We start from the raw sequence: 270036 nt of genomic DNA, 5'->3' as shown, positions 1-270036 counted from the left end.
AAACACAGTGCAAGTGTTGCTAAACCGGCTTTTCCTCCGTTTAAAGTAGTCTCAGAGGGCTGTGGAGGCCAGAGCACACGTGTCCGGCTGCTTTGTGCCGTCGACACACGCTGCAATAATAACGCTACCAAAACTGGTTTACAATTATACAGAATTTAATTCCACTGATGCAAGTACGATTACAGTTAAACATTGGAGTACATACTCCTATGAAATATTAAAACAATAAAACCCCATTTGCAAAAAACTCTACTCAGCTCGTCAGGTATAAAACACGTCTGTCCTCTGCGAGCATTCACGTGAGAGAGAAAAAGGCTTTAAATCAAACCTCCCACACATTCGTTCGCGACTCCTCCCCTTCCGTCTATCTCAATTGCTATTGGCCAAATTCCCCTATGCACTTTTAGCTACTTAATCCTATATCACTTTATGTTTATCTTAATTATGCATTCCCAAAACCCTTATGATTATGACTAATTATGAATTATTAAATATGAATTATTAAACACTTTTATTATATCTACTAACTACAGTTTTTTGCTCAAATTTCTTACAATTCCCCCCTAACTCACAGTTCACTGTGAGTTAGCTACTCAAATGTAGTTAGTTACTCAAATGTAGTTAGTTACTCAAATGTAGTTAGTTACTCAAATGTAGTTAGTTACTCAATGTCCCTGGAGACCTCCCCCCTACTCAATCCAGGGAGAGGCTCCCTATCTATCTAAACAGAGGCAAACAATTCATGCATACAGATATCATTTCAAGTATTCCTGTTCAGTTCGTTTCAAAATCGAGTGCGTTGAAAATCACTGCCTTCCATGTCTTGGGGCTGGCAGGATCAGGATACAGCCTATAGGCTAGAGAACACATACTGAGAAGCCTTGACTGTTCTTTTACACTTGACAAAATTACATTTCTTAATCTTTACACCCTAAAATCCCCTTATAACCCAATTAAACAAAAAATAAAATCTCAAGATACTCATCCAAAACAATCCGTCTATTTCCCAAACTTCCAACATCTCACCGGATGTTTTAGAAGTCCATCTGGGCCTTTATCAGGTCCTTCAGGATCTCCGAGAGGATGGTCAGGAACCGCTTGTGAAGTTCTGCTATGGCACCGCTGGTGGCCTCATCTAGACTGTGGCCATCAGAAGCTCCAATTCGTCCTCATCCTCGTCACATAACTGGTTGCCTGGACTGGTGTCTGGCTCATCGGTGAAGCAATAAACCCCTGTAGAGGTCCACGGATGCAAGGGAACCCCCATACACAGACAACTAAGAGGCCTACGACGACAGCACACAGAATAATTACGATTGCCAAAAATGTATGTTTCCACTGGCCAAACATACTTCCCAACCAGTCGGTGAATGGATTCGTGACACCAGAGTTGTCCGCTAGCTCTTGGCTGAGTGCTGTCAGTCCCTCCAGAGCCCTGGTCACCGATCCATCAGGAGCTGTGTTATATGGAATGAAAGTACAGCACGCAGACCCAAACATCTGGCACACGCCACTTTTCTCTGCTAAATCATATCTAATGCCATTCTGTTCTGCAAGGTCATAAAACTAGTCTTCGCCAGCTGTGCATGCAGTCCTGATATGGCGTCACTGGTGAAGTTTACAAAACGCTGTTGGTTATAGTAAATGTAGTTGATCCAATCGACATTTTTATTAATCATCACCCTCTGAGAGAAAACAGATTCTAAATCTGCTGCTATTTGATTTCTGGCTTGAAAGTCATTAGACACCCCCCTTGGCAGTCTTATGACATCTTATGTACACTTGGTCATCAAAGGCTCCCTTCGGGCCACCGGCATCTCTTTTGGATCTTCTGTTAGCATGTGGGCGTGGTGAGATGAGTTCTCTATAAGTTGCATCAGTGACAGGCAAGATATAGAATGACAATATAAGTTGCACCAACGCACATCTACCTGTCCAATCTTTAGGCAGGATTGGATATATGGTTCTTCCTCCACACCACCACCATAAATCAGCTCTAGGTGCTGTCTGTCTTATCACACTGTTATATAGATAGTCGCTAGCATTGTGACTGTTGCTACAATTTGCAATAATTTGCAATAATACTACCTACATTGGGCCCTTAGCTGTATCTGAGACTATACAATCAAATGGACCCTCTGTAACCTTGAACAGAGGTGGGGTATTATATTCTACAGGTGGGTAATCCCAGTGTAGCCTCTGACAAGTGTGATGGAGGGGCAAAGTGTCATCAGTAAACAGAGTTAAAATACAACTAAATTCAGGTCTTAGGAGTCTGAATCTTGAAGGAACTGGTGTTGCTAGGGGTCTAGGTCCTGAACACACAATACAATCTGTACTACTGACTTGAAGCCGTATATTGTACCCACCATAAATTCCCATCTGCCATTCCAGTTTCCACCCCTTACCTCATTCTCTGCGTCAGTCGTATGTCGAACCTGGTCTTTTTACAGGCTTAACAGTAATCCTAATGAGCCCTTGTGGGGCAGGACTATCAGTAGTTGCCTTTCCCTGTACTACGTAAAGTCCTCAGTCAGTCAATTTAGGTAAGTCTTAAAGGATTACATCTACCCACCCCCTTTGTACACATCACAGGCATAATATGATAACAGCTTCCCATACTTATGTGTGGCAGGCCTACACTGGTCAGTTATGATGCACAAGGTTTTGGACATATCCCCGTACTGTGTTCATACTTGGGACAGGAAACTACTTCACAGAAGTCGAACTGGACCGTTGATGCTGTACCTTCTTTGAACATAAGAGTGAGAGTTACATTTTCATAGGCGAGTGTCGTCAGAGAAGCCTCTCTACGTGGTCTGAGATCGGTTTGATTAGCTACTGAGGCTAAATGTCGAATCCTGAAGTAGTCATGCATGTGATCTGGTTCCTGCCTGTGGTTAATTCCCCATACTAAGAGGGAAACTACTGAAATCAGGAATAAAATAATTACAGACTTCCATAACCCACTGACCTTGAGTCTCCTAATGGACGTCCTCGCTTAAACTGTGGGGAAAACGTCATCTTCAGTACTGTCTAAACCCCTCTTTTGAGGTGTCTTTGGCTTCAAATTTTCCTGTTTGATGTTCAATCCTGTCTCTGCGAGTGTCTTACTCGTTACCTTCGCTGCTGCACAGTGAGTGAGGTGGTGCCAAGTCGCTCCCATTTTACCTTTTCTGCATGTGAGGTTGCCAATACTACCTCCCATGGACTGGTCCACCTTGGTTCACTCCACCTGCGCTCGTGGACTCTTATCCACACCAGACTGCCTGGTGACACGTCAGCCTGCTTCCTTTCGTCAGCTGCTGCTTCTGCGTTTGTCACCTGAGAAAACAACACTCGGCTCATGTTAGTTAGAGCTCCCGTATATTTCTCAATTTCTAGAGTTAGCAAGTCTAGGCTAAGACCTATCACTGAGTTAGAGGACTTGGATTGTGCTGTATTTAAATTCAAAGTTGTGGTTTATCATGACGTTATTAAATCTCAAAAATTGTGAGTAGCACCTTTACTGAAAACTATTCTAAATATGGATCTACAAAAAATGTTTGACACCTTACCATATCTCCCCTTCACCACGATATCTCTGCTGTAAGGGATCACATGGCAACCATATATGTATCTTGGCTATACACTGAACCTCCCCATGGTCCTGGTGACAGCATGGGCATCTGTTGATGTCTCACGGGAGGAGGTCCAGATGGACCTGGTCGTAGGTACTGCTGATGTTGTGGTGGGAACGGAGCATGTTGTGGTGGTGCATTGGGCTGTCTTCCTCTTCTTTTATGTGGGCAATCTCTCACCCAATTACCTTCTCTCCCGCATACGTAGCACTTCCCTCTACCTACAGGTCTTTCATACCCCCCTCTGTAGTTACCTCTCCCTCTGTTGGATGCTCGTGCATGTCCTCTGCCTCTATAATGTGGTGGAGGTTGGTAGTACACCACTGTGGGGGCCGGTTCTGCTGGATTTGGTTGGTATGAGGTCGGGGGTGCAGCTGGATATTGGGGCTGTTGTGAGGCCTGAGCCTTGGCTACGGCCATCTGTTTCTTGGCCAGATGTTTTCTACTTATTTCTCTGTCGGCCGCCGCTATTTGAAGTTTCAGCAGCCGCCGCGTCATTCTCTCCAGATCTTCCTGTCCTCTTGTCTCCTCAGTTAGATGTCTCTGGTTGTAGTGAGTTAGGTGTTCCCTCCACATGGCATCTTCCATGTTGCTCAAGCCTACCACTCCTCCCAGCGCTGTCTGTACTGGTAGGGGCAGGCCCTTCTGCACAGTGTGTCGCCATACTACAGTGGTGGCTTCATTGCCGTCATGTCTCCCCCCTGTGGCCTCATGCCACTCTTCTTCAGCTCTTTTTAGATACTGATGCAGCTCTTCTGGTTTTAGCTTCAATCCACTGAGGGAAGTCATGTTTGGCTTCGTGGGCCAGATGCTTCTCATAGTTTCCCAGTAGATTCCTCGGAAGTTGTCGAATGGGGTCTGGTCCACTCTGCGGGCCGTTCCCGTTCCTGCTTCTAGGGCATTTAACTTTATTGTCCCCTCTGTGCGGATAATCATGGCCCGTATGTCTCGCAGTGCCAATTTATCCGCTGCCGTGAGTTTTTCAAAGAGACGGATCCAAGGGCTGGCTCCTCCTCCCAGCGGTGGCAGTGCCTTCTCCAGTGTGTCCATGTCTCGATGTCCCCATGGCACATACTCAGCTTGTCCGTTGTATTTCACCAGCAAGGGGTACTGTTGGGTCTGGGCTAATGGTGGCATCTCACCTTTTACAGGATAAAGACGTTCTCGATAGCGTTCTGGTGCCTTCCTTTTCCTGTTGAACCGTCTGGGAAGTGGACAACCTCCGGCTGCTCCACTTACCTCTTCTCTTCTGTCCTCATCAGTGTCGTCAAGGGTGTCATCATCACTTGTGGCTGCTCTCTGTCTGTTTCTGGGTTTTGGGAACACATAACCGTCTGTCTTATACTCACCACTCCCCATCTTCCACTCCTGTTTCATCTTTTTTCCTCTGCACCCCATTTGCCCTGCTTCGTCCTGGCAGCCCCCTGGAGTCTCCACGTCCATGTCCAGTGTTCCCCCTTTATTCTGTACACAGGTGCCCGGAACTGCGTTGTTCCTGTAGTCAGTAAAGTGAGTCCGAGTGTGGAATCTCCCCCCTTGACAACTCAGATTGTGGGGGAACAGAGAAACAGAGACAGCAGCAGTATATTTTGTCCAATAAATGCTCTAAATGTGCTGTGCAGTGAATCAGCCTGCATGTGACATTCTAAACACTTTACCATAATAGTTAACGTAACTTGCTGTAACTTTCTAAATCCTTCAATCGCATGTGTTATGTGGGTGTGCGTGGTGTTTGTCTAGTTTCTAATGTGTGTGTTAAATGTACACACTTGTCATTGAAGTCAAAGTCAACTCACCCTCTGTGTTGTATTGTGTGCGGTCGTTTACCCCAAAACTGGGATCCACTGCTCCACTTCCCAGCTCTGGATCCACTCAACCACGCACCTTGACTAAAACAAACACAAAACTGCCCAAAGTTCAGCAGTAAATGTTAGCATACGTCTGTAGTGTAAGAGAGGTCAACGACCTCTCAAATATGTTTGCTCCGTCCGTGTCAAAATTGATTCTTAGGATCGATGTAAAACAGTAAATGTACCAAAATTAGTTAATACTGGATATGTGAAGGAATCTCGAATCCAAAATTGAGTTAGAATTCCAAAATCAAACTCAACATCTAAATCAGAATCAAAATCACAATCCAGTTCCAAATCAGAATTCGAAAGGTTTAAAATTGGAAGTAAAATGAAATAAAAAAAACAATGAATAATTAATCAATTAAATATTAAATTCAACTTTAAAAAATCAATAACTGTGTTCAAGGATATTCAATCAGAAATACCCATGCAAGTCAAACTGTTGAACTGCACTTACACTCTGGTCTGCAAAATAATGAATCACAATTAAGTTCAAGAATTGAAGACTCACAACTGAAACCAATAATCTTTGTTAAAATGCTGTATTAGAACCAAGTCAACAACTAAAGTTATAATGCTTAATTAAAACTAAGGTCAGGATATAAGCTCACAGGTCATAGACAATGAATCTCTAAAAACTGTATTGTGTAAATTATCTATTAATCCACTGGGTGGCGTACTTATATTATAAAACCATGCTGTGATTGTCTCTCTAAGCCACCAGATGTCAGCCTGTTTTAGTACTAATGTAATTACAGATTCTAAACACTAGGTTTATCATGATCTAGTAGTTACTCCTCCTGGCCGCTAGTTGGTTTTCTGGCGTTTTGCATTTATTCTACTATTTTTCTAGCTTCCTGTTGACGTTCTAACTTGCCAGAAGATATGCTAACGGGAATGCTAACGGCTGTGCTAACAGCAAAAACGGAGCTTCTAATAAAGCATACGCACACACAAGTTCCCAAAACACCAAAATCCCACACATTAAATCCACACATACGCCTCTGTCTCCTCTCACAACCCACCGGTTATTTTCTTTTATAAATACTTTTATTTTACATACAGAGTACCGCAAAACCGGAGCTACACGTAGCTAGCGTTAGCTCCTCACGGCGGCTACAGATCATGCAATGTTATTCATCATTTTAAAAGTATTTCCACGCTGCTAAAACACAGACTAGACACACGTATTATTGGACTTAATGTCCGTTTTTTTTTAATAACCTTAAATCCTCTGGTTTAACCAGACCCTACGATCGTCGTAACCTTTCACCCAGTGTGTTCTCACAATCGTATCTCCCCACAACGCTATCGCCAACACGGCAACCACGCACATGACAAGACACAATGGTTACCGGACTTATTTATCTTTTACCCACCCGAACGTCCTTTAATATCTTGCATTCAAAAGCCTCCCAGCACCCCGCGGCAATCTTACCTTTTGCAGACTCGATTCCCGGCAGCAGTGCCTGGCTGCTCCCCAATGCTACCGAAGCTGTCCTGGCTCACCAGCTCCTTCTTGTCAGTGTCTTTATTCCATTTTGAACCACACCATCCAAAACTCAAACTCTAGGCAAGGCCTCTGAGGTAGTCCGCGGACATCGGGCTCTGTTAGTGCAGGAATCCCCGACCCCCGACGGTCTAACTCCGCCGGTCCTACCTATACCGAGCAGTGTTGGTCCACCACTCCCAAAAAATACGCAGTTCGGCCCATCAGGGCTGCCGCCCATCAACGCTTATCGATTCAACGCTCCCAGTCCGCGCAGCTTACCAAACGCTCTGAATCTCAGTATTCACTGAACTAGTCCCCTCTGCTCACCATGCTAGTATACTTCAGACTGCAAATCGTAGCTTACCTCAGTGGAACGAGGCCTCCTCCGGGGAACGTCCTCACCGGCACCTCAGAGCTAGCTGTTAGCAACGCTAGCCAAAGACACTTCCCCTAAATTTCCTACAAAGCTACCTCACAGACTTTCTTAAACGGTGCTGAGTACCATTGATGTGGGCCCAGAAAGTGTGTTTGACCAGTGCAGCCTCCAGCCCACGCAGCGAGGCCGGTAAGAATGTCCCATCTGGGGTGCCAAATTTGTGGAGGCCAGAGCACACGTGTCCGGCTGCTTTGTGCCGTCGACACACGCTGCAATAATAACGCTACCAAAACTGGTTTACAATTATACGGAATTTAATTCCACTGATGCAAGTACGATTACAGTTAAACATTGGAGTACATACTCCTATGAAATATTAAAACAATAAAACCCCATTTGCAAAAAACTCTACTCAGCTCGTCAGGTATAAAACACGTCTGTCCTCTGCGAGCATTCACGTGAGAGAGAAAAAGGCTTTAAATCAAACCTCCCACACATTCGTTCGCGACTCCTCCCCTTCCGTCTATCTCAATTGCTATTGGCCAAATTCCCCTATGCACTTTTAGCTACTTAATCCTATATCACTTTATGTTTATCTTAATTATGCATTCCCAAAACCCTTATGATTATGACTAATTATGAATTATTAAATATGAATTATTAAACACTTTTATTATATCTACTAACTACAGTTTTTTGCTCAAATTTCTTACAGGCACAGAGCATAGTAACATGCTTACATGCTTAGTCTATGTATATATACGACCATGTTTAAAATATATATATATGTATATATAGATATAGATATATACAGTACATATATAAATATATATATACATACATATGTGTATATATACATACATATATATAGGTCTGTGTGTGTGTGGTCCATATGTTTCTCTGTGTTATGAGTGGGGGAGCACATTAATGACATCTGGCCTGAGGAATGGTCTTGCCACGTGCCTTGACACCCTATTTATTCTAATATAGGTCATATTAACTAGCAGGAGGGGGTTACGGTGAACACATGTTATTAATCACATGTCCCTGGTACACAGGGCACACAACATTGTATTGGACATGGAGAGATGGAAATGATGTGTGTGTGTGTGTGTGTGTGTGTGTGTGTGTGTGTGTGCGTGTGTGTGTGTGTGTGTGTGTGTGTGTGTGTGTGTGTGTGTGTGTGTGTGTGTGTGTGTGTGTGTGTGTGTGTGTGTGTGTGTGTGTGTGTGTGTGCCTTCTATTACCAGTGGCTCATTATCCCTCAGTTTGAGAACGGCTCTCCTCTCTTCAGAATCCTAGGACAGGAAGAGATAAAAACAACAACCGAGAAATGATCCGAAATGAATACAGGCATGAGCTCACACTACTAGTATGTATATATACAGTATATATACATATATATACACAGTATATATACCCGGACACACATTTTAGTTCTCTTGTATTGCGTCAGTGCATCAGTATATTGAAAAAACAAGGTTTTCTACAGAAAATTCAAAGAGTGGAAAGACTTGACAAGATGACTTTGAAGGTCTTCCATGGTGTTATACGTACAGCAGTTCATTCAAGTATATTTAATTGGGCACCAAGCACATACCGGTACATTACTTTTCCAAAATGAATTGATCAATACTTAAAAACATTGAAATGATCACAACCTTAATGATCATGATATTTAAATGAAACAAAAATGTATTCATAAATGACATAGAACGATCCACAAATAGATCAATACATAGTACATTTATTCACATATTACCTACAAATAGATTGTGTGCATCCATACGACAATAGATTTTTTATAAATGGGTACCTTTTCAGTTTGCAGGTGGTTTTGCTTTTTCAATGAACAGCTTTAATTGACTTGACTGCTCGTACTCTATGAGCCCATCCTGCCTATGAAACACTCTATGCAGATAGTGCGTGAATAATATTACCAGCAAACAACACTTAGTCTTACAAGTTATTACATCAGCCCCACACACACACACACACACACACACACACACACACACACACACACACACACACACACACACACACACACACACACACACAGGTTCAAGATATAAGAATACATGTCAGCTGGTTCCCTGTGAACATTCAGTAGAGAGAGATCATAAGAGCTTAAGAACAGCACAACACATGCAGAAATACCAAAGTGTTATTGTTCAGGTTTACTTGAGGAAAGACAAGTATCACATACTGATGATGCAGAAGAGGTGAGTGGTTGTTATGGATGTCCTTATGGACCCCCTCACATCCTTCTGAGCCTCACACCCTCGTCTCTTGCAGTGCCCTTGTTCTCTGGATATTTTCCATCACCCTCCCCATCAAATAACTTCAACAGCAAAGGTTTATTTTGTCCCTGGGTATTCGTGTGTTTTCTTTCTGTTTCTGGCAGCCCTGCTTTCCTCTCTCACTCTTCAAAGACTCTATACTCTACTCTCTGCATCGCAGTCCTCTCACACTCATTCACACACACACACACACACACACACACACACATATATTAACACACACAGGTACCCTGCAATAGGACTCGACCCCCGGGGCGTCAGAACAAAGCGGGCGCTGTTAATCGAAACCTCTGGCGAGAAGTGAGGGAGAGAAGCGAGTGAGGGACGGAGGTTTGGGATGGGTCATTTAACGCTCTCAGGTGTGCTGCAGCTTCTAGGTCGACAGGACACCGTGGAACAAAGTGGAGATGCCGCACATATCTAATCTGGCAACGGATTTTTGTATTGCCATGGGAAATAGAGGGGACTGGAGCACACTGATTGATTTGCAGCCTTTCAATAGTGCAAGCAGACCAACATTTAAACACGTGTCTTCATCAGAATTAAAAAATGAAGTAAGTTATGATTGTAGACGTTTTGCTAAAAAGGTGGAAATGTAAAATATTAAGTGGCCTACTGGAGCACAGTCAGCAGAAAAAACAGATCCTTGTCATTGACAACATCTGTTATATGTGTGCAAAATGATCTATATTCACAGCACACAGGTTCAACAGAAACTCCTTTAGCTCACGTCAACCAGCAACCAGACCCAGATCTGGCTTAGAGGTGCAGTCGGAGCTCCGGTGGGTTGAGAACTCTACGACCGGCAGGATAATGAGAGGTTTTCTAAAGGGAGTATGTCGCTTTAGTCCAGAGGGACTGGCAATCAACACCACATGAAAGTTCCTTGTTGTGGTTTTAACGAATAAAATATGAACAAAGTAAAGCTTTTAAATCTGCGGTTTATTGCAAACACAATTTTTAACCCTTCACACTGACAGACGTCTGGCTCCAGTTTGGTTTGTGTATTTTAATGGTTATTCATGCTTACTTTTCCCTCGGGTGCACGATTCACTACGAAGGTAATGAATAATGCAATCACTCTCATTCTGTTTGGATGTTGACTTTGGATTCTTAACAGCTTTTAAACTAATCTTCTTGTCAAGGCAGGGCCGACTCTGCATGAATACTCAGCACTCCTGAGTACAATATTCACACGTTTAATTGAGCGTCATATACACAAGCTGGACCTATAGTGCGTTGGCAGACTTTTGAGTTCATGTTTGAAACCTTCCAGAGGCCCGATTCTTGACAGTTTTGCCTTCTTGTTGTCAAAACATCTAGTTGTTGGAGTGACTTCCTAATAAGACCAGGGCAGCTGTGGTTAATTATAAAAGTAGAAAAGGTAAAGGCATTGACATGTTTGAGCAAATATCATCTTGCAAGTATGCGATGCAAAGTATACACTCTAAGATGAAACAATAACGACATAAACATAACACGAGAGATGCCTCTGCGTTTCAGTTCCTCGGAGTTAATCTGTGTTGGTTTATCAGAGTGCTGATAGTCAATGAGCGTCATGTTGCTCAGGGATTAAGAGGAAAGGTTAGAAGGGTTCAGATGGTCTTTCCTCTCAGTGGCATTAAGCTGGCCTCTCATATCAACCACTTTCATCTGGAAAAAACCAATGGCTCAGAAAACACAAAGGGCAGAGCGTAAGAGCCTGATCAGACAGAGCGAGACGCCCCGCGCTGCCTTTTTGTTACGCGTGCAGACCGACCGTTATGCTGCGGTTTGCTGCGTCTTTATTTTTAAATTGTTGCTAGGCAAACACCAACTCCAGTAGTTAGTAGTTCAGTGTAAGTTAATGAAAGCTATTTCCCTGAAATCTCGCTCAGCACACTAAGTCGCCTCCTGAAGTGCCCATCATCCTCGTCATTTGAAGTGTAGATGATGACACTCATCTTTACCCACGTGTTAATGTCACATCCCATAATACTGCCTTTCTTTCTGCCAAGTCCTGCCTTAAATTCCTCACCTCCATCTATCAGGCGTTAGTAATGAATACAGAACAGGCCTACTGCGTGTGGATTCTGTTTGTGTACTGTATGTCTGTGCGAGAGTGAGGGAAAGAAACAGGGATTTGATACAAAGCGGAGAATATGTTATGTAACAGTGCGGAGTAGATCAGAGAGCAGAGCGTGACCTATTCTTAGGGCTCCGCGGAGACAATCTTTCTGTTCTATGCACTGGAAACCATGACTCCTACTCTTCATAACCACTTTACAAAGCTTCCGGTGCATTCGAAGATGAAGCCGCGGAGTACTGACAACGCACCCCTCGGATAGTCAGTGGAGCTGCTATCAGATTGGATCCTGTATTTATTGTCAACATACCGGCTGGAACAGCATCCTGCATATGGTCACTGCTATGTAGGATGGTTTGACTTTGTTTCGTAAACATGCTGTGTCTGATGTTGTTTGCCTCTTGCGACAACTCTCCCACTGTCATCCGCATCAGTTTTTGTTATGGTTAACAAAAACTGATGCGGTTGGCACTGTTGCTTTAATTAACCTACCATGATGTAAGTCAACAACACATTTCTCAGGAAAACTTGGGATATTGTCTTTTAGGTAATTGATTCATCTTAAGTGTATTTAATTATGTGAAAATGAAATATTCTGTATAGTCAACTCTATGTTGTATTACTGGGGGTAAAACTCACCGCTGTGAACTATAAAGGAATGCAGGGCGGTTTCCTCTCAGTGTTAGAAGGGAACGTTTGTTTATAAGACATTGTTGGACAACTTACTTTTCTCCCTCACTTCCCTTTTAAAACTCAAATCCATTAGTCATCACACACACGCTCACAGGTGTTTGTCAGCCCTTGAAACTCCTCGGATCGATACCGAGCTCGGTAAATTTGCCCTTCAGTTTTTCCGCACAACAGAAATGGAATAAATTACAAGAGGTATTCAAATTGAAGAGGTGTGTGTTGGCAGATCATGTTCGTGTATGTTCGGTGATATGGCTGTCGTACAGTGTTCCTGCTTTGCTTGATTCACAAACGTGATTGTTTTTTATTTTACGGCTTTGTCGGAAACAAACTTTCATTTGACATTTCTACATTGTATTGTTTTTATTACTGATGTCTACCCTTCACTCTTATATATTGTGTATCCTTTTTGCCGATATGTGGTTTCAGGGCATCTCAAAGAGCCCAATGCTCAGTCAGTGTTCCCTGATTAGACAACGGTTAATGATGAAGTTAAAGTTCATCCACACAATTGCAATTTTCTTACAAATGTTTAAAATGCATTTTTTTCATGCATCTATTCAGTTAAAAAAATCTTAAAAGAACATGAACAGAAACAGTGGTTCCCATGTTGTATAATCATTGTTCAATATTGGTGATTTAGGAATTTGTGTGTGTGTGTGTGTGTGTGTGTGTGTGTGTGTGTAGGTGTGTGTGTGTGTGTGTGTGTGTGTGTGTGTGTGTGTGTGTGTGTGTGTGTGTGTGTGTGTGTGTTTTCTAAATACTGTGTCTGTCGCTAAAGCTAAATAAAATGGCCCGTCGTCCCATGCGGACTGTTCTGGCTATGGACAATTGTCAATAAAGTTATGTTTGAATGCTCCTCGGTAGGTAGAAGGTTGTTTGCTGGCGGAGGTCTGTAACGTTACACCAGTACAGTTCACAATAATGCAAACAAATAAATGAATGCCAACATTGCTGTCGTTCATATCGGTTGTGATAAGAGGGGGAAGAAACATCAACGATCCACAGATGCTCTTGCCACACCTCGACCAACCTAGCCTCCATATCTTCCGTCCACATGGCGCGTTTTGTCACTATGGCACTTTCAAATGCTTTGTACGCCACTATGCGCAGAAGCAGTGAGAAAAAAGACACTGAATTGACTCGTGGCTCTGTTTCAACTGTGTGAGAGCCTCACATGGCCGACCAAACGTTCTATGTATTTTATGAATTCATGTGAGAAATGGTTTTTAATCAGCTGACGGCCGGTCAGGAGCAGTTGATCGGTCAACACTCATCTTAAATGACCAGACCTGTGACATAAATCCTAAGCTCATCCTGTGAGAACATGGAATGTACGGCATGTGTATGTTTGGGGAGTCCATGTACATTTTGTGTACTGTATCCAGCGCGTGACGTTTTTTGTCTGATTTCTTTTTCTTTAATGGATACGACTTGACATGTTCTATATTTACTTATCATTAACAAATCCCTTGAAAAGCCAACACTTATCGATGAGTGTCGATAAGTGTTTTAGGACATTACTGAGCCTTTAAAAAAAATGAAACTATGCATTTGTGAGGCCATATTTAATGTCAAAGGTGCACACCATATACCTGCTGTACGCCTGTTTCCTGTCTGTCTGTCTCTTATTATATCATTCAATCAAGGCACAAAGGCTCCCCCAAAAATCTTTAATTTCATTCTCCTTTCATTTCCTGCTCTCAATGGATTTGATATAATTAATTTCTCTTCAACTGAGCATTGAAACCAGCCTTGTGTTTGAAGGGTTACACAGGACTTCCAGTGTGTCCAGTGAGTTAGTGTCGTTGGCCTCGCTAGCCACGTGAATCTTAGTCAATCGGGAGCGAGTTAAGTTAATGTCAACAAGGCTCAATACCTAAACTTAAGGAAATAGTTTTGTTGCCTAAACCTAACTTCCTGTTAAGACAGCAATTCATTTTGAGGGGACACTATGCATGTTACGAGTGGAAACTGACCCGCCGTCCCTGCCACGTCCAAAACCGAAGCTAGAGGGGCATGTAGAGCGACACAGCCACTGACCAAGCTTTGGTATTTTTAGAGTTAGGAGTGAGAATGTGTTAGTAAATCGAAGAAATGTGATCCATGAAATCTAGTTTGAGTTGCTGATCCATGAGACTGAAGGCTTAATCGACCCCAAATCTCTCCACAGTTGTATAATATTACGAGGCAGGATTTAATTGCCCTGGAAGGATAGTGGTTGCAAATATTTAACCTTTTGTCACCATGATTGTACGGTAGACGTAAGAGTAATGCAAGTCGTTCGAGTAGTGAAACTAAGTAATCTACTAAGTAATCGCTTGCATGTATTTGACTGGCCAATGCAGTGCATTGCCGGTTGGTCATCACTTTGCATTCAGCAAAAGTTGAGCCAAGTTCAACTTTTTAGCTGGACGACCCTGTGTTTATTTGCTGGCGCCCTTATCTGTATTTCAATTTTCAATTTTAAACGCGACAGCCAATATTGAGACTCAGAAGATACATCTCGACTGTGTACATGTGCATGAATCAAACAGTCCTGTGGAGACGGCTACATGCAATTTTCCCTTGTGTTAATTGGAGGGCATCCGAAGACAGCTGTTGGAAACATCTGCTAGCACTGTGTCACTCATGCATCAAGTGTTTCCGGTTCAATCTGGGCTAATGGGTGAGAGAGACAGGCCAAGATGCATCGTCAGTGCACCCCAGCTGCAATTTCAATAATTGCAGTGGAAAGTTGTCATGGACACTCGCTCTCCTCTTTGTCACTGCTCAGCAGCGACGTCATCGAGAGACACGTTGCAGTCATTGCTCGGTTTGTCTGGAAGGAGAAAGTGCGCTGAGACAGCGAACCTCCAGGTATATGTCGCCGACTGAGCCAAACAAGACACAATCAGGGTTCTCTCAGTGGCACCGATTGACGCTCGCGGTGAGAACAATCTCCACCGCACCACGATTATAATAATTTGCTCTCAAGCTCACTGATTTATAGCATTTATCTGACGTACCTTTTTCCGAGCAATGAATCTAATCAGCTGCTGTGGAAGGGGAATGAGAACATCCCCACGGTGGAGAGGCGAGAAGAATGGTGGGGCCATTCTTCTCGCCCACCGTGACAACACACATAAAGGACGAATTCAAACACAAAAGCTGGAGTGGTAACAGTAGGCAGCAAGACTTTGAAAGTCAAAAGAGAGAGCGAGGGACAGGAAGAGATCACTTTTAGCCTAGAGTGACAAAAGGAGGAGTGTTAGATGCTTGCCACTTCATCATTCACCATTTTTGCTGTGAATGATTTTGCATAAATTTGAGTGATGACTCACGATGCACTGATTGATTTTCTCTACAGCTAAATGCTTGTAATTAGTTACTGGAAGTGAAAAATCCCATAAAAATCAACCATGTGAATGACTTTCTTGTAAAAGTTGGAAGTAGTTTGTGTCACTCTGTCTTCCTTCCGAAAGAAAGAAAAAAAAAGCTCCTCTATTCAAAGTCATTGAAAACGTGTCTTCAATAGGCCAGCATATTCGACACATATAACAATGCATGTCCGGCCAGTCATGCTGTTGTTGTTGTGTTCATTATGGTGGGAAGGGAAATTGGAGTAGGTGTGTCATTAGTGGTAAGCTGATCTGGAGTAAGGCAGTAGGAGTCTCCCCTGGCTCGCTCATGTCTGACAGAAGATTAGTATGAAGGATGTTCTTCATTTGTTAAGTGCTGATACTAATCACATCTATCCACGTTATGAAGTGACACTCTGTCTTCATAGGCCCTGGACAGCGTCTCAAAAGATCAACACTGACGGAAATTAAAACCAGAACCTGCTGCCCTTTATATCGCCATCAGTTATTCATGTCTCTGTGTTATGACAACCCAGTGGTCTGTTTCTTTTTTTAGGCATTCAGATGTATTCACATAACACACAGCTTTGATGGAGGTAACTTTCTTTTTTTAAAAGAAGACATGATAATGTTAATTCATAAAAAATACTCGTATACCATTACTCAGTTAAAAATACTGCAGTTACAGACCTACTCTGGCATAACCAGTAGTTCACGGTGGCTTGCATGTTATTTGCGTAAAATAAAAGAGAAGATAAATACCTTCTCAGTGAGAGAAACGCAAACTTCATTTCAGAACTGCACCTCCACTAGAAAGTTTGTTTAAATAGTAACATCGTGTAGCAGGAAGCAACACTATTCTCCATTTCAATCAGTCAAATTTGCATCAAAAACCTCAAAGAAATGTGAAGATATTTAAAGTCCTGGCACCACACAAGCAGCAGGAATTGTAATGATCTTGATTTTAAGAAATATAAAAACATGATCAAAATGAATTACATGACAAAATCATATCTCAAAGTTGATTTTATACAGCATGGGGTATTTTCTTGGCAGTCTTACACTATACATAGAGCTTGGACAATAAGCTCAAAGATGTATGATTATTGATTTGAAGGGCATGCACCTTGTTGTGGCTTGGAGCTATACCCTCTTATTTATGTTGTGTGTAAACAGCTTGTAAACTATACCTTACATAACAGACATGACATGACCCACTAAGTCTGCTGACCCAGTAACTCTCATGCTGCTCTTACACTACATTTTAAAATTGTTTTACAATTGTCACATGTATGCCACAGAGTCTGCTGTTCAGCAAAAGTGAGAGCTTTGTCCATTTTGGCTTTTTGGTTTCCCCATTGTGGCACAATGGATAGGACAATAATGTGTAATGTGTTGTACTTCTGCAACAATTAATCTGAAAACTACATTAACATTCTTTTCCAAATGGAGAAGTAGCGCTGTGAATTGGATGCACTTGGCTTTTTAACTGACAATTCGGGCCCTGGTAGCTGAACATGTTTTATAGACGGAACAATTATCATACGATTAATCATAATAAAAACAGGTCAAACCAATGTCACGCGATGGCAAACACAGAAATGAAGAAACCAAACAACGCTGCCATAAAGTGTTACCAAACAGCATCCATTGCTTCAAAATGTGCACGTTATAGTTCCGGAGGGACCATAACAGTTAAGCAACAGAGGGTGTTGGGACGTTAATGTGCCGAATGATGGAGGTGGGTACATAAATAGTACATACTGAGCTGGCTGAGGAGGTTTGCAGGGCTGCTGAACTTCGAGGCTTCTTAGTGAATGAAAGTTCAGAAAGTGGCGAGGCCCTCCTCCACTCTGCGGCCCACGCAGCCAGGCCTTCACACCATTTTATGTAACCACAGATGGAGCAGAAGAGAGGCAACAAGAAGAGAGGCGGAGAGATAAGAGAGGTGGTAAAAGATAGAGGTAGGAAGAGGAAAAGATGGCGTCACAGAGAGGAGACTCAAAGTATATATAGAAACAATGAATAAGACGTGCACATACTTCTCCTAACTCAAAATAGTGCGATGGAATCTTATTGTTCGAGGCTGTTCAAAGTCACTTCAAAGGGTAAGGCTGGCTATTCTACTTTTTCTTATTGCCAACAAATCCCATGAAAAGACCAGAACCAATTCTATATTAGTCTCTCTCTCTCTCTCTCTCTCTCTCTCTCTCTCTCTCTCTCTCTCTCTCCCTCTCTCTCCCTCTCCATTTGTGGCTCTCAGCCCATTTGGTTCCTATAAAGCCGTAAATCTTTAAGCCAACGGGGTGCCCCCTTCAGGATGAAATTAGATTACATACTTTTACATACCATTTGTAATTACATTTTTGAAAAAGATATTCTCATCATTTGGATTTAGTGGTCTTAAATGTTGCCATTGTGTAGCTGAATTGTAGGCAGGGTTGTGGGGGAGCAGGGCTCTATATCTTGGGCTCGGGGGATGTTGGAACAAAATAGTATAGAGTCTCACTATAATGACATCAAATCCAACATAAATATTGACAATAACTATGATTGCACTCAATATTAGAGAGTGAAGTCAGACCCTGAGTCTCCTGGAAGAGGTTAAAGGGCTCAAGCGTCCCCCCTTTAGGAATTATAAGACAACAAACCGCGTCTTGCCATGAACTGAGTGTTTAACTGTTGCAATACAGAGTGGGTGGATTTGACTGTCCAGCCCATATGGCTGTGTGGGTCCTGCTGCCTTGTCTCTGAGTTCTAATAGTATTCCGGCTGTTGCGAGTGCATGTGACAAGTTTGTACAAAACCCCTTGAAAAGCTCTCTCAGCTCGCCAACCTGTCTGTTTCTCTTCTCCTCACAGCTGGAGGGACAAAAAGTACAGACTTCACCTGCCCAAATAACGACCACTTAAGCACAAGCAGACACGAGATTATTCAGCATTTTTATGTCCTATGGAACAACAAGCAAAGTAGGAATGATGGAGGTCTAAAGATATTATGTTAGGTAAAGTGTGTTTGCTCTCTGTATGATTTCGATATTCCAGCTAAATAATTCACAGTCTCCATGTTTATTCCTCTTGCAGTACGCAAAGAGTCAGAGTGAATTAAACATGAGACAGGAGAGACGAGCCAGTGCGAGCCACTGTGCCCAAAAGCTAAATAAATGCAGACGTATGGTACGAAAGTCTCCAGTTACAGCACCTGCTAATGGCCTAACATCAACAGCAACTGCTCCGACTGTAGCATCGAAAAGCACTGCCATGTCAGAGACAGAAGAAGAGGGAAGAGCAAAAGAGCGGCTGCCTCTGTCAGACAATTTAAGTGCAGATCTGGCCCGCCTTTACCACCTGCAATAGGGCCTCTGATACAATGGAGCTGAAAACAATGAATAAATCATCTCTGCTGTAGTTGAAAGCGCCCTTTTTGTCCTTCAAACTGTTCAAATACTTGCTGTTATGGCTGTTTAATGTGAGAGAGCTAAGGCAAGAGAGACCCAGTAGAAGGGACAAGTTAGCAGAGGATGTAGTCTCTTCCCCCACCCCCCCCCATTTGGGCCAAATTGGGCTTGAAATGACAAGTATTTGAGGAGCATATCAGAAGCCAGACCTCTGACTGGAGCGAGGGGCCCCGGATTTCCTGTTGCATCAAGTGAGCTTCTTCTCATTTGGTAATTTCTGCAGGACAATTTTCCCTTATGAATGATGGAGCTGTCTTTGAATGAAAACTTTAGACATTTATATATATATATATAAGCACACAATGTGAGACAGCCTTTGTGTCGCTCAAAAGACGGTTAGAGGCAAGGAGACAAAGTCCACTTTCAACCCTCTATGCCCGATGTAATTGTCTGTAATTGTTTTACACGCTGAGTGCCGACGTCCCGCGGGCTTCTCCGTGAATGAGATGGATTTTATTTCCTTTTTCGGTTCAATGTGGATGAGTCCCGGCCTGCACTACTGATAAGCTGATCCGCCACACTTTAAGGACTGGCTTAATTACTGATTGTTGGCTGACCTTGCTGTCTGAACTTTGCTTTAGAGCATCAATTGTGGCTCGTCAATTTCTATGTTAATGAACACTAGAGGCGATGGGGAGGGACAGGGAGGGGACAATTGTTTTCAGACAAAGTTGATGTTCCGAGGAGGAGTTACGTGATTAAAAGGTTGCTTGGTAACCTTGTGTTAAAAAGAGAGCGAGAGAGATAAAAGACAAAAGATGACAAATGTCCTCAAATGCCTCACTATAAATGCCTTCTTATAATAATGTCTTATTGCACGATTTCACATCTGCCCTTTGTTGCAAATGTAGTGCTGTCTGTACTGTATGGTATTGCAAACATACACTTTCTCAAATAGAGCACAATCAGACAGCTTATAGAGAAACATACTGATATGTTCAGACTCTTATCCATATGGAGACCAACATCTTTAGTCCAAATAATCCCTTACTCTTCCTGTGCTTCCTTACTCATTTTGCATTTTTTTTAATCCTCGTTACCGCTGTACTGATTATTCCTGAATGCCTTCAAAACCTCTTTGGTAAAGCAGGTGGTCCTGGACCCTGGTGTCCACTTTTTCATATTTTACTGTAAAAATATTTGACCATTTAACACGATTGTGGCATTTTGTTGTTGTTATATAAAGTTCAATCCACACACCAAAAGGTGGTATAGTAATTCAGTGACATCATCAATCTTATCATTATAATTATGAACAGTCCACACATGAAAAACATTCAAGTCAGCCTCCCACTTTTAAATCAGAGTCAGAGGTATTGGGAATTTTCTGATAGAGACAATATCTCACTTCATCTCCAATTTTGTGAAAATAACTGATTTATTTTGTGAACACTTTGAATAATGTGAGGTTTTTTTGTTCTTTCCATTCTGCCAACATCTGAACCATCAATTTAATTGGTATTTTGCTTGAGGGAAGGAATGCATATACTCTGAAACAGGACCAATAACCATGTTTTGGATGTTCTTTTATAAAACCCACCATTCACATAATCCTGGAAAGTCTCCATCTCTCTCTTTCTACCTTTCCCTGTGTTCCTTTAGATGGAAAACGCTGATCCTGCTGTAGCCGTCTGATTAAAAGGAAAAAGCCTCAAATGGGAATTGTCAAGAATGCTCCCATAACGGCTCTGGATGCACGCTCTTGATTGGCCGCTTGATGTATAATTCAGTTTAAATAGGAGACCTTAATGAGACTGGCTAATGATGTTGACAAGTGTATCAGCAAAGCAACGCCTGCACACTCACTCCATACCTCAACTTCATTTAAAAAGGGCAACGTTTCGATGGATCAAGGACTAAATGTTTAGAAATGGTTACCACACTCATATACCCCAAAACATCTGAGCCAAGCCTATAACATAAACTATTTCTTTGCACATGTCTTTATGGTGTAACAGCATTATAGTTTTCCGTAGACTTGACTGTAGCTATAATCATTGGGCTTTACAAATACAATTGAAAAGTCTTTGAATTGCATTAAAGGTGCTAAATTTAGCGACAACATGGCTGAGCCGACAGCCAGTAGCTAACGGTGCTGACAGCGTGAACAGTGCAAGCGGCAGCAACGGGGATGACGGAGCTAACAGCGTTAGCGGAACCGAAAGGTGGGCGTTTCCTTCTGTCATGGTGCCATGGGTCTGTACGTTGTCATCAGCTGTAGCTGCAGTATCAGCGCAGTGCAAAGCTGTGGCGATTAGCTAGCTAGCCAGTGGGGCGCACACACAGCGGGACTCACACGCACTCACGTGCACGCGCGGCCGGCCCGGCTATATGTGCACAAAGGACAGACAAGCTGATATTCAGTGGTGTATAGTAACGAAGTAGAAATACTTCGTTACTGTACTTAAGTAGTTTTTTTGGGTATCTGTACTTTACTTTACTACTTATATTTCTGTTGACTTTTACTTTTACTTCACTACATTTTGCAAAGAAAACCGATACATTTCCCCTGAAACCTTCGTTACTCGCTACAAAATCAAATCTATCTTCAGAAACAAAATGAATCATGAGAGCAGCGTCGGGGACTGTGGTGGAACACAGACTGCAAGCAGGTATCTTTACTTTCACTCAAGTATGGATTTTGAGTACTTTATACACCACTGCTGATATTACAACAGACACAGGAGGGAGAGCGACTTCATTCTATTAGGTAGACATGACTACACTATATCTTTACATTGTAAATAGTCGTTTGCTGCTATATAAATGTGCTGAATTTTGAATTTAGCACATTTAAGTTCCTTCTTAGTGTCTCTGCATTTCCACTGCAGGCGCTCACAACTGCGTCTTCTTTGCAGAGTTTTCAGAGTTCTACTCTGAGCTATTCCCTCCTCGCTCCTCCTCACTGGCTGTTGTGGGGAGATTCTGCTTTCACTGTTTTTTTTTAGTTCTTATGATAATTTCTGTGGGCTGGAGATGGTTTGTTGGTGAGCTGCAGAGGGAGAAAATCTAGTTCCCTGTTGAAATATTTAGCAGTACTCAGTATGCTGAAAGAAGCAAAGCTGTACAATGTGATGAATGTTACTCCAGCTTCTCACAAACTCTCAGCATGATGAAAAATAACAAGGCAGTGAAAAAGCTTGGACGAATGCAGTGATCACTCCTGCTAGGTCCTGTTCCAAAACATACGATCTTAGAGAAGAAAGACGAAGCGAGCCTCCAAATATATTGGACCCCTTTGGCCTTTCTTTCCAAGACTTTTTGCGTCATAACTAAATCTCAACCACCACATTGACACACTAGCGGTTACATGATGAGTGTTTTTAGATTGTGAGCATCCAGCAGTGGGTGGTATATTCTTATGAAAGCCCAGACAGACGAGTTGTTCTCCTATACCTCCCCTCTCTAACCATCTTCTCTCATCTTCTGTACTTTAAAATGAGACTTCACATTTGGAAGACATTTGACATTAAGGTAATTTACCAAATCAACATCATACATACATAAATACATAATTACAGAATCAAGACAAATGTCTCTAAATACCCCAGATCCATCATATCTCAGAAGTACACCTTGGCAACATCAATTATTGATGGAGGAAATCAGGCATAAAGGTAGAGTTTTGAAAAATGAATTCACGTTTTGGAAAGTAAACCCCCTGAGGGACTGAAAACAACAAACTGACTCTCATTCTGATGCATTGGTATTATTTCAAGCGTGTGCTCTGGCTTACAGTGGTTTTGTGCTGGCATACCTGCTATGAGCAGGGGTAATAGCATCATCGCTACAATTACTGGAAGGTCCTGACCTGCTGTCACGGCAACCGCTTGGCATCCGTTTGGAAACTGCTTGGCACCTGCAACCTGCAGACTTCATCAACCTGCAATTAGGCACTGGGCATGTATCGGTCAGCACACCCTGTGAAACATCTGCTTGTTTGTGTGTGTGTGTGTGTGTGTGTGTGTGTGTGTGTGTGTGTGTGTGTGTGTGTGTGTGTGTGTGTGTGTGTGTGTGTGTGTGTGTGTGTGTGTGTGTGTGTGTGTGTGTGTGTACCAGTAAGATAGAATTATAGGGAAGAAAAATGCCAGACAGAAAAGGAACAGATTGATGAGAGACAGAATAATTTTGTTATGCTGAGATGCAAAATTGTTAGATGTTCTATTTGACAGTGATGAGCGTGAGAGTGAGGGACTGGCTTTTCTGTATTGTGAAAGTACTGTCACGGGTGCAAAACCAGCCATCATCCATTTCGTTTTTAGTTTGTTTCCACCTCTTCTTCAGAATGACCAGTTCCTTTGTATTTTGATCCATGTTGCGACTCCAGAGAGAAGGTTCACCGGGATGATAAGGAACACTGTTGATGTCAATTTGAAATGGCTGTGTGTAACGTAACATGTCCACTATTTCAAATTAATAAGGACATAATAAGTCAATGTTGTCATTACAGTTTGCTGTGCTGCTCCCAGGTGGTGAAAGAAAACAACTAACACAAGTCTGAATGAAGGTTAAGAGTTCTTAATAGATAAACTGTCATGCCTCAACATGAACACCCCATATATACAAACTGTGGCTACATGTATTCGAGTCCTAACGAGAATACACATTATTCTTTTTCATATTTTCAATTTGGAAAAAGGAATTAATTGTTTTGTTTTTTTATCTGATTGTATTTTAATGCAAATTCTATTTCTGTCTGTGCGTGAAAGTGGAACATGATGGGAATTCAAGATATTGCTCTTTAAAACAAAAATGAAAATACTGATAGCTTTTATACGGAGCTGCTACTGTGTGTTGTCAAAGAAGCTGGAGAGCCATTTAGTAGACTGGACAATGCAGCAGCAGGGGGAAAAGAGAAATGTGGGCGTGAGATGTGATGGGGTCCTCTGATCTCTCAGCAGTTTCTATGGCATCACTTATGCACCATTTATCGACTGAATATTAAGCAGGCATCAGTGAGTGAGTGAGTGAGTGAGCGAGTGAGCGAGTGAGTGGGTGAGATTTGCTTTTTTTAAAGAGAATGAAGAGGAGTATTTATGTATATCAGTCAGGCTCTATATCTTCTTCATGACGGATACCGGTCAGGTACCTACTCACACTCTGAAAGGAAAAAACTGTGGAGGCTGATACGTCTGTGACGAGTTTCCTTCGCCCTGGGCAACTGTGGTTACGCAAGAAAGCCCTCTTCTTTCCCATCTAGTTCACGGACGCCGCAGATTCTGATGGGATTTGATAAAGAGAGGTGTCCTCATATTGGCACACAAACACACAGGTGCATCTGGAGCGCACTCGTCCTGTCGTTGAGTTTCTCATGCCTGTAATGTATTTTCATAGTCTGTTTCTAGCTTTCTTTGTAACATCATTGCTGTTGTCTGAGAGTCATTTACTTTTGCAGGATGAAGTGTAAACCTGCTGATAATCCCTATAGTTGAGATGACATGCCATTTGAAAGGGATTCATTAATGTGTTCTTAAGTGAGGGACATCTGATGTGGATATTCTCTGTAAGCTTTTATTTTCCTTTTGTGTTGATACAATATCACAGTTTACTGGCTTTACTCTGTTCAAACTGTCTTCAAGCGACTTCCCTGGATCAACAGGTCATAATTAATACAACAAAGCAATATAATATATTTAACCAAAATGCCAGCAGAGAGTTAAAGGAAGCGACAGAATGCTTAAAAGTCAATAATGGGCGTGTGTGTGCTGTTTTGGATGAATGAATTATGTCTTTTATAGATCTGTTCTTCCCACAAAAACTCTTGACCGGTGACCAGAAAGTAAATAAGTTAATTCACTCAAGTACTGTCATCAATTACAAATTTCAGATACTTGTACATTATTTGTAATCACCTTTTTATGCTACTTTATACTACTAAAGAAATATTCTGCTTTTGACTGCATTTCATTATTTTGAAAAATTCAGATTTTTACGTATAAAACATAAAAGGAGCTAATACTTTTTGATGAATTGGAATAGATTAAAGTACCAAACAGAGAGTGATGTTACACATACAATAATAGTTATATAATTGCATGACACTCCTACTTTCATTTTGATACTTTAAATACATTTGATACTTTAAATACATTTGATACTTTAAATACATTTGATACTTTAAATACATTTGGCAGATACAGAGGACTTTTCCTTATAAGTAAGAGAGTCATTTTAAAGTGTGGTAGTACAACCTCTACTAAAAAATCTCTATACAGCTGGTGATTGCTCTAACGTGATGGGGGCTCACATTCTGAATTTTTGTGTATGTCGAAAAAAAGAAGGTATATAGCTGTTTGAGTGCTCACAGCATTGGTAGAAACTCCCACAAAAAGAGTTTCCTTCCCAGAATCATTGTCCCCCCTAGATAATCCACAGAACATGCTGTGGACAGCTTGTGTTACTTTACTAGCTGCCCAAGAAATAGGCAGGAAAAGCGAGTTTGTTGCTGAGAGTTGCATAGACTTGTATTTGTGTCCACTTCCTGCGAATGGGGTCAAAAGAGGGGAAATCAACATGTAGTGAACGCCTTACTCATTTACAAACAGAATTTAAAGAATATAGACATCCGGGGGTGAAAATATGCTGGATGGTTAATCAAGAAGCTCTTCATAATTTACTGTTTGATAGGAGGGCCTTTGAGTCTTACCTAAGAACTGGGATTGAGGTTTTGAATTGGACTCTTTAGCCTCAAAGATAAAAGCTTTACTCAGCTTCGCTTGTGTTGGAGTGGCAACTCAAATGTTCTTTTACTGTAGGGTAATGTCTGTCCAAACATATGTTAAACCAGCCTCGAACAGAACACACTCACACAGCTGAGGGAAACTGGGAGTACAATGTTCAGTGTTACGAAAGCAAATATCACTCTGGTATTCACTGTGTGTGTGTGTGTGTGTGCTTCTTTCAGACAGAAATTACATGAATTAGTAGGATATATTCTCTCCTCACCTCTGATTGCTCACCCTAAACAGCAAGCGGAGATGAATGCAAGGGATTATGTGACATCGCTGGACTCAATCTGCTGCTGCTGAAAGGAATGATGAAGAGGTGGGAGGTGGAGGAAACACAAGACCAGCCTTCGTGGAAGTCTTTTACAGATCCAACGACACACTTCATCACTTCAAATCCTTAAGTGACTGGATGCTGCAGCTGATCAGACTGATCTCTCCGTCGCAGCATTAATACTGTTTTACACTGAAGTTGACACAGGAACAACAGAACCAACTCAAGTTTAATGCTTCCATGTTTTAGATTTGATGTTTTCTGATTCAACAATCAGATGAAAAACATTGGATCTGTGTTGTGGTTGTCTTCATTCATTTGAAAGATGTTTTCTCATTGTTTATTTACCCTTTTAATCTGTATCATGAATACGAGAGGAGAGTCAGATGTCTCACAAATACCCACGTCATCATTTCCAGTCACTCCCATGTGCGGATGAAAATCCCGGTGTGTCTTTCAGAATCTATGTGAGATACTTACATCATTTCTGCTTTGGCTAAAACATTTGGGCTGTGAATTTATTTCTTCAAATTATAAGACAATGTCACCATAACCTGTATTAAACAATGAATTTAGAAACAGAATGTCAACAAACAAAGATCACATTCTTGATTTAAGGATTCTGGCAGTAGAGATGTCCCATGTTAATTCAGCGTCTGAGCAGTTAGGGGTTTGACTGATCTGTACACAGTCAAAATACAGAATATTGCAGGACTGTACTCAATAAGCAGATGTTTTGCTGGTAGAGGATAGTCTCCTTTGGACAGTGCATATAAATGTAACACACTCCAGATCAACAAAAGCGCTTTTAAACCCAACTGACAGCTGATCCAGCTGTGCCACCGCCATCCGAAACGGGCGTCGCTTCAGGTGACGGTTCAGAAGATAGGACATCTCACTCCTCAAAAACAACAACAAGGTCTTTCCTTGAGTTCTGCCTCCTCGCGTGTTTTCTTTGCATACCGGCGCTGATGTGCAAGGCGAAGACGGAAGTGAGGGGGGACAATGGATACGATTCATGGAATTGGCATGTAGCCAAATATGTGTATCCCCCCCCCCCTCACCTTAACCTGCACCTTTAACTCCAACCAAGGGGGGCGCCACGAGCCAACAACTATTTTAAAGGGAACACTACTCATATTGAATAGGGGGGCATACTTTGACACGAGAGCTGCAGCAGGGTAACACGTGAAAGGATGACGAACGTTACTTGCAGTATGCAGGCTACAAGTCATGAGCAGTGTGTTGTTAGCCGTGTAAGCGTGGGAGTCACATCAGCACCCTAACGGACGTGACGTTTGCAGGTAGGCTGAGTTTAAATCCAGTTTCATTTTGCCGCAGCTGTGACCAGCTAACGTTACATAATTAGTTCATGTGCATAGCCTGTTGTCTGGCACACCTTTCCCCGGTGAATGTTTGTTTGGTAGCAAGTTCAATAAGCTCCAGGGTGCAGGACGTGTGCTCATGTTTTAGAGATGAGGAACCTTTGGCAGGGAAGCTAATTTGGGTTAACAGGCTGTTGTCTGGTCGGTGTATGTCTTCATGTGTGACAGAACAATATCGCTGCTTTATGGAAAGACTTGATTGGCTGCGTGGAAACAATTCTACATCTGCGCAGAGAAAATATTCAAGTTTGGCTTTAAATCTGTGTGCAACTTCATGTTTGTAGAACAGGCTACATACTGTCTCACAGTATTCCTCTCCACCATATAAACCTCCATAAGCCACTCATAACATTATAATATGGGTTGAGATTCCCTTCAGTGTCTTGTTTTCCACATCACTCAGAGTAAATCTTAAATTCACCTCGTAAGATGAGTTTGTCAGTGTTATGACCTCAGCACTAAACGTGTCAATCTTTCAGAGTTTTGAATGTGTGTCACCTTGACTGAATTAAAAGTGTTTTATTTCTTTCCATCAGCAGTATACGGGACTGACTGTATCGTGGTTCATTTATAAGTATATGAAGTTGCACCCTCTCTCCTTCTCACCCCCCCCCCCCCCCCCCCCCTTTTTCTCTTTCATCTCCCTCCCATTCCAGCCTCTAACCCCCCCCCCCCTCCCTATCCCATCAAGCGAGGACCCTCTCTCTGCTCAGCGTTGTAGCGTTGACTTATAGGTGTCTCCCGGAATTTATTTCCCCCTCATCCATTTCAGTGTTTGGATCGATGCAAATGACAGAGTGCAGGTGCTGCCGCGGCGCGTGTTTAGAGCCAGCAGGGGACAGCGTGTGTGCGGTGCACTAGGACCGGGGAGAGATCCTTTTTTCCCCCCATGTCGTGTGCATTGCAACTACACAGAGCTTGAGCTGTGAAGGAAACCCCCCCCCCCATCGGATCTGGCCATTATATCCATACATTTCTTGCCCCCCCCCCCCCACCCCCCCCACCCACCGCCATCTCCACCGCGGCGCTGCTGAGTGGGGATCGCACCGACCAGTGCGTGTTGGGATGGTGAAGCACCCAGGAGAGGACCAGTAATTGAGCACGATTTGCGTAAAAGTCAGCTGTCAGGTTTCGTGTGTGGGGTTGCTCATTTGGCAGCTTCGCCCCCACACTCGTTTTTTTTTGGTATACATTTGTATTGCTTGCTGTAGTAATTCATTTTTTCTTCTTCTTCGTTTCTAACCCGTCATCCGTTTTTATTTCAAGTGCGCAAAGTGAGAAGTGCTGCGTAGGAGAGCGCTTGGCGCACTTCTTCCCCAAAGGACAGAGACAAGATCTCCATTTATTCTGTTCTGGATTTAACACCGGACGCTTGGCTGAATGGGTGACCTCGCCGAAACACAGACTATCACTGGCTTGCACCCATTTTATGGAAACGTCTTTTCTCCATTGACCCGGAGTTGTGATGTCCAAAGCCCTCCCCGCTGACTGACAAACGGCGTCGTACCATTTTGGAATCGAGTTGAAGGTAGGCCAGTTTTCCCCGTTGGCTCGCCGACATAACACGGTCTTTTTTTTCTCCCTGAGCATTTCATAAAGTTTGCAGACCTCAGTGTGTGTGTATACGGTTCTGCGATTATCGCGGCAATGAATTGACAGCCTATGACTCTGGGTTTCTGTTGAACAGTTGCACCAGTTGGCAAGAAAGATCTCACGCGGTGCTGGAGATGTGATGATATTCACCGCTTTCAGAAAAAAAGAAAAAAAGCCTTCTGTACCGGTCAGACGCTGTGAGGTGGAGAAGTTCTGCATCTGCCGCTGTTGCAGCAACGAGATGAAGTCGAATATAGATTATTACAGGCTACAACATTCAGGAAAAGCAATATGTCAATAATTAAACTCATGGTATGTGTCGCAGTGGGCAGAGAGGGAATCTCAGTGCCTCTCTCTCGCTCTTTTATTTTGGACGGAGAGCCCCTATTTTGTATATTTGGCTCACGATATTGCTCATGTTTGCTCATAAGCTCAGACTTGGAGATGCCGGAGAAGCCCTCTGCAGTGCAGTCTCTCTCTCTCACACACACGCACACACACACACACACACACACACACACACACACACACCGGCCCGCCGGGCTCACTGGAGCTCACTAAGGAGAGGATTTAGATAAAGGTGTAAACGAAGCGGCAGCTTTCCCTGAAGGCATCCCAGTAAGCCTTATTATATGCACAATCCTGTCTGTATACGGGGGATACAGGCTGCTGGTTGAACTGAGGCAGCGATTTAACAATAGACCCAAGTTTTTTAATGGTTGCGCCACATAAATAACTTATCGTTCTCTCTCTCTCTCTCTCTCTCTCTCTCTCTCTCTCTCTCTCTCTCTCTCTCTCTCTCTCTCTCTCTCTCTCTCTCTCTCTCTGTCTCTCTGTCCTCTCTGTCTCTGTGTTTGTGTGTCTCACGTGCACGCACACACTCCTCTCACACACTCCCAGCGCTTGCGTTTGAAATGATTGTGTGCGTCACTGAGAACACGAGATGCCAAAACTTGCGCACACGCTGTGATTTTTTTTATTGCCCTGACAAAAGCCTGTTGTCCGTATGAGTACGGTCATTTCACTGTATTTGGGGGAGGGGGGCTCTTTGCTTCGTCGGCGCGCATTCCAACAGGCTTTGGGGTTGTTGCCATTTCGACCTACTGTACGAGTTTCCCATGAGGACAAGCGGCGCGCTCCCATGGGTGGAACCGCGCGAATGCCGACGCATGACGCAGGAGTCTGAGTGATGGTTGGTGATGGTCCTTTTTCTGGAAGTGCGCCTGGATCACAACAAAAATGCCAGACCACTTATGAGCCTTCGTGGCAATCCTCAGGACTTATGAGCCTTATTTATTGATGTTTTATTTTCTTTCTCTTGACGCGGCTACAAGTCGTTTTGAAGAGAGACCGTTGGTGGTCCGTCGATCAGTGTCTGTTGGGCTCATCTTGAACGTGCTGTGAGTGTATGCTTTATGCTCTCACTCACACACACACACACACACACACACACACACACACACACACACACACACACACACACACACACACACACACACACACACACACACACACACACACACACACGCACACACACGTGTTGAGGGACTACTTGGGTTTCTTGAAACAGGTTTTTTACCCAACCATTGCTGTTTCGCTGTTTGCTGCCTGGACTGCATTGAGACGGTCTTATATTCCGTTAACCAGAGCAGCAGAAGATGTTTTTTATTTTGTCAGGTGACCTATATCTATTTTATGCTGGCAGAGACCATGTGTCAGAGGCCGGTTGGAGGTGAGCCACATCTCCACTCCACGTTGCTTAAAGTCATGAAAGAATATGTCTGAGTGGCACTCTGGATTTTTCGGTGTAATTTTTTTTTTTATGAGCGCGGGGCCTAGCGTTAATGAATTCCTAAAGTCACTTCTGTGTGATGTTACAAAGTGCAGCAGATAAAACCGTCGGGCTGCTGCTGCTGCTGCTGCTGCTGCCAGCAGCGCCTCGTCATGGGGAAGATGACAGGAACTGTCCGTGGTGCTGAAACTGACAGCTCCTTTGTTCAACTCTGGGGCTGATTTTGTAAATTGGAATGTTCTGGGGCTGCAGTGAGTCTCTTCGGCTTCACTTACAATTGATGCTTAAATATTTGAGCATGCCACTGAGCTGCGTTACACGCACGCCGTCTCTGAGCGTGTCACGAGTAAACGAATATGGGATTAGAGGGCATTCACGTGGAAGCGTTGAGTCTCTGATGAGCTCTATAACCGTTCAGCATATATTGGGGGAAAGGACTTTGATGAGTCAGGCACGGCGTTGTCTTATCGTATTTGTTTCATAATGGCATTCATTGTACCACTCTGTGCTTTAATGTCCTTCATAAATATGTGTCACCCATTTTAATTGACACATTAAGATGGGACTTAATGTGTGCACTGCTCTTGGTGTAATAGCAGCGCTTTGCTTTAAATTACATCATCATGTGTACTAAGTTAATGTTGAAATCAAATTTTGGGAAAATGAAACGAGTCAACGCTGTAGAAAAGTACTCGACAAACAGGACTGTAATAACTCGAGGACCAGCTTTGTCTGCCCATGCTGCTTAGTTATGCAACAATTATCTGAAAGAAAGTATATCTTCTCAGTATTCCATGCTAGTAAACAATGCAAATGTAATCACAGAATATATTTTCCTTTCTTGCTGTGCGTGTAAAATGTAGAAAACTAAAATAAGACACCGAACATGAAGTTCTTCATGGCAGTGTTGTCAGTTTTGTCAGCAATGCTGAATTCATGGCCTCTCTCTCTCTCTCTCTCTCTCTCTCTCTCAGCCATCGCATTCCTGACACATTTAAAGGCCCACATATCATACTCCCGTTACAGTTTATAAATGTGCCTCAGAGTAGTACGGCGCCATTGAGACTCCAAATTTGAAATAGAGATGAATGATCGTGCCTGAAAGGGATTTTTTCCTGTGGAAGTTTATATTTTCATTACACGGGTTAAAAGCCCAATTGTCCCTGTTATAATGCACAAGGCACACGCCTGCTACATAATGTTCCGGACCGGTATACAGCCTAAGTGGAATTCAAATGAACCCAGAGAGAACCTAACAATTGCCTGCAATGCTTTTCTGTTCATATACGGTTCACAAAGCTGCTCAGTGCCCAGTGGGACCACAGCAGTTTATGTGTGTGTGTGTGTGTGTGTGTGTGTGTGTGTGTGTGTGTTATTGGTCATATATAAGAAGGAAGAGCTGCTAGAGTCGTCCCGGACTGGTCCTGTGGTGATGAATGATGTGTGTGTGTGTTCCCCTACTGCTGATTGAATTAGGCCACCCCACAGACCCATTGCTTTCCCGAGGAGCCCTCGAAGGCGATCCCGCTGTGAAGTGCATCAATAAGCGGGTGGATGGAGTGTAAGTGGTGGTGTTTGCCGCGGGCAGACAGCCGGTGACGAGGAGGGGAAACACGCTTGGAGAGAGAAACCGCTGATCACACAGCAGATTGGGAGCCCTCGGTGCTGGCGCCTGTCTGTCCCCGCCGCGGAGGGAGAGAGGGGGTGGAGCCACGTAGAGCTGCCCCAGAGCAGCACACACTGCGCCAACAAGTTCGGCTTCCTTACAAAGCCAGAGCAGTTTAGCTTGTATCATCAGGTATCTTTGCTATCAGGAGCCACGAGCCCTTGCTGTTCAGTTTGGCCATTTCAGTCGACACTGGTCAGGTGATGAACGTGGTCGTCTCAGAACAAAGTGTCGCAGCGCTTTTGATGGCTTTGTTTTTGAAGGCTGGTTGCTTTGACGTGGACCCCCATGAGGCCACTGGCAGCTGAGCTCCCTCTGTGGCAGATTGATATTTGTAATTTCAAGGAAGCTGTCACACAGCATCCTCCAGATGGAGAGGGCCGCGGAGGCACGCAGTCGATTAAGCACGGTTTGTTTAGAAATAATCATTTTGATGCGGGTGCTGAGGATTCATTTGAGGCGTATTGGCTCAAGGGTTCAAAATGTTCAATTATGCACGGACGCATTCAATCACACAATAATGCCGCGTAGACGAATAGAATACAGAGCAGTGTCTGCCTGGGGATAGAAGCTTTTAGCCGGTCCGTCGTTTGATGAGGCCCCTCGGATCACAGCAGAAAGGACAGGTCGGGGATTAGTGTCTCTGTTGCAGAAAAGGTTGCGGATGAGAGCTAATTCATTAATTCACCCACCGGTGCGCACCCACACCCACACACACACACACACACACACACACACACACACACACACACACACACACACACACGTGTTTTCATCACTGGACTATCGGAATTGGTATTTGAAGGAGGGTCATGTTTTCAAAGACCATCTCCTCCTTGTCACATTGATTGACAATAAAGGAACAATAAACAGCGCAGAGAGAATGCTGCTTGATAAACTGCCCTTCAAAATAACCAATAAATCTGGTTTCCATCTCACAAATTACAACGACGGCATTTAGATGCCGGCTTTTGGAGAGCTGCAAGCTTGACGTCTTGTGGCATTGGCATTTATAGTTCTAAATGTTGAGCTGTGCGACGATACGGAGGTTAAGAGGACTAGGATTTAGATCAACATGTTTACAAGTGGGTTCGATGATCTGGGGTGGAGTCTGAGAAGGTGAGGAAAAAAAAAATAGATGAGTTCTGTCTTAAATCTGTATCATGTCTTTAGTGTTGAGTAAATCCTGAGCAGTAAATTAAATCTAGTGCAGGGCGGGAGGGCCCCAACCCTTTTTTACAGCCAGCTGTGGGGGGGGGGGGGGGGGGGGGGGGGTTAGACTTTTTATTTCCCCCACATACTTTGTAAAATGTTTATTCACTCATGCTTGCCAGCCTGCTAAAATACTATTAGCTCCACAGCGCATTTATACTTGGCTGTCAATTGGGTGATGATGGAATAATGATCTGAAGTACTGATGACCTTCTTTAGTTCCTTCTTTTGTGTCCTGATTTGAGCGTGATGGAGAGGGAGGAGGAGAAAGACGCAGCACATGAAGTTATTCATGTATGAACCACTGGTGTCGAGCACTGCGGCGAGCTGTGCGATAAGCATGAGTCAGGCATTTTAACAGTCAGGATTTCCGATTAGTCTCTCCCCAGTCATAATGTAGGTAAATGATTAATGGAATAATGCCTTTTAACACAACACATTTGAGTCGCGTATCACTGCATTTTCAGATTAGCTCTCTCTGTACCAGTAATCACTGAAGTACAGTCAAACTTAGTCTTTAAATCAAACATAAATGTATTTTTTATTCATGATGCTTTCTGTTCATTTATCCGTTTTAGTTGTGTTAGGACTGTGGGTGCTGTTGAGCTAAACCCAGTACATTTGCACTGATGTTGCTAAATGTCAATGTTGATTAATGGGCAGCGTCCCTATGAGCAGGGAAATGAAAAATAATAGTAATTGATTGCTTGTTAGCTTACCTGAAATATCAGATCAAATTGGCTGCTTATTAGAACAGCGGTAGACATCCGGATAGCTTCAGAAAAGACCCTTTTATCAGTCGAATCAGAGGACAACATGTCGTGTCGACTCAACAGGTGAAGACTTTACTGCAGGAGCCCACACACTGGCCTATATGACAACATACATATGTCAATCCTTGACTATTTTTCTCCATGTAACGTTTCTATAGAACTGCGGCCAAACCGCTTTACGTTAATGTGAAGCTGGAGCAAACGGCTGTTTTGCTTCGATAGGGCACGACGTGCGGAATCTGTTGTCCGCACACAACGGTTAGCAGATAATGAAAATGATCTACAAATCAAGCTGCGCACACTCCCAGATAACATGGAGAATTATTAAATGTAATGACTGTTTGACGCTATCACAGCCCATTACTTGTAGATTGCAAAGGCAACGACTGTAAACAAAAGCAGGTCTAGCACCAGTGCAAAAAAACACTCTGTACTGCGATTTCTCGGGAAACTTCACTTCTCTCTCTTATCCCCGTGCTTGGACAGCTGTCGATGCGGTTCACAAAGTCAGGCCTGTCAAAGTCACTTTCAAGAGCTTGGGCCTTTCATTTGAAAGACTAACCTGTCAGCAGTCACAGTACTTTACTCACGAGGTGAGACTTTATATGTGTGGAGACGGCTATGCATGGCGTTCATGCAAAATGCCCAGTGTGTTTGAATCAATGAGGGAAGAGGATGAACAAGGAGGACGAAAAAAGAAAAGTAGATAGCTGAAAGAAAGGTGAAAGAAGGGTTATCAAGCTTGTTTTCATTTGCTCTACAGCAACCTGTTAATCACAAGTTAGCCCCGCCCTAAAGCATACCCTGCTTTATCGAATATTTTACTCTAAATTGGACCAAAATGTACTAAATTAACATCATGCTGTACTGAAGAAGACTTGAAACTAGCGGGTTGAGACCATGAACTCATGTTTACAGTGATTACTGAGGTCATACATCAATTGATAAGTTGGGTAATTTTCACAAAACTTCTACACAGTCCGACTTCTTTTTGCAAACAGAGGGGTCGCCCCCTGCTGGCCATTAGAAAGATCTTTAAAGGGACAGTTGACCCCAAAATCATCGAAGAGATGTCTGCGTTCTCTTGAATATAGTGGGACTAGATAGCAGTTGCCTTTTTGGGGGGGGGGGGGGGGGGGGGGGGCAAAACCCAGGCCTGTCGGGTGCTGGTGTGAACACTAGGCCCATCAGCAGAAGAACTGGACACGGTCCTTTCTCACGTGATCCTATCTGGCATGGGGAAGCAGCCTGAACAGATCTTACTTCTGACTTTATTCTCACACTGTCATCATGCTTTGTCATAACACAGGCAGGGTAGACCTTACCGAGCATAATGGAGTCGTTCTCTCAGATGTCACTTTGCATTCGTTCTGGACAAATCTTGCCAATGTCCCGTGGGCGAATGTGTAATACAGCACACGGAAATGTAAAGAGAGCAGGAATGTGAAATAGAGAAACACAGCCTCTGTCTGTTCTGTGAGACACACATACATATACAAACACTTTAGTCCGGGCAAATTGCTTGTCTTACAGGAACGAATTGCATTCACAGGTGTAATTTTATCTTTTTTTCTTCCTTTAATTGGTGTGGAAAGTAAATCAACGACTGCTGTAGCATTCCTTGGAGACGTAAGATGTTGAAAATCTCATAGCCGGCAGCTATAGTCGAGAGAAATTTGTCAGAATTTTCAGGATCAGATTTGCTCACGACAGTGAAACCGTAAGCCTCTCTCTCGGTGGACTGCGCCACAAAAAAAACAGAAACGGAGGGAGAGGAGGGACTTTATCTCAATTGTCTGTTGCTTGGCTTGTCAACGTGTCTCTGAAATCCACTCAGATGGCCCCAGCTCTGAGCGATAAAGGCGAAAAGACGAAAAAAACACAGACGAGGTCATGCGAGAATTGGCAAGGGAGAGAGACACAGAAGCAAAGAGAGAATGAGAGGTGTTCCCACTGTCTCCTAAAGCTAGAACACTGTGGCCCGTTATTTTATCAGCTGCAGTGGTCCGTGTTATGGTGCAATGAGTCCCCCGGGAGCCGGGACTGCCATAAACATTGCACTGTGTGGAACAGCCCTCTCTGATCTGATGGAGGCTGGCGTTGTGTGTGCAGAGGATGCTGGCTATTTGTGGCGTCGGTCAGTAATGAGTGTGTAGCGAGTCCCAGCCAACTGTTAAAAGTCTCTATAAACACTCGTCCAATCGAGTTCACGCAGCTGGCAGACGAGGACGAGCTGAAATCTCAAATTCTCGGACACGGAGAGCTCATAATAAATGAGCACAAACGGGCTGCTTATTTTGTAAGTACATGGTGGATCTTTACGAGACGATCACTGAGCGTTGGTCTCTCGGTTTGTTCGAGCTGTGACTTTTCAGTGTTGTTCGTCGAAGGTCAGTGACATCTATGTGTCTGTTCATCCTCCATATGCTTGTGTGAATGCGTGTGTGTGTGTGTGAATGTGTGTGTGTGTGTGTGTGTGTGTGTGTGCGCACTGATCTGACACACAGGCCCAGTCAGTCCTGTTCTTGGCTCCAGCAGTGATCTGGCACTCCTCCTTGTCCTGCAGACCCTGCCATGCCTCCCCCCTCTCCCCCTCTCCCCCTCTGTCCTGCTGCCTCACCACCACCTCCTCCTCCTCCTCCTCCTCCTCCTCCTCCAGCCACACACCAGTGCAGATCAGCCTGCCCAGGCCTTGCATGGTGTCAGGGAAAAAAAAAGAAGAAAAGTGAGCTGACTTTACCCAGCCTCTCCCGGTATGCCTCCTCGTTTCTGCCTCTCTTTACGGTGCTTTGCTATCATATGACAGCATTATATGGCAGTATTATGTCCCTAATTATAATAATGACACACAAAAGACACTGAACACATGGCCACAGAAGAGCTGTGGCTATTCATGGATCAGGATAGCAATCAGCAAAGCCCTTTCCATATTCCTTCGACAAAACCTCGGATAACCTCACAGCAGGGACACACACCTACACGCACACACACACACACACACACACACACACACACACACACACACACACACACACACACACACACACACACACGCACACACATACACATTCACTGCCGCACTGTTCTGTTTCTGTTCCAATAAATCCTGAAATAAGATTCCATCTGAGATAACTGGACTGCTCCCCTGCAGGCCTCCGAGACCCACAGCTGCTGCTCTGTAGAATGGATACAGCCATGCTCGGAGAACAATCGATGATACTGAGTGTGTGTCAGTGTGTGTGTGTGTGTGTGTGTGTGTGCATCCAGGGTTTGAAATGAAAAAAATGTTGACTCCCCAGCCAAAGTGGATAATTGGTATGAAAGTTGAACAGCCACTCTGGGTTTCCAACAGTTTGAACAGTTTAATTGAAATAAGCCAGATTTTTTACGTGTAAAACTAAAATGCTGACAATAGGATGTCGTTGGGAGTCCGATTGTTTCAAAGGGTCGCGTTGAGACAAACGGGTGAGCTTGTCTGAGGCGGCTGAAGGTCACTGAGACGTGCTCGGGGAGCGCGGTCGACTCACAGAGCTGAAGTGAGACGGGGCTGGAGGGACGGTGTAGAAATGAGAAACGGATAAGGAGCGCATGTTGAATAAAACATCCTCTGACCCCCCCCCCCCCCCTTACAACAGCCCACAGCCTCCAATCCCCAGAGTGTGTGCGATACCATCCGCTCAATAAGACCTCATCATGTTTAATAGGGCTTTCACACACCTTCCGTTGCTCTCTTTGTGTGCGTGTGTGTGTGTGTGTGTTTGGGGCTTTTTGGTTGGCTGTAGCTATTGTTGTGCACCACCCACAACTTGTTCACATTGGTCCAGTTGCTAATGAAGCCCGTATATCTGTCTCTGCCATAAACTGGCAGCGTCTCAGTGTCTTAGGCAGTTAAGTAGGAGAGAAGACTTTTTCCACCTCAGAGCGCCAGTCTGTGACAAGTTAACCCTCTCTTTGGTAAGTTGCCTTCAGTTTCTGGCATGAGCAGAGACGGTTATTGTTTTGATTTTAGCAGCAGTTGACTCATGACGATTTCAAAGTGTTATGTCTTTCTATTATGTACATCACGGTGTTCTGTGCATGACTGAAGATACTTTTTTACAATTCGTTTTATGGAACCCCTTTGTGCTCATTTTCTCCCAAAACAGTGAGATTGCTTTATTTCGTTAGCCATCACCACGAGTCAATTGTAGCCAAGTTTCATCAGAATGATCGTTACGTTTTGGCGAATGAAGTTCCAGTCACTGTTTGAGTTTAAGAGGAGACACGAGGCGGCGTCCCAACTTCTGAATCCTGATTCATTGACTTTTGTGTCTTTTCTCCAGAATTAGACCTTCAGCAAATGGCTAACAATCTGTGCAGTAGTTACTTTAGGACCTGCCTGCTGCCATAGTCATAGCCCGGGCCAGACAGGAATCAAGCAAGCATGATGCGTTACACGTGGAAGAGAAGATTCACAGCTCTGACTTAGAATGGGCAACTTTTTTTATTTTTTCAGTTGTATCTCCCAACACAAAGTGCTACGATCAATAACATAGATATACAGCGAAACAAAGATAACAACGGTAAACAAGCATAAAGATATTGCTTTTATATACAGCCAAGTAGGCATAAAATAGGGCGAAAACAACAGCGGGAGAATAAACATTGATAAAGGGTTAGTGTTGGAATAACTGCTGTGGGCGGTACAATAATGTGCTGCACAGTGTATACAGAGGTTGCTCTGTTTGGTGGATGGAGTTCACAGCTGACACGATATACAGTAACATGTTAACAGAGGACAACAATCCAAAAGGCATAAAACAGTCAAGGCATGCAGGAGATAGCAATTAAAGCTTGATTTCTACTTTATGTTTGTCACATCAACGTGTATGTCAAAGGTCACGATGCACCGATAGCAACAAGTTGACAGTTGAACATATGCCTGGATTTGTCACTCGCGGTATGTCTTCCTTATCTTTTGTATCCCCCCCCCCCCTCCCTTCTCGTCACCACTTTCCTCTCCATTCCTTCCAGTTCATTCTATTCCCAGCCTGTCCCTAGTCAAGCAGAGAATCGATTTTTAAACAGGCAAGACTCTGGGGACCAAGCGGGGCACTATTATTGGCCTCATTTAGGCTGCATTGCCATCACAATGGCTCCGCTATAGACAATAGGATAGACTCCGTCATGGACACCAAGGCGTAAATGCACATTCCGGGCTGAAAATTCGCTCGGGCCAGCATTTCCTGTCCTCTGGGATCTTTGTTTTAAGAAACCCCTGTCAGTTTTGAGAGGATGGACCGCAGTGCCTCTCCACACTCCACTAATATAGGCACAGCCAGCACATTTCCCCGCCGCAGGCTAGATAGAAGAGGAACCTAACAAATGTATGGGCTTTTTATTTTCGTTCTATATTCTGCGTGCCACCTTTCACTGTTTTTTTTTCCCATCACCGTCGTCGTTTTTCGTGCAGTCTGCAACATAATGGCAGTGGGTTTCTCCTGTAAAGAGCGGCTGCTGATCCCTCATGAGGGGACCGTGCTCCTCTATAGCAGCTGTAATGTCTGTCAGGGAAAGCCAACCACGGTCCTCTCTCTTTTTCTGGGATTAAAGGTGTTTCAGGAAAAGCTCCTGTAATCCCAGCGATTGTTTGTCCCAGACAGCGGCGAATTGACAGGGTCCCCAGAACCACGCGTTTCCCTTCAGGGCCGGAAACATTGACTTGAAGTGAGAAGCTTCCTCTTTACGATTATCTGAGATGGATGTATTTGATCTCACGTTGTCACTTCCTGCAGAAAACAACAGTTACACATTTAAAAAAACAAAACTGTGTTGGCATTACGCTGAACGCTCGGATCCCCTCTAGTAGCAGCTGTCAATATCAGACTGCAATTTGGCAAATGAAGGGCATAATGTTCTCCCCCTGATATAATAAGAATGTATTTAAACCAATCAATAGCCATTTGGTGATGTTTTTATTTACTTCAGTTGACGAGAGGATAGCAAACGTACACCAATGCCCGGCCTCTGTTGCTTGGCTACATGATTACCTTGAATAAGGGCAGCTTGTTTCGTGGTAAAGCCCGATGTTTGTCCTCCCAGAAAAGTGACAGAAATGTACATTGTGTTTGTATTTGCATGTTTTGACTTGTGTTCCACTTCATTCATCCATCTTTCTTGTGACTAAACTAACAAATACAGAAGGCAGGGGGAACCTGAAATGAGAGTTTTATCTGTGGAGCACGTGCATCTTATCCACACCGTCAGACGGGTCCATTACCAACACGATGTCTTGATTTGTACTACACAACACATTGTAAGGCATTTATTATACTTAAACAACACCCTTCTATTGCCCATCTAATACTTTTTACAGTAACTTTGCTTTGACTATGTTTTACAGTAACAAAGCCTTACTGTGAGTGTGCTTTACAATAAATCTGTGTTTTATGGCATTAATTACTATACTGTAAACTTTCATACACATGCACACCAAACAGTCAGCACTATCACAGTTACACATCATACAAATATACCTGTAATCTAGAACACAAAGAGAATATTACCACAGTGTTTCTTAGCAGGGTTTGCCTCTAATTCAAAGGGCTAAAATACTAATATGCTAAGCTTTCTCTTCGACTGGAAGGATAAGAGTAACACTATAAGGACGATGTCTGGAGAGTAATAACAGACTGGAGGAAGTCATCTGAATGCAGGAGATAATAAAAAACAAGATAAAACATATTTTAAAAGGGTTTTATGAAGATATAGGTTTAGATAAGTGTTGCGAAATAATACAACTTTGTGATTCTGTATACATTTTCAAAAATATGATGCATTTTTAAGTAAAAGTTTACGTGCAAAGATGTCATTACTTTATTTAGTTTTGATTTTAAAAGTCGCGATATATTAGCTTGAAAAAAATGGCAATATATTGAATCATAAGCCTTGTATCGTGTACATATGACTGGATGTGAAGGATGTGTGTGTGCTTGACAGTGTATTTCGTCCCATCTGTTTGTCAGTGGTGGTTCCTGTGTGCTCCCAGCAGGGTGTGTACACTAAATGGCCGAGGAGAGTGTCGGCCCCTGCCCTCCATCAAAGGCAGCATTGACTGGGAGCATGCGAGTGTCTCTGCAGCCAGTCATCCTTGGACAGCTGACAATGGGCACGGGGAATGTAGCTGAAAGCAATCAACAACCACTGGAGGAAAATGCTCCACTGCTGGTGGAATGTGTCTGAACTCACTGGCAACAACCCACAGCGGTGCTCTTGACCAATCATGTGCAAATGACTTCTGTTTTTTTTGCCTGGAAGCTCTTTTAATTAATCATGCGCACACAGCGTCGCATTTCATGCGCTCCGAATGTGCTCTGTTACAGTGAGGGTATGTATCTGAGCGTCTGCGACCGGGGCTCGGGGAACGGCGGGGGTTTGGATTGGCTCAGAGTTGTGTGGTAATTAATCTCACTCAGCGAAGAGGTGCATGTTGGGACTGAGGCCGGGCATAGCTCAGCGCACCTTGCTCGTTAACTCTAACCACCTATGGCTGGCCTCTGGAGATTAACGAGGGCTGCCCATGGTCAAAAGCGGTCAAACGCGTTTTAAAGAATGCTCGCTCAGCCTACCACCGAGCTTATTTTTTTTAAATTCTGAGGCAGTGATTCACATTACTGCTGCAAAATTATACCCATGGGACCTGGCTCACACTGTGACACATCTGGCAAACCGCAGAGAAAACACACACACACACGCATACATGCCACATGGCACAGACGAAGGAACAGGTACACAATACAGTAAGCATAGTTGCAGTGTGCTGTGCCATTTACTAGCAATCTCAGCATGAATGTCTTTGACACAGTGACACACATAAACACCTCTGACTCACTCACTCGTGTGTGTGTGTGTGTGTGTGTGTGTGTGTGTGTTTGTATGTGTGTGTGTGTGCTTTCTTCTTTGTCTTTGTTTCTGGCTGCTCTGCATGTTTGATGTTGGCATAGCTAAAACTACAGATGGAGAGAGAATAACGGCAAATGTGAGAAAGTTGCATCTGCACACAAACTTGCTTTCACTTTCACTTTATCCCCTTTAAATTGCTGCGTTTGACTCCAACGCCCAACCGGCTCCATGATATATTATCAGTGATTTTATGTCTCTCACTGTATAGCGTTAAAGGTTACTCTGTGCACTCAGTGGCTGCTCAAGCATATAAATAATGTGGTGTTCCTAGAACGGGGGATGGTGTACATGTACACGTTCTCATCTCATGACAACAGGGTAATGATCAAAATGCAGCTGAAGAGTATTTTTTCCACCTGCCGTGATTTCATTTAGTATTCTGCAGCTATTACGTATGAAATATTGATCAAAAACCACGACTGGTCTTGAAACATGCGAGTGTGAGAAAGTTCAATTCCTTGGATCTATATCTACAGCTGTGTTCACACAGCGGCGCACTCTTTAGTAATCTGCTGTAACCCAGCAGAGACGGATGAAACACAGATCGTCATTGTTTTCTTTTAAAGCAGTCGTCTTAATGAACTTCATACTTTGTTGAATACCATACCTTTACTTGTCCATTCATAGACTATGAAAGTGCAGCTTCACATGCAGTAGAATGTAAAAATAGACGATGGCACTGTGTGTGCAAACCCGAGGAAACGGCGATCAGATGTGTTCTTTTCAGATGCACGTTTTTAACTGTCTGCATTTCTTGGTGCTGTCGGGCCACAGAGCCACGTCTAATAAATGCCAGGAAGATGTACTCTACCTCAGACCGCGCTGCCGTCAAATTGGATTAAACCCCTAAATCACATGATCAATCATCCACAGCTTGCCGTGCCAAGATGGCGGAGGTTTCCTTCTCCGTCTTAAGATGGAACTGCGAGCTATAGCAACAGCAACAGAGCTGGTTTTTTTTAGGTTCTCCTTGTAATGTGTAAATGTGTGTGTCCTGTTCAGATATAGAGAGACAAAAAAAAAAACCCAATATGTGAGTAACGCGCACGGCCACAGACATGCACCGCTTGCACACAGCAGAGGAAGTGGGCCAGCAGCAACTAGCGTGAGGTGATAATTGAATTTGGGGAAAAAGATGGGAGGAGATACAGCTATCCTGGGAGATACAGTCCCATAACAATGGCAAGAGACAGTAAATTCCTCTGCTCCTTTTGTTAGGGCGAGTCAGCAGGCAGTGCAGGGCCATGGCCCTCATTTTCTGGTGAAAAAGCAGCAGGCAAGCAGCATGTGTGCTACTGTCTGTGATGATGTGTGCGTGCTTCATGCATCGCTGAAGCGTGGCTATCGCGCCATGCCTCTGTGTGTGCCTCCTCAAACACACCTGCTCCTGACGCCTCAGAGAAAACAGCTTGGCCGTATCCAACCGTACGAGCAGCGCCAGAATGTCGTACTGCAATCAGAGGATATATATCTGTGCTACTTCTTACTTGTGTGCAGTGATTTTTCTTTTTTAAGAATATGTATTCTCGCCAACCTTTCGTGTGTTTGATTTTGCTTTGAGAGGTTTTGGGGCGATGCGTTCGATGAGCAATGGCAGCCAAGCGTTATTGTGTTTTTTTCTCCCATGATGCCCTGGAAACAATAGAGCTCGTATGTTGTATTCAGATACATTCAGACAAGGCAAGACGAGTTTCAGATGAGTCAGTCACACTGGGAGAATTAGAACAAGAGATCTGTCTTGTACAGTTTAAATGAACTCACTAGATCCTTCCTGTTTGCGAGGCTACCTGCATGGCCTTGTGGGGGAAACGAACCTTCGATGTGACTAGTATGTTATTTAAACGCAGCGTTTGCTCCCTTTGAGCACGACGAAGTGATAGAAGAACCTTCAAGTGGTGCAAGGTTTTAAAAAAAACACCAAAAAAAAACAGCTTCACTCTCCACTTAGTCACTGCAGTTTTTAATGGCTAAATCCTTTCCTGGAATTCTGCTGCTTTACGGTGTCTACAGACTGATGTTTAATGTGTACTTTCTCTCACTTCATCAACGAGCAGTCTGCGCTACAGAACCTGTTCTGGGTTTGTGGAAGTCATTTTTTTTTTTGCTTCAACTTATTTGTGGTGAGAATGGAGGGGGAGTGGAGAAGGGGAGTCGAAGGGAGACAAAGTGCGTTTGCCTGTTTTTGGGAGGTCGCGCGAGGCGCACAATGCCCCTCTGTGTGTGAGGATGGCAGGCCGGTGATGTCATGGCTGGCAGGACCAACAGCCCACTGAGCTTGTGAAGGCGTGACATGATTGGGACACAGAAGAGTGTCGCTAGCATTGTTCTATTGAATCAGGCTGTGACGGGGGGGGGGCAGCAGCTCCCCATCCTGCAGCGAATAAACTCAACCTGTCAATCATTCAGTTGGGTTTAGTAAATCAACTTGTATCAGCAGCTTGGAATAAAGTCAGTTTGGTATGATTGGACAGCTTACAGTCCAGAGACAGGAAATACACAATATACACAGAGACATGCAACAAAGGTCACTGGTCTGAATCAAAGTTTGGATGTTGCGGTTGTACAGCATGGTGCTCGTCTTAACTGGACCATACCATAAGGAAAAAACTAAAATTGGTTAATTGTTTCAACTTTTTTTAAGTAGAATAATACTTTAACACTTAAGTGACAGGCTATGATTAACAATTTTGACATGCGGGCAATGAGTCAACATATCTTGAATATCTTTTCAGCGAGAGAAAGACAGCGGTAATGCACCAATAAGCTGGATGCCAACCGCCGTGAAAACCATGAAGAAGAAGGGAAAGACTGCCGGCTGGCTGATAATAAAGCATGCGGTCAACAAGTACATTCAGAGGGCTGTACTAGGGTTAAGGAGTTTCACAAAGAGCAGGGGGTAACACTGTGCACTCGTGTTTTTCAGTACGCAGCAATGGACAACTAAATATCATGCAGACCCAATGGTGATCTCATCTGTTTCTCCTTTTCTCTCTCTTCTGCTTGCGCGTGTGTGATTATGGTCTCCATAAAATAGTTTCTTGACTTTTCAATTCTTTACTCTTATCATCGTGTTTTTTATAGCCGCAAGTCCCTCCATTGTCCTTGTCATGTTACATTTCCGGGACGGTATTGCAGAAATGGTCAGTGGCCAATCAGATTTAGATCTCTTATCTGAATTGAATTGAAATCTGACCGGCCCTCTTCAGGACTTGGGCCTTTGAGAGTGTTTGTGGTTGGTGATTTGTGTGTGCACTTAGCCATAAACTGACCGCGGGGTTACCGCTGCTGCTACAAACACACAATTAGAACGGACCAGCTTATCGGCAAGTGTTCTTAAAGGCCTTTTAGCCAAACAAAGAGCCGCCAATCCTTCAGCTGTGGCATTTGCCAGAATGTTATTGGCAGAGCGGTGTTTATCGACTGAGCGTTGTTTCCGAGTAGAATGTGACGGAGGAGGAGAGAAAGGCTTCTTTTCAGAGCGGGCCTTGCGAGTGTCGTGTAAACACACACTGAGAGAGGCTCCTTTCATTAGCTATGCTAATCCGGAGTGCACGTGACCTGCCGCAGACTCCAGGGTCCCTCCTGGCTCTGGCTCTCTGTGCCGTTAGTTTCTGTCTCCAAAGGCCATGGCCCTCGTCATGTCCTTTCTGGTTCAACGGTTTCATTTGCTGTCTGTTGTGTTCTCCTTTTCCTATAGTGACAGAAACACCGATCTGGCTTTTGGTGAATCTGCTCTTCTCCTCCAATCACTTTATTCTGTTTGGCTGTCTGGTGCCTCTGACACATACGACTACCCAGACTGGCAGCTGTAGTAGATTGGGGCCTCTGTTAACGCCACCACTGTCACCTTTTGCTTCTCTGCTGCCGTCTATGTTTGAAATGAAACAAGGCAATGGGTCCCTACCCAACCTTCAGGAATAGTTCTGCATTTTGAATGATATGCTTATTTGCCTTCTTGCCAAAAGGCAGTTGAGAAGATAACACGCGTATTAGCATCGTGAATATGAACCTATTGACTGCAACTAGCTAACTTAGCTGCAGCACAAAGACTGGAAACGGGGAAACGGCTCGCCTGGCTCTGTCAAAATGTAACCAAGAAATAGTTGTGTTAATTATTGAGCTTTACTAATGTTGGTAGGCAGATTTTTCTACGTTAGTGCACAGCAAGGCTAGCTGTTTCCATCGTTTTCTGTCTTAATGCTAAGCTAAGCTAAACAGCTGCTTACTGCAGCGTCAACAAAGCGACGTGAGAGTGGTATTGATCTTGTACCAATCATATTTCCCAAAATGTTGAACTGTTCCTTGTCTAACATTATAGACTTTCAGTAATTTCACTTGCTAACGTCTTCATGTGTGTTTTGTTTCGTCTGTAAGGCTTTTATTGCAGTTGATTTTGAAGGGTATTGCCATCGGCTAGCTCTCTAGGCTAATAAAATGTTACTTTGATGAGTGTATTCTTTTTTTTAAATTCACATCAGATTTATACAGCAGCAACGGCTCTATTTCACGAGCCGGCTATTAGAAGGTAATTACTACATGTTAGATTATGTAATTTACTGAGAGGAGATGAGGAGTGGAGAAGGAGTCACCTCCATCAATTAATATGATGTATGAGTCGATAAGGGATATGGGTGGGATATGTGCCGCATCTCCACGAGTCACAAGGTGATAATTTGAAATTCCCTTCAAGGTCTCCCCTGTTTTTAATGAAGCTGGCTACTCAAAGTGGTGTTTCTAACACATGTAATTATTTATTTATTGATTCGTCAGCATGTTAGGGAATGGTTTCTCTTGAAATATATCCACGCCATAACACGTCTCAATTGCGATCATGAGAGGAAATCATTGCAATCATTGCATTACCCTAGGGTATTGTGCAAAGTGTTATGTTGATGTGAGCGTCCAAGTGTGTTTGCCTATATTGTTTGGGCAGAACATCGCTCCACACTTACACTTACTCTTGTCTAGAAGGCAACAAGGAGGTGCTTGATCTCCTGTACAAGCGGTGACTGACCACTCTCTTTCTCTTTTTCTCCCTCTCCTGCCATCCCTCCTTCGCCCTGCCCATGTCTCCTCTCCTTCAGGCTGTGAGGACAGGGGCGGGAAGATGAGACCTCCCAGCCCTCTGCTGATCCTGCTGTACTTCACGCTGTCCAAGAGTGTAAAGTTCGTCTCTAAGAGAGGCTCAGGTATTTAACCCACCTCCTTTCTTGTACGTCTGAAGCCTGCGCATGCACCCTCTGTATGTTAATATGTTTCAATGGCTGATTTTTTTTTTTATGTACGTGTGTGAGTGTGTTCCAGTGTTGTGTCTGCATTGGTAGCCGCCAACCAGCAATGGCTGGCGCCGCCATTGATTTAATTCGGAGGCGTCTGGAAAATTTCACAGACATAAGTGAATCATTTTTTTTGTACGGCTTTTTATGAACTTCTGTCGACACTAAATTCAAAGTCTAGACCTTAAATCACAATGACTGTCACTGTTGGATTGTGTTTAGCTGGTGAAAAAAACTTTAATTTGTTTATTGCTGTCGTGCCGCACGGCACACTAAACAGCGTAATTCTACCATAAAATACTGACGTCTCGCTGCCGTGTGTCTGTGTTGCATGCTTTAAAAAGATGAACAATTGAGATGAGCAATTGCAAAGTACGACGGCCTTCCCATTTCTGTGTGAGAACGACTCGCACAAGAAAACGGGAGCACTGTTGAGCAATTTAGATATAAGTGCGACTTTGCCTGCGTGTCAGTTGAAGAGCATTTGAATTAATGAAACGATATTAACTGTACTTCTTAGAATTAGCTCGGCCTACCACAATCTAGAAAGATTGACAGCGACCAAATGATCCAATTGCTCAGTGACTAGGTCACCAAGGGTTACTGCGAAACTCATTTTGGCTCTAAATGCCAGCAAATTGAGCATCAATTGTGAACAAATGCAAAGGTCAAATGAGAAAATGGGGAGCAAAAAAGATTGAACGTAGAAGCTTTTCATGACAGGAATACAAATAGGGATTCAGGTAGTCCATTACAACACTGTGAAGACAAGCTACCATTACAGAGAGAAAGTAGGCCTTGTGCGTAACAGTGTATAATGCACTTCTCTGGCACTCGGCATTCACACAATAGTTTAATACGATAGTAACAAATGTCATTCTGCAGGTAAAATCATGTAAGACAATACTAAAACCAATTGGTTGCATTCAGGAAAGTGCATGTGTGTGTGTGTGTGTGTGTGTGTGTGTGTGTGTGTGTGTGTGTGTGTGTGTGTGTGTGTGTGTGTGTGTGTGTGTGTGTGTGTGTGTGTGTTTGTACCGCAGACATGACTGGGCATGTTCGAAGATTTAAGGACTGACCTTTAGATTAAGGTTTTATATTGAAGGAAGCACACCCACGAGACAGACACAGGTACAAAGAGCAGAAGGGCAACTTATCAATAAATAATATGCTTCAACCCGCAAAGGAGATGCTCAGTGACACAGAATACAGACACGCTTGCCCATATACTGTGCCGGATTTGCCGTGGCTGGTTGGCTGTAGCTGTACTGTGGCCAAAGCACTGTGCCAGGATTGTACATCCTTTCGCTCGAGGAAGACTTACTGACGGGGAAAAAAGCTCTCCAAACGAAGTTAGCTTGGTCACTCACAAAAGGTACAATAAATTCATAAAAAATGTCTCGTAACTGTCTGCAGACCATTCTTCTTTTGTGGAGCAGTATATAGTCTGGCAGGGGAGATTAAATAGAACCGGATCGTGCAACATCGCTAACAAGCTACGATAGCCTCCTCCATTTCGGACTGTTCCTCTCTCTGTTGCCTCAAAGATCAGCGCAGTCAAGATGGCTTGCTATTGGTCGACGTGACAAAAGTTCACCTAAGTTTAATTATTAACCTCCAGCTGCCAATAAAAGTCTGAATATGCAGACCCGAACGCTTGTATGTAAATCTATGTTCAAAAAATGTACCAAGTGTCTGAACATTTAAAGTTGTAAGTTATTCTTTAAAGGACTATACAGAGACACCTGGTCACCGTAGCTAATTGTTCAAGACAGTAATCACACCTGTGATTATCTAAATTAGAAGGTAAGACACAAGGCTAAGCTCATGTCAGTTAAATCAGCCTATTAGTCTGATCAGACCCTTGAGACTGCTTAAAAAGATCAATGAAATATAATTGATTCAGCAATTTTGTCTTGAGAAAATCTTTGGCACTTTTATTATCCCACTAAGCCACAGTATATAATGGCTGCGCGAGTTTAACTTTAACAACAAGCTTTACTCTCTTACAGAACACAATGACAAAATAAGGGAATTTAACTTGATATCTGTTCAACTATTGATCGGCCCTTAATAAGTAATTGACTGCTTACGTGCACGCGTGAGTACCTGTGTGGTTGTGCGCTTTGGTCCGTGGGGGACAGGACAGCCCATCAGATCCCTCAAGTGGGTCCTCTGGGACCTTCGGTCAAACATTGATAGCAGTAAAGTCAATACTACAAAGGTGAAACTGTGTCACGGGGCAGTTTGGCTATTTAATGACACTTTGAAAGGCTTCTCTGTCTGCCTGAAAGATTATAAATGGAGCCATGTGGAAAAATCAGGCATGCTCACATTCAATTTGTAATCTGGGACATGGACACACACACACACACACACACACACCTACACACACACACACACACACACACACACACACACACACACACACACACACACACACACACTTTACACACTGCATTGTTTCTTTTGAATCTTTGTTTGGTAACCCCAGGAGCCCCAAGCAGTTTTGGGGCATTTTTTTGCATCCGCCACATTATAATAAATGTCTTTTGACATTTGTAATCTGTTCCTTTTTAAATGCACAAGAAAATAACCACAGCATTTTGTCAGTGCTGACATCGCAAGTGTTGTGATTTCAGTATCTTATTTTGTACTTTATTAAATTGTGTTGCCTTAAGACGTATCAAAGAAATTTTTCTGCCTTACTCTATCGCTCTCCCCGTCTCAGACAAATTGAACGGGATGACGGTTTGGGTGTCTGCGTTAAAGATGAAATGTGGTAGTAAAGGAGATTAATTGGCTGATAAAGTCCCTGGCGGGTGATTGTTTTCTGGTTCAAAGGTTTGGGATATTTGTCTTCATGTGCTGGCGATGAAAGAGATGGAGCAGCTGGACTCTCATGGCTGCTCTTAAATTACCTCGCAGTGACCACCTTTGGCTTCTTACTTGCACCTCGGTCAAATTCATTCACAGGTAGTTATTGTTATTGTTGAGTCCAAACCGAACATTTTTTCAGCACAACTCTGAAAGGAAAAGAAAGTTAGAGACAAAGAAAAATACTTTTATTTGGATTACTGTTCTGTGTTCAGTGTTTGTTGGACATTTGGTATCAGATGGGAATACTCTTATTGTTTCTGTAGGATTGCAGGAAGAGTAGGGAATTTGGTTCCACAACCTTGAATAGCTATGGGGGAGGATCAGCTATGAGGCCTTGATTAGCCCTCAAGAGACAGTGGATAAAGCAGATGTTCAATTGATTCCCCCCCCCCCCCGACCCCCCACAATGTCCGGAAGGGATTCCCAGATTTTATAGCACTCCAAAATCCTACAATTATTCAATGTGGGGGGGCTGCTTGTGTCCGTATTACTTGGACTAATGAGTTTCCCAAAGGTGTGGAGGCTGCATGTGTCTCTGATTCCGTCATTCTTTGCTCCACGCTTTGCACTGCTCATGGTTTTAATGAACACTCGGGCTCTGCAGAATCGGATATCAATTGGGATAGATTGCTGTTTTTTGGTTTGTTATATTTGTGACGTGAGTGCACACACACACACACACGTCTGTGGATGTTTGAGCTGTTAATACACAGGTCGTATTTGACCCACATCTTGGAGTGTGTATGCTCTGCTGCTGCAAATGAGGGTTTTTACCCCAGGCATTCTGCTCAGCATGTCTCCTCACCTCGATGTGATTGTGCAGTGGGCTGACCAAGGCCGTGCTGACACTGCGTAAGATTCACTCGCAGGGACTGCAGCTGTCAGGTTCCATCCGTCGTACTCCAATCGTCTCCTTCTCGGTCCGACCCGGACCCGACACCAGTCAGACCTGAGCGAGCCTCTTTGCTGGAGATTAGCCCATAAAGACCCAGACTTTAATCAGACAGGACAGTGAGTCTTTAACTGGGATCTCTGTCTGCTCGCAAATCCAATTACCAGTTTGTAGCAGGCTGAGAGCCACTTTGAAGAATGTTAAATGTGGGTAAGAACAATGCACAAAACCTGGTGGTCTGCACAGAGCAATGCCATGCATTGTCCAACATGGTTAAGAGAAAGAAAATGGAGGGATCAGGAAGAAAAGGTACAGAAAGAAGGTTTTTAAAAGGTCTTCTTAAAGGACAAAGGGATTAGCTCAAGGCAAAATGGTTCTATGAATCACTCTTTTATCAAGTCAAACTCTCTGCTCATTTGACAGTGGCTTTTCTTCCCTCGTTCAGATTTCAGAGTCAGACGAATGGTTTCCATTTTTGTGGTTGCTGTAACACAAAGTGAAGTCATATTTTCTGGCCTGCGGTAACTTCACACAGGCATCTCTAATTTTAAGCGAGGTCGTCAATTGATTGAAAAACAAATAATGGATTATTTAAAAAAGTTCAACATGTTGTGAAGGTACACGGGATAAAAAAAAAAAAAGACATGCACAATGAGGGAAAATGAACTCTGACACAACACGCTGGGAAACGAGACGATGGGGTATCCCTACCAATTGATGTGACATCGCCGGTGTGTTTTGACATTTAGATGTTCTCACCAGCGAAGGAATATAACTTTCACAGCAAGACCACCTCATCACCCGCTATCTATCCCAAATCAATATAAATAAAGATACAAAATGATACTAAAAGATACTAAACTTTCCTCCGACTCACTGCACATAGGGATGACATGAGAAGATTACAATGATATAGCTTTTTGAGACACATATCGTACGTATAAATGTCTCCTGATTCCCATTGTGTGACCTCTGTTGTTTGTCTGTCATTGCGCACGATTTCATTGTCAACGTACTACGTGACCAAGAAAGCCAACTGCCACTTGTTGTAATTTTAGGCTGAAAGAAAGGAGCGTTCTACGTCCGTTTGGATCAGCAAATGTCAGAATCAGTCACACCCAGCTCACCAACTAAATCCAAGTACACCGAGGAGTGATTTTGAACGGAGGTATTCCATCCACATTTCTGACACCTCACCTCTGAATGGTTTAAGATTTGAGCAGCGATGCAGTAGTGTGTTTTACATACCCTTGGTTAAATCCGTGGGGATATGGCGAGCAAAGGAAATTCCAATGGCTCACCACGCACAGAGGGTGAGCACTGTGCTGGGACTACCTGCCCATCAATCAGTTTCACCTTGGTCAAAGGTTTGAGTGTGGTGTTTCACAATGAGAATGGTCCACAGACGCCCAGTGTGTGTTGCCTTTTGCCCCAGGCTCACTGCCAGGAGGTAAACGGACAATGGCCTTGATTATGAATTGCTCACAGCTGCGACTCTGCGCCATCACAGCCTCGGCTGTCCTATACAGAGACAAGGGAAAATAAAACGCCACATGAACACTTTGTCCATTTGTGCACTCCAAATGTCATGAGAGAATACACATCACTAAACACATCCAAGGCCTGCTGACCAGTCTGTTAGCTGGCATAATGGCTCTTAAACACAGCCTGCAGGGATGAGTGAACATGCTGCAGTGGAAAACAACACACTGCACTGGACTCAAAGACAAGAATGGGAGCTACGCCATGTCTTGCACTTAACCCAGTAGAAGCACTGCCTTACAGTAAATATGTAGAGTGCTTGAATTGATTCAGCTGCCTGGGATTATTGACTCCACTTTAAAGGTACAATGTCAGAGAAAGGACAGCCTCTCGGCAGGAAATACCCAACATTGGACACTGAATTCGATTGTCATGTTTGTTCAAGGACATACAAGGACTCATCCTGGACACAACTATATGCCGAAATGAAATCTAATTGAATGCTTTTCAAGGTCTGTTTCTGCGCTGTTGAGAAAGTTGCAATAACACCTGCCCGTTTTCTTTCATGGTCAATTGAACAAATAAATCTTAAACCCACTCGCAACATATGCAAATGAGCCTCTAATTCATATGCTAAAAACTATAAATTCAGCCTTTATAAGAGTGTAATTGTAAAAACAGATAAGACTCCAGGAGTGGTACCAGCTGTGACTGCGGGCCTAATGTAGCGTAGTAGTGTCCCAAAAGCCACTGCAGTCAGCTCGCTGTCTACATACTGTGATATGACAGGGCATCGCTATGATCCCAGCAGATATGTCAGGAATGTGTCTGCGTGAGATTGTATTCGTCTGAAAGTTTCTCCGTGCGTGACTCGTGCTATCCCAACCTTGGCCTCTTGCTGTTTCTCTGAGCGGGGATAAAAACTGATACAGCCACTATTCTAGATGACTCTGCAAAGTCCCGCTCCAAATCCCTGATAAGAGCCCGTCATGGATAACTGTAAATCTGACATGGCCCCAAGGCAGTGTGGGGGATGAAGTCCATTGAGCTGACGCCTGAATAACCCTGCGATAAGTGCGGCGACAGGAACACAAAATCCAGTCAGTTCATTTATTTGTCAAGGCGCTCTCCTTTCGTTGCACAAATCATACTGGTGCAATTTCTCTGACACTTAAAAAACTGAAATGTGCCTGTCTATACGTTTTCTCTGCCAAGCAGATGGGCTAAAGGACCCACACAAATAAGATGCAGCGAGACCTTGTCTATGCCTGTCATGCCTGTCTCAACCCCCCCCCCCCCCCCCCCCCAGGCATTCTAGATGCTTGTGCAGGAAAAGAGTCTGACAGTATATTGACAGATAAACTATCCACATTCATATGACTGCAGCCGGTCTCGAGTTAAAACGATCGATCGCCTCGAACCTTCAACTTGACACGTCTGAAATGATGCACCACATTCAAGAGTAGTTTCTGCCTCTGCCTTTTCTCTCCTTTTTCATCATCATGCATGCATTTGATGCTCATTAACAATGCTGGGAATGTCCTTGTGCCTGTTTGTTTTTTTTGTTTGTTTTTTATGTGAGCAACGACGCAGGAATATCTAACAAAGGACGCATTGATAAGTGGAGAACATGGCCAGCTGTATCAGCCCACAATACATCAATATACAAACAAGCTATCCTTATATATGCTATCCTGCTGTTTTTGCCCCTTCGGAAATGCGCACATTCACTTTTCATAAGCAGACATGCATGTAACAAGCACATAAGGGATAAACTAAACACAGGATGTGTTGCATACACCGGACAATTTAGTTCATTCTCTCCCGCTGGCTCATAACGCACACAAATGCGCTACGGAGCATCTCGTGGCCTGGTCAATACCTCTCTCTCTAAATGATGAGGAATGGCCCGCGCTGCAGTAGCACTGTGCCGGGAGATTGATCACATGCAGACTACTGGAGATTAAATGGCTTTCTTGTGGAGAGCCAGACTGCCCCTGGATGGTGCATTGTGTATAGATGGGAAGCCTGTTCTCTTTGCTCGGCTCACAACAGCTGCACAGCCTGAGGATAGACCAGCTCGTGCAGGCAATCAAGCTGCAATGCTTTGGTTTTTATAGGAAGGTGGAGGCTTGCATTTTACTGCGTCATTCCTTCGCTCACCAAAGTAAAGAGCAAGGAAGTTGTCGATTGTATCTATCGACGGCTGGAATTATTGTATTATTGGTTTGTGCATCTGTTGAAAAGGCAGCAGTAACTGGTAGTGTGAAGGCAAGAGTACAAAACGATACGGAGGATGTCTTGATGTTTTCAGGGATGCACGCTAAGAGCACCAAGTAGAAGGTTACACTTGAGAAAACCACGTGAGGTCTTCAAATCCCCCTCTTTCCATTTAAAGACCATCATAGCCATCATAGGATGTGACTCCCTCTGGCTGATGTATGCTGAGGAGTATTACAATCACGTGTGATGGGTGTGATGGGTGTGGTGTGTGTGTGTGGAGGAAGGGAGGCAGGCCATATACACCAAAGTGAACAGATGATTTGGAAGAGGAGTGGTTTGATGTGAGGTGTGCTGGTCTCCGCTGATAATGAAGCAATTATGCTGGGGAATCATTCATGTTTGTGGCACAAGTAAAATATATTGTAAAATTCAGCACAGCATATGCACACTGTGTGTGTGTGGGTGTGTGTGTGTGTGTGTGTTTAATTGAGTGGGTTTATATATATACCACAGAAATAGATTGCCAGTTAATTAAATGTTTTTAAATTAGGAGAAGTGCCACGAGATGCTTTTATAGATATCAAGGCAATTTAGTCCACATTAAATGGCTGTGATTTAGTGGAGGAGTGTGTGCTCTGTGTCTGAGTGTCTTGTGATATCTCATTTCTCTTGAGTGTTGTATGTCGCTCATTGATCAGTATGGATATGCAATTCCTGTGCTGATCTTTTTTTTTTAGATAATTCAGAGTATTTACTTGAGTTAAAGTAGAAATACTATCGTATGAAAGCGCATCCTGGACGTATTATCAGCAGAATCTATACTTAAAGGGCCAGTGTGTAGGGTTTGGCAGCATCTACTGTAGCGCTGAGGTTGCAGATTGTAAACAACTGAAACTTCTCCCGTGTGGCAAGAGTGTAGGACAACATGTGGTGGCCAACACAAAAAAAGTGAATGGCCCTATCTAGAGCCAGTGTCAAGTTTGTCCGTTCTGGGCTTCTGTAGAAACTTGGAGGAACCTAGCGGAGTCTGTCAAGAGGACCCGCTCCATTGGTAGATATAAATGGCTTATTCTAAGGTAACAAAAATAACATTCTTATTTTCAGTTGATTGTACAACAAAGAAAACATACTTATTACTATTACATTCCATTTCTGCCGATAGAGCCGACTAAATGTTGTGCACAACACCTTTAAAATATAAAGTAAAAGTAGCCATCATGCAGTATCCCCCCCTACAAAAATGCAGTGGAGTAGAAGTCTAAATTTAGCTTAAAGTTCCTCTGGATTCTACCGCACTTGAGAGGGAATGCTTTAAGTCATATGCCATCACAACATTGAGTATGTGTACTTCTTGACATAACTGAGGTATTGGTTGTCGGCACTTGGCACATGGAGGTGTGTTTGATTGTTTGTTTGACAGTGATGACATCAGATGCCTTTTGGAAAACCCAGAGGTTACACCGCAGGCAGGGAAACTACAAAGCATTCTAGAATCCCCTCCAGCCCATTTAAACTACAATTACCCACAGTCCTCTGCCATCTTCTTCTGTCAAAGTGGTGTGCACTCAGTCGCTGTTGTCAGCACAGAGCCACAAGCGTTACACACAGGAACAAACACTCACACACGCATCCCCAGTGTGTGTGTGAGTGTGTGTGTGTGTGTGTGTGTGTGTGTGTGTCTGTGTCTGAGTGTGTGTGTGTCTATCTACCATCTCTCATTAGGCAAAAAAACATAGAAAAAAAGTGAGCTCCATGCTGCGAATGTGGGGGTGTAATCTGAGTACATCTCCAAATGCTAATGAGAGGAGCCTGCTCCAACAGACGGCTTTGTCTTTCTGTGTATTCATCGGAGCATGTTTGTGCGTGTATGTGTGTTAGCTCTTTCTTTATTTTATTTTATTTTTTGCAAAAGGTAGGGCAAAATCCAAGCACAGTTATTTTTACATATCATTAGTAGCCCAGTGCAGCCCCATCACCCTGACAACTACATCCTTTTCTCTCCCTCCTGCTTATCACCATAACAACTAATCTACCGTAAATAGTGCCGTCTCCCTGTCTGCCTCCGTCTCTTTCTTTCTCGCTTTCTCTCCATCACTCTTTATTCCGTTCCATCTTTTCTGCATTTCCTCGGCCTCCTTTCCACTCCCGTCGTTGCCACAGCACCTCCCTCGTCCTTCGCCGCCGCCGTGCCTCCACTCGTGTCTGGTTTGTTTCTGCTCCGGGTTCATTTCTCTGTGCCATTGCAGATGTGGGTGGTTCTGGCGACTGCACAATAACCGTTCTCCTGTTTCACGTTGGCAAGTGCCTGAGATCGGATGGCGATCAATAAAAACAGGCTGCTGTAAGAAGTTATTCAGCAAACTCCCCGATCCGTGATGGATTTTGTACTTTTTTCAAGTCAAAAGAGCAGTTTAAGCATACTTCTTTGCACATACATATGGATTCAGACTCGTACTGTTTGAGACTTATATCTGATTTGGTGGAGGTGTGCCTTGAGCAGATTAGGTCTTCCCCATGCCTTTGTGCTTGACCTAAATGTGTTATTGACGGTGAGCCTGGCCTGACAACTTGATTGGCCTATACGCACCAGGATTAACTTGCCAACCTGGCAGGCTTTTATCATCAAAGATCAAGCCAATGGTCTGTTTCGCTGAGTAGCTCTGGGATTGACTTAACAGCCTGATGTGCTAATGCAGAGTTATCCCAAGGTTGAGCACCATAGGAAGGACACACATGCTGTTTTGCAGTCGATGTAGATTCGCAATCATTACAGAGGCACAGGACATTTATAAAGGTGACAGCAAACGCACTTATCTTTGGCGGGAAAGTCTTGCTGAAACAAAAGCAAAACCTCTCTTTCGGTTTCATTCATTTTGCATTTTAATTATTCTCTCTGCCGCGATTGTTTCCCTCCGCCTGCCTTTTAATCACTGTTCGAAATCACTAATTATCCTGGTTCATTCTGTGTCCCTCCCCCTCTCATTTCCCTGACTCAATCTTTTCATCAGCAGCATATGAGAGGTCACCTTTGTGCACCTCTGCCCCTGTTTCCTGTGTTGTTCTTTCTTCACATACTCCGTGTTTCTCTCCTTTCCTCTTTCCTTTCACTTTCTCTGCAAAGCCTCAAGGGAAGCCCTCCTGGATCCCTTCTTACATAACCCCCCCCCCCCTTCCTCACTCCCCTGGATAAGCGTATGTGTAAAAAGCAACGCGAGTGTTGGAGGCAGAGGGAATATTGATAACATCAATGCTCACGTAATATTAGGTTTATCCCGCTAATGGACAGCCACTTCAGAGTGAGGCTGAAACAAAAAAGCCTGATTAACATCTCCTCCGTTTCTCAGCACGGGATTGTTCCCTGAAGATTGACTGGCAACCGCAGGAAAACCCTGAAGACACAAACAAGAGAGAGAGACAGACACATGAATGGTGTTTGCGGCAAACCGCTTGAAATGCCGCCTGATAGGGTATTCTCTCAGGCTTTATCGGGAGGCAGCTCTTACCACACATCTTGAATCCCTATAATGTCCGTTCTCTAGCTGGTTCCCATGCACACGCTTCAGTGGCTCGCTGTATATGATGCTGTAGCCTGTGACGTTGGGACTCTTTTGAAGCTAAAAATGCCGATGCTCTTCCTCTTCGTCTCTCTCTCTCTCTCTGCCTTCATTAAGAGGTTGTCTGAAGATACCCGGCTTAACGCTATTTACATTTTCATTATTCTAACGTTACCGGGAAGAAATGGCATGAAATGCAGCAGTGTTCAGGACATTAGACAAGCTTCATTCTCACAGCAAATGGATTTACATAAATGAGGAGGTTGATACATGGAAGCGGAGAGAAAGAAGCGGCGAAGAAGAGAGGAGACGAGGCAACAACAGAGGAGGGGAATGAGAGAACCTCTCGGATAGATCAAGAGGACAAGTTGCGATGCAGAGGCAGCAGGGGCGAGAGAGGGAGAGATGCACAGTGAAGTGGTAAATGAGAGGGCGGCTGTGTCAGGTCCTCCAGCTGTATAAAGTGGGCTCCGAGGGACTGACAGAGGTCTTCAGATCCACTGCATGTGATCAATACAGCTCTGGAGTTTCTCATTACTGGAACAGACCTCATTGTGTTTACCATGCATTGAAGCAGTGAGATCAAACTCTGTTCATGTGTGTTAGTCAACCCGAGTGTGTTTGTGCACAATAAGGTGTTTTGGTTTTCGCCCTTTTTTCTTGATCCTATGTGATTTGTTCTGCCTCCTTACTGTTTCATGTTGTGGATTTACTGTATTCACAGTGTTGTAATCTTTTGCCAATTTAGTTCTACTTTCGTTCAAATACATCTTCTCTGGCTTGAGGTAATATTGATTGAATTTGTTTATTTTCTCCAATAATTGTTGAAAAAAGGTGAGAAATGTCTTGCAGTTTCCCACAGCCCGAGGCGATGTCTTTAAATTCGTTATTTTCTCCGGCTGACCCGGATCCTTCGAGGCTTTGAAGTTTCAACCGCAATCAAATATCCTCAAATATTTGTCACTGAAGCTCGGAAGCGCCAAAAAATGTCTCTCAGGACAGCCTTGCTGAAATACTTACAAACTATTTCATATACAAGTAAGATAAGAAGAATCTGTGAATCTTTGCATTTGAGGAGCTAGAATCATTATGTTTGGCAAATTTTCTTTTAAAGTGACAAGTAATCTGTTATCAAAATAGATTCTGATCAGTTTTCCCTTGATTGATTGATAGATTAATAATAGTTTTACATTACTCAATGCTTATTTCTTGACGCTTATTGCTTCTGTGGGTTCACCTTGGGTTGAACGGGGGACTTACTCATTCAGATGTCTCCTTTTGTGAGCACTGTTGCAGCTTAATGTTTGCTCACATTCATGTCTGTTTGCTTTTGTGCAAATATTCATAAATGTGGCAATCAAGCTAATGTGTGTATGTGTGTGTGTGTGTGTCTTTCTGTCCCAAGTCCTAGTGGTTCCTTCAGAATGTTAATGATAGATTAGCCTCAGAGGCTTCCTCAAGCTTCACCAATTTTCCTCTGGGAGTTTCCGCCAATCGTGGAGGACATTTCATCCTTTCAACCCTCTCTGTGCACATTTCCAACCACTTTCACCTCGAGACCTTCTCTTCAAACCAGGAATAAAGGCCGTACAATAACAGAAAAGAGCTCAAGTTTCCCTTTCTTTCTTCCTTCGGTTTCTTTTCATTTGAATTTTCTATTTAAGAACCTTTTGAATCTCTCTCTCTCTCTCTCTCTCACACACACTTGTTGGTGTTGTGTGTTGGGTGAACTTGTCACCTGTGAGCTCAGGGCCTTCTCAGCAGTCCAGAGTGAACTTGGAGCCGCAGTGGCAGGAAAATGTTCAAAAGAATCACCATCTTTCACATCGGTTGCAGCTTTCCTCAAGGAATGCTCATTTTATCCAGCTGCTCCATACTATAAGGTCTCCTCCTAATATAAGCTTTATAGTGACTTAATGACAAACCGGCATTATTTTTCTCAGCCAGGAGAATCAGGCGATCGTTCATGTGTGTCCGTGAGTGAGTGAGTGTGCACCTCTGCGTCTGTCCGCGGGCTAATCTCGCATTCTGCCGCAGTGAACTGCGTAATATTTCAGATGGCATGTTATGGCTGCATGCTCTAGCACCTCTCGTGGTTGCAGTGACTCACACTTTCTCAAAAACACCTTTTGTTGCCTGTTTTATACTGCCACTGACTACCTACACTAAACTATTTTTGGTTGTATTGATCAAACACTACAGCAGTGGTCGTTGCAGACACGCCTGGCAGAGATCTGCGCTCTACTGAGGGCACCTTTTCTAGTTGTAATGTTGACAAGATGTAATTTGCCATGAATACGACAAATCTATGGCCGCAACATTTCCCAAATATGTCGTCTGATTGTCCAACGGACGGGCATTTTACCTTTCTGTGTCCACTTGTTAGATATCTCTGGAGTGGGTGAGTTAATTATGAGGAAAACATACGACTGTAACTCAAGGGCTTCCACCGCAATAGACACATCACCTCGTCTAATGAAAGGTAAACAGCGAGAACACACAGTCGGGAGGCGAAACCAACTGTGTGCACAAGAGCTGAGTACACAGGCTTTGCATCCACTCTCCAAACTTTGCTCTGTTTGAGTATGGGGGGGGGTCAAAGGTCTCCCTCTTTACACACTGGAATATTGAGATGAGAGTTTGTGTGTTCATGCGAGGTCTGCGTCTCTTCTCTCGGGCGAGTTTTGCAATCGGACATTGCAAGCCTCTGTTTCCTGATTGTGGGCCTGATGATATCTGGTCATTCTGTTTTAAACTTGAAATTTGATTTGCTCATCCCTGTTTTTAGATTTGGTTTTGTCCCAAAAACACGGCAATCAAATTAACCGAGCAATTCGCTCTGTATCGGAGCTCACTGTGATTCCGAGTTGATCTAGATGTACTCAACTAGTCTATTAACAGGGCATTTGCCTTATGTGGCCATCCATCATATGGCTGAAGCACACACACACACACACACACACACACACATTTCAAGTGCATCATGATTGTGTATGAAAGAGAGAGAGAGAGAGAGAGATGATAGGTGGGAGTGTGGAGTGTAATGCTGAAGGTGACAAGGTGAAGGACACCACCTCTCCCCAAAGGGCCCTCATGTCCCTGCTCATGTATTCAGTCCTCTTCTGTGTCCCTCTTCATCCCCTGCTCTTTCAGGTTCCATCCATCACTCATTGAATCAAGAGGTTTCAGCCGAATTAGTTGAATTATTTTGAAGTAGCTGAATGCCTGCTTCTCGCTAATGGGATGGTGTTTGCGGCTAGATGTTTTATTGAAAAGGAGGAGGTTTTAATTCACTCTAAATTTTTTGACAAGTGGTGTTACACCTAGATTATAGGCAAACCGATTTCCCCCCTCTATTGGACGCGAGAGCTGTTGGAACAACTTCACAACAAACACCAAATGCTCCAGAGCTTAAGTACACTCCCTGCTTCCCGTAGAAAGGGATATTTCTATTTTAGAAAAATTGTAAGAGACAGTAATGACCATAATTGCCTGCCAAGGCTCGTTCACATCCACAGCTCAATAAGCTATCCGTACTGTTCTTGTCTGCTTCCCTCTAGTGAATACCGACTTTCTCTGGTGCTTTCTGTCTCTCGTTCACTCTGTTTTGTTAGTCTGAACTTCCAAATGTTAACTTCGGATACAGCCACAACTTCCATTTCATCGCAGCGATAAAGCCTGTGCACAATAACCTTCAAGTTTGTTCCCCTGACCTGCCGCCTCCAGCCAGTGTCCTCAGCTCTGTCAGCACGTACACATTCAGCTTCTCTGCCCTCAGTCTCCCTCCTTTCCTAACCATATCTCAAGGCCTCCTGCCCTCTCCTGTAATGTCCACTTTAGCATCCAGTCCTCCCACCGCCAGCCCGACCGTCTGTGATCCCCGGTGCATCATTGGCATGACTGAGCAAGGCGCAGCTGTTCCGGAGCCAGGCAGAGCGGGTATGGGCACCGGTCCAGGTTTGCCAGCAGCTGGATTAGCAGTGCAGCCATTAGCATCTGAACTCTGTAATGTGACAATATGACAGGGATTATGCCATGTGAGGGCGAGTGGCAGGAGCTGACAGTGACAGAGGGGAGAGCGGGGAAAGTGGGGCAAAGCTGGGCAGCAGGCAGGTGGGAAGGTATCTGTACTGCAGGATTATTGGACGCTGAGTAGAGAAGAAGGGTGCTAAAAGAGTGAGCGGTCTGAAGTTGCAGACTGGACAGAAAAATGAGAGATTGGGCTGCGAGACAAAACAAAAGTATGCATTACAGAGAAGAATCCTGAATAAATGAAAGTAAAGCGCACAGAAGTGTTGAGACATCTGATCTACTGGGATTTTCACGCTCAACCATCTCTAGGGTTCACAGAGAATGGTCCGAAAAAGAGAAAATATCCAGTGAGCGGCAGTTGTGTGGACGAAAATGCCTCGTTGATGTCAGAGGTCAGAGGAGAATGGGCTGAGTGGGTCGAGATGATAGAAAGGCAACAGTAACTCAAATAACCACTCGTTACAACCGAGGTATGCAGAACACCATCTCTGAACGCACAACACATGGAACCTTGAAGCAGACGGGCTCCAGCAGCAGAAGACCACACCGGGGGCCACTCCGGTCATTTAAGAACAGGAAACTGAGGCTGAAATTCACGCAGGCTCACCAACACTGGACAATAGAAGATTGGAAAAACGTTGCCTGGTCTGATGAGTCTCGATTTCAGCTGCGACTTTCAGATGGTTGGGTCAGAATTTGGCGTAAACAACATGAAAGCATGGATCCATCCTGCCTGTATCAACGGTTCAGGCTGGTGGTGGTGGTGTAATGGTGGGGGGGATATTTGCCTGGCACACTTTGGGCCTCTTAGTACCAATTGAGCATCGTTTAGATGCCACGGCCTACCTGAGTATTGTTGCTGACCGTGTCCATCCCTTTAGGACCACAGTGGACCCATCTCCTGATGCTACTTCCAGCAGGATAATGCACCGTGTCACAAGGCTCAAATCATCTCAAACTGGTTTCTTGAACATGCCGTTGATACAGGCAGGATGGATCCATGCTGTACTCCAATGGCCTCCACAGTCACCACATCTCAATCCAATAGAGTACTTTTGGGATGTGGTAGAACGGGAGATTCGCATCATGGATGTGCAGCCGACGAATCTGCAGCAACTGCGTGATGCTAACATGTCAATATGGAGCAAAATCTGTGAGGAATGTTAACCAACACCTTGTTGAATCTATGCTATGAATAATTAAGGCAATTCTGAAGGCAAAAGGGGGTCCAACCCGGTACTAGCAAGGTAATAACCCTAACCCTAAGTGTGAAACAATACACACATTTAGATTAGAGCTGCAACCAACAATTGTTTCATAAATGATCATCAGCTATTACTATGCCAATTAGTATCTATATTTTGATGTGTAATTTAGTGTATATATGTTTTTAATTGTCTTGTTTTGTTCAAATAACGTTCCTAATCACAAAGACACTCTGTTTGCTACAGTGATAATACAAGTAGAACGTAGCAAATTCTCACATTTGAGAAGCTGGGACTGTCAAATCTTTTGCAATTCTGCGATTAAGGTGATTATCAAAATAGTTGCAGATCAATCAATCAACTATAATTCATCACTCTAATTCGAATTCAATGGGTTTTAAATTTGTTTATATTTTGAGGTCATGGTATAATATAATTATAGTGGTCTAATGCTATATTTAGTTTACACATTTTTGCTAGAAAGAGCTGAACGTACAATAGCAACAATCTCTATGGCTTCAAGAAACAAGTTGTTTTAAGTATAAAAAGATGCACACATCATCCTGGCCTCTCTTATCTTGTCTTCTGAAGACCAGCTGCCATCGTGTGTGTGTATATATGTGTGTATAATATTCCCACCCTTGGAGGTAACCCAGGCCAGACGAGATATTATCCCACCAGCGTGATCTGGGTCTTGGCCGTGTGCTGAAAACCTCTAAAGGGAGGCGTCCAGGCACCACCTCAGCTGACCCCTTTTTGACGTGAAGGAGCAGCGGCTCGACTCCAAGCTGCCTCCAGATGTCTGAGCTTCTCACCCTATCTATATTTATCTATATCTATACCATCTATATTCATGATGTGACCTGTCAGAATGTTTTTTATTGCTTTTCTTGCATAAAGCTGACAGGGGGATTTTACCTTCCGCGTCATGTGTTTTGTAACAGGGAAAGTGAAATTGTGCCATACTGTTATTTGGCTTCCTGGGAAGTCTGTCTCTCAGTGCTGCAATCTGATAAAAGTACATTTTGACTCAATAGCCTCAGTTTACTCACTTATTTTGTTGTAGCCCGCAGTGGGAAAGAGAGTCTGGACAGAGAGCTTTGATGTTGTTCCTCAGATCTGGAGCAATTCTTCTGAGAATTAAATCCCCAAAGTCTTCTACCTCTACTTGCACCCCTTCTCCATTAGCTCCTCTTTTTGCCCATATTTTTACAGAATATGTTCATGGAGGGGCTTTCAGTCGGAACAACTACATCTATCGTCACAGCCATATTGTGTTCTCGGTCTCTTAGCAGTTGGTTTGATGGTACTTGTTTATCGATCTTGATCTTCATTCTTGTCATTCTCAAACACAGACTTTGCTGTCTCACGTTGGACCTGGCGGAGTCCGGTCCAGATCTACACATTGGGGTGCAAGCTTGCCGTTGTTCGCGTCTTTCAGCCGTCAGTCTCCTCCCCCTTCCGCTATCTATTTTGCAAGGGCACCGTCACTGCTTTCTGGGCTTAGCGCCTCCCAAGACGATTGTTATTGGTTTAAAGAGAAATACAATCAAGCCGGAGTGTTTCCCCCCCCTATATAATTTGTATAGCAGGACCTTTCTTTAGCGCTGACACAGCGCTCTGTGGAGATAGTTCTGACTACGGGGTGTAACCCATCCTTGATGCAGGTGTGCTTATATATGATCCCTTGAACGTGACTGGTTTGTTTTATCCATTCATCTTTGCTCAGCAAAAGGAGTTTTAAAAACCAAGTTCGTATACAAAAACAAAAAAACATCATCTCTTATCAAGCCTTTGTGTATTTAGCATCTGTCATACAATAACTGCAGCCTAAAAAGGTTCACGAGGAAAGTACTTAGAGTGATTACGGGTGAAGACATTATGACGAAATGCAAACAATTCCAAAGCGTAAAATTTAGTAAAACACGGCGATACATATAAAGCACAAATAAATGTTGTAAATCAATATGATGTATTGAACAAATTTTACATAAATTATAAATATATAATCTTAAAATAATAAAATATTTATAATGTTCTCACAAAACAAAAAACTAAATAATCCAGTGACGTAAAAATGCGCCATGAGAGCTGTTTATGATTCAACAAAGAGAAATTTGCTTTCCAAGGCAATAAAAACTTATGCAAATGTTTAATCTTAAAATAAAAGTCTCCTGGCAGGCCGTAATAAGGAGTATACATACTAAAAGCTGCCACGCACATCTTTGTCTTTGCGCTAGCATGATTAAAAGGTCAAGTTAGACATACTGTCTACTGAAGGTATGCTAAAAGTGAGTAACACCTATGCATATATTGACTATGCAAATGGTAAAATCAAGGTTACTATTTACTTTCATGATAGCAGGAGAGAGAGAGGGAGCCAGGATGAGAAGTGTGCCGTGCACGCAGAGCTGTGCAGCACACATCTACAGGTGAGATGATCACCTCAATATTGTTCGGATGTGTTGTTTTTGGAAGTTTAAGATTTATATTTCCAGTAAAGACCCTTATGATGAAGAGAGTTGCAATACGAGAGGGAAATCAAAAGAGAGATGCTACTTTGAGTTTAACTCAATTATAAACCTGGGTCCTGTCAAACAGAGATAGAGCGTGAAGGGTTCGGAGAGGTCACTGTACTCTGGCTGATCCCCGAGCCGCCGCTGCCTCTTCAGCATCATCTCCCCCCGTCACCACCGACCTCGCAGGCAGAACCGGCCTCTAGTTGCTGTGGTAACCAAATCGGCCGTTGGCCTCCTTGTCCTCGGTTAAGTGGCCCGGATGGACTTCAAATGACCCACCAAAGTGCTGCTTTTTGGCTGCTGCGTGATCGCAAAACAGGAACAGGAACATTCCCGTGGGAGAGAAGTTAAACTCATTCTCCTCATAAAGAGGTACTCTTTATGAGGAGAATGAATTTATAGGCAGCGTTGGTAATCTATTTGCAAAACGTTTTTGATATTTTTGTTGAAATTGTCATAACATCCTGACAACAATCAATGAATTAAATGTGGAAAAACATCTGGTGTATGACAGCTGTCAGTCACTGACAATAGCTGTTTATGTTCATAATGATACTTTCGGGGGAGGGGCTTTTAAAGGAGGCCTGAGTGATCCTGGCATGGCGACTTTCTTGCTAAATGTAACATTTTTTTGGAGCTAGTGCTGCTAGCTGCGTTTATTGGAAAAGAGTTAGCAACACTGGGCTAATTTACATTTTTCGAATAGATGTCTGATCAGTCTGTGAAGACACATTTTTCATCCCGCAGTACAAAAAAAAGATGTATAAATATATTCCTCCCGATATTTTTACCTCCATTTACGCCAACTGCATGAATGAAATGATGAATATTCAGCAAAATGCTTTACATCAGCACATATATTAGCACATATGGGATTTTATCATTTGATGCCTGAGCACTGTTCTTTTTTTAGCAATATATAATAGAAGTGGTTATAGAGTTTAACATATAGTGCATTTACTGACGAGCAGGTCGAGCGTCCTTCATGCTCACAGTGGTCATCAGTTGAGAGAACTGAGAACACTCTTATTTCTTGACGCAAGACACAGATTTTCTTTCTTTTCTGAATAAAGAAGAAGCTTCTTCATGTTTTCTATCAGGTGATCTTGGCTAGTGTTCTTTCTTATGCTGTGCTCTGCTGGGGCAGGATCAATAAGATGATCAAAAAGGCTGGCTCAGTGATTGGCCTTACCCCAGACTCACTAGAAATCACTGTTGAAAAGCGAACAAGGGCCAAGTTAAAAACAATTGTCTTGTATGAAGGCCATCCACGACACGGTGTCTTCAATGGACTCCGAAGCTCATTGAGTGAGAGACTCAGGATGCCTCAGTGTTCTACTGAACGACTAAGAAGGTCTTTCGTTCCAGCAGCAGTCCGATTTTTTTAATGAACACCTTTAGAGGTTTTTATCTTCCTGATGTCGATCATGTTTTATATGGCATTGTCTGGTGTTATTTATCCTTTGTAATATGTTTTTGTCTGCTGTGTACTGTGGACTGTGTCGTCTGTATGAGTTTTTGGGTGGCAAAAGAGTTTCCCCACTGGGGATTAATAAAGTTTTCTAATCTAATCTACAATCTAAAGTCAGATGGAACATTTACATAATGGATACCTATGCGGAATTACAAAATGCCATTACTTTAACAGCTTGATGAAGCCGCAATCCCGCGTCTGAAGATGGCTCGAGACGGCGCGAATGAGGAGACGATTCTTTGCCACAGTTATGTGTGTCAGGTCAAGTCCAAGCCCGAGATAACCAGCTGCCCAATTCATCATCCATCTCCGCACAGACTCGCCCCCGGAGCGAACCCAGTAGGAGCGCGCAGCCGTTGGCCTGCTTCCCTGGATCCATCCGGGCTGGAGTGCTTGTCACAGGCAGAGCTGCATTTAGATACAATGCTCCATTACATCAATAATAGATAGGAGGATGAAGGAGGAAGGCCAAATAGGATGGGACAGCTCACTCAACAGGAGACGACAAGTGGCAACGACAGGGAAACGTGTGTTTGTGTGTGTGTGTGTGTTACATGAGAGGTATGATGACAAGCTCGCGAGGCACTGCTGGATACAGAAGGATGTTGACTTCGTGGGTTTCTGCTACGGCGGCACCATTTAGGATCAGACTGACCCAGTTTCCACAGAGCCCATACATTTTGGATGATCCCTGAGGAAACTGGGTTTGCACAGTCCGCCTCCCCCCTGCATGGTTTTACATAGTGGTATACAGCAGGTAGAGGCAGGGACGCAAAACGATGCACTTAAACGTACATGCTGAATCATGCACGGCTGTGTTAAAGAGAGGATATTCATTTCCCTCCCACTGTTAAACCACATTCCTTTCCTCCTCCTCGTCCCGCTCTCCCTCCCTTTCCCTTTTGCACCAGTTGAAGTGGTTATGTGGCTTTATGCGGCAGCCATTTAAATCATTACCTTTCCCCACATTGATCCACCCAGAAGGTAATTGGCTCAATCAAGAGAATTAAAAGCCCGGATAAGATGGAATAATTCAGCTCACAGATCAAAAGAGGTTGGGAAGATGGAAGAAAGAGGAGGAGGGGGGGGGGGGGGAATAAGAACAATGCCGATATTAGCACGGAGGATGAGAAAGTGAACACTAAAAGGGAATTCAAATATGAATAGCATGACATTTGCATATGAATGAGATGGAAATATGCTGAGAGAAGGACAAAATAGAGGAAAAATACAACATTATGATACATAAATTGATAGAGAGGGAGCTGTGGTTGCATAGAGAGAGGAAACGACTGAGGTAGATACTAAAGCGAAGATGAATGGGAAGAGAGCAGTTTTCTAGGCTTCACATATTTTATGTCAGGACACATTTTCATCTTTGGTAATCAGAACAGCCCCTCGACTGTGTTTAACTTAGTGTTCCTGTCTCCTACTGATTTAGTGTGAGAATGCCTTCAGACTCTCCGTTTACCCCAGAGCCTCAAACACTCCTTTTAGTAATGGCACTTCCGGCATTTTTTTCCTTCCTCTCAGCATTCTTGCTTCCCATCGTCTGTCTGAATAGAAGGCCAGCAGTTGTGTAAGTCCATGCATACGACTGGAGCTAGCAGGCTTTGCTTCGCTTAATCCCTTCAATTTGAGAACAGACGGTGGTGATAAGTGTTGCAGAGGCTCCAGAAGGCGATAACTTCACTGGTCTGCCGATGAACCCGCCACCTACTTTCTTCGAAAAAGAAGCGGCATGATTTTAAGAGTATGCAGGATTTTTTTTTGTTGGTGTAGTTCCTGTCGCGAATCATTCTAATCAGTTATGGTAGCACCGAACTCATCAATGTCCTTGTTGAGATGGGGAGTCCAGTAAAGCAAGCGACATTAGGGATTGAGTGGTCTGACTGGTTTTGAAGTAATCCACAGTCTAGCCACCTTAACTGATCAGAAGTGTCAGTTTTGCAAGGTGTGTCGTAGAATAACCTGCTGTTGTGTAACGTATACAGTGAAGCCGAACCATCTGCCTTTATCACGCTGTGATGCTAAAACGGCTGGGTTTCAGACTTGCTGTGTGTGCGTTTATGTGGGCGCACAGTATATGAGTTGAGTTCAGGATCCCAGCAGCAGTTGCCATGCAAGTCACAGATGAGCAGACCTGACACAGGCATTACCCCCGGGCTGATTAGGATGAGGGATGAGGGCATGTAGGAGAAAAAAAGGAACAGGAGGAGGAGGATGTAGCGTGAAGGAATCACTCCATGACAATTAACGATGTCAATTCTGGCTGTGACATTTTGAAAAAAAAAAAAAAGAAGGGTTATGAGAAAATGATGAGAACGTGTTTTAGTGTGTGTGTGTTTGGTGGAGGTGGGATTGGAAAAAGTCACAGGACCTCCATGATCTTTGCTTTGAAAGCCGAAACATTAATTGTTTATTCATTTATTGAGCAGTAAGGAAGGTCAAGGAAATACAAGAAAAAATGCTTTAGAGACTGAAGACCAGCTGTTCAAGCCAATGTTGGCAGGTTAGACGGACAATTTCTGCCATGTCATTCCTCCAATGACTCCTCACGCAGCTCTTTAGGTAATTGTCTTATCCATCCATGCTCCATGCCCGCTAGCACTGTCATGTAAAGTCCTTGATATTTCAGGTTGCTTCAGTCCACTCGATAAAGCTCTGTTTTTTTTGTTTGTTTTGGAAACAGACGTCGGAAGCCATTTTAACTGGGCAGAAAGCTTTCATGTGATTCAGCTCCAGTTCCTTTCAAAGCATATCTGCAGTGGCCTCGCAGGAGTCTTCCTGTCGACTTAACTGGAATCTCAGTTGTGCGTGCCACGCCTGTCAGTTTACTGCCTCCTTCTCAGCAGTAGAGTCGCATGAGCCCCGTCCCCCTGCTGCCTTCCCCTGGCTGCTCTGCACACTGCTGCGGGGAAACTCCAGAGGAGATGTCTGCGCCTTAAAAAAAAGCACCAGCCGGTAAGGCTGGGAGGAGGAGCACAATAGATAGATGGAATATACAGCACACGTAGAAAGCTGCAACCACACACAGGCCGCGTGAGCCCTGGCGAGCGAGCGAGTGTAAGCGTGTGGATTGGAGTGCTAAATGTGGCATATTCTCGGGTGTGCGGATGGCTTTGTTTTAATTGACGCTCGTAAATGCCTCATCGTCATCAGACTTCATCTTCATTTGTTTTTAATTCCACCTGTTTGTGTGGTGCGCTGCGATGAGAGCACTCCCTTATTCTCTCAGGCAAACACACACATACACACATAATGTGATGATCTCAATGAGGCAGCGTGGTAATGGCATGGAAATATAGAGGGAGACAGGGTATGTTAAGAAGGTGAGACTTCCCATCCATGCTATGGCATGCAGCAGGCTCCTTCATCCGTACATCACAATTGAGCTACTTTTAAAGACTTCTTTTTTTGCCCATCACGAACTGTATTAAGACAGCCAACGTCAGTATGAAGTTGTGTTGAGACACAAGTGTAACTTGTCAACGGTAATGGCTCACGAGTTATGGACATGGTTCACGCATCCCCCTCGTGTTCACACCGTACCAGGCCCACATTTGCATACGAGATTAGCGAAAGCTGCTTGACCTATAATCAAGGGCATGATGGGCGGTGGAAGGATGTGATGTGGGATATGAAGCCCTGAAATACCAGTCAATTTCCGGCGGGGCTTATCGGAGCCGTTTGACTGGCGTGTGAGCAGCGAACCGCCGTCAGTTGTCAGGATTTAAACTTCGGGAGGAAATGAGACACTGGGGTGTGCTCTGAATATCCTAGAATGATAGGACGAGAGAGAGAGAGAGAGAGAGAGAGAGAGAGAGAGAGACCCCCCACATATGTACAACTTTACATCACCGTAGAAAGGAATGCATGGTTCGTATTTACTGAGCATCTAAATAGGAGTGGAGGGTCTAATCTGTAGTCCTTCTCAGTATTAGTGCATAGCTTTCCCTGGTGTGTTTTCAATAGACCTGGTCCTTCACTGGTCGTGGTGGCTGCATCAGACTGTCGGGGATGACAGACACATCTTCCTCCCTTCATTAATCTCCGTTTAGTTCTGCACTGGAGACGAGGTAGGGGAGAGGGAAGGGAGGGGGGGTGGACAGGGAGCGACGAGGGGAGCGACGGACAGGGGAGAAGGCGGAAGAGCAAGATTAAAGATATGGCCATGAAATGGAAAAAAAGGAGATGGGAGATGAGGGAAGAGGGATGAAAGATGGAGAGAAAATGAACCAGGAATTAATATTGAAAGTTGCCTGTGAGACGAGTGGGGAAGGTGAATAAAAAGAGAGAAAGGTGGGAGCGTAGACGAGCTAAGGAAAATAGGTATAAATTGGAGAGAAATTGAGGCAGGAGGAAATGGAAGGAGGAGGGGAAAGGGAGCCTGCTGTTTGATCTTTAACAGGATTATTTCTCTCTGCTTCCCTTTTATTTATTTGATTTTTCCTCATATTTATTCATATGTAAATGCTGGCTGTGTGCCAGCAGAGAACCTTATTGGAGTTCTGCGGCGCACTGTGCCCACCCTGTGACTGTGCATCTCCGACACACACACACACACACACACACACACACACACACACACACACAGCCGTAATCCTAAAGAGATTTCTGTGGACGTGTGCAGCCCTGCAGTATAGGCTCGAACACAGGCAGGGATGCAGCAGACTAGTAGCTGTTCAGTGAGTTGTTTTTGTTTTAACAGCTCGACCTTTAGAAAATGATGTTTGACTATGTGACCATCTGTTTGTTTGCTCTCTCTCTCTCTCTCTCTCTCTCTCTCGCTCTGTGTATGGAGGGGCGTGCTGGTCCAGCATCCACTCTCTACTCTACAACATCCATCAGCCCATATGGAAAGACACAAAGACAAAGCCGAGGCCAGCCGAGGCCCTGGCGATTATTTTGATTCCCTTATTGAAACCTGGGGCTTGGGATTTGTCTGGTTGTTGGCCTCGCGGGTTGATCGAGATTTTCCAGGCTCGATAGGGTTTAAACCCTCATCGGAGTGGTAGGTGCTGGATCCTGTAGTGGATATTGATTTGGCCTTTCCTTTAGATTATACAAGTCTGGCTCTGTTGATTGTCAATCATGCCATCATTGAAGGACACTACATAATCTCTGTGGCCTGCAGCCCAAACAAGATTTAGTTAGCTCTGTGTTTGTCTGTTTGTGCTACTTCTTAAATGATATTTTTAGTATACATAGATCCCTTACTGATGTGCAAATCCACTAATCCCATTTTTCTCTGTTTTTTTTCATACCATGTTAAGATGTTACAGAGGTTTATTGTAGTGTGTTTGTGTTTGTATGTTACTTAACCTCAAAACCCTCTCATGTGGCGTGTACAAGGCCGTTTCATTCAATAAGCAGAAGCAGAAAGCGCGCACACAGTCCTCTGTGACACGACTATATGCTTCACAGACTCTGCCCGAGACTCTGCTTCTTTTGCTTGTGTAAACTGACACACGCGCACACACACACACACACACACACACACACACACACACACACACAGCTTCATGGCCTATAGACCTATATGATAGGCCACTGGTGTACAGACAGAAATCAGATGTGTTCGAGCTTCTCAGCAGCTCACTCCATAAACCAGACATGTGTGTGTCTGTGTGTCTTTGTGTGTCTTCAACATACACTGAGGAGCGTAGTAGCCATTAGAGCAGTATTGCAGATTGTCTGGTAGGGCGCTCAGGGCCACAAAATGCAATTAGATTCGAGTATAAAATATTTATTTCCACAACACCTACTGTGCACCAGAGAGGAGCCTTTACCCACTCCGTGCTTAAATATGAAAATGGTATATAAAGTGCATGCCCGAGAGAGCAGCAGATACAATTTCTCAGTGTGGGCTCGTGCGCCGGCTCTGTGTGTCTGTAGGCACAGATAAGAGCATGCACTTAAATGTGAGGGCAGGGCAGGGCATGCTAATAGATGACAAGTCGTTTTATTACTTTTTTATATATTTGAATTGAATGCTTTTTATTGCACTTTAAACCACTGGGGGCAAATTGTACAGAGCTATACGTGTAAAAACACATTTTTATCTTTATATTTGGAGTTGATTTCACATCTTTGAAATTGATTGTTGTGCTCTGTTCCAACAAAATAATTGGTATAGTGTTGGGTTAACAAACTCCACTCGTTAAAAATCTGAAAAACAGCAGCTCCCTCGGCTTTACGGAGCTTTAAAGCAAGTTCCAGCTCATTGTTAAGCCGTCCAGCCCGCATCTTTACAGCCTCCATAGCGATTGGCTCAGCCCCAAAGCTAAGTTAGTAACTAGCTGGTGAACATGGTCAATGCAATTAACAGCTGAAGAGCCAGATGTTTCCCGCAGGTGGAGACCAAAAACAGAGAGAAACAAAAGTCCACATGAGCGGTAATATTGCTCTGTAACGACCGGATATGCAAATAAGTAACCGTTTACTAACAAGCTCGCCATGTCAATTTAAAATGTGATGATATGTCCGCCAAGTAGGGGAAGTGTTATTGCAGGTTTCCGTGAAAGTTTGTTACCATAAATGTATTGCCACTATAATATAAGTAAAGAATCTGATTACTTTGTTTATTACTAATTATATTGCCATGTTGCTGTCCATCTTATGTCTATGTCCACTATTTCCTTGTATTATTTGTCTCTAGAGTTGGCTACTGAAATGCTCTGAAGGGACATTTTCTAAGATGAAATATTTAAATTCCCAAATTCAATAAAGCCATCAATCGACTCCAGCTTGACCTTTCTATTGTGAACACAAGCCTGGGTCGATTCATGTTGGGATACTGAGACATTTAAGCTCAGAAACCACATGAGGAGTTTAGCATGTCAGCATGGCGTAGTGTGTGTGTGTTCCAACCCCCAACAGAGCGGGGATTAATGGATTGTGGCTTTTACTCCTCTGAAGCTGCCGTCCACTCTGCTGTGTACAGGACGAGAAGCATCCAGCTGCCTCTTCTTCACCTCTCCAGTGTAGGCTGATCAGGCTTTCTTCAGGGATCTTTTGTGCGGGGCTCAGTGAAGTTCACAAACTGGTTCTGTTCTGCTCTCTCGAACTGCAGCTCAGCAACCATGTGTGTTGGTGTGGGCGGATGCGTAGGCAGAGGCCAAATGTCACGGAAAGACAAGTATGGATCGTGTACGGAACCAAACTCTAGATAAGATATAATATTCATATTCACTCAGAGCACCAGAGACACAACTTGTGTAAAGAGCTCTGAATATGATTTTAAAAATCACCAGATATGTTAGAATTAGAGTGTGCCGTACTTTGTTTTGTTTTTTATGTATTTTTTTTTTTTTTCAGCAAGAAATAAGCATATGTGTATGTACATTACTCGTGTGTGTGTGTGTGTGTGTCCTGCACTGGGAGGATTACTGTCGACAAGGCCTGGTAACAATGAGCAGACCCACCCCAGGGACCCACACTCAATCACTATCACAATGAAACGCTGCTAATTCCTATTTAAAGCTGCCACACAGGCGCTGCCCTCCCTGCTCTCCAGGCCCAGGGAGAACAGGAAGCGAGGGGGGACGAGTCCACGGTATGTTAAGTCTGTGTAATTTCTGTTAATTTCTGTCTGAGTTCATCTCTTAAGTCTCCACGATTGAGTCCTCTCCCATTGTTTCCTTTGAGGTAACTTCACAAGACTAATGCACATCCCGCTGGAGAGCAGTTCATGTTAGCATCTGTGTCAGGGCCCACCCAGAGGCCTCGTCCTCTCTAGCGCCGCTCCTTATTGGCTAGCCGTTGAATAATACAGCAGTTTCAGACATAAAGGGGATCGCTTTAATTCCTGGCTAGCAGGTTAATGTCGGGAGTTCGCTGTTTGCATTAAACGCAGGCAGTAATTTGTAATGTCGGTACAAACATAGCAAATAAGCACACAATGTTGTGTGCTGCATTCATGGCTGAAGGTGCCCGCGTATTCATTCTCAGCGTATGCCTACTGCTGCACGAGCTTTGCTGTAGGTGTGCGTCAGTGCAGTGTTACGAAATGCAGACTGCAAGATTAAGTTGCAAGCGTTGCGTTTTAAGTTAGCAGACTGCTGCCACTTCCCCTCCTGGCTGCTGCACAAGCACATTCATTTAGAGATGAGCTTTAATTGGACACAGAATCAGGGACAGAAAATCTCAAGCTGCATTAATATTTTAAAAGAACGCGTCGGACAAGTTGGCCCATCTGCCTGTCTTCTGTCTTTTTAATTCCTTTTGACTCCTCCACTTGCACTGCCCTGTCTTTTCACATGCATGCAGGTTAACCAAAAGCGTGCGCCCTCAGTGCACACATGCACGCAGGTTTCTGAGAAGCTTCTTTTTTTTTTATTGGCAGCAAATCACTCGAGGAATCCATTTTACTCAGGCACACGCATGCATGCGAAAGCTGGCAAGCAAACACGCATGCACACATACAGCGCCTTTAAACTGGGGCGCTAACGTAATGGGGGTAATGATTTTTGCATTATTAATGAACCAGGCTTCATACTCATCCTGATTTAAAATGTTCTTTCATCTTCAGCAGTTGCTCATTTATCCTCTCCTTCAGTGCAAGTGGTGTAATACATATAGTGTAGATAGCACATATTATGGTACTCGCATGCATAACCGGCACACATTAAACACACAAACACACACTGGACTTTTTGTTCTCTGCTCTTAAAACTAACAAAAACAACAGCATTTAAGCCCTCTGAGGCAAATTTGTCATTTGTGATTTTGGGCTATACAAAAATAAATTGAATTGAATTGAATTGAATTATATATATATGCAAATTCGTTTGTGGGAATGAAGGTGAGGTGGGGGGGTCGGGGGCGTTGGGATGAGAGGGGTTGTTTTTGAAGGGATTTAATGAGGGTCGTGCACAAGGGGATGAACAGAGGATCGAATGCGGATCGATGATGGGTATAAGCCGGAAGGTGTCATGGAAAGAAACCCGGGGAGTTAAACACGTTGGGGGCATCATACTGGTCATACTGTAGATTCATACACCCCCCCCCCCCCCCCCCCCCCGTGGTGCCTGAAATGACAGATGGAAAGAGGTGAGGACAAAGTGTGGTTTTGCAGGAGGGATGTACGTAATAAAACTAAGTTATCAAACCGGCATCACACCGTGCCTGCTACATTGCACGTCTGTAGATTTGTGCATTGCCGTCTCTGAGAGAAGCGTCTCAGTGTTCTTATGTTGTTGCACAAGTGGTCGCTCTCTGACGATCCCTGTTAACACACCGCCAGCACCTCAACAACAAAACAGCAGGAGCGGAGAAAACTGAGAAGTCAAGAGACAGGCAAGGGATGAGGTGAAATGTGAGAAATCAATTCAAGGCATGTGCCGTCAGAACACCAGCGACACTTCACCTTTGTGTCATCAGTCAATAGCCTGCATCAGATGATGAGTGTGAACTGGTGGATAGACCTCACTCTCACTATATACGTCAGTCCTTCCTGGCACTTTGCTTTCTTTAGAGGGCATACTAGCAAAAACTAGTTTGAATGAGAATCACTTGAGCTCTGTGTGTGTGTGTGTGTGTGTGTGTGTGTGTGTGTGTGTGTGTGTGTGTGTGTGTGTGTGTGTGTGTGTGTGTGTGTGTGTGTGTGTGTGTGTGTGTGTGTGTGTGTGTTTATGATTAAGGGTATGGTGCCTGGGTCTAAGCCTAGGGCAGCAGTGTCATTAACATCTGCCAGCCCTCCAGCCCTCACTGGAGATGTCCCTTTACTGACTGGATAGATGGGATGGGTCACTGCTTCCATCCCTCGCCCAGCCTCTCGCTCACTGTCAATTCTCCTGCCATTACCTTGATTTAGCATCAAATAACTTATTCAACCATGGCCACGATTTTCTATTTTTTTAAATTTATTTCAGTTTTGCTTTTGAGACACAGATTTCCTCTCATAATGGGTTCAATTTATTTTAGAGGTGAGAGCAAAGAAACACACCCAGCCCAACAGTAGGAAGGTTAGACATTAAAAATGGCTTATTTCACTTTGCCTCCAATAGTCACGACACCACAATTCATTTTTTCAAACGTACAATTACTCAAAATTGAACCCGCACAACAAAGAAATCGTATTATCTTCTTTAGACAAACAGATGGCAGAGACAAAAGAAACAAATGTGATTCAAGCGATTCAAATCTTGAGCAGCAAAGCACAAGTTTTCTAACAGAGACTAAATACAGTATGACCGAGATGCTGAATGTCGTATCTGAATAAATCATCCCAATGTCTTATGAAACGAGGTAAATAATGAAAGAATTATGACCACAGTAACATACTGATTTACCACCAACCTGACAGCCAAGCGAGGCCATTGTATATAACCATTAATATTATATACTGTGGTCTGCATAAGAAATAGGTGTAACACTCATGTTATACTGTTCAGCACCATGGATAGCTCCATGGATAGAGATGCAGGGGAGTTAAAGGGTGTACAGGCATCGGCACAGAACACCAGTCCTAACCATTAGTGGTGCTAGCGTTTACTTAAGAAGCACATTTCCTCTGTGTGTCCCTGTCTGCACTTAGATTGTGTATTTTGGAGTTTTCCCCCCCAGGCTGTAAGTTATACGCCTAGAGGTCACGATAAACGCTCGTTCACAAACCCCGAGGATACAAAACCCCCATGACCCACTCAACTTTTCAAGAGGCAGCTCAGTTTCAGAATTACATGTATTTCGAATGGAGAGGGGGGGGGGGGTTTGGGTGTCTTGATTTATCAATGCGGTCCGTTCACTGAGTGCCTACGTCTGAATGGTACTTTAACAACTCTGACAACTCTGGCAGCTGACAGTCTGAGTGATTTTCTCCTCCTCCAAAGGGGAAATGACAGAAACAGTTTCATAATCTCTGCCCTAACTTAAACAATTAGTTGTTTTTGTGTTGTTGTTTTTTTTGCCTAACCTCACCAGGTTTTGAAACCGCAATGCTGTCCTGACGATAGTGCTGTCGCGCCACGTTGCATCAGATGAGCTAAAGCTTACAGGTGACATTCTGGAGGGAATACACCAGCAACGTATATTCTTGTTCAATTCCGAGGTATTCCTGTGTGAGGTGGTCTACCGTTTTCTGTCCAATACTAGATTCCCACTGTCACTGCTAACTTGTGGGCCTGAGGGTGTACAGATCCATGTGCTTCTCCCAGTACACATGTAGCAACCAACTGCGGCTGTTTACCAGACAGCCAACAACTTCACCAGGAGGGCTCTCTGTCTAGTTTTGTTGAATGTAAATTTATAAGTAGGCCTTTGGGAATGACATTTTCAAAGATGTGAAGTTTACAGAGTCGGCTGAGGCAGAATAGCCTCTGTAAATTAATGAAAGCCACAATAATCCTCCCTATTCCAGCCTTTTGCATTACCTGACTATTGCGAGCACAATTGCGTGTCTGTGAGTGGAATTTAATGCCCTTGTTTTGTCTCCTTCATTCTCCCTTCCCCCTCCTTTTTTTTATTTGTGTGTGTCTCAGGCCCGCGAGAGGGAAGTGGGGAGAGGAGCATGGGTGATAATGACTTGTCAAATTACAAGCGATGGAACCTGCAGCGAGTGTAAACACAATTCGGAATGTTCAGATGACATTTTCCAAGCTGTATTTCTACTGGGGGAGATTAGCCGAGTGACAGCTCAGCCTGAATCTCCTGGATCACAGCTGCACAATGGAGAGCACCAGCGCACGCACACACACACACACACACACACAAAAGGCAGAGTCAGAAGAAATCACTGGCATTTTAATACTACACAGCAGATTGACACCTGCATAGACGAACACAGAGATGCCCTCACATGAGCACACACACACACACACTTTGCATTTGGCTATCTCATGATTTGAAATGCGTCCTACTCTTTCAGGCCTTTCTTCCCAGTCACGGTCCAAGGGGCTTGGCTCAGCCATTCACGCAGCTTACAGTTTCATATGTATGTGGCCTGCCCACACCCCGTCAGCATGATGGATGGCTTTCACACACAGCCTTGACTTTATAACTTACAGCGACTTTATTTGCATGTGTTTCCATTACCAGTAAAACTGCAGATGATGTAGGAGAGCCGCGGCCTTTTTTAGTCGTTCAGATATTAGGGGCTCCTGTTTCTCGGTGTTCCATTTTACGCATGGCCGTCCTCCCCGGTGCAGCATAAACAGCCACGAGCGCTGCTGCTCATTTCCCAACTTCGCCTGTAAAATAAAGAGCCATTTACAAGGAACAATGTCTGCCACGTCTCGCTCTACGCTGCCCCCACTATTGGAGAGATACTATTGAGAGTCCCGAGCGCATCAATTTGGGCCTCAAATGACTTTCTCCAGCTGGCCAAATCCTGACAAGCTTTCTGTTCCCCTTTAAAAAAGAGCCTTTTATCAGGAAGAGAAAGGAAGAATGGATGAGCAAGGGAAGGAGAGAGAGAGAGAGCGAGAGAGAGAGAGAAGTCAAAAAGCTACTGTCTCAGTGACACCCTTTCTCACACAACAGGGGACATTTCTGTTCTATAACGGGTTCTGGTTAATTTGAAGTCAATTGGAGAGTTATTAAAAGGATCTGCGTGAGCGGTGCTGAACTTGGTCAAGGGCAACAAACGCACCCTGGTTTCTATATGAAACGATAGAAAGTGGACTGTCACCTTCAGGCAAACTTGAAAGTTCCTATGATTTGCCTGTAAACTACTTTTAACACTGTACGGAATGTGTAAATTCACGGATTCCATCCTGTTTTGCTTTTTGTACTTATTTAAGCCTCAAATGCATTTGCCGGAACACCTGCTTACATTCTGTGGGGCGAATCTCATCGCTGAGGATTTTCTTCCTTTTTAGGTATTGTTTTTTGGTTGATCTCGCGAAAGCTTCATGTTGCCTTTGAAATTACTCCAATATGTATGCAAATGTCAAGATCCACGGCCACAAATTAGATTTGCTTCATTTCCCTATTGTTCCCATATCCTTCTGTGCTCCTCAGGTGCAGGTTCAGTAGTTTAATGTAACACTGCTTTGCATTACAGCACAATTTACAGTGTGTGTGCGCGACAAATAACGTCAGAAAATGAACATTAATAAAGCAAGATGCAGACAAATGGAGGCTCTGATTTAATTCACATACAGCAGGTGATGAGTTATCGCGCTGATGTGGAGAGACACACCAGTACAGCCAGGATATATTTTCTGAGCAGAAATGAAGTTAATTAATTAATTAATTAATGCCTTAATTTATAGGGAACGGGTAGAGGGTCATCAGCTTAGGTCAACAACCTAGAAAAAGAAATGCAATCGATTTACTATAAAGAAGAAGAGAAAAAGACCGTGATTGGAGCTCAACAGCAATTGCAGCAGACATTAATCTTAGTCCACGCTTGTACAGTCTTGGGGCGAGCCTCATTTAACCTGGCAGTCAATGTTAACAGTGTTTCTGAGCGTCACAATGAGAGCTAAACCAAGATTACAGCAGAGATGTTTTCGATGCGGGTACTGTAAACCCAGAAAGAAGAAAAGAAGAGCGTTCTTCTGAGTGTTTAAGTGTGAAAGATTTGTTGTTGCAGACACAAGGCAGAGTCTGGAGCATAATTAAATTGTAGTAAATCAGCCAGAGTGAAATTAACACATTTCCAAAATGTTGCGGTAATAGGACACTTCCAAAACAAGTACAAGAATGTTAGCTTGACGTAATCGGAGCAAAACAGGCAGGTATAATAAAATCTGATTTTATAGCTCCGTCCACGATATCGTTATCGTGAAGTTTTATGTTAATATTAATGGATTTGGTAACCTCTAATAGTAGTATTTGTCTTCTTCTTTGTCTTACTTCTATTTAGGGGATGACACTAAGTGTTGGAACTAAAGTTCCCATGATTTGGGGCTTTGGGGGGATGTAACCAGGAAGTATAAAGACGCGATGGAGTCCTTTGGTTATGTCGGGGACTGCAATTTAAGCCCCTTTTTTTAGGCTCCGTTTGTTCACATTCTTGGCAAATTGGCACCATCACAATGTGCAGACATATCACTGGATCACATGAAAGAAACCTTCAAATGTGAATTCATCTATTTTTTTTAGCAGATTCGTGGACATTTATTCACAACGGACACTGGACCTTGGGAAGTGTAAACTACACTGTGTGTTATGACTCGGAGAAGGTGAAGGATTTTTGACAAATCTATTAAAAATGCCTTAATTGCCTCCATGAGCTGTGTTCAGCTGCCGACCGTGTTGACAAGCAGGCCAGCGCACACCTGTCCCTTTCGTCCTGCTCTGTATCGTTGCCTCATTTCTCTCATGCCCCGCGGGGGAATGCGCCGCACCGTTGGAAAACCTCTGGTGTAAAATATTCGAAGCTCTGCGAATAACTGCATTCTCTTTGAGTTATGAGGATTAGAATCGACTGCAAGCAGGAGAAGAGGAAACTCTCTACAAACAAAATAAAATAACAAGGCTGTGAAAGAAGCAAATGCTAAGCAAATTACTCAACACTTCTTTGAACAGTCAGCAAAAGCAGCCAGATTTGGGTTACAGGACATAATCCAGGTCTGGCACTGGGCTGTTTTGGGCGGGGGGGGGGGGGGGGGGGGGTAGCTGAGTGGCAGCAGATCTGGCAGAGATGCTGCTTGTTTACTTTGCATATGCAGCCACCACATACCATCACAGTTGCACCTGCCTCTGTCTCCGTTTGTTTCTCTCTGTCGGCTCTTCCAATCCTTAATTGTAGATATATATTACGTGTGTCTACTTTTCCATACACCTGGCAGACTTTAAACTATGGAAGCAGGAACAATTTTAACAGGTTAGTGCATTTCTGCAGCAGCTGTTCAGTTGATTTTCCCCAACATTTTGTCTCACAGCAACTACTGGCCAGATGACATGACATTGGTTCCTGAAATGTGAACTCCCCCACAAAGAATCTCATATTTCTCAAGTGTAGATGCTTCTAAGATGTCTTTTTTTTATAATTCTGTATTCAGCCCCAACTAATAATACATAACAGGAAGCAAACAGGAAGCTAAAGACGGTTCGGTTCGGTTTTTTTGTAAATGAATTAAAATAAAAGAAATAGGCACAACATTGTTTTGAAGTATAATCCATACCTGTATTACTATATTTGCTATCCAGTCATGACAGACAGAGAAAGACAAGGAGGAAGGTAGATTTCTACAAGGTAGAATGCTTTTCCCTGTCCAACTGTTTCTTTGGATGGACAGCAACGGTGGTTTGCCTTCATCTTTCGAGAGAAAAGATCAGTACTGGCCCACATTTGCATATAAATGAGGAATGGTTAACTGTCAGTGAGAGTGAAATATTTGGAGACAGAGAAATATGAAGTGGCACAGCACAGATGGGAGAGATTAAAGAGTCACATATCAAGTTACTTAGCGGAGTACAAACACAAAGAGAGAGCATTAATACACAATCATGCTTCAGTGCAACATATAGTGTTTAATGCATTTATAAATCATTTTAATTCATAAAAGATTGCAAAGATAACATTTCAGTTGGTGTACTAGATAGACTTGAAAAAACCACATTATAGCTCATTTGTGATTCTTTTTTCGACTTGCATGCAGAAGAGCTCTGGTGTTATTGTTTATTCAGGTCGTGTCAGTTCCTCTTTCAGCAGATCTCGGGGCCCCACTGGACCAGAGCAGACCAGAACAAAGCCAGGCTACATTGACTTGGTCTGTTCTAGTGTTGTGGATCCCAGACGAATGACACGGAAACTTACTTTTCTTATCCGGTTGTAAATCTTGCAGCAAATGTCATTTTAACTCCAAAGGCCGAAGTCTGTAGCTGAGCTTACATAATACAGCGATCCTGAACCTTTATTATCTCATCTGGAGACGAAAGTAGAGAGAGACCAACAGCGAAGGAATGATGCACAGGAAACGAGCCGGTAACTATAACAGATCGTTAAAGGCACCTGAGCTCATATGAAGATTAATGCAAGCATGTTTTGTCGTACATTTACTCCTCTGAATATCAAACTGTCGCATGTTATCTCAGCACAGAGGACTTACATCGGTAATTAATGCAGCACAGGAGAATAGGATGTAATTTGCCTCAAGATTAATGCTGGTGTTTGCATCTTATTCCAGGGCTTACTAGCACAGTGAACCATTTACGATAGATTCTGCACAATTACCTTCAGGGGTCAGCCACAGTACCGTTCGGTAGCTGGGAAAACCATGAAGATCTATACATCATCAGTCTTTGCCAAAGATAAATAGTGGACCATGCTGTTTCATGTTAGAAAATATATATATATATATATATATATATATATATATATATATATATATATATATCTCACAGTGTAGTGAACCAAAACGGAATTAGTCATTATTATTGTGGGGCGACCGTGGCGCACTGGGTCGTCTGGGAACCGGAAGGTCAAAGGTTCGATCCCCGACTGGGACGTGTCACGTGTCGAAGTGTACCTGAGCAATACACTGAACCCCCGGCTCCCCGGGCATCTGTCATTTGGCAGCCCACTGCTCCATATATACAGGGGTGGGTCAAATGCAGAGACAAATGTCCCCCTTAAAGGGATAAAGATAGTATAAATTCTATTCTATTCTAATCTTCTAAATATTGGTTGGAAAGCACCAATCGCGGAGTAAAAGGAGGATTACCAAGCTAGAGAGTCGGCTGCATTGGGAGATAGAGATCAAGTCACGGGCGCAGCGGAGTGGCTGAGGGGGGGAAGGGAAAGAGACGGAGAGAGACAAGTTATTAAAGAGTCCTGATCTGCATCGAGATCATTAAATGGCTTTCTGGCCTGCAAGGAACCCTGCCGCCCACCCAACATCTGATAATTACACTTCATTAGGCGAGCAGGTAGTGGTGGGAGAAGAGAGGCCGACTCCTAAGGACGACACGAGAGAGAGTGAGAGAGCATGTGAGTATAAAGCCAGGCACACTTGAGGGATATACCGTTGTGAAAGCATAATGGGGTTTTGATTATAGGGGGGAAAGGAAAAGCAGGAGTTGACTGAGTTGACGCGTAGCTCTTGTGATTGTGTACATTTAGGGGTCGGGTTGCTTGTTTGTGTTTACACATGAGTGTGGGTCAATTCATCGTGAGCGGCCTAGTTATTGCCTTGGTTTAATGTCACAGGAAGACGGACAGGTCTGCCTCGACGCTGAATGTAATAAGGTTTTTGTGACACACACACACACACGTGTTTCCTGTAGCTTGACATCTCCCCCTTGCTGTTGGGCCAGCCATACCTATGGCCTACACATCATGTGATGTAGCAGTGTTAGGGCAGCAGCCGGTAAAGGAGCGCTGCAGCTTATTATGCTGCAGTAAGATTCATCGGGGCCGAGTTCCATCAGCCCGACAGGCAGCCGGGTGGGAATTTGTCCATATGGAAACATCCTTTACACTACGGGCTTGTCCGAGAGTGGCTGTACAGAATCGCTGCTGAAGGTGTGTTGTCCCAGAGGTGCAGGGAGAGATCCTGTATGTGTGTGTGTGTGTGTGTGTGTGCTGTCAGCAGAGGGAGAGTGAGAGGTGAGGACTGCAGTATTCCTCCAGCGGAAAGCATCGATTTCCCTGCCCAGCGTGGGGATGTGGGGAAATGTCAGCCTCTAATTGAGTTGATAAAAACGTTTTGAGTTGCAGACATAAATATGGTTTTGTCCCAACAAAAGGCCACCGCATTAAACAACTCCTATTTGAGGGTCTGTGAGGAATGAAAGGTCTCCTGGTTTGCACGTGCACGCCCTCGTGCGCGCAGACTTCTCGGACGGCACGTGTCTGCAAATCTGCACGGTGAAAGAAGCTGACAGGCGCGCCGCGGCTGAATAAAGTGTTCTTTCAGTTCTTTCATTGTGAATCAGGATACAAGCTCGTTAGAATAAACTGTTTTTGTTGTGGCGGGAGGGCAGAAATGGAGAGTGTGAGAGAGAGAGAGAGAGAGCGAGAGCGACAGAGGTCATATCCATTAGTGGCGTAGAGGCTGAATAAAGAAAAGGCTGAATGAAGCCTCCGCTGTCCCTGCTGATTAGCAGATTGATATGCAGAGAGAGCAGAGGACTTACCTGCTGCCTTCAATGGAAACTCACTCTGATGCCAGGGGAGGAAGAGTTGTGTACGGTTTAGTGCTTTTCTGATGATTATCTCCTAATTAAGGTGCTGGGATCTGGCAGGAGTGTGTGTTGTTATCCGCATGTATGAAAACTAAACGATTGACTAATTGCTTAATAAAATTCTTAAAATGAATACGATTATTAACATATATTGATAATAACGTGGCACCACCCTGGGATCAGGGACCAATAACCAAACTATCAAACTGTCAAAGTCTCAAAATTGGTGTTCACTTAAAATGTGAAGAGTCAAAATACTGTTCCACATTCCGAGTGAACAGTAAAGGTTTGAATTCGAGCACAGACCACATACACAGCTAGTATCACAATACACACAAAGCACAAAGTAGTCCCAGAAAGCTGCTCTTTAGAGTATAACAGAGTTTATTTACTTTGAACAGAAGTGTTCAAGTCAATCTTTTTATAAACGAATATACAATTCTGAGTATACTTACTAAAATCAGCAAACGTGTGTGTGTGTGTGTGTGCTTGTGTAGGTGTGTGTAAGGAGGTGGAAGAAGTAAAACGGAGCAGTGAGGTACACGATAGAGGCCACGCTTACACGCCACCTGCATCTGAGATAAGCATAAGAGTTCAACCTATATGTGTGTGTGAGTAGGCGTTCGTGTGTGTGGGTTACTTTCAACAACAAGGAGAAGGAAAACACTCAAAACAAGGCAGATCCTCACCGCCACAGTAATATACAGCAACTGTCACTTTATCACACAGAAGCCCGACTGGCTAACTCCGATTCAGCAGCCTTTGGACCTTTGAGCTAATAAAGTACAGTTTACCAATTCTACTGGCAGTGGCTGATCTAAACACAACACTGTTGTAGCCGCACGGAATAGCACTCTTACCACAGCATTGAAACAACACAATTATTGCAGCAACAGCACAACAGTAATGTTTACTCAGAACTAATGGAACCGTACATTACAGTTAAAATTAAAACAAAACAAACAAAAGCCTCTTAGTTGAGATTGCGTGTTTCTTTGAATTGCTGTCTTCAATTGGGGACGTGGAGCTTCACTAGTTTGGTTCACTGCACGGCGATGAATCTTCTGCGCGGCAGCTGAGGACTTATCCTTCTGACGTTAGGCGGGAAATGCTTCCTTTTACAACCGGCACATGTCAACTTGAACAGGAATGTAAAACATTCTATTGTTCGACGAGCGAATGTAGAACTATTCTTCGGGTTTTCTTCAAAGCAACGATGTCGTTCATACAAATCGAATCGCGTGGGATGGCACGGAGCTGTAGGGAGTGCTTTACCTGTGTTTATAATCTCAGTGACGTCATGGCCGTATCACAGGGATCCCCCGTGGTGCCCATGGCCCTCATCCAATGAGACGCCAGTCATGTGGTTTCAACCAAAGCTCTCACACAGGTGAGATTATTTTGACGCCTGATGGGGGATGCCGTGGTTTAACCAAAATCACGCTGTTGAAATGCCATGTAGGCCCCATTTCTTCTGTTTCAACCACATGGTGAAGTCCCAAAAAAAAATGCTGAAATGGTCAAAGAAGATAGATGCACAAAATGGAAGTGAATCATGTTTTTTTTCTGGACATTTTCCTCCTTGTTTTTGTGTGATATTTGAATAATTTGGCCATAAAACTCAATTGCCAAAAGCACGCGTTCCACGCTTGAATTGTCTTTAGTGTTCACCGGTAAGCTGCTAAACGAGTTGTATGATCAAGTTGTGAAGACACATGAGAGCGCATGTGTGTCTCTTTTGCCTCTATCGGGGCCCTGCTCTCATTATTAGGAATGATAATTAGACAGGGTTTCACACATTGTGTCCTGCACACACACACACAAGCACACACTTTCTGTCTCTCTCACATTCATACGGAAGCGCACGCACACATTTGCGGCTTAGCCGACTGGTAATTAACAGACATAATTAGGCAGACAACCGTTCATATAGGGAACGCATGCTCATGCAAACACGCACACACACACACACACACACACACACAGACACACATTACTTCCCTGGTAATTAAGAGTATTAATTACAGGCATAGCTGTCCCTGTGAGGCTCTCTATCACTCACAGACTGGCACGCAGCAGGGTTCTTATTACTTTATCACACCACACCATCACCACTTCTCTCTCTCTCTTAGTCTCTCTGGCTACACATGCACAGACATGTACCCGGTAATATACACTGTATATTACCTCTGTATATTTGTCTGTATGAACAAATGGTGGCTAATTAGTCGGAGACTGATCGCTGGCCATAGGTTAACTTCTGGCCATAGGTTAGCATGTGGTAGCTTGGGAATTGAGAGAGATCTGCTGGCTAGAACGACAGCAGATCAGGGTGCCTCGTCAATGGCTGTACCAGTGGTTTTGATTTGTGTCAAATGTTCTTTCTGCTGTGCCCACTGCCTCACTTTTTTTCGCTTCTGCGCTTTTTTCATACTGCAAATTAGGCCGCGAAGTAAAGTGTCTGTATGTGTTGCACTTGACTTTATCTGTAAAATGAGCGACTCCAGTTCCACTGCCGTATGCACACTAACCTATGTGGACATGTAGGCCAAACTCTCCAGTCCAGTCAGGGCAGAGTGTCTTTAGAGGATGGATTGTTAGCTCAGGTCAAAAAACTGTGGGACAAAGAGCCGAAGGGAAAATATCTCGAACACGCCTTGCTTCAAGAGCTGGAGGCGCATTCCCAGGGGGGGGGGGGGTTGAGGAGAGGAGGAATTGCCATCCTCCAAAAGCAGAAGATGTTGAATTCCGTGCGATATACACCATGAAAAATGCATACTTGCATACTGTTATATAGCTTTGTGTGTCATCCCTAATAAAGCCATTAAAGTGAGTGCTTTATAATAAATAAATAAGAGGATTATTGTGGGTGGTTTATGACCTGATAATCCTCATCCCACTCATATGTTCTTGTAAAGTAACAAGAAGATGCATAATATCGCAATATTGTTTTTGCTGTAAACATCATATTTCCATGTCCTGTCATCACACTGCCACCAATTGTGTATGCGCTCATACATATTTTATTGTCTCTTAATCATTATTTAAACCACACCCTGGTAGTGCGTTGATGTATGTCTCCCTCGCTCTCTCTGCTTCTCCGTAGTGGACGGCTGCACAGATTGGTCAGTGGACTACCTGAAGTACCGGGTGCTGCAGGGTGAGCCGGTGCGGCTGAAGTGCGCTCTGTTCTATGGTTACATCCGGGCCAACTACAGCCAGGCGCAGAGTGTGGGCCTCAGCCTCATGTGGTACCGCAGCTCTGGCCTCGGCCACAGCGACTTCGAGGAGCCCATCGCCTTTGACGGCGTGCGTATGAGCAAGGAGGAGGATGCCATCTGGTTCAGACCTGCCGACCTCCAGGACATGGGCCTCTACTCCTGCGTGTTACGGTAGGATGGAGGGAAAGGGGATAACGCTGGGGATTATTCGAGATATTAATTATACATTTAAATGTTCAGTTGAGCAAGTTATCTGCTTTTGTTTTGCTGTTGTTTTTAAAAACCTGTTATTCCTTTTAAGACATAGTTTGGCATTTTGGGAAAATGCTTATTTGCTGTCTTGCCGAGAGTTAGATGAAAAGATTAATACCACTCACATGTCCATGCATATTGAGCTAGAACCTGAAGGTGATTAGCATTGTTTAGCATAGAAACTGGAAGCAGATGGAATCGAAAAAAAACAAGCCTAACAGCAAAACTAAAACCTACCAATTGGCACTTTGTGAAAGGGTTTAATCCGTACACAGACAGACAATTAAGAAATGACCCAAACAGACAAGACATGTGGTCTTGGTGTCTTCATTTAACTATCAGAAAGAATGCAAAGAAGAATATTTCCCAAAATGTTGAACTGTTCCTTTTAACGGGGAAAGAGAATTATATTTCTGCAAAAAATAAACGGCCCGTTTCAAGAATGTTCTTGAAAGTGCGTGACATTATCTACGTGATGATCGTAATTGAGTGATTCCTCATATTTATCGTATCGTGCGCTACAGTATAAGCGAATGTGAAGTGGCGAGGAGAGATATACAGACAAAGAGATGCAAACAAAAACACCCACACATACTCACTCTTTAGTGGGCCATTACAGAGAGACTCTTCCTAATACGTGATGCATAATTATGTGGCAGTAACTTATTAACCTTTACAGTGGAGAACGTCCCTCAATAAACGGCTCATTGCAGCTCCTCATTTCAGAGAATTTTTAATAAACCCAGTTAAAGGCCTCTTAAAGGCCCAGAGAGGCTTGCGTGATACATCGAGTGTGACCGGGGGAGTGTCTTTGTGTGCAATGATACCCCAGTTTATACTGCAATTCATTACTGCACTCTGTGGGACTAATCGGGCACATACTGTGTTGTTTCACTGTAAATTAATATTGCCTTTTGATTATTGACAATTTCTTCTAACAAGGCTTGGTTCCTGTTCAAATGTCGATTTATATTCAGAGCACACTTCCACTCTGTAGAGCACTACAGTTGTAAAAAAGTGCCCCCAGCTCTGCTGTTTCTGTTGCTCGTGTTGAGCTGGGGGGGGGGGGGGGGGGATTTCAAACTTCTTAGATACTCTAATCAGAACACTGCGAGAGATTTGCCTGTCAGCTGAATTCAATTGGAACATATGTCAGGGAGAAATCTTTTGAATCACACAATTTAGCATATATGACCTAAACACTCTACCCTAAAACTCCCTTCAGGCAAAGACAGGGAAAAAATGCCGTTGTCTTTTCTTTGGAGTTCATACAATATGCAGTAGACCTTGATATGACACCTAACAATATAACCTTCATTGACATTCTTCGGGATGGACAAATATTTCACAAGCATGTGACTTAATGAAGCAAAGCCTCTCTGACATATCGTCAACATTTGTAAATGTACGCTAGGCTTTGTAAATGTGGGCTTTGTTCACCCTGCTTTATTGCAGGACTGATTGATTTATTATTCAATTTTCCTGAAATGCATTATGCACCCAATAAACTGGCAGCTCTTGCGTATATTTCTAAACCTTAATGGGTTACTCTGTTTTAAAAATCTCATTGTTAATACATGCAATTAAAAGCACATTACATGCCACTGGAACTGTACAGCATGTCAGAATGAGCATGCAGAGTGTGTGTCATATTTCTCATGATATTTCAATGTAAATTAGTCCTGAGACCGAATTCAGTGGCTTCAATGACCTTCTATGTTGTGCATTTTTTATAGATGAATAATTTATTGCAATTAGATTACAATATAACAAACCAATGTTGCATGTATGTCATTACATGCAATGCTACGTTCTATATCACCAAGACTCCACAGTAAATTAACAAAACAAGTCGAACAGAAACCACTTGCTGCAGCTCTGTCATGCATTTTGGGCTCCAACCAGCAGCTTCTTTTTGTAGGCCGACCCCGGAAGTTAGCGTGGCTAACATGCAACTAGCACGGTTCTCTCAACAAAAAGCCAGTGGGATTTTTCCATTGGATTTTTGGATGATTGCAGAAACAGCCTCTGTGGTAAACATGCGTTTATGATACATACATGTTTTGTTCAGCAAGATAATATTCACAAATGAATAACACTTTTATCATTTTCAAAGCGTGAATGAAGTCGCCAGAAGAAAGAAGGTACTGTTAGGCTTTAAATGAATCACAGTGGCATGAGCATGAGTACACAAACAACGTTGGGAAGGCGGACTCGTCGGCATAATGACGTTTTGTAGTCTCATTAAGCCACTTGTTAGCAAACTTCTTATTTGTAACAGCTTCAAAATTGAACAGCATAAAACGTTAAAAACCCTTAAACTTGTGTTAACGACAGACCTTATTTCAGACATCTTACCAAAAACCTATTAAAAAAACATTGACCTAGAGACGAGGGAACCGGAAGTGCAAAAATGCTGACTCACTTTTGACAACACGCGACCACCTCATGCCCTGCAGTCTCTGCAGTCTCTGTAGTCAATGAGCAAGTGTCCTAGAACCTACACTCTCTCTTTGGTTGTACAAAGAAGTTCAATTGTATCAAAGTCTGTGAGAAAATGACCCGACTTGTCACTTGACTTATTACCTCAGTAAACATTGTAAATATGAGTTGTTTCGTTTCAAGTCTTTTTCAATACAGCATGATGCTCATTTAGTAAATGATGGTCCCGTTTAGAGTAAAATAGACCATAAAGAGGAGTGTGCTTTAGGGCGGGCTTACTGTGTTTGGCAGGTTGCTGCCACTACCAGAGCCGGATACGGCGTCTCTACATCACTCCTCCGCATTCCAAAATATGCTAACTTCCGTTCATTGGTTGCAAAAAACACCCAGCATAGTGACGACCGTAATTCAAGATGGCGACAGCGAAATCACCTTCAAAACGGCATTCCAGGAACCAATGGGTGCTGTCCCGTTGACAACGTCCACATCTCATATACAGTCTATGGTTCACACTCATGACCCGTTTGTCGTAGACTCTTGTTGGAGGCGGCATTGCACTCAGCAGAGTTCCTTTTTCATTCGTGACGTTTTTCCCCGCCCCCTACTCTTTAGCCACGCCCTCTTCAAACTCATGAATCGCTTGTCAACACGAATGTGATTGGTCAGGTTGAGAAGCTTGTGATTCCTGTTGTCCGTATGAGAAGCATGGAGGATGCCTTCCAGACAATTTGGTGGCAGCGATGGCAATAAGCTACGTAGAAGCAACAATGACACTATGCTACATTGATTTTATTGTTTCACAATTTAATGTGATCTTGATGTAAACCTCCTCAAATTATAGCGGATAAGTCAGCACTTTAGAGCCATAGCCGTGTTTCCTTTCTAATCTAGTGCGCTTGAGTATAAAAGCCAACACAACAAAAGATGTCTCACTGCCATAATACCGTCTGCACTGTATATATGGCAGCATAGTCTCCAGTAGCTCTAGGCGTGTTGTGTACTGTCTATAAATGTACGTAAAGGCCCCTGTGTTAAGTTTAACTTTTTTACTGAAGCCCTCCAGATGTTTTACTCAGACAGAGATATGGAGGCGCACTCTTTGGGTGCTGCATGACTGTGTGCATGTATGTAGTTATCTTTGTCCTTCTCTGTCTGGAAATGTAAGTCGAATCGGCAGTTTTCATGCGAAGGTGACTTCATTTACACAGCAATCTCTATGTGCTCTCCCTCCCTTTCACCCCTCTGCTCCTTCTCTCTGTCGATTCATATCATCGATATGTCTTCCTCCCTCTGCCTCTCACGCAGCCTCAGTCCCACTACATTTCACCTGATGAATTACTTCATAATGCTTCTAGTAAGGAGTCCGTGTTCTGGAGAAGGTGAAACCATGTGTATTTCCTTCCCATGATTACGTTACCCAACATGGGGCCAAATAATGTGTGGAGAATTACGTGAGCCGCCGACTAATATCCAAAGCAGCTACACTCAAATAGAATGTGACAGACGTGAAAGACACCACAGGACTGTGCATCGACCCCCGGCTGTCCATCAATCAGTCTCCACCCCTGACACCTTCCCACAATGCCACAGGGTGCCTGCTGTGAATATGTAACATGTAAAAATGTCTCCTTTTGGCTCCCCGGGGACTTTAATGGCTCAGGTGCAGGACTGTGAGAGGTCATCTCTGATCGTCCTCCCATTATATCAACAAGCGCCGCGGGTCGACTTTGTCGGTGTGTTAATATGCCCACCCGTGCGCGCATGCGTCCACACGTGTGTTGGTGCATGTGCGTTTGGTCAAATTTGTTCTGTGGACAAATATATTATCCAAGTGTACTCTGTAAGCCTACAGCACCGCATCTTCCCACTCTATTCCCTCCAGGAGGGAGGCATTAAGTCGATAATGTTAGATATCAGCACCAAGAGGGCATTGCTCTGTTGCAATATCTTGCATCTTACTTTTGCTTCTTACAGCATTTTCCAGATGCCCTTTTAGTCATCTTGTGTTGTAGAAGTATACAGTATCTTGTTTTTTTTCTCTTTCCAAGTAGCTATTCTCCTTCTGTTCCTCTCATCGCTATCTCTACCCAGTGCACATAGCCACATTTGTCTTTAAAGTGTGTGTGTTGTGTGTGTGTGTGTGTGTGCATTTGTGTTTTATGGTCCCAGGGGGTCAGAGGTGTTTATATGAGAGAGGTGACTCCCTTATTGCTTCCATAACCTGAGTAGATCATATGAAACCCTGTCATTTACAGTGAATGGGAGCATCTGGCGAGCCGTAAATGTAATGTAATGAAATAAAATGAAAGCTGATATGGCTAGTGTGCGCGCAGCTTCACATTCGACCCGCCGAGTGCCGGATCGCAGCCAGGCTGGAGGATAGAAACACAGACAGAGATGCCTCATTAAAGCATGCAGACTTTTAGTTTGGGCCTGTTCTTTGTGTGGTGTGGACCATTCTGCCTACGTTACAGCTATGTCAGATTACAGCGTGCTTCCAATTTTGTGGCAGCGGTTTGGAGACGACCCTTTCTTGTTTCGACGTGACAATGCCCCCTTGCACGGAGCCAAGGGAACGCTTCCGCCCCTCTAAAAACTCTGATAATTGCTTCCATTATCTCCAGACTCGACTACTGCAACAGCATTCTTCATTTCTTCACAGCATGTTGTCATAAAGTCCCGAACAGACTCCAGTACATCCAGAACTCTGAACCTCATGTCCCCTCCGTGCAGGACCAGGCACTGGACCTGTGGTGACGGGGCCTTCTCCGTAGCCGTCCCCTGTTCCTCTTCCCAAACACATCCATGGCTGTATCAAGCATGCTTTGTTCAGGAAGTCACTCAAAATTCGCCAAGTTTGACCTTGTGCCTTTACTGTGTTTTAAGGTTCTTTTGTCAAATGTGTTATGTAAAGTGTCTGTTGAGTATCTAGAAATGCACTCTATGAATAATAATGTGACCAACCTCACTCATGCTCTTGTGGCTGAAAGTGAGCAAATCCCTGCAGGAAGGCTCCAAGGCTTCCAGAAGAGCAACCTAGTCGGCAGAAAAAAAACAATGTATTGCGTTGTACTTTTCTGCCAACCATAGGATGCGTTGAATGTTGATGTTTCTGAACCAATAAATACATAATTAAATGTCACGAATGCGTCTCATTCAGCCTTGTATCACGCTTGCTGAAAGGCACAATACCACCTGGTTAACTGTGTGAAACAAATGGTAAACAAAACTACAAAAAAAAATCAGAGTGTGTGTTAAAATAATAACGTAACAACGTAAGGCATGAATACATAACAACCACCCTGTGCATAATAGCAAGCACACATTATGTAACAAGCATAAGTCAGTGTTTACTTTCGGTTTCACACGGCACACTGTCAGCTGTCTCCTGGGTGAAGGTCCTGTGTTTGTTCGACCTATCCCCCCTCCCCTCCCCGCCTACTCTCAGTGGACCTTCTCACGTGTTATACGCATTGTTATACAATTATACGACATAACTTTCAACCTTGCCATTCATCGCATCCATGGTTTGCGTTAACGTACAATGGCAACATGGGGACTAACTCCTCGTGATGACCAAGCAGCTTTCTGCCCCTTCATGTCACGAGGCCCTTTCAGTGTTTGCCTCTTCTCTGATTAGCATTCCCACGTCCCGGCTGACTCCCCCCATCAATCCAATACTGGTCGTGATTGTGAGTCATTGACTCGGTAAAGCTGCTGAACACGTTGTTATTGCTAACCCCACAAACACAGGGGAGGAGGAGGAGGAGGGGGAGGGAACCAGCGGAGGGGTGGAGAAGGATCAAAATAACTTAAGGGGTATCCAAGGGAGGAAACATAAAATTTGACTTGTTTGAGTGTGTGTCGCAGTGTGAATGCTCGTCTTATTGTAAATCGTTGACGTAACAATATGACATATGTATCGGACAAGTAAATGTGAACCTTAATCTCCTTGTATTGTTGTTCTCTGCCCACAGGAACTCCACGTACTGCATGAAGGTGTCCATGTCTCTGACGGTGGCGGAGAACGACACAAACATGTGCTTCAACTCCAACATGAGGCGAGCTGAGAAGGCTGAGCTCAGCAAGAGCAAAGATATCCTCTGTCCTGACATAGATGACTATATTGAAGCTGGCAAAGAGCCGGACATCACCTGGTTCAAGGTGGGCTCAGCACTCTGACGAGTTTATGGTTGTACTGACTCTACTGCCGCGTGGTTTGTGTGTCGTTGCAATACTTGCCTCAAGGAACATTTATGTCTTTTTCTGTGTGTGTGTGTGTGTGTGTCTTGCATACTGTTATTTGTTGTCTGCTAGGGAAAAGTAACACGGCAATCATCTGTCTTTGTGATCATACAACCGAGAGATATTCTTGAACGGTTCATTGGTTTGTTTTCATCTAATTTCTTGGCTGTTTATCTTTAAAAGCCTTGTTGGAAACATGATTCCAGATCACTTTGGCAGATTATGTATGCATGCAAATGATCGCGATGAAATACACAAGAGAGTCGTCCTGAAGAGAACGAGGCCCGGGCAGAGGGCAGCCACGGAGACGGCTTTTGTTGATGAACACAGAGCTTGTATGAGGAGAAAATTGTGCGATTGTCACTCTATGCCCTGCGGATTTGAGTGCATGTCCTCCAAATACTCCTCGTCCGTGATCTTTGTTCAGCACGCACCTTCACTCGTCTCTCACCTGGGTCCTTGCTTTTTTCCAGGTCAGGCATGGCCTGCGGACAACAAAGTGCATCCCGGTGAAGGGCTCAAGCCAGACTAATCACAGGCAGATCCGCAGTAGATTAGCAGGCCGGGCTCGACCTCTAGGTTTCCCCAGAATTCAATTACGGTCCTGGGTAATGACTGGGAGTGCTGGAAGCCAGAGTTATTTGGACCACTGCAGAGCCACAGTGATTGAATTCGAAGGTTGCCGGGAGCAATGATGGAATAGAATCCGCCGGAGCACCGAGGGGCTGCAGAGAGGGCCGTGTCGTGGACACACTCATTGTGCCTCCACATATAATCACACTATGGAGAATGGAGAATATTCAGTTCAGTTGCAATAAATCCTGATCAGATGAAGAGGATAATGGCTTAGCTTTGTCGTTTCACTGCACAGAGTGTTTATGCAACCCCACCACTTCATCCGCCTAACGCTCAGTGATGCTCAGAAGCTTTTGTGTCCAGCTCAGGCCACTTGAAATGGATCTGATTCATTGTGAAGCAGAGGGCAGGTCATGAATTTCATAATGTCAGCCTTGGCCAGAATATTTTATCCCGACCATGTGCAGCACACACTACCTTCCCATCTGTCTCTCATTTTGTGTTCCACTTCTCCAGTGATTTATCAAAAGTAAGCTGTATGCAGAAGCTTAAAATGTGACCTGCCTGTCCTTTTCTAATGTACAGGAGTGCCATCCAAAGCAGTGGCGTGCCAGTATCATCCAGAAGAGGGACATCCTGTCTATCCAGGAGGTAAAGGAAGATGACATTGGGAATTACACCTGTGAAGTCCAGTTTGGTGGCTTTGTCGTGAGGAGGACGACTGAGCTCACAGTCACTGGTAAGTCGTCAAGAAAAGCATAAGACGTAAAGATGACGGCGTGTTTTTGTATGTGTGGAGGGGCTATTTTACAAACTCTACTGTTAATGTTGGAACAATCAATAGAGTAGCAGTCACAGGTGCTGGAAGAAAAGGAATGGATGGTATACAAATATACACACACACACACACACACACACACACACACCACTGAGAGCTGCAGCGATGCCCTGCTGCTGGGTTAATTGCTGGGGGAGGGTGAATGCTGTGGCCTGGCCTGTATCCCTTCTTCTAACTCAGCACTTCCCAGCCGACCAAGCAGTGTTGAAATATTTAAGGCTATAGGCGAAACCCCTTCACACAGAGAGCTAAAGAGCCAGGACCAAGGTCAGGAGATCTACAGCACTCTTTCTCTGCTCTCTCTGTTTATATCCATCTCTAGCTCTCTCGCTCTCTCTCTCTCTCGCTCTCTCTATCTCTCTCTCTCTCTCTCTCTCTCTCTCTCGCTCTCTCTATCTCTCTCGCTCCCTCTCTCTCTATCTCTCTCTCTCTATCTCTCTCTCTCTCTCTATCTCTCTCTCTCTCTCTCTATCTCTCTCGCTCCCTCTCTCTATCTCTCTCTCTCTCTGCCTCGCACAGCTGCGAGGTGAGCGCACGACAAATAAAAGCATTCATTCCTCGTGTCTCGGTGGGAGTGTACTCGAGGGTGAGGCGGGGGGGATCGGGTGCTCTGAGCACTGCCAGGTCAACCACTCTGATTAGGGTTGATCAAAAGGTCAAATCCGGTTCGCTCTGTTTCTTTCCCTTTCCTTTTCTTTCTCTCAAACCGCCCGTTGTATTCCAGTGCGTGCGTTGGTTCGATGCTACCTATTATTCTGTGCCCAGTAGCGTCACAGCATCCAAATCAAAGCTTCAAATTGTTGCCGTGCTCAGTGATGCTGCAGCAAATCAAATGAGCTTTGCTTGCCCTCCAATTTGTCATAATTACATGGAAATCAACAACATGAGAAATACGGTTGTAATAGTCAACATTTACATAAAAAACGAATATGTTCCCCCATCGCATCAGTTTGTTGCTGCTTAGGATGGTGTGTGTTGTGATGTATATAATTCAAATGAATGGATTAAAAGCCCTGGTTGCTTAGTCACTCTGCCTTGTTGGGTGTGTGGTTATGTGTATGCTTTTATATCTATAACAAAACAATTTTACCCGAGCTGCTAAAATGTTTTTTTTTGTTTTAAAATAGGTAACGTAGTAAATTGTGTGTGTGTGTGTGTGTGTGTGTGAGTCCACACAGAAGTGGTGTTAGCATTTGATGAGTCTCGTGTGTGGTGTTTATTTGTGTGGCTGGTCATTGCTCTTGTTGGATGTGAGGGCGATAGCAGTGTTAGATAAGCATGTTATTTGATATCTAGCAAACAGGAAGATGCACCACCTCGACATCAGCATGGTGTTCACTATTGGGTGAGACTGAAGTGTGATCCCAGAGCTGCGGCCTCTTCATTGGCTGCTCACGTGATTGATTGGGCCAGCATTTTACCCCCTGTGGGGGGCTTCAATAAAAATGAGGCAGATATGAGGAGGAAGATGCACTGGATTTGATTTTATCACCATCACTGTGGAGCACTCCAAGCACTCAGTGTGTCCACCATTCCCTGCAAAGTACCTAAATAAGAAATTCCTGAGGACATGCATGGGCAACATCAGGTGAGGCAAGGCAAGTTTATTTATATAGTTCATTTCATACTCAGAGGCAGCTCAAGGTGCTTTACGTAAGAGATAGCAGTGCATGAAACTCCTTTTTACGTAACCAATTTTAAAAAGCCGCCAATGGTAAGAATAGAGAAGAGTATAAAATAGGAAATTACAAAAAAAAAATGTTTTATTGATTTTTAATTAATTCAATTTTATTTGTACAGCCCAATATCACAAATTACAATTTTTTCTCTGAGGGCTTTGCAATCTGTACAGCATACGAGATCCTCTGTCCTTGGACCCTCGCATCGGAAGATGAAAAACAGCAACAACTTACAGTTGTTGCTGTTTAATACAGGCCAGAGAAAAGAAAAATGTGGAAATTTGGAAATGATTTGGTCTCTAAAGCAGGAAAAGGGAACAAAATCACAGAACATTGTAAGTAATGTCTATCCGGCTATAAAAATGCTGTCATCATCCAGGCACTTTAATCATTTGGCACATTGGTTTTGCCGGATTTTAACTTAGAACAGGAGAAGTACCAATATGAATACAATTAAATTAACCTACGTGCAACTGTTCCGGTTAATCCTGACCAGAAATGCGAATGGGGAGAGTGTGCGAACCATCCTGTTTTGTGATATCGTGCACTGTACTTTATTGATTCTACTCTTATCGATACTCATCGGTTCATTTGTTTTTATCGACATTCTTAACGATTACTAAATTATTTATTTGTTTCTCATTTGTTTCTCAAATATATAGCCAAATATTGTTTCTAGAGCAGCAAACAGTGGTTTTTACAACAGAAAAGTGACTGTAAACTCAATAATATCTCACTGCAAACAAACCTGAGATGCTTTGTGTGAGACTTGTGTGTTGTGAAACGTTGTCATGTGTGTGCATGTGCATGGCAGTTTATCATCCTTTATTTTCAAATGAATCTCAAAATTGCAATCCTGCTAATAATCCCTATTTTTACTAAACGTATCAGTAATCTGATTCCGTCTTTATTTTGTGAGTAACAGAACAGCTTTTAATTTGTATCCGAATGAAAGCCGTTCCATGTGTTACGTTGCTCTCCCAGCGAGCGGCCTGGAGGGTTCACAGTGAAGAAGTAAGCCATTAAATGATTTATCCACAGTAACTTCAAGAATATTCTATAACTGACTGGTAGCCAGAGCAGAGACCTGAGCATTGCTGTAATGTGTTTTTCTTCGTCTTTCTGAGAACACGAGCAGCGGCACTCTGAACGAGCCGAAAAGACCATGACAGCAGTCTAACCCACTTGAGATGAAGGCGTGAATTCGTTTTTCTAGATCCTGTTCAGATACGTAACCTCGAAGTCTGGCTGTATTTTTAGGCTCATAATAGACTGACTTTGTTATTGACTTGTATGGCTGATAGAATTGAGATCTGGATCAATAATAATGCCAAGTTGTCTGACTTATACTTAAAAACGTTTGAGAAGCCATTTAGTTTTGGGTCCGGGGTCAACTCGCCGAATTCACAGAGAGAGAAAACACAATTCCCTCCCTATCCGTTTGTCTTGTTTTGCTTTATCGATGTTTTGAGATATATATGCAGATATACGTCTGGCATATTACCTTTGTTGTTGTGAAATCATTTTATTGTATTTAATGTGGGCGATTGTGTGCTGTACAGTTTGCATGTCTGGCCTATGATTCCCATGGTTGCTATATGCTCTGTGTATACTTTGGCTTCGCCCTCTTGTATTTGTTAGCCTGTCAGCACGACCTCAATGTTCTATAATGACGGTGGTCATAAAAACGTTATTGGGTTATAAATATACATGGTCCACATTAATGATACGGGAGAAGGAGAGAGCGGAAAGAGGGAGAAAAAGATACATAGAGAGGCGAAACGAATGAAAGGGAGAGAAATATGAGCCCTGCATGTTGCCTGCAGGCAATGGGAGGTGAATATCCAATAAACCTGGCTAAATAATAGAAGCCAGAATGATAGAAAATATGTAATTTGTAACAACAAGCTTTTGGAGTTAAATCAGACCTGTGAACAAGTGTGAGTCAGAGAGCGAGAGAGAGAAAAAGAAATGTCTTTTTTTCTCTCTCTCTCTCTCAACCTATTTCCCATTGTTCTGTATTCTCACTGTTCTTATTAAACCAACCATAGTTTCTGTAACGCCTTTGCGCAATGCTTGCATGCACACATATGCCGCATGTGCTTGCACACCCATATATATATAAAAGCCACACGGAAACACCCACACACTGAGGTACCTTGACGCATGTTTGCCATAATGAAACGTCAATAAGGCATCAACATTGAAAAAGTCATTTTATTTGACACCCACGGTGCCGTGCTCCACGGCTTTAATGCAGCAGGTTGATGTGGGGTTCCCACAGTGTTTCTCTTCTCGCAGTACATAATAATAATTCACAAGAAGCATATTTCCCAAAAGAAGACAATGCCTCCATGTGAATTGAGTCGCACATTGAGTGAGTGTGACTGACCCTGGATCAAATATGTATTAGCAAGCATGCTACCAGCAGAACAGCCGATTCTGCTTCCTCGACTGTGCTGCTCCTGCCGTAAAAGATAATATGGCTCGCTCTTTACATTTTCAAAGCATTTGCCTGATAGCCATACCGCTCTTTAAAGCAGTGGCATCCTGGTAGAATGAAATCAACTTACTCTGACCGTGGGCTCATTTCCTTTAATAAACCTACACCATCATCCCCTCAAGTGGGCGTGAGATTATCCACATTTTATCACATCCTGTTAAGACCGGCATGGCCTGGACGGCAAGCATAAAAGGCCAAACCATGCCTGAGCTCCGAGTGCTAATGTTGTAGTTTCTTTGATAGGTCAAGAGAATAAAGGAGGTCATTAACTTGATCTTTAATAAAACGCAATACACAATGGCCTTTGCGTTGACCCTGCCGAGCTGCAAATGATGTGCGCGTGTGTGTGTCTACTGTTCTGAATCTGCTGCAGTATGTGTGATGGCCTCTATTAGAAGCAGGAGAGGAGCTTCCATATGAACTGAGGTCAGTCAGTGTAATGGAGGTTAATCATGGGCATAAATATATACGCTCACCCCCATCAGGCTGATCCAGGAGCCCCATAATCAAGCCCTTTGACGCTCCCCAGGTTAATTGAAATGTAAAAGAAACAGCAACCCCCTTGCCTCATTTTATGTTCCCTCCAATTCATGTCAGGGCGAATATAAATGTTCGTTTCTAATTCTCAACATGTGGACACGGCAGAGGTGCCAACTGTGCAGCGTCGGGGGTGTATGTCGAGACAGAAAACACCATTATCAACAGATGGAAGGACTTTGTTTTCTCTTTCCCCTCCACAGACCTTCACCTCAACCCCCCCCCCCCCCCTCCCCCATCTGTAAAGAGAGTGCATTTCTGTGTACTCTTATAATTGATTCATAGCTGCAGCAGGTTTGCTATTTCCCCAGTTCCTCTGTGGAATACAGAGCGCGGTCAGATTAGTCTGCTCTTGTGTTTACCTCTTTCTATTATCCGAGACACGAGAAGCAACGCCTCGACTGAAACCACCCGGCTATGATTAATTGATACATGCGTGGACAGTATATGGGCCACTCCGATGTGCTGCATGCCAGCTCGTGTTTATACGCACATTCCCACGAGTGTATGGCGCGATACCTGTCTGTTTCTTTAGCAGTACATCTGAATCATTTCTATTCAATTTTTATGGTTCTCCCAGGCCTCATTCCAGCTCTGTGGTGGTAACGCTACAATAGTGTAACACCAGATAAAAGCCCTGTTCAGCTGATGTATGCTCCCCCCTGCGTTCTGTACGAAGCAAAACATTATACAGAGAGAGCGGAGAAGAATAAAGAGAACAAGGGAGTGAAAGTGGCTGATAACGGCAAAGGAGAGAGGGGAGAATAGATCGAAAGAATTTTTAAAAAAAGATCGAGAGGTTGCTGCTCCTGTATGTTACTGTGTCTGTATTCCTTGCTGGTGTTTCCCAGCAGAAACAGTGTGTCCAGGACTATAAACAGACTATTATCCCAGTGTTTATCTGTCGGACTTACTGTAATGGAGTCGTTTGGTTTGATCGATGCCTCGGGCGCCGGGGCTTCTATCTGCCGCTCCCATTATACCTGTCTGCTGGCCCCTCACTGCAGACATGTCTTTGTGCACATCCAGCATAGCCTGCAGAGCATGGTGATTGAGGTTACGACCAATGTAAATGTACCATTTGGCACAGTGAATGGAGGTTGCGGAGGGCAAGAGGAGATTCGAGGGGAGGAGATCATCTAACATTACGCCGCGTCGTCCTGTAGTATATCCGCGGTGCGAGGGGGAAACACGCTTTATGTACAGTGAGCAGTGGCGGCTGGTCAATAGAGGGCCATGGAGCATGGCCCCACCATGAGCCACACAAAATAAATAAAAAATAAATTATAATAATCATAAATTGTCAATATTTGTGTTTTTAAACTATGGAATGTACCCAGTAGTGTGTGTAAAATATGATATCTGCGCAAAATATATGCTTTTCCTGCTCGTCCTCTCCGCCTGTGTGCTCTCTGCTCGTGCTCTCTGTCTGTGTGCACGACACTCTGAGAACGCGCAGCTTGGGGGGCCTGATCGTTTTGGCCCAAAAGAGACGGGTCTATGAAGCAGTTTAGCCAATTGCTGATTCAAGATATAAATGAGTGACATACAATTGAGCCAATCAGCGCCCTCAAATAGATTCAGCTATGGGCCAGAACGATCTGGCCCATAGCTGCGCGTTCTCGTCAGGAGAAGTCTCTACAGGTGAGCGCCAGCGCGAGCACTCCTCCTCCAAGACCCGTTTGAGAGGAGAACTTTGGCGGAGATTCTGCAGCCAAAGAGCTGATATCAGATCAGCCTGACCTCACAATCAGACAGCAGACTCGCGGGAAAGGGAAGCAGTACATGCGAAGCTTCTGTACTAGCTGTACACCAGACAGGTTTGGCTAGCTGGATGACGTCATGCTAATCATGTATTTAGCTTTTTAAAACAACGGGGACGGATCCAGCACGGACAGTTACGGGAGTGAGGGATGAGGAGGTAAGGAAACATGAGAACACCAGGGCACACATGAGAACTCTGTCAACATATTAGACAAAGTGAACATCTTTTCTTCTACACAGTTGTCCTCAGTCTCATCTGCTTAACTTGGTCATGGAGGCATCAACATGTAATAGAGATGTTAAATTAACAGTGAAAACTCATCATAGCTTAATTTAACATCAGTATTCATAATTACACTTCATGTTTACTTCTCCTGATCTTTACCTCCTATAACAAGGTCCATAGGGGCATCTCAATAAATGAACATGATATATTATATTATATAAGTGTTATTTACTGATTGTTTTCGTGTTGGAATACATGTTAAATATTTAACTGACAGGTAATAATGCGTGTTTGATACTTACATTTTTTTTGCATTAAATCATTCTGGGATGTTTGCTGAAATTGATAGGATGGCCCTACCTACAACATGTTCCACCAGCCGCCACTGACAGAGAGTAAATGTTTGTACGTGTGTAAATAAAATATGTGACCGTCGTGGGTGTTTTGTTTCGCGTGTGGCGTTGCTGCTCACTGTATCTGAATGTACTCTGGCTGGATTTCACATCTTCAGCAAGCATTTAAGTGTCATCCATTTAAGGTGCACAGTAACGTGATTGCCCTTGCCTCTCTGGGCTACATCTCACATTTGAGATAGGACAACGTGCTTGCTGTACGTGCACGCGTGTGTGTGTGTGTATGTGTGTGTTGGAGAAAGTGTGCGTAATGAGGAGCTGAGGTGTGGGGAGGTGATCCAGGACATGGTCTCATCGCAGTAAAAGGGTCTTTGCAGTTCTAGTGCTATAGGGTCACCTTCAGATACATGAACCATATCAAATGTTACTGCCTGTATGTGCACGCACGTGCATGAGCGGGACTTCATGCGTGTCTCTCTGCGATATATTTATTTATTTTAGCGACAGCGTGACTTTTAATCTCAGCACAGCGGATGCCGGCTCCAGCGGGAGAGGACGGAGGCGGAATCAATCAGCAGAGACACAAAGCGAAGAGGACTGTGGCATCCACGCCACCTCCGTCTCTTCTCCCTCCCCCACCCCCATCAGGCCGAAGGTGGACAGATGGATTAGCGCCGATATTATCCCGGAGAGCGTGGGAGAAGAGGGACGAGTGGGGCGAGATAAGAGTTGCGGGGTGGCAAAATGAGATGGGTTTGCTCTCGACCAATATGCTCGAGTCTTGAGTGAATGCATGGCGCCTGTGCGCGGGGGCCCGTCGCGGTCACGCTAACCACTCAGCCTCGGGCTACGTGTCCTTGGGGAGAAGATGATAAAAATCACACCTGAGATAAGTGTTACCCCGGCAGTTGACTTTTCTTGACTCCACCTACACACGTGTATGCATCTGTGTATTCACACACGCACACGTGTACATCAATCACACCCGTGAATGGCCGGCGCACACACTGTGAAAGCACTTTTATACGCGTGAGATGTGCGGTATAACATACAGGCTGTCGTGCCTTTGCAACAGAAAGAGCTTGTGTAAGTCCACAGGCCTTGTGGCTTTATTGAGCTGCTAAGATGCTCTTGAAACGAGTATAACCAGTGTAGGGTGGAGCAGGATGGCTCATTAGTTTAAGGTCAACTATCACGATCAATTACCAATCTCTGTCCCCCTCTCTCTCTCTCTCTCTCTCTCTCTCTCTCTCTGTCTATCTCTCTCCATCTTCCTCACCCCTAACCTCTCCACCCCCCTCTTCTCTCGAGTGTTCTCCAGCTCACTTCATCACTATTCACCAGCTGTCCTATATTCTAAGGCATTGTTTTAATTCAATTTAAATTGACATCAATCTGAGTGTGACAAATTAAATTTACAGCCCCCACAATTAATCTTGCCTGACCTACCCCACTCCACCCACGTACCCCCCACCCCCACCCCAATCTCTGGTTGTTATCATTATCTCAGCGTACAGGGCTGGTACCAGAGCAGGAGTGGTGACATTACAATTATAACTCTGTCCTTTTCACCCAACCCCTAACCCAAAAGTGTTTTGGCAATGCACATCTGGAAGCAAAAAAAAAAAGATACTTTTATGCTTATCTATCTGGAGCCAGGGGAACTTCAGTCTCATCCTTAAAACAGCTGCTACTGTACAATATACAGTTGGGATGAGATGTTTAGTGCGTGCCGTTATTTATCATCGCTATGTGGATGACACGCGACTCTACATTTCACTATTCCCTGATAACAGGAGCACCTTAGACTGCTTAGAGGATATCAATCTCTGTACGGCACAAAACATCCTTCAGTCCCTTGCTACCACTGACAAAGTCAAAAGCCTGAAAGTTATTATTGATGCAGACCTGTATTTCTATCCACACATCAGCATAGCTTTAAACTGTAAGTAATATTTCAAAAAACCCTGATGCTTTGTCTTCCAGTCCGATTCATGAATGTCCTCTTTCAGTCAAAGACATTCAGCGGTTTCACCTCATTGGTGTCTTGAAGACAACCCCAAATATTCAATCGTATCACTCCAGTTTTTAAACATTTCCAACGGCTACCTGTTCACAATCGAACTGATGGTTCATACAGCTCTTAAAGGACTAGTTCAGCGTTTTGGGAAATACGCTTTTGTACTTGCTTGAGAAGCCTCAAAAGATAACCTTCCCGGGTAATGGCCGCTCACAAATCCACAAACGGTTGCCTTCACTTTTGTTTCTGTAGAGACGAAACAAACAAGACTTCCCGTAACAGTCTCAGTGGCTAGCTGTTTCCAGTCTTTGTGCTAAGCTAAGCTGACTGTCTCCTAACTTCAGCTTCATAATTCACACATGGATATGAGAATACACTCATTTCCTAATGTGTTGAAAGATGTGTCCCCAGATTATACAGTAAAACTGTCATGCTTCTATTTTAACAACACATCAGATTTTACAGGCGATTTTACAAGGAAATAGCACCTTGAATTCCTTCTGTAAGACAATTTCATTTGAACTTAAATGATGAAATATGTATTCTTGAGATCTGCATTAAAATGATCCCCTAATATTTCTTCATTTAGTCTAAAGATGAAGTACTTCCAAAATGCACAAGTTTCCGTTTTTACAAAAATAATTATGGTGAGAGCAAGAGAACGGATCATTTCTTCGCGTGGAAAACCAGAGTCAAAAATCGGAGTCTCTCTGCATCTTCCATGAGCATCAAAGCCTTTTGCTGCTTAAAATGTATGTCTTTTTAAGTTGCCTCGACAAACATTGTCATGAGTGCTGCCCTCATAAGCCTGCCGAAACACTGCAGGTGTAAGCCCGCCGCTGGCTGGTGCAGCAGTGCATCCACCGTGGTGAACGGAAAAACAAAGCTCTGTTGTCATCTACTCTCCTCCTGACGTAAATCACCCATGTTAGTGCAGCCTTTTGCTTCTCATCCCCCATCTCTGATGATGACCAATTTCTCTCTCTCTCTCTCTCTCAACTGTGTACCTCTAAGCTTGGTTAGAGCTGTTTTTATACAGTCTCATTAAGCACAGCAGTAGCTCCAGTTGCACTGATGCCCTCCTCAGTGTGTGGTTTAATATGAACTACAAGCGGGGACGTTTTGTGGGTGAGCTCGTTGCTGTAACACCTCGTACTTATATTAGTGCTTTTTCCTCCTCGTTCTCTGCCGGTCTTTTCCTCTTTTATCTGTTCTAATGAAGTTCCAATATGTTGGCCATGTTGACCCTGATCACGTTTTGGCTTTTGTTTTTCTGATCTTCCTCCAATCCTTGTTTTCCTTGCCAGCAGTGCAGTGGTAATTGGCCCCTCACATCCTCTCCTCTCCTCCAACAGGCAGCGACCACCTAACTTTGGGTCGGTAGTTGCCGTCTCAACACTACAAACTTTGCTCTGCTATAATCAGAACAGTGCCATCTGCAGTACGGTTCTCATGACATGATAGAAAAAGGCTGAAGGTCAATTAGGGTGCCCTAAATAACCCTCTCATTATGCAGTGTCCTGAAGAAAAGAGCACTCTAGAAAACCCTCCGTCCAATTAAAAGATAAGAAGGTGACCATTAACAACCACAGGGGACGGGGGAATAGACCGATTTTCACACACAGAGCGACAATGGGCACTGTATTCGGCAAGCACTCAAGAGTCCAAATTAATAAAGGGTTGCAATAACTAATTTGTGTGCATATTTGCATACACCGGAGTGTGGTAAAGCCTGGGTTCTTTCTTTTTTTTTGGAAAGGAGGTGAAAATAGTTTTTTCCTGCAGCAACACAGTATAAACCAAATTAAAGTAAACCTAATCTGTCTCTTACGTGCACCTTTTCCTGCATGTCTCTGTTTCCCTGTACACCCTTCTAACTAAGTTATGGCGCTTCATGAGGTTGACGCAACCCTTGTCACTCAGTACTTTAAATCACACATAGAGTGTGTAGTCAACGCCTCTCAGCCTCGGGGTGGAGACAGAGAGATCTCTGTAAGGCTGTGTGTGCATCTCCTGTATGTGCATACCTGTGTGTGTGTGTGTGGACTGTATGTACACATCCATCCAAGCATGCCTGCCCAGTTTTGATAACAAAAAATGAATGGCAGTGTTTCTGTTCCACCTGTTCCTCCCTAAAGCTTTGGACACACACGTGTAAGTCTCTCCGCTTCTCTCAGCCAAAGAAGAGCGCTTTTCTCTGAGGCAGGAGATGCACGGAAATTTGGATGAGATGATGTTAAAGGGTAACTTCTGCATGGCTCAACTTTTTCAATCCGTTTTCCCATGTTTTTGTGCCAAAGTACCGAATAGATACAACTTCGGTCCAGTGTTGATGCTGCAGACGGCAGCAATGTAATCGCTCGAGGCAACCCATCACATTCAATGTCATCCACCCAAAAGTGCTTGTTTTTGCAACCGACAGGTTGAGATTGTGATTTGAAGTGTCTCGACAACATTATGGAACGGACCCGACAGAGAGACACAACTTTGTTCCTTGTTTTTTGCTCTCTTATTTTTTCATATGTGACTTTCTGCCATCAATACTGGACCAAATAATAACATGTTGTCCCCATTAGATAGACGCCAAAACATAAATCACAACAGGTCCAGGTTGAAAAACACAGAGGTCACACTCTACCGGACACCAGCAGCACCCATATATCAGTTTTCTTTGCTGTAGCCGTGACCAGGTGACAGGTAGCCGATGTTGTGGCTGAGATCATGTTGTTGATGAGTGTTGCAACACTCACCTGATTATTAGATCAGATGTGTGTTAGATCATGTGACTCATCTGCTGCCTCCACGACCCCCTCTGCTCCAGCTCAACATCAAAAACTCACTGTCCCTGAATCACAGGTGTGTGAAAAAGCAGATTGTGCGTTGCTGGAGGAGGTTGAGTCGGCCTGTACGACTGACTTGCCAGTTTGCTGCAACAATAATGTGAGTTTCAGGAGTGTCGTGCAGATTTTCTTCCCCTTGTATATGCTCAGCTATTATTTTTTTTCCGCTGTCATTCTTCGGCTCTGGCCTCCTTCAGTCTCCTCCTGTCTCTTCTTTTGTTGTCACTCAAAAAGATGGAAAAGGAGAGACAGGTAATTACCGTAAGCAAGGGCTCTGTCCTCTCATTTTCTTTGTATTCTCTCCCACAAACCCCTTACACTTCGTACATCGCTCCAGGTGTCTGTGTAGTTATTTTTAATTACCATTTAATTACCCGTTTTAGCGAGAATAGAGAAACTACCAGGGTATTTCAATTTTGCTAAAAGATTACAGACAATTCTGTTTATACATGTTATCTTCCTTCTATATCAGCGTGGCTTTGAGTCCCAGTGTGGCGCAGTGTGAGGGTCGGGTTCATTCCTGCAGTTGTTGTTTCGCAGTGCACCGGAGCAGGCTTTATGCTGATGAACTGCATCACATCTGATGGATTCCCGGCGACCCCTCCACCCCTCAGTGTAGCTCTTTAGAGCCTTTTTCGGGGAAAACGGCTTCCCTCTTTAATTAGACAAGAATAGGAAATCTATTAGTGAATGCAGAGAATGCTTTGTGTTGAAGGAGGGATTGCAGAGTTCTGTCAGTGTTGCGCTAACTACGGCCATCTCCTCTGCCATTACTGTATTCACAAGATAACAGCTGATATGCTCTCTCTCTCTCTTTCTCTCTTTCTCTCTCTCTCTTCTCTCTCTCTCTCTCTCTCTCTCTCTCTCTCTCTCTCTCTCTCTCTCTCTCTCTCTCTCTCTCTCTCTCTCTCTCTTTCACCGATCAGAAGCAAACACTCTTTTAGGGTTCACTGTAACAAATACAGTTGATGAAAGGACGAGTACCTGCATTGCAGATGTGTATGCTAATATCAACGTTATTGGTGTAGTATAACTTCAGCCATCATTTGGACTTGCTCAGACTGCCGGATCAAACCTGTTAATTGGCATGTCCAGATTTTATCCAGATTGATTTCAGTCTGAACAGCAAACAAATAAACATGAAATATGATTTTTGCAAACTGTCAGTTCGGAAGCTCTGGTTGCTCAAATCGTATTTCAAAGTGTGGAGGTGCTGAGCAGAATCCATGCTGCTACTAGCAGAGCGCTATGGAAGCCAAATAATCGTCTGCTGGGACGTTCACTTTCTCTCAGCTTTCACTTTCTGCTGCTTCCCCCCCTCGCAATGTATACCGGCCTCCTCCATCACTGACGTTGCCTGAAGAGATGGAGGAGTTCTACACCGCGACTTGACACCGCAGATGTTTTGAGGGCTGATGCTTTCTTGTTGTAAGTTTAACATTGCCAGCGTAGCGTAGCTGACGCCTACGTCGTCACCAAAGCATCCCCACGCATATAGGTTGGTGATGTCTGGACACACCATTCCGATTTGATCACTGTCTTAAACATCTGATTTGAGAAACAAATGTGCCTGCAGTGTGAACGTAGCCTTTGACTTGTCGTAACAGGGGAAAGCACAGGTGTTACTATTAACATTTGTGATGGGTCCATTCAATGTCCCAGTAAACCATGACAATGTGACAGTGACCCAGCAGGCACAATAGCAGGGAAACCCTGAAAAGTATCCAGCGAGACAGAATATAGCCGTAACTAATCGTATTATTTACACCTGTGCTTTTGCTACCGTGACATGTCAAAATGTCCCGGCTCGTCGCCTAAGAAACGTGTGCTTTTGTTACTCGCCGTTGCCACCGCTGTGAGTTTGTGTTTCCAACATTCACAAACTGTATTCACGCTGAATGCTTGAGGTGGCAGGTCCACACGGTCCAGGATCAGGGCTAGTTGCAGACACGGACCTGCTTCCTCAGAGTGTACAAAACAGACCCTCTTCTAGAAGAGCATAGTTTCTATATTTGTCTTATTGTTGAAAAGAAAAACCGAAGGCAAATTTCTTTTTAAATGATTGATTAATGTTGCTGGTAGAGAGGAGTACTTGTTTAACAATCAGTTGTGGTTCATACGAGGATGTCCTTATTTCTGAAAATGTAACACGTTTCGCTCGATGTGTGTTTGTTTGTTTATTTTTTGCATCGTAACTCGCTGAATTCAGGAAGCAGATGCGGCCTCACATAGTGCCTCCCTAAATGCTTTGCTGTGCGATTCTGCACAGTCTTCCACGCTCCTTTTGTCTCGTGGCATCTGGCGCGTCTCACTGGGATAACATGTTACATAATTAGCACCAAATTAACACTCAATTAGGCAACCCGTGTTGAGAGGGTGGGGACAGGCTCACATCAGAGCCTCAAACACCACCTGGCCTACTGAGAACATACTGTATGACGGTTATGCATATAAACTTATAGCTCATGCCCTTTTGGGCCATACAATACAACGTCGGATTACAACGCAGAATGTCGTAGCTTGGCTGCAATATTTAGGAATCCCCGATGGAAGGAAGGTTCGGGGTCGAATTGTTCCAATAACTTGTGCTTCATGTTGTTTCAGCAAAAAGCTTTGATTTATAACTTGAGCCGCTACAAAGCTGGGTTGTGTGTGATACGTGTGCTTCTCTTGAGAGCAAAGTGATAAAGAGAAAGTGGGAGAGTTTTGATAAAGTTCAACTTGAAAGTGCTCTTTTGCAGATGGAGCCATCTACGAGATTATTCTGTGTTATAAGTCTTTGTCAGGTTTTTCAAAAATAATTCTGAAAGCTACCTCGCTGACGAGCTAAATAACTTCAATACCCCATTTCCTTTTTAAGAATTGTCTTTTCTCTCTCCCAGACTCCCTTAAGCGAAACATTACAAAGAGACAGAATTAACATCCAATCAGAAAGTCCTTCTTGTCCCAGATTATCCCTGTGTAGCCCTGTCTGAGACCAGCATCCACAGCGAAAGGGAACAATGGTTTTACTTTGAGAAGCCACACAGGAGCACATGCAAATACAAAAAAAACTCACCGGTAACAAACTGTTTCTCTCTCTCTTTCACTTTCACAGCTTTTTCTCAGCATCTTCCCTTCTCCACTATGAGCTCAAACCGACCTCACTGCTCTCTTCCTCTCTCCTCACTTCCCAAACTTCCTCTGTCTTGTCCCCTCCGACTCTGTTTTGCACGCACACTCTTACACACTCCAGCGCACACTCACGTTCACACCTCTGTTGGGGTGGGGCTCTTTATTTCATTAACAGCCACTTGCACGCCAAAATTCATTATGCCAACCTTCTGTTCTCGTGCACCCAAGCATGCCAGCCCCCCCACACACTTCACCCTTCCTCCCTCTCTCTCCTCCCCCACTTCTGCTAACAAGTATGTTTAGGATGTGATTCACCTGCATCAAAGGCTCCCTGTGAAGGGACTCACTTTGTATCATTGGACCATGATTAGTCATTACTGTCAAACCCTCTGTGTTTCCCCTCCACCGCTATGCTTTGAAGCTAACAGGTGGTTGTATCCGCAATGCAAATGACTCAGATACCGTTACATCTTCCCGTGACTCGGAGCTCTTAGAGAATGTGATAGTACTGTTAAGATGGTTGTTACTATGTTACTTTCGGGTGAAAATCCAGGGACTTCATATGTCACCATTAATGATGAAGTCCATGTGCTTCATTGTATCGTCAATTGCTTGATTTAGTTGTGTTGTGTTTGTTTTAATTGTTAAAGGTTCACTCAACATTAATACTCAGAGCATTCAAATAGCAGCAAACAGCTGTTGTTTATGTGAAGATATAGTGGAGTAATGTCTACCTGAGCAGAGAATAAAGTCACTCTCAGTCTCTGTGTGCGTTGTTAACCGAGCTTCTCTGCGCTTTGTCGACATAGCCGGGCCGGTCGTGCATACTTTTTAGTGCACGTGAGCGTGCCCCACTGGTTAGCTTATGGACGCTGCTCTGCACTGCTCACATATGTCGGTTACAGCCGATAACGCCGTCTTGAACGGCAGCAGAAGCCTAGCCCCCACCCTTTGGTTCCTCCTATTGATATGCTCCGAATGTCTAATTTAGCACCTTTAAAGTTGCAGCTTCTTTTTTTTTTAGGTTGTATATCTGAATCTCAAGAGACCGTCCCGAAGAACTGCCCACTCTACTCTTTCCATATGCCAACGCCACAAACCCTGTTCCCGTAGAAATTGATAGGGTGGCACCTTGGGTTCGGCTGTGTTGTGACAAGTTATTCCAAGTGGAATAAAAAGGGGCTTTGTCTTCAAACAAAGCGGTGGTTTAGGACGGCTTTTCGGCCCTTTAGGACTTGCTTGATTCATGAGACACACTGCCATGGAATAAAACAGCCAAACATGACATCACACCTCAAGTCTCCAGTGCTTTTTTATATGTATATAATATTTATATATCGCTTTTATACCATTTTTATTTATTTTTTCACAATAGGCCAGAAATAGTGAAGCGGACTGCATGCAATGTTTCAGAATTACACTGATGCAGCTAATAAAGATGTTACTATATCACACTAAAGGTCAAATTAAGGTGGGATATATTACTTGCATAGCTCTTCATACTTACGTGGCTTCTCCGTTCACCTCTCATGCTCGTTTCCCTTCCTGTTTTTCCCTCTCCGTGTCATCTTTCAGTGCGTCTCCTCCACCCTGCGCTACTTTTCCTGATATTCCTGTTTGCCTCTTTTACAAACATATTGTCTCGTCTTGTCGTTTCCGGTCCATGCAGCAGCGCTGGCCTGGGGAGTAGCGTGAGAGCGTGTGTGTGTGGCTTTCTGTAGGGTTGTAATTGCTGGTTGATTTGTGGTCAGAGAGGGTCAGACACTCTGCAGGGAACATGTCAGACTTTTAAAAGCGGAGAACGAGAGCCCAGCCCTGCACCCGTTTAACCTCGACCACCTCCAGGGAGGTCAAAGCACTCAATCAGCTCCTCCACTTCTATTAGCTTAGGATTCAATGTTAAATACTGGCAAGACTGTGATATATGAGGAGGCTGACTTTTTGTGTAAACCTGTTACATACTGTAAACAGAAGCTGAAATGGAGAAGAGCAGAAAAGGAAGTAAGGGATTTCCTCAGATGTTTAAGTCTTGTAGGGCGCAAAAGCACAAATTGTGATCCTGGGATTGAATCAAAGTCGGCTTCATTTTTCCGGGACAAATATCTGCGGAAACCCAGGCTTTTTAGCATGTGTGTGCTCACTCACTGAAGTTGTCATACGAGACAAAGCTCAAACCTCATTAACGCTACCACACCACTGTTGTAGCCAAATACTTAACTCTGACCGTGACATACTGTTATTACAGTATATAACTGCATCAACTTTTCAGCTGCAGGTGTAACTTCCAATTATTTTTCATGATTAAAAAGCCAGCTTACGTTTCAGCTGTGGAGCAAAATACATTTTGTAATTAACGAGCGCAAATCGAAGGGCAAAATCTGTGGATGAAAACCTGAGCTTAAAGCCTAACAAGTGGCCTGATCTCTCCCCCAATCAGAGTGCATTCAATTGGCGAGCATGAGAGTGGAGAAGATAGCCCGAACATTACAACTTATGAAAGTCCAGGAACAATCTTCTTGTGCCTCAATCCAAAGGGAAAAAAAACCACACTAAAGTTTCTGCATGTGAAAGATGTTCCTTCACTGTAATAACCTCAGGTCAGCACGCTAAAGATGGTCATCAGCCATTAAAACCAGTGAGATGACTGTGAAAAGCATTTGATCCAACGATCCTCGAACATATAGTGTACATTTAGGAAGAGTTGTTGCTTTGTTAAAAGATATTCCACACAATCTAAGAAATATGAAAGATGAACCAAAACAAACTGTATTGGAAGTATTGTTTGCAATTCAAACTTCATTCACAGCAAGATATCCTCGTTTTTCAAGGAAGCTGGACTCAAAGGATGCATTTACTTTTTCTCGGCCACTTTGTGTCACTTTTACCAGAAAAAGAAAATGTTTCAGTTATCACAAACGCAACACAAGGGACACATGACATCGGCAGTCAGCTCTGCTGCTTGTGGCTAAATGGCCCCTCCTGAAGCTGGTCCCACAACCGCGGTGTGATAATGAGAGATTAGGAGTCGGGGCCATGGAGGAAGTGCAGGAGGAAGTGATGGATTCGGTCCAGATGGTCCACCAGTGCAGGCAGGGACAGCAGGAGCTCTGTTAACACTGTTCAGCACTGCTGCATACACGCACACACGCAACAACTGTGACAATGCTAACAATAAACCCCACCGCTCCTCACTGTGTGCTGTTGATTTTATTCAGCCACATGTGTCTCCTAATGATGTCATCAAGATGTGACAGCGATTCATTAGCAAATAATAGACTCTACATGCCTTTGGCATATTTGCGGGGAATCGCAATCTGAACCTTTTCTCGGATGCTGTGGCAATCACAGCCGTGACGGTCCGTATTACCATTACGTTTTTACTTCCCCCCTAATTGATTACAAAATACACACAACTTTCTTTACGCGTGTGCAATTCCAGTGGCAAGAAGTGGTGCTTCTGTCTCGTGTCCAAAGAAGTGCATGGCGCCCGTGCTTCTGTGTCTGGGAGTATAGAGGAATGGCGTGATGGAGGCCTTCCACCGTTCACTCCAGGATCAGCAGAGTCTAATGGCTTCTCATCAATTCCTCCTGTCAAGGGAAGTGTGTGTCATGACTCCTGTAACTTCTTCTGACACGAGTGATGAAGCACTTGTTAAAGTTGCGAGATTCCGCTGGAGTTTGAAACCTTTTTTGGATATAAATCTGTGTCGCGGAGATGGACAGAGACAGTGAGTGAGGGGCAAACAGACGAGGGGATGAGTGAAAAGGCGAGACAAAGAGCGCCTGTGGTTTAGACGTGACAGATCGGAGAGAGCGGAGAGGGAGGGAGGGGGGGGGGAGCTAATGATCTCCATCTGTCTTAGAAGGCTGGGAGAGAAGAGCGTCGTTAGGCTTTTGGAATAAGGCGAAGCAAATAAACACAGGATTTGCAAATCTCACCCTGGCACCGTGTTATGTGACTGGCTTCGTTTGAGTCAGCTGGTAAAACGTAGCTTAGAGACACTTTGGACCATCAGTTGTGTCATGCTAATGACTGCTGCTCTCCAGTAACAGTGCTTGTGTAACAATGTGTTTTTTGTTTACTGTATGCCAGAGTGTATTTTAGTGTATACGTTTTCATATCCATGTACAGAATCTATGCTCATGTATTTTTTAGGGGTGTAACGATATGCATATTCGTATTGAACCGTTCGGTACGAGGCTCACGGTTCGGTACGCATGACGAACCCAACAATACGTTTGAAGAAAAAATATATATATATACATATATATTTTTTTTTTTAACTTTTATTTAACCAGGTAGTCCCATTGAGATTAGAAATCTCTTTTGCAAGATGTAAGTAAAAATACAAGATGTAAGCAAGATGTAAGTAACAATACTACATAACATTAAGGAGCAGTTTTTGTTTTTTATGCTTATGTGTTGCTAAGAAGACACCCCAGAAGATGGCTCACTCAGGTATAGTTCCATCATTGTTCAAAGTCAAAGAATAACTTCATGATGTTAGTTGTAATGAATAAATATATTTTAAAATCAAGTACATTTCTCTGGCATTTATAGTTTTCTACTGTACCGAAACGTACCGAACCGTGGCTCCACTGTATCGTACCCAACCCAACCGTGAATTGTGTGAACCGTTACACCCCTAATATTTTTGCATTTTAGTTTTAAGTGTGCATCATGATCTGCGATGAGACTGCTGAGTTTCTGATTGGAATTTGGCACGGACTCGACACATTCTATAGTGGCGCTTACATCAAGGAGACGGAGTGTGAGATCATTAGTTTCATGCCACAACAAAGTATTTGTTTGTGTCTGGCTAGAGAAGAATACCTTATCTTCTGCTTTGTCTAGTTAGCTGTTGTTTTAATTGGATATGTGTCAAATAATCTGAAACAGTTGCACTCACACAAAAGATTTAAAAAAAAAAATGATATATATATATATATATATTATAATCGCAGGAAAGGTGTGACAAATATAAGGTACCTCAGCCACCTTCAGCATCCGCTTACGACATCCGCAAGTAAGGATGTCTAGAAATGTGGATCAGTCAAATGGGTCTCCGTTAAACCTCAATCTTTTGCCTGAGGAGCAGAAACGTCAGCACCATAAAATAGAGATGCAAGTACATAGTCTGTCAGAGGCTATGCAGTATTTAAGCATATTATTTGTGTCCATTCCAGATGATCAGCATGGCGCTGTACTGCAATGACTCCATCGGGTAGAGCTCTTTGCATTTCATCAGCTACTGCATTTTAACTCGAGGTTGACATCGACGTACTATCTTGCAGTGAGCAATAAAATTCAGCTTTTTTATGATTGGAAATATAAAGTGTTATTAGTGTTGCACATCATGCCTGTTAGCAAGACATGCAGGATCATAATACAGCTGGCAAGCTTAGTCCCCCCCCCCTCCACCGTCCCCCGTCCCCCATGACTTCTGTCCCTCTGTTGTCAAACAATAAAGGGAAAATGTGCAAAATAAATGTCAAGTAGAGTAAAGTGAAGGCACAGTATAGTTAATTTTGCATGTGTGCCTTCATCACTTCATCACAGCGTTATTAGAATCAACAGTCTATGTTGCGTGAACTGCTGAGGTTGCCGTGGAGACGGTTGAAAGGGAGCTGGAGCAGATGGCGGTGAGGTGACCCTGCAGGTTGCCTTTCTGTTCCTCTGTTACTTCATGTAAATCTCAGCCCTATATGTGTCACCTCAGGTGAAGCCTACTGGTACTACCAGTGTGTTTACACTCGTGGTTGAAAAAAAAAAGAAAAAGAAGAGAGACACACACACACACACACGCGTACACTCGCCCTTCCAGTGGGGATGGGGCACTGTGCTTGCTGGTTGTAATGTGCCAGGACTGTGTTAATCCTGTCCCTCAGGTGTGACGGGGTTAGCCTCGTCCTCCTGCTCTGACCGAGTAACAGAATGGACACCGTGCCGCTTGGGCTTCCCTCTGAATTGCCCACAGAGATCTGCACTGATTAGTGTGCTAATCCCCTTTTCATTGCCCGCTGTAGGGAGAGCTGCAGGATGCTTTATTGGTCAGTATCTGCCTTGTCTGAAAATGTTTTTTTAACATGTCTGAGCAGTGGCGCATGTCGACCCCCCCCCCCCTACCCCCGTCTGCCTATCTGCATAAGCTCCACACAGGTGTATTTACGCTACATTGTACGCCTTCATTTAGCTTCTTTATCGCCACTCCCCCGCCGAGGTTCCGTTATCTGAGGCTGACAGAGAAGGTGTGTCTACTGTATGGAGTGTGCGTTGTGCTCGCCTCTTAGTCCGTGTGTGTTTGCAGGGATCAGGAGCCCGTGTGTGCACCAGGTAGCCAGGGTGTGTGCTGATGTCGCACACCGGCAGAGGTTTAGCAGCGACCTGCATGATTGAATGTGTACATGGTGTCTGCGAGCCGAGCCCTAATGGAGGAACAGTGTAGTGTACACTCTGACCATTGGGGAACATAAAAGTTCACACAGTGATATTATCCAAGACACACTGCACAGAGTACATGTCGCCGGGGAGAAGCAGGGGCATGAGCTGGGACGAGTGCGCAAGAAAAGAAGGTCTAAGAAAATAACTGGAACGGTTTGCTGAAAGGTAAGAAAGAGTGTGATGGGGCAGTTCTGGGACAGTGACAAAAGGATGACAGCGCGGGAGGAAGGGCCACGCTTCCTAGTGAGATGGAAGAAAAGGAAATATCACTCTGTGCTACAGGGACGGAGGTTAAGAACAGAGCAGAGTCAGAGAGAGACTGCTGAGCTCAGAGAGGGCATGAAGCAGACTCTGCTAAGCTCGACCACCCAGATTGTTGAGATGTCAATACTTCATCAGCAGTATAGGCTGGAGTCTTCGCCTCCTCCAGCCCCTCTCTGCCGTCTCCCATCCCTCTCCCACTCTCCATCTTTGTTTTCTTTCCACTTCACATCTGTCTTAAGGTCCCAGAAGCAGCAGGCTTTCTCTCACTTCTTCTGCCCATCTTTCTTTTTCACCCTCTGTTTGGCAATTGTAACAGATGCACGAGTGCACACTCTGAGACGCACACTTCCAGGGGTTTGAAACACGCAGACATGCATCCCACAGCTTCTTTGACGTAAAGTACATTCAGGCTTTTCTTCCCAATTGCATTCATCTGAAGGCAAGTAGGACAGGTACGGTGATGAATCGGCAGCCTCCTATTTGAGAAGTGCTGCCCTGAAGGGCCGTGGCATTGGCTGTCCACTAACTTCCTAAAATGATTCACAGCCCCCTTCCCAATTAATAAAGAAAAATCAACCGTTTGTATTTTATTCTTGAAATGCTGCTTTTAAGAAGTATTCTAACAATTACAATGTAACAAATACAGCAGAATTGTGACAGAAATAGCGTAGGATTGATGAAATCATATAAAATGCTTCCCCAAGCTGTTTCTTTATTTATTCATTTCTATCTTCTGCCTCTGGCTGCAGATTTCAGGGGATGTGTGTGTTCAGGCTGCGCTGATCTGCGCCGTCCGGACAATGCGATTTCATGCGTCACTGTGATTGCCACCGCTGTTTCAGAGCGATGCCACCGGTAAATGTGAGCTCTGAGAGTGTATTTATCAGTCACCACACCTTCCGATCCATGTTGACCTTCACCCGGCCTTTGTGCGCTTTGCGCCGCTGCACACACACACACATGAACCGAAACAGCAGGTGTGGTTGGAGACGCCTGCACAGTCTGCGTGCACGAGAGCTACCGCTTTGTGATTGTGATTATGATAGGGCCCCCAATACTGTATGTGTCAGAGAAGTAAGGAGAGATGATTGGGTAAGGTGTGTGTGTGTGTGTGTGTGTGTGTGTGTGTGTGTGTGTGTGTGTGTGTGTGTGTGTGTGTGTGTGTGTGCACGTGTACAGTAAGAGCAAAGCGAGGCAGAGAGACTGAATTTGTTGCACAGGGTTTTGCCGTTACTCTACCCGCTTTATCAGTGTAATTACTTTCCTTTCATTAAATCTGAACACAGAGTCGTGATTGTCATTTTTCTCCTCAACTATGACGCACAGGGGAGACCGTAAAGTCTCGAGGACACCTCTTTCTCTCCTCTCCCCTCAGCATCCCTGCTCTCTGCTCGCCATTCTGTAAACAATAGACCCAGGAGAAAAAAAGCTGCTCATTCATTTCAAACACTATTCACGTTCCCCGACTGCTTAATTGAACCTCTTACTGTGAATACAATGCAAGTTCCTCTATCAACCTGCGCAAAATGTAATCCCTGTTGAGAGTCTGGAAAAACAAATTAAGACCGTCTTAATGGGGTTGCTTTTTTTAAGTCGAGAATAATACTGCGTTGTACCGGGTGGAGGCACATACTTCCTGAGGGTTTGTTTTGTGCAGCCACTTGAAGTCTGACACCAGGTGATTCTTTGGCTTATTGATGTTGAGTTATAGATAAAAGGCCTGTTAAAGTTTGAGAGGGGGGGGGGTGGAGCCTGCAGACAGCTCTCCCGTAGGAGGAGACGGCGGTAAGATTATTGGACGGAAGCAACTGCATTTAAAAGGGGGCAGAGCTCTGTTGGTCGGGCACACACACACACACACACGCACATGTACGCCCACACACGCGGGTACACACACCATGCTGAGAGGGCAGAATCGCGGTAAACCTCCAGCAATCAATAACACATTTTCTCAGTCTGTTCCCTTCGTGTGTCTCTGTCCCTCGCTCTCCGTCTTTGGCTTTGTCGAACAGCTTCCTCCTCTTTTTGTCAAATTCATCTTCGCGCGGTCGCCATGTAGTGCTGCTTATTAGGTAATGATTTATTAAATGTAGTTCCCAATTGGCTAGTTAACACGCTCTGCAAATGAGCACGGAACTGACACGAGGGCACCTGCTTTTAAATTCCTCTTTCTTCTTCCTTCACAATGATATGGACTATTGAGGCCTCACAGCTGGAACCCTTCTTTGAACAGCTTGATCGCTGTCGGACCGTCTCTTAGAGAGCTGCTTGGTCGTAAAAACTCGAAGGAGCCGCTGTTCCCGGGAAGGGGCAAATTGTTCTCGCTTTTTCCGCGATGATGGCCATTTGAAGGTGCTAGCAACGTGATGCAGGAACCTGTCTACTCATATTCGTGGGGGAAAGAATGCACGCTCCCGTTGCTTTTGATGTTGAAGTATTTCAGCTTTGCCAGAGGCAGAGCTCTTAGAGAGCACAACAGTGGTGGACGGTGGGTGAGCGTGATGTGGTTCAGGATGAATATAACTGCTTTTATTAGCTTCCTCTGGATGACACCATCCAGCTCACTGCTCAGCTTCTCTCATGTGGGAAACGGCCGGGCCGGGAATTGAATTCCTTCTACTCTGAGGTGACTTTATAAGGGAATCATATACAGGGTGGTTATTGCACCATCAGGAATGTAATGAAACTGGCTCAAAGGTGACAACAGTACAGTGGAAGGTCACTGTTAATATATGGTGATCTCCTGCTGTGGAATATAGGAGTCTGCCAGCCATAGAGGAGAACCGAGGCTTCTCTATTCAAGCTTAGCGCTGGGAGACTCACAGGGACTCTGTGTTTGCTCAAGTCTCCATCCTCCTATTTTTACCTTTCTCATCTAGCTTGACTGCCTTTGTTGGTTAAAAAATGCTGAAAACCTTTGGGAGCCAAGAGGACAACACAGGCCTCTGTTCACAGCCTCACAGTTTGTGTGTGTGTGTGTGTGTGTGTGTGTGTGTGTGTGTCCATGCATGAACTGTGTGTGAATGTCCTTTTGTCCATGTCTTTTTGTATGCCTGTATATGTACCTGCTCACCCATACACTCACTGTATGTGCCAGTAATTTATACATTTGATTTTTTTTTTCTATATTTTCACCGTTTACCATCAGAACATATTTCTCTTCAGCAAATCCTGCCCTGATTTATTTTTGCTTCAATTTAAGGCAATTTCTGTAATTTCATCACTGTGTAAATATTCATATGTCACTGTAGATGTCACACAAATAATATGAACTCAAAACATATTAAAACCACAAATGCAGGCCTGGGATTGAAATGATTATGATGATGAATGGATTTTTGCTAAATTAAAACATAACGAAAATCCGTGTCGTTCATAACTGGACTTTTAAGCGTAATAACTGTGCCTTTGGGCTACAGCACAAGAAAGTAGGAAATAACAACAATACACACAATTAAAAAAAGAAACCATTTAACTTCGTGGCCTATTTAAGAACACATATCAAGGAAACATCAGCTAATACTGCAAGTCAAGTACCAATCAATTATTTTGTGAATTATTGATTTTTTTTTATTTCACTGATTATACCGTGTATTAAAAATACACTCAGCCCCACAATTTGAACGGCTAACCGAAAAAGCCCAGTGATCCAAGTATCTCAGCTCCATCCTGAATTCATTCATTTGCTGTTTCCCTCCAGTCAGTCACCCAGAATAATCCATCTGGAAAGTCCAGTGAGCTTTTCCGCTACCAAGCAGAAATGGGATTGTGGATGGCTTATCACAAAGCTTATATCCACAGAGTCCCACTCTGTGTTAATGTGTCCACATGTAGGCCTGCATACATCTTGTATTGTTACTTACATCTTGCAAAATAGATTTTTAATCTCAATGGGACTACCTGGTTAAATAAAGGTTTAAAAAAATAAAAATAAAAATTTAATTCAAACGTATTCGGTTCGTCATGCGTACCGAACCGTGAGCCTCGTACCGAACCGTTCAATATGAATACGCGTATCGTTACACCCCTAATTAGACATAAGCAGAGGCTCGGTCATCTTCCACCGCATACGTTACAAGTTGCTTAACATTAGAAGCATATCGTGCATCCCAAGTTAAATGAACACAGGCCAACTGTGAGAGTTTCCAGAGACACGTTGTGTCACCCTCTGAAATGAATGCAGCCTGGTTTGCTGCAGAGAATAGACAATGCCTCTGCCCTGAGGATACATCAATATTGTATCGCGAATCATTGATCCCAGAGCATAAAATTTGCTCAAGCATACCATTCTGGTCCCCCAAAGACACATATTCACACAGGAGACATTAATTGACTCTGCTCACAGACAACCATGTCATACAGTACATGTCAGACCCAGACAGGATCAGGGAGGAGGGACTGGCTAGAGTTGCCAACGTTCACCGAGTCTCTTACCAGCAAAGCTGCAACATTTTGTGCTTATAACTTGTCCTCAAAGGTTTTTTTTGGGGGGGGGGGGGGGGGTGCTGTGGCTCAGGAGGTGGAGGGGATTCGTACCTCCTGTTGTCCACTTGTCAAAGTGTTCTGTATCAAGACCCTGCTAGCTGTACGAGCTATAACGGAAAGTCATTTGGAGTCATTATTTCGTGATACAGAGGTTTGCATTACATGGCTCTAATTTGTTCATAAGCGACAGGGATAAATATGGCGATGCAGTTGCTGTTTATGTTCAGAGTCGTATTCCAGCCAGGCAGTGATATCACTTCATGTTGAATGAAACAGGGGCTCTGTGGCTACATTTATAAATGCCTGAGCACTGCTCCACAGCTGTATATCGGTAGCTCTGGGTTGGGGTGATCATAACTTGGTTGCAGTTCTGAAAAGAACCAAAGAACCAAAGAACCAAAGACTGGTAGACAGAATATAAAATGTCTTACAAAGGATTCAGTCAGGAGTTATTTGAAGAGAAGACTAAGAGTTGAGCTGATTATGTAGCGAAGATGATCCGAAGAAAGTGCTTAATGTGTTTATGAAATTATTTATGAATATTGCAGATAAACGTGCACTCTTGAGAAAGTTCGATCAAATGGTGCACCGTGGATTGATGATGAGCTTAGGAACTTGATGGCCCGGCGTGATGATGCCAAAAAAGTTGCAGATAGAAATGGAACCTCATTGTAATCTAAGAAATGCTGTGACCACACTTAATAAATTGTAAGAAAAAAGGAACACCCCAGCTGACCTCATGTTGTCAGCTAATGGGGATCCAAACATACTGAACTGTCTTTTAGAAATAAGAATTAAAAAATCATACATGTATTTTCTAGCGATGCTGTCACAACCTTTTAACGGCTCGTGTTTAATTACCTGTTAATGCCTATGTGTGAATTAGAGGTAACTTCAAAAGCCTTTTGTCCATTCAGGTAGAAAAAGAAGCTTTATAAGTGCAGTCCATTTACCATTTTACAAGAACGCGGGAAGTGAAAATCGTTTGGCGCCGAACCTGCAGGTGGTACGCACTTGCAACCGTCACATAAATGCAGCATAATAGTCTCACAGCACAGATCTGACACATTGGACCAAGAGTACATTTTTATTTTTATTTAAATTAAATTAAAAAAACATATATATATTTGTGATTAACATGTCTTTAGGAAGTAGCATATAGTCCTACAGGGATGGGAATAAATCCTGATTCTGACATTGAATATAACTTATAATCACAGACATGATAAATCCATTACTTATCCCACAACGCTTTAACAATCTTTTATTAAGTTCACAGCTCACCAGATACATTTGCATGTTTAATTACCTGTTTATTTCGACAGTTGCTTAATTCCTGACGTTGCCTGCTAATGGCAATCAGAGACTCTTTCCTTTGTTCGGAGGTACCCCCCCCCCCCCCCCCCCCCCCCCCGAACCGTGATAATTGATGTATTTCCCATAAAGAAGTGGTAATTAAGATAATGAGATTTTCAGAAACAAGTGTAGCATGCCAAAATGATGGGGAGCGTGTGTTTCTTCACTTTAGCTTCATAAATGTTCCTGTTGTGTTCTCTTCATTTCACCAGCTCCACTGTTCTTCTGCTGCTGGCTGCCTCCTATCTGTGCTCCCCTTTACCACATCTGCTTCCCCTCTCGTCTCCCACAGACAGCTTGTCCTCATTTGTTTGCCCAGTGCATAATTGGCTATAGGATCACCCATTGTGTAATTATGTACAGCAGTTTGATATGTAATTAAAATTGTATCAGTATCCAGTGTAATTCGTGCTGTGTGATTACCTATTAACAGTGCAAACAGTTGTGCCTAAAAGCCCATGACCGCCCCCTCTCATTGACACGTCACTGTGCGTCTCTCTCAGTATTTACATCCCAGCAGGTTCTACGTCCGCCCCAAAACCTCCATTCAGATCCACACATAATAAACACCTCGGTCTTCTCACATCAACACTTCCTCCTGACAGCTTAGAGAATCCTTAAATATGTTATCCCGCAGCCTTGAACCAAGCACTTTAGAAGACCACGCAGTCTACATCAGACAAGACCACGCACTTTACTTCAGACAAGACCACACACTTTACTTCAGACAAGACCACGCAGTCTACTTCAGACAAGACCACGCACTTTACTTCAGACAAGACCACACACTTTACTTCAGACAAGACCACGCAGTCTACTTCAGACAAGACCACGCACTTTACTTCAGACAAGACCACACACTTTACTTCAGACACTTGACTGCACATCACAGTTAGCTCGGCAACATTGCATGGCTTGTTCCTCCCAAATACAGACACCAAAACAGACCAAACAAAGCGCTTGTTAGAGCGCTCTTATAATAAGGCTAAAGAAGAGGGCTTGTGAGGACACTCTAAGGGAACATCTTAATGAAAGCGCCAGGCTAAAAACTGGCCTGAAAAAGCCACCTCTGCAAATTCACGACTACATAATTAGACATGCTTGAAAGGTCTGCTGTTGGGAGTAGCCTCTGTTTTATTCAATAAAGGTTTTTTTTTCCATCATAGCTGCTTTAGGAAGTGCAGAATTAGTGTTTGCCTCCTTAGTGCATGCGATTGTAAGCGGTATGTGTGCTGAATTTGTGTGTGTGTGATGCTCAAAGCAGGTCATACCCTTCCTCTCTGACCCACTATGAACCTGTAATGCATTAAGTTATTCCCATGAATCAATACATTCAGCTCACGGCACACAGAGACGTACCTGCAAGCCTACGTACGATATGTCAAACACGGTACTCCCTCTATAGCCTTATCAACACTCGTGTGATAAGAATGGTCGAGTTCTGAACTCATTTTAAAACAAAAGGAGAAATTCAGAGGTCTACAATTATATCAAACCCGTCATGCTTGCCAGCAGAGAAATGTAGGCTATAATGAGCTTATCATGCCCCAATTTTCCCTCATGATGTAAGGCCATGGCAACAAAAGATAGCGTTGTGAGTTTGAGTGTATATCAGCGATTATACCGAGCTCGAACAAAGTGTTGAAATCAGCAGAGAGAGAGAGTGTTCGTTGGGCTTTGACCTTTTAAAGTAAAGGTGAGCGCAAATAGCTCCGTAATTATACAACTGTTGAAGTATAAGTCTACAACACAGGCCAGTCTGACTGGTTTCACGAGATCCCGCTGATACTCTGCCGTCTTATATTTAAGGACCGAGGTCCGCAACAATGTCAGCACAACTCGCCATCATGAATACGAGTAAAAAGAAATGTCTGTAACTCAACAAAAGCTTCATTCGTCTTTTTGTAACTGAACTAACAATCACATTTAACAAGACAGCACAGTGGCTTGACAAAGGGGGGGGGGGAAATTGCACAGTTTGCCTGAAACGAGGGCCTTGCACCCTGGCACAAAAGCTGTCGCTTTCAGATTACAGGCACTGATCCGAGTGTTCATTGGCCGAGCAGCTGCCGGGTTTATTGCTGGACGGCGGGAGACTCGATGAATATTTCTGTTTTAAATTTTGTTCCCTTTGTGAAATCTTGCTTTTCGAGAATTAGCAATACTGTTCACACGTCAGTGACTTACTGTCACGACTCATTGTCATGGTAATGACATTGCGCTTTTGGTGGTTGAGCCGGAGTGAGTGCGCTCACAGAACACAATCGACTCTAAAAATGTGGGCACGTGCAGTCATACTGGCAACACTCAATCACAAGAACAATGTGTTCTTACATAACTCTTAGAAGCGATCTGGTCCAGATGAGTTTGTAGTTTGGTCTGGATCCAGATCATGGTCTGGACTTAAGTAGCGCCGCAATAAAGCAAAAAGCGTGGTGTGTTGTATCCAAAATACAGTTTTCCCATGCACAATAAGGAAAACACATTCATAAAACAACTTAGCTTTGAGCTCTTTTTTTCCTTTTCCATTTTTTGTGACCAATTTAGTATTGATTTCCCCTTTTTCCCCTCTTGTGTTCATTGGAATGGAAGAGACATTACATATTATGAGAATCAAATATATTAATTATTGTGTTGACATTGCAAAACACATCTACATCTATTCACTACGGCAATTACATGTGCATTGACAATCTACATACAGTTACATTCACATAGTGACATGGAAAGAAATACAAAAATATATAGTGTGAATAATACAGAAAGAGAGAGTACTTGTAGGAGAACCCAAGATAAGCACATTAGTGAGCTTTGCCCTACAGACAAACATTTTGAAAAACAAATTAAATTGCAGTTTATTTTGAAATATAATATTATAATAAACTATGAGCTCTGCTTTTCATGATTCAACAGAATAGTTCATAATTCTCTGACTTGAGAGAACCCACAGCACTGTTGAAGTGCTGATGAGCAATGAGATAAAACTTCCATCTGCTTCAGTGCTGCAGCTCAGACGTATCAAACTTTGAATATGTGTGACTGTGTATGTGTGAGGTAAGACATTGCTTGGAGAAAAAGCATATTAAAAAATGTAAACGCAAAGGCTGTTAGTGCAGCATCTTTCTGAGCGGGATATAATGTACCGCGTGTTAAAGCTGGAGTGTGAAGCTTTTTCTTGGGGGATTCGTAGGCCATAGCCTAAGTCTTCCTCCCATAGCTTCTGCATACTCCTCATGCTCCATCGCCATGGTCTCTCCTTTTTTTACCAACTGTATTAAGACAGCTATACACCTTGTGTATACAACTTGAGTCTACAAATACAAACCAGGACGGCTAAAGGTGGTAATACAGCACAGGTAATATTAAAGTGGTTATGCGTTATAGTGTAAGAAAGTCGCCCCAGACACCACAACGCTGGTATTCTGCGATATAAAGAGAGCTTTCCCAGGCAGTGATGTTCATACGTAAAAGTCCCGCTTTATGGACGTCCAACATATAAACACGACCCCCTCCATTTCTCTCCCTTCGTGTTGCTGTTTAGTCATGTATGTACAAGACTCTCTTTCTGTTCTCCTAACCCTTGACCCCAGGGAGCGCAGAACACAAAAAGGCTTTCAACCACAATAAAGCAGCTGCATGTTCTGTCATTCCCCAGAGGGCCGGCTTCAGCAGCAGGTCTGACATCCGCCGTATGGATGATTAGCATCATTAGAGCATCAGCTGCTCCCTCTCACTCACACAAACAAACACACACACACACACACACACACACTCCATGATGGCTCTTCATGCCTAACACTCATGCAGATTAAATGGTGGTTTGTTCTTGGCAAAGCAGTGATTCATTTATGATCAGAAGTAGGTCAGATGAATGGAACCCAAGGTGTCGAGACACCAGAGAGCGATGTGTCTACACCCAGAGCAAGTTGGGAGAGATGGAGGAATGAGGACAGACAGAGAGGGAATGAGCATTTATTTATGTTGAAGAGGAGAAAACTTCTGTCTGTGCTCTGTGTTCAAAATATCTGTAAGGCAGAAGGGGATGCAAAGGAAAACATTGAGAACCAAGTGCAAGAAGTATATTGGGAACCCACTAAAAATAGCTAAATCTGAATAAATCCTCACTATTCTTCTTCAAAGACCGCTTGCCGGTATTGTTCCTTTGTCTGTTATAATACGATATTTAAATTGTCTTTTCCTCCTTTTCAGCTCCTTTGACCGACAAACCGCCAAAGATCCTGTTTCCCTCGGAAAACAAGATGAACAACATGGAGCTGCAGCTAGGTAAGAGCATCATGGGATTTCCTCCAGCTGCAGTCAGTATCTGTGACACTATCTGTGTCATTTCCAAATGACAGGAAATGGATGACTTTACAAATCCTCTCCAACGCGCCTCCAGGCGCCGAACACAGATTGATGATGGCACTTGTATTTGCTACAGAAGCAGCAAAAGGATAAAATAATTGTTAAAGTGTTTTCCATATATGCAAATGGTGGGTGCTAATGTCCCTCAGGCTGTTTTGTCAACAATGAAGAGCCCATATGGTGCCAGGGTTCCATACGCTGGCTCGCCACATGGAAAGGCGGCTGCTTTCAGTTGCCGTTGTTTGTCTTCTTTGACGTGGGGTCACGATGGGCCTACCATGTGTGCACGCGTGCGTGTTGGTTGTGTTTGGGCTGTTAGTTTTTGTTTTTTCTGCGACAGCATATTGCTTGATTTCTGGGCACAGCCCGCCGTCCACATGGCGTTCGCCTGCTCTATGAATGGCTTGCGTGTCTGTCGTGGCGAAGCCGATCGGACGAGACAGAGGTCTGGAATGGGTGAGGGCTGGATGAGTTTGTGTGACGGAGAGAGGAGGAGGGTGGGGACAGAGACAAAGAAGGTGCGACGATTCTCCGAGAGGTTACCCTTTGTCTCGTATCTGATGCTTTTGGAATCCAGGTAGTTCATTTAAAATGCCTCCACGGTTGGCCGATCAAGAGTGAAAAATTGCTGCTGTTGATAAACTGACAAGCGCGGCCACACATGTCAGCATACTCACACCCGTGCATGAACAGGTTGCACAATGCACCCTTCAGCTATTTGCGTCTTTGTCTTGATATCGCCGGGATTTCAAGGAAAGCTTTGTTTCGTCCGATCAAGCTTTTCTAACAATTCTTAAAAGCCTCTCCGACAGTTATTATTAGTATACGCTTTGTGTTTTCGTGTGTTGTGATGTGTGTTAAATGTTTCGTGCGCTTCATTTTTTAGCCGGTAGTGATTTAGTACTGCAGTTCCATAACATTTGATACTTGTCAGCGACAGTTTTAAAAGACGAATCGTCTAAATCGCTGCAGAAGAGATCGAGATATCCTGACTTTTGGTCCCAGTCGAGCTCCATAGAACTCTGGATCTTGTATTTCCTATGAAGCAATTCAATGGTGTTTATTTTGTGTATGTGTGTAAATGCAGTTCAAACGCCATATTCCCAGTTTGAAATGCAGTTTGTCTCAAAGCCCAGGCCATGGTAACCCGGGTGAGGGTTCGTTTTTTGACAAACCGCCCCCATAGAAGACATTATAATCCTGGCTAATTAGTGACAAATAACAGGCCTTGATATGCGAAACCAGTGGAGTTCCCCGCTAATGGTGTGGTACACGAGGGCTTGACTATACAAGCCCATGAGCAAGGCAATGAAGAAGAGAAAGAAAAAAGAAAGTGTGTGTGATGTTGTGCAGTGAGCCTCCACACTCCCAGAAGAGTGTCTAAAGCCCAGAGACACCGAGGTAAATATTTTACAGCCGGGCTCCATTTTGTGAGCAGAAAAGTTCTCTCTCCCTCCAGACGAGAGTTTCTATTTTGCTTTATTTATTTATTCTCCTCTTCCTTAATATTTGTTGAGTCATGCCCTAAGCAGCTTTATGGAGCAACGTGGCAGATTTATGATAGCCCGAGCGTGCACAGAGAGAGGCTGGTCCCTTATGGCAAGTGGGAGAGAGCGAGACAGAGAGAGAGCGAGAGAGAGAGAGAGAGAGAGAGAGAGAGAGAGAGAGAGAGAGAGAGAGAGAGAGAGATGGGATCCAGTGGAGGCTTGTGGATGGGCAGTAAAATCAGAGCCGTAAGCAGAGAGATAAATCTGCAACACTGCCAGGAAACACAGCCCCACTTTATCTCCTCTGCTGCTGCAACCAGTGCAGATCTCAGACAGCCGCCATAACAGCCAGCTTTAAACAACACACACACACACACACGGACATAAATAGAACACGTATGTTACATAAACTCTCGCAGGGATGTAGCGGTGAAGTCGTAGAGGACGCTGCAGAGAGGAGAACACAAAAGGAACTCAATTAAAGAAACAAGAGTGTTCGTTAAAGGATGAGGATTGGGTGTGTCGGCAGAGAAAAAGATGATGGCGGAAATGACAGAGACAGGGTGTGGGGGGGGGGGGGGGGGGGGGGTCTTGTCAGAGTGCCCCATCCCCTGATATCTCTGCCACTGTGCTCCTTTCAGCTGAGGGGCCAAAATCCCACAGCGCCAGATTATGTCACTCTGAACGACACCACCACCAAATAGCTGCTTGTGTGCAGCTGTCATCACAGATCTACAAGGCCTCAGGGTCCCAGGAGTCCTCAGGTGTGTGTGACTGTGCTAAGACTGGAAGCCGCCCTGTTTACCATCACAAATGTTGCTCTCTGATTTACATTTTTACTTTTCAAAGAGACAAAATCAAGTTTGCGTAGGACGGTTTGGATTTCGTCAGCGGCCATCTACTTTCCCTATTGCCAGATTTAGTGCTGTCCCCCAGTGGTGAGTTGGTTGCGGTCCACTTCTCCAGAATAGGAGCGTGATTCATATTTTTGTGGGTTTGAATTTGTGTGTATGTCAGAAATACACAAGCTTACATTATGCAACCTACAACACAAAGTTCCAAATTTATTCCTTCGGGATGATTTGTCATGGACTCGCCGTCCCGGAGGAGAGTGTCGGAGGGAATCAGCTCACGCTTACGCAGCGCTCCACTCTGAGCGTCTCTCCGCCTCGCTAGCTCTCCCTCTTCGTCACATATACACACTCATGCACTGATATTCGCACATGAACCCCGAGGCACTCGGGGTGGGTAGGTCACACTCGCTCGCGGCGCAGTTCTCGGTGACTGCGGGATAATTGTGCCTGATAGAGGATTTTACTGTCCCCCAAAGCCAGCAGATGGGTGCACTCTAGTGGAAAGGAATTACCGGTACAATCAATTTTTCTGAGAGCAGGACCCAACAACACGGGATGGCCAGAGGATGATGACTCTTACATCTATTTTACTTCAACATGTGCTATTTAGAGACACACACACACAACCACACATCTGTAATAGCCTTACACTTTTTTGTTTTTTTCAATTCAGTCGAATTGCTCCAAGTGGATTAGAAGTAAATCCATGCAGGGCTTTCAAGCAGAGTTCAATTTTGGTCAACTTTTGCAAACAGTCTTGGCGTTTTGGGCAAAAGAGATCCAGAGAGTCTGAAATGCAAGAATATATCACATCAGCTGTGTCACACCATCCCATTTTATTTTTACAATATAGAATGCCAAAAAGGTGCCGCATGGTTTTCATGCAGTCATCAGAACTCTTTGATAAAAATGGTTAGCACCCAAGCTAGCTAGCCTGCTAACAGACAAATAGCTAGCTTAGCTTGCGGGCTATATAGTGACCAGCCGATACTAGCTTGTGACCAGTGTTGGGCAAGTTAGTAAGGGACTGTAAAAAGTACATATTACTCCTTTAAAAAGTAATAATACTTTCCTTATTACTTGGTATGACTCTTTATATTACTATATTACTTTCATTATGTTACTGAGTAACTCGTAACTGCCCAACACTGCATGTCACCTGCTTGCTAAGATGTCAATAGTCAGCTTGCTGACCACCATTGTATGTCACAAAGCACCACATTATTTCATGATGGGGAATGAGTGAGACACGATTAAAATGATGCTGCTTTTTGTTTACCATAACTAGCTCTTTCACTTTAAAGGTGGATATTTTCCTGTTTGTGTTACATGTTGCTGTGACTGTAGTATGTCCAAGCACATTAGTAAAGCAGTCAGGGGTACCAGCAATAAAGACGGGGCATTTATTTAATGTGTATTTGTATAGGGACAAGTATGTAGCATAAACCAATGACACACACCACGGCATTTATAGCCTGAGCTAATTTGCAATGCCTGTGTGTGTGTGTGTGTGTGTGTGTGTGTGTGTGTGTGTGTGTGTGTGTGTGTGTGTGTGTGTGTGTGTGTGTGTGTGTGTGTGTGTGTGTGTGTGTGTGTGTGCGTTTGTATATGGTACTACTAGCTTTAACATTTCTCATTTCAACTGATGATATGCAGTTGTATCACAATCTATAAACCTATAACAACTCACTTTTCCAGGTGCTTACTCTCTCCCTCCCTTATTTCTTTTTTTTATCTGTTCCTCCATCCTTTTATCCCTCACCTCTCTTCTCTCTTCACTGCTTCACAGTTTGACCTCTGCTTGCTTGGAGAGTTGAGGATTTGTCATTGAGGATGTAGGCCTACTGATTTCCCAACGGCTGTTGAACTGGTTAACACTTCATCTTCTCTTCTCTTCTCTTGAAGAACACCGAGCTGTTTTACCACGCATGTCAACCTTGACATGGAGAAGGGTGAAATTGCTCTTTATTGACACATTCTCTGATGGTTCCTTTCACGTTTGTTTGTTTTTTTAGCTAAAACCTGCATGAAAGAAAGATATCTGTAAAATAATGCAATGTTGGTGATAATGGAGTTGGTGATAGAAAGTATGTTAATCATACAGAGAATCCATAAAAAAGAGTGTGTCAGCGAAACAAAGCAAAATGTTTAAGTGTGTGAACGGTCATCATTAATCACTGAGTCCAGGGCTGAGAGCTGGAGCCCGCTGCATGATGAATGGACTAACAGCGCCTCTACACATGCCTAACAGGGAAGAGAGAGGAGCAAAGGCAGGGCAATGAGAAAAACACACCAAGGCAGAGACAGAAACAGCACCACATAGCAGGCAATAAAGACAGACGCACCACCCCGCCGTGCATCGCGTACAGCTGCTTGTTTATTGCCGCCTTGACATTACTCACCACAGCCAGTGAGGCTGGTAAGAAGATGCAAGAGAGGTGTGAACCCATTCTGGAGTCATATCAGGCTCCTGGTTATTATTCCTCTGAGGCACCAGGCTAACGTCGGGCTGTCAGGCGCTGTCTTTGAGCAGCTGCAGTTTTGGCTGGCGTGTCCAGCTCCGTTGGTTTTAATAGACCTTATCAGTGGCCGTTAAGCCGATTCAGCATGTTGGCGGCATAGGCAGTCGCTTAGAAAGAGCTGTCTGACTGGCTGTTCGGCCCAGCGAATCAGTAATTTCATCCATTTGGTGCGGTTTCTCCTTTCGTTGTGTTCTTTTTTTTGCCTTTTACTTCTTCCACTGGCAGCACACAACAGCAGTGCAAAGCAAAGCAAAACTTTTACAGTGACAGTGCCAACTCTGCATCAGACACATTCCTCAATTCGCATCCCACTTAGTCTGCAAAGGATTTGACTTGCATTCCATTTAATTTAAATCCAATCTTCTTGTGTGTTAAACCAGTGAGCATCATAGCTCCAGGAGGCAGGAAACCCGCTTCATGAGGGTTTATTTGAAGGTTTGGATGGTGGATGGTGTGTGTGTGTGTGTGTGTGCATGTGTGTGTGTGTGTGTGTGTGTGTGTGTGTGTGTGTCAGTATTTATAACACGTTATCCAGGCCGTCCAGAGCAATTGTGTTAAATGAGTCACCGGTAACACTTTCTCTGCCCGTTAAGCCAAAGGATGTCTTTAAAGAGAGATGATTTAGGTAATGGTAGCTTTTACCTCGTCTGCCTTTGATGCTCAGGCTCACTGACAGGTAATCAGAGAGAAGGAGCATCCCACTCATCCCTGCATCACACTGTGTTTGATACAACACGGGCAGACAGGAGGAAGAGGCAGACATAATGAGACGCTCTTCCTTTTCAGAGGGTCTGCCGCCCGTTCATGCTCTTCCTCCGGTCACTGCCACTTCTGTTTGGTCAAGGTGGAGAGGGGATGTCATCCAAAAGTGCCACTTGACACACAGGCTGTATACAGGAAGTGCAGTGAAAATTGAGTAACCGAGCCAATAGGCAGAAAGAGATGGATGTACAGTAATAAGAAAAAAGATGGAGGAATGATGGAGGAGTGAGGGAAAAAGAAGACAAGGATAGAAAGAGATGGAGGGAAACAGGAGGAGGGGGAGCTGGCACTGGAATGACATGCATGAACACCAAAGCGAGCAGGGGGAAAGGCAGCTTTGTCATTCACTTTGAAGCTTGCTCCACTTCTGTCTGTCTTACGTAACAGAAAAATGAAGAAAAACAAGTGCCCAAAAAAAAAAAAAAGCGAGGCAGGGCGGAGAGAGAGAGAGAGAGAGAGAGAGAGAGAGAGAGGGAAAAAATAAAGGCAAGACAGAACTTCCAAACTTAATTTCTCTGATGTTTCCGGCAAGCTGAGTTGCCGTATCTGGACGCTGGCGTTAGTCGCCACACCAAGCTTTGGTGTTGAGTGAGGGGTAAAACAGTTAGCGGAGGGAGAGGGAGATCAGTCAGTGGTGTGAAGGGAGACAAGAAAGGAGGGTTGAGAGGAGGCTGTCGGACAGAAAGAAGATAAGGAGACAGAGGGGAGGAATAGAGGAGGAGGGAGGATAAACAGAAAGGAGAGGCGAGGGACCACGCTGAGCATTTCAACCCCAGAGAGCTATCTCTGCAGTAGCTGTCCATCTCTGAGTTACATGAGCCGCTCTCTCCAGCCTCACTGCTGACAAGCGTTTGGAGACCTGAGGCCCCTCACGCACGTCTTCTTCATTAACCAAAGACGACCTCCAGCTGGGGGCCACGGCTCCGTCCAGCTGCTGCACTTTAGCCAACATCTCCATTACGGTTGCCCTCTTTCTGCTGTACTCTTGCGTTTTATTTTTTTATGACAATCAATCTTCATGATGTCACCATCGCCCACGGCAGTCAATGTTGCTATGGAGATCAGTAGATCTGCACCGAACTGCTGCCTGAGGGAGAGTGAGCGCGAGCTCACATCGGTGCATGCGTGTGCGTCGTTGTGTGTGTGTCTTGTGTGTTCATCTTTAATTGCCATCTGCAATCTGCATCCTGAACACAGTCAGTAATTTGAGAGGCCCAGCGTGGGGTAAATAGCTGACACTCATTTACAAGTGTGTTAATGGACTTTTCTCTATCTTTGTCTTTCTTGTTTCCCTTTCTCTCGCCCGCTCTCTTCCTCCTACCAGTCCTCTTCTCTCCCCCTCTCTCTTTCTCCCTCCACATAGCCGTCGCTCTCGCACCGTAACAGCAGCAACATACTGCAGAGCAGAGTAGCAGCAGCGGTATAGAAGTGGTTTGCGCACACAATTTGCATAATGTTATGTATAAATGCATGTTTTAGGTGGATAATTATCTTCAATTTTGTCATTACCATAAATATTGTTGTTGGATTGGCTACGATCGGCTGTTGCTGATTTTGAAGAATAGAAGCAATGCTAGCATGGGGGGTGGGGGGGTTGCTTTCAGTACAGCCAGCTGAAATGAGTTTTGTTTGCTTTTAGTTTACAAAGGTTGTTATTTTCTACTAATGCTCAGAAAAATGCTCAGGACGAAAGAGAAATTGTGGTAAATTAGTTTTTTTTTTTTACGAATTTGCCCAGTGAAAGGATGAGAGAAACCTTCATTTCCTTTCGCTATTTCAGCCTCGCCTTGCCATTTCTAATTCCTCCCTTCTATTCTGCTCTTTCCTCCTACCCGCTTCTTTTCTTCCTCCCTTTACTTCTGTCTTCAGCCCCTGAAATGTGTTATTAGTATTAAACAATGGCAGAATAGGCATTTTAAGTACCAGCTTTACTTTCCCTAATAACTACCCTCCATGCTAATAATTACCCCCTAGGAAACACAAGAAAAAACCCTTCTTGGGTTACTTGCCAATGAGTGTGCAGCTGGGATTGTGTGTGGGTGCACACTTGCTTTGGCATATATGTGGTCAACACATCATTGCAGAGCTTTCTCCTTCATATTTCAGCTTGCTTTATGCGCTCCACTTTACTGACTGCTTACGCTTGTTTTATAAATGACCAAAGCGAAACAGAAACGGTTTATTACACAATCACAATTTCTATTTTGCTGTTGTTCGTTTGCGTGGTATTTGGTCGATGCGATCATTCCTCCTCTTCATGCTGGATGTGAAACAGTCCCTTCATAACACGACGACACCGTCACAGATAAAGAAATCAACACAGTCGTCGATCTGGGCAAAGACCAAGAACTGTGGATGTTGTCTCCTATCTTGCTAAGAGTGGGGTAGCGTTAGTAAGGAAAACGATCACAGCTTCTCACGATTACCTCAACTCGTGATATCTGCCTATATTGAATACGAATGCAATTCCAGTGCTCTTTTTACCCAAATTGAACCTGATTGTTTTAATTTGAATGCCCAGTAGGGTAGCACACGGGCAGGGATCGTGACTGACTGAATGCAACCTATAAAGGAACGGTTCGTAATGACGTTGATGAAGAAGCATTTCTGTCATTTTGCCTTCAGTTGGTAGTCGTCTATGTGGAGAAACACCTGGGGAGATGAGTCACAGTGAGCAGGTGGCAGTTATGTGTCTTCACACCAGGACAGCTAAAGGAAACATAATGTGGATTGGTAACGCCTGGCCGATATTTAATACGGTCAATATTAGTGTTGATACTGATCCAAATTCAGCCCCCGATCAATATATGTGATCTATCCTGTAATTCTGCCGTTCCTGTGGGCTAATAACATTCTCCACATGTCACAACACATCCGTGCTGTCATTAATACCACTTAACTGGCTCATCTTAAACCAACATTGATCTCAGCTACTCAATCTGTATGCGACATTAAGAGAATGGATTGGTTTTGCTCCCTAAACTGAAGATGCTTGCTGTTGTTCTTGCCTCCTTTCACATGGATGAGGTAAATATTCCCCAAACAGACACAATCTGAAGTCTTTTTTAGATATACCTGCCTCGCCTTTAAGCACATCAGATCCATTTGCTTCAGACATGCTAATAGCGCTACCAGGAAACTAGTCTTTCTCTTGTGTGCCGCCTTTATTCTGCCTTACGGCATCTTCTCTATGTTTCCGCAGCGCCGTGGAGACAGACACGCTCGTGCAGTGGGGCGTCTGCAATTATGCCGCCTGATTCCAACCAAAACAGAAAGCGCTCCATTTAGTATCCCGAGCAGACCCTTAACCCAAGTGCTGCATCATCATAATCATTATCGTCATCATTGTCATCACAGTGTTATATAAGAGAACTGTAAAAATAATTTTTTGTGATTAGCGCTTTACAGTCAGGGAGAGCGTGAAATGGCAGTGACTTTAAGGGGCCGTCTTTATACCAGCATTGGCTGTTTGTTCAGACGCTTGAAACATCCTTCAATGTACAAAACGTGTGACATATATTAATAATAACAATAACAATACGTTTTATTTGTAAAGCGCTTTAAAAGATATACTCAAAGGCACTTTACATGGTAAAAACAGAAACAATAAAAGGCAGAGAAATGACATTATAACAGTGAGAAACAAAGCAAAAAAGCATACAATGACTAGCGTCACAGGTTGAAAGAGGATTTGAATCGCTGCGCTATAAGTGCAGTGACAGTGGAGAGAGTTCCAGAGGGAGAGGCTTATTAGGACTTGTGTCATTTTAAGACACTCCGCCGGGTCTGATGGTGACCGAACGACAATGTCACACACGTCTCCCCTCTCTTGCTCTCACCTCTGGTTTCTGTCACTGTATATCTCAACACTCAGAGGAGATGTTCTTTAAATTCCTGTCGAGCTCTCACCATCTGTCCAGTGCCGCCTGCTGGCATCAGAGCCTGTCTGTCGGGAGGACTCGGTGGTCTGTGCCGCTAACAGCAGAGTTTGTTTGAATTTCAGTCTTTCACGTTAATCCTCCACGTCTTCGTTTGTCAGTTGACGGTGTATGGGCTTTATAGATAGGGCTCATCTTTTTCTTTTTAATTCTTTCTGCAAAATCTGGGTAAAAAGTGAATTTAAAAATGCCACTTGCAATGCAAACACTCTGAATTTCAATTATGTATTGATTTTATTTGTTAACTCTTTTTTTTAAATGACTTACTTAGAGGCACTTTGGCACATTGTTCTCTTTACTTCCTATAGCTGTAACCACAGCACCCAACATCTTCTTGCATATCTTGTTAAAAATGATTCGAACAAATAATTGCCCCCTCTGTTTCGATGAGAACATTGTTATCGTCTGGGTATTTCTACTTCATTCCACACCCTCTATCTCAGCTCCTTCTGGCCTTTTCCATGCGAGGTGTTCCGAGGCACACAATAACTATCGAGCATAACACTTCACTCTACTCGATTGCTTCTATTTTAATCTCCTTTCTCTCCTTTTCTTACTTAACTTGTCCCCTGCGCAGTGGCTTTCTGTAATCGCATGCACTCCCCCATTAGAGATAACATGACCTTTCGAGTGTTGGCAGTTTCTCGCGTGACCTTTGAGAGTGAGGCAGACTGAGAACAGCTGTGGGTCGCGTGGAGCATAATGCGGGGCTAAAGCGGACTTGATCAGAGTTTGGCTATAGGGCCATTACAACTCTTTGTCTTCAACTGGAGAATTAGTCACCTTTACGTGTGTGTAAGTGAAGCCAGACTCCTCCGACCTCATCTCTTGTTCTCTTCACCAGAACAGGCCCTCCAGATCACGCCTTGTTTCACAAGAAATCTGTCACTTTCACTGTTCCTCCTCATCACACTCTTTGCCGTGCGTTGATTCTGGACTGTTGCCTTTATTTTCTCCCACCAGCTCAATCACCCGTTCAATGTATCTCTCCCTCTTTTGTGATTCCCGTTACTGAGGTTTCTTTTTGTCCGCTGTACCTAAGTGGTGAATAAGTAGTCATCATTTATACTTTAATTTGCAACCCTAATGTGAGACAAATGTATCAAAGTGTACCTTATTTGTAGCGCAGCAGTTTACCTCCATGTTGCTTTTCAGTATTCAAAATAAATTGTGTTTTCTCCCCACGATGCGCCTTTCTCTTACAGTTGATTGATGATTAAATGAAAGGTAATTTAAGAGTAAGCATATCTCCAATATGCTAGGCCTTGCTTCATGATTGCAGTTTCAATTATATTAAGATGTCAAGTTGTTTATAGTTAAAGGCATGGCCTGCCACTTTAAGTGACAGGTGGGTGCCGTACCAGGTATCTATAGATATATATATATATAGATATATATATATATCTATATATATATATATGTGTGTGTGTATACCAGGCTGCTAGCTGTCTGCTCTGCTGCGTCTCCTGGTCCCGCCTCAGCTCTACCGACAATCCACCTCTTTGCCCATTTTTGAAGTAGCCGGGAGTTACTGCCAGCATGGCGACGGCCAAGCTTCCCAACAGCTCTTTAGAAGCCTACGGGTCACGGCACCGAGCCTAAATCCACATTGTTCCTCTATATACGGGCATTGCATCAGCACATTGCCGTCTAATGCTGTCTTTGTCTCTCTCTTCTTCTATGTGTGGTTGTTCACGCATGCACTCATGCTATTTCCAATATAACAAAGGTATTCCCTTTTGGCTTAACTCTATTTGTGAAACAAATAACTTTTCCATTACCCAGATTCCCCATTCTCTGCAGGTAGCTTGGCTTTTCACCTATGGGAATGAACAGCACGCACAGGCGCTGGTGAGCACACACACAAGGAGACAAACGCACGTGCCAACAGACGCACAACTGCCGCGCCTGATAAAAGAATCATCGCTTTTGTTTGATGGATTGTCCATTTACTCGATGCATGCCTTCACATCTTTCTCCGCGGCCACATCCTTCACATCCTGTGGGACACTGCCACTATGCCAGCCAATAAAGACACCGTATCACACTGTAAAAAGCACGGCAGCTAAACTAGTGGACCTAATGTTACCGGACAACTTAAGGTGTTTTTGTGTTTCACCTTTATTTAATGGGGAAGATTCACCGTGAGAAGCCCAGCTCTCCTTTGCAGTATCACCCTGAGCAGCAGTTGGGTTTAAGGGCCTTGCTCAAGGGCCACCTCAGTGATGGTAACGAGGGAGGAGAAAGTGCTGTTATTTCTCTTTCCTCGCCCAGATTCATCCTGCCGGTCAGGGAAACCAGCAACCTTCCGGTCACAAGCCGGCTTCCCTTTACCTTTAGGCCACCAGTGCCCTTTTATGGTTCATATGCCAAAAATCGTGCACATTTTGGTGAAATGAATTGGTTTTTGTGATAGTCGTAAAAAAAAGTATTGTTGTCCTGAAGTAATTAGCTGCACTATAATGTCAAAAAAACAATCTAAATAAATGGAACGTTACTCACAGTCTCACATGCCCAATCTGCTCAGTGATTTAGTACCAGAACAAGTTGTATCAGAGTGGATCAAGTGTGCCAATTTTGTTTTCAAACTACATCTACATTATATGCATGTTGCATATACAGTACATGGCCACATAAACGCATACGCATATCTACACACACACACACACACACACACACACACACACCCACATGCAATCTGCCAATGCACACACAAAGGGAAACACTATTCCCCAGTTGGATGCTACAACATATCATTTTCCTTTTGATTGTTCCCGTTTCTCCGCAGTGATGTGGTTGTCGTAGTGGGAATGATTGCAGTGCGGTGGAAAAGTACAGAATGGTAATGATATCCTACAGGAGAAGTTCCAGCTGCGCAGCGATAATCATTTCTACAGGATTAAGTCCTGACCCACATCAGCCCGGCATATTAGCATTCTGAGAGAGGACTGCGGCAAGGATTCCACACAGTCTAAATGCCCGCAGTTAATATGATGGGAAGGAGGGAGGAGAATAAGAGTGGGAGACAGAGTGAGTGGCAGAAGCAAAGCATTGAATAGTGTGGGAGAGAGAGTCAGATCGTAGTATGTGTCTTGCATGTTTGTTGTATGTTTTCTGGTGTGCGTTTTAGGATGAACCCCCCCCCCCCCCCCCCCCCTCTGGCCTGCGTTTGGAGCTGCTTGCCGTTAGACTCATTTGCATCGTAACTCCTGCCTTGAACAAGCGAGGTATCTGTGAAATGTCCTGTTCTGCAGTGACATTGACATTTATTTTGAAATTCATTGATTTGTTTTTTCTGCTTCAAGCCATTGGCATGTAAATGTGTAAATGTGTATAGCCCTGCCACCAGTTCGAGGACCAAAGAGTTGTGTTTTTTTCCGCCACAACAAGATCAATCAAAGGATCACAAAATACAGATAAACAAGCAGAGGTTTTATGCTCAGTAGTGCCTCAAGCCATTCTTATTTATCTGACCAAGATCCTGCTTCGTGGCATCTCTCACCTGTTTCTACTTTCACCCTTTCATCCCTGATATAGTCCCAGGTTTCTTCGACTAAAACGCCTCCAGTTGTCATTTGTGTGATCACACATTTGATAGCGTGACGTCTTGTAGTAATTACAAAGTTTAGCATTTACATCTGCGGTGGGTGTGAGCTAGCAGCAGAGGGTTTGTTAGAAATAATGAAAACACTGAACCATTGGCCCACTCAAAGCTACTAAGGGTGCAGGGTTCATGCAGGGTTTAATAGCTTTGGCCATCAGTTGGGTTGATTATGACGACATAGCTGCTTTGCTAAAGTTTTAGAGATGGGACTTAAAGCTAAAAACAACTTCCCAACAGCATCCACTGGAGTAATTAACATGAGCATTAAGTCCGTCCGTTTAATATAAAGCAGACCACGGATATACTTTCAATTCTGCATTGCACCAGCCATTATTATTTCATCCTTTCTTACACATGCACTCCACCTTTTGTTTCTGTATCAGTGTGCAGCAGCCCCAGATTCCCAGCAACCTCCTAAAATCTCAAAATCACGGTTTGTGAATTCAACAAAGGGCGAAAGTTGTTCCTCTTCTGGACCATAAAAACTATTGAACAATCTGAGAAGTAAACACAACTCTTTGGATAGAATTGCTGACAGGTCATAGATACATACAGCCTGTAGCGAAAGCGTCCCAAGTAGGCATTGCTTAGCAAAACGAGAAGCTCCCATTTAGCCCTCTCATATTCTCACACACACACTCATGCACCTATAGATCATACAGAACAGCAGGCCTTCCTCTCTCAACCCACTCTCTCCATCTTTTGCTCCTTCTTCATTGTGCTGCTCGTGACCTCCTCTCCTCTAAGTGGGATGGTACATGTGTATTTGCGACAGGGGGGGTGGGAATGGGTGGGCAGGGGAGGTCGGTTGATGGGGAATGGTCAAGAACACAGGGGTTACTGCAGGACAGGGTTTGAGATGACAGGAGAGGGAAAGCAGACGCGGACAATGTGAGACTATAGGAATTGTCTGACATTGTGCTCATCAGCGTTTCATATGAATTTGGACCTTCGTCGACATATCTCCCGCACCCTGCTCATGAACAGGAGGTTGGCACGAGCTAAATACTTCAAGGTATTTCCCTTCTGCCCGTGTCTTTCATTCATCTTCTCCTATTTGGTTTCCACATCTCTGTATGTGCTCATGAATACTGCAGATACTGTACTGTAGGCCATCCATCAAGCTCGGGTCGATCTGCATTGCAGTGTCAAACTCCGACTCAAAATTCAAAAACATGTTCATTAAAAATTAGATGGATTCTAAAAAAATAGCCAGTTAGCTTGTTGCTCTGTTTCAGCTTGAACAGCTTTTCTGTGACCTGTCTTAGTATCCAGTCGGTGGTCACTTAGCATGTATTTATTTTATTTATTGAATGTTTTTAATTTGAATGAAACCGGTTGTATTTCTCCTCTCAAACCACTCATTGTTACAGTATTTGCTCACATCCTAGCCTGGATGTGGTGTTGTCTTTGTCTTCTGCTCTGTATTTATTCAATGAGCTTTGAGGAAGATTATTAAAACCACAATTGAATGGACACATGGACCTGCTGTTGGAAATCAGGGTGCGCACTTTCTTCATTGTAATCTCAGCCGTTTGCTCTTGTTGTGGCAAAATGGCGAGAAGACGACGAAGTGTTTTAATAAGATCAGGCCAACATCAACCAGTTTAGCATATCGAAACAAATCCAAATGTATTACTTTTCACAGATCACTTTTCTAGTCAAGATTCACCCCCCTTGAGTTACTTTCCACCAATCAAAGCAGTCCGTTGAACCAAAAACAAAGCACATCTGGTCTCTTCATGAGGTCATGTTCTCATGTTCAGGTCAAGTCAACCTTTTGGCGAATAGGAGAGATTTATTACAATTTGTCTGGCGCCCTAATCATTTCCTAAGAATGTTCCTGTGAACCAAAATGTGTGTTACATAACACGTTATATAAACTGTTTACTTTTTACGTCTCAAATGATTCTGGATACTTTGACATAAAGAGGAACAATCGTGTTTCCTGTAATCGTGGAAATTAAGATCGGAACAACAGTTGGATTCACAAGTTATATGGTGATTTTCTTCAACACTCTCCCAGAGGGACATTGATGGTCACGCACAGTAAAGTACATTTAACACTATGTTCTGTGGTCATATCCAAAGTCATTGGAAGGCTGGCTTTGTGGAGAAAGGACTCCACCACTGCCCACCCGTGCAAGGCCTCAGCCTCTACAATAATATGTGGGATTTGAAAGATTGTTTATTTCTGTTTTGTTTGAGAACAGAGCTGGAGAGAACAGTCTTTGCTTGTCAGGGATTTTAACAAGGAGTAACTAGGCGAGATTTGAAGACAGTTTCACATCCGACTCTCTTTAAAAGCTGATTCATCTCTGCCTGAGGGTCATGGAAAGCTGTCAAATCTCAGACTTCTTTTATATTCTCAACGTATTCTCAACGTTTTTTTACGAATCCAAAGATATTATGTGAGTCAGCAGAATGTATAGCAAACTCATCTATGTGTGTGTGTGTGTGTGTGGGGGGGGGGGGGTGTCTGTCTCCCAGCTGAACCTGCCTCACTTAGAGACATATTTTCAGAGGAAATAATTGTTCAAATGTGACCCGAGCATACATTGTATTATGCACATTTAATATTTAGGCACACACACACAAAGGCACACAGCCATGATTGCTGGCTGTGTGTATTTCTGAGAGTGTCTCAGGGCCACTTGTCTCTGAAATGAATTACCACGCTGCCTCACTGGTAATACCTGTCTCTTTATGGAATCAATTAGAGTCCACCATAAGGCACAGCTTCTGTTGTCACAGATAGAATAATCACTCACACTTTGCCTGAGCCCAGCGGACCATGGATAAATGTAGGCTGCTGTGTGGTTTAGTGATGGAGTGGACCTTATTTATCATTTAAAGATTGCACATTGTTATATGTGTGGGTGTGAGTGTGTGTTATTAAATAAATTAACAGTTATTGTTGCATGGTAGTTCATGGTAGCAGTACAAGCTAAAATGCTGGTATGACTTTCTATGGTAAAGATTCACCAAAATATATGAAAAAAAAGAAAAAAAAAGCTATAATAATCAGGGCTCAGGTTGACTCCATGGAAACTTTGTACAAAGCATGATGGGAGCACAGGTGGAATATTTAAAAAAATATTTTGATATCAAATGTAAATTAAGTAAAATGAAAAACAGAAGTGAAACTTGAAAATGAAATTTGTATTGTAGCATTTCTTCGCAGAACTAAAGATCAGAATGTCCAGATCTCCTCTGCCAATTCATGGAGAGATATTTGTTATCTGTTAACCTTTCTTTTAATTACAATAAAAACAGTTAGAATGTATGTCGTACAATATATGCTGTCCCTATCTAAGGCATGTATTGAATCTGCCAGAAGCCTGTAAATGAAATGAGTGAGTTAGAAAATCTGTCTTTGAAATGAAGCAAATAGTGCGTAACACCCAAGTCATTAATAAAGAATATGTTAATTACTCTCAGGGTGAGAAACCATTAAATGTATGACAGAGAACAAACTGCTTTATAGAACAAAGAGTTTGTACAAGACTTGATGGATGGTTATCACCAATACACACGTAGGTGAACAATACATGGCTGGTTTTTAATCGTCACAGAAGGATGACTGAATACAGGACATGCTCAAAAGATTGTGAATGCTTATGTCACACACTGCCCTTTACACATGCAGTACTTCGGACACGTCATACTGCCTGGTTGTGTTAACCAGTTGGTTTTACCTTACAGTCAAACAGTTTGTCTGTTTGCATGCGTTTCTGCATTCACACACAACGTCTTAGTCTTCTGGTAATACTTGAAAGCCCCGTTCTTTCTGCTCTGTCTGCTTTGTTACTATAGAAACTAGATCCCACTTATATTCTTTTAAAGTAGTGGTCCTCAGGGACGAAAGGAGAAAAGTGAAAATAGGATATGATGTATTGTGTTTTGATGTGTTCAAAATAGAGTCCTGGCAAGTTTGGTGCATCGAGAGGATGCTCTGTAAGATTTATGCCAGACAACCTGATTTCATTACGGCAACAGCGCAGCAGAACTTAAGGTTATGGTCAAAGTGACAGAAAAAATAAAAATGAGTGATGAGTCATCACTGAAAGGATTTGTGCGGTGCGTCTTATTTAATCTCTTCTGGAGACAAGGGGGCCCTGATTGATGCTGAACTCTCTTTTTTGGCATGATGGAGCACATACTATATTCTGTAGGTAGACACACACACTCACACTCACACATGCAAATACACACGCAAATCAAACACAGCCTGCTTCTCACAGGAAATCATTGCGGTAATTAACGCACTAGCCTGCTTCCTCGCTCCCTCGTCGCCACTCTGATTGGCTGAAAGTCATCCTGAGAAGCAGCTCTGCTCAGTTCCCACTGGTATTTTGCCAGAGTAAAATTATCCCAGCGCTTTGCAAGTAGCAGGGGACATCATCAGCCTGTGTTAGTGTGTAAACATTTCTGTGTTCCCCCATGCCCCAGTCCCAGTGTCTCCAGCCCACTTGGCACAAGTCATTTGTCAGCCTTGATTTAGATTCATCAACACATAGGCCTCCCGCGGCTGGAGCGCAATCTGCACTCCCACTCAAAAGTACTGACTTTGCCGGACATGCTCTTGGTGGGTTGGGTGATGGCGACATGATGGAGGGGAGCCAGAAATTAAAACGGGAGAAAACGAGATGACAGGGGGGGGGGGGGCGCAGGGTAAGAGTGAGGTGTGCGACAAACAGAGGAAAAGAAAGATCGGAAAGAGGGGTAGCAAGGCTTATGTGTCCGTCTCGGGCCTCAATTGAAACTGGCTGAAGTGGTGTGTTGAGATTTGACGGTCAGGTACCAAAACCAGAGGGTGAGAGCAGCAAGGTGGTGGCTGGAGGTGCGATAAGACGCAGAGGTGTGTGTGTGGGGGGGGGGGGGGGGTGAAGAGGGGGCAGGCACCCCTTTGTGTTATAGAAAGGAGAAGGGCTGTGTGTGTGTGTGTGTGTGTGTGTGTGTCTGTGGAGGGATGTGCTGTAAAAGAAGGAGAAGGCAGGTGATGAGAAAAGAAAAAAAAACAGGCCAAGGGGGTTTGGAGTGATGTTCGGAATCAGAAGATAAGGAGGAAATGGGAGGAAATGGCAATATAGCTACCCAGCAAAAAAAGGTTAGCCGCAAAGTGGAGGGGCGACATATCTGGAGGAAAAAGAAGAGATCCAGAGGGTCTCTGTGTTCAGGAAGTGAAGATATGTGATCTCTTGCATAAAGAAAGGAGATGAAAGAGAAATAGTGAATAAATTCCTTAGATCTGCTATTCTCAAGACGGAGTACGAGTGTAAAGCCAGGGGTGTGTATAAAGCGCCAGAGGGTCTGCAAAAAAAAAATGCATCACAATTTGTGCATAAAATGATTACATTTAGGTACGACTGGCCTGAGCAAGTCTTGTTGCTATTAAACTGCAAATTAGTAGAATGTACCTTCATGTTTTTTGAGGCACTTTTCTTGTGGTCCAGATTGGTTTGATCCACTCTATTTCTGTTTAAATGTCTCTCTATTGTTGTGAATTCTGGGGAGTGCCATCAGACACAAAAGCCTCAGCTGTGACATGGTTTCATGAGCATGATTGTTAATAATTTAAATCCCACAGTTATCAGTACGTATGCTTTATTTAAGTTGCATTAATCATACACTGAATATGTGATTTTTTTCAGAAACATGTAGCTCCAAAATGACATTCACACAACTGGTGTTGCATATTTACTCATTCATACTGAACCAGAATACATCTCTGACCCTCTGCTACAATCAGCTCCTCTGTGTTCACTATGAATGCAGGTGCACGTACGCAGGGAGTGATCAACAATGTTAGTTCAAATAAGGGGAGAGGACAGAAGTTGGTCTTGGACGTTTTGTGTGAGCAGATGTGGAACGGTGTAAACAGTGATGGACAACAAATGGGAAATCTGAAAAAGACGAGAAATATAAGAAAACGTATTCGTCACAGGAAAATGGATTCTCAAAACGATAAACAAAGTATCAGATTAGCTAGATTGTCATGTCAGGAAGAAGTAAAAACTAACTAAGTCCACATAAGGAGTGTTCGTAGATAAATTCATAATATAACATAACTATTAGTCCAACAGTAAATTACCAAACGGGTGTAAACTAAAGATCCATTAAGCAGTTTGGATTCATGACTTCATCTTTATATCAACAGCAGCTGAGGCTCATGGGCAAAATTCCTCAGAAACACAAAGTTGAGATGTTTAAAACTTGCAGCTTTAATAAACCTGAGAAAAATTGAAGACTCGAAAATAAAGCTTGAAATGGAAATGTTAGAGTTTCACTCTGCTATGATTAGCCCTAAACTGATCACAGAAAAAACGAACGTAACATCCTTAATTACAAGAACAACAATAACAAAACAGCCATCATTCATTGAATCCATATAGATAACACTCCAACAAAGGCATTTGGGGAGCAGATAAAACAAATGTCAATAATTGTTTTGGTCACAGATCTGACAACCTAAATCAGATTACATTTTGCTTGAGTGTGCATTAATTAGATGAGGGTAATCTTTTTAAAAGGAAAAGGTAAACAAAAAAATGTCTAGTTTAAAGATGACTTTATTTAGAATGTAATGGTGTTTGTGTACATTTCCTCTTTGTTTTCTTGATATACCAGACAAACTGTGTGTATGGCACAAACACGCTCCCTGTCCTGGAAAATGATTTCTCTCAAAGTGTGGGGATCCTGACTTTGCCTGATCACATTTTCCATCCAAATTGGCATTTAGACAAAATAGTTATGAAGAAGATGCATGTCATCATATTCTTTGTTTCTTTGTTTCGTCCGTTTAAAAGATCTTTCACAAAACCTGCTTTGCTCATGTCAGTTTTGCTCGGAGCAGTGAGGGATGAGAGGGCCTTTCTGTTAACACAAGTGAGATTACACAAGCGTGTGAACAGGGCTGTGATCAAGTCCACCGTTTTATGTGGGGCAGCAGTGGTGGGTCCGGGTTGGTGTGCCCTGATCTCGGTTAGTGAGCTCTGGCTTTGATTGAGTTAGTCTGGCCTCAGTTGGTATTCTGGTCAGTGGGTCAGCGCCTGCAGCCAGGCTCTCTTGGGTTGTTCGTTAAAGTGATGTTCCTCGTCAAGTGTTCAAATCACAGCATTTAATTGGCCTCCAGCCCCCTGGACAGAGGCCAGCTACTGCTCCCTCTCTCTTGTGCTCTGCATGTCTGCACTTATCTCTTTACTGCAATGTTTATACTTATCTTTATCGCTCTCTCTCTCTATTTGATTTTCTTTTATGTTGCCATTTTCGTCATCCCGATTTATGTTTTCCTTTTCAATATATTTTCTTGGTCAGTGGCAATTTTGCCCGCGGCTTCCTTAAGGCAGTGTTTAGAAGGACGACTCCCAGTGTCATTGAGGGACAATTGGTCTCCTTTTGACCATAAAAAGAGATTTCACATGAGCCCACAGCGGTGGGGAAAGTGGTCCCCAAACCCTCAGGTGTAAAAATAAAAGAGGCTTAAAAAAAAAGGGAGGATGTGGAGCCTGCAGCGACAATGAGAGGTGTGCGACAAAGACATTTTGTCAGAGAACAAGACACAGTAGTATATCTAAATGTCTGAATTACAGTAAGCCAGGGTGCAGACAGGTTAGAAAGGCAAGGGTTAACAGCATGGTTGAGCTCGGGCGTGTTGAGGTATGTTATCTTTACTGCCATGGTGCACCGTCTCATACTGTCATGGGATATGGACATAGCTGAGGTATGAGGAAGAGGAAGTACCGTTTATGTAGTTCATCATCACATCATCGCATAATCCCTCACAGTGCCTCTCATGGTATAACGGGCCTCTGTCTATCGCTGCACCTATTATGTCATCAAAAAGGGACGATTAGCAGAGGAAAGGGGGGGCACGAACTACCTGTTCACGAAGGCTTTCATTTTTACCGGTAATTAAAAGGCTGGCATCTCCCTGATGGATCATCAGGGGCCACAGAACAAACGGGGAGAAGGAGCGACAGAGAGGAAAAGAAGCAGGATTGTCCTCCGTTCAACGCTCTCAGGCTTGTAATGGTAATTAGGGGCTTGTCTCTGGAGAGGTACAGGAGAACAGGAGAGAGGCTGAGAGGGGGAGGGCCCCCGACTCTTTCATGTTCTCATTGCCCTTACTCATTCCTCCACTTATTCTTCACAAATCCTCCAATCCACTCTTTTCACTGTACCGCTCACCCCCTCCGGTTCCCCACCTCGCAATGCTCCGCAATGCAGAGTGAAAAGTAATCGGTTCAGCCCACCGTCGTTATTCCACAGCAGCTCACTGCTATGCCATGAACAAAAAATACCACATTGTTACATGCAGTCGGGCTTATTTGCAGCTATAACTGTTCTAAAAATGTTGGAGAAGTTGCCTGATGACACAAGTATTTTCTGGTCGTGTGCATCCTGAATTTAGATTTGGCCCTCCTCCAATTAGAGCCGACTTTGATTGCTGCTCGTCTTGGGCACACAGAGGTCCTAACGTGGCACAGTAGCAGTCTTTGCTGTATTTTGTGGTTCTGACGGAGCCTGCAGAGCCTACCCAGCACAGTAGTTGTCGTCATGGTAACCTGCAGCCCCCCACACCCTACCGCTGCGCCGCACTGAGAGATGAATCTGGACGAAGAAGCGGGATTTTTAGCGATTGGAATGACAATTTCAAAGGACCTCTAGGGGACGTTGGTGACGCTGACTAGCTGTCTTTTCTTTTCTCGATGCTTGGGTTTTTTTTATCACTTCCCACTCTGCCCCCCCCCCCCCCCAGCTCATCTCACTCTCTTGCCCTTGACACGAGCGTGTGTGCATTGTGAAAGTGTGTCACTGTATGATTGTGGGGTAAATCTGAAGCTTATCATATGCCACACGCACTCGGGAATTTCTTCACTGCCACTTTCCATAAAGTGATCCATCCATTTTTAACCACGCAGACGGATGCGCCTCCCTTTGCTACACTCAGAAGAGACAGACACACACACACACACACACTCACAGGCACACATAACCATAATTTATCGAAAACGATCTCAAATATACCACAATGTACCACAATAGTTAGAAATACCTCGGAATGTTGTTGTTTGAGCCACCAGTGTCTATTTATTGCTTGTCTTGTTCGCTCTCTTATCCTTCCTGTGTGCAGAAAAAGGATTACACAGTACTGTCTGCACTTTTTCATGCTCGTTTCACACCTTTTGGGGGAAGAATCATGACTGACAGGACTTGTATCAGATTCTTTTGCAGCGATATCCTCAGGAAATCTTAACAAACACAATCTCTCCCCTCTCTCTCTCTCTCTCTCTCGCTCTTTCTCACAGACACATGCACAGACCTACACACACATACCGTATATACATAACATGTGCGCACACACAGAAACACACACTTTGTGCTTGGCATTTAAAACTGAATGCTGAACATACCCAAACTCTGAAATGACAGTCTCTGTCAAAAGTAGGGCTGTAGAATAACTCTGTATTGCATCAAAGCCTTCTACATTAACTCCACCATGTGTTGAGTTTTCCCTTCAGATGAAAGGTTATATGTATGAAATGGGAAAGTTCTGTCGCTATTACATCTTTAGCCCACCTAAAATCTCATGAGATAAACAAGGCTGCTTTAACTTTTCTGCTCTTAACTCGTCATATCTTGACATTTAAAATACGTCAATATGTTACAGCCAGCGTGATCCGATTAGCTTTGCTCATGCCTGCACCATCTTGGATTCCCAACCCAACCTCGCCCAAAGCCATAAGGATGCCAACCGGCTGCTATGAAGCAGTATCATCAAGTGCTAACTCCTGATATTCACATAACAGTAGTTGATGGAAAACACACTCATTTTGCATTTTCTTGTGCTGATTTTCTGAAAGAGTTGGTTTACAATTGCCCTATATTTGGATGGGTACTTGACCCCTGACTGTACTTTTTTGTAAAATAAAACATGTTGAGGGAAAAGCAGAGCAACAGTCTACCAAACGTCATTCATGGGATTCATGCATTGGGGACCAGGGCTGTTTGTATAAAATTGAATGACAACCTTAAAGTTGTTGAGATATTTCATTCGGGACCAAATTGGCGGACCGACAGACCGGCATTGCCATCCCTAGAGACATGCCGCTGGCAAAGCTCAAAATGGCAAATGGCAAAATGTAATTGTGTTCATAACTTTTTTAAATGATTAATAGAAGGTTTCAAGTAATTCGACAAATAAGGTTGTTTTCAATTTGGTTCATTTGAATACCACAACGCTGTGTTGTCGCCAAATATTTGTACACAGATTGACAGATAAACAGTTGGTTAAATTGAAACAAAAACAATGACAAAACAAATGGCAATTCCTCATAATCGAGTAACTATTAACGAGTCGTGGAGTGATTTATTGTGAGATAAAGCTCAATAATTGATGTTTCTTATGGTTGCTTCCTTTGGCTGTCGGTTCTTCACTGTACAGCTTGGATGGTATGTTGAGAGTTTGTCACTAGAAAGCTGTTTTCACATTTCTCTGCTCTGCTGTGAGTTTGAGACATGCACATATGGGCAAAATCGTTTTTTACATCGGAGCCAGTGTTGAAGCCAATCGTCACGGCACAAGAATCTTATCACACGAGCACAAGTGAAAACTTACTGTACACTCCGAACAAACTTTAATGATGTAGTGAAGACATTTGTGGAAAATCTAAAGCAAATTCAAAGCATGTTGTTTTTCTCACCATGTGTCTGGACGGGATCCTTATCTTGCTGTATGACATCATATTGCAATTAAGCATGCTCTTAAAAATGACCACAGTGCTTTTCCGAGACAAGATTGAAAAAGGGGAGATGATGCTGTTTCCCTTGGCAAGCTCATGTTTTTTGATGAGTCCGCAGAGTGATGACTGGTAGGAACAGGCAGTCCCGAGGATGTGATGGGATGTCAATAAGAGACTTGTTTTCTAATTGCATTTCCGAATAATGTTTTCACCGACAAGCGCGAAAACCTTTCACATTCCACGTGTCCCCAGACTCTCAACATCTCCTGCGTTTTGTGTTTGTCAGAAATGATTGAGCTCAACTGGGATGATGTGGTTGTTTTGGTGTTTAGATGTGCACGATTTCATCACACCAACTCCAACTTGTACGTAACGGAGCTGCCGTGAAAATGTCCACAATGAGTGATAGTTTTCATGAAGCTGAATAGATGTGATTTATTTTTCAACAATATACCGACATCTCAGCTTGCTTTCTTTACATGAAACCTCCAACTCGCTGTGCTTCCACCTGCGCAGGGCGAGAAAATCAAAACAAATGTGCGAAGTGCTTGATGGTTCGGCTCTGTCCAACTCATTTTTAAGAATACTATCTTGTGTGTAGTAACTTTTGATCTTACAGGAGGTTATGTGTGGGATTATTTCTAGACTTGCAACCTCACAGTGATGACAAGACTCCAGGAAGTCATTGTGGCCAAACAAACGAGATGCACAGTGACTGAGTGAACTTTAGAGGTGCTAGCAGGCAGATTTCTTTGAATTAAACGTTATTGGCTCGTACATATATGAACATTTTAGTTTAACCCATTCATGACTTGGGGTTCAATGTTTTGCACAAGGACACTTCGACATACGGACAGTAGTAGCAAGGGATTGAACCACCAACCCTGTGGTCAAATTCAAGCTGCTCTTCCCACTGACCCTGAGCCGCCCCGGGACAGAGCCAGGCTACATGTTTTCCTGCGTTGATGGCATGGAACTAGCCACTAGTTTTAGCCTGGGAACCAGACAAATCTGCAATAACAGATGCGTCTGGTCCCCCTCCGTTTTGGACAGATTCCCCCTGGACCTGAGCCGTGTTGGGCCAATCACAAGCATTTGTCTAATATGAGGCGTGTTTGAGATGAAGACCATGAAGAGGAGCGCCGTTGAGGCCTTTTTGAAAACCATCCCGATGGCTGCACCTGATGTAGAACTTTCTTTTGAAGCTGCTATTGCGACAGTATTGAAGGTATATTTTCGCTAAAAGAAGAACAAAAAAAAATCAACTGCACTTAAAGCTTTGCTTGAGAAGAAAGATGTGTTCAACACGAGTTGACAAAGGTTTAATATTCCAACTCTTAATATGCCAGTTCATCTCTGCACGCTGTACTTGGTTTACAGGCGTTATTTTTCCCACCCCAATGTGCTGCGATAAGTTATAGTTTGCTTTCACACCACAAACGAACAGCACCAGAGTCCACTCGGAGGCGGACTGAGACCCACCTTTTCATGTGGCCTCGACTTGATTGTTTGGTCCACAACCGGGTTCAGTAGTTCCAGACCAGCACAAAGAAACAGAGTTAACCGGGCAAACGGACCCGAGAAAGTTCTAACCGAACCAAACAGGTTGGATGCGAAAGCACCATAAGAGACACGTAAATCTAATTTCCATTAGGCGCTGTGACCAACTCTCAGCCAGCGGGAGGATGTCAATCACTCCGATTACATGGATTTGTTCCACACCCACGCATCCGTGAAGGCAGAAACGACACACAAAGATGTGCACCCGTAAAGAAACACACTCATGGAAACACTTAATCATGCTCTTGTGCTGTACAAGGCACACATTCAGTCAGCGGGGGGATATTTTTCACACCACATCTTGCCAAGTCTTGCAACGGCACATTTATTTGTGAACTTCAACAAATGACAATCTGATGGACTTGAATTTCTGAGTTTTTACCTGAAGAATATCAGATATATGTGAAGATATATCAGAAGAGAAAAAAATAATTTCAGACTATAATTACATGCCAAACATCACCTTGTTCCAGCTTCTTAAATGTCAGGATTTTAAAGTTGTTTTTGTCTTTTGAAACTATGATCGCTATGAAAAGCCAATGTGAGACCAAAAGTCAATGTTGGCTTATTTGTTAAGTATTCCGTAGTTAAGTAGTTATTTGAACCCAAACCACAATCTTTTCTTGAACTTAACCAAGTAGTTCTGTTGCCTTAACAGGTTCTGTACTGCAGGGGCGATCCCATGGTAAGCCACGTGAGAAGGACTCACTCTGATGTGAGTCTACTGCTGGAACAGATATTTCAGCGTGTTCTTCTTTTCTTCACGCAGTTCTCTTAAAAGCCTCTCTGAAGCCCACGGGCTCAATTTAACTTTCTTTGGCTTTCCTCGCCGGCCGTGATGCTTTTATCTGAAACTTACTGTACTCCTCTTTTAAAATCAGCCAATAAGCACTTTAATTACCCAGGTTTTTAGACGCGCATGTGTTTCTTCTGTTTGATGCCTGCGCCCCTTAACTCCTCCACATGCACACACGCTCACATCATTAGGACTGATTACAGTCTGCCTGGTCTGGGGTCTGTCTGTGTATGTTGCCATGTTATTCACCCTCAAGATCAGTTCAAGTCAACACCGTTGCTGTGAGTTAGCATGGGTTACAAACTGCTCTGGAACAATGCTCGATCATAATTATAGTAATATCAATGATACTGCTGTGGGGTTTGACAGCAGGAGAGAACCGATTTTAAAAAGCTGCTCCTCCTCCTCTTTAACTTGATAGTGTGAGGACTTATTCACCTCATTGTTCCGGTCCTGGTTAATATCCTTTCCCACCATCTGCTCAAACTTCAACCAACTTGACATCATAGCAGTTTGCTGGCCCAGGGGCTAGTGACAGAGTCACGCCAAATATCCGTCATGGCTCATTTCTGTGCGTCTTCCTCAACAGCAATGCAAACGCAGACGTTCAATTGCTCTCGAGCTTGCCGATTTAAACTGCAGCTGTAGTCGCACGCTGTAAATGTATCGGTGTTATGTCAAATAACTTAAGTGTTGTTTACAACTGTACACTGAAGTGTTCCTGGAATAAAGAGAGGGCTCCAGAGGGAGGTGAAGGTGTGTTTAACACAGGCGGAGGACGTGATTGGATATACTGTTCATAATAAAGATGTATGTGGAGTAGCAGTCAACCCTGCCCTCCATTTATCCAATGTATAATATTCTATCACTGTCAAAGACTTGCTGTTAACAAAAGAACATCTTGAATGGCTTACATGGTCTTTGTTTTGTGAATAGTCAATGGAACTATATAATGTGTGTGTGTGTGGGGGGGGGGGGGGTGAAACAAATCCATGGCAACATACTCCATCTGCTGATGATGTAACTCCAAAACAGCTACCAATGCAGGTGTAACACCGCCCACTGGGGTTTGTTGTGGTGGAAGACCAACAACAAAAGTGTCTGTGAGGGAGTTTTGGGGAGTGCTGCACTTGGATTAGAATAAGACAGCATGAGGCCTTCAACAATCTCCTGTGATTCCCAGGGAGCTCAGTGGAGACTTCCTCTCCAGGCAGCGGCTGCCGGCAGCATGACATTCCTAGTTTGCAATTGATCTGCGGGATAAACTAACAGCATGGGGGGAGATTTATAAACAGGGGGGAAAGGGAAATGCTGAATCTGTCTCACACAAAGAGACACATAGTATGTACTTTGCACAGTATGGTTACTTTGCATGTTTGCTACACAAACCAATAAGTATGACGATACAGTTAAGTGCCGCTGCACCACAACCTGTGCATGTGTGTGTGTAATGTACAAAGGCACAAAGGAGGTTCCTATTTTGTAGGTACAGCGTGTAGCCTTTGTAAGGCCCGGCTGTGCACAAATACCAAGCTAAGAGTGGCTGTTGAACTTTGAAAATGTCAGCCACTGCTCCTCACAGACAATACCGTCGGTTCATTCCTGGGTGTCCTCCTTCCCTGCTCGCCTTAAAACTTTCCTTGTGCTGAGAGTGACCTACTGGAATCTTTTGAAGCTGCGTCCGGCTCGAGGGCAGGGGGGGCGTGGCGGATACATGTCCTTAGTTCAAACACAAACACTCTTTCAAAAGGAACCTTGCCAGTTTTGCTCTGAAGACATGTGTTCCTCCGGTCACAGCTAGGGCATGTGAGAGAAAGGAGCAGAGTTGTTAGCGGAGTGGAGGGGACTCTGTGATCATCCTCAAAAGTAAAATGTAATGCAGTCGAGCTCACTCAAACATAGTTATTTTTGGGGCTGTACTTAAGTGCTATAGTTTACCTTCTATTCCCTGCTCTTGACTGTCGGGAGCTGTCCATGGTGCTGTCACATGCTAAGCAGGATTAATGAATACATGCCCCATACCAGTACAGTTTAACTTGCACTCCTGCTCATAACTCCTGCTGTGAAACAGGGCGAAGCGTCTCCTTCAGCCCCATCCCCGTCATGCCTTTCTCCCAGCGCTTCCCAAATCACATGCCTCGGAGCCAGACACAGCATTGGCTCTCCCACCAGGAGAGCGTCCTCAAACCGCACAGTTTTACAGTACGTGCTGCATGATGAGCCCCCCTCATCTGTGTGTTGTTGACATGTTGCTGTGTGGTTCCCCGAGAGGCATCAGCATGTGATTGCTGCGCCTTTTTGAGAATGCCACTTCAGAGGAATGCAAAATAAACATAGGCTGGAATATGCCAACAGTGCTCTATCTTTATGTTCACCTGCCATAATACATGCATAGTCCATGGATACTGAAGTGCTCCATATAATTCCCTTTCCACCAGCTCATTGACAGGTTTGAATGTCCAATCTCTCTAACAATGTGTAAGTGGTGCATGAAGTATCACCTTTGCTTTCCTGCCTGGATACTTGACCCTCTCTGTTGACCCAAAGAGATACTCCATCAATTCACAAAACAAAGACAACGTCGGCACCTCAGTGACAATCACTTCTTCTTCCACATATCGACTCACAGCAAACTGCAGTTGTTGACTCCTGACTTGTCTTCATACCCAGCAGCGGCTCTAAATAAAATAATAACTGTCAGCCTCCTCTCGCTTCCTTTTGCCTTATTTTCTCTCATGGACTCGCGGTCTCAAGGGGGGGTTGCAGGAAGCTCTTGAGTGCCCTCGTGTGTTCATTACTGTTTACTTTCAGATCAGTGTACAGTACGTGTGTGCTATTGGCATGCGCAAATCAAAGCTTTTTCTGACATGTTTCCCCTTGAAGGAGAAAAGGGAAGACATTGAGTGTTCAACTTACATATTCTCTCATGCAACCACTTTTTGACATGAATTTTGCGGTATATGTACAAAGAATTGTCAACGCAACAGCCAAATGACTGCTTCTGTTGATGTCCCTGACTTTGAAGGAGCAGACGTGTGGTACAATATCGTCAATATCACATCACTCCCAAGCCTTACAGGACAATCAAGCATGACACCACGTTGTCTCCTGTCTTTGCAGGAAGTGCTTTGAACCTGACTTGCCGGGCGTTTTTCGGCTACAGCGGTGAGGTCAGCCCGCTCATCTACTGGATGAAGGGAGAGAAGTTCATAGAGGACTTGGACGAAGAGAGAATCCAGGAAAGCGACATCAAGTAAGGAACACTGCTGGAATTGATTCCACGGGACATGGCGCTAATGAGGAATTAATAGCAGATGTAGATACATTCACTGGAAAATGCACGACACTGATGGTTTTTGCATGTTTTAGCTCATTAACTCCAAATTGCGTACACTAAACCAACCATTTTCCAGAGATTTATTTGCCGCTTTCCACGCAGCTGCTGGTTTCCATTTATTTTGCTATGGTGTGAACATCACACAGATACTTAAAATCATGTTTTAAGTAATTATTCATTCATTTTCTTTTTTGTCGGGGTGGAAATGCACTGGCAGGCAGGTGGAAACAGGATAGCTTGTGATATGCTGCACTGTGCCCAGTAACAATATGACTGCGTACATCACACACAAAGCAAGATAATCTATTGAAGTGAAGAGGGAACGCACATCCCCGGAATGGGAATTTGAGCTGCGACAGTAATACTATTTATTAACCGCATTATAAAGTGCATTTTTCAGACAGAAAACAATGAGTACAAGCTCAGAATTCTGAACATTGTGGCCTGAATATGGCTTTATACTGTACCCTTACATATACATACACTACAATTCTGGTGCCTGTGTATTGTATTGCAGTTTCATGTTGATAATTTGTCCCATGCCTCATTGTATTTACCAGCTATGCTGTTGAAAAGTCAGGCCACAAGATAAAAAAAACAAAAACCGCAGACCTGTACATTGGGAAAAGAAAACTGTGATTTATTTGTTGTTGTTTCTTGCGTTCAAACTTTGTTGTTCTGCATCTGACTCCACTCGGGGACTTTGGGGCGTCCTCGAGTTCCATAACAAACAGAGTTTTCAAACTATTCATTGTGTGCAGCTGCATTACCAGTTCTGACAACATCATATAAATATGAAACATGAATGCAGGTGGTGGTTAAGTTTCAGGCTGATGGTTTGCTTCTCTTGCTGTCCCTCCATTTCCAGAAGATAAAATATGTTGTGTGAATTCAACTTGGGAAATGGTAGTATTGTATTAAATATTATTAATGGGGGCAATACATGTCACGAAAACACAGATATTTGCTGAAACAAACATAAACCCGTCATAGAGGAAATCATCCATTGCCATATGGCATGCAGTTATCTTACTGCAGGGTTTGATTTGTTTTTTCTCTTGAGAGGAAAAGGTCGTCTGGAGTTTTGACAATAAATCTGGGAAGTTTTCATGTGAATTATATTGTGAATTATATTGTTATATTTTGTCTCCATTTAAGTTGGTTCATGGGAACCAATTGTTTTTTTCTCTCTCTGTCTAACCATTTCTTTCCATGGCCAATTTTTATTTTTTATGAGCTGCAGAAGAGGACGCTCATTTCCCACATACGTGTGTTCAGAAACATTTTGCACCCATAGGATGAATATGTTGAGTGAGAAACACACCTCACAAAAAGCAGTTTCTCCAACTTGCCCTCTCTTGCTGTCTCCTTTAAATTTAAGATTGTACAATTGGCCCAACAAGCCTGACTTTCAGAGCCCTAAGACATTTAAAACAAGCCCATTTCCATGTTTTTTTCCCCCTCCTAGTGTTGTAACACATTTAAAGAAGTCCATTCCCTGGTCAATGTGCATGTTTCCCATTAGGGCTGTTTGGAGAGGCTGCAGCTCTGGGGAGACAGCCCTGTCAGATGGTTAACAACTGCCATTTTTCACACCGCCGCCACTATCGCCATCTCCCTCGCTGCACCCACCTATAGCGGCTTGCAGATGGGCTGCGGGGAGCTGAGGGGGAGGGGAAGGGAGAGGGAGCCGACAGTAAAGGAATGGAAAGAGGAAGAAATATGGTAGAAGTCACTTAGCAGGAAAGTAAAGAAGACACATCCGTGATAGGGAGTTTGCTTGTGCACTGATATGAACATGCAACAGAAAGAAATCTCATGTTAAACCCCCAACGCCGCTCTCTTGTCTGTCTTATCTCTCTCTTCCTCTGTTTAGTCCCTGACACCAGGATTACCCCCGCTCACTGGCTGAGGAGTTATCTTTTTAATAAATCATCCCGATATCTCATGCAGCGGATCAATAATGTATTTGATCATCCACGCTCTGTTGCTGATGCTGCCACCCTGAGCTTTTCCACATCCAGCCTGTGCCCTGTGTTTTTTGCTTCCACAAAGTCTAAGGACAAGGGGCAAAGACAGGGAGCGATGGAGAGAAGGGATAGGAGATACTGAACATGAGCAAACGTGTGCTTACCCTGCAGCCAAGCTGTCTACCTTTTCGGATGATCCATTGGGCGACTTTCTAAGGGTCATCAGGCTGGCACCCACACACTTTAGCTTTATTACTAATGTATCAGTAGCCAGGCTTGAGCTAAGAGACGAGCGCTTATACCACAGGCACAGAGTTTCTGCAGGCATTTATTGACCCAACTCCGAGCCTATTGATTCAGAGCAGTTCATTTCTACGGTCGCCCGAGCCCATAAATTCTCATTTGCCCCACTGGGACAGGGCTTATTGTTGTTATCACAGCACGGATGACTGCACATTAGTATAGCATGCAGAGATTAATAAATTAGCAGAGCAAATCTGGCTCAGCATAATAAAGAAGGTGATCGATATTGTTGTTGACCCAATTCAGTTGGTTGTTGTTTTGCAGTTGTACCTGAAATCGCATGCAAAAGGAACGAATAAGTTGCAAACGCAGAGGATTTGCTCGTGAGGAAGGGAGAGAAAATACTGGAGGGAAAAAGTGCCTGCAGCGGCCATAGTTGAAAATGTGTTCACAATTTACTCATTTGGCTAACTTAATACCGATAAGCTCAATCACCCGAGGAAACGTATTTGAAGAGTTTTACAATTGAGCATCTTAGTCCATCTGATTCACCACTGTAGGAACATCTTGCATCGTGAAGCATCGTTCAGTTTCGCTCTTCCAGTCCAGCTGTTTGTACTGTAAGTGTGTCATGGGCTGTCATTCACCTCCCATCCCTATCGGTGCGCATCACCTGGACCTTGTTGTCCATCCGCTCGAACTTTAGGGTCCCTCATCGTCGCCTTTTGAGACTCCGGTTGAACAGCGGTGGTCATTATCCATCAGGTTGTATGGCAGCGAGCTCCGTTGCCTCGAATAATGTGATAATGTGAAACTGGATGCTTCAAAGTGCCCACCACTCCCTGGAGAGACGTGAATTATTCCCTGTGCCTACTTCTCCCAGCACCCCAGGCCCCCCGAACCCCATTGCACAACAAACTCAGCTGAAAATACAAATATCATCAGCACTCTCCACGCAAAGCCCATGATACACTTTCAATTACTGATGCCAAATCTCCCCAACAAGCCGTCCTTATGTGCAGTTTATCGGCTGGAAGGCGAGAGAGAAGAGAGAAGCTTGAGAGTCATTACACCCCTACACACTCAAGCACACACTCACACACACACACACTTTCCTCATCCCACTCCGCCTTCTCAACACAGCCCGTATTAATACAGTCGAGACACACACACACGGAGGAGATCTCTTTCTCATTTACACATTGTTTCCTCCAATGTGTAATTTGTGTTGAGGGTGCTGCAAAGGTGGGCTAAGTAGTGTATCCACGGTATGAGGGAGCATTATCTCCCCATTCTCTCCTCCATCAGGCTCAACCAGCCCAGCGGGGGACACTCATTTACTTTATGGAATATTACTTTCTCTCTGTTACCATGGCAGCCGCTATGAAAAGATTTTCTTCTGATCGCCATTATTTGATTCTCCCCCACCAACCCATCCCCCCCCGCATACGCCGAGGGAGAGCCCTTATTGATTTTCATTTCTCATATGTTTTGAGTGCAGAGAGAAGAGATGAACGTACCTGAAAGTACTTACAGTAACACAAAAGGCTCTTCATCACGATAGAGTTGTACAGAAACACGCTGCTCACGGGCATTTCTGGGATCGCTGCACTCTGGATCACAACTCTTTTCGCCCCGACACGTTCACGCCATCACATCCCTTTGCACTGATTACATGTTCTTGTACATTAGCACAGAAAGCCTCCTCTCATTTCCAAAATGACTGCTGCAGAGATGAAGTGCTCAGTTCGTTTTTGTGTTTGTCTTGCAGGATCGTCAAGGAGCATCTTGGCGAGCAGGAAGTGGCCATTTCCTTGACCATTGACTCCTTGGAGGAGGAGGACCTGGGGAATTATTCCTGTTATGTGGAAAATGGCAACGGCCGTCGCCAAGCTACCATCCAGCTCTTCAGACGGGGTAAGTTTCCCACTGAAGCCTTGAAGAGTGTTAACCCCTCAACATCCAGTTTTTTCATTTCATTTCCTTGAAAGTGGCTTTAAGGTTTGAAAAATGCACCTAATCCCTTCCTTTCTGACACTATCATACATATTCATGAAAGCTATATGATGAATGAAGTATTCAAACCCTTGCTGCTCCGTTTTCGAGATGTCTTTTGCATTATTTCAAACAAATTCCCCCAAATGTCAGCCTTACATATTTAGTATCTTCAGAATAAAGTTCTGTGTGTTGTGAACAAAACTTGGCTGCGCAGAAGTCGCTGCTTCATTGAAGTTAAAGGGGTTAATGCAGCACGAATCAGTATTTCTATTGTAATCATGTGAAAGGGTTCACTAGCAACAAACCCACAAAGCGTTTGCACCTGACTGCAGTTTCCCTCCACTCTGCCGAACGTTTTAGCGTCTTTCAGCTGATTGTTTTCAGTGGTAGAAGCTTCAATAAACCCACGGTACACTACCTGCCCAGCACCACATACCAGACAGACAAAGTTAGAACCAGATATTTTGCTCAAGACTTGGTGGAGACCACACAGAGGTAAAAGGAGAGAAGATATTGGACTGGTGGCCCAAGACACAAACCCAAATGAACGCTAATGTTGCTCTGTATCTGAGAGATCTGTAAGTGAGCAATGCTTGCCATATCTGCTTTATACGGTCATGGTACGGTATAACGGTGCTCTGTTTTACAGCTTATTTGCTGTCCCCAAGCAGCCAACGAATCAGGTTTAAAGCTTTCAGCTGTTCACGGAATATAAACCCAACCGATTCTTTGAGATGACCTTACAGCACTGTTTTCAACAGCATCCTTTTGTCTGTCCTTTGTTGGTCCATTTTTCTTCTTCCTATCTGTGCTTGAGCAGCTCCAGCTGGTTGCGCCGTCCCTCTCTATGTGTGCTCCAGCAGCTCTGTAGCTATTTTGACTCTCTAGCATGACTTGTTGAAGCTCTTTTCACGCACTGGTTGTCAGCCTGCAAAGAGAGGTAATTTGATGGCTGTTTAAACAGCAAATTGGTCCTCAGCTTTTCCCAACAGGCCAATAAGTTCAGCATACAATTACATTGTCAGTCTTTATCTGTCTGTCTCTCCGCTTTAATCTCTGTCTCTGTGACCGTCTTTTGTAGATGGCCCAATTCCTTTTGAGTGGTATTTGTAGATTCCAGACAGCTTGATTTAACTCTCCCTGTCAAAGCAGCATTTCCAAGGAGAGGGATGCTAAGAAAGACTTCAAGTCAAGCTCTCTCTCCCACTCCTCTCTCTCTCTCTCTCTCTCTCTCTTTCTCACACATTATTCTGATGTTTATTTCATGTTTCCCCTCCCAGAATGCATCACTCATAAACCCTGCAGCAGGTATGTGAACGTCTCTGTGGGCTGCCTTCCCTTCTTCATCGGGAGGAGGAGAGAGATGGGAAGAGAGAAGGCAGAATGGACGTCGTGGTGAATGATTGTTCGTTAAAAGCATTAAAGTTTTGAGGAAATTGGGCCAAAATAATACCGCTGTCTTTCTGAGATAGTAGTTGTTGTTCATTAAAAATAAAAAAAACATCAAGGGTAATGTGCTGGCTGATACAGATAATCTATCTTTACAAGTTAAAGGACAAGTTTGACATTTGGGGAAATACCCTTATATGCCTTCTCGAAACTACCGCCAGCAGCAGGTGCAAAGATGTTATTATACGGTGGGATGGAGAGGAGATAATAGAGAAGAGAAATGAATGGGAGAGAAAAGAGGGGGTAGGAGAAGCAAGAAGAGGTATGATGGAGAGGGGAGTGAGTGAGATGAGTAGACTGAAGCCTTTTGTTTTGAAAATCCCCCCACCCATGTCCAGAATTGTCACAAGTCCCACTGTGGACTACAGCCAAAGTGCAGAGCTGTGTCATCGCTGCGCTGCTCTAAAGAAATGAACTCAATTTCTCATCATCCGGCTTATTTTAGTTTTTTCCCTCCATGTGTCTCCCAGTACTGTGCCCTCTCATTCTTCCCAAAATCATTATGAGCCTCGCGTCTCTTCCCCCTGAAGAGTGATGCTGCTTTGCACTGAAAATACTGATGGTTATCCAGCAAATGTAAATGTGTCCTATAAGTGCCTCATCCTGTGAGTTTAACAGGGGAACGGGGCAGAAAGAAATGACCTGTGAGTCCATACCGCTGCAGAAATAAGACCTCAATTGCCTGTTTTTGTGTATGCATAAGGGGTATGTGTATTCCCTATTCCGCGCCATGATTGTCTCCCCCATTTAAAATATCTTCTGGTCCGTGTGTCGTCCTCAGCCGAGCTCATGTACACCGTGGAGCTGGCAGGAGGGCTGGGAGTGATCCTGCTGCTGCTCATCTTCCTCATCTCCCTCTACAAATGCCACAAGATCGAGCTGATGCTTTTCTACAGGAGGCACTTTGGCAGCGAGGATGTGGATGGAGGTAAAGACGGCACAAAGCATCACAAACCAATCCTCGCTCTGTTTCTGACTGAAGACGTACAATTTGCTCTTACCTTCTTTTTTTTTCACCAGGCCTTTCTTTTCCAAATTCCGATGTTGCACGAGTATGGATGACCGTGGATGTGCCTGTGTGGGTTTGTTTGCATGGATGTGAATAGATCCCGTTTCTTTACCCATGTGCATAAGATGTATTGTGTGTGTGTGTGTGTGTGTGTGTGTGTGTGTGTGCGTGTGTGTGTGTGTGTGTGTGTGTGTGTGTGTGTGTGTGTGTGTGTGTGTGTGGTCAGAGCCTCTATCCATAACAGACTCCCTGGTTGATACAAATGTCTTCTCCTATCTCAGTGACAGGAGCCCATTTCCTGTCTCTCTCTCTCTCTCTCTCAACTGTTGGTGTAGAGATTGTGTGTGCATTGCCTGCATAGGGAAGAGAGGAGACAGATTTTCAATTTGTTGCCCATTTAAAAAGAGATCAGTCTCAATATGTCATGGAATGATGCCCGCCCTCTGCTGTCGAAGGCCAGATAGTGGGACATGGGGACTGGGCAGTTCTCGAAGCTCCTTCCCTGAGAGACAAATAGGGAGCGCGCACAGCCTGAAATTTGAGGGCAACTTTTCTCTACAGATTATAGTTAACTTTTGCTTCAGTTAACAATTTGTCTGTTTGTGTCCCGGTATATTCCCTTTTGTTTTCGCTTTGTATTTTGACTCTGTCTGCTTTCTTTTTCGGAAAATTCCGGAAAGACTGAACTCGTTTTTTAATGGTTGGATTGTTTCTACAGTGGCTTGAATTATCTATGACACGCTGTTTTGTTGACTCAAAACTTCCACATGATTAAGTCATACCGTCAGGGAACCGCAGATACAAGCGGTTTTAGATTTTTCCAAGTTTGCTAGGTGGTTCATTTGAGGTTGGTTGCTAATTTGAAGGCGTCGTTTGATGTGTGGATCCTGTCGAGCGCAGCCCTGGCCTTTCCAGTAAGTTTCAAAGCTACGTGTGCTCCTCAAAGAGTTTGTGAAAAAGCCCCTTTTCCCTTTCTGGCTGGCCCACAATCCAGTTTCTTCCGAGCATAATGACTAGGACTCACTGAACATGTCACAAGGAGGGCTTTTATTCCCATCGTCTAGTTTCTTCCCACTGTCTTCTGGGAAATCATTTTGAGGTTGGGAATAGGATATTGCCTGAGTCTTCATTTGGGTATTTTTGTATCTACTCCAATTTATTGTTCATATACACTATGGCCAAAGATATATGGACACCCCAGACCAAATGCTCTTGTGTAATTTTGGTGGGTGGCTGTTTTTCTTCTTTCTTTTTTTATCTTGGCCACTTTTGTTCCAATGATGGATGCTAAAGCATGGTTTGGAGAAGTATTTGTTCCTGTTCCAGAGAAGAGCGAGATCAAGGAAGAAATGGTGAATTTGACGAACCGGAACTTTGAGACATTTTATAACTTTATCACTTGTTATTCCCATCAGTGATCGACTTCACAAATACTTCAGTGGCTGAATGGGAGCAAATGCCTGAATCTAGGTTCTGTGGAAAGCACTCCCAGCAGAGCAGAGACTGTTATACCAGCGTTTTGCAAAAAACACCGATATGAACTGGTTTAGTGACTGATGACATGAAGTGCAAACACAATCATCATTTTGTCTTAAAGTTTGTATGCTGAAGTTTTACTGTGGTTTGAAGTCGGACTCCAGCCTACATTATTTTGACACTACTACAGCACATTCAATATTTGATAATAGTTTATTTTACAACGCAACAACGCTTTCAATGTAATTAATAAATATATTACAGTGTTGCGATGCTTTGATAAACGAACCGTGTCATTAATAACTCATTTAATACAGACATTTTCATTTTGTTTGCTATGCAAATGAGATTTTGATCCCAAAATGAGTAGCACAGTGTTTTGTGTTTCGGGTTTTATAATTGAAGTTGAGCAAAAGCAAATGTGAAATGCTGCAATGCCTGCATGGATTTGGAATGAGATGGTTGTAATCAAATATGGGTGTACTGTTCAGGTGTCCTCGTACTTTTCCGCATCTTGTGTGTGTGTGTGTGTGTGTACACACGTTTTTCATTGTGCCACGAGGATTCCAGGGATATTGTGCCTTTTTGAGCTGGATGTCAATACATTTGGATGCACCTTCTTCATGAGCCGCTCCCTGTCGTTTCTCTCCGTGTTTCAGAAAACAAAGACTACGATGCGTACCTGTCCTACACCAAAGTGGACCCTGACCAGTGGAGTCAGGAGACCAGGGAGGAGGAGCGCTTTGCCCTGGAGATCCTCCCCGATGTCCTGGAGAAACATTACGGCTACAAACTCTTCATCCCAGATCGAGACCTCATCCCAACAGGAAGTAAGTCTGTATATATACGTGGTTCCACACATATGTCCATGCGTCATAATTGTATAGGAGTGTGAGGTGCATTTACAAAAGGAAAGGTTCAACAAAATGAGGGAAGAGAAGTATTGGATGTTGAGGATTTATGTGAGGAAGAGGATGAAGGTGGAGGAGGAAGTTGTATGATGGGACGGATATATTGAAGGCTGGCAGAAGAGTCAACTGACTTAAACGGACTGAAATGCAGGAGATGATCAGCAACTGAGGACTTGATTGGTTTGAGCTGATTTGTCCGGTTTGGCTGCTGTGGAAGCTGCACCAATGCTGGAATAGTGTAAAGATATGCCAGTAATGCGGAGGACTTGGTAAAAATGCGTGTAAAACGAAGAATCTAGTGGCCATTCTCCCTGTTTCAGTGAGACAGAGTCTTGAAGTGAGGCTTTGGTGGCATACCTGGAACTGATGTATTTGGTCAGTGGCTCGTATGAGCTGAGACAGGAGGGCGGATGAAGCTCCCAGCTGGTTTTACTTCTCCAGATTGTGAATGCCAGAGAGTCAGAAGTATAAATGGCAATGGTCAGATTGACTGGGGGTGAAGAGAAGGATTATAGGGAGCGCCTCAGGAAGCCAACAAGGACGTGTATTTAAAATAGAGTCGGCGATGCCTGGAGAACGGATGCAGAGGCTGAGAAGGTCGGAAGTGAGTGGCAAAGCGTTCTCCTGTGAGAAAAAAAGGAGATTCTTGGAAAACAGGTCTGGATGTTGGAGGAGCAGAATTAATGATGTCTAGGAGGCTGGAGAACGTGATCTTTAAGATTCCTACAACTGCTGTGTCATCGCACAGAATGAGTATGGACTCCCCTAGACCATCGGTGTCTCCAAACATTGCCAGCTGTGACAGTTCATGGACTGCAGACAAAGGAGAGCTGGTAAGCCGTCCACTCCAACCTCCAGGCCGCTCTCACTGCTCTCTGGAGGTTGTGGCAGATATGGAAAGAGTCAAGAATGACAGGACTGAAATGTCTGGAGGAGAATCTCTTTCAGACAGGTCATTGAATCATACAGATCGATCTACAGTTTGAGATCCATGCTGAGTTGATCCTTTGGTGTGATATAAATTAGCATTGTGGATGTGTTAGGAAGGGTTAACCAGGGATAAGTAGTCTGGATAGGTGTTTAGAGCTGTGGTTGATGGTCCTTCACTGGTTAACTTCATTGGTCTAAAGTGTTTGTTGTGTGTGGTCCGTCTGTTTTGTTATTCACTGTCACTGTCTTGTGTTTCAATGTTTTGTGCTTTGTGGGCAGATCCAAGCAGAGTACATTCACACTCACAAATGATTCGTCGATGATTATTCCAAATTTCCAAATAAGAGAAGAAGGAAATCAAATACTGTTGACCAATTTTCCTGTGTCCTCTCTAATCTCTCTGGTTAAAACATCCTAGTATTCCACACTGGCTAGTCTCATAGTCTCATATTGCGTTCTACAGTCATGGGAATATGGTATACAGAGTGTACCAGGAGCTGATATATTGAACAAATTCATCATCCTCCCTGGTTTTCATCCATGCATTAATAAATCCATGAAAATTCTGTCTGAACATAATTCTCATGCGTGCTAACTCTGCTTAGTAGTCCGTCTATGCCCAGTGTGCTCTAGTTAGTAGTAACGCTGTGTGTTTGTACTGTAGGCTTCATGTGGAACAGATAAAACGCAAACACGTCCTAGTTGGACCAGATAGAATTAAACATCAGTGGGAAAATGTGTGAAGGCTCCGAGCCCCCGCCGCCTCTTTCCTTTAATCAAAAGAAGATTGCTGCCGGCATCAGTGCCAAGAAAACTCATTGTAGATGAATGTCCAATCAGGGAAACATAGTATATGATTAATCATATGTGAAATTAAAAAAAAAAGATGAATGCGAGGAGAAGCGGCCGCTTTTCACAACTGTGTTGAGCATGTTTCTGTGTCTTTGTACTGTGTTCTGCCTGTGACCTAAATGTCAAAATGTTTATGTTTAGGTCTCACCAATGAGCATTACCAGGACGAAACGCGACTCTTTGGAGGTACTCGCCCTCAGTCTTCTCCTCTTCTATCAGCTGCTGTCATTTACTTGCCTCCTAGGACGGCGACTCAGCCTAATCCTATAGACTGTGTGCAGCTTTATCAATCATGCCCCCCCCCCCCATCGAGAGCCATTTAATGCAGCGCTTAGCGTTGTCTGTGGGTCTGCCCTCCAGAGTATTGATTACAATACACAGAATAATACTTTACACTGCACCAGAATAAAAGACATCTTCAACTGAGCAAAGACCTGGCTTTTAGATGTGCACACACACACACATACATTTTCCCTTTGTCTTTCTCCACACACAGCCACAGACTAAGTGAGCTGTTATTTGAGCAGGTACTGGAGGGGGACGGCAAAATAGCCAGCTGTCATTGTCTGGTGTTTTATGTCTGATGCTGTATGTTCATCCTTGTGTCACAGTCCTGTCCTCATTAAATCGTATCTTTAGCTCAAAACATACTGAATGTACATTCCTCTGCTATTTTGCTGCTCCCATGTCTTATGCATCTTTCTCTCTCTCTCTCTCTCTCTCTCTCTCTCTCTCTCTCCTGTTGCTTCCTGCAGCCTACATAGAGGACGTTGCACGCTGTGTGGACCAGAGCAAGCGCCTCATTATAGTTATGACACCCAACTACGTGGTGCGGCGAGGCTGGAGCATCTTTGAGCTGGAGACGCGGCTTCGCAACATGCTGGTGACCGGCGAGATCAAAGTCATCCTGATCGAGTGCGCCGAGTTGCGCGGCATCATGAACTACCAGGAGATGGAGGCTCTCAAGCATACCATTAAGACCCTCACTGTCATCAAGTGGCGCGGCCCCAAGAGCAACAAGCTCAACTCCAAGTTCTGGAAGCAGCTGCAGTACGAGATGCCGTTCAGGCGCACAGAGCCCATGCTCACCCACGAGCCGGCGCTGGACGTCAGCGAGCAGGGCCCCTTCGGAGAGCTGCAGACCGTCTCCGCCATCTCCATGGCAGCGGCCACCTCCACCGCCATGGCGACCGCCCACCCCGAGCTGCGCTCCACTTTCCACAACACCTACCACACCACCATGAGGCAGAAACACTACTACCGCAGCTACGAGTATGACTTGCCCCCAGGAGGGACCCTGCCACCTCTCTCCTCTCTGGGGAACCAGCACACCTACTGCAACATCCCACTGACACTGCTGAACGGACAGAGGCCCCCCGGGAAGAGCCGAGAGCACAGCCTGGAGGAGGCGCACGCCAACAACGCCATGCTCCCCCTGCTGCCGAGAGAAACCAGCATCTCCAGTGTCATCTGGTAGTGATGAAGAGGCTCAGCGTCGGCTGTGGGAGGATCAGTCCGAGCCAGACATGACGAGGCTCAGTCTGGTGGCTCTTAGGAACACAGTTTATGGTCGTGATTACGGCGTAAGTGTTTTGGATCCATTCGGTTCCAACCGTTGTGAACTGGCAGTAAGTGATGGCGATACAGCAGGTTTTTCGGACATAGTTTCCCTTGTTTTGTTTTGTTTTTTCAAGTGGACAGCGCCTCTGTTTACAGAGGATGTTTTCTCTGTGGAACTACAGGAGACGTGATGAAAACACTGTTTCATCTGGAAGCGAGATACGGACTTGCGAGAACTCCGCATTAAAGAACCAACACTCTATGGCAATTGTGCATACACATACATACACAGATGTGCATACACACAAACAAAAGGAAAACAGGGTCTTGTACATATGTTTCAATTTATTTGTAGCATCAGTGTTTTCCTGTTTTGTTCTTTCGTTTCTTTTATTCCGCCATGTTTGTTGCCTTCTCTACCGTAGGACTTTGCTTTAACTTGTGACACAGAGTTGTATATTTTTTATTGTTTTCTCTTTTTAGTTTGTTTTCTACTCTGATTTCAATGCGCTTGTTTTTGGAAAGCCAGTAAGTCATGTACCTGCGCTGTTGTGTTTTATTTTTCTTTGTTTTTTGAATCTTTGTGTAGTTTAAGAGAACATTTTTAACACTTTTTTGGAATTGCCTGGACATTTCAGGAGCTTCGTGGAGCTGAAACTTCTTTTTGTTTGCCTGTAAAAGGTGTATCTAGTAAAAGGAAACTCTTTTAAAAAATCATAGAATATGCAAAAAGAAGGAGGAGCTGGCAAAAAAATTGACCTTCCTGCGGGACTGAAAAGGGGGAGCGATTGGGGGGCAGCGCTAGTCCGCTCCGATCAGATAGACCGGCGGATCTCTCTCGAAAGCTTCATATTTTCTATTGAAACAAACAGCCTTGCTGTTTTAGAGTGATCGTGAAATGCCTCACCTTAAAAGGAAATCTGTAGATTATTTTAAAAAAGAATTCTATTTTTGTAACACAAAAGAGTTTGCTTGAGAAGTCACACTAATTTGCATTTCATCGACCGTAGAAAGGAGGATTTGTGTATCAGTGTTTTGCTGGTTTTGTACACTTGCAATGTGGTTCCTGGTTTGTTTAAGGGGTTAAAGGTGGCTTTTCAATCCCACATGAAAAAAAAAATCTCCTCGACTGTTCTAGATTCAAAAGCAAAGCATTTTCAATGTTTTGCTTTTTTAAAACAATATTATTCCCATCCTGATAATTACTTTGGTTCATATGGATAGTTCATGTTTAAGGAAAGAAAAGAATACATTTGTGTTTTGACAGACTTTTTAAATATATTTGAAGGTGTGATTTTTGAGTATGCATAGCAAATAGATATGTATTCGATATATAATATAGATATTTATATAAATATATAAACACGATTTTCACTCTGGAAGAAATGTCTATCTTTATAGAAACATTCATAATCAGTTGCCCTTACTTTCTCACTGCACATTAAAAACATTGATTTCCTGTTTTTCTTTTGTGTCCGACTTCGACCACATGTTGGCAGAAATTTATAACCTCTGCCTCACGTACTGATTGCACACCCACAAACACACGTTAATAGTCCGATTCATGGCATGTCCATCACTCTCTATGGCTCTATGAGTAATGAGTGGAACAGAGTTTGTCGGGGAAGATGTACAAGCATCAGCGTCTCCAGATACTGTTAGAAAGTAAACCTGCCAGCTGCTCTTACAGTGGACAACACTACAAGACTAAAGTAGTGCTAGACAGCCAGAAAGCAGTGTGTGCATCTGCACATTCTGATTATCTACGCAAATGACGACAGGTTATAACCTTGTTGGCATGTTTCCAATGGAAGACCAAAATGAGTTAATCAAATCAACACCTTCTTTTCACAAAAAGTACAAAACTCCCTTCATGATTCCCCACAGTGTTTCAGAATCCCCAGACAAACCTATTGTGAAATGTGCTTTTGCAAACGATGAGTCATGAGGGCTTTACGAAAGAGTAGGGAGGAGCTACTGTCCAGATGTTTGGACTCTTTGTGTTCCTGACCTCCAGTGATTGTCACATTACATCATACAACACTGACAAGCATTATCATTTCCAGCAGAATGTCAATGCAGAGTGCAAATGAGAAAGGTCAACAAGTAGACATGTAATGACGGAGGTCACAGTTTGAAGAGGGCGTCTCTGAGGCCTTGTAGTCTCCAACCCTCACCATGCAATGGCAATTTCCCCGATAGGACATCCCCCTTGCTCTCTCCCCACGGTTCCTGTCTATCTTTCCTGTCAGATAAAGCTTTAAAAAAAGAAAAGTGCTGATAAAAGAAACATGTTGGCTTAGAGCCAAGGAGCTGACTTTTTCTGGGCAAGCTAAACACAATGGTGGCGCAGTGCTGCCAAGCAGTGCCATCTCCTGGGGATTCACACTACCTACAAGGAGGTGTTTGTGATAGAACACTGGTAAACACAGAGACAGAAAGCAGATTCACTGATTCTCTGTCAACCCCAGGAGAGAACAGAGAAAAGAGAAACTGGGGCAGAGGAAAAAAAAGACAGGGAGAGAGGAAAGGAGAAAGTGAGTGAAAGACAGAGTGTCACCATAAAAGACAGGCTATAGGACATTTTAGTTGGTGCCAGGGAGCACAAGGCTGGAAAGCGCCGATGGTTTCAGACTATACAAGCGCAAAAAAAAAAAACAGCTATAACTGTATCAATGAAAACAAGTGAACCACAACCACTGGAGGCCTAATACAGAAACCAACAGTTGGAAGCATGCACGCAAGCAAGCACACACAACATGTTGTCGACCACAAGTAGAGATGGCGACTGTTGCGTGTTGGCAGCCTCCTACCAGACAGCTCGAGTTTGATTCGGAGACACGATTAACAGACTCTTTATCACCTAGAGCAATTAAGGACTTAATTGGAGAGAAAATAGGTCCTGTCGAGAGGGAACATCCAGAGGAGATAGACAGAAATCAGCAGAGGGGCAAGTAACAAATTATATTTACTCTTGTTATGGAAATCTTTTTTTGTGTAAATCAGTCATTTGACTTTTATGCATTTTGTTTTCTCAATACTTGTAGGCCCTACTACTTGGAATACATAATAAAGGAGTCAAATCAGAAGCTGCTGGGGTGTCTGCAGTTGCAGGAGAGCAGAGCTGAGCTTCACAGAGGTGACCCTCTGGGGGGAAACAACATGTTCCTTCACTGGCAGTGTCAGGAGGTGTGTGGAGGGGGCACCTGTGCCAGACTTAGCAGTTAATGAACAGTAAAACGATGCAGTATAATAAAGAAATAGTGTATTGTGGATTAAGGTTAAAAAAGGTTGTACCTTAATTAATCACTGGTTTAATGCACCACCCAGGGGACACGCCAAGTGATCTAAATCAAACGCACCCACGTGTTGCGTGAACTTTAGGTTCACTGGGTTCACTGCATAGATTGTGTGGCCCGATATCAATCTCCACACTCGCAGGCTTTGAGGCGCGTTCCTACAAAGTCCCTGAGGGTTTAGGGTTACTGTCAAATCCTCGAGTTTTTGAGGGCTCTCTCTCTCTCGCAGACATTTTGAGCCCTTTATGAACACTTTCTGTAAATCCGCATTTCTGCAGACTTTTTCCCCAAGGGAATTACCCACAATTCATAGCAATGTGAAGTTACCAGTACACGGGGCTGAAGACGTAAAAAAAAGGTCTGGCATATTACATATTACATTTACACAGAAATATTAAGGATTAAAGATGGTATATGTGACAGCAGAGGATTTCCAAGCAGATATGTTACACAACTGGTTTGTTAAAAAAAAACCTGTTTATTTCGTTATTGAAGCGATTTTGACAAAAACAAGTCATTTGACAATTACCTATCATCTCGTGAGGCAATTACCTATCATCTCGTGAGGCAAGCCTGACATCACCATCTTGACAGAAGTGATCATATTTGGACGCCGGAGGAGTGACGTAGAGACGCCATATATACGGCTCTGGTTGGGTAGTGGGGCTGTGTATTGGCAAGCACCTCACGATACGTATCGCGATACACGTGTCACATCCTGAATGTTTTACTGTGGCTTGACAAAGCTTGCAAACGGCACTTGTTTCATCAAAGTCATTACTCCCTGATTTGTTTTCGAAACCAACGTGCACCCAAAGGTCACGGGCCTTAGCTTAGCAGGAACTAGCCAGTGACATCTACAGGATATATATGTCGATACTAGGCATGGAAATATCGACACACTATCGCGGACAAAATGTGCACGACAGTCAGCTGCATCAATATTCTAGCACAGCCCTATTGTGACAGCGACCTGTCAATCACAAGGTAGCCCCGCCCCAAAGCATACTCCGCTTTATGTTCTATTTGATTCAAAATGGAGCATCATTTATGAACATCATGCTGTGTTGAAGAAGACTTAAAACAAAACAAAAAACGATTGAGAGCATAAACTTTACAATGTTTACCGAAGTAATAAATCAAGTGAGAAGTCATTTTCTCAAAGACTTCCATACGATGTGACTCCTGGACCAGAGGAGTCGCCCCCTGCTGGCCAGTAGAGATAACGCACATTTAAGACACTTCCGCCTTGGCTTCACTCTTCAGAACGAAACGGTAAATGCGAAAAGTGCGATGTCTGCGTTCACTGTGCACCTGCAGAGCCTCTCAGCTCCACATGTTTGAAAAACTTTGAGGAGCGCCTCGCGACAGAGAGGCTGATTGAATGTTGCATTGAAAATGCGCCCTCTGTACAGGAATATATGTTGGTTTTCGACATAGGGTTGATTTTGGGTATCGCAATATGGTTTAAGTATTGTCTTTTTCTGGTTTTAAAGGCTGCATCACAGTAATGTGATGTCATTTTCTGAACCTAACAGTCTGTCATGTTATTTGCCTTTACCCACTGAGTCATTATTATATCAACATTACTGATGATTATTCATCAAGAATCTTATTGCGTAACATCCGAGTCTCACGGCAGTGAGATAATCATAAAAGTGTCACAATGTCAATGGAAAGTCAATTCGGATCTTTTTTTTAATGGTGGACACACAAATTAAACGCATCAACGTGCAACGGTCAGAGGCAGTGATGTAGTATCAAATATTGACAAAGACCACTGATAGTGAGTAGGTGAATGGTGTTCGAGACCATGTGTCCCAAATGTTGATAAACCAGAATAAGTGGTTTTGTTGCCTAAACCTACAGCATTTGTTTTGTTGCCTGCCTCAGTTGACATTTTAAGCCCAACCGTGCCCAATCAAACAAAGTGGTTTTGTTGCCTAAACCTAATGTTAGTCTTCTTGCATTTTGTTGTTTCTACTGACAGAAAAATGAACCTTGGTGCAAGCATGAAAGAGAGGCTACTTCCATTTGAAACACATTAGTTTGATAGTCGTGGTGAGCCACAAAAAAAAGAAGAAAAATTGTGTCCATGTCCACAAACTGCCATGAGACTGAGTTGTGTGTAAATATTTTTGTAAAAGCACCAATTGTCAACCAATATCGTCGCAATATCGATATCGTGACATTTGATTTTTCCGTATCGCCTATAATAAAACCTCATCATAACACACGTTTTCCTTTGCCCACCCTGCTGACACTAAACTCAGAGTATAGGCCTATTTTTGAACTATAATATAATATTCTAGTGGCCCACATAGTTCCATCCCTTGAAATAAGAATATCTTCAGAGCATCTCATGTTCTCATCTTATTAATGTCGTGAAGTCCTTCCTTCACAGTGCCATTTCATTTTGAGTGCATGTGGTTATTCTGTGCTGAATATTTAATCTAAAAAAACACCATAGAGGCACCATTGCTACTTTGAGGCACACATAAAACCCCGACTGCTCATGTAAACATCTTTTCATTGAGTTGTTGTTGAGACTGATATTTGAAAATCCATTTGTCTCCTACTTTTTTTTTTAATATTTCAATTTATTTCTTCCTTTGTCGCTACCGCCGAACAGCAGATGCTCTCGCTATAGCAGATAAGATGACTTCATAATGAATGTGAGGCGCCGATGAATGTGGAGATCTTTGACAAGCTTTACTCAATGAAACCTGCCAAACACCTCCATCACACACGGGAATGTGGCTGATGATGCCTTTCATCCCATCCGTCCGTTTCCCTCCACATCAAAGGTGAGTTTAATGAGGCCGCTGCTTGCTGAAACTCTCCTGCTTTGTGACTTCTGCACAATATTCCACCTCCCGCCCTGCACTGTTGAACTCCTCTACTCGCACACGCAGTCAGTTTCCATATTCTGTTGCACAGTAACGACGCCAACGCTTCTTATTTTGACCCATAAACATGAGGTCATCTGATGGTCTTGTATATGTCTGACTGATACGGGGATGTATGTCTGTCTCTTTTCAAACTCATTTTCACTTCCTTTTCATTAGCTTGGGTTAAAGTAAAATCCAAAGTGTTAAAAAACCTTCTGGACAGATTATTCTGTCAAAGTGGGCCAAAACTGCAGGGACTGAGCGCAGGTACACAGACCATCTGGCCTTTGAACAGTGACTAAGTAGGCTAGAAGCTGGAAGCGGTAATCAGGGGCCCAGGGACTCATCAAATAATTTGGTGATACTGTAGCAGCAGGAAAGCTTTGCCCCGTTGTTGTACAGCGTTTCATCTCTACAGAATTAATGGATCCTAATGCTGTATGTTGACGCCATACGCCTACAGTATCTGTCTTTGCCTTTTTTTATGTAGTCTCGAGATGCTTTTTCTCTTTTTTCTCAGAGCGAGCCAGTCCTCCATCTTTCCTCTAGACTTTCTGCCGGGGGCTCGCATCCACAAAATTCCACCCTGTAACAGTCAGAGGTGGAGAGACAGTTGGAACATTACCTGGGGCACTTTTTCAGTGTGTGTGTTGGTGGATGGGGAGGCTGACGCATGTGTGGTGTGCTGTTGCACTCTGGTGGTCTGACATGGCATTTCACCAGTATTTAGAAGTCACCGGGTCCACTGTTAAAACTCTCCGCTTTACCTGCCGGGCAAGTGATCAGCCGGCGTGAGTGTCTTTACCGCAGTGGCATCTTGAGCTGCAGTTGACATGATGAACATTTATCAATAACTAATGTGAACAGGCGTTGAGTGTGACTCAGACTCTAAGGTGACGGCAGATTTCCAAGTACACAGTAGGCATCATTGCTTACGTACTGCGACATATTATCTCCCTCTTTAGATTCTGTCCAGGACACACTTGTCTCAGTGAAAAGTGTGTCGGTGATGACAGAGCTGATATCACACACACACACAGAGAAAGAGAGAGAGAGACGACAGTAAACAAAAGTTCCGTTTTTTTATTATAGAAAAATAGTTTGTATAAAAACAATTAAGTTATGAATTCCAGCAGCTTTTTCCTCTAATATAACATGTCTTGCCTTCAACACACTGTCTTCCTTTCTCTCACACACACACACACACACACACACACACACACACACACACACACACACACACACACACACACACACACACACACACACACACACACACACACACACACACACACACACACACACACACACATGTTTGTCATTTCACAGTCCTTGAAGATCTCCGACATAGTTCTAAATGTAGTCCCGAATATCCTCTTCATCTGCCAGTCTATCTGAATTGACCTACTTGCCGTAGAACATCTCCATGAGCACCTCCTCGATGCTGACGGTCCCTATAACGGGTCTGAAGAAGAGCTGCGCGACCACCGGCGGGCTGATGGCCCTCAGCATGGACAGCGCTATGAGCAGTTTGGTGAACCGCGTCGTGTCCTCGCGGTGGATCAGCCTGACGTGCTCGTTCAGAGCCTGGTGCGCCTCCCGCCGCAGAGACTGGATGTAGTGGAGACAGCGCAGACCCTCCACGTCTGCGGAGAAGACGAACACGACGTGGTGGAGGAGAGGAACGTGAGATGAGTGAGGGGGGGGGGAAAGTTCAGTATGGTTTCCATACATGCTGTATACGAGAGCAGTCAGGAAGTTTGTGACTCGGTAACATTGTAGGAGGATTAACGGCGTATTCTAATGATAATAATGCTGCTGTTAAAACACATGGTTGTCACGTAATACGCTACTTCACTTGGCTAACTTAATATCCAAATTAACTCTTTTTTTTTTTTAAATAAGCATATCAATAAAAGCTAATATGGATTGCCTGTACTAAACCCAGCCTGAGAGGAGCTCGACAGGCTAAATAGTCCGCTTTATGACACCTGAGTACAATAACTTTGACGCACATGTATGACCTACCTGGGTTGAACAGCACGGCTCCTTTCAGATACGCATACTCCTTCGTACTGATATCTACACTCCAGCACTTCTCCAGGAAGGCTCTGATAGCGTCGATATCCACGACAGAGACCCCGGCGGCCCCCCTGCTCTGGCCGGCCGCCGGCACCTCGCTCTGCCTGTCCGGTAAACCCGTGAGGATGCGCTGCAGCATGCTGGGCTCCACGGTCTCCGTGGTGTCAAAGTCCACCCGGTCCTGCGCGAGTCCCAGCACGAGCAGAGGCGCCCAGCAGCTCCGGATCAGCGTCAGCTGGTCGTCCTCCGGCAGCTCGCGAAAGCAGGGGACATTCTTCACGAACCGCAGCGTCTTCACCAGGACCGCGGAGGCGGCTTTACACGTCACCTGCGGGGAGCGGAGGACGCCCCGGCGCCGCGTGGAGCCGCAGGAGCAAGCCTGCTGCCGGAGCTCCTGCGGCGAGGCGGCGGCGGCGGAGGAGGAGGAGAAGGAGGAGGTCTTGTGCAGCAAGTGTTGCAATGTTTGTTGTTGGGGATGTTGATGTTGATGTTGATGTTGCTCCTCGGCGCTCGTAAGGCTGTCGCTCTTCAAAATGCTGTAGAGGATGCTGTTGTTGCTTCGACCGCTCGCACCCCGACAGCGGCAGCCCTCCAGCGCGGCCATGGCCGCTCTACATGGGCCGGAGCTCAGTGCGTCCCGCCGTCTCTTTGAAGCGCCGGAGGTCAGTGACAGAAGTAGCGCTGTTTTCCTAGAACCCGATAGCCCCGAGCACGTTTATATTAGCTCCTGTCTGTCCTCGCGCTTTGAGAGCCTGTTCACTCTCTGCGTATTCCGCCCTCCCCAGACTCAGCCACCTCCTATTTTTCCACCTCCTCTTCTTCCTCTCTCGCTCTCTCACACACACACACACACACACACACACTTATAAACACACACTTTCCAGGGCTCTCAAATATTCAACACAGCACTAGGCTATAAAAAAGAACAATGATATTTTTGCAAGAAAAGACAATTTAATATCTATTTTGCTCACATGTGAAAGTTTCACAAGGTAAAAGCACAATATGGGACTCCGCCTGATGGCACCATGTGTCCGGAAACATTAAAGGTCAAATAAAGCAGCGGTCAGCAGGCATGGTGTATTGAACAGGTTATGTTGTTATTAATTGTGAGAGATGAAGGGAGAGGCAGAGACAGACAAGGAATCAGAGCCCAGTTCTATTCTTGGCATTGCCTTGAGTCTCTGGCAGTGCTGTTTATCAGGCAGAAGCCGGTAAAAAATATAGGCCAGCGACGGATCTGAAGGCTTAATTATTTTAGGGACAATTTATATGATTTTCTATGAGAAAGAAGTAGGAAGAACTGAGCTGCGAAGGCCAGCCTCCAACCTTGACTCGGACACACTGATATTGATTTAACCATGAAAACAGGAGCTGGTGAATTATGATGTCATGACTCAATGCTCTCCTTGCTTCTGTCACTGAAGGAGGATGGGGTGTGGGGGAACAGGGGGGGAGGTATGGAAGGGAGGAGTGGAGGTCAAATGAATGAGAGAATGAGAAAGACAGGTCGGGATAAAGCAGATGAATTAGAGGTTTATCTTAATTGCTCCTCAGAGGGATCACAGGTTAGGGTTGGCTGCTGAAAGAGAGAGAGAGAGAGAGAGAGAGAGAGAGAGAGAGAGAGAGAGAGAGAGAGAGAGAGAAGTTGTCTGAATGAAGAAAAACTGTGTGAGAATAGTGCAAAAGCTCTGAGCCAAGTTACTGACTGTACAGTATGTTGAGGTTTTGGGCTGTTCCGTTGTAGCCACCAAACAAATACCCTCCACAATGTCACAGAAGGGGATTCATAGAGGGTTGTGTTTGGTGCGGAGAAAGGATGATATTGAGTGCATGGCCACATTGCTCCGTAAGCAAGGCAAGGCAAGTTTATTTGTATAACACATTTCAACAACAAGGTAATTCAAAGTGCTTCACATAAAACCATTAAAAGCATCAAAACATAAGGCAAAAAAAAAGGAGATTTAAAAACAATTAAGAACATTCATTAAAACATTAAAAAACAGTGCAAGAAATAAAATGCAGTAGTAAAATGCAGAAATGCAGGAAATTGATTAATATATGAATTGAATGTGGTTCAATTAAAGGCAGCAGCAAACAGAAAAGTCTTCAATCTTGATTTAAATGAGCTGAGGGTCTCAGCAGACCTGCAGCTTTCTGGGACTTTGTTCCAGATATGTGGAGCAGAAAAACTGAACGCTGCTTCTCCATGTTTAGTTCTGACTCTGGGAACAGAAAGTAGACCGGTCCCAGACGACCTGAGGGGTCGGGATGGTTCATAAGGTAGCAGCAGATCAGAGATGTATTTTGGTCCCAAACCATTCAGTGCTTTGTAAACCAACAGCAGGATTTTAAAGTCAATTCTTTGTTGGACAGGAAGCCAGTGCAAAGACCTCAGAACTGGGGTGATATGATCCACCCTCCTGGTCTTAGTGAGGACTCGAGCTGCAGCGTTCTGAATCAGCTGCAGCTTTCTGACGGACTTTTCACAGAGACCTGTAAACACACCGTTACAGTAGTCCAGTCTGCTGAAGATAAATGCGTGGACAAGTTTTTCCAAATCCTGTTGAGACATAAGTCCTCTAATCCTTGATATATTCTTCAGGTGATAGAATTACTTCTGTTTTATCTTTGTTTAATTGAAGAAAATTCTGGCACATCCAGTTGTTGATTTGTTCAATGCAGTTACCCAGCCCTTGTATGGGATTATAGTCCCCTGGTGACATAGTAATGTAGATTTGTGTGTCGTCTGCATAATTATGATAACACACTTTGTTGTTTTCCATAATCTGAGCTAGTGGAAGCATGTAGATGTTGAACAGAAGAGGCCCCAGTATTGAACCTTGGGGAACACCACATGTCATTTTAGTCAGCTCTGATGTGTAATCAGCTACAGACACAAAGTATTCTCGGCCCTTCAAGTAGGATTCAAACCAGTTAAGTGCTGTGCCAGAGAGTCCCACCCAGATGTTTAGTCTTTCTAGGAGTATGGCATGGTCGACCGTGTCGAATGCAGCACTGAGATCTAGTAAGACTAAGACTGAACTTCTGCCATTGTCTATGTTTAAGTGGATGTCGTTGAAAACCTTAACAAGAGCAGTTTCAGTGCTGTGGTGCTGTCGAAAGCCTGACTGGAAAACATCAAATCAGTTATTTACGGTCAAGAAGTTGGTCAGCTGTTGGAAAACCGCTTTTTCAATTATTTTACTCAAAAATGGGAGGTTTGATATTGGCCTATAATTTTTCATCGTTGCGGAGTCTAAACTAACCTTCTTTAGGAGTGGTTTAATAACTGCAGTTTTTATGACTTGTGGGAAGACACCTGAGAGAAGGGATGTGTTTACAATTTGTAAGAGATCAGTGGTCATGCAGTTTGAAATATTTTTGGAAAAGTGTGTTGGTAGACTTGCCAAGCAGCAGGAGGATGACTTCAGATGTTGTATAATGTCTTCTAGGCTTCTACGGTCGATTGAATGAAATTGTGTCATGATATTTGAATGGATGTTATTCAGAGATCGGGACATCACATATCCTGTGGTTGGTGTGGAGGCACTGACTGCTTGTCTAATTTTCTGAATTTTGTCAGTAAAAAAGGAGGCAAATTGATTGCATGCCCAGGTGGATTGGAGTTCAGCAGCTACCGACACTGGAGGGTTTGTTAGCCTGTCGACGGTAGCAAATAAGGCGCGTGTATTGTTCTTGTTTTTGGTTATGATGTCAGAGAAGAATGACTGCCTTGCATTTCTAAGTTCCAAATTATATTTGCGAAGTCTCTCTTGATAGATGTCACAGTGAACCTGGAGATTAGTTTTTCGCCACCTGCGCTCAGCTTTCCGACACTCTCGTTTCTCCATTTTGACCAACGTAGGACCTTAGCATCCGCTGTTGTTTTGCGTCAAAGGACACGGCTATGAATGGAAGCCGGATGAAAAAGTTCTGCAGGATTTCTGGAGCATTGCTCAGAGGCCGAATGTCTTTTTTATTGATTTAACTGAGGGAGAAAACAGAGAGATTTTTCACATGTTTATATCAAGGACACCACGGGATAAACAGCCTTCACCCAGCCTGTCTCTTCTCGTGCTGAAGGCCCAGCCTGCGCAGGTTATAAAAATCCTTCCGTCTCAAGGAGAGATTACATTGTCTTGTTACAAAAGTTGAAAAGACGGCTACAGTGCTCTGCCTTTGTCTTGCATCTCGTCAGTAATTGCAACCGTGGTCTGAGTTCTATACTCACAAGCTGTCACATGGTATAGCATGACCAGGAAACAGCGAGGCTGCTGACAATGAGGTCAAATTGAGCTAGATTACAGGCTTGTATCATTTTCCGTAAATCCCTCTCACTCGAGTAATCTGCTCATGTAATCTGAATCCAGCGTGTTAAATGATATTAACACCGTTGCCCATTAGCCTTGCGGGCCAAAAAAGTCGGTGGGGTGTGTGATCAGTTCAGACCAGCGTCCGTGATATCAGCAGCACAGTTACAAGTTTATAGACGGCAGCGATTACGGCCCAAAAAATTGTACAATAACTTTAGAAGAGAGCCTTGGTGAATTGTATGGATTAAATCAAGATGACATGCATGTTTAAAATGTTGTTTTCAACTTCTTATGGTGAGTGCTGTAGTGGAGAACAGTTTGTCTTTAACAATACAAAGTAAACCTGAAGACGCTTAACAGTTTTAGTGTTGAAGGTTTGGCTTTAACATCAAAAACTCATACTGTATACTAGACTAATCAGCAAAAACATTTTTTTAAACAAACACATTAACTCGTCCATCTGTGATCTGCACTTCCGAAACTAATTGCTGTGACACTCAGACAGTCCGAGTCAGACGGCATCAGCCAGGCCGCGGCTTTGTGTCTGGTGCTGAAATCTAGAGCAAGGTCGGCACCAGAGAAGCTCAGACGAGGGGCATGGGAACGTGAGAGCGGAGCACATGCAGGAATCAAAGCGGGAAGGAAAGAGCCATTAAGACTCAATTCCAGTGCTTTATTTTATTTATTTTCAGCGTTGGTGATGGCAAGTCGGTTCCGTAAAAATGTTGCTCGAATTTAAAATAAGTGCAATCGTCTCAACTTTCGTCCGAACATCCGCTAGTTTGTCTCGCAACCTCTGGTGTGGATTGACTGAAGGAAAAGGGAAGTTCTGTTGTAGCCCAGTTTCATCTACCTCGACAACAAATACATTTGAAACTCTTTCTCAATATGTGCAGATTGTTTCAGAAGACACACGTGTATTCAATAAGTGAGCATTGTTACGTTAAGTGATTTTTGCAGGAGTAAACATTTCCTGAAGGCTGATCACACAAATTAAATCCTGAGGTTGCCGTGACCCAAGAAGACAGCTCTTTGGCACATTCAGTCGAGCCAGCCTTGAAACACAAGTGTGGAGAAAAACACAAGGTTTTTTAGCAAACACTATGGGCACCCACAGACACACTCCAAGACAGGTCTCAGAAACTTAAGAGGACAACTTCGTATGGTTCAAGGCTTTGCATTAAATGGCTCCCCTTGCAAAGTCTTGTGTTGAATTGTTTGTTGGTTTGTTGGGCGCTCTTCTGGCGGTTGCTATAGTGACTGCCTCCATTTTCTCTCTGTGGCTGCTCACATAAAGGGCCGTGTCCTTGTCTCCGTAATAGTTACAAATTTAAAACTGCACTTCCAAGGACTCATGTCGCCAACTTACAGCAGAGTGGAAGTGCGTGTGTGTGTGTGTGTGTGTGTGCGCGCGCGTGTGTGTGTGTGTGTGTGTCTGTTGGAGAGGAAGAAAGAAGACAAGTTTGCTTCAGATGTGATGCAAGGTAAAATGTACAGGTTTCTCTTTTGTACTTTGTCTGAAATACGCAACAAACAAACAGCAAATAAGTGGGTACATTTTATATAAGTGAACCATTTTGACCGGAAATACTGAGTCATAGCTGCTCGAGGATAAGAGGAGAAAGGCGAGTATGTAGGGCTGTGGCGGTAGAGTGTCCCCTGCTCTGATAATGGCTCAATAGAGTGATCTGCTGTTTTTAGTGCTGTGTAAATATGCTTTATTGCTATGCTATTATTAGGTCAATTGTTGCTTTCTAAAAGTTTTAAAACTGTTAAAATACTTAGAACACAGAAGGACGATGAGACACGATGAGCGTGAAGATGCTTTGGTTGTGTCTGGTTGCTATGATACGGAGTAAAATATGAGGGCAGAGAGTACTTGCTCTGGATGAAAGGAAGGTTGAAGCACACGGGGAGAGAGGACGGACCTTTTTTCTTCAATTGTTGCTTTTGTTGAGCACTTGCAGTCTACATGTAGGATGTGAACGTTGGTCTTTGTGGTATTTCTCCCCCCCCCCCCCCCACCCTTCATTGTTGATGTGATTGGACGGATAGGTAAAAAGTTTAACATCATTCAACTTTCAGCCATCAGAGAAAAAACACCAAACGTGCATTGCTCTCCGCATAAAAGTTCACAGCTGATGTTATTTTTCCATTTCGTAGTTAATTTAACATATAGTGCTGCTGACATGTAATCTAACATGCTTTAGTTATACAACATTTATAACGTTTATAATTCTGTTCTCATTTCTTTAGTCCGTTCAGCAATCCATCCATGATGCAGTGGTTTACACACGTTACTAACACATGAGCAAATATTGCATTTGTTGAGGACTATTGTCTTGTGAGTATGGCAGCAGGATGGCGTCGGACTCGTTCCGGCTGAAATCAATCACTTTCTGACCCCACCCCTTTTGATTTAAAATCTTTCTTGCTACACGTTAACCTGTGTGAGCGAGTGTTAGAACGTGGTCTGAGCGATTGCCTTCACGCGGCTATCAGCTGACGATGCTAACAGAACAAGCAGTACAAACAACGGCAGATCTAACGGTGATGCCTGAGGGGCAACCGGAGGATGGGCGTAGCATCAGCGGTAACTGCTAGAGATGCCTGCGTCCATTATAATCAACTGAAGCGTCTACACTGACCACAGAAGCCCCTGGCACTCCTCCTCGGGGTTTGGTACAGACGGCAACCTTCGGTTCTGCCGAGTGAAATCCAATGAGAAAGCGTCTTAAAACCTGCATACTCTCCACTGGCCAGCAGTGGGCCTGTGATTGACAGGTCGCTGCCGCTACCAGAGCCGTATTCGGTGTCTCTACATCACTCTTCCGCATTCCAAATATGGTAACTTCTGTTCACCGGTTGCAAAAAGTCAAGATGGCGACGGCCAAATCGGCGTACTCGAGGCTTCACTACGGCAGTCCAGAAACCAATGGGTGACGTCGCGATGACCACTTCCCATATTCAGTCTATGGTTTGGTATCACCGCACAGAAGGAAACATGCATGTACTTCACTTACTTATGCTCGTGACAGTGCGAGATGTTAATAATTTGGCGTCACATTCACAAAAACGCTCACATTCACAAAAACGCTCACATTCACGGGCAATTTAGAGTCATCAATTACATTCAATCGTACAAACTCCACACAGAGGGCCCGGGAATCAAACCTCTTGCTGTGAGGCAACAGTGCAGCCCTCGGTGTAGTTCAGTCGAAAGAAAATAGTTCTTACAAGAAACTACTCGCTACTAAAGGTCTGTGGCTTATCTTGAGTAAACGGGTCGTTTACCGTGAGCTGAAAAAAACATCAGTGTTAAACTAACTTCAGCTCCCTTTCAACTTGACTTTTAGCGTGTTTCACAGCCAGCTCTGTCTGATCCGGCCCTTATCCTTTAGAGAGTAAGCAGTATTTCGCTCTCCTCTCTGAAGTATCATGGCTGTTTTATCTACCAGGCTTGTTGCACCTGTAAGTACACCCAACAGTGATGTCACAGGGTCCTAGAGTACACCTGGACATCACTGCAGGGATTCCATGGTCTGTGGTTACATTTAGGCAAAAAAAAACACATTTTGGTTAAAGTAAGGAGGATTGTTGTTTCGTGGTCACTGTGGACTTTTTCTGAACCAGACCTCGATCTTTCCCTAACCATGATCAGATTTACAGTTTTAAAGTAGGCGGTGTGTCGCAACCCCATTAATTAATAAAAGCAGCTCAGTGACACACACACAACTTCTCTTTGAACGAACACAGCTTTGCTCATTGTTTACCTCAGCTGTGAACCTCTCACTGAATGTGGGTAAACAGCACACACACACACACACACACACACACACACACACACGCTGTGTATTTGGCCCCTTTTTCAGCACCTTTCAAGGTTGGTATATAAACACAAGGTCCCCCTGCTTACAACAAACAAAGCAGCAGATATGCTAGCCTTTAGGCTATTCCAGCTCACTGCTGGGTTGTGATAGCGTGTGTTGCATTGTGTCATGTTGTTTGGCATGGTGTTGTGTTATCGTGCATGGTAATAGCATTCATTTGTGTTTTTAATCCTGCAACAAGATCGAAATCAATTGCTGCTTCTTTTTTTTTTGCCTTCTCTTTATAACTCATTTGCAAATGTTTGAAAGGTTTAGTGTTTTGTATTCAAGCCAGCATCGTATATATTCATTCTATACACATAGTAACTGTGTTTGTGATACAGGGTGCTGTAGCTCAGTGGAGAAGCCAAAACAAATGCTGAAAATATACATGTTTTGCATTCTTTAATAATAATAATTATTGACATTTTGACAGACTTGAAAATTCAGCGTTGTAAATGAAAAATGTAAATTTTATTTCAACATTTTGAAGAAATAAGTAAAAGAGCGTTATTGACCCAAATGGATTCAACAACAAGTCCCGTCATACTGGCGTGCACAGTCTCGGATGACAACGTGTTCTGTCATATTTTCAATGAAGCAGTCTGTGTGGCCAATACCTACAATTGCCAGCTCTGCATTAAGGTAGCCTTTAACTGCGCGCCCAGTTGTAGGCGGATACAAGTAGTGATGAGCCACAGTGACATTGATCTGGGGCACGATGCCCCTCAAACTGCAGCCTCAGGCCAATCTCCACCCCCCCCCCCCAGCATGGGAGTCTTGAGTTCTCACAGACCGCTTGGCAACCAGCTGCCAATAAGAACCAGCTGTGTGTTGATGCTCGAGTGTTGTCACGTATACGTCTTCATCTGTTTATTATGCAGCGTTTTGGACATGTATCACATGAACACCAAGTAACCCTGCAATTTTTAATCGCTGAATAGAAATATCATAGTTTGCCAAACGGTGTGGAGTCTGGAGAGGTTTCTATGGTTTGTACCATGTAGTTCTGCCCCCATATGACTGAGATCAAGTAGCTGCTATCTGCTGTGGGGAACTGTTTCTGGCCATCTGATGAACACAAGTTCAATATATATATAGATATATAATAAATATATCTATATCTATGTGTGTATATATATATATATATATATATATTATTTTAGGTTATATATTTGGTGTCCTCCAAATATGTGGCTGATGGGGGCAGATGAAACTAAGGATCTCACAATACCAGAAACTAGTCGATACCAGTGACATTCCATAATTCTCGATACCCAATGCATCCACGGTAAATAAACAACAAATACAAAACAATAAATCCCATGTACCTAAACATAAACCACTTTATACCATTTGCTCTAACTAAGGTTCAACGTTTGAGTGTTCGTACATACATTTGTACGCGTGACCCCCTACATATGCATAGTTATTTGATCCACAATATAAACACACACACACACAAACATCAACACCACATTCTCTCCCAAACACACACAGAGCAATTTAGAGTTAATTATTTTCTGCTGATTTGAATGAATTTGTCTTTATAATCTCATTATTTCTTGACACTTTGGCAATATTGTTCTTGTTACAGATTCATGCCAATAAAGGATATTAAATTGAACTGAATTAAAGAATATTGAATAGAGCGGCTTGAATAAACGTCCGAAAAGCACAAAACCGGTGCACACAATGTCAGACTTGGAGGATTAAGATGGCGCATTACTGCCTTTTGTCATAAGCATACAAACAAATACAGATGAACCCTCGACAACCGAGTGAGGGAGTGAGCGAGAGGCAGTGCAGAGGCGGGACACTGCAGTTGTAATGTCCTTGTGGATAAATTGTGTGTTGAACATAAGCCACTGGGATGTGAGCTAATTAGCCAAGGTTGGGTGGGACCCCGGGGGGGGGGGGGGGGAGAGGCTGCCAAGGTCAAACCCATGCGTGTGCATGTGCTACCGATTCCACACAGCAAGTCCCCCAGTGCCACTCTCGATGGCTTCACTTCATCCGGTCTCCTCGCTACTTAAGACCGTCTTCGCCTTGGCCCGCCTTACATGTCGCAGAGGATTCACTCGACAGTCGCGTCATAAAAGTGCATGTCGACAAAGTGGCGGTTAAAATGCAGATTGCCTCACCTGACTCCTTCATATAGATATCCCATTTACCTGCCTTCATCCCTCTCTTAGCCCCTTTGTTTTCCATCTCTGCTTGCCGACCTCTTCGTATTATCCAAATTCATGTCACACAATGAGATAAGGTTGTTTTTTCGTATGCATAGCCATTACTGACAACACATGTAACACACTCACGCACCAGTGTGTGTGGGATGTGATGTGTGGAAAGGCTACTGAGTGCAACATGAACTACTGTGGCTGCGGAGCAATGATTTATGTCCCTCCTATCTCAGTCTTTATTGGTCTCACGGTGACTACAGTATGAATATTTGTGCCTCGCCGCATATCGAGGACAGGGTCATGTTTGCATAAGGAAGTAAATTATGACACTAACAACAATGTCTGCGTGCCAGGAAGAGCCGTGGGCGGAGGTGAGGATGAGGGGGCGAGTGGAAAACATGCAAAGGCTAACATGGGGGAAGTCCAAGGTGAGGGAAAAGACACACTGGTGGGTGAAACAAACATTTGAAATAAGAAAACGTGAACAAAGAAGTTTGACTGTCTTTGAGTGATGAGAAAACTTCTCATTAAATTTGTCAGTGAGGTGTCCTTCGTTTGAGACTTGCGCACCTTGAGCAACAACAAACACATTTTCAGACTCCTGTAAGTGACTCGTCGGCAGGCAGTGAGTCATGCTGTCTGACTTTGCTTCTGTGATACTTGTGTGATTAAAGATCCGTAAGGCCTTGAATGTTTTCTCTCTTTTAATGTGTCAACCTGAAAGTATTGAACTTTCTTCTTTGAAGTTGAAGCTCTGAAGTTACTCATCTGAAAAACCTCAAATCACTTTCAAACAATTATGTATTATTTTGCCTACTTCTGCTCCACTGCATGTCTGAAGGCAATAACATTTCTTCTCCTGGCCGTGTCTCCTTTTCTTTATCTCTGTGCTCCATTTCTTTTATATGATGACAGTAGTTGCTAGTAACACACACACACACACACACACACACACACACACACACACAGGTATAACGAACAGTCACGTCTCTGTGTCACACACACCTAAGCCACGCCCAGTAGCTCCTCACCAGACGCTGATTGGTCCGTGCAGTGGTGGTCCGGACACAAACACACGACTACGCCTGACAAAGAAAGATATTCCTGTTATCTTGTGATCTTGTGATATTGCAAGCCGTGCCAGGTAAATTTCAGTATACTTTTTTTTTCTTTTTTTTTCAGATATTTGACCTGTCTTTACTTTGAATGGTGACACATAAAACAGTGGAGTACTGGGCCACAGTAACGGGTCAGATTCAGGTTATACTAACTAACCCTGATGAGAGGTGTGTGTGCGTGTGTGTGTGTGTATGTGTGTGTGTGTGTGTGTGTGTGTGTGTGTGTGTGGGTGTGTGCGTATTGAAGCTGCACGACCAGATATGTTGTGAGCACTGTTTGCCGAACAAAGCACTGACCTATGACAACTAGCTGAGGTTTTAAAGCTTGTGATATTGCACGGTGCACCCGTATGAATCTCATCCTACACTCTTTTGTTGCAAGAAGTTTTTTCGTTTTTTCCAATCAAGCGTCTTTCTTTCTACCCATTCAAGTTCATCCATTGGCCTTGCTTAATTAGATAAATTGCTTTGGCACATCATTCTGCCTCCTCTTCACAATATACTTGTACCTGGATAATGTTCCTCTCTTTTCAGTGTGTCTTTCTAAACATGTTTGATTTTGCCAAGGCCAAGGCCTCCACTAAGGGCCGGTTGAGCTTCTTGACCTTCCTATTTGTGTGAGACACTGTTGCTGAGCTACCTCGGCAGGCATTATACTTGTGTATATATATATATGCATCTTTACGCTCTATTTTATTTGTGTCAGTCAAGTCCGACTGCAACAGAAAGGAGCCGAATAGTTTCTTTACAGGAAATAATACATTTAAGTTTATAAGATTGCTGCTCAGCAGTAAAGGCTTGACTACCGACCGGGCAGACCAGACTCTCCGGTGGCTCTGGGTTCATTGCGTGAAAAGTATTTGTGATATATTTGGTTTGATAATGAAGTAAAACATAAACTGAATCGATGGGGGGCCTAAGGATGACACCTTAAAGCCGAATGTTTTGTAGAGCGGCTCCACGTTAACATCTAGTTCTCCGGTCTGTATTTTTTTAGTTTATATTGTACTTATTGTGAAATAAATGTATACTTAATCGAGCTACTAACTACGGCATACACAATGCATAAATGGTGGAAGAAATGGGGGGCCATTCGGGGCTCAGTGCTCATTTTTGTCCCTTGGCAGGTCAATTTGAGTACTCAAGTGTAGATATTGTGCCTTTGCTTTTTGTCAGTTAGCCTTTACTTTCGCTAAAACCTTTGAATTCCAATCACTAACTTCTCCTGACTACTGGTTTAAACGCCTAAACTTTAAGGCAATGTGATGTTCAGCTCAGATCTTCATCACCCTCACGAGATTTGTTGTTATTTCTTTTTGCAGCAAGGCAGCACGAAAAAATTGATGGAGAGATAATTTATTGAAGGTTGGATGAAAGAAAACTTGTACATGTTGCACTTGGTTTTCAGAAAACTGAATCTCTGACCTGAGGCGAGGATGTCGAGTGCCTTAGAGAGAGAGAGGATTGTCCACATTTACTGTGATTGATTTAGATTTGTGCATGATTATAAAATGTCTCACAAATAAGGCTGTTGCTTACCACTAACTTAACTCACCACAAGGACAATATTGCCCATTTAATTGCCGTCTCTGAATATCAGGACTGCTTCTATATTGGATCTGTAAATAAGAACCGCAACAACTTTCTGTCAACATTAAGAACATTATGCTCCACAAAAGGTCCACGCGTGTTGGAAGAATTACTCAGTCAAATTCTTCCATTGAGCTCTTGGAACAAAGACATTTGTTGCAAAATGATTCGCAGTATCTAAAGGACACAAAGACGGATCAAACAAGAGACGATAACAAGAGAGAAAAGAACAAGTATGTCACAAACGCCAGGAAATTGGGTCAGGGCCGATAACAATCAAAACCGTAAGTTTGACAACATATACAAGAAGACAAAGTATGAGCATAGTTTTGGGACATTTTTACCCTCTTTGCAGAGGCAAATATGGCCACCAAAGTCCACAATTCAACACAGTGTTGTGAATTGAACGACATGTAAGTGGATGAACAACATTATTTTCCCGTCCAGTTGCAATCTACAGTCACACGGGCACTGTGTGCTGTGATATATCGTCACGCATTACCGCGTTATGTTCCCCAGCTCTTTGAGCGACCAGATCCCGCTGCCCCGCTGTCTCTCAAGGTCCTTCTCTGTCTGCTCCGGCTCAGCCAAGGTTAGCTGCGCCGCCGCAGGCTCCCTGCAACCTTGAGCGGCTAACTGACCGGAAAATGTGTGTTCTCCCGTTCCACCACCTACGTGTCCCAGTGTCAATCAGCCCGACACGGAGCAGGAGCTGTCATCACATTGGACATTAGGTCACTCCAGTAGATGTGACTCGGAGAAGAAGAAGAAAAACACATTTGCCCAAGGCCGTCCAAGAAAGAGCTTAGCTTCTGGCCTTAATTGAATTAAGTGCCTTGACACACCAACCGTCGTCTGAAATGCTTCCACCTGTGTGGTATGTGTGGCGAGTGAGCATTTACCACAGCAATACATTCAAATGTTTATCTGCAAACTAATACCTGAGTTAGAATTTAAACAAGAAATGGAAGTTGAGTGTGTGCGTGTGTGTACATGTGTAATCCTGCAAAGAGCTCAAAGGATCTTGGCTATCCATAGGCCTTGAACAAATTGTGATAGAAGTTTTTAAATCACACAGTCACAAAGGTGGGGAAAAAAATAAGCAAACAGTATATGACTGCTCCAATTAAAAGGCTACATACTAAAAGCTTTTTCAATAAAGGCAAGCCACAGCGTGCTACAGCGCATTAGAGCCACAATAGTGAGAGTGTATCTAGGACCTTGGCTTTGATATGAAATCTTCTGGCCTTGCCTCCATGTTAAAAGCTCTTTGTGACAAGGAAATTACTTTATGAACCTCAGAAAGACGCTCCCTGTTGGTTTCATCGCTAGACCATGAGAGAAGTGTGGGTTATTTTTCTTCCACTTTTTTCAAACGCTGTAGCTTATTGTTTGTTTTGTAAGCCTCTGCTCTCATTTCCTGGCTTCTCCTTCATTCTTTGACCTTCGTTTACCTTTTCTTCAAGAGAAAGAAATACTACTAATTACAGAAAATTATCAAAACCTCCTATTTGTGTTGTCTTTGCACCCGGATACGTAAAACCCAGGTGTGTGTGTGTGTGTGTGTGTGTGAGAGAGCGATTACAATTAACCTCTGCTGCAACAAGACGTCTGATTTCTGTTTTTCCAGGGTCTGTGGAAATCAGTGTGTTCCAATATGCTCACACTGCATGGGCTTGGCATCGGGTGAGTCATACATGATATGTTAGCGTGTGTGTTGTATAGGTCTGTAAGGATTCGATTGCTTTTAACATGTACCTAGACTGTTCAATGCGCATAGAAGCAGAAATACCAAACATGTGTCTCTGCGGCCTTGAGACTTCACAGGGCTGCGACTGCGGCGCTCTGCTCGGTAAACACTGTTTCCTCCTGTGGCTCTCTGTTTGGACAGGAAACAAGGAAGCTGATCAAACACTGGCTCAGAAGGCCACAGCTGCACTGAGCTGGAATGGAGTCGCAGGTCTTTCAAAGCACTTTGAATAAGAGGAAACATGAAAAATAACATGTCACCGTTGGCGTGCAAATCCATCGGTTTTCAGCCCCGCTGAGTTTCTCATTTGCGCTCGTGCAATATTTTCCCACAATAAATCATGCGGTGCAGATAACCGTATCTCAAGCTTGTGTTTTGTTTCCACTGTGTAGGGGAACCGGTATCAGACACTGTGTTGAATTTGGTGTTAGTGCCCCGACTGCCTGCGTGCTACAGATTTACAACCCAGTGCTGGTGACATCATAGATTAGCAGGGTGCGGATGATGGGGAACATGAGCTGGATGGATGGATGTTGAGGTGAGGGAGGGGGCCAGACAGTGAAGGGACGCATGAAAGAAATGAGACAAGTAGGAGGTGTGTGTCAAAGTCATTTGGGTAAAGAAGTTAGGTGATAATGCTTCCCCCTTGTGACCGTTTATTGAACTGCAGACTTTGCATCAACTCATTAATGATATCTTCATCATTTGCAGCAGAGAATGGGATCAGACACAAACGGTTTATTTGTGTGGAGTATATCTTTTGTCACAACAATATATATTGATAAGCAACTGATTTAGTTGTGGCATTCTGTATTGTTCTATCTGTTGAGGTGCACAATATCAACTGATTGCGTCAGGCTTTGTATTGTCCTTCAACAGACGTGTCGATGATCAACATAGAAACATGTAACTGAGATGGAAAGAGTCTTTGTCTGTCTGTCTGACCGTCTTTTGATTTTCTCGACAACCGTTCATCTGATGGACTTCGCACTTGGCTTATTCGTGTATTTAAGTGTGAACTTTTGAGATCTACGGGACATATATTTATTAGACGCATTATGTACACACTGTGTAGTGTATTTAGAAGGTACTTCTATGAAGTGTTGCACCGCCGAACGGCATTCTGGGTAGAGCTCGCGCTCTGTTGCTTCAGCTTGCGACGGATCGGAGCACCGATGAAGAAAGCATGAGTTTCTTCCACTGAAATAAACAATGATGGATCAAACTGTTACATATCATTTTGAATCCTAGATGACAGAACACCATGTTCTTCTGCACTTCACCAGTCAGATGAAGAAACAATAAAGAGACGTACAAAGTGTTAACCATTACTCAGAAGTGGCCAGCAGTACAAGAAGTAGGACAATGTTGTTGACGACGTGTTGCAAGGCGGGGTGGGGTGGGGAAAGGAAAGATCAGTTTCAATTTTCAGTTCCTGTTTTTATTGTCCTTGTAGAGAGGGAAAACTGCACAGCAATAGCTCCCCACATGAACATACACCATTCGATGTGATCATATAATCATACACCATCCTCTCCACAGCTCATGAAAATAAAACAAATCAATACAGTAATCGGCTTAATTTTATTTTCATGGTGATAAAACTAAAATGAAAGAGAGAATTGATTCGGCGGGTTCCTTGATACTGGGTTTACTCTCCTTTATTCTCTGTGAGTTGCTCCCTGGACGCCTCATTTGAAATCTGCAGAAAGGGAGTGCTGATCACACTTGACTGCATGTCGCCAGCCACCCGCAGAAAGCAGCTGAGGACCATGTCCTTGGCCAGGCCGGCCTCCAGGTTTCCTTCCCGGCTCAGCTGCAAAGTGATCTGGTCTAGGCTGGTCAGGACCAGCTCTGAGCCCAGCAGAGGGCAAATGGGGCCAGGGTCCGAACCCGTACCAGGGGCCCCCTCCCTGGCCATGTTCTCCATCATGTATTGCTGGTACAAATCCAACAGTTTCTGCTCCAGGTAGTGATTGAGAAGAGAGTTGGAGAACGGACCTTCGCGGCCCTGGAACAAAACGCTCCGATCACGGACGCTCCCCGGTCTCCAGCGATTTGAACCCCCCCTCGGTGGATGCAGAAGTCCACCCTGAGATGTCTTTCCTGGGGGAGAATCCTCCACAGCCGGGGGGACATCACAGGACTGGAGGAAAGGGCCGACGGCCTGGGCGTCGGTACAGAGCCGGAGCTCTCCGTCATTAGTCGAGAGCGGCAGCACCTGGTCGCCTCCAATGTGGAGGTCGCTGTAGTTTTGGCAGATGCTCTGACAGAAGGAGGGGACCAGGAAAGGGGCATCGCCAACTGAGCGAGCCTGAGCTGGGATCTCTATCTGCGGAGAGATCTGTCTGCTGTCCAAGGACCGCAGCGGAGAAATGTGCAACTCTGAATCGCTCCTGTTGTCCATGCAACCTGTCAGCTCGGGGGAGTTGTGGTGAACGAGTGGAGTGTGTCTGATGGAGCCTGGCACCAGGGTAGCAGCTGCTCTCGGCAGCCCAAAAGCCCTCTGGGGAGCTTTCTGAGGAAGGGGTGAATCCAGCTCCTCCAATTCACCATAGGTCATACTCCACAATCTGCCTTCACAAAGCATGGCTGCAACAAAGAGCACATTCGCAGAAGCTGTGATAAGATGCAACTGTCAACATAGATGTATCGCTTCATTCAGTGTTTATTCTCGAATCGGCATTGGACTGATGCCGTATGCTGTGCCACACATTTACAGACTCGAGACAGCTAGTTTGCAATACAAGCACACAAAACTCAACAAACAATACACATTAAACGCATTCATCCCCAAACAGAAAAAGACATCTGTCCAAAAGAGGATTTCATGAAAGAGCACCTTATCTCATATAATGATCAAAAGATGAATCCTATTCCTCTGAAACAAACATTTTACCTTCCTTGGACCAGAATCAGTCTCTCAGTCCTCCACAGTCTTTACCACATTAGAGAAAAGCACTTCTTAAAAAAATATCATTTTCTATCGAGACACCCACCTGCAGACTGTATTCCATTCAAGATCTGCATGAATAAGAGTGCCGTTTTGTGTGATGGGTTGTTTTATACCACCCAAAGAGGAAGTGGGAATGTGAGATATTTTCTCTGTTTAACCGTTTCTGCAAACCGAATGTTGCAGCTGGATTCATCATGAATACATTCCAACTCACCATTTTGACAATTAATATCATATTTTCAAAGGATTGTTACAGATAGGCTGAGCATATCCCGCATCTAGTTCCTACTGATGTAAATTATATCTGTTTTACATCCTCACATCAGGACGCATCCACCGCTGCATTAGTATTTCCTCTTGCCCAAATGTAGTGAAATGACAGATGTGCTGTTGTTATGAATGCAACATTCGCTGTAAAATGAAACTACAGTTTCGTTTCTTTGTAAGAGAAGCAGGTGTGTAAAGGGAAAAGCAGAAAAGAAAGTTGTAATTCATATGATCACTATTAACTGATTCCTGTTTTCGTTTTCTGATAAGTCGCACCACAAATTCTGAGTTACCTCTCAGTGAGGACGTGCATGATTTTAGTCAAATAACTGCTGTTCAGAGCTCCGAGCTTTACTCCTCCACCGCCAAAAGCAGAAGTGTGACCTCACGCTCGGTTATGAAACCCACAACTCATCAGTTCCTCCTTGAAACCGTGCTACTCTTCAGCATGTTTTATTTGTAATATTTATTCTGGTCATTTTTGCTTTTTTTTTTGACCGTGTAGGAATGTGGTGGGGGGGGGGGGGGGGGGAAGAGAGCTCTGTGTGACATCCAATAATGGTCCAATGGCTGAAATTGAACCTGGGACATTGTGGTTCTATAGCAATGTGCTTTTACCACTCGGCTAAGAAAAGAATCCCTCCTTTTTGTATTCTACTCCCAGATTAAGTACATGCTGTAAATTAGCTTGAGACCTTGGAATGATACTTGGAATGGACCAGTTGAGAAATATATATATATTTATTTTTATTTGCGCACCTCTGTGGTAGAAACCTTTTGTATGAATCTTATTTCTGGTGAAAGTGGTTTCAGGCTGTATTCAAGGCCGCCGATTTTTCCAAGATGAAAGTTCCTTGTCTTTGTCTGCATATATGACTCTTGTATTCAGACTTCCTCTGCTTGCAGCAGGTAAGCCCAACAACAGAAGCACATGAAACACGAGAGACCATGTTTTATTATTCATCAGGCGAGGACACCTAGACATAAGTCAACATCATATAACTTTGACTTTGTTACAATATCCTGGTCATTCATTGTAGAATTATTTATTTTGATCTTTTGAGCCTTTTCATATAAACCCCAGAAATGTGAGCACTTTAACCCATGTTCAACCTGTCATGTATGTTCTTTTCGAAGATCTCTTGTTTGGTCGACACATGGTTTATTAAGAGGTGGATTCACATTCACAGACACGACAGGCCCAGAGTCCGTTGGATTGCTGGCTGTTGTTGTTGCGTCCACTAACTTGTATGAGTCGGGATATCTGACACAGGCCTGCTGCTCAGTGGTAATGGTAGCGCAAAGTGTCGAGTTACCGACCCGTTGCCACAGCAATGTTGCCGAGCAACATCCGACAACATGGAGACACGCTGAGATCGGGACAGACGAGAGACTCGGACCTGCTTTTGCTTTTGTGTGACGAGGGGCAGCCGTTTTGCAATTTCAGCACCCTGGACAGCGACCGGTCACAGGGAGCAGCTCCTGTCGGGTTCAGTTTGTTTGTTTTGAGACACATTGGTCTGCTTCAAGGGACGGATATGGATGGATGCTTCACAAGCTCTCAGGAAGTTAAGTCTGTAAGCCTGAAAGACTCCATTTAGAGGAATGTTCAAGAAGATTAACAATGTGTTCCGTCCCAACCATCCCGGACACAGAGGGCAGGGTGGTGGTGGTGGTGGTGGTGGGTTTCGGTCCGAGCAGGACTACCACAGCGCCTGCACCGTCAGGCTGGTCCGCAGCACCTCCATGCTCGTGGTGGGAGAGAAAAGTCATGCAGCCGCGGGCTCAACTTTAAAACGGAGCAAAAGTACGGTGAGCATCGAGTCGACCTTGTACTATTATCAGAGACAAGAGGACAGGATATGGCTCTACTCTCAGAATCACAACTGCCTGGAGTACCTTGAAGCCCTCGTGGCTTTGAGACGACAATACACAAAGAGTGTGAGCGACTTGAAAAGCAACCACGCCAAGGCCACAGTATCGTCCAAGAAGAAGCCTGCACCCCCGCCGCCTACAAAGGAAGAACCGGTAAGCTTGAATCATCTATCCCCGAGCACATGGCAGGCAATATCAAAGACAAATGTTCCCCTGGTTTTTTTTTCGAACTGCAGATATCAAGAGCCAAACCCTCTGCACCTCCAGCCCCCAGCGAGGAGGACACTTTGCAGTTCTTTGATGCCGTCATCGCAGGCTGCGACAGCGAACCTCTGCGCAAACCGTACGTGGATGATGGACATGCAGACGTGGACTTCATAGGTGGGTTTAAAATCCCTCTTTAACTGAAATGATGCTGTCATTTAGGACCTGCAAGCCTTTAACTACTTAATGTAAATATGACGTAGGGTAAGACAATGGTGGAACTCAACTAAGTAGGTTAACTTAAGTACTGTAAGTTTGTATGTACAAAATATAAGATGAGATGATGTAATGCGTTGCATACAACAACCTAACGGAATGTAAAGTAGTTACATTATTTCCATGGTGACAGCTGCGTTAGTGTGTCTACATAAATAATAATTACCAATTATGTAACGAGAGGCTCATGCTCGTGACAGCATGAGGTGTAAATATTAATTGTGTCCTCCTCGGCTGAGCTGTAATGTTCACTGGTGTTAAGTAACAGTATCAAGCATAGATGCAGGCTTCCTCACAACAAGGTCTGTGGATTGTAATGATTTCTGGAAGGAATGCCATATTGTCCAATAATATTGAAGAGAAGGCAGACATCTCCAAAACTAGGGAACTCGCAACAAAACAATCTAGATGGATTAAAAGCTTGACAGGTAAGAGAAGAAAGATGTATTTTTTTATTTTGGGGTGAACTGTCCCTTTAAGGATATTAAGATGGCTGAGGTCAGAGCTGGACATTCACTCAAGTACTGAGCTTTAGGCCCCGACACACATCGTGGTACACCCACACAGGTGTTTTAATCTATTTACCGATTCACTGATGTACTTTGTGGCGTATTAACTTATTCATTTCAAAAACCTGCATAATTTTAATGTCCTGCATTTGACTCATTTTACTTTTTTGTCACTTGTATTTACCAGTTAATTTCTAGATTGCAGTTTTCACATTCATACAATTCAGGTGATATTATATATATTGCTACATATTAGGCTAACTACTAGTAGTAGTTGTTTGTAACAGTATAGTGTAAGATATAACTCCACCTGGACCAGCTACATTAAAATGCTCCTGACAGGTTAAGTCATACTAATTACATCCATACCGTGTTATGGAATATTCTTACATTGTTATGCTTTTACTTTTCATTATTTTTCAAAAGCAGGCAGCACAGGTGTAACTAATAATGCTTATGAAGCCTTCATTTTTCCAGTCAGCGGTGACCACAGAGCTGAACGGATACACCTGATGCAGCCATTATTAGTGCTATTTATCAGACATAAGCCTTTCCTGCTATATGTCAACATTCATGTTGCTTTCTTCTTCTTCCACCACTTGTTTGATTGGTGAAGGTGAAGTTTGGTTAAGAATTGGGACATCATTTGTAAGATACTCATTTATTAACTGCCCCAGGTCTACTTAATCTCATTCGCTGCTTAGTTCAAATCATTCTGGGTCTTACGGTCCAGGATTGAAGGCTACTGGTCTCAGGTTCTTCCTCTGTGCTCTTCCCCCTCTCACAGTGGCCTCCAGCTCGGCCGAGCACGACCTCCACTCCAACTGGGTAATGCGGGTTCCTCGGGTCGCAGATGATTCCAAGCAGAAAGCAGTTCATGCCTGTGCCAACGAACGTGCCCCGAAGAAGAAGAACCAGAGCGGGTCCACGAGCAGCAGACTGCGGCTGCAGAGGAACCCGATCCATCTGCCCAAAGTGGTGGAGAGTGCATTCCAGACTCTGCGCTTCAAGCCCAAATTAAAAAAGCAGTGACGCTTGATAGACATTTGAAACCACCATTGCTGCCACTCTGCTGACGTAGAGCTACACTTAGTTTGTATAATCTGCTAAAACTCCATCCAGACAATTAATACTAACTAAATATTTAAAAGGAATTTTAATAAAGCAAAACTCCAGCTGATGACGTCAAGTTAATTCTTCGTTTTTCACATTCGATATTTTGACTTAGTTGGATAACCACAGGTGTTACTAATAACATGAAGGATGTCTCCGTTCTATTCAAGAGTCGGATTTTCTAAAACATTGATCAATATAAACATCAATATCCTGCTATTATACGTCAATTGGATGTCACTTTAAATAAGAGAATATTAAATGGATGATTTTTACAGCATGGTCTAAAAAAACAATCCTTGCGACGTCTCAAGATTACCACAACCTTTATATATAATATAGTGTATGGAATATAGGTTTAGTCGCTCATGGATCAGACCTGCGGAGAGACTGCAGTCATTCGACGTATTGAAGCCAACGGTTGATTGCAACAATGTCCTTCACAGCAATAAGACTGCTGAAAGGTGAACACAAGAGATTTCGATTTGTAAGACGAGTCCCAGGGCTGTTTATTTATCTGCAGTGGTGGAATAAGTATTCAGCACTATACTCTTGCATAATACTTTAACTGATAAGTACTTAAGTGTTATAAGAGAATGTGCTTAAAAGTAAAAGTACTTATTCAGAAAGGCTCCTTTCAGAATGTTATTATTCTGTTTTAATCACTAACGAATAGATGCAAGAGCATTTTGGTCAATGTGGAACCAAGTTGAGATATTTAACATACTATTCTGTGAATGAATAGTATATTACTGCATCATGTAAGTGTATCATGTCTTTGTTTGTTTTTTAAGTGAAATCGTATTCTCAAAAGTAACTAGTTACAGTTGTCAAATAAATGTGTGTGAAATGTAGAAGATTTTCCATTTGAAATGTAGTGGAGTAGAAGTATGAAGATAAATACTAAAGTACTCGTCACTTCTCGTCCACCACTGGTAAGGTGGCCTTAAAGCCATATTTTAAGCTAATACTTTGCAACATACAAACATTTGGTTAAAAATGAAAATGCCAGAATTCCTTTTCCTTATTATTCTATTAATCTCATTCAAACCGCAATATAAAATGAAAAACATCCGTCAAATACATTTTCTTGTCTTTATTACAAATGTTTCATATAGAAAACCAGAAACTACACACCATTCATTTCTTTTCTGCTTTGGCCTTGGGACTGAAGAAGGAGGACATCGTCTTCATGCCAGTCTTGTCCGCCTTGGCCAGAGATTTCTGAGCCGCAGTCATCTTCTTGGGCGGCTGGAATAAGGAGGAAAATAAAAATAAAAAAAATCAATATAACTCCACACCTTTCATTCCAAATCAAGCACGTCATTTCTAGCTGAGAAAATACATTGTTCCACAAGGTAATCTCCTCTGACCCATGTGTGTATGCTACAGACGAGGCTCACAGAACAAGGCATTCAACAAACAAGAGCTACACTGACAATCACTCCAGAGATGAAAGCAAAGAAGCACCTATCAGTCACGATGTCACCAAAACAAATGCTGCTCAGAGCAAATAATAGTTGGGTCTATTCAGGCAGACTGCTCCGTATATACACACTCACTTTCCGCGCAAAGTCTGCACTGTTGAATTTGGTATAGTCCTCTTCGGCCTCCACTGGCTTGTCTGAAAGTTTCCGCTTCTGCCAAACGAGGAAGTAAGACAAGCGTTTCATGACCAAGGGGACCAACGGTTGATTTGTTGTTGTTTTACCACAGAAACGCACACCACTACAAGCTGGGATGACGTCACACCCAAGCACAATGCATCAATGTTAGTGAGGTGGAGGACCACAGAAAACATGCGCGGTGGTTGTGACGGCATGCAGAAAGAGAAGAGAATGTGCTGCACTGACTTCACACGTCTGAGAGAGACGGGAACATACCTTGGAAGGAGGTTCCGTCTCCTTTGGGCTCGTGAGCTCTGGTAACCTGTGGGGGTGAAATAAGAAGAGGCATGCTTGATCACCTGAGCGCTACTAATTATAACTTACAAGTGTTCGAAGTCTGGACTTACTGCAAGTGTTTGAGGAGGGCTTTGCTCAGGTCTTCGCTGAGGTACTCTGATATCAGGCCGTGAGCATAGCGTAGGTAGTCCTCTGAATCACAAAGCATGGCCAGTAAATAGCAATAAAATCACATTTTAAGTTTGGGATATGAGAAAATGTTATTTTAGGATTATAACCCATAGGTGTCAACGGTGTAATATTACTGCCATCTGTTGGTCATCATCGTCATAGGAGGGTGAGACTGGACTGTAACAGTAATAGCTTAAGAGGTGAAGTGGCCTGTAGGTGAGGCGGCGTACCGTCGTGGTAGTCAGACTCCGACTTCACTGTGATGTATGTTGTGGATTTGACTCTGTCTCCCACAGAGATATTTCTCCCCTTGAGCACACCGACTGTCCTCTCCACCTACACAAACAAGTCAAACTGAATTACGCAATTCCACCGTGTAAAAGCAACTGGTTTGATTTCATGTAAAATAGCGGCGACGAGCTCTTCGGAATACCTTTTTCTTCAACCAATTCATGGTCTTCTCGTGGCTGTATTGGTGGAACCTCTGTTTTCCCACCTCTGGAAGTATGAAACGCAGCATTCAAAAACGATGCAAATCGGCGTGAACAGTCAAGCGATATCAGCTTCAGAAATAAACTTCACCTTTTTCCTCTGCAATGTGGCGCAGCGAGGCCAGGGAACGTGTGCAGCGCAGCAGCCTGGAGCAGGCTGGGAATTCCTCGTCCACAACAACTTGATCCACAGGCTGGAACTTCCCCTGAGCCGCAGGTGACATGAAGAAAAAGATCAAAACTGATATTCATCTTCCATATGAGAGGTCGAAATGTGAAACTGGAAAAGATTAAAGTCCTATTTACAGTCATTCATACACTGTTACAGCTATTTTAGAGGCACGATGTTGCTGCTCTAGCCTCTATTATTATGATACCATGGCCACTGCTCCAGTTTTTATTTGTGATGCTCTGGTACAGTAAATACACTCATTTGGTATCAAACTTAAATTACTACCTCTTTACCCTCCTACAGCTAATTGAGGTGAATTCCTTATCATGTGGAGGCTCAACAGATACTTAGTTTACTATTTAAAGTAAGTTAGAAATGGAGTTTTAAACACCACTGAGATTAATGCAGATGTCCGTTTCTTACCTCTTTGCCAGATTTGATCAAATAGGGCATAATTAGATAGAGAGGATCCATTGGCGTTACGAAGAGAAGTCTCCCATCTGTGAAGAAAGACACACACACACCTGATTAACGTTAAAATCCTGAACCCAGACCACAGTTCATATGACCGAATAAAAGTGCAGCACCTCTAAATATTTAAATGCACAACGTTAACTCCACAATAACTTTATAACAAACTTAAACTTTCAATCAACATGTCATACAGTCACAAAGACGGGTCATATTACGATTGCACACCAGGTGGCATGATGTGACCCTGGTTAGGTTCTTGTCATAATACATGGACACTATTCCCGACATGTTAAATATTTGTTTCAATTGTTATGACTATTTTACTGCTTGTGAGGTCTAAAGGTAACGTGAGCCACCTTTTGCAGCAGCGTTTGTAATTATGACGAGAGTACACTGTGATGAGGAACGAGACCAACCTCTCTGTACAGTCTGGCCAACAAACCACGAGTGGAAATCTTCTTCAAATGCTTTGACCTCAAACAGCTGTACATCACCACTGCTCAGCATGTACAGAGATGTTGCGTCTGTAAGATGAAAAAATTAAAAAAGAGGAACTGTGTTATTTTCAAAGGCCGTTCACAGCTGGGGGAACTCAAAGGCTTGTCATATATATATATATATATATATATATATATATATATATCTATATCTATATATATATATATATATATATATATATATAGATATATATATATAGATATATCTATATACTTATTTGTTCTGTACACACCCTCATGTTTCATCCATGTTAATACAGTCTCGTTTGGGCTGCACATACTTTCATCTTTTATTGTTGATCTGCAACTAATTTTCTTGAAAACAAGTTACGTTTATATTCAGTGCTACTCCCCAAAAACGCATTGTGTGTATCCGCAAGGTCTAACAGATGAAAATGCATTTCCTTCATCATAAAACATCTGCGAGATAAATAAAACAGCTCCACAGCACTACTCGAGGTAAAAATAATGATAATAATTCCACAGGGAACGCTCAATATTTTCAGTACTTTTGTAAATTACATTATTTCAGTCCCTCAGATGTAAATATTTGTTGATTTTCATCATCTAGATTTAGGTTTTTATGTAATAGTTGGACAAAACAAGCTATTTGAAGACGTCACCTCGGGCTGTGGGAAGCTGAAATGCACATTTCACATTATCATCTGACAAAATAAAATAATAATAATAAAAGACTGACCTGTGGAGGGATTCCTCAGTCTCACAAAAGCTGGTTCACTGTCGTGTTTCTGTGAGTCGATGGAAGAGTCTGCGGACACCAGAGAAGAAGAAGTAAGTTCAGATCCATGATGGAGCATCACTGCTCACTCTGTGGGAGAGGATCACTGTCTGGTTGCACGTCAGTCATCTGCAAAGTTAAATGAAGCACTGACGTAATGATTACCGCTGGTTCTGTTGGAAGAGTTTGCAACAAAGTAACTAACGTTAACAGTTAGCCAACTTACAAGATACCCTTTATTTCCTGTGATACGTGGCTAAAGTTGAGCATGATGCATGATGACTAACAATTCTACCTTTAAATAAAGTACGTACTTGAAGGGATGACGGTTTTAAGGACTAATAACTTTGCTACGTAGCGTTAAAAAGCTCGCTATCTTAGTCAACGTTAGCTCACAGTGAACGTACTATCGCACTGCTCCACCTACCTGCAGCAATGACTACCCAACTGTTGTTCTGCACATTTGGCGTTCGCTTCTTTTTAGTAGCCATGTTGTACGATTCAGCTTAAGGTCGGTGAATTTCTGTTGAAGTGGTTCGCTATTGCTGTGAAATGAATGTTTGTTTTTGGCTTTAAGTGTCGGCCTACTGGACATGAGGGCTCGTTTTTGCCTGAAGACATGAGCTCAGAAAAAAGGCGCCTCTCTCGCGCGCTCTCTGAGCGCTTTCTGCGTTCGTCTCACAGGAGAAAACGACACTTTCATTATTACGCTGTGAGCTGATTTTATTTATTATTCCTTAAACAGGCGACACTCAACACATTTTAGAAAATAAATAAATATTCCCACAATGAAATAAGCGTAGAAGGGGACTAAAAACACACCGTAATAGTCTTTTAATTCACTCCGTTCACCCTGTTTTTAATTAAGTGGAACATTCCGCGGTGACGGCATGTCAACCTGCAGTTCACAGGTTCGGCCGCTAGAGGCCGCTCAAGAATCGTGATAATAATTACATGGCAACACCCGAGGTTCGCCCTGCACAGTTTACCTCCTTGTCACTTAGCTGATATTTCAGAAATTGTGGTTTGGTTTCCCAGCTGCAGGTTGTTTGGTGACCAGTTGTCCTTTGGCACACTGGCACACAGCAGATTGGGGTATCCATCTGTCCTTCAGTAAGAGGAGGGCATCTCTCGCACTCTCTCAGGATTTATGACACTGTGTCCCAGTTGGTTGACAGTGAGTCACTTTTTTGTTGTTGTTTTGTTTTCTCCGTCTTACACTGTTTATGTGGATGCTCAAATGAGGATGTGTCGGATGCTTGTGTGTGTTTTCATCTCCATTAGATGACGAGCTGTGTCATCAATTTGTTAAACTGTTTGGGGGTCCCTCTGATATGTTTGTATAGCTTATTTTTTTTTGAGCTGTTGATTTCTCTCCCACCTTAAGACACCCACAGCACAGACCATTAACATGTTTTTAATCAGCTTGATTTGGTAATGAAGAAGTGAGGGATTTGAGTGCTGGGTGACTGAGCTTTTAAAAAATCGCCATTTGCCAGCTCAGTGTCCCTGTGAGGAGCAGCAAGTAAAGAAAATCTAGAGCCTACGCAGGGTGATTTACGAGTTCCTGTTCCTCTGACTAGTTCATTTCAAGGTTGCCTTTTTTCTGCCTTTTCAGTTTATTGTGTCTTGTATCACTTTATTTACTTTTTCTTCGGCCCATGTGAAAATGTTGCCTTGCAGGCCAATATGCCCAGATTTGATCAACACATGCTCGAGTCTAAACCCTTTGAACACTGTCTCCTCCTTAAAATCAGTTAGATTTATGTTGCTGTAGCCTGTGGCAAAGAGAGTGTGGGTGAGATATTGTCTGTGAATTACTTGTTTTATGGGTCCCGGGGGTATCATACACAACTGTCTGTGCGGCTAAACAGAATATTCCATGAAAGCGTTCTTTCTTTTTGGGCTGCTTGAGGGAACGTCTGTGTTTCTGACTGCCAGGGAGAACAACAGCAGCCTTTCTGATATGCCGGACCACAGACAGCCCCAGAGAGCCGAGTCCTCTGTCACCATCATGCAGACGAGAACAAAGCGGGTCTAAATTTAGGCCCTGATGTGGCTGCATAGACGCAGAGTGAGAGACCTCTCCATCCTCTCCCAAACCCAAATCCTCATACATCATACATCCAAGAAAAAGAAGCCATGTCTGTTCTGCCATCTCCCCCTCAAGCTCTGCTTCCTTCTTCCCCATGTGATTCACGTATGAGCTTGCTATTTTTCATTAGAAATAATGATTTCAATAAACTTCTCTGTGGAGGTATAGGAGTCGATTGCAGCCAGCAGGCGGTAGACGGTTGGTTACACTCTGCTGAGCACATTGAACAGCCCCATGGTCCTATCTATCTCTGTGGCCTCATTTGAAGTGGTCCAAAGCGGGGTGACTGGTTACAGCTTACATATCGACTCAGCCTCGAGCTGTCATGGCACCACCATGTGCTGTGCGCTACCAAAGGAGTCTTTTATTTTACCCACTCTTCAGGATTCACCTTCAGGATTTATGGGGCAAAAAGAGCTGATTTCAAGAGCAAACACATTCACATTTTTTAACTGCCATGGCTGCCAAGAGAAACGCAGGTTATAAATAGAAAGAGAACATCACTTAGGGTGCCACTTCTTCTGCATAGATACAGACATAGGCTGTTGTTTCACGCAGCTGTTCAAGCCACATTTTGAATTCCCCGCAGAGCTTCAGCTCAAGGAGGTAATGCACACATTAATACTAGACATGCACACACACACAAAAACAGATGTGGAGAGAATTCCCCTTGGCAGCAGAAGCCTTTGAGTCATCATCTGGGATTCCCTTCCTCTCGCTTCCAAATATGGGTGGGATTGTGAGAGAGAGCGGGAGGCAGAATGTGGAAGGCAGAGTGGAAGCCCCTCGTGATGTCAGAGCTCTGGAACAGTGAGCCTCACTGACTGACTGGAAATTCACAGGAAGGAATGTCGGGAATGCAAGAATCACCGAAATGCTATTCCCGCATGTGTGTTTGCAAAGTCTCATGTGCACCCATCCACCCACACACACACACACACACATGATGTTCTTCGTCCAGTCCTCTCACTGGGGAGATATTCCTTCCCGTAAAGTCTTATTCCTCTTCACCCCACGAGATGGTGACTCCTGATTCCCAGCATCGGTTGCTCTGTGTGAGGCCTCTGATTGAATGTGGTATTTCCCCTCTCCCTAAAAGCAGAGAATGGCTTGAAGATAAACTGTATGCTTGTGAATAATGTGAAAATACTTCGATTTTTCAATTTGTATGGAAACTGTTTTACTTTTTACACCACTACATTTATGTGAAGGCTGTAGTTACTTCGTAGAGTGTATGCAAATTGCAAATCATTGAACAACCAGTGCTCCTATACTCGAATACTGCAGGCCTCAGGTCATGGTCATTTTACTAAACGTAACTGTGTTTAGAAATCAGCGTAATGTGTAGTATGACTTTAAATAATACAAGTTTTAAAACTACATTTTGACACATGGCTCCTCTATAAGCCAGGACCTAAAAATTGGGGGGAAAAGCAAGAGCCACGTTAAGCCTCTTATGATTTGAGTTTATATTGTGCTTCAGTACATTTTACCAGATAAACTGATCAAATTACTACAAACAGTTGCCACGCAGTAAACCAGGGTCCTTTGGGGCCCATGAGGATCTGAGGTCTGGGGCAGTTCTACTACCATCCACCCTGTCAAGTTAGGAATTATGGAACCAAAGTTATTAATCTCAGCACTTCAAAGTTTGAAAAGCTGTTTTTGCACACGAGAAAACAACAACAGCTCGGAGGGATTCTGTTGTTTTGTGTCTGTACTGTTGCGTGACTCAGATGTTTGAGTCAGATGAAATGAAAGAATGAGAGTAGTGCTATAAAACAATGTTTTGGTGAGTGGGATCCTGTTTTTGTTTTTTTTATCCCTTCCTCACCATTTAGGAAACCAAACCACACGATATGCATTCCTGCCCATGGCTTCACACTACTCCACTACTGCTACACACTGCAGGTGATGTGCCCCAAATGTAGCACTGGGCCAGGAAGAAATGCAAGGGAGAAGAACACTACAATATCGCAAACACGGATGTGAAGAAGTCTGTTTTCAGATTTTTCTAAAATATTCGAGTTTTAACAATACAGAAAATGCATTCAATATGTTTGTTGGCCCTCCATATACACAAGGCTTTTGGTGGGAAACACTGAACATCAACACTTTGTTTGTCCATATGGCACCTTTAATATATTCCAGCATTATTTAAACTGATAGGAGCATTGTATTACGAAGAACATTTCATACTAGGTACAAATTCATTTTGATGTTTTTTAGTGACGTCTGTTCACATCTGTTTTTGAGAAACTCAGTTTAATGATCGTGGAGCTCGGGCTGAAATGAGCAGAAAAGTAATCCCCAGTGATTTTATGTTAATTAGTTTACCAGGCAAAAGCACCAGAGTCACTTTTCCAGTTTGTCAAATGTGACTATTTTCTGCTCTTTACATTACATTATTGTTAAGTTAATACAATTGGGATTGGACAAGGACAAATAATTAGTTTATTAACAATAAAAAACAGATGCAGAGATGTGTTACTTGCAGTCCGACATGGCGGGTCCTGATGAAAATTGTGACCCCCCCCCCCCCCCAGCCCTTTTGTCCATCCCAGAGGCTTTCATCTGCCCATGATCTCTGCCTGTCTTCTCTCTCCCTTCTCTTTACTCTGTCCCGCCGAGTAGATGTCCCACAATACACCATCCCCAACCCTAATTATTGTTTACTAGGATCAATCTCTCTCTCCCTGTCCCTCCCTCCCTCCCTCCCTCTCGCTGTACCAGGGACCAGAGATGATGTGGTAATTGCATCTGCCGACTGCAGGTCTGCCGCAGACGGCTCCGCAAGTCTCTCTGCTCGGAGAGAAATTAGAGACTGCTCAGCACATGTCCAGGGCTGTAATTACAATAAGTACTCTGTGAATGAAATGTGTTTATTTGTTTATTTATGAGACCCCATAATTCCAGGCCACTTCTCTGTGCTTCTACTGTCAACGGTTGGGTCATGTCAGGGGATGTGCACCAGAACCAGAGAATTATGAGACTATGCAACTGTAGTGGCTCTTCTCTCAAGCATGTATTGTTGTACAAATGAAACGTTTAACTCAAAAGCTGTGAAAATGTAAAAAAAAACACCCTACTTCAATTCAATACGCACAGGGGTCTGTAGGAAACTGGATCTGGAACGACAAGTAGTTTGTAGTAGCTAATGCTGCTAGCTAACTGTATGCACAACTGAGTCAGTTAGCTAACTTAAAGATGGCTCCACTTGTGCTACTGACACACTAAGTTTAAAGGAATAGTTTGACATTGTGGTAAAAAGTTGGAGTCAGTTAAATTGAGTGACACCACTCTCGTGACTGTACGCTAAATATAATGCTACTGCCAGCAGCTGCTTAGCTCTTACAAAGACTGGGAACAGCTAGCATGGCTCTGTCAAAGGGTAACGAAATCAGATAGCGGAAGGCTCACTTTAGTATTTCATGTCATGTCATTTATTTACTTAATGTTTCTGCATAATATAAATCTACTTCTGTCTACTCTGTATATACAACTCATGTCTGTCCATCATGAGACCAGTCTGTGGCGTCTCTCTCTTTTCCCTTTCTTGAAAAGTTTTTACGTATTCAAGTTGACCGTAAAAGGATAGAAGGTGTTGCATGTTTTACAGATTTGGGGGTTTGGGCTGTATAAATAAAGTCAAGAAAATGTGGAGCATAAGTGGAATCTGTTCCAATTACACTTAAAAGAACAGAGGAAGAGGCTGGACATGGAGTTGCAGCTAAAAATATATTTTTCCTACAAAATATATATATTTTTTTTAAACATCTCACATATCTGCCTTCTACACTTTCAGTATCTCTTCAGCAACTGTTTTCTCTGACTTGTCCACCGCTGGGACTTTCAAAAATCACAGAGTGTCTCGGACAGAGCGAAGAGTTCCTTATTCACTGATAGGTGTCTTGAATTTCACTTCGAAGGGATCCAGTTTCAAACACAAACTGTAGTCGAGGGGACCCAGAGCTGAGGAGGGGCGCTTTCTCCACCAGATGTATGAGCTGCGCGGTGAGACAGTCGACAACTCGGGCCATTAAAAGAGTATCTGGATCTTTCACAGGCATACTGGGATCAATTGGGAGCAAAGTCATTATGTTCATACCATATAAATCTACAAGGTGGAGGGTGACACGCAGTCTTTGTGTGTCACAGTGTCTTTGTGTGCACGCATGTGTACGTTGCACTACAGCTGCGTCGCATTTGTGGTTATTTTATATTCCCCCTTAAGACAAATAAAATCTCCAGTATTCAGAGAAATTCTCATCTTTGAAGGACACTTTTGAGTTCGATACCAAACTGCTGTCAGCATGTATTGCGCATCGTCTCTTATCAAGGATGTTGAATGATTGAACCGTGAGGTTTGGGAGTGTTTGGAATCATTTCCCTTTCTTTGTCAGCCCTCTCACGCTCCGGAATCTGAGAATCATTGCTGGAAGAGAAAAGCAGATGCTGGATGGACAGACTGAATGCAAACACACAAGGTGTTTGTGTTGAGGGGGGGGGGGGTAGAGTGACTACACAGCAGTGACAGGTATACCGGATGGCTGAGAGCTCGGCCTGCAGCCTTTAACTTACCTCACAAGATGGATTGACCCAGCTGCTCATAAAATAACTAGTCAGTCTTTTAACGAAATTGTTCCCATGATGGATCTACGCTTTTGTGTCAGAACTGTCATTTTCCCACGAAACTAAAACGACTCCCGTCATGATTTCATGTGCTCACCTTAGAGCGCCGCTGAATTCCCTGACCTGTGTTCAATAAACACATTGGCATTTTAAACACAATCATTCTTAAGTGATGCATGAAATGGTGTATGTCAGCGAATATTTATATAGGGACATGAATGGATAGACAGTGTGTACACTGACTTCATTATTCGTGACCAGAAAGACCAAAACGTTATTCACGGGAAATACAGGAAGGGGTTCTGGCAAATCTCCATAATATAGGTAATGAAAACTGTGCCTGCCGACGCCATCATCTCAGAGTGTGAACAAGAATTACCACTAAGCTCTTCTAACTGGACGACGAACCAGACGCTTTCATCTCAATAGTAAAACTGGTAATTACTCTCCAGACTGGACCCTGTCTTACAGTCTGCACTTTGTCCTTGGCTTTTTCAGGGATAAGAGCCTTGGCATGTACTGGCCAACTGTAATGTAATCACAAATGGCAAGGCCGCGAATCTGGTGGCGTGATGTCATCACAATGAGACACTTGTGTGATATCATAATTATGAGGTAATGGCGGGAGGGGTGTATAAGTTTATGACTTTGGCACACGCTCAGTTTACCGTCAGCCGACTGCAACAGGGTACTAATGAGAATGGATAGCCTGCCTCAAGCTCTCCATGTGTGCGTGTGTAGGTGTGTGTGTGTGTGTGTGTGTGTGTGAGAGAGACACACACACACACACAGAGTGCACATGTTCATGCTTTGATAAATTGATGGTTATTGGCAGAATGATGTAGTCAAGAAGGGGCAGATGCAAATGACCTACAGATACGTGCCAGAGGAGGACACACGAGGGAAGCATGCGAGTTTTGAAGCCAACAGGTTTTACTTGAATCTGATTCAGTTCTCCCCCTGACACATCGTCGACTGTTTCTTTGTTCCAATGTCTCACAAAGCAAAGATACAGCCAACACAAAACCACTCATCAGATGAGTATCATTGTGAGCTCAGTCAGTCAGAGACCGAAGGTTGAGTGTGTTTCCAGATTTACTCTTTGCGGTCCGAGCAGTGGCCACAATCCCTCACACGTAATCCATCCACAATATGCTCGAGTTTCAGTGTGTTTGCTGCCCTGATTTCTGGTTGCTAGTCAGTTTGGTAATAAAACGTCTTCGACTGAACTCGTTGTTACTCATTCTGAATGAAACAATCAGCCAAGTGAACAAATTGTAAATCCAAATTGTTTCGTGATAAGCATTTCCCCAACATCTTATTCTTTATATTCACGTACCTAATTTATTGCCTCCCTATAGTGTGAATTGATATTTTTTGTCTACTCTGTACATAAGTCATCTGACGCCTGTCTGTCTGTCTGTCTGTCTGTCTGTCTGTCTGTCTGTCTGTCTGTCTGTCTGTCTGTCTGTCTGTCTGTCTGTCTGTCTGTCTGTCTGTCTGTCTGTCTGTCTGTCTGTCTGTCTGTCTGTCTGTCTGTCTGTCTGTCTGTCTGTCTGTCTGTCTGTCTGTCTGTCTGTCTGTCTGTCTGTCTGTCTGTCTGTCTGTCCGTCCGTCCGTCCGTCCGTCCTGAGGGAGGGATTCTCTTTTGTAAGTTTCCTCCTGTGACCAGGGTTTGGAATAAAACAGCTATACTTTTATTTTCACGTGTACAAAGTATACTAAAGATATTATACAAAATGTATTTTAAAAAGTAGCTCAAATGAACTCTCACCAAGGGATGAACAGTGTATTTTACAGCCTGATGATCAGCCTAGTGTGTTATAGGGAGCACGAAGGAGCTACAGCTGATGCGTTTTGCAGCCTAAACGGGCTTGAGGGGGACCAGCTAACCCTACAGCTCTCCAGTTTTTTTGTTAAAGGGTTTAAGGACAGAGGGTGTCATATTCTGTACAGACAATAATGCCCCTTGACTTCTCCCAGTGCTTTGGAACAATTCTACATTTTGAAAAAGTGAACGCTTCGGCTATCGGTCTGACAGATAAGCCTCTGGGGGCAAGGGGCTGTATTTCTGTGGTTCCGGTGTAGCCAGTCGGTATCCGGGCCAAGACTTCCTCTTCTGTGTGCTGCTCAGTGTTTACAGTCTGATAAGCAACTTTAGATGCAAGGTTGGAGTTAAAAGAGGACGACGTCTACGACCGGATTGTTTAAACCAACAAAAAGATGAATCATTGTCAGACGATAGCCGGTGTGTTCTGATATGACCAACACGTTCCGCCCTTTTTGCTCACGGGCTGTTCACCTGCATTCAACCAAAGACTGCACAGACGTGATTGGTCCCGAGAGATGATCAGTCAGTTATTTTTGTTTTTTCTAAGGAGAAATGAATTCTTGACCACATAAGATTCATGTTGACTGATCCTTTTTAATTACAGTAAAGCATCAATAAAATATCAGAAATGATGAATAAGATATTTTTTCTAACATCAGAAATGTCCTGATGATGGTCTGCTTATTTGAGTGTACAATAAAAGGAATGATTAATAAGAAGTAATAAGACACTGATATAGCAGTTCATTTCCACTTGTATAGGTGACATTCATTGTTGTGAAGTATTAAAAAGACTCTGCCATGAAATTGAAGGACTATTGGAAACTGAGGAGGGCACAAACAAAACGTCCTTCATTTTCCCTGCTATTGAATTTTGACATTGAAAACTGAATGAAAGCAGCACAGTAACTGATGTGGCTGTTCGAACCCTTTGGGTGCAGTACAGCAGCTTGTTTTTCATCTACTTCACATATTTGATATGACAAATTATTTTTGTTCTAAAAACGATTTCCATTCTATAAAGAAACAGCTGGCAAGTTGATATAAGAATGTTCTTCACTCTTTTCATGAGTGCACATGTAGAGAAACATGGTGCAGACACAGAGCACATCATCAATTCTCACATCAACACAATCTTTACGACAAAATTATTAAAGGACTGAGACGATGAGTTCTACAAAAATGAATCCTGTTTTTTTTAGGACAAAGTAAATGATTAATTGCATTTAAAACTGTACGTTCTGACTAATTGGATGCTAAATTGGACATGGCTCAATCTGCAGTGGTGACCTGCTGTTTCATTGTCAATTACAGTGAGTTAGAAGTGAAAGTGTGTCCTCACCCAAAGGATCACGTGTGCCAAAGTCACCCTGCAGAAATGACATCATGGATAATGATGTCATCCCAGGATTCCAGACCCTCTCCCATTCCCGCTTAAATGCTTTTATGCTTGGCTGCCCACTCACACACACACACACACACACCAAAGTGTGTGCCTGTTTACACACTTCTGCTTACACACACACAGACCCATTTCACACACACAAAACCCACTCCAGGAGCCTCACCCAAGACTGAGTCGTGATACAAACAAGACAAGCACCCAACAGATGCGATAAGGATGTCATCTGGCCTCAGAACAAATACAGCAATTCTCCAGAACTAGAAATGTCTAATATTAAGCTTGTAAACATTCAGCTTTCTGACGGAAGCCAGGCCGCAGCTTCTCATACTCTTGTCAGAAAAAATAAAAGCTACCTTAAATCAGACTCTAAATGTTATCCTCTTGAGTCTACCTTGAACTACCCCAAAATATAGTACTGTAAACCACTGTGTATATTTTTGCTTATAAGTGACGATACAACAAATGGCAGTAAAAAAAAGTGTGTGCCATGTGTGTTGAGGAAGAGTCTTTCAACAGAGCCAGGTGCCTTCTTTGAGGAGGTTTTTTTTGTGAGCCCATGGCGTCTAAATATTTAAATGACTACATTATCTGGATTTGTCTAACTTCCACATTGCAGTTTGTTAAAATGGTTATGCTTCTGTGCTTTCGTTGAGATAGGCTGAACTAAAATCTTGTGGTATTATGATGGCAGCGGTAGATTGCAATGAAACTAACTTGCTCCCCTCTCTCTCTCTCCCTCTCTCTCTCTCCCTCTCGCTCTCTCCCTCTCGCTCTCAAACCCATATACTACACAGGCTCCCCCAAGGGCTCTGTGCCCAGCGCCTGACCTTAGTAAATACGTGGCTAATTTGAAGCATGTGGCGGCAAATTGGAAACACCGAGCTTTTAAAACTATGGACTTTTCTTTTGCACATGCTAATTCCTCCCAGGAGATCCCATCAGATGAAATGACCCAAAGCATGTCAATGTTCGGGCAATGTTAGGACATTTAGGCCCACGGGGTGGAAGGAGGGAGGGGGGGGTTCGAAGGGTGGACAAAGTGCCGCTGAAGAGGAGCGAGTTAAAGAGGGTGTGTTTAAAAGGAGGACATTTACACCAAACACCACTGATGCCCTCCTTCCCTCTTTTACTGTCTCCCTCTTTATCTGCCACATACTCACAAACACACACACATACACACACACACACACACACACATCCCACGCACAGGTGGAAATTCTTAGTGCTTTACCTTCTGTTCAAGGAGAGCTGCATGTTCCATACAACAGGTGCGAGCAAGGCAGGAGTGCACATGTGCTTGTGCTTAGGGAATGCTTGCAGCATTGCTCCCTAGAGAGCATTGCTGAAGCAAGCATAACGAAAACTGAAATACCCAAAGCATGAAATAATGTCTCATATTTAAAAATGGTACACTTAAGGTTTGGAAGGGGACTATCTTTTCTCTATTAATATACACTTGACAATTTAATAATATACTTGTTTTAACGTACTGTTATTTGTTTATTTTTTTTACCATATTTCATTGTAAATTTTCATATCTTTCCATTTTAAAATGATGTCTCATACTATTGCACTGTGTTTATTGTTATGCACCATTCACAGCCAAATTCCTTGTATGTGTAACGTACTTGACAATAAACAGTTTTATTCTGATTCTGATTATTTTTTGCAATAAATACCCTCCCTCTATGCTTGGCATTAAGATGAGGGCCCCAGTTCTCCAACAATCTGGAGGATCTCTCCCGCTTTGTGTGCACAGACAAGCTTGCTGGTTGGTCTAAATATAGGCCCTGGTCCCCTCTGGAGGCTGCAGCAGGTGGAGGTGACGGGGGCCCTGGCCTGTGCTCTTGGGACAGATGGATGAACCCCATGACCAAAGCCCCGGACCTCACAATCTAGTTATAGAACTGATAATGATATCCCAACCTCGGTGCTCACACACACCTCTAAAAATGAGTCTGTCATTGCCTCAAAATGATGGTTATAATCTGTGCCATACTATGTTACAATCCCAGGCTGAAAAACAACAGGCTTCACTGGCAGACTCTGAAAACCACTTATCAAAACTCCTCAGCACCGCCACATGAAAACCTCCAACCATGCCTCAATATTTTCAGACTTGCAACATGTAATTTGAGACCGGCTTTTGTGGGCACACAGTCTCCGACGCTCACCATTGTCCCCTCTATAGAAAGAGGAGGAAAAGAAAAACACAGCAAAAGTGCTGCGACTTTACCTTTCCGCCTTAATGACTCCAACATCTACTACTTCACATGATGTCTATCCCCCCTCCGTTTCTCTTTTCAGAAAGTTGCTGATCCCCATATTGCTGGCCCATTCACCAGGATGACATCATTTGCTCAGACCGTGCCAACTGTGCTCAATAAAGCTGAGGCGTGTTTCAGTGTGGGAGTGCCTCTGCTGCACTGAGACTCGTATGAAAGACGTGAGTGAGATGATCTTTCCTCTAAACTAGTCATGGCAAAAAAATTGGAGAGGATGGCTTGTCACCAGGATTCACTGATTGTAAAGAATCGGAATCATTACGACAACATTCTTTCCTGTCTCCTGTGGGAGTTACTGTGCGTAGCCGAGCTCAGGAAGGTAAACTGCTCCGTGGTGATGACTTTTATTGTGAAACGGGCTCTAATTCAAGAAATATAAAGCGGTAATTGGTGAATGATAGAGATGCTGGTAAGTAATTTGAGACTGTCCTCCAAAGGATAATGGCAGCATCAGTGCTTTAACCAATGTGTTAGCATTCAAGTGACAAAGCCCTCCAGCAGCCGTGGGAACTATTTTTGGAGCAAAGGAGGAAGTCAGGTGACGGTATTATAAGGTGACCAAGTGTGCGCTGAGCAGAGGTCTGGGTGGATACATGGGTCAACAAAATATCAAGCTGTTTGTTTTTCCAGTTTCAAATCGACAGTCAACATTTACTTTTTTATAAATCATGATCGTGAAAGCATTAAACTGATTTCCTGCTGCTTGTCCCCCAGTTATTCCTGGCATTGCACATTCCATTGCAAAATTCCTATTAGCTTTGGCCTCCTGCAGGGCATGGTCATGCCTTGCCTGAGCCATGTGTTTATCATTGTAACCTCGATGAAGAAGGTAACAGTCCCCAAACCCTAATCAAGAAGTCATTTTAACCCAAATCACGCTTTTTTTCCGCCAAAACATAACTAAGTTGTTTTTTCTGGGCCTATAACCTGTCACATTATAAAACAGATTTATTTTTCAACGGTGATTTGTGACGGTTTGAGAAGGCAAAGACAAATGACGTCGTCCAGGCGTCAGATCAGAAAATATTTCCAAATCTCAATCTACGGGTTATGGACAAACACCCTGTTGTGTCATTTTGAAGGACTGGTTGAGCAGTTTGCATACCTGCCGAGACCTAGAGAAGAAGATCGATACCACTTTCATGTCTGTAGGACAAATATGAAGTTACAGCCAGCAGGTGGTTAGCATAGCTTAGCATAACAACTAAAAACAGGGGGAAACAGCTGTCCAAAGCGCACAAATCAGTCTGCCAGCGCCTCCATGACTAATTAACTCTTTATGTCACATTTGCTTAATTCGCACAAAGAGCCAAGCACAAACGAGAAGGTGTGGTTTCAGGGGGGTTATGACTCCAAGCTGTTTCCTCTTCGTGCTAAGCTAAGCTAACCTGCTGCTTGCTGTAGCCTCAAATTTACCTCACAGACATGAAAGGTGTCGATCATCCCGACTAACTCTCAGCAAGAAGGCAAACAAGCGCATTTCCAAAAACGTTGAATTGTTCCTTTAAAGCCATTTGTGTATCCGAATTTTGCGTCATACAGTTAAATATATCAGTGTTAACAACAGACAATAGAGCCAAACAAGTTCAGACTGTCTGTGGCACTCCTCCGTGTCCTCGTTTTAAACCTAATGACAGTGTATGCCTGGGCTTTGTGGTGTTATGGCAGCAGCAGTGTTGTGTAATTAAACTAACTTGCCCCTCGGAGTCTTCGCCACACCTCCACTCTTCTGTCTCTGCCCTCACATCACACCACCGCTGCTCCAAAGACCAGCTCGCCTCTTTCTTTGTGTGAGTGTTTTCTGCCTTCCCCTCCTTGTTCTCCTTGCCCTGCTCCCTGCAAGCACTTGTGCTAGCACGGCAGTTTGGCTGATGGTCTGGGTATAGCGGGTGTGTGTCAAACAGCACCTTCCCTCAGAGGAAAGAAACAGAGGGAGAGCTGCAGGAGGAGGAGGGAGCACACACACTCACACACACACACACACACACACACACACACACACACACAGCACAAACACACATACACTGCATGGTGATGTCATCTAAAATGACATCATCCCATGGATGGGAGCCAAGGGACCTGATGGGTTAGCATCCTCCAGTGAGTTAAAGGGAGAGAGCAAGAAGGAGACAGTAAGAGAGAGACTTGTAAATAAAGACAAGTGGGAATGGACACTCGGAGAGAGAGAGCGAGAGAGAGACAATGACTGTGATCTGAATTTTCATTCTTTGTTTTCCACACGACTCGCCTCTTGATCTTGCGGTCTTCGCAGAGCCACGCGTCTCTCTTTTAGGGAATACTTCCTTCATTTCCAATTGCAGGTGTTACCCTCCTGAGGGAAGTATGCATGAGTGCAGTTAAAGTGCAGCTAGAGTGCAAGTGAATCAATACCAGTGAGCTAATACAAACACACTCATATACACATTAAACACACAGCCATAATATCTGCCGGGTATCACACACACACACACACATGCGAGGGCATGTATTGCAGTTGTATACAGACAGTGTATGAACATATGTTATAGTCGCTGCAACATATTTACACACGGGGAAACACGCTCTCACGCGTTGGGTTCTTAGTAGAAACACCTGTGTCTCTGCATGTTTCCATTGTTGTCCACTTGGCTGTGCTGTGCTCCACACTGTGCTCCCAGCATGCCTGCCATCTGAAACCAGACACCTATGGACCAGTATCCTGCTGGAGTGATACACCTCTCCTTCTCTGGAGCCTCTGCTGATGCTGAGGACATTCCCCTGGGCACACAGCGATGCATTCTTTGTAAAGACTCGACATATGTGACAGCACGGTTACGACGGTCTTTTCATTGCAGCCATATCTTTGAAACGCTTCGATGAACTGCCAGCGACACTGAGTATTTCCGTTTTAAGAGAGTATGTTGATGGATGAAAGCTCAGTGTTTCTAATACACGATTATTCAATCCTCCTTATCGCTCACTGCTGTCAGTGGCAAACTGACTCAACTGTATAAATAGAGAGGCATGTAGTGTGGGACAGAGAGGAGCAGGGATGAGAGATATGAAGGGAATGAGGGAGGGCTCGTCGTGATGTGAGGGTGTGAGTCCACACAATGGAGGGACAATTTGGTCAGGGATGATTAAATAAAAATAAAAAGCAAAGCTGAAGCTGTGAAATTTTTTGTTTTGTTGTTGCTCTGACCAGCATCTATTCTTGGCGGGGATATTACTCACGGCCATGTATCAATAAACAACAGCAGCACTGCGAGGCAGGGGCATGGGCTGCACACATTCGATGGCCTTGTGCGTTTGCAGAGCCTCATCGAGTCACTCCTGAGAAAAACTTGGCTTCCCTGCAATAACTTGTGTCAAACCAAGTTAACAAGAGAGATATAGTGAGAACAGAGAAGAGGAAGCAGGCGATTTTTACTTCCCCTTTAAGTCCCTATTTGTGTTGTGTTTTATTGGAAGAAATGCTTGCATGCTATCCCATCCCTGACAGCACGTCCTGCAGACAATCTGATGAGCACAGTAATCATTTACAACCACAGACATGCACACACACACACATACTGTACATAATGTATGTAAAGCACACAACATAACCTGAGTATAATTCTGCCTGTGAGGTCAAAGTGTTGATCAAAATGTAAATATTTACATAAATGAGGGTGAATTACACTACCGTCCCACTCCACACACACTGCCTATTTTTGGTCTTATTTGGTGTAACCGTGCTCGGTCCAATCACCTTCCACTCTTTCCAACCTCCTTTTTTTTTTCTCTCTGCAGTATTGGTATGGCAACATTGGCACACTCCTACTCTCTTCCGATCTTAGTCATAGGCCTCGCTCATGAGGCACCAGCTGAAGCCCTCCAACAGTTGATATGTTTGGTCACTTCCGTGTGTTTTCTCTCTGCCGCCTTTATCACTCCTGCACACACACACACACATACTGTACGCATGCAAATGCCGCCCGAGTCCAGCTCTCAAACCGGGAATAAAGAGGAACCGGATTCAATTTAAAGGGCAGTCTCTTCGTTTTATCCGGTTCTTCCGGTAGGTTGGGTTTGCGTGCATCTGAGTAATGGTGAGCCTTTGTTGGTTTAACAGAAAGGGAACATATACCGTTGTGATTAGCCTTTTGTGTTCAGGTTTTCTGTGGAAAATGTGTTTGGCCCGGATCGCTTAGTTACCTGTTGATTCCCATTGTGCTGACAGACTGAGCAGCTGTCTCTATGGACACCAGCCCATAAGCGCACCATGTGGATATGGGACAACTTTTGTGCATACAGTCATGTTGCATTGAGTGTGTGCGCCTTCCTGCCGGCTTTTGTCAACTTCTCCCACATTACATAACCATACACTAGATAACACAGTTTGTCAATGTACATGAAGGTAATTAATTAATTCAATTATAGCTCAACAACACTGCATCTGTGCTATGTGGGGTTGCATGTGAGCTTTGCTATTAAGACTTTACTGACGGCTTTTAAGGCACAATGAGATATGGCCCTCAGTGACAACCTGAGGGCAAGAAGAATTACAGCATCTAATAACTGTTTCAATGTACATATGGGGGCATGCGTATTGTTTTAAAGGCGAACTTGTGAACACATCCTTTAAAAACAGCTTGTAACAGTGCCTTTGTAAGCTTGAAGTGACACCTTTACCAGCCGCAACAGCGATGCTGCATGGTCTTAATTTCACCTTGTGAGTCTGTGTTTGTCATCATGGCAAAATGTGGTCCTGGAGACACTTACGGTAACTACCACAGAAGCCCTTTAGAGCACTTAACCAGCCGTGACAGCGACGCCGGTACTGTTTGGCTGGTGTGGTCGCAGTGTAAGATGGCCTCTAGCTTGATCTAGTTTGTCGTACTGTCTTTAGTGTAGCTGGACCGTTAAAAACACCCTACAGCTTTATGTTTTGGCAGAGACTGTGTAATTGACTGCTTTTGCACACCGAACATCTGAATGTGAGTTGTGCAGAGAAAAAGAAGGGTAGAGAATGGGGAGACCTTTGAACTTTGTCAGGCAATTTGCCATTAAAAACAGCATAATTGGAGGGGTCCAGTGGGTCCAAGGGCTCCACGTGCTCTCAACCCACTCCCAGCTAAATGGCTAACGGTTTATTTAAGGGGACAAATAGGTCAAATAGTCTCTAATTATCCCTCAATCGAAGGCAAGGATTTTCTTCTCCTGCTTTTTTTTCCCCCTCCTTTTCATTCCTGTGTGTGTGTGAGAGAGCATCGTTCCAACTCACCAACCAGCGGTCTCCGTTGACCTAGTTCTGCTCTGGACGCAGGGTGCTTTAGAAGGGACAGGCCTCACCCACTACTCCTCTCCGGGCCCGTAGACACCGCAGTCTAGCCGGGACGCACACTCACATCCATAACCCCCCTGACATTTTATCCATCAGGTTAATTAAGTGAACATCATAGATCTTTGTTGCGTCCCCGTGCAGCTGTCAAGGATACCATTGACAAAGTGACACTGATTATGTTTGCATGCTGGCAGTGCATTGTCAGTCTGTAGCATGAGAGAAAAGCATGGCTGTCACGTGAAGCCTGCTCTGCAATTGTCGAAGTCTTTGAGATCGAAATTTTGAATTGAACCTGTCAGAAATTCAATTTGACTCTGAAGCCATCACATGCAGGGCAGCGGGTTTACTTTGACTTGACTGATCACATTTAACTGAACAGCTGCTTATAAGTTTGAACTATAATTATTATTATGCCAATGCATTTCTGTTTCTATGTCTAATCTGATTGTTTAAGAAAGACTTGTTTCGTTTTTTCAAATTTCCACATAACTTAGAGCCTAAAAACCTCTTTACAGTCTGAAAAGTTGCAGAAATGTTGAGAAGCAGAGATGATTTGTATCAGCGTGCCATGTGTCTCTCATGCACACACACACACACACACACACACACACACACACACACCACAAACAAACACACACAAAAAAACTGACTTTTTCGTTTTGAGTCATATAGATTCCTCCCACACAATATGATCTTTCAGTTGCTCTTCATATTTTAAATATCTAAACTTTAAAGAAATTTGAACTGCCCTGCTCCTTCTATGCTCTTGATCATGTTGAAGGTGTTTCAGATAGATAATCGATTATAGTCGAACCCTGAACATTGTGTAAACAACTGCTTCAGAGTGCAGACTGCTCTTTGTAATTGGTTGATGTGTAAGAGACACTCCTGTGACTACAATATATAAATATTTGTATTCATTCATCTCTCAAAAGCAGATGTTGATGCACTGCATGAAAAATGTATGAATCATTGATTGCAAAAGCAATGGGACACCTACTTCTTAACGTGCTTTGAGAGAATCATGCACGTGCAACTCGGAGTTAAACAGCATGCTGAAGCAGAAAGACGCAGAGAGAAAGCGCACACCTTCTTGAGCAACGTGCGAGTTTGTTCAGAAGAAAAAAAAGGTTGGTGGATAGATTTGAAAGTAAAAAAATAAATAAAAAAATCTCCTTAAAGAGGTTAACTATTTTGGCGCTCTCGTTGCAGTCTTGTTCTTGATCGATGACCTTTAAGTGGAACCGCAACCCATCAGATTATTGTGCCTGTTTACTGTTTCTTCTTTGCATTCTGACTGTGCATCAGCCCACACGTCGGGCGAATATTCAAATACTGCATAACTGTGAGCGTGACACTCCCCAAAAACACACACACACACGCACACGTCTGAGCAATTAGGCTGTATCAGCTCTGTCAGTTGATCACTTTCATTTGCGCACAGGACAAAGGAAACAAAAGGTAGGTTATCATACACAGTCAATATGAGTCATCTAATCAATATGTATTATGACTTGTCAGTCTGGGTTTTCAGCTTCAGGTTTTCATTTCTTTCTTCTTCGTTATTTAAATATGCTGATGACAATTCAATATTTGTAGTTCTAACATAGGTTGGCGATATCGAGGGGTGATAATTCAAATGGTAAAGCAGTCCCATTTCATGAAGTAAAAGATGCAATTTTCCTCAAAGAAAAAATGTAATTACATGGATTGTCTACAGGCTAATTATCCATCCACAAACCGAATCTTAGTATTTCATCCAATAATCAACTTTAGCCTACTTGATAATTATCCACATGCGCAAATGAGTAACAATATTTGGTGCATGGGAAATGACAAATGTGGCTTACATATTTTTGTTTTTGCTTTTATGTTTTGTTTTATTGTTTGCATGTATTGTCACCGTGCAGCACAAACAATAAAGGCATTTGTTGCCCAGTCCTTACAACAGATGACCTGTGGCGCATATAAGACGTATCGACGATGGCTGCTGCGCACCTTCTTGTCGGGAGAAAGTATGAAACAAGCATTAATCAAAGTCTCTTTTTCTGAACGTGCGGGAGATTATTGGAGTTTAAAAAAATACATTCACCTTTTCACTTCAGATGTGGTGACGCAGCGCTTGTTGGACAATAAGGACGGTGTCAGTGAACATACCTCATTAGGTTACTGATAAAAGAATGAGCTTTTGCATTGATGCTTCTGATAACACGCAGCGTGAAAGGTCACGCTATTACTGTCGACCACATGCAGGCTTGTGCTTTGTACACTTTGAAAAAGAAGTGGTGGTTAATTGTACAAAAGTGATATTGTCATGTCACATGCGTGCTCTCTACAATATAACTCAAAACTCTTTTTTCCCCACCAGTCTTCTATACGATGGGCTGATTGTGGGGTTGCTTTAACAGAATCTCTCCAAATTATCAACCAAATGCTTCGATTTTTTATTTTATTTGTATGTTACTGTTAACTATTCACTTTCACAAAGCTTCTAAAGAGCTTTGTTAAGCCCGGCTATAACCATCAGGCCTAAAATAGCATTTGTGCACCAGGAATATCTCTGATGAGCTCCTTCTGCAAATCCTCTTGGTTCATAAAGCTTCCACACTCATTAGATGTGCATTTATGTCCCCCACGGTTGACTTCTACAACCTATAGGCTACTTCATCCTCACTGAAATCTGCAGCCTTTTATTTCTATCGTACAGCAAACGTTTTGTCACAGCCTCCGGCGCCGTGAGGTCAACATATTCCCCAGGGCATGTACGGGCTGAAGGCACTGCGCTGCTTTTTATTTCATACAGAAATGATCTACGCGGTCTGTGTTCGTCATGTGCTGCTGTACAGTCGCCCGTCTGGATGGAGGAGAGAAGGGCGTCTTTGATGGCGACTTCACTGACACCAACAACTTCCTGACGCAACGCTACTGTAACAGCGACGCGGAAACAGGGCGCTCACCTTTTCATCCGATGAACCAACATGATCCTATTTCTGCATAGTAAGCCGTCTCAGCTCTCCCTCCCCATTGGTTCCAAGAACAGCGACGGGCTCGTTGCCTCAAAGAGTCGCCCGGTTTGTTTGTGCTTCGGTCTCCTATATAGCGTGAGGGAACAACGCCTCAGTCAGTTCCTCTATACTTGTTGCGTTGCTTTATACGGTCCCGTCTTTGCCGCCAGAACGCATGTACCCAATTACCTGACCCGATAGTGATGTCTAAACTGTCCTAACATGTATTTTGTTTGATAAAACCTGCTTTCACCGAGAGAAAGTAAACTTGTTGCCACCTATAATGTGCGACGGAGAGCGAGTAACCTGTCAAGAAAATGAATGGATAGATGGGGGGTAATTACTCAACTTCGGTCTGGCATTTAGGCTGAATGAAAGTTTAAAGTTTAGGGGTGGGAGGAAACCATACGTCTCTCCTACTCCTCGTTGGTGGTAACGCGTTACTGCGCATCTCGTTACCGCCCTGCACTGTCCGGGAACTGGCAGCAGAGTTTGAAGTCGAAAAGGCGTGTGTAGGCTGCACGCGCTCTCCGTTTGAGGGATCTGGCTCGACGAAGTAACAGACGGAAAGCCTATGCGCGCCACTGAAGGCAAGCACAGGGAAGCCCGCATATACGGAATCTGTAGTTGTGGGAAAGAAATCCAAGTCGCCGAGCCGGGCTGAGCGAATGTGTCCGTTTCTCTATACGCGCGCACGGGGCGCACCGACCTGTAGTAGCCTGATCTTGGATAGCCTATCAAACCCGGGCACCCGTGAAGCCTACCGTCTGCTTCACTCTGAAGGGATGCTGGTCGTCCCAGACACGTGAGCAGAGCTGATGAGACGAGTTGATCGCGGATTTGGATGAGGGCTTTTTTTTTCTGTGCGTTAATAGCCAGCCGTGCAAACTAGGCTATGGTGCGCTCAGATGTGTGTGTGTTGTTTTTTTTCCCTTTCTCTCTCTCGGTCGCTCTCTGTATCCACCGCTCCGCCTCCCCCTTTTCGCAACATTGACGCAACCAAAAAACACTGGAACAAAAGAAAGAACTTCCTTGAAGCTTTGCTGAAACTGCGCGTAGTCGGAGAATGGAAGCTTCTTGTCAACTTGCCTGGATGGAAATGTCGAGGTGAGGGGTGTCACCAGCGGCCGGCTGGCGCCGAGGGAGATGCAGTCGATCATTCCAAAGGGGCATCCAGGCTGTCGAGTAAGTGCCATTAAACATTCAGTGGAGTCATTTCAACTTTTGCTGTGTGCTGTGTGACTAGTTGAGTTTGCCGTTCAGGTGTCCACCGCAAAAAAATTAAGTCGTTTTGGTCGATTCTCTCCGACGCGGGACACAAAGTAAAGTCCCTTCAATGTAACGCGGTCGAATTGACGAGGTAGAGTATAAGTTATAGGCCTTTATAGTCATTGTGGGGGGTGTCGATGTGCATGCTGTTTCCAAAATGACAAGTATGTGTACTCTTTTTTTTTTTAAACAAAAAAACAGGACATTCAGGAGCCTCTGACAACGGGGCTGTCAATGTAAAAGCCAGTGTTTGTAGATCTATTTCATGTACAAAACACGCGGTGAATGTGGATCACGCTTTCTCCGGGCAGACGTTGATGTGTTGTGCATTGACAGGCTTCCAGTTTATTATTGTTATTCATATGCAGCAGCCTTGAGCCGTCGCCGGGTTGCGTGTAGATCCCGGTGGTCGACAAAACAATGTCCCCCAACGGGAGCAGCGGTGCCACGGTTCGGTGAAACAGATGTGGGGTCATCGTTTTTGGTTGATGTGTCTTAACTTTGCTTTGAGGTTCGGTCCGCAATTCGGGGCGGACGACCACTGCGCTTTTGTCGCGTCGGTGTTTTCGCTGCATGAACAAAGGACTGGATGAAGTAGTCGGCTCCGCGCAGAGCGTCGGTGGAGAGCAGGCGGGCTGTTTACAATAATAACACGATCGCGGGCTGACGTCACGCGACTGACAGCGGCCTCGGCCAATGGGGGAGCCGCGTGGCCATCAGCAACACGCTATATTTGGAAAGGGGGTTACATCATCGAGGTGCAGCGGCGGACTCTGGTGGGAGGGACTTCCGCGGGGATTTTCAATTTGTAGTCCAGAAACAGGACAATGAGTAGATTCGTTTTGTCTTTGGAAGCTTGAAGTGTGGATTTTTAGAGTTTATCAATCATTTCCAGAAGCTGTTTACACTCTAATTTCGCCAAGATGCTGTTAGTCAGCTTATTCTTGCAATTGCGTATGGTATCGTTGTGTGTGCAGTTTATCCTTGCATTTTTACGTTTTAAAAACTTTTTTCCTGCACTTTGTTACCTCTGCAAATTGTCCTCCAGTGACAAAGGAAGTGTTTTGAATTAGAATTAGTCTTTGAATTAGGTGTGCCTCAAATAACCTAGTGTTATTATAATGCAGTCATGGTCCTGCAACGTAGCCTATAATTTGATTTAACCTCTATAGTGTGAATGGAAAGTGTTGCCCAAGTATCTGTCAATAGCGTGCTTCCAGTTTCAGTGCTAAAAATACTTGACTGTGGAACACTTAGGAGGCTGCTGTTTAATTTTCATACATACACAAAGTTTCTCAGCAACAGCCGACTCCATAAATGTTTACCGATCCCAAGAGGTCTCGTCAAGTCAATTATATTTTTATAGCACAAATATGCTCAAGGAATTTTACAATCTGTTCTGAATATCACACCCTCTATAATTTGACTCTTGTTTTCTATCAGGAAAAACCACAAACCCCTTTCAATGGGGGGGGGGGGGACCCTTTGATGGGGTTCTACAGCGGAGAAAGGTGGTTCTATAACAGAAGTATTACAAGTAAGTACTGCATCTACATCTTTTTGTAAAGTGTCGATTTTAGAAAGGTGTGTTGATAATGCTGTCGTTTTAAAGTTTTTCACCCATCGACTGCTAAATTGCAAACACAGCAGCGTTAGTCGACAAACTGTGAAAGAAGAGATTAACCGTCGCCTGTCCCTAGTCCTCCTGCCCTCACCTCCTGTAACAGCTAAGTGACAAAAACTGCGAATTTGGTCAATTTATCATATACCAATGAATAAAAAACGCTGCAACTTTTAAATGTTCAGGTAGATGCCGCGCTACATATTTGTTCACACACAACAACACATCCAAGTTAAACATGAGAAAGAGACTACAAAAGTACAACAGAAGAGAGACTATGTCCAAAGTCATTGTCAGGGATAGATGTTCGGAAAGAGTCTCTCTCGGTCGGCTTTCCGAGGAAATATGGCAATCAAATGCCAGCTGTCACGTGACAAGCTGCATTACATGCTTCTTAATTATTAGTATTAGATTGTAAAGTAATAATACATGTAAGGCACTAATCTCTAAATGTAATGGTCTTCAATGTTTCTTCTCTATAAAAGGGCATTGAGCATTTTTATTAATACAAAGTATTGGTATCATCAGCGATAACTGCTCTGAAATTACTTGGTTCAATTCAATTGAAGGTATCGCCCACCACTACTATTCTGTAAGAAAAGAGACACTTTTCACTCTGGAAACTATGCTTTTCATGAGAGCATAAGATCTTTAGATACAAGCGGTGTACTTGAAACTTCTATCTCTAATCTATCCCTTTCATGTGAATAATCCAATGTATTGATTGATATTGGCCTTTGATCAGCTCAATACGCTTGAAGAAACATATTAACAAATATAAGTCATCTCACTTGACAACATTTGTCTCAGCATAAGAAAATATATCATATAATATACACTACACAGACAGTGAGTAACAGCAGAGTAATATTTGCCGTAGAACTACATTCCAGTGTGAAGAAACATTCCAGTTTTTAGCGTCTCAGAAATGTCAGCTATATTCAGTTGATTGTGATATGTGACTAATATAAATCTAACACATACCTACACATTTTTCCAGTTCTCAAATAAACAGTGCTGACAATGGAGTCTTAGATCAGCTAACGTATGATACGCATGTGTTGCATGTGCTTTGTTTTCGACTTCATCTCGTCAGGCAAGCAATCACTTAGCATATACAGTCTTCCCAAAGTTTCAAATGTGTATTAAAATGTTGTCGAGAGATTTAAATCGATCAGCGTATCACCACACGGTAGGTTACAGTCGAAGTGTGTCTGTAACATTAATAGTAAACGTTATCTTGCTGATATTGACGCAGCATGAGCATATGGCATGCTTTACAACACTCATGAATGTAATTTAGGAAATCTACTGGAGGCTTTATATGCGCTCTGGACTTGCATGTGGTGAACTAAACACAGCATGAGTCTATATTGTGCTGAACGATGCTTTTAAATGTCACTGAAGCTCAAATAATGGTAGAATGAGACATCGGTAAAGTAATTTGCAAATAGTTTACTGGCCTTGCAGATACTGACCAGTCCTTTGAGACTTAATGTATTTCTTCATTGATCAGAGGTAGGCTAGACGTGTCTGACTGTCACCTGATTTAAAAAAAAAATCTTGATTTTGATGAAATTGCACACTCATCATTTATTTTTATTAATTCCATCCGTGTCTCAGGGGAGAGTCCTGATCCTGTGGTGAAGTTGCTGCTCCTACCGTACTTGGCTTTAGTTTTTGCACAATCATCATCATAGAGATAAAAAAATGTCGGCACCAAATATCTTCACCAGCTTCCGGCAAACAATATCAGGCTTCCAAAACGTATTCTTCGAGTCCTTTCTGTAACCCTGCATGCTTAGGATTAGGTCTTGCTTGTGTTTAGCCTTCTCTGTAATCCCTCTCAGCAGTCTGCCTCCAAAAAGAAAGAAAAAAATACTGAGGGGTGTGGACAACCGTCAAGATAATAAAAAAGAAATACTGTTAGACCAGGAAGTCATTCTAAATAATGTTTTGTGGGGCGAGTCCCAAATGCGTTGAATGAAAAACCCCATCAGGTTGACACACCCCAACCATGACACTGGATGTTTTAACTCCTGATGCAGGGAAAGGTGTCTCTGAGGGTATTCGTCTAATTTAAATGCCTCTACACAGGATCCTGTGGTCTTTTTCGGCACATGACCTCACATTTAGTGTGGAAAACGCCGTATTTGATACTTAGGAGACTAGAAAGCCTTGAGGTGTTGACAATATAACAAAGTTAAAAAACACTATTTGGGAGAAATCGAGCTGATGTCGAGTATCTTTTCAGTGATGGTCTGTGTTAGTCGACTACACAGCTTTTTTCAGGCTCTACGGGGGAAGTTGGTGCCGATTCTTTTTTTCTAGTTAACATAAAAAATATTCATGGCAAGTCTCAAACCAAAGAATATCTTAACAGCTTGCCTTCTATTTCACCCCCCCCTCCCCCTTCTACATCAATTATACCCACTTAATTTGATTACTATGCGTGAGAATGTCTGTAAGATCATGTAGACTAAATAAAAAGGGCTTCTCGTACTGTAATATCTGAACTTGCTGGCCAAGCATGTGATAGTGTTTAGCAGGACCCTGACTATAAAAGTCAGTTTCATTTAAACTGTTCCATTTTAAAAGAAACAACACTTTACGATGATTTGTGCAGCCAATTTAGATGTAAAAAAAAAGTTGTGTGTGCACTTTTTATAGGGCCCGGGGGCTAACGTGACCACCTCGCAGCCTTTGTGCTAAAAAGAGGTCAGAGGTCTCTGTTATGTTTTCAGGGTGACCTGCTAGTGACTATTAGCCATTGATAAATGTGATGTCCCACAAGTGTGCGGGCCGGACCCCTCCAAAGGGGGAGGTGTCATAACACGCCCCACGCTAACCTCCCCACCTCAACCAGTGCTTACACACACGCAAACACACACACTCTGCCCTGCTGACAGGAGCACAAGGGGGCAGCTGCTACAGATGTCTCATAGAAAGAGGGGGAGGGGAGCCGGGGAGACATCAATGGAGAGTCTCTCTCTCTAGTATGGAGTTCTCAGTGGGGCTCATTGTGTTCTCAAAGGACCAAGACGAGGGAATAGGCTACGTTAATATAGTACGCCTATAGTCTCTTTTACTTTGTTTCAGGGTGCTGCTCAGTTTGACTGCTGCATGTATTATTTTCAGAGGGAATTGTCTCCTATACACTGCAAAATATCCCCACATTTTAGCTCCATTTGTACGGGTCAATATTTACAATGAAGTGATAAAGAATAAGGGGATTTTCATTTTTTTGATTCAAACTGTGAATGGAACTATATTTAAAACGATGACAATCTTGCGCTCACATCTACAGTGAGAAGAGGAGGAATGATTTTCACACTCACATATCCGTCTACACCAAATGCGCCCATGCAGAAGGTGATTTCACATTATAGTGCACCTTCAACAAGGGTCAGTCACCTGCTGGTGCGTTACGCTGACAGTAAAGCTGCCAACTGTGCTCATTCCTGGTTCGTGTCACCCCTGACCTTAATTCATTTTGTTCAGTCTTCAGTTGATATTTCTTCACGAAACTCGAAAGATTTGCTTGTGAACTGTCAGCGCGTGTTGGGAGCTGAGCTTTTGCGATTGTCTATTTCCCCTATCATCAGATGTCAATGCAGTCCCGTGTCTGGTGGTGGTGTGAAAGGCCATCTTTTGAGTCACATGAGGGGAAATAATAGAGAGAGAGAGAGAGAAAAACAAACAAATATGTTAAACTCCTCCTTGAATGAGAAGCAGCTGAGTGTAACAGCCAACCATGCACGCATGTCATCGAACATGAAATCTGAAGTAAAACTGCCCCGGCATGGCAACTTTGCAGCCGGGTTAGCCTGCTGTGGCCAGACACCACGATACATGACACTGTGACTCTTGTTCAGCTCGTCGACCAGAGGACAAGGGACAGCCCCACTCTGTCTCAACCCTCCTAATGAAGAGATGCATTATGATGTGATTTCATTTGGGCCTGCATAAAAGCTGTTGTGGATAACAGAGCAGTCTGAGTAGCATTTGTGTACTGACATGTGACTTGTGTTTTCGTGAGTCATAAGGATCTCCTGCTTAATGGAAGGCAGTGTGTGCTCATGTGACGGTGACACAATGCGGGATGAACTGTATAGTATTCGCTCGAGCTCAGCTTGGCTACTGTTTGGCACTGCTAAAGGGACACACAAGCACCTTTTTTTTATCTTGTTCATTTTTCTCATTGTGAAACTAAAGAAACCACAATTTCTGTTTGTGTCACTGAAGGGTTTTGGCTGAATACTGCGTGATCTTTTAAAAAACCCTGACATGTTTTCAACAGTATTTGTAAGTACGGCATATGTGCATTTGTAGATAGGACTGCATGCATGCATGTGTGTGTGTGTGTGTGTGTGTGTGTGTGCGATGTCTTTGAGTACTGCATCATGATCTCCCCTATGTCACACTGGTGTTTTTGCTGGCTCATCCCTGCCTCTCCACATGCCTGTTTAACAACACAGAGCTCCTCCTTACTGGCTTCCTGTCCAAACCAGTTTATCTGTAAACAAGTGTGTTTTTTCCCTCTCCGCACCATTGTCCACACTACACACCAGAATGCATACACAATGGGCGCCCTCTCTCTCCCAGTTGGCTTTTGACCTCCAAAGTAAGAAAATGTTTTTAATGTTTTTACGACCACACACACAGCAATGCAAAGATATGTTTCTTGATGAGGGCCGAATACAAATATAAAGGTTTAAAATACCATTACCCTACATGAAAAAAAGTAAAGGATATATTTGATTGTGAGGACATTTTCAGAGAGGCAAATTTGCGTTCAAGAGATTGGCCTTTATTCACTTAGGCACACCATACAAACAAATGGCAGGTTGCAGCTAATTCTTTTTCCAATGCACCCTGGTGAAGCCAACTACTGACATAGCAGGTGAATGTTATGTATTGTTATTGTGTGTGCATTGGGATGAAATGACTGTCTCTGTTTATCTTACCCGAGGCACACTAAGCTACACGAGATACGATAACAGCAGGGTTATTGTGAGCCCAACCCATCCCTGCTTTGGCCGTCGCATGCACACAACAGTGGCGTGTGGACTCATGTGGTGTTGCCAGGCTAATCTTAAACTGAGAAGTGGTTATGCGATGCAATGAGGGCTACTTGAGGAGTGTGTTTCTTTTCAGAAAGATGCGTGTGCCTTTGAAAGGTGTGGAAAATATATCAGTGAAAAGTTAGGGCAGTTGAAAAGGAAAACTTCAAATTAGAGAGGGCAATATGATGTCACAGCAATTTAAGATAAGAAAGAAACGTCCTCATTTGAACTGTGGAAAATAAACTAAGACAGTCTTCAAAACCCAACCCCACATTCTGATGGAGAAGAGCATGGAGGGATAAAATAACTGCTGACTGAGCCTTTATAGTTTGGCAAACCCTTTAGCCTTTACCTCAAAGTTAAGGCTTCTATTGCTTTTTAGTCCTGCTTTTTCACATCCTTCATGATTTGGTTTGCATCTCCTTGGTCTTAGGAGTAATCTCACCGTTTCCTTGACTTCTTGACTTCACAATACGCATTTACCAGATGTTATGCTCCTGTCATATATGTCTGCAATAATGTGTTTTATTCGTCTATTTCTTGATTGTTTTTGATAGGCCTGTCACTCCAAGACAAGCACTGTGCTTACTGTGCTTCAGACAAGTACCCATTCTGTAAATAAGGAACACATGGTGCCATTCATGGTGCTTAAATAAAAGATGGTAAGAAAAGTATTGCAACATATTCAGCATTCTTATACGATGATATGCTGTACCAAAGCCTTTTATGTACTGTGTTTTTCTGACTCTGACAAAAAGTTTAGTTATATTTTTATATATGCTTCACCTGATTAGGAATAATCAGTGCGTTAAAGTGCAATAGTATACAGCTGACACATTTTAATCTGGGTCATCTAAGTAAAGAACAGTGTATTTTAACCACAAGGCCAATTGCAACTCTCAGTCATTGCTGTTTTGTTGTGGATCACTCTGGAGTGATTTTTTGAATTTGCCCAGTTCAGTTGGTACCAAGAACACTTATCATGTTTACAGGTAAAGGCCGTGGAGCTTCCAGTCAAAGTTTTCGACATTTATATTCACAGCAGTAAGAAACTTGACAAATTGCAATGTTTAGCGTAAAATAAACAAGGAATCTTATGCAACCACACTATTTCTAAAATATAGGCTGTACAACGTTGATTTGAGTCTATGAACATAGTGTATCGATGCCACTATCGTATTTACTTTATTGCATGTTCTCTTAACCTCATGTTGTATCACCATAACATTTTTGTGGTACATTGTGTGACTTGTAAAAGCTGCACAATGTTTTTGATAGGTGATAATGATCGTGGCATTCAGTTTATATAAAAAAAATCGGGTTTGAACAAATTTGACCGTAAATATTTCAGCTCTAACGATTGCTGTAAATGCTGTTTGGCATGTAAAGAGTTAACTTGTCTCTCTCCGTTGAGCGCTGCGTGGGCTGCGAGAGTGCATTTTCAGTGTCCAATGAGCGGCACGGAGTCCACTCCGCATTCAGCCAATGTGGAAAATGGGAGGCTCTATCGAATTTGAATGAGGAGTGTATCTTTCGGCGCCATTTTCGAGTGAGCAGCGATCGCCTCAGCAGCTGCGGGGAGAGGATGCTGCGAATAGAGGAAAGCTGTCGCTGAGACGGGGGAGAAAACCAAGCGCTCAAAATAAAAACTGCGCCGTTAGAGAGGGGGCATCGCGTGCTTTCAAAGGAAACACAAGGTAACTACGCCACAAAGTATTTACGTTGATTTTTAGTCGGACAATTTAAACGGACCGAATGAGAGGAATACGTGGAGAAGAGGAGAGACCGACCGTGGCGGGGAGACGTTTGGCAGCTTTGCCAGCTTGTAACGTTACTACTCGTAGCAACTAGCCTGTTAGCTTAGCGTGCTAGCATATAAGGGACGTCTCACTTTGCTGCGCTGAAAACGGTAGAAAAAAGATGCGCTCATACAGCGGTCCGTTTTATCCGGGAGGTGAGAGGATTATATGTATATATTAAAAAAAAATACAAAGTGATGGTGAATTATTCTGTAGGGAAGACACACTTAACTTTGGGGTTATGAATGAAAGTTGAACTATAATGGGAGTATTTTTTTTAATTTTTTTTTCGCATTGGAGCCTAGTTTTGAGCGGGAGGTGCAGAAGCAGCCAGGCTCGAGCGGAGGAGCAGCAGTCTGTCAACAAATGCACACGGCACCGACACTGGGAGGGAAACATCCAAACGAGAGACCGGGACACACGGTGCCTATTGTGGGATAACTTCATTTTACCACGCTCCTTAACTGAGCACACTACTCGTTCGAGCTGGTAAATTGCATGTCTTGTTGCAAGCGTTTTCTGTGTGGATAAGTTAGTCATTATATTACTGTATGACCTTACACTCAATCATAACTTAAGTAATAGTGACTAATAGTTTTATTTCCCTATATCTGTGTAGTGAAGTGGTTCGAACAACACGTTCGGCAGTCTCAACGTTATACCAAATAATTTACCACGTCTTATTCGACGTCAGTCAACGTTGACTCGCTTTATATTTAGTATTAATATATTTGAATGTCTCACCTTAACGTTACATGGTCATCGATGTGGCTCTCAGCCAGCTGACACCAATCATAGGTCTACTTCTGATGATTCAACTTTCACAGCTCTGTTAAACGTGGCTGTCATAACCTCTAACGATGCAGTAAAGTTGAATTAATTAGTTATTGAAAATACAACTTGTAGTGTTGGGTTTTTTGGCTCATCGTAGTTTGATGTTTTCAGTCGTTGCTTTCTGTCTCTTTTTGCTCTTTTTTTTGGCACTTACTAACCTCGCTCCACTTTCTGTGTGAGCTGGACTGATTCAGTTCAAGTAACGTTGAAGGAAAAACCACTACGTGGTCTCATCGGTTTGGTAAAGAGTGACAAAACGGACCTAAAAATGAATTACAAGAGATGTCCCATGTAAGACATTGGATCCTGCTTCATGCTTCTAATAATGAACATGACTACTCGTCTGATCACGAGAGGCTCCATATAGCCCGCCCCTTCTACTTCCTCCTGAGTAGAGATCGGTTTAATAATGTTACATAATGCGAGGCCTCGCGATCTGTTACAGTGTTGCATTTATTTAAACTAATACGTGTCCACATCGTCAAATGTGGTTTTTAAATTTCTGAAAAATTCGAATTAACTGCGTTGACATGAGACAGAGTAGTCACATCTGTCCATTGCCCCGTTACAAATGACGGTGTGCTTACTAATAGCGTTTTACAAGATTTGTATTTGGTCATACATATTCTGCAGCAGTAAGGTTGTAAGTTGTTTGCACTTTAGATATGCATGACCTGACTGAAAATGAAACTAAATATCAGTCTTCCTCAGTATAATATATATATTTTGGGGAAATAGGACAGCATTGTCATGATGAAACCATCCACTTTATATTAGATTTTGTGTATTTATTTGGAGGGAAATTAGTTCATTTGAAATGAGGGAAAGACCTTTCACAGTCACAAGAGCAAAGAGGTGGAGGATGAAGAAATAACTGAACTATAAGATCTGATGTCTGACTGACAAGAACACTTTTAATCGTGAGTGTATGAAACAATGAATTGTATGATAATCTAAAATGTGACAGGCCTGTAATTATGTGCTTTAGCAATGAACATATTTGTGTATATTTAATGTTCACCACATGGTGTAGTTGAAATTGGATGGGCAACTTATATTAACCGAAGTTCCCACTTATCCCTGTATATGTGTGGCTGTGTCAACTATTTATTGATTCGATTTTTTAAAAATTGATGAATTGATCTACACTCAAAACAAAAGCTAATCGGATCACTACACCTGAGTTGGGGTGTTTTTTCTAGTAATATTTTTCACACCACCAGATAGAATGTTTGTCAAATTTGTGCCGAAAAAATGAATAAATTTAAAGCGCATTATCTTTTAGTTTTTATAGGATGGATTTACGATAATACTGTGACGTATGTAAATCTATATTTACGAGTCACAGTGTCAGTTTATTTATTATCTAGTTTTAGAATGTGTATCTGGTGTGCTCACACAGATGAAATATGTGTAAATATTTTGGTCATATTCTTCTGAAGAGGAATTACAGTATTGTTGACACCGGACGCAATGGTCAAATTAGCACTGGTGTATTTTACCAGTTTTTATTCCTGGCTTACAGTTAATCTCCTGTAAATACTGCCGGTCTATGTCTCCCCTCCGTTGTCTGGTATTTGCCTCTGAACTCCCTTTGCAGAGCACCATGGTGATGTTTCAGACCGTTAGCATGACATTCTGTGACTCATCATTCTGTCTTCTCAGACCCCTCCGGCAAAATGGGCTCCCACCCCCATTTCCTGGTGAAACTGTGCCTCTCTTCTTGTACTTGCTCACATGTGTTGTAGCCGGGCTGCGAAGGATCCCCCACCCCTTCTCTTCCTTCTTTCTGCACCACTCAGCACAAACTTTATAGTATTCAAATTTGCAGTGATGGGAACAGGTCTTCACGTGTCTTGTTGGTTATTTTTCAGAAGTTGGCCGTGGTTTCAGTTCTATGCCTCGGCAGCATTAAATAGAAGCTGTCGAAAGGGTTTTATATGAATCGGTCAGTCCGCTCGCAGACATGATTTAAGTTCAGGAATAGTTTAAAATGAGGTCATCGAGGTAAGCCTTAAGTTTACATGCGTTTTAATTTTTTTTTAATTTTTTGTGAAAACGAGCGTCTATGTACTTAGTCATTCATGTAGGGCTGATAACAGCAGTGCAGCATATGCTTCTTACAAGCATATGTTTTGATTTGGCTTTGGTTTTTGCATACAGTAGGTGCTGCAGGACTGTAGGTTTGCATGAGGCTTCACACCTGTCTCACTGAAAGGGTGAAGATGTTCAACACAACAGTTTATAAAAGTGACATAAACTGATAACTACTTGAAAAATGTTAAACTGCTGTTATGGTTTGTGTTGAAAAAAATGTAGGGGAATTTTGTGGGCTGCTAAAATAAGATAATCTGTTATGATGTGAACATTGATGTATTTTGGTGGTCGATTAGCAGCTTTAAAAATGTTCGTTAAAATTAAAAAGAAATGTCAAAAGGTCAACTGCTCTTCTCTAAAAAATCTGATATGTTTATTTCATATTTTTAGTACTTCTGGAATTAGACACGGTGTTTAGAAGGAATGAGTCAGCTGTTACAGTGCTGGTGAATTCTCCGCTTGATAATTGCATTTTAGATAACCTGCAACAGCACTGGCAGTAAGATCTGACATGGCAAGAGTATGCTTCTACATACACGGTGTTTTCATTTTTGCTGCACCAGTCTTTTTTTCACCTGAGGGTGAGCAGTTCAATTGGAAATATTTACAATGATCCCGAATTATTGGTTTGCTGGTTTGTGTATTTTTATTTGGTAATACCTCAGCCGCTGGGTGCAGCGAGAGCAGATATTTTCACACAGTGTGACCAATAATTAGTTGTTTTGTCAGCTTTTAAAGTTTACTTCAAGAAACTCATTTGGTGTATTTGTGACTGTAATATCAGCACACATAATGTTAGATATACTGCTGTGACTCATGTTTGTGTTTCAATTGGCACTGCATACAGTTGTAAGTAGGTAGGTCAAGCCGACCAAGGAATGTGGTGAAATCATCAAAGAATAATATCGGCAGTATTAACATGTAATGATTTAGTAGCACATGCAAGAGCCATGTTATACTTTGATTGATTTATTTTGTTATTATTGTGTCAACATATAAACCACATCAGCAGTGTGACAACAGAACATGAAGTCCTTGGAAAGCCTCAGTTTTTTTTAGCAGGAAAGATTATAGTTATATTGTGTTGACCACATTTTCTACACTGAACTGTAGTATTGTATCTAAATTCAACCGAGACATTTGAGTTGGAATATACAGCAAAAAAAAAACCATGTTTGTGAAATTGTATGGGTGTGCCATTCGGCTCTCACACTTTAGCTTTGCTTCCTCTTTTGCTCTTCTTGCTTATGCATGTAAAATACGTGCTTATCCTAATTTTAGCCTCACTGATGGTTCTGTACGTAGGCACTAATTTACTGTAATTAAAAAGGTGTTGGTAGTTTTGCTGGTTCTCACCATGCCTTTTTTTTTATAGTGTCATGCTGATAGTCAAGTGTAAATGACGTCCAGGTGGCACTTTTGAAATTGCACCACAATATACTGCTTTGTCTGCATCCTGTTTATTTCTGCTCAGTCTTCCTCTGCCAGTAAAGGGGACGCTTTAAATAGTTCAAATGAAGGAGTGAAGAACTGGAGACATTGAAGTGCATCATTTTTTTACAGTAGAGGCAGTTGTGTGTTCAGATTAAATATTCCACCAGACACATCGTGGACACACGGGTGTGTTTAGACGACAGACACTGCTGTTGGTCACTGAGGAACCTTTTTATAATGTGGTCCATACTTTCATCGGAAGTGTTTAAAAAAAAAAATAGGAGGAGACTGTGACGCTCTTACATCTGCTGGTGTGTCCTGTGAAATTGGTTTACTCTCTAGTTGCTAGCTATGTGTTTCCACATGTTCCTGGACTTTACTGTCATTCATTTGATAAGATATGATTATAGCCTCCAGGGAGTCCCAGTCACTGTGTCTGTGCTATGCTGAACATGTTATGCTGGCTGTGCAAATATAACAGGTTTTTCTAGGATTAACACCATTACGGTGCTAGTTTATATGGAACAAAGTAGTTCTTCATTGGTAGCATCCCTGGTCCACAATGAACAGTCAAAAATGTTCAGCACCTCCTGGGTTTCTTGGAGAATTTTTTTGTAAGATGTTATTTAAAATTTTTCCCATTATTGATATGCCTTGTTATGGATGAACTGGTTTTGTATTTGACTTTTACTGCTGTAGAGATCTCCTGCTGTGTCCTCGCTGCCCCAGCAGGTACATTTGATCACACCGTATGAAGTCGTGGCACAGTGAACACAGTATATGGGTACTGTGTGTTGTCTTGTCAAACGTTTATCTGACTAAGTGATGGTATTCTTAATTATGTGCATGTCGCTTGCGCAACAAAAAAGAAACTAGAAATATATTTATACATTTCCTGTAACTCGTTTTTTTTTTTTGCACAACTTAGGACGTCAAATGTTGTGCTTGTACTGGCAGAAGATGGACAAGAAGCTGACCGAGACCACTTTTGGTGAGGTGATGGGTTGTCGTCTGCCGTTTTTGTACCCGATGGGGTGTAGGAGGTTACTTGACCTCCAACCTCGGGGTCAGGTGACTCTTTGAGGCCATTGTGAGGAGAGCAAATGTCGTAGGAATGGGTTAAATAGGCTGGGCAGTCAAGGTGACATGTCCGGGCATGCTGCCTTAAAGGAGAGGGAGAAAAATGGGGAGAGGTTAGATTGATTGATGGGAACTATTCTACTTGGACTTAAAGCAATGATCAGCTGAAAAGGAAAATACACAACTTACCTGGTTAGTATTTAGTATTTTTGTTAAGTAGTTGATAAGCATGGATACAGTAAAATGTTTGTTTCATGACTTCTACTGCAGGTACATTTGTACAATACTGTCTTAGCATGAACTCATGACATTGAAGATAAGGAAATGATTGGGCACATTTCCTCTACTTGGTGTATGTTGTTTACCATGTTGTCACACTTTCTGCTCCCACGTGTGTGGAAAGGAAGCAGTCTTCAGCTGCCTGAGCTGTAGTCTGTAATTACAGCTAACAGTTAGGGCCACAACAAACAATTTTATTGATTACTCAGTTGATCTTTTTTTGCCTTTTTTTATCATTGTTAATTATTCTTCAAATGTTAGAGATGATGACAAACATCCCTTTGCATGTTCAACTATTTTCACTATATTATTTATTTAATTTTTTTGTTGCTAACCTGATTTTGTTGTGATTGCGTCCTCGTTTTTCTTGGTAGGGGTCATGGACCCTGACACGAGATTTGGACCCCAATAGCTCAGGACTAAAACAAGGCCATTTTTGTCATGCCCTGCAGATCTGACAATTATTCACCCCTGATGTTAAGTTATAAATGTACCACAGTGTCATTTGTGGTATATCAAATGTCTTGATTATTATTGGTTAACTTTTTTTTATACCGTTGCAAAGCTTGAAACACTAAACAAGTGTTCCTCCATGTAGTTCTCTGAACTAATTTAACAGTATCATGTAGCATTCATGTTTTTAGTGGATTTTACATTCAGAAGGTGCCACGAATTTTGAAAAGGCTGCACATTTTGTGCAAAAAGACACATTTTTGAGATGCTAGAATTGGTTGTAAAATTGGCACCAAATGCAAGCTAGAGATTTTTAGACTTTTTTTTGTTGTTGTTATGCTTAGCCAAAAATGTCATCACACATGCTTGAAAGGGGCCGGGCTCCTACACGCCGATTTAAGACAAACAAACAAAACAGCACACTCACTGTCAGCTCTGTCTGACTGGATAACATTGTTTCACTTGTGTTCTCTACATTTGCATATCTAACAACACATTTCAGCTGTAGTCATTCATTTTGATCACCGAAAATGACACGTGTAATGCCTCTAAATAGACAGATGAGTCAAATCCTATATTGAAAGTATTACTAATAAAATATGCAATGTGGATCTCCAAATTTCTAGGGGGAAAACCCCCATATATATATTTATCTATATAAATGATTTGTATCACTGCTTGTGCGTAGTATTAATTAACATTAGAAATCTAATCTTATCAATGAGGAAGCCTTTGCCAGACAACTATGAAGACAATGGTACATGGTGGTGATGATGGAATGAAGTTAATGGGAATTCCAAACGGCATAAAATGTTATGTTTGCAATTGCAGTTCATCTAACTTTTTCGACGTCATACCGCAGGGTTTTATATTGAGTTCTGATTCCAAAAGCTACTTTATATTTGCAAGAAACAACCAAATCCATACATCCTGTCTGTGTTTCCTTTCTAGGTTTAATGGTCTTAACTGATGAAAGCAATAAGTTTGTGCTGCTGACCTTCAAATCTTAAGAATTAATTTTGAATTGTTCCTGCTTGCAGCTTTATTACCACAACAATTTAACTTGAACAGAAGAATAAAAGCTACTAATTGTTAATTTTTCTTCATTGATTTTTTTAATTTTTTTAAATAGTTTCATTTTTTCGGTCATCTTCTGAGCTGCACTTGTGTGTGTGTGAAAAAGAAAGCCAGTCAGTGATTTATTTATTCATTTATTTTAAGGGACGTATGTTAGAGATATTAGGTTCAGGCTCTCGGGTCCATTTCAGACCACGGTCATGATTACAGGTCCATTGAGACCTCTAGTGGCAATAGTTGTTGGACCCAATCTCCTCCAGGATTATTATCGGGACCAAGCTGGTTTTAGTGCCTTTGCCTACAAACTAGGTTTTGTTAAAGGAGATTTAGTTTTAAGGTTTACAAGGACAGCCTGAAACGTCTTGCTAGAAAAGTTGACATGTTTGTATTAACTGGAAGAGCTACTTTTTAAGGGTACTTTATTGATACCTCCAGTGAGCTAATTCTGTTTAATATTGACTACCAGATGCTTGTTTCTCCGGCGTGAAACTGTTTTGTAGGAAGTCGACCTCTTTTTAAAAAGGAAAAGGTTTCGCTTCATATTTTTTCTGGGTAAAATACTGAGGACAGTGGAGCAGCAATTTGCTTGTAACCCAATAGTGAGATGCTGCACTTTCCCTCTGACATGCAAAGAAAGAATGCTCGCTTTACAACCAGTTGTCTATGGAGCACCTGTCAATAGCTCAAGTGTCCGTTACTGGGCAGGAAAATTCCACCGTATTTTGACCGACTTCTTCAGAAACTGTGAGTGAAACGGTTCTGCTATTGTTACGAAAATGCAATCGGGTGAAGACGTGAAATGACTTGAGGACTCTATGGGCACGCATGTCTGCTTAGTTCCAATGAAGGGGAATCCTAATGTTACAGCGTACAGTGTGTTTCCAGTCGTGTGGCAACACTCTGGGTAAGGCCCGTTCATGGTATTGCTCAGGTACACTTCGACACGTTTGAACCATTGACCTTCCGGTTCCCAGACGACCTCTTAACCCAGTGCGCCACGGTCACCCCAAGAAGTTAACAAAGGGTTACTGAGTTTTGTGAGGATGAATTTAACTAATCTGTGGAGATCGCTGATCTCAACCCCATCCAACAGCTTTGGGATGATGTTGGGTCTTATGGACCAACATCAATGACCAACCTCCCATTGTGGCTAAAATTGGTGCAAATCTCCAGTTTTCAAAATCTTGTGGAAAGTTTCCCCAGAGGAGCGGAGGCTGTTACAACAGCAGAGGAATTCCCCATAGCTTGAAATTAGATTTTTCAACAACCAAAGTGTTTTACATATTTTTGCCTAGCACTGCAATTCTGACCGTCTGTCCTCATGCTTACATTCATCTGCATTGTCTGTTTCTGTGTGTTTCAGGTGGTGAACAAGAAGATGCTGATGATGATGATCTGAACGTCTGTAGGTAGATAATAGGTAATACATCTGCAGCCATCTGTTTGGATGAGATGGCTGAAGAATGAAGATAAAAGCCACAGAAGATGACAAGAGTTGGGGAGTTTAAGGGACCATGACTGCAGCTCTGGCAATGCTGTAGCAGCACGGAATGGTTTGTGGGTTACACTGAGATGCAGGCCATACTGTGCTGCCACAGTAAAGCCTGAACATACAACCTGGCTGTCACCTTGCAGTCCCTCATCCTGTTGAGGCTGACTCGTTTATACTATCGCTCTTGGATTCGGTGTCTGAATATTGTTTGTCTGATGCCAAAAAAGTTTGTTTGGAGTTGCGCCACTCTCATTTGCCGGTCGCCTTACTGTAGCAGCACGTAAATATTGGAGTTAAGACTCTAGCTGAAGCCTCCAGTATTGATCGTGCTGCTGAAGCAAAGCTGACCACTCACAGAGAGCTCGACCAACCAGCGAGTGTACTCCGGTCGCCCCGGCGGTGCCGAACAGTGACGGACGGCGATTGCTTGAGAGATGCTTCCAGGTACATTGTTTACACACAGATTCTGAGTGAACCTCCAACACTTCCCTGCTTTTAATTGTTAAAATATGAACATCTTTTTACGTTTCACTGTTCTGTCTGCACACCTGGAGAAATAAAAATTTTAATTGGCTTTTTGTCTGTAATGTGTTCTGATCATGACGTGTTAAACTTGATGTTTAACAGAATGTAAGGCTATATTGTTTTCATGGTCTTCACATTACACCAAACTGTTAGCTGACTTAGGAAATCCTTTCCATGGCTTCATATAGTCCGCCTGCCACGAAGAAGAAATCATGCACGTGTAGGCCTGCGTGCCTCGGTGCAGTGTAACCGGGATGCCCGGCCTGTTCAGCATAAGCCGATAAAGACGGAGTTGCTGCGGATTAAAATTATTACAATCATACTGCAGCGAACGCATCAATTCTTTATTAAATATCAAAATGAGTTAAAAGTATAGATTTAGTTTCCTTTTGGAAAATGTTTTATATTTCTGCTCTTTATGATCTATATGCGCTCGCTTACTACGACCCAATGTCTTTACATTATTGTGCGTTATGCACGCAAATATGATATATTGGGATCACTGCAATGCTGCGGTGTCCCGTAACATGGCTAAAATCCTACATTTTAAGTGGTGTCGGATGCGCACGCAATCATGCAGCAGGACACCGGGTGACTATTCTCGAGGCAGATTTACCAAAATAAAAATGACTGAATTCACGTTTTGTTTTATCGGCCTTTGATACAACACGGCACCCGTTGATGAATCTGGCTTCATGAAATGTTAGATCACATAGCGTAGGGAAATAAATCTTCAAAATCCTATAACTGAAGAAGAGTGTGTTGACAAAGCCGCTCGGACCCTTTGCCTTTTGATAAACACATGAACGAAATAAACTGCAGTAGGAATTATTACATTTTCCCTTTTGGAGATTTTCTGATAACATGGTGTAAAGTTCAGGAATATTTGCCGTCTACTAAACAAACGCATGTTGCAGCATTTATTTTGCCATTTGGCCTTGCGGGCCTGGTTAATGATAATTCTGAATTCTCGTATTTGTTCTCGCAACTATAATTCTAAATAAACTGGAATTAGGATATCTAACAAAGGTGAATTAATGTAAAATTATAACCGAGAGAAAGTCAGATTTTTGCGCATTTTAGGAGTTTATTCCTAAGCAGCAAAGCCTGCATTTTTTTCAAATGGAGAAATATTCACATCCAACTATTGTATATTTATAAGAGTAGCCTTTATATGATAATATGCATTTTTTTTTAATAATACCGTATGCTGCAATATGGAACTTTTCTCTGTGTGTAAATATTAACCACACTTAATTTATTAGCAATTATTTAGGAAATTATTGCATTTTAATTCCCTTTCTAAGTGTAGTTATTTCAATTGAATGTGTGACCATTTTGTGTATTTAGGGGGGAAAGGACATCAAAGTGTGGAAGCTGTCTCGATCGTGATGTACGGCGAGAAATTCTACATGTTGTCTCGCATTGGTTAATATTCTGCTGTCGTGACTTTTTATTGTAAACATTTACCTGCTTTAGTATCGATCGTGCACATTTTAATTTCATGCAGGCTATGATTGTAACACGTCTCTCTTGTTTGCTCCTGCACTTTGGTTGCAAGCGCATTTTCCAGAAAACCTGAAAATTATAAAAAATGACATAGCAATAGAAAATATCATTGAATAAGATGCTTTTATCCCGATCCAGTGATGTGATAAAACACTGTAAACAATTTGCTATATTTCATTATTATCTGGATATTTAGTTAAGTGATTGATCGCGTGCATGGTGACTTGAAGTTTTTATTATTATATATTACTATTGTTTTTAAACCTCAGTGTCTGGCCGTTCAACCTGGTCATTTTTTATCAGAAAAGTCTTAATTATAGCCTACAGGTATTCACAATCTATTTATTTTAATTTGGATTGAGTTGACCTTTTTCAGGCTTTTGCGAGAGAAAATTAAAATATTAATATAGAGGGGTACATTTCTTTTCATCCTATATTTGCCTGGCAACAGACGGCTATATATGTACATGCGTGCCATGACGTACGTCCTGAATTATGGTCAGTGCTGACATCACGGATTCACTTTGTGGTCTGATTTTAGGATTTATGTTTTTCAAAATGCAGCTACTCAGGAGAATGAATGCATAAATAAATAGAAGGATCAAGGATCAATGCACAATTCACCGTTTGCGCTGACCTACAAAGACCATTTTTGGTTATAAGCCAAAACATCCCACTGAGCTATACCCTGAATTTAATTTTAAGAACTCCCAATTTCCATTTGCCCACACAATTGCATTTTGATATGAGGCTTGCGAAGTCAGTTTTCTACCAATTAAACGCAAAGCAGAAAATGGGCCTGAGCTTTTGACTTAACGGGCTGCAGATGTCTGACTTTATAGACCGGACAAGTCTATAACGACGAATGAGTCACATTTGCCTCCGCAAATAGCTCTCGTGTGGAAATAGAGTGAGTGCCTAGAGTGACAATCATGCACGCTTGCCTGAATTGTGTTATCAATGATAGGGGAAATAGAGCAGTCAGCTGTTCGGGTTTCATGAAAACACCATAAACGTAGGACCGTGTTCTTTTCTTTTCTCCTCCCTCGCTGCAGCCTTGTGAATATTTCACACGGGCCCTGTTATGCAACGTGTGTAACCTTGAAGTGGTTGCAGCATCACTGGGGTGCGGACGCGCTCTGCAGGGAAGAAGCCATGGATTATTACTCTGTACATTTCGTTTATTACACACACACACACACACACACACACACTTCACAGGGCTCGATTGTTGATTGATTTGGCCTGTCGCACTTAATGAAAAAGAAAAACAATCTCGGGTGTGACTTAAATCTCTCAAGTTTTATTTATCAAGATCATTTGGACATGTATAGATTTGTCATGTGGATAAAAAAAGAAATTGATCGATAGTGTATCTGATGTAAACATGGGCTACAACCTCTGTGTATAAGGTTTGATTATATGGCTTCATTGGAGGTTGGCGCTTGGGCAAAAAAAACAGAAGACATGGTAAACAATTAGGTAAACAACTGTTTCTCTTCAGGTGCACGTCTGTCTCTAATTCAATGCACCTCGCGGGTCACTTGGATAGCAATTAGCTGCGTGCGTGGCAGAGATGCCAAAAGGCGAGTCATTAAGACAATTTATGAATTGGCAATAAAATTGACAGCAGAGTCAATCAAGTTCCCGATACATGCATGACCTGCACCCATCAAACGTGTGCACATGCCAGTCATTTCCTGCAGGTACCCACCGGTGTGGGTAAGGTGCGAGGACACGGCAGTGAGCAACGGTTCAATCTGCGAGGGCACGTAGGCTGCAAGGCTGTGCGGCTGCAGCAGGAGCAGTAACAACATCATATTGAAGGCGATCCACCTTGGCACCGCTATCCGGGAGCCCCCCGTTCTGTAGGAGCCATTCTCGTGCGGGACCGAGATCTTGTCCACTTCTCCGAGCCTCAGCGAGTCCCACTTTTTAACATCGAAATTGCGCACAAGGGGACCGACGTCTGTGTCTTTCCGAGAGGTCAGCGGGGTCTCCTTCAGGACCTTCAACTTCTCCCGAAACTCCTGCATCTGCAGTAGAAAGCGCAGAGGGTCGGCGACGCTCCCGAAGGACTCGGCGATGTCGAGCGCCCGCCCGTGCTCCTCCATCGCTGCGCCCAGCCTGGCGATCTCCGGGTCGTATTGTTGCAACGCCACCAGCTTCAGGGTTTCAAAATCGGAGAGTATCTCGTTCTTTTTGCATTCGATGGTGCTGATGAGTTTGTCGAAATAATCTGTTACCTTTTCCGCGTCCCTGGTCACAGACAGAAGCGCCTTTTTCTTACTGGCTTGTAGTGTCTCCAGGCAGGACAGGACGTCTGCGCTCCGCCAGCTCTTCACCCCGCGAAGCAGCACATCAAACGCCTCCCTCTCTCGCTCGTGTGCCTCTTCCAAGGAGCAGAACGTGTGCCCTTTGTGGTCATCTGTCGTTGCGCAAAACCCACAAATTAGATTTAAATCCGTGGCGCAGAATATGTTCAGTGGCTGGCCGCAGTGTCGTTTACATTCAGACAGTTTGGGCATGACCCTTATTTTGCTGTATTTTTCCACTATTCCCCGTAGAGAGTAGTTGATCTGCAGGTTGTTTGCGCCGTTGTGAGGGGTCTCTTTGCGGCACGTGGGGCACCTGAACGGCGTTCTGAAAGCCGGACCTCGGTTCCCCTCCAAGAGACCCTCCAAGCATTTCTTGCAAAAGCTGTGCGAGCACAGCAAGACCCGCGGGTCGTCGAAGAGACTGCAGCAGATTGGGCACGTAAGTTCATCTTCCAGCAGCTCCATGGTACCCTGTAAACACATCATCCAGGCGTCAAATCGGTGCTTCATGCGAGTAAAGAAAACCAAATAAATCAGCACGTAATGAAATAGGCTACAGGCTACGCACCCACACTGACGGATGCCTCCATAAGGCAGCACATGCAACACATTACACACGACAATGATGTCGCATCGCAGAAGGATACAGGTTTTGCAGTCATGTTCCAGCTGCGTGTGGAGTAAAATTCCCATCCTGAAAGTGAAACTGACTTGCATCCCCGTGCCCGCGTAAAAGGTTGGCACGAGCCACGCCAAAGACTCCGTTTGGCCATCTAACGTTCAGTAACATCTTGCTTTTTGATGTATTAAGTACCCAGCTGGCGTTGAAAGAATCGTGAAACCGTGTCGAGAAAACAAGGCTTGATATAAGTACAACAAATCGTTGGTAACTTTACAGACTCTAACGGCAAAACTATTTTTCCCATATTGCGTAAAAGAATAACAAGGCAGAGGTTAGCTGAGATGAGCCCTAGATTAGCGCCGTCTAACTAATCCAATGCGACAAACGATCGACAAACTGGGTTAGCGTTTCTCCTGTTGGCAAGGTACTGGAGTGGGGATGTGACAGATTTTGCCAGCGCATAGTAACATGCAACTACTGGACCAAAAGAAGCACTCACCAGCTGCTGAGACGCACAGTGCAACGCAATCATGGCGCTTGTTGCTGTGCAGACTTCGCCCTCTTCCGGGTTTAGTGTTAACCGTTTCGGTGGCGCACAGACAATCTAAATACACGGATTCGTCTGTGTTTGCGCAAAGGTGAAATGGAGCGCGCACTGTTTTGCCACTAAGAAGAAAGCTAGTGATGTTTTCAAGTTGTTTGGGGGTGCTTAGTTCAGGACATTGGGTTGTTTGCGTTCTTGTCCCTGTTGGGTAATTTGCAGAGGATCCCTGCCAGTCTGATGGGGGAGGGGCTGTTGCTATGCAAAACATTACAGCGTGAAAAACTGTCAACTAGGTTTTAGTTTGGCATCACATGTTTTCACACTAACCAACTTCTGTCGCGTGTGTGGGTAGGCTCTATTTGTCGATATATGCATCTATAAACCGCTAACACGATAAAAAAAAGGTGCAAGTGAAGGCGCTCAGTTGCATCAACTGATTTAAATAGCACACGTAAATTGCGCACCCAATTGGCACACTGTCTTGGCACCAACAGAGACGGAGGAACACAAACTATACCATAAATCAGCAACATTATATCAGTTTTGTGTTTCAGCCTCTGGGGATGCTCATCGGTTATCACCAATTCAGCATTTGTCCACTTAACATGTATTACATTTTCTAAAAACAAAAACCACACTCTCATCTCACTTGTGGTTATGTAACATCGATACCCAGTAGTTACTTAGTCACGTGTAGACATTTTGACCTTGATTTTCTTCCCTTGTTTCCATGCCATCAGCAGCAACTGCCTATCTTAGCTGCTGTGATTGGATACAGTTGGGTAGTAGGCGGCTTATGCGGCGCCCACCTCTGTCGCCGCGTGTCGCTGTTGTGCTCGTGGAGCCGGACGGTTTCTGAAGCGGCGCGCCGCGCGCTCGTTGGTCTGACTTTTGATTCCGGATGTTATCGGGGAGCAAGAATGGCTGCGATGTTTACGTGTTGTCTAGGCTGCTGCGGATATGGCGGATCGGGGCATATTCCCCTCAAAGAAATGCCCATTGTCCAGTTAGATACCCACCACATGGGTGAGCGGGTCTATCTCTGATTGTCACAGCTGTGTTGGTCGTGTGTCGTGATGGTTTTGCTACTTCCGCAGTTAGCATTAGCTAGCTAACCAATAGCTGCTAGTGGTGTTGTAACCTTTGCAGTGACGTGATTTTGGTAGCATTGGGTGGTGTAGCTTTGTATTCGGACACCTTCTTTAAGATAATGCTACTTCATATGAGGTTATCACTCGACTCGTTACATTTTAACCCTTAAATTAGCTCCTGTAGCTAAACTCAAATCACGGGAGACGGCTAACGTTAACTGAATTAGCATTTCGTATTTATTTTGCTAAACGTTAAATACCCATTCCTCACATGTTTTATGGTTCATAAAAGTACTCTGTGTCTGTGTGTTTGCTCCATTTTAATATTAAAACCTATAAGGTAGGAGCATGCACATATTTTTAAAGAAAGCGTTTGAGTAATGGACACGAGATGTTTTCTACTTCACTGAAAAGTCTTAATTCTCTGTAAATGTGCAGTGTGAGATTTTCATAATAGTTTGAAGACTCAAATTATTCACTGTCGATTTCAAACATCCAAGTTAAGTAACGATTGGGAAAAAAACACCTAATTGAGTTGCGGGTGAATCTAAGATATGATTTACCTCAGTTGTTTTTGATCAATCTGACTTTTTGAAGACATTTTATAAAGATTGTACAACTGAAGTATTGGTTGATAGATTATGGAACAGAATCAAACACTTCCTCTACCCTGGGGAATATCTGTTTTTTCAAATTGCACCTGCAGATTATTCAAACAGCGATTTACGTTGCTGAAATGATTAGCCGATAAATTGATCAGCAAATAATGACCCAGCAACAAATAAGCAAATCTATTAATCGCTTGTCATTCATCAAACATTCTCTGTTTCCAGCTTCTCAGATTTGATCTGCTGCTTTTATCTGACCTTTTCATTGCAAACCTCCAAAATTGTTTCCTCATTGTTTTGTAATAGATTTTTGTATTTTTACAACCAGATGTCTTGATGCCTTTGTTTTGCAGGCACAGATGTCGTCATAGTGAAGAGCGGCCGGAGGATATGTGGCACTGGAGGCTGTCTGGCCAACGCTCCTCTGCACCAGAACAAAAGTTATTTTGAGTTTAAGATCCAGTCCACCGGTGAGAGCTCGTCTGATGACCAACCTATTTACATACCTCTGCTGCCTGCTTTTCTTGCCATTTTCTGGTCCATAACTATACTGTTATTATGGATACTGACGCGCTGCGGTCTTTAGTAGCTGCACCGTCCTGTGACTGCATGCTCACTGGTGGGATTCTGTACAAATCTTGTCTTTTCATTTTTTATTACAGCTTGTCTTTGTCATAGATATAAATACATTTTAGTGTTTTGTAATGAAATGTGTTTTAAAAGAGCAGACACTCAGTGTTGTGCTTTGTGTTCAGGTGTGTGGGGATTAGGTGTGGCTACACAGAAAGTGAATCTTAATCAAGTGCCTATGGGCAGAGACACAAACAGCCTGGTCCTGAGGCATGATGGGTCTGTGTACCACAATAATGAAGAGAAGAATCGCCTACCTGCAAACAGCCTTCCTCAGGAGGGCGACATTGTGGTAAGAGCAACATTTATTACTTCACTTGATCCTGAATTAGTGTTTGATGTCTCTTTGACAGATTGAAGTGTTGCGAGTTGCTCGTGAAGCTGAAAATGAAGACCTTCTCTCTCTCTTTTATACTGCGTCTTCTCAAATACATGAGAACTGACGAGGGTGGGAGCTGTTTTGAAACTCATGCAGACCTCTGTCTATCACTGTCAGCGAGCATGTCATTATCTGCTCAAAGCAGACACGATGTACCCAACTTATAAGATAAACCTTGTTTTTTCTTTTTCCCGGAAAATGCTTTATCTTGTTTTATTTCTTATCACGCACATTTTATGATGCCATATGGTCCCGCTGAAGAAGAACCCCAAACAGCTACTACTGCTGGAGCTTAAACCTTGGTGACTTTAGCGACACCATAAGTCCTTGAGAGACATTACTGTATTCATGTGAGCTGTATTCACCACCACCACCCACACAACGTACCATACTGTAAACTGTGCATGAATAAACGTGTCAAGAGAATTATTTTTCTCACGAGATCCGGTATTTTACACTCTCAGTCAAATTCAGGTTGTCCAATCTGTCATTTAGTGAAACTGTGTTATCACAGCCTAAATATAGGGATGCTTGCTCCTTTGTGTTTAGTCATTGCTTTTCCTTCGCTGCTATTCTATTCTATCATAGAGGATCTATGTACACCTGTACATGAATACAATCCAGTGCTGTTCTGTCCTTGTGACGCTCATGATCCACTTCACTACATTTCTGATGCTTTTTTGTGCTCATTTTGCATTTTATAATGCATAATGTAAAATAACAACACTGTTGAACACATATTTTCAGAACACAGTGCAGATGCCTAATATAATGTATTTACAATTCCTTGATATTTAAAAAAAATTGACATTTGATCCACACAAAAATGTTTATAGTAGTTTTATGTCACATTTTGGGTTTTCTTCTTGAATGAAGAGTAATTGGTCATAATTATGGAGTGGTAATTAAAGCTCAATCCATCATGGTCTAGGAGGAGAAAGTGCAACTGCAGGAAAAAGAAGACAATACTGTGTGGAAAAAAATATACTTTGTTTAGTTTCTGTGCTATTCAGCTTTCCCAGATATTTGCTGCTCCTCTTGACTTGTGCTGAAAATAAGATGTTTATCTTTTAACTCGGTAGCCAGACTACACATACAAAGGTTTCTTTTTGATAAGTTGATCATGTTAAATGCGTTATATTCACATGCATAAATTCAGTGAGTAATTCCCGTTTTGTTTGTGTTCCTCAGGGCATCACATACGACCACGTGGAGCTGAATTTATATCTGAATGGAAAGAACATGCATTGTCCTGCCTCAGGGATCCGAGGCACTGTTTACCCGGTTGTTTACGGTGAGTTAATTTATCAGTTTAATATGCTGATTCGTTCACTAGGGCTTTTTAATCTTGCGAGGACTTTATTGACTGCTGAACTGCTCTCTCAGAAATACCATTAATGTAGTTACCCCTTTATTCCACTAGAGGGCTGTATTTGTACATATTTGCGAAACACTGCTCATTTGGGGCTCGTTAGTTGTTTAAGTTAAGAGTTTTTCATTTGACCACAAACATATTCCACACATCCAAGAGTGTGTTATGTGTACTAGTCAAAACGAAGCCTTTAGCAGGAAGAGACGGTGTTTCCACGGAGATTCGAGACATGCAGGTTTTATTGTGGTCAAAGGATGATTCTGTTGTCTTCTCTCTAAACATTCTCCAGGTTGATGTTTAGTTTGTCTGTGAAATCAACCTGAGATTTTAGGAAGAAAACATGAAGGCTTTTGGTGCTTCACCTGTTTCTGTGCCACAGCAACACTAATGCAGGAAAAACCCTGTAACTCGTGACTCATTCGTTTGAGCTGTTTGGTGCAAACACCCTCTGTCGTAAAGCGCTACTCATATTTCTGAGAGAGAAAATATATCCATGTGATCAGAGTCACCCTGGATCTTTTCATTTATATCATCTCAAGCTTTCCAATTAGTTGCTGTTGTGTTGTATGTGTGTAACAAATATTAACTACTGGATATTGGTAACCCACTGGTATTAGCTGCACAACGATCCTCACAATCGTTTAATTGCGGGGGGAATTCAACGTTAACAAGATAGGCCAATCTTGTGATGGCGAAATCTTGACGATAGCTTACGAGCTAGCTAGCACGTAAGCTAGCTAGCTAGCTAGCTGGCAGCTGCAGCCGGGGCCAGGCTCCCCAACGAGGCCCAAAGACTGTCATTTATGTTTAAAGGGCACATTCATTTTTACAAACTGAACTCCATTGTGGGATTGTCATGAAATATAGATTTTTCAATCATTGCACTTTGAGTCTATATTTAAAATGAATACAAATTGTAAGACGCGATGAAGCTGGTAGTTGTAAATCCTGTATTAGTAAGATACTTCACCCTAAAATTTAAAGTTTTCACCAAATTAGTTCTTTGAGCTTCAGTGTTATAGCAGCATTGCTTTGTTCTAAACAAATGATTGCATTCTTATATTTTAATTTACAAGAATGTCTGCTTTGTCTTATCTGCACGTCTGTAGCTCAGATTTCCAGCATATGTTTTGGGGTTTGCATTGGATCTCCACTTTATGTTTTTAAACGGCACTATATATATCTGACTCATTGTATTTGCATTAACTTCAAAGAAATACTGATTTAAATGCTTAAATGCTGCTAATACTAAAAAGTCAGTTTAAGAGGTGAACGTGTATACAAATGTCTAAGCTCGTGCTCACGTCTTTCCCTTCTTCTGTTCCAGTGGATGACAGTGCCATCTTAGACTGCCAGTTCAGTGACTTCTACCACACAGCTCCACAAGGATTTGAGAAGATCCTCTTTGAGCAACAAATCTTCTAAAGGAGCCCCCCCCCCCCCCGCATCTCATAGCAACCTCTGTGACACCACAGTTAGACCTTGATTGGATGATACTATGTGTGGCTTGACTGCCTTTTGTTTTGTTCCCCCCCCCCCCCCCCCCCCGATTACTCTCTCTCTCTCTACTGATTGTCCGGATCGACGTTGGAGTGGGGATTTCCGATCATTGGTTGGCTATGCTTGTGTCAGTGGTAATCCCTCTGTATTAACTGAGACACTTTCAATTGCTGTTTTATTGACATTGCCATATACATGTGTCTTTGATTATTATCCCCACATGCCATACTGACATCTAAGCATACACTCTATATTTATTTGTATTTATTTGAGTCACAGACCAAAGTGATGTCTTTTTGGTATGACACATGTATTGTGTTTTTTTAAACATTTTTTGGCAATCAAGAGTTTGTGAACTAAATAAGGATCAGCTGGTAATACTGAAACAGTCAACAATATCCCATTCACTTTTATGTTGCCTTCTTTAATTAAAATGAAAGTGGGGATATTGCAAAATTTTTCAATTCATGCCACTGTTATGATTTGAATTCTGACACTAGTCTAGTGCACATGTCAGGGGATGGACAGGTTGACTATTCACTGAGGTTTGATGAAGTGAAACATTTCTTAAATGACCCACATGAATATGTATTATCTTCATTTCTAAATGACTTCTATGAACAGCCCTCCAACAGCCCTCCCATCAGCTCTCCCACTCTTCTCTCCCCGGGTGTATTTGTTCTAAATATCTGAATATCCCCAGAGCTGTCTCTGATTATGTGGTTAGAACTGTCAATCTGTTGTGTTGTGTTGTGTTGACATTGCATATCCGTTGCTGAAGTGTGACAGTTCATTATTTCAAATGCTTATCTTTATTTTGCACCGATATTGTACAAGCAAATCCAAAAAAGTGTTGATTCATTAAACTTTTGTGTGTCTGTAGGCATCGCTTTTGTCGGAGTCTGTCTTTCGGATCGTAGAGAAGTATCATCTTCACTGTTATGCGGTAAAATGACAGATTGAGCTGCGCAGCTTCCAGACGTCCTGTCTATTGTGGTTAATAAGTCGTGTAGGTGAATGTATTATTACTGCGTCGGGGAAGCCTTGTAAACCAGAGGTCAGCCCATGCAGGAGGTATGCGTTAACTCCTCCCCTCGGCCTGTTACGTCCTCCCCCTCTCTCTCTGGAGCCAGCAGCAGCAGCAGCAGCACAGGAGCTGCCGTGCCTCGTCTCTCACGGAGGAGATCTCGAAAGCCGGAGCTAATTTAGCTAAACCCCATACAGCCATGGCAGAAAGCGCCGGCTTGGAAAACCACCGCATCAAGAGCTTTAAAAATAAAGGACGTGATGTCGAGGTGAGCCGACATATACATGCGCGTGTATATGAGATGAGTCGAGTTAGTTTTGCATTGGGAATGTTAGTCTTTGGGCCTCGTTGGGGAGCCTGGCCCCGGCTGCAGCTGCCAGCTAGCTAGCTTACGTGCTAGCTAGCACGTAAGCTATCGTCAAGATTTCGCCATCACAAGATTGGCCTATCTTGTTAACGTTGAATTCCCCCCGCAATTAAACGATTGTGAGGATCGTTGTGCAGCTAATACCAGTAGGTTACCAATATCCAGTAGTTAATATTTGTTAAGAGTAAGTAACATCATAGTTGGACCGTTGAAATTGGGGAGAATTACGGGCAGTATGTAGCTGTCAGTGCCAGCTAGCGTTCACTAGCTAGTCGGATGGACACACCGGTCTCGAGCGAGGCTGGGCCCGACCGGCACCCAAATCTTGACGTCTGCTGTGTTTCACAACCAGCAACACCACATGAATGTGTCATTATTAGTAAACCATCGTTTTTAGGTTGAACTGCAGGGTTGGTCCACATCCACCCTAACCAAACACTGCCCCTCCTTGTTAGCGTGCTAACGCTGTCAAGCAAACAGCTCGCATGTAGAGCCAGGTGAGCTACACTGAGCTGCTAGCTAAGCTAAGCCATTCAACTGGATGGTAACGATGCGGTGACCTGAGTGTTACTGTCTCACTTCATGTGAAAAACGGACCCGACTAACATGAATTTACGGTCATGAATTTACTGTTTAATTGGAATCCATCAGTGAGACTTGGCTAACATCGAGTTAGCAGTAATAATTATAACTTGGTCTATAATGTTATCTAATCTCTCAGTGGTTATACTTTAACTTGACATTGCTGTATTAACGTATCGGTGATGCATAATTGTTAGTTGCTTCACTGTCAAGTCGCATAGTACACCGGTGTACTATGTACCTGCTGTCCGATCTAAAACGCGACAGTGAAACGATGAGTACTACTGCATCATTCAACTAAAAAGTCAGATTTTAACCATTTTTTAACAGCATCTTGTCTGTAATTCCCATTGATATGATGACCAAACCATTTGTCAAAGGCTGTGTTCAGACGAGCCAAGAATGAAGGATTAAAAGAAGACGTCAAAGTATCAAATATCTAGACCCGTTGAGGTTATAGCATATAAATAATAATTAGTTATATGGGTAATGTATATACTATACCAACAAAGCTATGTTGAAAATGGCCCTCGTTTCGCCTTCAAATGCTTAAAAGAGCAGATTGATGCCCCATAGGTGGTTGTTTTGAAGCTTGGAGTGAGTAGGACAAGCACGTGGCTACTATGACAGACAGATTTTTGCCAAGTGCATTCCAGATGCTATTTCAGGCATCTCGGATGTCTGACCTGGGTCCCCTGAAGAGCCTCTGCATGATTTTGGGTTTTCCTATATGGATGAGTCAGACTACAGGAGGGGAGAACCAGTGCCAGTTTGGGTTTTATTTATTTAGGTCAGGCATAACGGATTGCTTTTCAATTTCTGACATCAGTAGGAGCAGCTTTGAATTGCAAAGCAGTAAAGTCTCACATGCTGCAGGCCGTAAGCTCCTTTCTCCTCCAGCATGTAATATAGAATGTGTTTATGGCTGAGATTTGTCAAGCATTTTACCCCGAAATATATCTTTCTTGTCTTTGCTGGTTTCATTAAGTTGTAGTTTATTGACTATGGGATTCAGCAATTTAGTATTTATTGGCTTATATTCTATGTTTTGGGAACAGTTCATATTTTGTGTACAGCAACCAACTACATTATGCAAGTTATGCCAATTAAAGTGGACTGTATTCATTCCTCTTGACATCCAGGCTGCATGATTGTATTTTGATGTTCTGCTGTCTGTTAGTTTTAAGGGACATTTTTTGGTTGTAGGTCAGTGTAGTGGCATTATTGTTTTGGAGTGCTTGGGAGACACCCCTCTGCTCCCCAGCCTCCTGAGTTATGACTGTCCCAGATTACGTAAGGGGCTATTTAGGAGAGCAATATGAACCTCTTCAAACAGTCACAAGATCTTAGACCATCTCAAACTGCTCAGGATGAATTGCAAACCCAACATTCTTTCCCTGCTTGTACTGTTTTTTTAAGTTGGTGGTGGTGTCTGTTCGGATTTGGTCATAGATTTATGTCTAAATTGGAAAAAATAGAGAAGTAATCTACTTGCCCCATGTTGTTGTTTAAAGTTTTGTCATTTTAAAATGTTTATAAGCTCCTAAAATACATTTTGTTATTAATCAAGTGTGTAATCTAATGGAAAATAGTATTTTATGAATTATTAGGTGATTTTATGTTCCCATGTAAAAACCCATGTCCTAGACCTGCTCTTAAAATATGTTTTACATTTTTATTTTTTTTTATTTTTTTTTCATTTATTTTTTTCTGTGTATGTAATTTATTTACCCTAGGGTCACATTGTGTTTTTTATGCTTTTAAATGTCTGCTCTGTTAAGCACTTTGTGATGTTATGTCTGTGAAAAGCGCTCTATCAATAAAATTCATTCATTCATGTAAAAGGCTTCAGTGTATATTTTCCACTGGTTGAATTTTTTAAATATGTCAAAATGTTTCTTTTTGTCTCTTTGATGCAGACTATGAGAAGACATCGGAATGAGGTGACTGTTGAGTTGAGAAAGGTAAGAAAATATGCACACACACACCACTTCAAAGTATTGTACATCTTTCTCAAAACCTAAACCAGTCGAGTGGGACTTGTGAAAACTGCAAATAACCTCAGACCCGGCAACCCTCAACATTTGTCAACAATATTTCTTGAAGTAAACCGGCTCAATGTTTAACATAGAATGGATCTATTGAGCATTTATGCATTTCTGTTGTTGAATCGCTTTAATTGTTGCACACTTTCTGTAATTTAATAGTGGAAACAAAGGTTTTTGGGGCCAGTCTTCTGGTTGAAATCGCTTGTCACAGCGGGAAACGATAGATTGTTCAAAAGATTTACAGGTAAACCGTAGAATTAGCTCAAACGGGGTTCAAGGAATTCAACTCGGCATGTGTTCTATTTGGCCAACACACAGTAGGTTGCTGAAAAAGTTGGGCCAGAATCAGGCTTTTATTAGGCTACCGTGTTTTTAGTTGATGGGCTGCACTCTCATAGTTCCAGTGCGGTGATGGAATTGAAAGAAAAGAAGAGCTACCAGTTTTTGGGCGTAGTGCTATTGTCTGTGTTGATTGTTGGAGCAAAACATGACCAAAGGGGGTGTGTACTTTTAAAAGACATGGTACAATGTAGGGCTGGGCGATATGGCCTAAAAAAAAAATCTCCGATTTTTTTACAAAAAATCCGATTCACGATTTAAATCGATTTTTTTCCCCCAAAATTTTTTGCAGATGACAGAAGCTGTTGAAAACAATTTTTTCTTTTATTTTGTGATGATTTAACCAAGTAGGTTGATAAAAATAAAGTGCAAACAAAACCTGAACATTGTAGAAAGGTGCCTGTAGTATACAAAAAGTATTTGGTCACTCTTTTGTTTGCCTGAATCATTTAAATATAAAATTAAATTAAACATAACATTAAATGGCATTAAATAGTAGCCTTCCATTGTAAACAACTGTGCAAATGTAACTTTTTACAGTAAGCTTTTCTAACTGAATACACTGATACAAACACAGCATGAAATAAAATGTATATGACCCTTTAACATTCACATTTTCAAAAGTGCAACATCTGATCTAACATCAACATAACATATTTTGCACAGTAAATAAGTGCATGTAAACAAAATCAAGTGCATTCACAACATAACCAACAGTATTAAACAGTAGTGCATGTTTTTTCTAAATATTTTTTGCCAGGAAGACAAGCCTGTCTACTACCTCTGGCTTCAGGCATGCACGGTGGCATGTAACAATGCCCCCCCCACACACTGAAAAGCCTCTCAGAGGGGGCACTTGTAGCTGGCACAGAGAGGTATTTCTTTGCTAAAGTACTTAGCCTTGGAAAGTTAAGTTGGTGACGCTTCCACCAGTCAAGTGGATCGGTGTCTGGGTCAACCTGCTGGACCACAGGTCAGTTGTTGCGGAGTAGAATGACATCCCCTCCAGCTCCGCAGAGATCCTTTGGCGTGTACTATTGTACAGCCGAGGCAAGGCAACGTCAGAAAAATGTTTACGGCTTGGTAGCACGTACCTGGGGTCCAAAGCTTTGAGAAGGTGAATAAACCCCGGCTTTTCCACGGTGTATATGGGCACCATATCTTTTGCGATATACATCGCGACTGCATCCGTGATGGCTTTCCACCGGGCACTCTTCTTCTCATGCGGAGTACAGTTGGTGAATGTCTCCAAAATGCTGGGTTGTTGTTGTGAGGTGGCGGCGGCGGCGGCCAGCAGTGAAGCTGCTGGCCGCCATTGTTTTAGTTTGTAAACAATGCGCGCGCACTCTACTACGGGAAAAAGGGGTGGGGGCGATTTTCTCGATTTTCAATAAAACACATCGCCTTAAAGCACACATTCGAATTAATCGATTAAATCGATTTATCGCCCAGCCCTAGTACAATGTGCAGTTTGTGCATGGGACATGTTTTTTTGTTGTTGTAGTTCTTTTTAAACGCACAGAAAGCGATACATGACTGGCCTCACTGGATGCTCCTATGTTGCACTGCAGATGTGAAATGGCAACACCACAGAATCGGAGGAAAAGGCCGTTTAGGCAACATTTTGGCACAACATAGATCTTAATCTTTTAACTTGACCGAAATGATGAAGGTCCAAAAATATCAAGTGGATAAGAATCAAATATTGATGTGTGGATGAAAATGTAACGAGATAATGAAGAATTGACATCATGCGTCTGCTGGATAGAATACGTATCATTCTGTTGAAGTTGCAAAAACACTCCTGCATGTACAGTGGTGTTACAGAGTGAAGCTTCTCTCACCTCGTAAATCAATCGTTTGCTGATTATGGTGCGTGTTCGGCCATTTAAAACAGTCGGTGTACTTGCGCACGTCCGACGCTTTAGTGCGTTCGCGCCTTTATTCTGCACCATGGGCTTAACATTTCTATTAAAATACCAACTTTCAGCTTGAATGTAAGGGGGTGTTTACATCTACCTGAGCTGAACACTGTAGGATTTGTCACATAGTTTGAGAGGATTTTCTTGGCAATCACTGATTGCTCAAGTCAATGACCTATAGACATCTAACCCCTGGTAGTACAAGTCATGTTTGATATTAATGTCATGTTGGTGAGTATAATCATTGAGTTTTGATGCAAACAAGTCAGCAGAGTCAGGAGTTGAACGTAGACTTCAGCATGTGATTTGCTGCATTGTCAGTCACTTGGAGACAGTGTGAGAAATTTCTTGCTGATACAAATGCATTTTCTGTAAACAAAAACTTACTTGGAAACGCGTTTAAAACACTCAGTGGTAGACTTTAAGTGAATCCTTGAGATGTTGCTTGGTAAGCCCTGGCACCTGGAGTCCAGCTGTGGGATTCTGTGTTTTCTATCACGTATTTAAATCATTGGAATAATTGTATTAAACACTTTGAATACAACTAAACAGCAGATGAATTGTAATTTAATTGTGTTGCGTTTATAATTTGCTGATGGGTCGGAGGTTGTTCTTATTTTCACACACAGTTGGAGGCTGATTTTGGTTTGTACCAGATGAATAGATAAGTCACATGTTAGCTGGGCTAAAAGTTTTTGTTCTCTTTGAATGTGATAGCTGATAACAGGAAGACCCATCGCAACTACCACCTTTTTTTACTTTCTTTAGAAATACAGCTCGAACACCATCAGTGTGGCTCATCCATCAAAAGGCCTCCTTAAGTAATGCTGCCGAGTTATAGAAGGGTGGAAATGTCCCAGATTCTAAGATGCATCGTGATTCGGACGTGGACCGCTCTGCATCGTTGTAGAGACATAATCGGAAGCTTTTGTTTCATTTGAGCTCAGTCTGACTGTTTACTGCGTTTTGCTGTCATTTACTGTCAAACATTCGTCTCTCCTCCTTCTCTGTGACACTGTGTGCGAGAAGCAGAGTGACGGCACTGGGTGGACCTCTAACTTGTTGCTCTCGCTGCCAATACTAGCTGCTCTTTTTCAACCATGTTGGACTTTAAAGAAAAGGTGCATGCAGGCTGAAATTCAACTGTGGTGTTGTTCTTTTGGGAGACGCAGTGACTTCAACCAGAGTAGAAGAGCTACGAGTATGAAAAGCATTTCCATACTCAGCATTTAGAAAGTGCACTTGTAAAGCGCTGCAGAAGGATTTATGTTTTGTCTGTGTAAGGTTTATGTAATAGGTGGCTCACACAGCTACTGCAATTGAAAAGAGGCCACTTTTTATATTGTAGTCTTTTTTTTGTTTAAAGAATAAAAAGGAGTTCAGATTTATTTTGCTGATTGTATTAATTGATGAGAAAGTAGCCATGTGCAGTCGTGAGAATGCAATACATTGAGATCATCTCAAGAATCTTTGTGCATTGGAATTGTTGACGGTCAAATCTTAATTGATGAAATCGTGAGGCCAGAGAAGATGCACATCACTATTGAGTCATACGATATCATTTGGAGTTGTTCCCCGTTAGCGTCCTGGAATAGGAAAGCCAGATGTTGTTTGTGGAAGAGGAAGCCCTCTGATTCCAGGAACTTTGTGCCCCACAAAATTATAGAAATTGAAATGAATCTTTTTGCTCAGTAAAAATGTCTTTTTGACAGCCCGTCACGGCACAAAAGTGACGGGCTGTCAAGAAAATGGTAGCGTGTGAACATCAAGTTGGATGTTGGACAGATTGACTTGCGTGTCTTGGTATGTGGCCATCTGATAAACAGAACTCAAGAGACTCCTGAGCGATGCGCTTCCAGGGAAAGCCTGAGAATAGTGATAAACAAGCACATAGAGCAGCCATCAGCACAGCCGGGGATCTCAAGCCGTAGAACGTCATTGCTGTGAAATACTGAGGTGGTCTCAAAGTCCATCACATTCCGTTTATCTGGATCAGAGCAGCAAGAAGCACTGCACTAGCTGATTAGTCATCAGTGACGCACATCAGCATGATGCACAGGAATGTAGGGCAAGGGATTCTCCTCCTACCACTGACTCAGGCGCACCGTGTATTGATGGGATGTGTGGGTCTGTATGTACATGTGCCCTCTTGTGTCCATGCTGAATGAGTGTGTGGTGAGCGGGTCAGAGGGTGAAGGGTCAGTGTCCTTCAAAGATGTGTGTTTGCTATGTGGACTAGCCTGCAGGCAGATTTCTCTGACTCACCCACTTAGGATGGTATTGCTGACGTGTAGGCTACGTTCCAAAAAGTCAAAGTTTGGGAAAGACGAATTGTTTTTTGAGGTAGGCCTAGATTCCCTTTAAGAATTCATGAATGCATCAACGAACACTTTCATGTCCTTCCCTCATTGCTTTTCTGTCTTTTTTCCCCCCTCTTGTCAGAACAAACGAGACGAACATCTACTGAAGAAGAGAAATGTCCCGCAGGAGGAGAGTCTGGAGGACTCTGATGTCGACTCGGACTTCAAAGGAGTAAGTGTTTGTGTGTGCTGGAGCGGGAGAGATTTAGTGAGACTGGACTGTCTGGATAACGGATCAGAAGGGTTCAAATCAAGTGTGCAGTGTGTTTATAATCCAAGCTGCATGTGATGTACACTAGAAACGGTAACAGTAATGATAAGATGTGTCTTTAGGGAAAGTTCTGTTTATACTGGGGTTTTCTCCCAAATAAAAGCTGGGTTTGAGCATCACAAATGTCTCCATCAGCCTCCATGGAATTAGTTTGGACAATCCCAAATACTAATATCTTAAAAATAAAGCTAATAAGATAATTGAAAGATAATTTGTAAAGATATGTTTTGTTATTTGTGCAAAAAACGAATTATTTTTATTTACTGGAGAGTAGGCTATGTACAAATATATCCACGTCTGTGGTCTCCAGAAAACTGCAAAACTCCCTCTCTTGCTGCTATGTCATTTCAGTGTTCTGGTTCCTCCATATATTTTACTATGCTGTATGTGGGAAGAGTGTAGCAATATGCTGCCCAAGATGAATTGATCTCCAAAGCCCTTGACTTTAGTGCAGCCGTAGAGAGACGTAGCTTCATCAAAATACCACTTGATGCTGAAACAAGCTGGCCTGGGAGGTGGGGGGGGACTTCAATGCTTTGTTCTTGCAGGCCTATTGGAGGTTCAGAGTCACAAGCAAAAGACTTCAGGGAAACGAGAGGGAGCAGCTCATTGTAATGTCCTTCATCCATTTCAGCTGACGGCCGCCAATCGTTTTGCATAATGCTGATTTTCATGTCGTACGTCAAGGTGCTGTGGGGAAAGCTGCTTAAGTCTCAATATAGACGTGTAAACAAAATACACATTTACATAAGTTAAACATGTTATGTAAAGTGTGTTAATCAAGGCTCAGCAGGCTGACCGTGCTAATATTCCTCCTACATTTCTCTTTGTTCAGCAAAACATTACGCTTGATGCCATCTTGCAGGTAAGAGTTCATTCAAGTTTTCCTGTTGTGAATTTGCAATTCCCAAATGTACCTCGAATAGATCTAAACTGTTTGATTACCCTGCACTTACATTCATCATGGCCTTCGCTCCTTGTCACTGCAGAACGCTACCAGTGATAATGCAGTTGTCCAGCTCAGTGCTGTCCAGGCAGCCAGGTGAGTGACTGAACAACACATTCACACACTCGTCAACTTTTTAAAAAACATTTTTTAATGCGTATATGAAGTTCTTAAGGATTTCTTCTTCTTGCTCTTTGTCAGAAAACTGCTCTCAAGTGACAGAAACCCTCCGATCGACGACTTGATAAAGTCTGGGATCCTCCCCATTTTAGTCAAATGCCTGGAAAGAGACGACAAGTAAGTCTCCCAAAACGGTTTGTGTTTGTCTTCAGTGTTGTTTTCTCTGTGCTGTGAGGAACTGAGTGTTCTAGCTGCTTGGCCTGCAGACCGCTGTGATGGATTACTGACGCTACTACATCAAGCCTTTGCCCCAACAGAGGCTTTGTGCACGTTCCACTGTGCCCACACGTGAGTGTGTGTCGAAGCACGCAGGGCAGTTGGCTCGTCCTCTCAGTCCAGTCCGAGCCAAATATAACCGCATTCCTGTCTCTCGGAGTCCCACAATTCCCAGGACCTTGTGTTCACTGAGAGGGGGGGATGGGTGGAGGGGGAGGGGGGGATGAATAGTTGTGGTGGAAGAATTTGTAAGGACCTACCATGGCAGATAGCATCATATTAGCACGGAGCATCATATTAGCACGGAGCATCATATTAGCACGGAGCATCATATTAGCACGGAGCATCATATTAGCACGGAGCACCATCCGATATTGGCTGGTTACATTACAAATGTCACCACGCCCTGTTTACTGCTTTACATCGCTCGATCCAAAACACGGCTTGTTACCCGATGAAGTGTTCAGTGGAACAGACACACTTAACACCCGTTGCCATGATTTACCAGCATTCGGCTGGTGGGCGGTGTGAGGATCATCTGTGATTGTGTGATTTCTAATATGTTGCATGAATTCTTCTTAAAATCACGTCATGACGCTTTTCCTTTTTGAGCACAGCACCAGTTCACCAAACTGCTAGATATCCAGACCACTGATCTGGTGTCTGATGTATTATTATATGTATGTAGAATGGAAACTTCACATCAATATTCAGCATTATCATTATTCTCCTCTTTTCTGTCCCCGCTCCTCTGTGGAAACTAGCTGAGCTTTCTTTACGTCTTTAACTCGTTGACTGACTGGTTTGGTTTACCTTGTCCTGCAGCCCGTCTCTTCAGTTTGAGGCAGCTTGGGCTCTGACCAACATTGCCTCTGGGACATCGGCACAGACTCAGGCTGTGGTTAAATCCAGTAAGTTGACCCCACATTCCGTCTTCCTGCAGTCTGTTTGTCTACCGTCTGCAATCTGCCGAGCTAGCCTGTTTGGTTTTCACTCAACGAGGCAGCCAGTCATTTCTTTGGGGGATTTTGTGTTTATTCGAGAACTGTACTCTTATTTTGAAACTAAGCCAACATGACCGTCTCTGTAACAGCCAGCTAGTCACATGACTGCTGATCATGGTTTCCACCGAAGATGCTCCAGAACAAACTCATCACAATAATTCAAGGCAATAATTCTCTGAGTGGACGTTAGTCGGCTGGCTTTAATTGGCATGTTTACGTTGGCTACCAGGAAGGAGTCTTTTGGTATTGAATAGACAATTTTCCTCTGCAATGTTTTTGCTACTTAGCTTTGGTTTCAGTTATTAGGAGTTGGGACACAGTCACAGAGTTGTGTTTATTTCATTTTGCTTTTCCTTTGAGGTTGACAGTCCGCCATCATGGGCAAGTGTTTGATCCATTGATGTTTGTGTGTCCAGATGCAGTGCCCCTGTTCCTGCGACTGCTACACTCTCCCCACCAGAACGTATGTGAGCAGGCTGTATGGGCTTTAGGAAACATTATAGGTACGGTATGCGTTTGTGTGTATATACTGCTAGGAAGCAGCTGTGAGAGTCATGTTGACCTCTGCCCTTTGCCTGCCCAGGTGATGGTCCACAGTGCAGGGATTATGTCATCTCCCTGGGCGTGGTCAAGCCCCTGCTTTCTTTCATCAACCCATCCATCCCCATCACCTTCCTCCGCAATGTCACCTGGGTCATTGTTAACCTCTGCCGCAACAAGGATCCACCACCACCTATGGAAACTGTGCAAGAGGTGGGGGTGTGTGTGTGTGTGTGTGTGCGCAGGCTGTCGTGTGCCAGACAGATGGATATGTTGCTCTGCTGCTGAGTCACACAGTTTGTGTTGCGCCTTTTCAGTATCCAAATCAGCCTCGTCACCAAGGGGAATTTCTGACTATAAAGATCCTGATGCGACATTTGAAGTCTGGATTTGACAGCTGTTCTCTTTGTGATTCATTTTTTTGGTGTTTTCACTCTGCCCTGTTTTTGCCTTCATCTGATCCACCGATTCCTCTGCCTACATCCAACCCACTCACAACCTACTTCTCTTTCCCCACAGATTTTGCCCGCCCTCTGTGTGCTAATATATCACACCGATATAAATGTAAGTATCGGAGCAGATTGTCATTTTGTCTTTACTGATTTCCATCGATTGTACTGAACGATGGCTTGCTTCGTGCTGCTTTACGAGTCTCTCGTGTCTGTATGTTTAGATCCTCGTAGACACGGTGTGGGCTCTGTCCTATCTGACGGACGGAGGCAACGAGCAGATCCAGATGGTCATTGATTCTGGAGTCGTTCCGTTTCTTGTGCCGCTCCTCAGCCATCAGGAGGTCAAAGTTCAGGTGAGACTTGGATTGAATTCTCTCGTCTTTGGCTTTTCATCTACAGTGAGATGAACATTTCCTCAATGAAATAATCAGCAAAGCAATCTCAAGTTTTTCTCTCCTTTGTCTTTAAACTGCAGACGGCAGCTCTGAGGGCAGTGGGGAACATCGTGACGGGGACAGACGAGCAGACACAGGTTGTGCTCAACTGTGACGTCCTCTCACACTTCCCCAACCTGCTCACACACCCGAAAGAAAAGATCAACAAGGTATCACAGCCACAGCCTTCGTGTTGTTGTTATTATTTTGTAAGTCTGTTTCTGAGGGCTCAGTATGGAAGTTAAAGTGTCTCCGCCATTGATTTGCAGTGAGGCTCATGACATTTACGAGCGCTATCTATTTTCCTGTCAGGAAGTGTAATATATCTGCTGCAGGTTTGTTATTGTATGTGTTCCCTTACTTATTCAGAGTTAGTAGGTTCTTTTGTTCATTTGTTTTTAATAATCTCTCTCTCTATCTCTATCTCTATCTCTATCTCTATATATTTATATTTTACCCTGATTGCATGGGAGCTGATTTAATTGTGAAGTGTAACACGTATGGAATTGGAAGGCAACACTGGCGTTATAATAAAAAAAGAGTGTTTGTGTGGAAGGAAGGAAGATAAAGAGCCGGTTCTGAGCATTTGTGACTCGTCTGTTTGCAGGAAGCAGTCTGGTTCCTTTCCAACATCACAGCTGGGAACCAGCAGCAGGTCCAAGCTGTGATCGATGCTGGACTGATTCCCATGATCATTCACCAACTGGCCAAGGTTTGTGCTTGGTGGGAGAAGAGAAAACGAGTCCCT

At 43.4% G+C, this 270036-nt stretch overlaps 8 protein-coding genes across 11 annotated transcripts in view; 4 read left to right on the top strand and 4 right to left on the bottom strand.

The window, feature by feature from the left end:
- Window positions 1–28975: 28975 nt before the first annotated feature.
- On the top strand, window positions 28976–171668 carry il1rapl1a (interleukin 1 receptor accessory protein-like 1a). The gene is made up of 11 exons (XM_079276787.1): window positions 28976–29109; window positions 47643–47747; window positions 89280–89565; window positions 96066–96252; window positions 97495–97648; window positions 129540–129614; window positions 159084–159216; window positions 163285–163430; window positions 165742–165888; window positions 168105–168275; window positions 170894–171668. The coding sequence occupies exons 2-11, from the start codon at window positions 47666–47668 to the stop codon at window positions 171613–171615; spliced, it is 2103 nt and encodes a 700-aa protein (XP_079132913.1). The 5' UTR covers window positions 28976–29109; window positions 47643–47665; the 3' UTR covers window positions 171616–171668.
- A 7624-nt stretch (window positions 171669–179292) lies between these two features.
- Window positions 179293–180574, bottom strand: nr0b1 (nuclear receptor subfamily 0, group B, member 1; the record flags this gene model as incomplete). The annotated part of the gene is made up of 2 exons (XM_079276382.1): window positions 179293–179534; window positions 179917–180574. 2 exons carry the CDS (start codon window positions 180572–180574, stop codon window positions 179293–179295), a joined length of 900 nt encoding a protein of 299 aa, XP_079132508.1.
- A 15727-nt stretch (window positions 180575–196301) lies between these two features.
- LOC306782892 (TLR adapter interacting with SLC15A4 on the lysosome) lies at window positions 196302–197817 on the bottom strand. Of its 2 annotated transcripts, none has more exons than XM_079276377.1 (2): window positions 197796–197817; window positions 196302–197388 (listed from the first exon to the last, which is right to left on the bottom strand). In XM_079276377.1, exon 2 carries the CDS (start codon window positions 197384–197386, stop codon window positions 196448–196450), a length of 939 nt encoding a protein of 312 aa, XP_079132503.1. In that variant the 5' UTR covers window positions 197387–197388; window positions 197796–197817; the 3' UTR covers window positions 196302–196447. The 2 variants fall into 2 exon arrangements, with proteins under 2 accessions (XP_079132503.1, XP_079132502.1); XM_079276376.1 differs by having other exon boundaries at window positions 197696–197813.
- A 1807-nt stretch (window positions 197818–199624) lies between these two features.
- Window positions 199625–201915, top strand: c9h13orf42 (chromosome 9 C13orf42 homolog; the record flags this gene model as incomplete). The annotated part of the gene is made up of 3 exons (XM_079277598.1): window positions 199625–200047; window positions 200131–200275; window positions 201671–201915. 3 exons carry the CDS (start codon window positions 199625–199627, stop codon window positions 201913–201915), a joined length of 813 nt encoding a protein of 270 aa, XP_079133724.1.
- Window positions 201916–203077: 1162 nt separating this feature from the next.
- rnaseh2b (ribonuclease H2, subunit B) lies at window positions 203078–207093 on the bottom strand. Of its 2 annotated transcripts, XM_079276722.1 has the most exons (11): window positions 206872–207093; window positions 206406–206474; window positions 205625–205732; window positions 205158–205234; window positions 204654–204768; window positions 204505–204569; window positions 204302–204407; window positions 204011–204092; window positions 203880–203925; window positions 203559–203636; window positions 203078–203247 (listed from the first exon to the last, which is right to left on the bottom strand). In XM_079276722.1, exons 1-11 carry the CDS (start codon window positions 206933–206935, stop codon window positions 203137–203139), a joined length of 921 nt encoding a protein of 306 aa, XP_079132848.1. In that variant the 5' UTR covers window positions 206936–207093; the 3' UTR covers window positions 203078–203136. The 2 variants fall into 2 exon arrangements, with proteins under 2 accessions (XP_079132848.1, XP_079132849.1); XM_079276723.1 differs by lacking the exon at window positions 203559–203636.
- Window positions 207094–248762: 41669 nt separating this feature from the next.
- trim13 (tripartite motif containing 13) lies at window positions 248763–250997 on the bottom strand. Of its 2 annotated transcripts, none has more exons than XM_079276399.1 (2): window positions 250976–250997; window positions 248763–250325 (listed from the first exon to the last, which is right to left on the bottom strand). In XM_079276399.1, exon 2 carries the CDS (start codon window positions 250317–250319, stop codon window positions 249141–249143), a length of 1179 nt encoding a protein of 392 aa, XP_079132525.1. In that variant the 5' UTR covers window positions 250320–250325; window positions 250976–250997; the 3' UTR covers window positions 248763–249140. The 2 variants fall into 2 exon arrangements, with proteins under 2 accessions (XP_079132525.1, XP_079132526.1); XM_079276400.1 differs by lacking the exon at window positions 250976–250997 and adding an exon at window positions 250423–250891.
- A 753-nt stretch (window positions 250998–251750) lies between these two features.
- spryd7b (SPRY domain containing 7b) lies at window positions 251751–257474 on the top strand (the record flags this gene model as incomplete). Its single annotated transcript, XM_079276401.1, is given in 6 exon segments — window positions 251751–251807; window positions 251809–252046; window positions 253073–253189; window positions 253475–253641; window positions 254920–255022; window positions 256428–257474. Coding segments are annotated over 6 exon segments (780 nt in total). The 3' UTR covers window positions 256526–257474.
- Window positions 257475–257751: 277 nt separating this feature from the next.
- The window catches only part of kpna3 (karyopherin alpha 3 (importin alpha 4)), a 15829-nt gene continuing 3544 nt past the window's right edge, over window positions 257752–270036 (top strand). Inside the window, exons 1-13 of the mRNA XM_079277090.1 lie at window positions 257752–257895; window positions 260496–260540; window positions 265328–265417; window positions 266352–266381; window positions 266506–266558; window positions 266664–266759; window positions 267684–267769; window positions 268279–268365; window positions 268446–268615; window positions 268922–268966; window positions 269076–269207; window positions 269330–269458; window positions 269896–270000. Coding sequence (XP_079133216.1) covers window positions 257827–257895; window positions 260496–260540; window positions 265328–265417; window positions 266352–266381; window positions 266506–266558; window positions 266664–266759; window positions 267684–267769; window positions 268279–268365; window positions 268446–268615; window positions 268922–268966; window positions 269076–269207; window positions 269330–269458; window positions 269896–270000 — 1137 coding nt within the window. The 5' untranslated portion in view covers window positions 257752–257826. The remainder of the gene's footprint in view (window positions 257896–260495; window positions 260541–265327; window positions 265418–266351; window positions 266382–266505; window positions 266559–266663; window positions 266760–267683; window positions 267770–268278; window positions 268366–268445; window positions 268616–268921; window positions 268967–269075; window positions 269208–269329; window positions 269459–269895; window positions 270001–270036) is intronic.

This window comes from Melanostigma gelatinosum, assembly GCF_949748355.1.
Source record: "Melanostigma gelatinosum genome assembly, chromosome: 10".
Lineage (NCBI taxonomy): Eukaryota > Metazoa > Chordata > Actinopteri > Perciformes > Zoarcidae > Melanostigma > Melanostigma gelatinosum.
Note: the sequence above shows the minus strand (reverse complement) of the source record. Positions and strands in the feature narration are given on the sequence as shown.

Coding starts and splice junctions, on each gene's coding strand:
- il1rapl1a (XM_079276787.1), top strand. CDS start 47,666: ATGAGACCTCCCAGCCCTCTGCTGATCCTGCTGTACTTCACGCTGTCC. Junction 96,253..97,494: donor CGGACATCACCTGGTTCAAG/GTGGGCTCAGCA, acceptor TCTAATGTACAG/GAGTGCCATCCAAAGCAGTG. Junction 129,615..159,083: donor CAACATGGAGCTGCAGCTAG/GTAAGAGCATCA, acceptor CTGTCTTTGCAG/GAAGTGCTTTGAACCTGACT.
- rnaseh2b (XM_079276722.1), bottom strand. CDS start 206,935: ATGGCTACTAAAAAGAAGCGAACGCCAAATGTGCAGAACAACAGTTGG. Junction 204,570..204,653: donor CCACATTGCAGAGGAAAAAG/GTGAAGTTTATT, acceptor TCATACTTCCAG/AGGTGGGAAAACAGAGGTTC. Junction 204,093..204,301: donor GGAGTCTGACTACCACGACG/GTACGCCGCCTC, acceptor TTTGTGATTCAG/AGGACTACCTACGCTATGCT.
- trim13 (XM_079276399.1), bottom strand. CDS start 250,319: ATGGAGCTGCTGGAAGATGAACTTACGTGCCCAATCTGCTGCAGTCTC.
- LOC306782892 (XM_079276377.1), bottom strand. CDS start 197,386: ATGCTTTGTGAAGGCAGATTGTGGAGTATGACCTATGGTGAATTGGAG.